This window comes from Amblyomma americanum, chromosome 1, assembly GCF_052857255.1.
Source record: "Amblyomma americanum isolate KBUSLIRL-KWMA chromosome 1, ASM5285725v1, whole genome shotgun sequence".
NCBI lineage: Eukaryota > Metazoa > Arthropoda > Arachnida > Ixodida > Ixodidae > Amblyomma > Amblyomma americanum.
This window is the reverse complement of record NC_135497.1, coordinates 315,393,010-315,627,772: the sequence shown is the minus strand read 5'-3', so window position 1 is coordinate 315,627,772 and position 234,763 is coordinate 315,393,010. Positions and strand designations below refer to the sequence as shown.

Sequence of the window (234,763 nt, the reverse complement as noted above, 5' to 3'; positions counted from 1 at the left end):
CTAGCGAGCGGGAACGCTGTATCCGCGGAGTGGGAGTGCGGGTGGGGCGGAAGGCTGTCCCCCGCCGTATTTCCACAATGGCGCCCAACGTGGGGCCTGCTCTTGGGACCAGGGACGACAGCCAGTTTGGTTCGTGGAATGCCCGCCGAACTTAACAGCGTTAGGCCTGACCGAATTCGGAGTTGCTAGCAAGGCTAAGATGATTTGATAGCGAGACCGAGCCGTCCACGGAGAACAGCAAGTCAGGTGCGAGTGAATGCGGAAGCCTGAAGGGTGGCCCGATTCTTCTTGTACATAGTTGTAAATATTCGCTGTTCTGTCTCTGGCTCTGGGAGCCGGGTGCCGTAATCGGCTGATTTGGATTGCAGTCGTGATTGCAGGAAAATCACCGGGGCGTTGCGACACCGCGAGAAGCGGTGGGCGCTGTTCGCGTTAGGGTCACCTTGGCAGAAACTAATCTCCTCGTGGCGTTGGGTTCTAGCTATTGTCCTTGGCTCTTTGTTGGCACCGGCAAGTGTCAGAGCGAGTAGGCCTAAGGCTCTTCGGGAGCTGCCTGTCGCTTTTGGGAGGACATAGTCGTACCGTGGCACAAGCACGCACAAACGGGCTTGCTTGTTGTATGTTTAACCTCGCTAGAGCCGAGAGGTCTCGCTCAACTATAGAAAGCTTACTTTGTTCAAACGAACTTCGCATATTTTTACGGCTGCGAAGCGAATTGATAATTTCGCGCAACCAGAGACGCTAATGCAGTTCAAGTAAGCTTAACATCACCATGCCGGAAAGCGAACCGCGAATGTGCTTCGACCAAAGAGAGCCAGCTACGTTCAAATGAACCGAGCGTTTGGGCGGTTCCGGATAGGATTGTTTGGCACTCACATTGCTCCGCATTTTACCAAATGGTCAGTTTGCGCGGTCTCCATTGTTTTTGATTCAAACTTTTGGAGATCATAGGAGCGATATGCAGAGTTCAAGAGAAGCTGCCCCGGCCTGCTGTCCATTTTATGGGTCCCTGCCTGCTGCCTTGTGGCCGTGAGACATCGAGCTGCGGAGTCTCCGGCGAGCAGTTTGCAGCAGCTACGAGAGCGAAGGGGGGCAGCCCCCCTACCTTCCAACAAAGGCGCGTCGGTGCGAACAACCCCCGGCACGCTAATTGTGGATGCCTGCCGCCGGACAAGGACGGGTGCCCGGTGACATTGCTGCTCGCCGGGTGATCCCAGCACCCCGCCTGTACAAGCTGTCTTGCAGTCTTCATCGCAACGCTTGTGGCCGCTTCGTCGTTGTCCTCCACGGATGAGTTCAACCGTAGGCCAACATTTAAGGAGGAAAGGACGTGGAAATCTGTTTCCCCCTCCATTTCGATGCGGCCATCTTCATCGTCGGCCGTCGGGACAGCACCGGCTGGGCGAGGAGGAAAGTCTCCCTCATGGAGGAAAGGGAACGGCGACGGGAGCGCCACCTTATAGGTTACGCGGAATTCTGCGGGACCGGACAGAGGCTCTTCGGGATCCGGCCAGCGTCACGAGCGGTTGCAGCCGCACGCTCTCGTCACATTCCGTGGCAGGCGCACGGGGATCCGTTGTGCCAAACACGCTCTCTGGTCGCATTCCCCAGGAAATGCTAGGGAATGGCTTTGGCCCAAGAATGCGGCGCGCACGGGAAAACCTGGCCGCCATTGTCGGCGCTTACAAACGTTCGCCGCCGATACCTCCGAATTCGCGCCCCTGCCCCAGCCGGTAAGTCGGAAGTCCTTCTTCGTAGCCTTCTATTTCCGAGGAATGCCTCGTTGATGTTTTGTAGCTAGCTGGCCCACTCTGTGTATTGATTGCAAGTGTAATAAATTGCATATGAGCGTTAACGCTTTGTCGTCCCTGCCCTTTGTCCCTCGAGCACGAGCCCCTCCGCAGTTAGCGAGCGGGAACGCTGCATCCGCGGAGTGGGAGTGCGGTGTGGCGGGCGGAAGGGTTTGTCGCCCCCTATCTCTGCATGGTCTGGGCGATCAAAGGCCTTGGAGAAATCCAATGCGAGGGCAGCTTTTGTGTGGCCCGGTATGAGGAGGTCGAAAATGTCCTGTTGAGTTGGAGCATGGTGTCCTGTGCCGACAGATGGGGCCGGAAGCCCACCATGGTGTGCGGGTAGAGGTCTTGCTCCGCCATGCGTTGGGTGTACCGGGCGAGTGCGACATATTCGAAAAGCTTGCCCAGGCATGATGTTAGTGTGATGGGACGAAGATTTTCAGGTGTAAGCGGTCTGAGGTGCTTGGGTATTAATAGGATTTTGGCGTGACGCCAGGATTGGGGGAGGGTGCCCTCCTGCCAGCATGTGTTGAAGTACCCCGTCAGCTGGGCGATCGACTGATCGTCCAAATTGCGGAGCATGCTATTGGAGATACGGTCAACTCCTGGGGTGGAGTTAGAGCGCAGAGAACAGGAGGGCCGCTCTGACTTCTGCTTGCGTGATCTCCTCGTCGAAATTGGCATATCGGGTGCCTGCAAAGTGGGGCAGGGGGTTTGAGGTACCTGGAGTTGTATGTGTGTTCCTAAGTATATCGATGAGTGCATCGGGAGAAAGGTTGGTCTTGTGTATAAAACGTTTGACGTGGTGTTGTGTGGCTGTTTTGGATTGTCTGGGGTCATGCCAGCTGCGTTTGGAGGACAGATTGCCAGCCATACTATCGGAAATCTGTCCCCAGTTGGATCGGTAGAGCTCCTAAGGGTGTTCAGTAATTTGCGTTTGCAGTGCGGCTAGCCGCTTTTTAAGGGTCCGATTGAGCTTTTGTTCCTTCCGGACAGCGGAGGAGGCGGCTATCGCCATAGCAATGGTCAACATCAAAGCAGTCACGATAATTAGCTACTCCAAAGTCTTTATAAACAATTTTGCTAACCAAAGTCGCTATAAACAAGGTGACAGAACGAATCCCAAGGAATCAAGACTGGAACCAAAGAGAGGTGTAATATGGGTGCCGGCACACTCAGGGAACAGGCAAAACGAGTTGGCTCACAGTATTGCTCGAGGTTATGTCAGCCGAGCAGTGAGCCGAGTTGAGTCCCCAAATTTCACGAGAGATGAATTCATCCCTTCACGACTGCACTAATCAGTTTAAACTGGAAAGGAGGATATATCCGCCACCAGACAAGAAGCTCGGCAAAGGGCAGGAGGTAACGTGGCGTCGGCTCCAGACGCGAGCTTTCTTTAGCCCGTCGAAACTAGCACTCATGTACCCAACGCAATACAATCCGACTTTCAAAGAATGCCGCGAGATAGCCGGATACGATCACATTCTATGGAGCTGCAAAAAGGTGCCGCCATCGGCGGACCTACTACCAGTCCCTTCTCTAGAGCGGTGGGAGGCTACACTGGCCAGCTCAGACCCGTTGAAGCCAGTTCGGGCCATTGAGTGGGCTCACAAGGTCGTCGCGGGAGCCACGGGCTCGAAGCCATCTAGTGTAGTGCCCACATAGGGTTCAATGCTGACAATGTTTTCCAGTCCAAATGTGCCATCTCTCAAGCGATTCGAAAACCGCGCGCCTTGAAAGTGCGTACAGCGACGCTCATCACGTCACGTTCTCTGGCCCACCCGCGCAGAAGAGGCGAGGAGCGGGAGCGCCGCAACGTAGGAGGGTCAGAAATCGTCATGTGGTACGCGCGTCACGGAGTGACGCGACTAGATGGGCGTCGCTTTGCGCTCTCTGCAATCGCGCGATTTTCGAATAGCGCGAGAAAGGGCCCAAATTTGTTGAGCCACAGCGGCAAGCGGCAAGGGTAATCGCGTTTTCGAAATACAAAAACTTATACGGCCACGGTGGTTCAGTAGTTAGGGCGCTTGGCTACTGAGTCGCAGTTCCCGTGTTCGAATCCGGCCGCGTTTCGATGGACGCGATACGCAAAGGCACCCATGTGCTGTGCGATGTCAGTGCACGCTAAAATCCCTAAAGATGTGGGAAGCACACTCCAGTATGCAAAAAAGATGGCTCGAAAACGAACACAACAGACCTCTCAAACTCAAGTGCCGACACAAGGGCACTTCCTGAGCGTATGCGCCCAGCGTCGGCGCTCTTGGCGTACGCCTGAACGAGTGTCGAAAAGGAGCAGGCATCTCCATGTTCCTGGCGCAGGCTCGTTTCCCCTCTTGAGCCGATGGTAGCCACCCTACCGACGGAGAGAATTTCAAGCCGGGAAGAGAAGGGGTTGGGGGCACTGAAAGGACAACTTAAACCGCAAAGAGTTCGGGGAACCTGAAAGAGCTTCAAGCCATGAAGAAAAGAGTCACCGAGAGCCCTGTGATCCTCCGATTGTTGTAAAACCGAACCCCTCTTCGGACGAGTACGCGAGCGCCCGTGCGCGCTGACGCCGATATCTAGCACGGACAGATATCGGCGCCTGGCCGAGGTTCGCTGGTGTCTTCTGCAGTGCGCATGCACAGAACGGTTCTGGCGTACGCCAAGAGCGCCGACGCTGAGAGCGTACGCCCACGCCTTGGAGTTGGTGCTTAAGGATAGCGGCCTTAGTAAAAAAGATCGAAACACATACAGCACACCTAACCCTTCAACAGCGGGGCCAGATTTGCAACCGCATGGAAGGAAATCTGGGACTGAAAGACACGCGGAAACTCCTACGTTGCCTCTTGGAACCAGAAAACACTGAAGACTTCCAACAACGTAACGCCATCCGCATCGTCCACAAATTAGATGTGGACGACAGCACCCTGATCAAAAACTTAAAATACAGGTATCTCACAACCACAGCAAGGACCACACTCCCCGAATACTCGGGTCCTCCGAACCCCGAGCTCGACGAAGACATATCGACGTGGGAAGTGAGAGCAGCCCTGCACAAACTGCGCACCACGTCGGCGCCCGGCGGAGATAAAATCACCAACAAAACATTACGGAACCTGGACGAAAATTCGATCCAAGCCGTAACCAAACTGTTCAACAAACACTGGAGGGAGGGCACCCTCCCCCCGTAATGGACCCACGCTAAGGTCGCCCCTATTCCAAAGCCAGGAAAACCACTTCAATTGTCGAACCTCCGTTTTGTCTCGCTCACCTGATGCCTAGGAAAACCTCTCGAACACGATATTCTCGGCCGTCTCCAAACCCGCATGCACGACCAGGACCTCTTCCCCCATAAGATGCTGGTGTTTAGAAGCAACCTGTCCACGCAAAACGTGATGCTTCGAATCTCGGAAGAAATTCTACACCGCAGACACGGCAAGCGCACGAGAGCACTATTAGCCCTACACACTAAACAAATTCTCATCCTTAAGAGTGCAAATCAGCTGTCCCCAGACGAACACCCTTTTGGGAGCTAAAAAGGGTGCAGAGGTCAGCACCCTTCAGGAAGGGTACACACCGTGAAAGTTAAGAGGGCGCGCGTCAGTCTAAGGCTTTTGCTTCATGGGTGGATCAATGTGGAGCACCCTTCCAGCATGCATTCGTAGAGGTGTTATGGAAAAATAATACCCTTTAATGAGGGTGCAACCATTACATCTTCTAAAGTATCATTAAGTGCACCCTTCCTTAAGGGTGCTGATCTCTGCACCCTTTTTTAGCACCGAACAATTGGAAAAGGGTGCTCGTCTGGGGACAGCTTATTTACACCCTTAAGGGTGAGAAATTGTTTAGTGTGTCGACCTCACGAAGGCGTTTGACAATGTCCAGCACGAAGCCATACTAAACGCCCTATCTGACTTAGGCGTAGGAACTCGAACACACGCTTATTTAACCGCCTTTCTGAATAACAGGACAGCGGAGATAAGATTTGGGTCCGTGGAATTCTCCCCCTTGCCCCTAGGAAGCAGGGGCACACCCCAAGGCTGTTTTGTATCCACTACTCTTCAACTGCGTCGAGCTTTCGAAACTAGGGTGACTCTATTAGGTCGACATGGAAGTGCCCAACTTCTGATTCCGCGAAAAGGAAAACTGGCCCAGCTGCTCCTTCGACAGCTGAAAATGCTAACATTGAGCGCCAGCTAAAGGATCTCAATGACAAACTTTGTCTGCTTCTTCCTCTTGTGAGAAAGGTCGACGCACTCACTGAACTTGTTGCGAAAGTTGATGGAATTGAATGCTGAATAAGGTGGTTTCCGAGCAGTATGACACCATGCTAGAAAATCTTGAGAAACAAAAGAACGACACGGCTGCCCTTAAGAAAAGGGTAGAAAACATTGAAACTGGGAAACCCCCAGCAACAAGGCAAATACGGCTTCAGAGGAATGAATTAGAGCAGTACAACCGCAGACTGAACATGGAAGTGCATGGAATAGTTTAGGAATGGCATGAAAACCTTCTCGAGATAATGAATAACCTAGCGGCCTCGATACAACTCCCAACCCTAGAGGACTCGGATCTTGAATCCCTGCATCGCTTTCCAGCGTAGGCTGGAAAGGAATCAGTGATTATTGACAGATTTCGTCTGGCATCTCTAAAACAGAAATGGATGAAATATCGTACTGTTTTTATGACAAAGGACTCGGATGTTAAGCTTCTGGACAACTTGACCGCGGAAAACAAACGGCTACTCTGGCTAGCCCCGCTCAAAAGGAACCGAACTTAACTATATATGCCTTCGTGTGGCAGAAAGACGGGCGCATTTTCGCTCGTAGGGCAGAAGGCGATAAGGTTCTTCAGGAATCAGATCTATGATGAACACGATCTGGAAAAAATGTGATGATGAGCGGCGGGCGTTTACTGCTGCGGCCGGTTTTTCAGAAGAATGGCAGGTCCTGACGCTGGTCTTCTCTATCATGACTTAGAGTCCTTTGGCAGCATTTCTTTATCATTGAAAATGCAGGCAAAGTGTTTTTCCTTTTACCACCTAAATGCGCACAGTTTGCGTAACAAGGATGAAGAGGTTTGCAGTTTTTCTCTTCGTTAAAGCATGAGTTTGATGTTTTCGGTTTTTCAGAAACCTGGTTCAGGGATTATGATGATATAGTGCATTTTGATGGTTATAGATGTGAAGCTTTATGCAGACAAGCTAAAATAGGCGGTAGTGTTGCAATTTATGTTAAAAAAGGCCTGTGTTATGAAGTTGCATCTGACTAAACACTCTTGAACCAGAACATTGAATCGCTTTTTGTCAGATCCAGGGCATTCATGTATGACGTTGTTTACAGGCCGCCGTCAGGTTCTTACTAATTTGTCCGGATTCTTGAATTAATGCTAGAAAAACTTTATGTACTAGGACTTCCAGTTATAATTATGGGTGATTTTAACATCTACCTGTTTCGTCCCTCACATGCATCTGGCACTTTCGTTGATATTTTGTCTTGTTATGGCTTCCCCAATGTTATCAATGCCCCAACCCGTGTCACTGTCAATACTGAGTCATTAATAGACCTCTGTTAAGTTGCGATCACGAAAAAACAATGGCTGGTGTTCTTGCCAGTGGTATCAGCGATCATTTATCTATTTTCTGTTTTATACCAAGAGGGCGGTCTACAGATCAGAAGAGCGTGTTGTCGGGCAAGTTGGCTTTGCATGATATAGAAGAAGTTAGCGCAAAACTTAGACGAAGACAGAGAAGAAACACACAAGACGACAGACGAGCGCTACTACCAACTGTTTATTGGGTCTTAACACCCGGAATATATATCCGAAAAAACAAGCATGCGCAGACAGTTGGAGGCACACACGTCATACACCAGCGCCGTGACGAGGCGAAAGGGAATCCAGAAAATCACATTCAGAAGTATAAATCTGTAAGGAAGGATCACTCGCGCAGCGATCAGATAGCCTTTTAATGTGGAAGGCCTCCAGCACAAGCCTCGCTGTGACATTGGCGCTCCTGCCCAGAATTGGGCTCCTGCCCAGATTGTCGATGCACAAATACTGCACGCAATACTCGAATGATAACAAAGAGAAGCATTGAACAGCTCCCATCTCTTGTGGCCGCTGTAGAATGGCACGAACTTTTAGCACTCCAAAACTCCAACGACTTGTACGAACGATTCCTAGAAAAAAATAATAGAATTATACGATATCGTATTCCCCATTGTAACAGTAAAAAAAGCAAAAGAGCCAGGAAACTTTGGATTACACGCGAACTACTGCTAATAAAAGCACGAAATGCTCTTTTTCACAAATTTTTATCACGCAGAGATAAAGTGTTGTTCGCGGAATGCAAAAAACGCAGAAAATTGGGTACCGATATAAAGAAGGCACGCATTCGCTATTATGCCAACAAATTTGCTGACATTTCTTACGATCCTCAAAAGTCTTGACGCGTTGTAAAAAGTTTACTTAGTAAACGTCATACTTTTGTACCCGCTGAATTAAATAGCGATAACCAAATGTTTGGCGGTGCGGCTCTGAGAAATGAGTTCAATAGACATTTTAGCTTTGGGATCTTTTACTGCTCGTGGTTCTTATGAGTTCGAACAGTATATTCAATGTAGCCCATCCAACTCCATGTTTCTTTACGTGACCACAGAAACTGAAATTGTTTGCTTAATCAAAGGTCTTAAAAATAGCGGTTCTTCTGGTTTTGATGGCTTTTGTGCAGTGCCAATCAAAGCTGTTTCTGATATTCTATCTGAAGTCCTATGCCACTTAGCAAATCAGGTATTATATACCGGAATATTTCCACATAGAATGAAAATTGCTAAAGTCATAGTTCTTTACAAAGGCGGTGCTGCCGAATGTATCAATAACTTTCGGCCAATATCGCTGCTCCCGCTATTTTACAAAATAGTATAAAAAGTATTTAATATGAGGCTAACTAAGCACTGAACTGAAAATACGTTGCTCTCTGCAGCCCAGTATGGTTTCCAGAAGGGGAAATCAACTGAATCTGCACTAGTATTCATTAAAGATAAGTTAGCACATAACATAGAAATGCAGTTGTTTTTCATAGGAATTTTTCTGGATTTTAGCAAAGATTTCGACTCAATTAAACATCAAATACTTTTACAAAAATTAACGCACTACGGTATAAGAGGCGTCGCACTCCGCCTATTTCCAACCGTTCTCAATTTACCGTTTTGAATGATATTGCCTCTGATTATGGGAGTTCATAAAATATGGGGTTCCTCAGTGTTCCATCTTAGGCCCTTTATTATTTCTTATATATATTAATGACATTATTGCTATCCCTGGAACTTCTAATTTATTGCTCTATGCCGATGACACTAGTGCATTTTTGCCTCACGAAACTTACCCGTTCTAATGTTTGTGGCAAACAAATGGCTTGAACATCTGTTGGAATGGCTTTGTGCCAACCAGCTGATGTTAAATGTTAATAAAGCGTAAGACGGAATTTTCTCAGCTGTCAATAAACCAAGAATTAATTCTATCTCACTTTCGTTCCGGTCTAGCCCCCCAGAACGTGTTTCAGTGCATGAATATTTAGGCGTGCTGTTTCACGAAAACCTCCGTTGGTGTGGCCAGCAAAACTGCCCGATACATTGGTATACTAAATAAATCTCGCCCCCTTCTCCCAATACACTTGAGAAAGAAACTGTATTTTTCCACGGTCCAGTCTCTCGTGCAGTACTGTTTGTTGGTACGGGGGAGCAGGCACGAAAACAAGCATGGAAAAGATTTATATTCTACAAAAAAAGGCTTGCGTTTCATTTATAATCTGTCTAGGTATGAGCCTGTTTCAGCATACTTTAACAGAAGTCAGATAATAAGTATAACAGCACTCTATTATCAACGATTGTGCGAATTTATATACATGCAATACAAAAGTGATTGTAGTGCGTTTTTAAATGTTTACTAATACACAGACCCGCACTAGGGTTTAAGAAAAGTCAAGTTTCTAAAACCTTGTATAAGAACCGCGGCGAGCAGTTAATTCACTGGCAAATCCCGAACCTTTTCAATTGTTACCCTCGCATATTTGATCTTCTTGAACAATCATCATCCTTGTCATCCTTCACGAAAAAAAAACTTGACTATACTTTGTGGAACATATGTGATTATTTGTGCCCTATTCCTGCTTTGTCTTCGCATTTCTGATCTTCTGACTGTTCACTTGATGTACGTAAAGTGTCCTATTTTTTATGCGTTTTTATGTGCACTGTATCCGCGACCAGTGACTGAGTTTTGTTTTGCTCCGTGCCCGCCAAGTTGTGTTGCACATGTAATCTGTAGTGCCGAAGGCCCTGTCAGGTGACTTTTACATCACCTTTAGCCTCGGTCCGATGGAAAATTTGTATTTGCTATAAATTCAATAAATTCCAATTTCAAGCGGGGGCGGACTCGGTAGCGGAGTGCGCGGCCTGTATAGGCCTCGCATGCTCGCCGACCAAGTCCGAAATCCTGCTGCTCCACCCGACCGCGAACCGTCACAATAAGGTGGAACCCCTCTATTCAAGTGAAGGTCGACGGCCTCCCTGTACCGGAGGTACAGAAACTCCGCATTCTGGGAATGTTCATCCAAAGCAACGGCCTCAATACAGAGGCCATCTCCAAACTCGCGGTCATGACACATCAAACCATCAGGCTAATCAAAAGAATAGCAAACAAGCACCGAGGCATGCGAGAACGCGACTTCAGGCGGTTAGTGCAAGCATTCGTGATTAGCAGAATGGTATACTCACTCCCCTATCTTCACCTCACAAAGACAGGAACGGACAGAGTAAACTCGCTAGTAAGACAAGCCTACAAATCGGCCTTTATTCACCCGCAAGGGACCTCAAACAACAGACTCCTCCGCATGGGGGTCCACAACACTCTACAAGAACTGACTCAAGCCCACCGCACAACACAGTTGGGCAGATTATCCTCCACAAACACGGGCAGTTCTAGCCGCATTAAAGATTAAACCAACCGGTCCCCCTCCAGACAACACCCACAGCATTTGTTAACAAATAAACGAAAAGCTAATCGTCCACCCACTACCCAAGAACGTACACCTAACCCAGAACCGGGAAAGACGCGAAGCACGCGCAAAAGCCCTGTATAAAAACCACGCGGACAACGAAGACGCAGTCTACTTAGGCGCGGCAGAATAACCATGCAACCCAGCCTATGCCCTAAGCGTGGTGTCACACGACCTCAAATACAAGGCTTCGGGCTCGATAAGGGCAACCACCTCCCTCGATCGAAGCGGAAGAGGCGGCCATAGCACTGGCCGTAGCATCTTCCACTGCCACACTCAAAATGAGCGACTCCAAAACCGCAATCAGGAATTTTGCAAAGGGACAGATCCATTCTGCCACCTACAAAAGCCTCCAATCAAGCCCCCACGACCCCAGACCAATTCAACTAGTTTGGGCGCCAGCCCACGCAGGCAACCCCGGAAACGAGGAGGAGCACTCTATTGCTCGAGCGCACGTCAACCGAGCTGGACAAACAGTCAAGAGGGATTGCGCCTGGGACAGACTAATCACCTACAATGAAATTGCGCTACACTATAGACAGGAAAGGCTCACATATCCGCCACCACACCACACCCTCACGAAGGAACAACAGACTATATGAAGGCAACTCCAGTCCAGAACGTTTCCTTCACCGGCCTAACTGGCACTAATACACCCGGGTCAATACAAGCCCGATTGCTCTCTTTGTGATGCCCCGAGAGCAGACTTCGAACACACTCTTCATATGCCGAGAACTCCAACCACCATCTCGCTGGAACCTCACAGACATAGCAGGTTGGGAGATCGCGGTCTCTAGCTCAGAGCCGGCCTCACAGAAGAGGCTGGTGGAATGGGCGGAGAAGGTCGCCAGAAGTCACGGACTGATGGCCGCCAACCAAACCTCCCCTAACGCCTTCCCTTACTTGGTTCATCAATAAAGTTTTTGCCTATCTACCCAAATATCCCCAGGTCGGTGGTCGAAATTATTCCGGAACCCTCCACTACGGCACCTTTCTCTCTTTCTTTCACACCCACCTTCCTCCCTTCCCTTACGGTGCGGTTCAGGTGTCCACCGAGAAATGTGACAATTACTGCGCCTCCTTTCCTCAAAAACCAAGAATCCTGTTACTAAGGGCTCGCTACAAATCTCTATAAGTAACAGTTAATTAGTCAACTTAAAATTTAGTTAATCACTTTACTAGTTAAAGGTCTATAGACACATAACTGTTGGGTGCGTGTTTCCTTATTTTTCAATGATGCGTAAGGCATTATTATACATGGATTACCACTTGGCATTCTCCTACGACCGCTAAATATCGAATTTCTTGTGTTATTTTGGTTTCAGCAGCTGACCGATGACAGTGACCTCAACGTGTGCTTATGGGTCACGTGAGGCATGAAAAAGCTGCGATATAATCGCTGCTTCACCGTTTTAATACACTACAAGGCTAAAGTCAGCCTTCCTCAAGAGACGAAATGACAATGAATGTAGAAGCAGCGATTACACTGCAGTTTTTTCATGCCTCACGTCACCCATAAGCACACGTTGACGTCACAGCCATCATTCGGCCAGGGGGGGGGGGGGGGGTGGGGGCTTCGTATACCTCCCAGCGGCCACGAATTACAGACGGTAGCGCCAACTCCTCCTTAATTTACGTTCATAGCGTTTGGTGTACGAGTTATCTCCATGACAACGGACGACCGAAGCACGCGGGCCCGGGGGGTGCTCGCATGGCATCTGCTTCGCGACCGGATTGGTCAAAAATCGGGCCCGCTAGCGGAGGTGGGTGGATGTATCGTCGTCCGCTTGCTGCGCGCGGTCTCTGCGCCGCGCTTTACTTGGGTTTTCGTACACCCTTTATTTACTGCTGTGGCATGTTAAAATTGGTTGCGTTGCTGGTCAACAATGGTAACCGCAGCGCTGGGCCAATGTTTGGAGAACAGAGAACATTTTTCATGCACTCATTGACACATATATATCCTTCCCATTACTTTCAGTCAAAAAGAGATATTTCTCAAAATACCCTATACATGTCCACATTACAGCATTCCGTACAAAGCTGATAATGTGCGTCGACGCACCAGAGGTGTTAAGTTATGTCAAACGGCGCAACTATAGTACATAATTTCGTGCATAATTCACGCAATACAGAAGGACCGGTCTGTGCACAGTGAGTGCACGCAATTTAAAGCATGCATGATGTACCTTACAATCATAGAAAATTGCAAAAAATTGTTTAATATTTACGTAAACGCGCGAAAGCAAACCCCTATCACGCAACTGCCTTCACTCTCCATGCTGATATATGCGACACCAATAAAATTCAGTTAACATGCAGTTGCATAATCGGTTCCGACGATGTGCCTGCTCTTCTGCGGGCCAAACCGGATGACTGCTTCGTCAACAGCAGTGACTAAATCATAGTTCATGATCCACAGCGCGAAATGGCGATGGCTCCCGAGAAAGTGGGCGCAGGTAGCGGTTCCCGTCGTATACGGGTGCGGGTCTCGCTGCACTATTCGCAATTTCGAAGGTTAGGATAGGATACACTTTAATGCTCTAACAAGGTGTTTCGGTCAGACAGAGGTCTTCATCTTCAAGCAGATGTCTCCCTCCGTCTTGCAGACGTCGGCGTCCCTATTCCAGGGCACCGCTGAGTTTGGCCGCTCGCTGGGCATGGATGACACCACCATAGCTGTCGCAGCACCAACATCACTAACGCATGAAGGAACACGACGCCGAACTGTCTGTGAACGGCGCTGCAAAGCACGCGACAGCACTCGAAATATCGCGCGACTGATGGATTTCGCGAAACAGACGGAAAGGATGCGTGGCGGTTGCAACGGCGGCGCGAGTCAGGAATTCAAAAGGGATATATATAGAGAGAGCGAGAGACCGTTTCTCCTTTCAGAAACTTCTTGCGGTTAGATCGTGTCCTTTACTACAGACGCTATAGCGCCAATTCATCCTTTAGGTATATGTTCACAACGGATGGTGTACGGAGTTAAGGCTTCAGCGGAGGTTTTTCAGTTAGCGTTAGCCGGACCGAAAGTGGCTCGCGCTTTCCTCCCCCTGATTCGGCTTTTCAATCCGACACAGTATGACAGAAAAATTCGATAATAAATTAGTTAGCGGTCGTAGGCGAATGAATACCACGTGGTGATTCATGCATATTAGTGTCTTCCGTATTATTGTTGAGAATAAAACATGCCACCAAAATTAGATGTATATACTCCTTTAACATGATTCGCCTGTTTTCTGGTGTCCGCCAACACTGGCATTACTGTGGCGCAAAAAGTGTTCCTTTACCAGAAAAAAAATTGGCTGGCGGTTTAGCATTTCCAAGCACGGAACGAAAGCACGGCTTTTTACAGGGACGGCAGGAAAGTTGTAGACTTCTACGGCGACGCCATGAACAGAGAAAGCAAGCGTCCCGGTTATGGGGTCACTCTGCGTCCAGACGGCCAGGAAGGCGAGCGTCCATGCATGTTACACACAGGCGTTATTCGTATGCGCCACGTTTCCGCAACCCGTAGCGCAGAGTCGCAGCCATGACAGGTTCGCACGAAATAGGCAACGGCAGAGCACGTTAGGAAAGAGTTTATTACCTAACGCGAGGTAAATCACACCGCGGAATAATGTTCTATCCGATAAAGTAGAGGTTCGGCAGGCTCACCAAGTCGTCGCTGTCGACCGACGTCGGGTCCGTGGATGTCGGGCAAGGAATTCGGATCCGGCCGGGCAGATCGCAGGCAGGCGACACTTTCCCGCTGCGAGCTTCTCTTTTAACCCCTCGGATATTCCCTAACTATAGGAACAATCTGTTTCTTACGAATTTGGGAATGTACCCTTCCATAAGTGGCCAGAGAGCTGTCGTGACGTCACGTCACTGTCGAGAGTAGGGCGTGAAGCAGGATTGCCTTCTCTCCCCACTCCCGGTGGCGAGCGCTCGCTGTCTCGTGACTCCGACGCGCTTGCCGCTGGCTCGGGGGTACGTTTGTAGCCCGCATGGTCGGGTAACGGGTTACGGCAGCGAACGGGACGGCTACTGTAGGGGGACGGAGGGGATGTCATGTGACTCGAAGAGCACGTCGCTGTGTACACAAATGAACGCAAGTGGCATGCCCGTTGTGGCATGGTAGGCTCGGTAACCGTGGACGGTGCTGGCCATCCGAGTCGGAAGGAGTAAATAGCGCAGGGAGGGGAAGCTGAGGAGACACTGATGCAGGGGGGTCTTATTGTGGCAAAGGTTTCGGCAGTTCCACTTCACAATTTAGAGGTCCTCACCAAACGCCATCTAGTATATTGTAGAGGTAGAGGCCTCTGAGGGGACACGTTCCTTCTTTCTGGCCTGGGGGAGTGAGTCAGGCAGGCAGTGGAGCATAGAAGTGAAGGACTTCTGGGCATCGAGGGTGATGAGGATCTGGTGAACCGAAATCTCTAGCTGAACCAAGTGAGAGTGATGAGCGGCGGAGGTGGCTTCGACCAAGTCAGCCGAATGGGCGACCTAGGCGGTGGAAGAGGGAGTGGTGAACGCGACAAGGTGTTTCTTTGGCTTGGTATGCTGAGAGGTAATAGAGGAGGTGGCTGTCTGTAGGGTTCGGACCAAGGCATGGATATGTTCTCACGGATCATGGGATATGTATTGTTGCTGGCGCTGGTGGCGTTCCAGCACTGCGAGCCGTAGGTCAGCGGTTCCTTTCACTGTAGCAGCGTGGGAGCTTCGTGGCGATGGAAGAGGAGGGGGTGCGCTTCGTGGCCCGGCACAAAGCTGCGCGACGGAGAAAGTACGGCTTTGGCACACTCGATGCTTCACTGATATTAGTGCCATATTTAATCATCATCATCAGCCTGAATACACCCACTGCAGGGCAAAGGCCTCTCCCATGTCTGCAATTAACCCTGTCCTTTGCCAGCTGCACCCACTCTATCCCTGCAGACTTCCTGATCTCATTCGCGGACATAACCTTCTGCCGCCCCCTGTACGCTTGACTTCGCTTGGAATCCACTCCGTTACCTTCAAGGACCAGCGGTAATCTTGCCTTCGCATTACATTCCCTGCCCAAGCCCATTTCTTCCTCTCGATTTCGACAAGGATGTTATTAACTCGCGTTCGTTCCCTCACCCACTCTGCCCGCTTCTGGTCTCTTAACGTTACACCTATCATTTTTTTTTTCCATGGCTCGCTGTGTTGTCCTTAACTTAAGCTAAACCCTTTTCGTTAGCCTCCACGTTTCTGGCCCTTAGGTGAGTACCGGTAAGATAGAGCTGCTGTACACTTTTTTTTTCTCTTGAGGGATATTGGTAAAGTGTCATTCATGATCTAAGAGAACCTGCCATATGCGCTGCACCCCATTCTTATCCTTCTAGTTATTTCCCTGCCATGATGCGGATCAGCTGTCACTACCTGCCCTATATAAGTAGACGTATCCCTTTACCACCTCCAGCCCCTCGCTGCAAATTGTGTCATTTACTATGTTCCTAACCATGACGTTTCCCCCCTATCGCCGCTCTCTTTTATTTAATCTCCCTGTGTACTTGCTGTCCCTTTATTTCCGCTGGCCGCAGCTCAGGTGCTTCAGTATCCGATTGCAGATGCCTCAGTATCCGATTGCAGATGCCGCAGCCGGAAAAGCAATCTTTTCCTTCGTTTTTATTTTGTTTAATAAATAACCACATACTACTGCTCGTGTTGCTTAGCGAGGAGGAGGAGGCGGCAAGTGGGGTCGAGGGAGGGGGTCGGTGTTTACCTTGCAATGAATGCACCAGGGTGGGGAACATACGTTAGAGGTCGGATCTGCGGATAGAGGAGCAGCTCAGCGGCGGCACTCGGCCGAAACGCTGTGCTGAGGCACTGGTGAGCACGGTGTCCCATAGCGAGACACGCTTGCATGAGGAGGGGAGGGGGGGGGGCTGGGTTCATGAGAGTGACATAGGAAGACGACGCGTTTGAAATAGACGACGAATTGGGGGATGGTGGTGCCAATGAAAGTTTTGAGCACCGATTCAGTGGTGCTCATCATGCGAGCAGCGAGAATATCAGTCGTGAATTAGTCAACATCAAGTATGAGCTGAGCAAGGGTGACGTGGACACCGATGTTATGTATGACGCCAGGGTATGATACGGGACTATTGAAGGCACATGTTTTGACGGTGATGGGCTTGCCATGAGTGTGACATTCCTTGTGTGCTGCGAGGTTCCGCGTTCCACGGCGCGGCGTAGACGGAGACCCAGATGACAGCGGCATCATCAATTACCCAGCCATGCACTTTGAGTGACGACCAGAACGAAGGGACCCGCCGCCGTGACAGCGGCATCATCAATTACCCAGCCATGCTCTTTGAGTGACGACCAGAACAACCGGACCCGCCGCCGCCGCCGCGGGGAAACAGGCTTTATCCTCCCCAATTTGCGTGGCCGTTCCAGGTGCGGCCCTCCCGGGCACATTCCAGGACAAGGGAGCTGTCAGCGGGCCAGAGCGCGCCGTACCACAGCCGACGCTATGCGCTACCGCGAAGACAACATTCTTTCCCTCCTTCCCCTTTCGACGTGGGCTATCGCCGGGAAGGCACCCACAGCTTCCCGCCGTGCCTCGTGAACAAAAGCGCATTCCCAGAAGGGCCGTGACGGACACCTGTCATGGCGGACAGGCAGTACTCGCCAAGAATGTGGAAAGACAGGCGCTAGTGAATTAGCTCCGAAGAGAGAGCCTGTGTATACTCTCACTTGAGAGAGAGTGGTGGCGTTTTTGTTGTTTATTTAGTTTGTATTGTTAACAGACTCTGGGTTCGAGGCTAAGCCCAACCCAAGGGGTTGTCCCCATCTCGCATGTTATTTTGGATTGGAGAATTGATGCTTTGGGCGGGCCACTGGAAATGACCGCCCTTAGTCCTTTGTTAATCAAGTGATTAAAAGCACATGTAAACGGATGCAGTGCAGTCTGAGCTGGGGCTCCATGCTTAGCATGTAATGTGATGCTACTTAGGCACTAACCTGCCCGGTCGATGAGTAAAGTAGTGCAAAGTTTGTTCTTTTGTAAATTCAGTTCTGCTTTTTCCAGTTTAACTCTCTGTATATGTATGTTGTAAAATTATGCTCTGCTGTCATCATCTACAAGCTCGCCTCCTGCTCATCTTCCAAGCCGAACGACACTAGAGGAAGGGTTTGTGAACCATCCTCGAAGAAACGGACGACTACTGAAATTCTACTGCATACACGCTCAGGACGACATCGTTCGCCAAGAGGGCCTTCAGCGCCGAAGCCCGACGGCGTGCAGCTTCTGCCAGCAACCGCTCGAGCCCAACTCCGGAGCCACTCCATCGCCCCCATGAAGTCGTCGGCACGTAAGCTCGGACGCCCCAGCCTCTGATGTATAATCTTAATCATGTGTAATTATTGAATATACCTGTTTGTTTAAACTGAGCCATACGGTGTCTCTTTGCCTCTCCGTCCCGTGTGGACCTGCGCATTATGGGGGTCATCACATGAACCTGAAGATGCGGAGAGAGAGCAGGAGGTTGGCGGGGAGAGGGGAATGAGTTTTCAGAAATAGAAGGCTCTGAGCTGGCCTGGGCTGAAGGCTAATCTTAACAGTGGTCTTGAGAAGAGATATGTGCTGCGGAGGCCTTCGCCACGCATGTAACCTCACCAATTACAGTACGGTGGCCCAGAGAGCACCCCAGTACGGTCCCAGGAGCGGCGACGGCGCCTATTTTACCATCCACACGTAAGCGACAGGCCGGACAGTACCCCAAGGAGTTCTCAGGAGCGGCAACATCGGTTGCCACAGAAGGCTCGCCGTATCGGGAAGACAGCGTCATCGCGAAATGAAAGGATGAGCGAGGAAAGCACGCTTAAGCGGACGTGCAACTCGCCGCGGTACGACCGTGATTGTCCTGGCACTTACAAGTGAAACGAGAAGCACAGAAGAGAAGTCGAAATAAGGCTTCGAAGACGCAGTGTATCCATGACGACATGCCGCACTAAATCCAGGACGAGACGTCGAAGTGGATGCATGACCAGACGGCGCAGTACATCCGTATCCAGGTTACACACTTCCCCAAGCGTTCCAAAGCATGTTTCCCTTTCACCGGTTTCCGGCGCCATCATGCAGGACAAAGGAGGTCGTACTGAGGCGCCTGCCAAGTTCATTAAGCGTTGCGCCCATAAGAGCAGGAAGGAGCACAATCAACCAGAAGCTAAGAAATCGCATGCGCCAACTCACTTAAAAAGCATAGCTACAGTAGGCTTCAAGGCAAGGCACACAGGCATTGTGGTGATGATTGACTCGCTCTCTGATGCTACTTCGAAGCAAGTGTTAGAGAAAAAAAAAACGAACGATGTCCGATCCCTCACTAAGGGGGAAGCAGAAGTCACCTTATACCTCTGATTCTGCTGCATTTTCCCACGGGTGCCACGAAAGAAGACTGTGCTCGTATTTGAGATCATGGCAAAGCGCAATCCCAAGACGACAGCGAACCATACCATAAGGTTGCGGAGGCTGCCTGAGTGCTGCTTCTGTTCTGCCGTTGTCCAGCGACCCTGATGCTTACACAGACGTGCAACATGGTTGTGACGACGATGGACGTGATCCAGCTGTTCCTCGCCCCACTGCAGGCGATGAGAAGACTGGAGGAACTGGAGCCGACTTCATCAGCTCACGCGACCGAGAATCAGCTGAGCGTACCGGTCACCCGCAACGTGAAGTCTCCCATTCTTCAGATGAGCGGCATACATTAATCTCATGGTTAACCAGTGGCTGCAGGGCTCATTTCCTGGCGGAAACGGTACGCGCAGCATGCAGGAACGTGACCAAGGAAAAAACGCAATGCATGCTTTCGACCCGATCGCAGACACCAATGGTCAGGGCAGGCAGGCGTGCGGCTGCTCCTACCGCGGAAGAAGTGGACTTCTGTGAGCGAGAAACCGTCTCCACAGTATCAACACCGTCTGAAGATGATGATGACGAATGGCGACGTGACCGTCGTGTCCAAGTGCCTTCTTGTTCATCATCGTCATCTTCTTTCTGTTCGACAAGATGCGCCTCAGCTGTGCATTGCCGTAGTACGTGTGCCCCGCGGTTGTTCAGAGCTGACAGGGCTACGAACGGAGTGTGCGGTGCAAAACATGCAGCCATCGCCCGTCGCTGGCCCATCCGTAGCCGCCATGGACAATGCTGCAGGTGATACAGCACTGGAATGCGTGACGTTGGCCACGTACACAGCGCTGTACATCACAGGTTACTGCGGAGACGAGGACGCGGGGAGGCGGGTCCACGATCACTGCAGGCTGGGAAAACTGAACAGTCAGCTTGTGTTGGCATGCGGAAGGTCGATTCTCAGAGAAGGGCTCGGTCCGCGGTTGCACTAAACCGCGCCGTGTTGAAGGGGTCGGTCCACTTGCTGCGAAGGTTGGCAAGACTCTGCTCGGTGAACCCGCAGGCGGTGGCTGGTGTTGATGCGGAAATTCAGAAGCTACGAAAGCTAGTGAGCGACTGTTCGTTGTAGACGCGAGGGCGTTAATCTATAACTCCTCCCGTAATACGCTTTCAGATCAAAAACCCTATACACCCTCCCCTTCCTCCTTTCTCGTGTGCATGCGCTTTCGTTTCTACTTCTGTCTCAAAGCTCGTAATGCTTTTTTTTTTCTTAATTCTTTCTGTGTTACATGTCAAGAACCATATCACGACACATTAACTATCATGCGGTGAAACTGGCTTACAGTTTATATCTAGCGTCGTTCTACGTTGTTTTTAATTATACCAGTGTTTCTGCGAACACTTTCAAAAATTCCTAAAAATGGAGTGTTCGAAAAAAAATTCTTAATTGGGACAAACCGGCAGCCGCAGTGAACACCAGTAATTTTGAAAACAGTGCATAATGAACGCCGATGTCGTTCCAATATATAAAAGCGGTGATAAAAATAAAACGTAACTATCGCCCCATATCTCTGACGAGCGTGTCGTGCAAAAAACTCGAGCATGTCATATATACTCAGTTAATTAGCCATCTACAAAACAATAACTTTATCTATTCGACACAACGTGGATTTAGGTCCGGTTTCTCGTGTGAAACACAGCTCGTAGAATTCACCCACGACATTTCCGTTTCCTTAAGTTACGCTGGACAGATAGATTGTATTTTTCTAGACTTTCGAAAAGCGTTCGATTTAGTGGCTCACAACCTATTACTACAGAAGCTTTCACATTTAAATATCCCAACTACATTCCTAACCTGGATAAAAACTTATCTCGTGGGAAGAAAACGTAGTTTACCACGGAATCAGTTCTGCAAGTGTGGGCGTGACTTCAGGTGTTCCGCAGGGATCGGTTTTAGGTCCTCTTCTTTTTCTAATATTAATAAACGATCTCAGTAGCAACGTTTCAAGTAAAATCAGACTTTATGCAGATGCCTGCTGTATCTACCGCAACATTTCTTCGGTAGCAGATGCAGCTACTTTACAACATGACCTCAACTCCGTGTTCTCTTGGTGCGAAAATGGAATATGGCGCTAAATCTCTGCAAATGTAATCTCATCCGGTTTACGAAAAATAAAAAAAATTTCCGAACAGACTATTTTCTTGGCAGCTCAGACAAATCTGCTGTCCCAACTTATAAGTACTTGCGAGCTTTTTTCTCGGCTGACCTCTCATGGAATACACATGTCAATTATATATCGGCTAAAGCCAGCCGCACATTAAACTTCCTGCGACAGAACTTTAGGGATGCGCCAATTCCACTCAAGGAGACGTTATTCATGTCCAAGCTACGCCCTGCACTTGAATACGCTTGCAGCGCTTGGGACGCGCATACAAAACAGAATATTGAGGAACTGGAGCGTGTCCAAAAACGGTCTGTTTTTTTTTTTTTTCGAAACAAGCTCTTATGGTTTGCGCGACAAGTTGGGGTGGCCGTTGCTTGAAAAAAGGAGAAAATATTCGAGACTCTCTTTCTTTTATAATGTGCTTAATGACAAAACTGGTACTCCAAAAGAGAAATACATACATGAGCCAAGTTACGTTTCCGCCCCCACCGACCACCCACTAAAAGCGCGCGAATACAATTCCCGAATTAACGCTTTCAAATATATATTTTTCCCGCTAACAATACATGATTGAACCAGTATGCCCGCACAAATTGCTGCTTTCCCTCCCACAATTTTTTCCAACGCTTTGCAAAGCCACCTGTTAATATGATTGCATTAAGTTAAAATGACTGTTAGTATCACTGTTAATGTCAGTGTAGCAATACTTCTTATCCTAGTGCATTGTGTTCTTGTTTTGTGTTGCTAAAACAGTGCTGCATTTTGAATGTCATTTTCTCCGCGTCTGGGGCGGGCGTGTTTGCCTTTCTGCAACGTTCTTTTTATTTTTGCCTTTCCTCCTATAGTCCATGGGTTTTCTCAGTATATTGCATCATTTGCCTCAATTGCTGTATTTCATCTGTTGCTTTTATGATGTTTCCCTCTTGTAGAAGAATATATGCCGTAGTGGGGGCGCTGTAGGTATTTTTTATAAATAAATTGTATATATAATGAAAGCGGATTCTGCCTGCTTCTTGACAGCGTTTCTCTTTCCGGCGCTGAAAGAGCAGGTGTAATGCGCCTTTGCTTTTACTGTCCGAAAAGGAGTTCTCTTTTCTGAAAGACAAAACATTACAGCTAAGGTATGGTTTTGTGTGTGTGTGTGTGTGTGTGTGTGTGTGTGTGTGTGTGTGTGTGTGTGTGTGTGTGTGTGTGTGTGTGTGTGTGTGTGTGTGTGTGTGTGTGTGTGTGTGTGTGTGTGTGTGTGTGTGTGTGTGTGTGTGTGTGTGTGTGTGTGTGTGTGTGTGTGTGTGTGTGTGTGTGTGTGTGTGTGTGTGTGTGTGTGTGTGTGTGTGTGTGTGTGTGTGTGTGTGTGTGTGTGTGTGTGTGTGTGTGTGTGTGTGTGTGTGTGTGTGTGTGTGTGTGTGTGTGTGTGTGTGTGTGTGTGTGTGTGTGTGTGTGTGTGTGTGTGTGTGTGTGTGTGTGTGTGTGTGTGTGTGTGTGTGTGTGTGTGTGTGTGTGTGTGTGTGTAAACTATAGGATGTACTCAATAGCATTGTTCGACGCCTTTTCACGGTTTTTATTCTCTAATTCTCATCTATTTCTTTTCATTGTCATTTTTCATGCACCACTGTTTTTTCATGTTGTTATGTATATGTTTCAGCCCGTGTGAATGTTCATTCTAGAAAGTTTTATAGAACCTCGGCACAGGTCGATATGAATCCCAGTACCTGGTTTTGTTAGTTTCGCCTATACGTGCCCTTTTGCTCTTGCTGTTTGTTGGCTTGCTTCACGCTCTCTCCTGCAGCCCTCATCTGGCTATCAGCGGCTATACACGGTGTTTCACCTAAGGCTTTCTACAATTTTTTAAAATAGGCTTTTTGAGTTAGAAGAGCGCTTTTTTCAGGATAGGATTGTCAACGATGTGGTACATCAGCATACACATCAGCATGTAGGTATTTATTGGGAGGCATGTAGCCCATCGTAATGAATATCCATATCAGTTTTTAGAATTTCGAAAGCGCATTTACACAACAAATTCTGCCTTCATTGCCCCAAAAAACATCCGATTTCGAGAAGCTCGCGCGCAGAGCAACCCCTACAGTGCATGTAACTCGTCAAAATAGTGGACATTTTTTCGGCCACAACGCCGAGGGAGTTGTATCTTGCCATGACTCACCTATGGGACAGAAACGAAAAGGCTTGAGCAAAAGTTGAGGACAGCTCGGCGGGCTACAGCGAAAGGAAAACTGTAGGTGTAACGCTAAGGGAGAGGAGGAGGACAGAGTGGATCGGAGAACAAATGCGAGTTAAAGATCTCTTAGCTGAAATCAAGAAGAACTGGTCGCGGGCAGGGCATTTAATACGGGGAGCACGTAACGCTTAGTTACGTTCATGGGGGTATTCGTGCAGGGCAGGCGGGCGTAACAGGAAGCGATAGAAAACCGCGTGGGCGGATGAGATTAGGAACTCTTCGGGGATGGGGCAGCCGCAGCAGGCGCAGTACAGGGCCAGTTGGAGGTCAGTGGGAGCGGTCTATGGCCTGCAGTGGACGAAGACAGGCCGATTATGATGACTTCTCAGAAGGCTGCGGCAATATTCACGTGATTAAATTGAGCAACCAACAGCAACAGTCACACCCACGTGCGATCCGAAGTTTTACCCCCGAATGCAGAAATGTAACTTGGCTCGAACTTGGCTTGCGCTGGTCTCAAGACAGCTTCATCGTGTGCCATAAACCTTACTCTACTTGGAAGGAGTCTTGCGCCTTGACTTGACTTGACCGAAGGGAGCTAAGTTTCCAGTGAGCGTCTGGGCTAGCTTGGAACTGGAGTATACGGTGCCTGCATCGTGAAGATAGGACCAGCCGCAGCGAAAGGAACCATTGTCTATTGGGGCAGCAAGCCAGGCTGCCCCATGACGTAGCGTCTGCACATGGAGAGAGAATGCAACGTTAGGATTGCCATGAAGAAAAAAGTTTAATGAAGTAAATGTAGCAACTGGAGGCAAGTAGTGTCGGAGAAAAATATTTTTCATTTCTCGTTAAACGCAGAAACATACGTTAATTTAGACGCAGACTCTGTGCTTCCATGGGGCGTTTGCGCGTGCTCAATAAGAACACGAAGTTCGCGTTCACTGAGTCGCGCCCAGCAGCTTTTTCTGGCAATGCAGCAGAGGCTATAGGCAGGGAAGGGAAGGAGACGGGCCTCTGTTCCCGTGCCGTCGGGATACCTGTGTTTCTCGTGTCTAGTGTCGGAGGCATTACCACAAAAAAGCGAATGATGGCCAACTCTTGGACCCGAATGCTGCGACCCCGACACCAGCCGCGGTCGCGTAAATTTAGGCCAAGGGGTAAGGACAGGGCGCTTCCATGGTGTTACGCAGATCCTCCATGACCAGTACGAAAGTACCCTGTTGCTATATACTGTAAGAGCGGGCCTGTGGCTGCACTGTGTGTCGAACGCAAAGCTGCGTACTGGGCACAGACGCATATGGCGCGGCGACTGCGCAACCAGCTGGCTCCCTCGGGATCTGTTTAGCCGCAGTCTGGACGTGATCTCCGGCGAGTCGACGCGAGCGGTGGCGCAATCTCGCGCTCGGGATGGTCGGCGCGCCGGGACGAGTCACACACGCGGCCCAGTCATCGGCTCTGGGAAAGGCGCGACTCGTTATCGCTATCCGCATGACAGCCGGCGCGACGCCCACTGCTTCGGCTCGCTGGAATGTCTCACTCCACGAAGGCGCGCGCACTCATTCAAGTCGCCTTCTGTCTCAGTCTGCCGGCTATGCGCGCACGCAATCGCGTCGACGCGATACGGGTTCTCGACTCCGGCGCTAGCCGGCTGCGGGGAAATCGAACGCCAACCGCGTACCGTCTGCGGCTCAGCCGCGCCGTTCAAGCGTCTCTCTCTCTCTCTCTCTCTCTCTCTCTCTCTCTCTCTCTCTCTCTCTCTCTCTCTCTCTCTCTTTTCCTTGCTACCGGCGGGATATCTCACCAATTCTTCACCGATTCAATCAGCATTTTCTGAATGTGCTTGTTTTCGGTTACCTCTGCACAGGTGCCTCACGCAGGTGCTTTCCCGTTACTTCCACCACTACGGCGACAGCTCGTTATGCTCCACGAACCGTGCCATACCTGCACGTTACCGCTGCGCAGGTATGTCACGCACAGTGTAGTGAATAAAAAAATATATTTTCAATTTTTTCGAATCAGTTCAAAATATCACGGGTATTTGTATTTCTGCATATATTATGATGCAATAATGACCCTCCTTCCGTCTGCAGCTTTCGGTGACGTGACTGTTTGCCTTCACTTCGTTTTCCAATTTTGTCCTTTTGATGGGTGCTTCTCACTGCGTTCAATATCCGTCTGTTCTAAATTATTATTAACTTGCTGTTACTTTCGGATGACATATTCTACGATTACATTTATTACGGCATACGTTTATATGCAATGGGCGGAGTGTGAGGTTAACATAACACCATCAGGACTTCTCACATAGCAGTTATCTGCGGCAGTAGCTATGTGGTGAAACACCAACGGATTTCACCAGATTTCAGAGCAGCCCAGTCCACGCCTTCACAAGTTTTGAAGAGATATAGGTTCAGAGAAGGTTTGCTTTCTCGATCTTCGCAGGAGACTCGCCAGAGCGACCAACCAATTAAGTTGTTGCGAAAGACGTTGTTCGTGCGAGCCTAAACAACTCAGAACTGACTGGCGTCTACAATTAAGAACATCTCACCCTGTTACCAGGCTCTACAGTAACTGTCTGGACTGTGAGACGTCATATGCAATGCGCTGAATTAAACGACAGAAGCCCAGCTCAAACCCCGCACATCTGTGAAAAGAACTCCATTTCCAGGATGATGTAGGCAAAGGAACACCAGGTGGCGATAGGTAATGAATGGAAAAGAGCGATTTAATTAGATGAATCAAAGCTCTCGTCGTGCGGCAATGATGGGATTCGTTGCACACGTCGTCTCAAACGCAATTTATATATGGACCTCGTTGTCAGAGGTGGGAACGTAAAGGCACAGGGCTGACTCTCCGCCCATTGACTTTGTCTCCTTGAGTGTATTCAAGGTACCAAGAGCGAAAAGGTTGCTCAGGGCATTCTTGAAAAGGTTTTCTATCCTTCCATAGGCAGGCAAGGATCTGGGATTTATATATGTGTTTCAAAATAATTGCGACCTAAAGCACATTTCTACGCTTGTGAAAAATTGGATGAATAAGACGGCGAATCGCATGGAGTGGTCAAGCCATGCTATCGAGATTATTTCAATTTAATATATTTTGATAAGCGTCGTGCGTCGTCTGAGCGAGAAAACGCCAGCAGCGCCTAGCATATCAACTCGAGAAGCTGCTGCAAGAGTGGGAAGCCTTGGCTAGACGTTCACTGACAGTTTCCTGGGCTCCATGCACGCTTCGGCGGGATCAAGGAGTGATCGCCGGAAAATGCTTTCGTGTGAAGTATTGATGTATTAGGTTATTGTGAAGAGGCATTCTTGAAATTTTTGCCCCATTTTGTAATAAAATAAACATACAATCGACGATTCCTTCACGCAGCGCAGAAAGCAGTTGTCCAATCAATTTGTTGTGAGAGCAAATCGTTGCTTACTATGATGATAAACATTAATTGCTATTGTGTAAAAAGTCTAATAACGTCATCCCACCAACCTCGCGCTCAAATTTTAGTGCGCTAAAAACAGTTATATTCGAAAAACTGAAATATCCTATCTTTTTGTTCACTAGTGTAGATTCCTCCACAAGACCGTCATGTCTGCGTCCTCGTTCCCGCCAATGCCGCTTTTTTTTATATTTTCATTGTATTGTGAACTAACGAGGCGGCCTCTATTTACTGCGTGCGCTTTGCGTGCGTACTTCGGTGTCTGCACATCGGTGATGCAAGGCACTGCGGTTCCCTCTGGCAGCAACGAAAAACCGCCAAGAAAGGAACGAATCTTCGAGCCTGAGATGGAGACGTCGTTTCCGATGCGGTAGTGCATACGGTGGTGCAACAGCAGCTCAACCTACATGTTCGCCCGCAAGTATCGAAACGCTCATAGACGCACGGAGGCAGAGGCCCTGAGATAAAGGGAGAACTCTCCATTTCCCGTTGCTCGAGCAAGCTACGACAAGTTGGGGGGGCGCTACGGACGAGAAGAAATTCTCCGTGGAATTTGGACAGGAAAATACTCTCGTGCGCTTGCCCTTGCACGTCCGAATTTGACGATTCGGAGAACAATTCGTCACAGCTCCCAAATGACCCCTCTTGGATGGGGTTGTTCTGTGCCATCACGGCCGAATTTTCTGTGTCTCTTGAGGCATTTTCCAAACTGATACATCTGACACTCCTGCAGACAGATCCAAGAGCTGCCAGCAGTAGTGCTCCGTACACCCACTTGGCAAGTATTTTTTTGCAGGAAAGGGCTTGTTTCGCAGTGTGGACATTTTGGAATCGGCACGTCTGTATGGTGCGGCGCTGAAGAAGTGCGGGTTTCAACGATAAATTTCGTATAGCATATACAGTGTGGGCGGCGCGCCAGCTGTCTAGTTGAGGTTGAAGGGTGACAAATGCAACTAAATTTGTTCTTAGGTCTGAAATGTTTTACATCGAAAGCTATAATAGCTTTGTACAGGGCATTTAGTAGAATAAATTTAAGGGGTACGACGGCAGCAGTGTAATGCGTTACGCGTAGCACTTTTTTGTTGGTAGATACCACTGCCGCGCACCTCAAAGCGCGATTGAGGTGTCCACTGACACAGGGGCCCAGTTGTACAGTACACTTTTCCTTTCCTCAAAACCCGCAGAGTCTACACCCTCCGTTGGTTTTGAGATTAAACTGCCTCAATTTGTAGGTGAACACCAACCGCCACCTCCGACCGAGGTGTCCACTGACACAGGGAGCCAGTTATGCGCCTTTACTTTCCTCAGAACCAACGGGGGGATTAAATTGCGAATGAGAGAACACCGGGAACTAGACTATTTGCTTCCTGCAAGTGGGCCCTGGAGTCCGTGAAGTGTGCCGGGAACGCGATCGAACCGAAGACCCCAAGCAGAAAAGGGCCCAGTATGCACGTCAGCGTTGTTAGATGCGGGGCTTCTCTCCCGTAGCAGGCCACAGGTGTTGGGGGATTACGCTTCGATCCCACCGCTGCCACCAGTTGTTAGATGCGGGCCCCTGGTTCGCCTGTGCCGTCTCTCGCCAAGGTCGGTGTCTCCGGGTTCCGGATCGGGAGACTGCTGTAGTGGGGTTGACGAAGAGATGAGAGGGTCTTCGAGGTGAAGGAGAGACTGAAGGGTTTATTTACATTTATACAAAGATTGAAAGAGTGAATCGGGAGCTGGCGAACACACGCCAGATCGCTGCTTAAATAGGGTCCGCTGTCCCCGGGTCCCTAGTTGGGGAATCTAGTTCATTAAAAATGCGTCGAATCACTGTGATGTAGATCACGTGTCCAGTCTTCCGGGTCCGCCCCCAGCCACACACTCTTGCCACTTCTGGCAGATTAGTGTCCGCGCTGTCCAGGCTTCAGTGATGAATAGCCCGAAGGGGGTCCCATTGAGAGCGTCGAAGGTCAGTCACCTGCACTTCACAGCGGTAGCGTGGGGGCGAATGGATCCCACCGCAGTTCGCAGAAGCTTTCACGTAGAGCGTGGGAAAGCACAGTCTAAGTCGAAGTTGTTTTCGAAGCATGAAGATTCCGGAGACGTTGGCTTAGCCAAACCCGGCCGCATTTGTCACGGCTGATTTGCAGTTCCGCCGCTCGCCGGCTGCCCCGCCGTCCCCTCCGGGAGAAAAATGTAAAAATGTCCTGGGAGGGTCCGGCGTTGAGAACAAAAGACGAGTTCACCAAAGCCTTTCTCAAACAACAGGGGGGGGGGGGGGGAGGACCCTTGTAGACGCCACCACCTGCACTCGTAGCGCTGCAACCACATCGACGGCCCTTTGAAGCCTCGGTAGATTGATGATTCCCAGTGGCTTTAATATTCTTGGCATGTTGGAGTCTCCAAACGTAACAGCTCCTCCGCGGCCAGGACAATCTCGATCGGCCAGTGGTCACAATCACTGGTCGAGGAGAGATGACTTGAGTTGTAGCGTGGGAGGCCCTTCTTCATCTTGTCTGCAAGCACAGAGTAGAGTCCTAAACCTCGGACAACGGAGGCATTAGTCGAAATCAGCCACTCAACATGGCGCCACTCCCCAGGCAGTGCACGAAATTCACCCGAGAGCCGCCAGGCTGTTATGCAATACTACTGCATTGTCAATGTAAACGTAAGCACAAAATTTTGTAGCTGACAGCAATAATCTCGGCTACTAAGAACAGCTTCCATGTCTGCCAAATTCGCTGCCAAAGCCCGATTCGCCGAACACGGCTTGAAGAGAGGTGGCAAATTTGGAAGCAAAAAAAAGGATAATAGGACACCACGCCAAAACAAAGCTAACTAGTACCTAAAAAAATACGAAAAGGCACCTAATTGCCACCGAACGGATACCTCAATTATGGGAATAACCTGCTCAATCCGTCGGCATTTCCATGACATTTGCCCCTTTTGTATCGCACAGAAAAGTTATATTGCTGGAGGGCTAGACTCCATCGTAGCAAGCGGCCATTCTTGGGCGACATTTGACGCAGCCATGTAAGCGGACAATGATCTGTCTCGAAAGTAAATTTCGCCCCGTAAACATAACAGGCTAGCTTCTGTGCGGCCCAAACCAGACAAGCGCATTCCTTTTCCGAAGCGCTGTAGGCTTCTTCCCTTACGGTTAACTTCCTGCTGGCATAAAGGATAGGGTGCTCCTCATTGTCGTCTCCCACTTGGCTTAATACGACCCCCATACCCCGGTCGCTGGCGTCACACTGGACCACGAATTCCTTGCTGTAGTCCGGCGCGCGTAACACGGGCCGCGAAACCAGCACGCTCTTCAAGCTCTGAAACGAAATTTCTTTTGCTGCGTCCCAGATAACGCTATTCGGCTTTTCTTTGCGAAGCGCATCGGTCAAAGGACTTGCTAGCTGTGAATAGTTGGGTATGTACCTTTGGTAGTACCCCACCAGACCGAGAAATGACCGTACATCCGTCTTAGTTCGGGGCTGCGGGAATTCAGCGATAGGGGCTATCTTGAGGTCTGACGGTCTCCTCGTCCCTCTACCGACCACATGACCAAGATAGGTGACATGTGAGCAGCCAAAACTACATTTTACAGCCTTAATGGTTAGCCCAGCGTCCCTCAAACTCGTCAGTACCCTCCTGAGATGGGAAACATGGTCTTCCCAAGAGTTAGAAAAAATGGCCACATCATCAAGGTAAGGCAGCGCGAAATCCTGCATGTCCTTGAGGATGATGTCTATTAGCTTTGAAAAGCTAAAAGGTGCATTTTTTTAGCCCAAAACTGAGCACCAAAGGTCGGAATACCCCCATGGGAGAAGTAAATGCTGCATACCGACTCGCGCTTTCCGAGAGGGGGACTTGCCAGTACCCTCTCACTAGGTCAAGGGTGGAGATGTACTGTGCCGCGCTAACTGTCTCGATCCTTTCTTCGATGTTCGGTATTGGGTACAACTGGTCCTTCGTTATGGTATTCAGCTTCCTGTAGTCCACGCAAGGTCGGGGATCTTTGCCTTCGCCTGACATTAGCAACACTGCCGTTATGTAGCGAAAAGCACTTGGTATCTCGACCAAGTCTTACATGTCTGAATGTACTAAATGTATAAAAGCAAACCTGTGAGCAATTTTTTTAATCACAAAAAAAACTTATCTCTCAGCGGTTCTACATAAGCAAACAGCTCATCGTCTACTCGTTAACTGCTTTCGCTTAACTCCTGTGAGTGCCCTTATCACTTGGTAGCATCCCAAATTGAAACACGTCCTTTCTAGCTCAATGGCACAATCACCTTGATCTAAGTGTTAAGAAAACAGGAACACCTGATCAAATCCAAATCATTAACGTAAAACAAAGTAGCATTTCCTTCCCTGTTTTTACACGCACACACAAAAAAGAGGAATAAAAAAAACAGCTACTTCGAATTGCTACGCGGGGTCAAACATGGCTCACCACCCCCGCGTCGAAAGGATTAGTCCTTCAGCCGCGCCCGCCGGGGTCGCGCTCTGACTGATTGTACGACTGTCAACTCGTGACAAAGGGCAACTGAAAGAAGACATTCCTGATCGCTACTGTCCTCTCCACAGTCCCTCGACGCGCTCAGTAGGCCCCGGTAGCTCATGCAGTGCCGATAACCGATTCCGGGCGACGGACAGCGACCGGAGCGAGAAGCTGCTCTCTGTTCTCGCCCCAAGCAAGCCCGCCTACCCTTTCGCCCTGCGCGCTTCCTCGAATACAGTGCGGAAAGTGCAGGACCCATCCTTGTCAATTGTGGGCGCCGAACACGCCTGCATGCGTGGTCTTTATTGCTCGACCCCTGAGCTCGCATGCGCCGGGTGTACCGCAATCTAGCGCCCTCTGATCTTTCCTGCCACTTTGCCTTTTTCTTTACCGCCTTTCTGTCAGGTCGGGGTTGTCTGGGTCTTAACGCTGGCCGATGCCCTTTCAAGAACCTCGCTCCTGTTCTGCTTGCAAGATGCGCTTTTCCCTTTCTGTTACTGCGGTCACCTTTAGAAGCACCTGCGCGTGCCGCCTGACCAGTAACTGTAGCTGCAAGATTACAAGGCCCAATGCGGGAAGGCTTGTCTTTCCCTTCTACCGCACTTTTATCTGTGTTAACGTTAGCACCTGCCTGCGCCCCTGAATTTAGGGCTTGGCATTTCAACCTTTTTTTCTTGGTCGGTGCCCTCTTCCTGTTTTTACGCTTAGACACTTCCGTTTGTGTCTCCTGATCACAACAAGCTTGATCTAGTTTTTCAGAGGCACCTCGGAGACCTTCATCCGATTGCAAACTGGCCGCTTTGCCTTCGCAGGTCAGTGTCAGCTCCACACCGCTGACAGACGAACCTTCCGCTGCCCCCGAGCTGGGCATTTCTCTTTCCTGAAGGCAGTCCTCCACCGACCGCTTATCGGTCTGAGCGCTTACCCCTGAAACACCCTGCTCGTCTGCAATTGAGCTTCCGTCATCTGTCTCAGCGTAGCTTTCGATACTGCGTTTCGACGCACTTACAGCTCCACAATCTTCATGCAGGTTATGCGCTGTTTCACAATACTGTTTTACGTCGTCACGTCTGTCCAACTGGAACGATCCGGCCTGACTCGCTCTCTCTGGAGTCTTGCCTCTCGAGATCTCCTCTTCCAGTTTCTTTATCTCATACGCGAGCTGTGACCTTCTGAGCTCCCGTTCCTCTCGCTCGGCCGCTAGCCGTTGGTGCTCATTTTCCTCTTTCTTTCGGTCATTTTCCTCTTGCTTTCGCTCATCTTCCTTTCTCTTTCGCTCATCATTGAGGAGTTCCCACGTATCGATAATTATTCTTTCCTCTTCGGTTTCCAAGAGCAATTTGCAAATGTCCGAGTTTTTGATCTTAACCCCTACGTCTACACCCAACTCTTCGCACAATGACAGCAAATCTGTCCTTGGCAACTTCATTAGATCCATGTTTACTGCTCCGAGCCTTGACTTTGCTGAACAACTGTTGACGTGAGCTACACGCACTCAGACTCACTGATCAACTTCCCTCGATTCCCAGCAGTTCAATGTATTAACCCAAACAATTGAAGCCTGGCGAATCTCAAGCAAAGTTCAAGCACTCACCGATGGAAGCAACACCACGCCGCATGGTCGATCCCACCGCTGCCACCAGTTGTTAGATGCGGGGCTTCTCTCCCGTAGCAGGCCACAGGTGTTGGGGGATTACGCTTCGATCCCACCGCTGCCACCAGTTGTTAGATGCGGGCCCCTGGTTCGCCTGTGCCGTCTCTCGCCAAGGTCGGTGTCCCCGGGTTCCGGATCGGGAGACTGCTGTAGTGGGGTTGACGAAGAGATGAGAGGGTCTTCGAGGTGAAGAAGAGACTGAAGGGTTTATTTACATTTATACAAAGATTGAAAGAGTGAATCGGGAGCTGGCGAACACACGCCAGATCGCTGCTTAAATAGGGTCCGCTGTCCCCGGGTCCCTAGTTGGGGAATCTAGTTCATTAAAAATGCGTCGAATCACTGTGATGTAGATCACGTGTCCAGTCTTCCGGGTCCGCCCCCAGCCACACACTCTTGCCACTTCTGGCAGATTAGTGTCCGCGCTGTCCAGGCTTCAGTGATGAATAGCCCGAAGGGGGTCCCATTGAGAGCGTCGAAGGTCAGTCACCTGCACTTCACAGCGGTAGCGTGGGGGCGAATGGATCCCACCGCAGTTCGCAGAAGCTTTCACGTAGAGCGTGGGAAAGCACAGTCTAAGTCGAAGTTGTTTTCGAAGCATGAAGATTCCGGAGACGTTGGCTTAGCCAAACCCGGCCGCATTTGTCACGGCTGATTTGCAGTTCCGCCGCTCGCCGGCTGCCCCGCCGTCCCCTCCGGGAGAAAAATGTAAAAATGTCCTGGGAGGGTCCGGCGTTGAGAACAAAAGACGAGTTCACCAAAGCCTTTCTCAAACAACAGGGGGGGGGGGGGGGGGGGGGAGGACCCTTGTAGACGCCACCACCTGCACTCGTAGCGCTGCAACCACATCGACGGCCCTTTGAAGCCTCGGTAGATTGATGATTCCCAGTGGCTTTAATATTCTTGGCATGTTGGAGTCTCCAAACGTAACAGCGTATATATACGGACTCCAAAATGGGCCTGTGCGACGCCAAATCGGGAAATCGCCTGTGAAACGTCAAAATGAGCCTGCCACTCCAGACCTCTCGGCCGCTAATGCCAATCGGCTCTCTGATTAATTCACTAAGCCGGTGAGCTAAGATCTGAGAACGCGTAGAGCGAAACGTAACTTTTCAAAAGTAATGCAGTACCAGTACTTCACTTTCAGCGTGCTCCAGTGTGCAGCGTAATTCAATACAATTAGCATATTTCGGAATCAAATTCGCGGGTTTCATTTCCGAAATATGCTAATTGTATTTAATTACGTTGCCAACTGGAGCACGCTGAAAGTGAAGTCACTTATCACGGCCGTGTTTTCTTTTTTTTTTCAGCCCTAAGCTTTGTATGCACTATTGAAGTTTATTTCATTGAAACACGTGCACGTGAGTACAGAAACGTACCCAGATACACATTTTGCAGTGATGCTGAGAAGTCGTGATTTATCCGACTGGGGAAAGGGATCTGAGCAGGGGTTGGGCTGATTGCGTGTCACAGGACAGCAGTAGCTGTCAAGAAGTCCCTGATGTACCACATCGTACATAAAGCCCGGGAAATATCTGTTCCAAAACTGTCCGACTGGAATAGGTAAACAAAAATAAAAATGCCGGAGGCCCTCGCGGTGCTTTTTCCGGCGTTTCGACAACCCCCAAGGACAAGAGGTATACTGGGCATGCAGCGCCTCTGGGGTGTCAACGCGCAGACCTCTCGAAGGTAAACTGCAGCCACGGTGGAATGCGAGCCCGCTGCACGCCCCTTCCACGCGGCTCGTCGTAGCCGAGGGCGTAGTACCGTCCTCGGGACGGTGCCGCGTCGCGTGCTATTGGGAGGTGTCATCTTGGCAGGCGATGCCTGCTGGCAGCCCGCCCGCCCGGCGGCGGTGGCGTGGCGAGCGTAAACATGCGTCGCTGCTCAGCACGCGCTCCCTCGATCTCCCGGGGGTTCAGGTTCGCCATTGTCCCGAGTCGACATTACACGGGGCGCTCGGCCGATGTTTGATGCGAGTGGTGCTGCGGGTGCGCAGAGTCAAGCAGTCCTGTAACGCACTTACTCGGTCTGAACAGGAGTTGCGGGCGCCATCTTTGGGCGCAGGGCTTAGCTTCGCTACTGTACGCCGGAACAGGTGGCGATAAGCGGATTAGGATAAAAGCTCAGGTTTTAGCCGCGCTTCTGCGACCAATGCCGGTGGCCGCTATGACGTCGGTGCAAAGTATGCAATGCTCAGTGCCGATCGAGCGCTCTCGCCCCGAGTGGCTTAGATGTCGAAACCTCTTGACTGTTGCAAAACGAACCCGGCGCACCATTTCCAACGTGCTCGCGCAAGGTGCGCACAAACGGACGAGGTGACGAGCGGACGTTGGGGTGTGGTTGACAAACCCTGTGATAAAAGCCGCCGACAGCGCAACTATGACAGAATAATGAAACAGTCAGCGCACGTGCACAACGCACACGCATTTGTCAAAAAGAAATCAGACATAAAATTCAATCAGCTGCTTATATGCAATATAAACATCTGAAATGTTGGAAAACGTCCTGAGCTCGCAGCTGCGAAGCGAGAGGAAGTGGCACCCGTATATTTTTGCGGTTATTTGAAATCGGCGAGGGAAAAACAGGATATGTGCGGCGCGCAAAGGGAAGGCTTTTTCTTAGAGCATTGGAGCTCATATTTGCACGGAAAGACGCCTGCAGTTCAAAGAGCGAAGTCCTATGTATAGGTTGCATATTTTGTCACCATTCTTTCTCTGACAGTGCCCTGTCCTGCTAAACAGCTTTTATTGGCCTTACACGTCTCTTTCTTCAGTTCTGTTCTTCAATTCAGCGCTATTCTTCAATTTGGCTCAAAGCAAACCCTTCAGAATCTCGGTGTATTGTCTTCTGCCCAGTAAGCACGGCTCTACACGTTTGAAGGGATAGGATTTACGTGTCCGACGGCCGCGGTTGCGAACCCAAGGCAACCACGAAAAAAAATTCGGCCGCGTATTTCTGCCGATGCCCAGCTTGGTGCCGTTGGAAATGCCGGCTGTATGCGGAAACAAATGCGCTTATTCGAAACGAAAAAACGCTGTCTACGCGCAGAAAGCGAAGGCTATCACGGAAAGAGAGAGAGAAACGGAAAGGCAGGGAGGTTAACTAGGCAGCGCCTGGCATGCTACCCTATACGTGGGAAGGGGAACGGAGGGAGAGATAGAAAGGGTGAGGACAAAGGGAGATGATCACTTTTCCACATGTCCGTTGGTCATTACTTGCAGGGTTCACAGGGCACACACTGACAGTTCACAACCTTGCACTCAGTCCTGAGTCCTTCAAGAACTTGAAAAGTGCCTTCAAAGCTGTCCTCTGCGATGAAGGCTTACTCCAAGGACCCAGAATCTTGGCTTCAGTAGGGGCCGGGGATCTAAACGGCGGAGTGTTGCCGCCAGGAGTGCACGCTCGCGCTGAAACCGAGGGCAGTTACGCAGAAGGTGTTCTATATGGTTTCGTCGCACCCACAGATCTCACACGCAGGAGTCTGCCATTGCGATTAAGGGGGAGTAGGCATTTGTGAACGCCACTCCCAGCTACAGGCGACACAACAGCGTAGCATCGCAGCGGGAGAGGCCGGACGGAGGACTGAGTTGAAGTAAGGGGTCTAGGCGGTGCAGACGGCATGTGCAGTTGCCAGAAGAAGACCATCGCGCTAAAATCTCTTTTCTGCCAAGCATTCGCAGATGTCTTGCTGCGTCGGCTCTTGTCAACACTATATGAACAATGTTGGCACTGCCGTGAGCCGCTCGAGCTGTAGCGTCAGCTGCGTCATTTCCGACAATGTCAGAGTGTCCCGGTATCCACTGGAAGACGATGTCATGACCCTCTTTTTGCGCCTGGTGTTGAAGATGTCTTAATTCAGCTACGAGTTGATCGTGATCGCCATGGCGTAAAGCAGAATTAAGACATTGTAGGGCTGCTTTTGAGTCGCAGAACACAGCCCGTTGTGGGGTGTTTGTGCACCGATGTACAGCACAGCCGCACGAAGACCGGCCAATTCTGACCCGGTGGAGTTGTTCGATGCGAAGTTTGCTGGATAATACTGGTCTGTCTCGCAGGAATTGCCACGGCGAAGGTTGAACTTGTACGTGAGACCGAACCATCTGTATACACATGAGTGCGGTCACTATATGCGGCGTGGAGTAGGTGGAGTGTCAACTGTTTAATGCCCGGTGTTGATAAGTTCAATTTTCTCGTTATGCCCGGAATTGTAAGGGGCACGCATGGCTCCCGCAGACACCACAGCGCAGAGGAAGGCCGTGCTGCCGGGGTGAACTGTGATGGGATGGATGACTGGTGAGCTGTTATAACCTTTGAAAACGCTGCGTGTGGTGTTTGATCCGCCACTGACACAAGGTCGTACTGGGGAATCCTCGTTAGACGCCGTGTGTGGATCCGCAGGGTGTCAAGGGTTATATACGTCGAGAGTGGATAGTCCTGGGCGATTGCAGTGGTAGCAACTGTTGATGCGCTGCGAGGGAGACCCAGGCATGTGCGAAGTGCCTCACTTTGTATAGTTTGGAGGGCATGCAAATTTGTCTTGCGTGTGCTTGAAAGCGCTGGTGCACTATACCGCAAAAATCCGAAAAAAGTGCTCTCTAGAGCTGCAGCATTGATAGAAACAACAAGTCCCATGAATTGCCGCCAAGAAATCTGGACAGGTGAGTGATAGAGATTAGCTTTTTCTTTACAATGCTGCAAAGCGGCCTCCATGATAAATCCCGATCTGCAGCAATTCCTAAAAGAACGACGAGATGCACGATAGGCAATGACATGGCCGTCAATAGTTAGCGGATAGCGAGTCATACTTTTGCGCGTAAATGCCACTATAGCGCACTTCTCGGCTGACACGCTCAGACCTTGCTCTCGGAGATAGGAGGAAGTTATGGTTGCTGCCCTCTGAAGTCTTGCTCGCACCTGGAGACGCGTCACAGAGGAGGCCCAGATGCAGATGTCGTCGGCATACATAGAGATATGGACGGTGTTAGGTAGGTTCTCCTGGAGTCTTATAAGTGTTAGATTAAACAAAGTAGGACTGAGCACTCCGCCCTGGGGCGCGCCCCGGTAGGTGTAATGCACGGGTAAGGCGATCACGGAGGCAGTTGTAAAACGCGGCATGAGCGCCAGCGAGCATAAAGAACGAGAGCACGCGCAGCTAAGACAGTTCGCAGAGCCAAAAACGCTTCCTCACCCCCGTATTCACAAACTTAACTTTTCCTTAACTTTCGTCTCCAGCCACTTTAAAACTCTTTTGAGCAAGCAAACTTTTCTTCTCTTTGTCCCATCATCGTTCTTCTGTGACTGGCTTCGCTCTCTTGGCTGTCTATTCCAGCCTAACGTTCTAACGTTCCCAGGGGCGTAGCCAGGGGGGTGGCTCATGGGGCTTCAGCTCCCCTCGAAATTTTTTCGTACTATTATGCACCGCCGACCAAAACAACCACCGGCGCTGGAAATCAGGATGAATTTTGTCTACAGTGACTTTTTCACGCTAGAAAATACATTTCGGCGCGAACATCGCGAACTCTGGCTGGATTTCCTGGAAAGTAAAAATTAACTCTGTTTCTACAGGTCCATAAACGCGTAATTAGGAAAAATGTATGACTATCCATTAGCCTTTAAAACCGCATAAATATTTGCTGTTTATTGTAACAGTTAGCATCACGGACAAAGTTATCATGCGAATACGAAAATTACGAGGGCATCAATAACCAATATGACCGACCTTGCTCATTGAAAGCCCGGCCCACATGGCGTTTCCCTACAAACACTCTCGGTTATTGGGTAGTTCAACTTGTCGCATCATCTGTGGCTTTCGTTAGTCCTTTCTTTTTTTTCAGCTACCTAATTTTGCTTCTTTTTTGAACCAGACCAATACCCTTGTTTAATTTTCTGTGCAGACTGATTGTTGCTACTTTGCAGGCAGCTAAACTACGCATTTTCGTATTGATTTCTGCATTCTTCCTCTATTATTCTACCCATATGGTGCTGTCGCGACCGCAGCATGACCCAAATATTTACCACGATTTCTGCGATCACAGTGTTATTCTTGCAGGGTTGTCTGTATTGCTATGCGTAACGGTTACTATCTCTGCGCAACATGCTTATTTGGCTTGTTTGACATATTAATAGAGCAGCTTTAACTTAGGTATGTAGACTTATTAGAGAATAGACGTATATTTAAATATCTTCTTGCCATGTTTTGTGTATGCATGCAGTGAACTTTGTTTCCAGCGACGCTTTCTTGCCCTTTCTCAAGCTGTATCTTCGCATTTGTGATGTTCCATTGTATCCTCGCATTTCTAATGTACATTTTTCATAACTCCTGCTTTTTATGTGTGCTCTTTGTTGCGACTATAATTTCGGTGCAATTACTTGCAGTGCTCGACCGGTGACAGCAGCGCCGGCGCAATACACTGGACCGAAGGACAGCGTCACTGAGAATTTTTCCTGGCAATTGCATATATGTACAAAATTGCAAACAAGGGTCTTGAATGACAAAGATTTGTTAAAATATTTGTCCTCAACTTGACTATTCATATCAGGGACATGCACTACTTTGCTGGTTTCCAACTGATATAGTTCTAAAATTCATCATCTGCCACAGTTTTTGGCATTGACAATGCAATTATGATTAATGTATTTGATCAGTCTACAAATTCTATAAGGAGACGGCCGCGCTGCAACATGAGCCCGCCTCGAACAAAATTTCTAGTTACGCCACTGACTACGTTCCAACGTCCTAACCAGTCTACTGTTCCCTGTGGTAGCGATGTTAAAGGGCCTATTATCTGTGCGTCGTGGTCCACCTCTTGGCCGCCCTTAGATTTGCTTGAGTAAGGCGTCACCGGCCAGTACGCTAGCCACCATACATACCGCCAGTGAGCCTCCGGCGAAGTCAATTTATTGGAACCGACATCAGATGGCAGTAGCAACCTGCCATGTGCAGGGACTCTCCATGCAAAAAGGAGTTTATGTAGGCTCCGTGGCCATGTGTATCCGTTGTAGCCGCGTATGTTTTTCGCATATGGCTCTTTGAAAAAACTGAGCTCTCGCACGGACTCATAGCGACACTCAGTATACGCGCCACACGGCAAGAATACACGACGTGACCCACCAGTGACATGTCAGACGTAGTGAAAGTGTTAAAACGGACGTCAAACAGTTTTGTAATGCCCCGAGGGGGCCATGATGCAGGACGTCTAATAATAAAAAGTGCTGTTTTTTTCTTTCTTGCTGGGCTGCACGAGTGCGGACGTTGTAAAACACGATACGAAGGCCGAGCAAATGGAAAGGGACAACAAATGCGCCAATAGTACCTGGCCCGTCGTGGTGGCCAGCCAAGCGATTCATCCTCACTTGGCTACGTTCTCTCACGCTTCTCAATGGGGCCCACGAAAGCGACAATGACGAAGACCAAACGGCATGCCAAGGTCGGCAAGAAAACCGCATTGTCGCAAGCACATCTGCGGTATGCCCATGGGCGGAACGCTCCGAACAAGCGGCGACGCGTTGAGAACGCGTGGCGCTCGAGTTGGCCTCGCGTGAGCCGCCAGCCCACTCTGAATAACCGCGGGCGGGCAGATCGGAAAATCACCGCGTGGAGCCCAAAAGGTCGTTGGACGCACTGGAGAGTTTTAACACAGCATCGCCGTCTGTACCGCTACCATGTAGTGCTGCCGGGAGCCCCATCAGTGCATGCGCAGATGGCTCCTCGGGCCTGTACCTGCGCATGCTCTGTTGGCGGCTGGCGATAGCTGTAACGGTAGCGGTTTACAGTAACGTTATGCTAAAACTCCCTAACGTTCCTTTCAGTGCGACCGTACAGTTTTGTGGAATTGGGTATGCTTTAAAATATGGGGTAACGCGTTCGAGACTTGGCGTTCTTTATTCTTTACCGTTGACTCAAACGCCGTCGTAACGCAGAAATAACCAGGTCCAGCCAGCCGGCGCAGTAATTGGTTGGAATTAACAGAGCTGAACGCTAGGAGTCGTTGTTTACACCGGTGTCCAGAATGAGTTCATGCTGCTGAAAACAGCAGAAACTGTCACGCGCAAGCAGCTACAATGACAAAAAAGCAAAGCTCCGTATCTCCACACTAGCTCGTTCGCATAATCTAACTTATCTAGATTAAAGCAGCTGATGAGGCGTCCTTCCGAGGTCTCGATATGCGCTACCACGATCATTTGTCCAGTACCCTGCATTTTCCATAATCTGGCATACTTCTACATTCCTTGTTGCCTCCCCCCCCCCCCTTTATTTTTTGTTTAAAATTGTGCACACACTTCAGTTACTTATTAAGACCACTACATGTCCTCTCAGAGTATATTTTATACCACAAGATAAGGGTAGCTCGCCAACAACTGATATGCGACCTTAAGCGTTGGGTTTAACCCTTGACGGCCCAAATTAAAACTGTTAAATACAAAAAATGGACGTCTAGAAACCAGCATATGCAGGAGGAGGATAATACTTAAACATCAGAAAATGAAAGTTTCGTCGGTTCTTTATAAGTATTTTGCACGATTCCAAATGGAATTATTTGGATTTGGCAGTGCGAAATAGTTATGTTAGTTTGTGTGATTTCTTCAAAACTTTAAATGTCAACTTCTTTGAAACTTCTCTCTGCTGCAGTAGATGCCATAGTTCTTATGAAACACAGTTTGTAATTTTGTCGTTATTTTCTTGTGTGCTGACCACTGTGTGGTCCTATGTAAGCGGAATTCTCGAGTTGGTTGAAGACAAGCACTGGTTCCTTAGCGACATGCCGTGTAAGAGGCAGGGCAACCACGCTGCCAGTATCCACATTTACAACCTCGAGATCGTATACTTAGTGCACAAGCTAAAAATTTTTAATGCGAATGTCAGAAAGGTTTAGTACATGAGGGAGCGTTTGAAGTATTCGTGCCGTGAAGATGTTCCTTTCAGTGAGTGTTTCTATGATTTCTGCCTCGTTCAACAGTATCGTGCTAAATACCAAATGCATCCCGGCGCACAAAAAAAAAAAAAGACGACAACAGACAGAGAACACACCACAAAGCGCCCTACTTAAACTAGTTTATTTTCACGCAAAGCGCTTGATTTGTTGTACAGTGCAGCGCAAAAGCGCGCGCCGGGAACCATTTGGTATATATAACTATAAGTCAGCCCACCAGTTCGTCCTGAGCAAGTATCGTGCTGCATCCACAATACGGTTCTTTTTTTTTTCTGATGACTTTGTTCGTTGCACATCACGAACTGCTGTCAGAGTCGGTCGGCTTTTCAGAGGTTGAAAGCCATGCAGCTTTCAACCTTCGGTGTAGTTGCGCTATTCGGTCGTTCCATCTCCTTTAGGTGGCGCGACGGCAGTACGACATGGCGGACAAGGCGGTGATAGCGCCGATGCCATAGCGTGCGTGTTAAGAAAGAAAGCGGCTTTTTGACGTTGTGATATCTGTGAAGTTCGATGAACTTTCCGTGGCGCCAGTCGGTCTTGTGTTCGCGAGGAATGCCGCACGTGTGGAGTGAGGCTCAGGGGAACACCCGGGGGGACACCCGATGGGGACTGGGCGGCGGCTGTATTGTGATCAGCGCGTCGCCAACAAAGGGACCCGTCCCGTCCCTGTCTCCCCTTCTACTAGCGGATGCCTTTGTGTTCTTCGCGCCGTCACGGGCATAAACCGTCTTGAAGAAGCTCAGGCAAGTACAGCGGTCGACATGTGCGTGGCGTCAAGGGGTTGCCGAGACTTCGGACATGCAAGAGATACCTCTGGGTACGAGCAAGTGACCAAGAAGCGCATTCCGCCCTTGACAGCTGTCTTCTTTTTTTTTTCTGTAAATAACTTGAGTGATCGTCTCTTCGGCGTACGGTTGTCTCGCATGCGCGTGTGCGAAAGAGAAACAAATTAGGAATGTAGTAACTTCGGTGCGGTGGGAAATGGTAGTAGTTTTTGTGCTGTTTGTGTGTTTGGATGCAACCTCTCCTTTCCGAAATCTTTGGCAGGTCGAGGGAATTGCAGTTTCGGCCTTCCTTTTCCCGACCATTGTTTAATAAACAATATTTCCCCAAACGACATGGCGGACAAGGCGGTGATAGCGCCGATGCCATAGCGTGCGCCTCTGTTGAAGCAAAGCGGCTTCTAGGCGTTGTGGCACTTTTGGTGAGATTTTTAGTCTAGATAAGCAGCAGTACATTGTCGGTAATTAATAAGTTCCCACGCTTAAGTTTGGGTGCATTACAGGCGCGAATTAAATTTTTATCGACATGAGCATGGAATCGCTAGTTCGCAAGTGCCGCAAAAACTCCGAAACTTGCCAACTCCGCATAGTAAAGTGCGACAAACACTTTGTAATTTTTTGCGCGTTCGCATTCTTGTTCTTTCGGCACTCACCCGAAAGCGGAAAGAAACTACTTTAACGACCCAAACAGTCTGACGCTATATTTTGTGCCCACACGAGCGCGGCCCTTACACGCATAAATACGGTATGTGCATTTCTTGCGCGCTGATCTTATAAGGACAACCCTGAAAACAAAAAAAAATCGGCAGTTGGTAACGCTGGCCACGGTCCATGGCGTAATAAAACTGCACTTACCAATTACAACAGTGATCAAAATCAACTTTTTAATGTGGGTTTATCAATGAAGCCAGAAAGATCAAAACCCTTGAGCCTACAATTTTTACTCGTGATTGGCTGCTTGTTTAGGTAAACCGAAAACTTTTACCAGCGGTCTTCATTTTCTCACGGAGAAATTCTGTTCGGTGGTACTGAATGTGGGTGGAGCTTTACTGCAGATTTAATTGTATCCGACTGTAGTCCACCTGCAGCGTACGTTGGTCACATATGCGGTAAAAAAAGAGACAGTGTAGCTGTTGTTTGAAGCAGCAGTCAGGGGGTCGTTCGAGCTTTATAATACACTCCAAATTAGCGCTCAAAATGTGTTTTTGGCTAGCGGTGGAAAACGCTTTGATCGAGTGAGCAGACCACAGTTGCCAAGAAGCATTTGCGGTTATTCATCCACTTTGCGCATTATGTCCGAGAACTGAAGGTTCAATATTGTGGAGTTCTTGCCATTCATATCGCCATTTTGCAGTCGCGTTGTTGCCAGAAAGTCGTGTTTAATCCAGGCTAGAATGGGCTTCATGAAGCGCCTTTGTTTTCTGCAAACGTCCGCCTTAAAATAGAACCAATAAAATTCATATCAGCTCAGTGTTTAAGCCTTGCACTGCTTTCGTGCAGCTGTAATACGCTACGCTGGCCGAATGAACAAAACTCCGAACAGGAATGCATTGACGACACGGTGTCGTGGCGTGAACAGCGTCGCTGAGGAACAGACGGGTCACTGGGCTCAAACACGTTATCAACCTAGATTCAATGCACATGGTAACTACGCTAGAGACACGGACAAAGATAGAAGGACACTACGAACGCTAACATCAACTGGCTTTATTCCAGACAGGCACATGAATATATAGGCAAACGTGTACATCAGATCACACCCTAAAGCGCATGTGCAACGTCACCTTCTTGTTCAGGAAATGTATTTCTTTAGATGACAGTGATACCGATTGGTTGCTTACGCAAGGCTGTCGTTCTATGTGAATGAGGAATGCTTCCAGTATTTCGCGTTGTTTTTGATCTGAGCTTACAAAAATGACCCTGGTCTGATTAAATATCGGAGAACATTTATCCTTGCATCGTTTGCAATGTGCCGCCAAGTGTCCCGGACCTGATAATGCCTCGACAGCCAGCTTGTGCTCCATAAGCCGAACATTGATACAACGGCCAGTTTGGCCGATGTAGCAATTCCCGCATGACAGGGGAATTCTGTACACCACATTAGTCCTGCAGGCCACAATTGGCCTTTGATGTTTTATCGGGCAACGGGGCTTCTTCAGAATTGAGGCAACATTAACAGCTTTACACAATTTTCCGAGTTTATCGGGTGCAGTCAGCACAACTCGGACCTTGCTTTTCTGCGCCACCTTCTTTAGGCGGTGTGTCAGCTGATGGATGTAGGGCAGTGCCACGTATCTAACCCGGTCATGAGCTTGTAGCTCATCAACCTGGAGAATGCACTTAACCACTGCTTTCTGAAGTCTTTACGTGTTTGCAGAAACAACGTGTTTGCTGTTTGGAATGTTCGCACATCGTAGAATAACAGAATATTCTCATTTCTGACGCGTATCTTGCGCGCCTAACCACTGCGATTGCACGCGTCGCGCAAAGCGATCACCGGCTCGCCGCTTCAGGAAGAGGCCGCGTGGCGCCGTCACCGTCGCTGGAACGACCGAATCCGTTCGGTTCTGCATCGTCCTGCAGTTTTCAATTTGATATCATGGACGATATTTTATAAAAGTTCAATTCTTTTGTGGTATTTTTTGCCTTTGAGTTGTCGTTGTTGCTGATCTACGTGCAGTGAATGCTATTTCTTCATCGTCGGATGAATTGACACCACAGCACGTCTGGTGGGCTGCTCTTGTAACTCCTTCCTTTCCGTATGAGAAGTGCTTGCGCTGAAAGTATGCATCTTCTTCGAAAAAAACGTTTACTGTTACGTATGGACTGCGAAAGAGGCAACATTTACACGACACAAGCAGTCGCAAGCATCTAAAATGCGACCGCGTTGTTTGTTCTACAATAGGGCCTCATGGCCCCAGTGATTCCATTTGGAATCATTCTTATTTGCGAAATATTTTAGCGCTTTGAAATGCGTTTAGTCGAAAGGATTCATTTTGAAGGAGGAACGTGGAGCTTACTCGCACCCTTCCACGTGATTGGATAAAAACAAACATGATTTTCTTTACGGGACAGAAGGCGATGGCGGCAGCAAAGCGTGCGCAGTCCGCTAAAATACGTAGATGAATTGCTAAATCTTTTGTCTCTCGCAATCTTGCTGCTCATTCTTGAAAAAACAGAAACTTCAGGCGGAGTAAAAAAAACGAGAAATAAAGAGCAATGTTAGACGCCGGCTACCTTTTTTCGATTATGAGTCGTTTGGTGCGGATACGGAATGACGGCTGTTAGGGTTCGAAGCTGACGGCGCCGGTGGCTCGTGTCCCCCTTCCGCCGGGAGCCGCCGGTGTCGCGAGGGTTGGTAGCAATGCCGGCGCATCGCGCGCTTCGGACGCTGTCCAAGGCCTTGGAGCCAAATGGGGAGTGATTCCTAGAACGGCACCGTCACGGTCGCAAAGGGCCGAATACCTTTCGCCGTTAAAACGGACGAGTGCTGAAGTGGGGTCTCCATCAAGGGTGCCGGCTGCTTAAACTACCCTGCTGTCCAACTAAGTGGTTTTTTTTTTTTTAAGTATCAACGGAGACAGTAAACCCGACGCAGGGACTCCTCGATGGGTTGTACACTTTGCGAGCTGTACACGGGAAACCACGCGCTCGGAACGTTCCAGGAGGTGCGGGGTCCACTGAGGTAGGGTGCCTCGATGGGCCAGCGCCGCTTTCAGGGTGTAGACACCGCTCCCGGCGGGGGCATGTTGGGTCTCACTCTCCCGTTCAGTTGCATTGAGCGCAATGCGGCGGCGCGCCGTTTCGAAGAGAAAACTGCAGCTACCGCGAGGAATTCAGGAAATTTGGTGTTCTACCTTGACAGAGTGGTACCAGAGATAGTTTAAATCAGGTAGTTACTCTAAAGTACACTATATTTTGCAGGTAACCAGCCGATAATGTCGGCGCCTTATGAACAGTCGGTGCACTCATGCGTGTTGGTTCTCTTCTGTAGCGTTTATTCTGCGCTGTGTTCCTTCATAACAGCTTTCTTACAACTTGCGTAGCATATTCCAGTGCAACCTTTTGACCCGGATACTCTCCATTTCAATTACATTTCCAACAGTCAGGCTTACTTATTTCGAGCTGCAGTTGCATATTGGCCAAATACTGCTATTCAGGCAGCTTTTCGTTCGCCATGAAATCAATGCGAGACGGTGCGTTTTAGGGCTGCTAATTTCAATAATTATGAGGATGCAAAGATAAGTAGTGCATTATTCCTCCGTCCCAAACAGAAATTGTTCTGGAAAACAAGCGTTTCGCATGCCTTACCTCTCATACTTTGGGGTTGACTGTTGGTCAGGTCGTCTGGTTTGGCCTGCGATTGGCAATTTTTCCGGCGCGTGCAGTCACGAGCAAAGCCGGTGCACTTTATTAGTGTAGGCAGTACACCCGGGAATACAATCAGTCCCTCATAACTTGATGTCTGAATGCTGCATCACACACACAACACGAGCTCACTTCAAGCAAAGGGGCGTGGCCCGTTTTCGCCTAGGTTTTGCGAGTTTTTTTTTGTGTTTTCCGTCGCCTTTCTTCTTCCGATTAGGAGCAGGTCGTCGTCGTTACGCGTCGCGGCCTTTCTTCTCCCGATTACAGCTGCCTCGGTACATATCGCACGTTCTGCACCACGCTGTCAAAAGTCGCATGTTTTGACCACCAGACCACAAGCGCTTGCACTGATGACGTAGGCCAAGCTGAAAAGCGAGTGCTAAAACCTGCCAGGCCACATCAAAAGTTGCCGAGCGGCTTTGGCTTCTTCACAACCTGATCACAAAGGCGTTTCCCAATAAGGCAGCCGTATTATTTATGCGCTCTTGCGAGTAAACGAGTATATGTGAAGCTCTCGTCGCAGCGTTTTGTTCAGTTTATTATTTGCTTTATCCTGGTGCCACGAAGGCATTATAACAGCTCCCCTCTCTCTACTTCTTTGCGCACGCTCACTACAAATATCCTGGCGCCAAACCTATCTTCTGTGCGCCAGTAAGCAAAGAAGCCGTGGCTGCGTGACGCGAACGCAAGGCGGCTTTTTTTCCCCCAGTAATGGTTTATTTTCCTTCCTTTTCGTATCACTTTTAAAGAAACCACAACTGGGGAATAATAATAATAATAATTGGTTTTTTGGGGAAAGGAAATGGCGCAGTATCTGTCTCATATATCGTTGGACACCTGAACCGCGCCGTAAGGGAAGGGATAAGAGAGGAAAGGCTCTTTTCATTGCTCTCACGCAGCCCCGTCAGTAAAATTCGTCACGCGTGTTTCTGGGCAACCATATCCTATAGATTATTTTTTCCTCTTTCGATGACAGCAGCAGCAGGGATGGGCGAAACGCAAAGGCGTCCGTGTGCTGTGCGATGTCAGTGATTGTTAAACGTCCCCAGGTAGTCGAAATTTTTGGGAGGCCTCCACTACGGCACCTCTTTCTCTCTTTCTTTTACTCCCACCTTCCTCCCTTCGCTTACGGCAGATATGCGAGACAATTACTGCGCCGTTTCCTTTCCTGAAAACCAATTTCTAATTTTTTTTTCCTGTGTTGCTGCGGCTCCTCTTTCTTAATTTGCCCTGGCAGGGACAATGGTATTGAAAATAAATAGTTAGCAGGGGCTGATTTTGCGAGGCCTATTTTTGCATCAGTCGCTTTTGATTATTTTTCTGCATGTTTTGAAAGGAAAAAGAAATTGTTTAGTAAATTTTGTCCTCGAATAAATCTACTTAATCACTACGAATTAGGGAGATGTCATCGCATCGCATCGTCAGTCTACGTGTAGTCAACACCATCCAAAGGGAAACGCAACCATTTGCATTGTTTTGTTGCGGTACAAGCCACTAAGGAAAGCAGTTCAGCAAATATGACCATTTGGCTTCAGACGTGTCCTCAGCTTTCTACTCCAGAGCAGTGAGGTGACAGATTACTAGGAAGAGAAATTTGACATTATTACGTGGAATTTTTCACATACGGTGCAGCAAAAATACAAAGGCATTTTAGAAAATGTTGGAAAGGGAATGTTGACTACGCAAAAATATTATATTTGGCAGGACAGGCATCCTCCGCGCTGCTTGCATACAATAGAAACTCGAGGCCTTGGGAACAGTCTTTACGTTCAAAACAACAAAGGCAGCATAATTCTATAGAATTCGGTGACCCTAATATAGTCCATATTATCACTATCAAGGAAAACGAAATAACTTCTGTCCTTTTAAAGTGCAGCCGTTGACTTAAAAACACAGCAGTCCGTCATAACTTTTCGATTGTCGTGTACTCGGAGCGAATGCATCATGCATAAAATACGCTCAAAACTGCCAAAACACTACTGTCACGACTGAAACAAGTATGCACAGTCTATTTCCCGATCAGTAGCATTATTATAGTCGCCACGCGACCGCACAGAAACCGTGGCAGGCGCACAGCGCACTGCACGCAACTGACGCGTGAGACCCAACATGCCACTGCGAGGGGGTAACGGCGGCGCGGGGTAGTACAGAGGGCGTCGCCACCCTGAAAGCAGAGGCGAGCGGGCATCCAGGCACCCTACACTGAGGCAGGCTCTGGCGACCCCTGGGCCCCGCTCACTTGCATGTGCCTTGCCATTGAACTGTTACTGGTTGAAATTGGGCGACAGCAGAAATAGTAAAGCTCCGCCCGACTACCGAAGGTCTTAAAACGAGCTGTAAACAAAGAAGTGGGAAAACACGCCGAGTCTCAAGACGCTTTTCAACCGCCGTTTCTTCAACTGCCTTGTCCCGTCTTCAATAAACGAGGTTGTTTGTCAAGAAGTTGGAGTGACTGCCCCAACCGGCAACGTGTCGCCGGACGAGCGGACGGAGACCCGAAGTGCTTTTCGTATCATCCGTCATTCATCGATCGCGACGAGCATCCGGCCAGCCCAGACCGGCCACCCTTCGAAAGCTAACTACGGCCAAGCTCTATTTTTTTTTTGTTTCCCGTCTTAGATTTTGACCTTCATACATTTTTTTTTGTTTATTGTACCAACATACTGCAAGTTTCAAGCAGGAATTTTTGAGAAAGAGGCCACATTCTACAGCGGTTGTTCAAGGAGCCTGATCTACTTCCATTCGTTGAAGACCAATGAAATTTCGTCTGAAGGTAGACAAATATTATTTTGCAACGCACTGCAGATTGTGGGGCTTAATTACTAAAGTTTTATTTTCTTTCTTTTACAGTGCGTAGCGCAAGAATTGATCCAGTGAAATACGTGGAACCGTTGTTAGCTATAGGTTACGCTTGAACAGTGATGTTTTATTAGAGAAATTTTCCCTTTCAGGGAATGTGAGGAATAAAATTTTGCAAAGGGTGAAAAGCAAAAGGGGAACTAAGAACCGAAATAGTCTTACCTTTTCCGAATTGGCTCAAGTTTCAAGCTGCTAGCGGGGGAAAAAAGGCCGGAAATAGAGATTTTCCGGTCTAATTAAGGGAATTTCCGGTTATGGCATAAAGCGCCAATTCTCTTGAAAGGCAACACGCCATAAGTCCTCAGGAATTGCTGACGATTTATTTGTCAGCTACGCCATCCTGTGATGTCTTAAAGTACTGCCATAGACAGTTCAAATATTGGCAGACGCTGTCTTTACAGCCGTAATTAGTATGCTGGATTGGAAGATCACCGAATAGTTTTCAAATTAAGGGCAGAGTTTGGTACACTATATAGTATTTGTGTGAAAATTAATCACCCAGAAGTGTCTCTTCATGAAAAGATTATCATCATGTTAAATTTCAGCTTGTCTGTCCCCTTATATGCCTCATCGATTAAGGTGTAGCGATCTTCAGCGTGATCGAAACTTTAGCCAGAGCCACTAAAAGCAAAAAAAAAAAACTATCGTTAGACAAATTTCACAGTACAAACTTAAGACGCATCATTATGACTCAAAGAATAAGGCAGGATCTGGAGTACCGAACATTGTGATTCATTATATATATCCTCCAAAAAGCACTCGTCGAGCGAACACTTGAGCCCACAGCATTTGGTGGTCAGCGAAAAGCAGTGACCAAAGATTTTCTCCCAAGCGGTGCCATAAAGACGAGGACCTGCTCTGCTGCTGCTGCTGCTGCTGATAGGAAGAAGGAAATGGAAAGTGCACGGGCCTGCATACTGACTCAAGCCGAGCCACGCTCGCTGCCACGTGCCAAAAGTGATAGGGGAGCAAAGAGAAGACGCGCCGCGCAAATTTTACGCGGGCCGATCCGGAAGGCAGTGTCAGAGTGCGTCAAGCACTCCGCCGTATTTAAAAAAATAAATATCTTGGGTCTCAATGGGACCCGTATCAGATATTAAACCACATATGGAAGGATAAGGGCCTGCTCCATTTCTTTCTTAGTGAGATTGCTTGAATACACTTAAACACGGAGGAGCGATGTGTTGTAAATGTGCCTTCTGAAGCGAGAAAGTGCTTCAGATATTAACTAGCGTGAGATACAAGTGAACGCACGGTTCTGTGGCTGCAAAATTCTTTGTCGCCTCCAGTACTCCCGACAGCTTGAGACGTCTAATTTAAATTACTTTTCATTCATTCAGTAATTCTTAATGTGTAAAAGAAAAAAAAAGGGACCACCATTTCTTGAGCAATAATTGCTGTGCGGAGGCAGCTTCCCCGTGGCGTTCTGAATCAAAAGCGGCGTGTGTTGATACCGGCCAGATGAATCAGCTGCCAGTTGGTATACTTCCCCCTGGAATCGTTTCTTGCTTTGTTCCGCCTTTCGAACACATCCGCTGGGACACAGAAGTGCCGTTAGTATTCCTCCATCTTCGGCAAGAGGGGTCGTAGAGTCGACGGCAGGCCCGATGGTGGAAGAAAAGCCTAGGAGGGAAGCATCAGGTGGCAATTTTGAAGCCTGAAATAAAAGGGAGAAACTCGGCCCCCACGTACCGTCCCGTGGAGTGTTTGGTTGGCTAGGACCGGGCCTCAGTCGTCACGTGGCACGGCTTTGTCGTGATCGAAAAAACAAGAAAGGGAGCGGCTTCAAGAGCTTGCGAAGGCGGCCTGCATTCCGTAACGCTCCCTCCAGATCTGTCTTTTTTTCCTGCGTGGCAGGCACCAATAGATTTGGACGAGCCGCGTTTATTATGATTGTGACAATGATGTTAATAATAACAATAATATGCTGCTCTTTAGAGCTTCTGAACTATCGATCTTCGGGGAACCCTTTGCACGTTCGATTCCCTGGCACTTCCCGAGCCTACTGGTGTAACGACGCGAGGAGCTGGAGGCGCCCGATTCGTTAACGTTCTCCCTACTCAGCGCAAAGAAGCTCTAGCAGGGCTGGCGTGTCACTTTCGGCCCGTCGAACTCCCGCACGCAATCGTGCGCGCGTCTCGGAGGCCACGTTTACTGCACGCGGGGGCCCGCCTTGTTGAGCTCCGCGCTAGGGGCGGGGGGCGTTCGGAAAAAGGGCGCGCAGTGACGCAGGTTCGCGGCCCGCCGATTGTTGTCGCGGTCCCGCGCCGGCGCTCGCGGGCGACGCCGGCCTAGCGTGCGATAAGCGCCGCGTATCGCTCGTCGCCGCCGCGGACAGGGTGTCGCTTTCAGCCGCGGCCTTCGCTTATCGGTCAAGCCCGCTGCGGACGCGGGGCGCGCGCCCCCCAGTGCCCCGGGCGCCGACTACGCCGTTCTGTGGGCCCAGTGCGACGCCTCCCATGTGTTTATGCGCCTCTCGTACGCGCGCACAACCGCAGCGTGGAATGTGGCCGATAACGACGGCTTCGAGCGCATTGCGGCGGCCTGATTACAAAAGACCTGCTTTCCCGCTCAGTACTGCGTTTTGAGGGGCGCAGTATATAGTGGAGGCTCCGGATTAACTTCGACTGCTTTCAACCGCAACTACAGAGAGCACGCGCCTTTGGCCGCCGCGGTGGCTGAGTGGTTATGGTGCTCGGCTGCGGACCCGAAAGACGCGGGTTCGATCCCAGCCGCGGCGGGCGAATTTCGATGGAGGCGAAATTCTAGAGGCCCGTGTACTGTGCGATGTCAGTGCACGTTAAAGAACCCCAGGTGGTCGAAATTTCCGGAGCCCTTCACTACGGCGTCACTCATAGCCGGAGTCGCTTTGGGACGTTAAACCCCCATAAACCAACCCTTTTGTTTCCAAGTTTATGGGGCTTCTGCGAACTATGACGCAGAGAGCACGCGACTCCAAATTTATCAGGGGAAAAAAAAATGTCGGTAATAGGACTAGACTGCACAGCTAGGATATTCCAGGCGCTTTTTATCATTAACGATGATTTTTCTGAGCACATTTTCCCGTTTGGTTCGACTCGTCTGTTATTCGAGACTAGATAATTAGAACAAAAGAAATAATAATAATTGGTTTTGGGGGGAAAGGAAATGGCGCAGTATCTGTCTCATATATCTTTGGACACCTGAACCGCGCCGTAAGGGAAGGGATAAAGGAGGGAGTGAAAGAAGAGAGGAAGAATGAGGTGCCGTAGTGGAGGGCTCCGGAATAATTTCGACCACCTGGGGATCTTTAACGTGCACTGACATCGCACAGCACACGGGCGCCTTGGCGTTTTTCCTCCATTAAAACGCAGCCGCCGCGGTCGGGTTCGAACCCGGGAACTCCGGATGAGTAGTCGAGCGCTCTAACCACTGAGCCACCGCGGCGGGGCGAACAAAAGAAAAAGCATCAAAGCAGTGATATTTTTTCTCCTTGTTCCTCTCCTTCGCAAAGATTCTCCGAACGTGGAAGGTGTTTCAGAACCAAGAGCGTTAAAAGGAGGGAAAATACAGATATTAACAACAACAACAATATTCTCGCATGGCTGAGTCAAGACAAAAAAAGAAAAGAGAGTATACACTGAGTTACGCCTCAGATGCAGAAGGCATACATACTGGCCTCAAACGCTCTAGGAACATTCGTTTCTCTGTTTATTATGAACCCGGCATATTTCAAGGCCACTTTGGTTTCCTGGCTTGACTCCTCAAGGATGCTATGGTTGGATTAATAGCCTGCAGTGAAGCTCCGCCCACATCCAGAAGTAGTCGTCCGTTGTTAAAACTTATCTTGTTACATAAATAAGGAGCTTATCGCGAGAAAAAATTATAAGCTCTAGATTTCTGACGCCTGGCTTCCTTAATATATTCAGACATTAAGAAGCTGATTTCGTTTACTGTTCTGATTGGCCAGCGGTGTAAAACAGACAGCCGCGGACCGCGGCTCATTCTTACCAAATGCTGTTTTTTTTTTTTTTTCAAGTTGAAGCTGTAGCTCTGAAAGTTCGCTTAGTACACGCAGTATATAGTGTGAATGCAGCTCAGTAGGTTGGAAACTGAAACCTTTGAGGTCTTTTTTTGACGACAGCGCGCAACACCAGGTGATTTAGCATGATCAGAGGAAAGGAAGAGTGTTTCTGGGCATGACGGCATTGTTGTTAGCCGTGTAATTAGCGTGTCTGCAGCACGCTTTGGCTCGATGTGAACTTCACGTAACAGTTAGTGATGTCCTCTCCTAATTAAACTGCGTTACATTCCCATCTTCGAACCACGTTTGTTGCCTTGTTACAAAATGCGTTAAGCTAAACGGCTGTGTCGTTAAAGATTGGACGTTTGATTGATGAACCCTTTAATTAATCGATTTTTTTAAACCGGTCAGCCGGTTGAAGTCACCTAAGCAAGTGACCTGAATATTTCCGGTTAAAGCTCGGCAATAACTTTTCAAAAGTAGTTTCTTCTATCGCCTGTCATGGTAGCGGTGCGTTGAGTGTGGTGCATATTACGTGTGCCTTTTCCTAGTAGACTGCTACGCTGCAGGGGAAAGATCATGGCTGTTTTGTGAAAGTGAAGTCATAGACGCCGTCCTTCAGACACACCGTTAACTGTGAAAGATATGCGTAAGACTGTATTGCAAAACGAACTTGTCTAAAGCTTCATGCTCCCAAAGCACCACTCACCTCCCCACTTCACTCTTCTAGGTAGGGGGCTGCAAGCCCGTCCACCCACCGCCATCGTGGACCCACCTCCCCACCCCACCCAAGCCAGCTGGTAATTTCATCTGCAGTTTTTTCCAAGTTACAAAGCGCCGCGCTTCTGTGTTGCTCGCGCTATGAGGAGACAAATCTCAAGGTCACTAAACCCGACGTTCATATTTTTTTTTTTAAGTTCAGAAAAAATGTAACAGATTACTAGTAATCGTTTACTGGAAAAAAAAATATTTGGATTACCGACAACTTTACACCTTACAAAATCAATCAATGCGCTACAAAATTCGAAGAAAATGTAATCTATTAGAAGTAATCAGTTACTTGTAACACGTTACGCACAAGCCTAGGTCTGGACATGGCAAGGAAGTCGCATTATGCCTGTTACTTGGTAATGGGGCGTTTTAGGGACAAGTCTGTTCTCAACACAAACTGATGGGTAAGTTGGTTTCGCATGTCTAGGTGAAACGGCCCACCAGCAGCACAAAGACGAGAGGAAAGACGGTACACAGCGCTGTTTTTCGTCTGCTCTTCTGTATAGTCCTTGTGCTGGTTAGCTGTTTCGCCTACGTAAGTCTCTTCTCGTTTATCCCATGCGTTCTTTTCTCCTCTTGCGAAGGGTAAACTCCGGCTGTCGTTGGCTTTAGCTGTACGTTCCTCATCGCGATAATTGCTGCTAAATGCGTGCAACGGGTGATCCTTTTCAAAAACCCACACGGTCTTCACTGTCATTGGCCACTCGTGCAGCAGCTCACGGTAGAAGGGAGCGAGGAAGATGCTCCTTGAAGCAGGACCTTCAATGCGGGAAGTAAGATTTCGACAAAAGGGCTTCATTCCGAACTCAAGATAAATGCGGTGACCGTTAGCAACGAGCAAGGAAGAAAGGTCGGAATGGTATGAAGAAGCAGGGAGGTTGTGGTGGGGAAAGTGGTTAGGAGTGTGACGTGTACCCTGTCGTGAAAAGCTTTTTTCCAGGTAAAAGGGCTTGCCCCGCCGCGGTGGCTCAGTGGTTAGGGCGCTCGACTACTGATCCGGAGGAGTTCCCGGGCTCGAACCCGACCGCGGCGGCTGCGTTTTTATGGAGGAAAAACGCTAAGGCGCCCGTGTGTTGTGCGATGTCAGTGCACGTTAAAGATCCCCAGGTGGTCGAAATTATTCCGGAGCCCTCCACTACGGCACCTCTTTGACTACCGCAGTTAAGACCGGCCACCCCGCGTGCCTCTACCAAGCAGCAAGTCTTCAAGTTTCCAACCATAGACACAGCAAAACACGGACACGGTTAAAGCCCCACTTACACTCGGCCAAAAACGGGCCGGTTCGGCTGCTACGGCTCTGCTATAAAACAGCAACCACTGATGGGGGAGCTTCCTTTCTTCTTTCACTCCCTCCTTTATCCCTTCCCATACGGCGCGGTTCAGGTGTCCAACGATATATGAGACAGATACTGCGCCATTTCATTTCCCCCAAAACCAATTATTATTATTATTAGGTAAAATGGCGTGTATTAATTGAGGTGTCTCCCTCCTTCTCTTAGCTCAAGTTCGTGCTTCGTGCAGCAGTTGCCACGATATTTTCTGACGAAATATGCGTCCTGCAGGGCTCTGCTGCAGCCATTGCGTGTAAGTACAGAAGCGCGAAAATTCTCCAGCGGAATGAGTTTTCATGCATGTTTTCTTTTTTTTTCGGCAAGCAAAATGTGGCGAAAATTCCCAGTGTCGCGAATTAGTGAAAAACCGGAAGTCAGGAAATTCTACGCCGAAAAGGAGGGTTTCATTCGTCAACACGACACAGCAATCTTCAGGGGCCCAAGGAGAGTAACCAATTCGAGACTAGGGGTCGTTGAATGCTGGCTGGGAGTAGCCACACTGGAAGTCACACGTTCGTGCCCCCTTTTCCTTCACACAGCTTCCTCACAGTGGCGCCAGATGGCATTGTGATAAAAAATCGGGAGCCCCTGATAACACGTGGACATCAACGTTTGTATGCAAGCTTCATGCAGGAATGACAAATGTGTGCAGGGCGTGCAATGTCGCGATTTCACGACACAGGGCGTTAAAAGCGCGTTATGCGCAACGGTTAAGAAAAATAAAAATAAAAAGGCGAGTGCATGAGTAGTTTTCAGGTGCGATCTGTTGTTAACGAATCGATTAGGAGGCCCGCGGAGGAGCACTCAGCAGTAACAGCAAAAGACGTAAAATGACGTGCAACTGTTCCTGAAGCGAATCAAAGTGCCGACTAAAGGGACATCCAGTTGAGGCTCTACAGTCCTCAGTGTTTGTAGACGGGTCGTGAAGTAGGAGGTCTGAGTCTACCGGCGCCCTTTAATTATGGCTGAAGAAACCTGCTCAGCTTGTTTAGGGAGCAAAATTACAACTGAGAAGGGGAGAGTACAAATTAGATAGAAAGTTACATGGTAGTCACTATCAGTGTAGCATAATTCGCGCTTTGACTTCGACCGCACCGCAAATATTGGATTGTGGCTTCGAAGCACCCCTTTCGGGGCCATTGCGGCCGCACGTCTGAAGACGCGGCCGGGCAGCTCAATGGCCGAGGCCAGCGTCACAAGCGCACAGTTCCTCCCTAGCCGAACCCGATTTGCATGTGGCGCAGCGGCTGCACAGCAGCGCAGAGAAGAGGGCGGGACCTCCGCGGCACATGCCAACTCCGGCCCGCATTATAGCGCGGCTGCGGAATACCACGTTCCCCAGTTCCGCGTTTCCGCCCCGGTTTTCCTCAAGCTCTGCTGCGCGCTAGCGCGTTGCGAGCCATGGCAGGCAGACGGCGCGTGATGTGCTACGGAGCGTTTTCTGGCTGGGTGCCCCGTGTACTTTCAGTTCTCGAGTGCCTGGAAATGTGATTAGTCCATTTCGTCGCCAGCACGCTGCGTGCCACTCTGCAGAGCGTAGTACAGCTGGTCTTCGGCCGGCCCATATATAGTAGGGCAATGCGCTGGGCAAGCATGCAGGAAGGAAGGTCACCATACACACACACGCGATAGTACGTGTACATGTTAAGGCGGCGCGCTGTCGGCCTTGCCGGGCACGCGCTTATCTCGAAGCTGAGCGGCCAGAGGCTATGCTCACTCGGGAATAGTTTGGACGCGGCGATACGTGCCACCCCCCTCCCTTTTATCGCACCCTGGGAGGCGCGATGTCCAGTTCGGGAAGCACTGGAACGGCGCCGAGTGCACGTGTGCCTCGCTCAGCGCCCCTGGAGAGGTCGAGGAAACAAAAACAAAAAAAAAATGTTGCTCCACCATGATTGCCGAGCTCGTTAACTCGGAGAACATTGCGTGACCCGGGGACATATTCGTCGGAAGCGTGGGAGTGTAGCAGAAGCAGACAGCTTGCCGATCGGAAAAGAAAAATTGAGAAAACTCGTGCATTTATAGCGCAAACAAAGAACAAAAGAGACGGGAATAATTCGTGGGTGCGCTATAAGTGCGGTGAATAAGGCATTCCCTGTATGTAGATGCCCCGCCGCAGTGGCTCAGTGGTTAGGGCGCTCGACTACTGATCCGGAGTTCCCGGGTTCGAACCCGACCGCGGAGGCTGCGTTTTTATGGAGGAAAAACGCTAAGGCGCCCGTGTGCTGTGCGATGTCAGTGCACGTTAAAGATCCTCAGGTGGTCGAAATTATTCCGGAGCCCTCCACTACGGCACCTATTCTTCCTTTCTTCTTTCACTCCCACCTTTATCCCTTCCCTTACGGCGCGGTTCAGGTGTCCTAAGATATATGAGACAGATACTGCGCCATTTCCTTTCCCCAAAAAACCAATTATTATTATTATTACAGGTCAGCAGCTCGGCGTGCTGTATCCAATGAGGCGCCGCCCTACCGATAATTCTAATGTTATTTTGTGTTGGCCTAGCACATTTCTACACATACCCAACAATTCTGGACAACAGCATTTTCGAGCGGGAAACCGTGGATGAACGTAACTTTTTCATACAATGTAAGATTTCACGAGAACAATCAATATATCCGTAGATCACCCCGATGGCAATCTTGAATGTTTTTTATATATCAACGTTTTTGCTATCGTCAAAAGCGTCCCCATTGGTTTTCTATGGCAGTCTTAACTCTTCGATCCGATCGATGGAAACACTTTAAAAGAGTGGTTTTGCAATATATCAGATTAATGGACGATTACCTACAATATTTCCATAAGTTTCTTGCAATTTTCCAGTTTTCAAAATTTTTGCCCGAGAATGTTGGACATGTTTGCTGCATAGCTCTCCTATTAGTCTGGTATGTGTTCGAATTAGCCTAAGGAGAAGCAACATGTACGATTTGACAAGCGTTGTACAAGAATAGCGCTACCTTCTTTGACGTCACTATTTTATTGCGAATTTCAATTAATAACGTCACAGGAAAGTCTGCTAACTTTATCACGATGCATAACGAATATCTATAGTAGCGATATTTGTTGAGATAGCTTCGCTCATCTACAACTCACCACCAGTACATATGAATGAGCCATTCAGACTGGCTATAAAAGCCTAGTGAAGGCTGCCTATTTAAACGCGGTAAATGTATAGAGCTTTTATACTATGCGTGGTCCTTGTGTGATGTCGCTGGGATTCCAAAGTTATTGGTCTACTGTGCTCCAAATGCAGACCTCTGCCAATGCCCAGCGTCAGGGAATCTAATAACCCCATCGGACTTTCTATCTGATGTTTTTTTTTGTTATTAGACTAACTGCCTATGCGTCATCTATGAGCAAATAGGCTATCAGTTCTGCTATTATGTCGTAGTCGATCATGTCCGTCATCAGCCTAACGTTGACGCCTCTGTGTGCACATGCTGATGAAAGCTGCGGATACCACGCTTTGGCCTGCATAGTGCCCTGGAGTGAGAATGGACTCCACACTAAGGACAAATAATAAGCCCTCAGTTGTGGTCTTCTGTCGTGTTAGGGAGCTGCAACTAACGTGCGACAATTGTAGGGGAAGCTCTTTGTTGTTTGAGGCCAGGACTGGAGTTTTGCGGACTAACGTATAGAGTCAGGTACCAGGAGATAGACACTTTGTGCATTGCGTGCGGAGAGGAGGAGGAAACGGCTGAACACTTTATACTTTTCTGTAAAGGGCTTCACCCTACAGTGGAAGGCGGCGGGGCTGACTTACCCAAGGCATTGGGGTTTAGGGATAGTGAAGGGAAAGTGGATTTTAAGCGGGTAGAAGTAACCAAGCGAAGGTTATCTGATTGGTGGCTAAAATCAAGAAAAGAGTAAAATTTCATTAGCCATAACTAGGTGGCTTGAGCCACCATCCGATTTAAAGGGTTCAGCCGCATCCATCCATCCATCCATCCATCCATCCATCCATCCATCCATCCATCCATCCATCCATCCATCCATCCACCCATCCATCCATCCATCCATCCATCCATCCATCCGCCCACCCACCCACCCACCCATCCATCCATCCATCCATCCATCCATCCATCCATCCATCCATCCATCCATCCATCCATCCATCCATCCATCCATCCATCCATCCATCCATCCATCCATCCATCCATCCATCCATCCATGTAGTGCGTGCTTGATCGAGTTCCGTGCGCTCGCTGTCTCAGGAAATGAGATCAGACCTGCCTATCGCGTACGGGCACGAAGTGTTGTTTCCTGACCACAATGCTGACGTCTTAAGCTGAATGATCTCGCCACTTGGAGAGCGAAGGGGGGACGTGCGTATATCTAGAAATTGCGGGGAAAAAAAGAGGCTAACATTGTTTTAACAAGAGACACGCCGTGCATGCAGTTGTACTATTTTGCGTCGACACATGTGGTTTACACGGGGTTCGTCTCCCTGGTTGCATGCCCGCATGGCCGAACGCTCAATCTCGAAAGAGTGCGTGTGCATGTAGCATTCAACACCTCACCCTCAATCTGTTCTGTAGATCATGCACATAACTCGCGCTTCATTCCTCCCGAGCACTCAGCGACGCGGCTGGCGGACAGCTCGGCACGCGCAGTTCAGATCTGATCGCTTTTGCTCGCCGCCGGCGTGAATTCCGACGCGCGCTGTAATCTCGGTGCCCTAATTGAACGGTTCACACATCCGGCCCTGCAGCTGCTAAATGGAATTCCCGAGTGTCGGAGATATACAGCTCAGGACGGCACAACACAACGCGTGACGCGCAGCTAGCTATGAACGTTATCCTCTATCAGAGGCATTTATTTTCTCTTCCAATACGCTTTGCGCTTTGCAATATTATCTTCTCTTTTCTTTCTTGTCGCTGCTGTTTTTGCTCCGGAGTTCATCTACACCAGATATGACATCTATGCTATCTGTGTGTGTGTCACGGCAGATAGATTTTTTTTTCATTTTCAGAAGCACTATACTTCGTGCAAGTCGCTTCATGTGTAGTATAATTTACTGCGGTGGCATATTTGTGATTTTGCATTCCATCTAGAGGCCCTCTTGGTAATGTGAACTAAGGACCCAATTAAGCGCAATTAACACAATTAAGAAAACGCGTCTCTAGACACCCCTAGAGTTTCCAGATTTCAAACCGTTCATTTCTACGTTTTGAAACATCGTCATGGCTACCACAGGTTGATCATTGTGATGTCGCGAATTCTGGACGCTTGCCCCCAAATACTTTGCATGTCAACGAACGGGAAAGAGACGTGACAAAGGCGAACCATGTGCTTGATATGTTACTCGCGTGATACACTCCGATACTGGTTCATCGTTCTGTCTGCACTGTACACAATCGATATGTGTGTTACAAAACGCTTCCTGTCTTTATATCCCGCAATGAAATTGTAATTCCATTCTCTGTTACAATCAGCAGGTGTCGAATGCTTTGAATTGCAAGTTTTTCGGGAGAGCAGGCCTTAGAGAGGAATGTTTCGCGGCACCATTTGTCTGCTCTGCATTGGTTTTCATGTTTGCGGCAAGCCATAATTAGATTTTGAAAGAAAAAGAATGAATAATATGCGTTGTCAACTCATAAATGACATCGTGATGAGTCTGCGCGTAATTACAAGAAAATATGTATGTCATGACCGGTTACGATGCAAAACGCGCGTCATAAAGTGGTGCGTGCACACAAAGCCAGCCGTATACCGGCCTCTGCTCGATCATTATCAATCCGCTTGCTGCGAGCGAAGTTCCGTACAAACGTGTACACAGACAGGGCAGTTTTTTATTTTTAATATTGTGCGTAGGATCTTGTTTTTCGCAATCTTTTGCACTTTGTTTTTTTAGCTGTCCGAAACAGCCTCGCGCCCCTTCGCGGATGCCGTAATGCATCCCCGTCGGCACCGGCTCGCTTCACCCCTGACCGCATGCATACGACCGACTCCTCGAATATGGAACTGCGCGTTGCTGCGTCCGACGCATTGCATGCAACGCTGCGTGCAACGGGAGAAAATTGTTGCCTCTACGAGGTACATAATCTTGCGATGCGCAAGTTTGAGCATCCAAAACTTATCAAACTTTCCTCGCCGTGAAGTGTGCTAAGATACTTTCTTGTGGCGTTCAGTTCGCCTTTACTTTCCTCTGTACAGTACTATTCCTGCATAGGCGTGTTTAGCACAACCACGCGGCTAGCAAACACTGCTCGACTCCCCCAAGTTGAGCACAAAATCGAGCTTTCGTCCCGCCTTTCTGCGTTTCCTGCCAAGGCGCTCGAACGAGCGAAAAAGAAAAAAAGAAGCGCATTCAGGCGTGTTTTTCTGGGATCTCCCCCCAGACGCAGTGAACCCTTGGAGCGAGCAGTATCTAGTTGTAAACCTCTCCTATCGCAGCCTCGTTTCCAGCGGCTATGCGCGTCCCCCGCCTGTCACATTTTCCAGCTTCTCAGTGTGACAGCATGACACGCGGTGTTCAGTCACAAATGAGACAGATGCTGCTTCTTTTCCTTCTTTCTGTTCTGAGCCTCCGAAATGCCGGAATCGTTTGAAGCGTCCTCGTGCGCCTGGCTCTGGTGTGCAAAGCAACGCCACTACTCGCTAGCAGAACAGAGCAGAGGAAGCTTGTGTAGCGTGATATATATATATATATATATATATATATATATATATATATATATATATATATATATATATATATATATATATATATATATATATATATATATATATATATATATATATATATATATATATATATATATATATATATCAGAAATAGTTAAAACCGTTCGGAATGCACAATCCTGCCAAACACAATACGCTTTCGTTTTGGTTCGTGCTAAATCGCAAGGGAAGAGACGCGAATAATAATAATTGGTTTTTTGGGGAAATGAAAATAGCGCAGTATCTGTCTCATATATCGTTGAACACCTGAACCGCGCCGTAAGGGAAGGGATAAAGGAGGGAGTGAAAGAAGAAAGGAAGAAGAGGTGCCGTAGTGGAGGGCTCCGGAATAATTTCGACCACCTGGGGATCTTTAACGTGCACTGACATCGCGCAGCACACGGGCGCCTTAGCGTTTTGCCTCCAAAAAACGCAGCCGCCGCGGTCGGGTTCGAACCCGGGACGAATGCAGTTGTTCGGTTAACTTCGTGACAGGCCATACACTGGAGCTACTGAGAGAATTGAAGTTTTTTTTTTTTTCGTTCCTGCTCCCGAGGTTTCTCATTTAAGAATGCATAGAGAAAAAAAAAACTTGAGTTGCTCTGGAGCACTGACTACATAGCGCCAATAAGCGTGTGTCATCTCTGCACGTGGAGGATTATGTGCGTTTTGTTCGGTTCCAATTAAGTGCCGGGCTGAGACCAAACGAGACACAGTGTACTCAGTCTCACCTTTTCCTGCTATGAAGCATAGTCAGTCATCTTATAAACTGCGCACGGGAAAAAAAACAGCTTGGAACAATTACGTCTCTCATGGTCCGTGTTTCTCGTTGCCCAGCCTTTCATATGCGAACGCGTCACCCTATCTCACACTAATCAAGACGATTGGTTTGTGTGCCCGAGGACGCTCTGGCGCGTATAGGGAGGGACACAGGGACCCCATCGCGACGCCGATCGTCCAGGGCCGACTGCAGCCTCCATCTCACTGCCAACAAGCTGCGATACAGAGGACAGATATCGGCCTCATTCTAGAAGTCAGGGCTCGCTCTCGAAGCGATACGGCGAGCAGCATCAACATTCCTTCCCTGCGAGATGCACACATCTTAAGAGTAACCCTCGGGTCTTGGCTTAACAGACACACAAGTCGACTGTGTAAAAAAATAAAAAACCTGCTTTCTGCGTTGCTAATAATAATAATAATTGGTTTTTTGGGGGAAAGGAAATGGCGCAGTATCTGTCGCATATATCGTTGGACACCTGAACCGCGCCGTAAGGGAAGGGATAAAGGAGGGAGTGAAAGAAGAAAGGAAGAAGAGGTGCCGTAGTGGAGGGCTCCGGAATAATTTCGACCACCTGGGGATCTTTTAACGTGCACTGACATCGCACAGTACACGGGCGCCTTAGCGTTTTTCCTCCATAAAAACGCAGCCGCCGCGGTCGGGTTCGAACCCGGGAACTCCAGATCAGTAGTCGAGCGCCCTAACCACTGAGCCACCGCGGCGGGAATGCGTTGCTAAACGCTCCATTTCTGCGTATATATCTGGTCGGTATGTAGAGCAACTTCTTGAACCTACATCTGGTAAGTGTGAGGTCTGCTAAGTTTACTGTTTAGATTGCAAACATGGCCAGTGTGCTAATCCCAAGCGTTTCTGGCATACCGCGAGAACAAATAACACGAATTATCACACAACAACAGCCTCTGTGGAACCCATATTTAACTACTGTGGTACATGTGTAGTCAGAAAAACCATATACTGTTCGTTGCAAACATGTCCAGCAATTTCGGGCAAAAATTTTGAAAATTAAAAAATTGTAAGACACTTTTGCGGTAATATCGAAGGTAATGGTCCATTATTCTTATGCGTAGCAAAATGCTTCTTTTAAAGTGTTTCCATCGGTAGCATCGAACAGCCAGGACTGCCGTAGAAAACCAAGGGGGAACGCTTTCGACGATAGCGGGAACGTTAATAGAAAAAAAATTCAAGACTGCCGTCGGGTGATGTGCAGATATGTTGATTGTTATAGAGAAATCTTAACATTATATGAAAAAAAATTGTGTGCATAAATGGTTTCCCGTTCAAATATGCTTTTGTTCAGAATTCCTGGGTAAGAACCGCCTAAAAAGTACGCGCTCAATTATTTTCGGAAAGAATGGCAATACCGAAGTTGTGGGATAGTTGTTAGGGTCGTTTTTGCTACCCTATGTGAACAACACGGTAGCAAGCGCAACTTTTAGTTTGTCGGGGGGAATACTTCTGTGGGGAATAATCTGCAGGGGGGTGTAAAGTTTTAGAAAGTAGATCAGTTCGCACCTCACCTGCGGTAGACCGCCCGTCTACTTTCTTTACCACATGTAAATGACGATGCACTCCTGGTGTACACTACCGTATATACGCACAGGTGTGCACAGAGTAGCGGATCAATGCCTGAAAACGCAAAACTACTGCGCTATGCTTGATCTGACGGTAACACCGTCCTACCGCACCCCTGCCTTATGTACCCTGTTTGACTCAGTGTAACGCCTACTCAAATGACAGCAAGTTTTTACGGTTCAAACCAAATTTCGAAAACTGAATTCGGCGTATTGTTATCACCCGCCGCGGTGGCTCAGTGGTTAGGGCGCTCGACTACTGATCCGGAGCTCCCGGGTTCGAACCCGACCGCGGCGGCTGCGCTTTTATGGAGGAAAAACGCTAAGGCGCCCGTGTGCTGTGCGATGTCAGTGCACATTAAAGATCCCCAGGTGGTCGAAATTATTCCGGAGCCCTCCACTACGGCACCTATTTCTCTTCTTTCACTCCCTCCTTCATCCCTTCCCTTACGGCACGGTTCAGGTGTCCAACGATATGAGACAGATACTGCGCCATTCCCCCCCCCCCCCAAAAAAAAAAAACAATTGTTATCGGGGTTTATCCGGGTTCAAACTGAAAATCCCAACACCTACAAAAATGGAACAGCCTTCCAGCATCAATACATTAGGTGCAACTCGTTTCCAAAAATGCTTTACTTAGTACTAATGTGATATCATTAGGAGGGCCATAAAGGCGAAATCTGCCCGGTGGCGGCGGCGCCTGTGTGGTGCCTCCACATGCTAACCGTGGCAGGTGGTGTTTAGGGGGATTTCCCTCCCTCCCTCACGCTTGACAGGTGGCAGGTGAATAGAGGAAGATCTCTCTCTCTCCGTAGCCGCCGCGGTGGCTGAGTGGTTACGGCGCTTGGCTGCTGTCCCGAAAGACGCAGGTTCGATCCCGGCCGCGGCGGTCGTATTTCGATGGAGGCGAAATTCTAGAGGCCCGTGTACTGTGCGATGTCAGTGCACGTTAATGAACCCCAGGTGGCCGAAAATACCGGAGCCCTCCACTACGGCGTCCCCCATAGCCTGAGTCGCTTTGGGACGTTAAACCCCCATAAACCATAAACCATTAACCAATCTCTCTCTCCACCTGTTTGGAAATGTTATTTTTATTTCTTTGTCAACTGCCCACGCTAATTTATGTAGAGAAGCCCGTTTTGGCCGGGGTGGTGCGGGCTGGTCAACTTTTCTTTTATTTCTGCTTCTCGCCCATATACTCTTTGTAGGGGAGCGGAGGGAGAGGCCGGCATAAGGAGGACCCAGGAAAAATAAAAATGACTCAGCAGAATTTAAAAATGACTCAGAATGACGCAACAAAATTATAGATAAAGAATGCCTCTGGAAAAAGACGAAGTTGCCGAAGCAGAGCTTTTGTGTGCGTGAAACGCTGATGCCTTAACCACTATGCAAGTTAAGTGCTAGAAACCTGACGATGGAGGCTGGGCCGCGTCTGCCAGTGACCTAGACGTAGCCCGTCCGTAGTTCCGACATGGTCGAAGTCGCTTAAATAGATTAAGAATTCACAATACACAGCATAATAAAGTGACTTCAAAGCAGCTTTAACGCCTCTCTCATTACTTCATAAGAGGAGTCGAAAAGGCGCATTTCCTTCGCGTCAGTGCAATTGATCGGAACCAGTTTTTTTTTTTTTATAACGGGCTAACCTAATGATGCTCGAGAAAATTTCACGTGTTGTACGTAACACCGCTTTATAGAACTGCCACGGCTTTATTCCTGTCCAGCTAGCGTAACAAGACAAAAACAATGGTTTAACTTAATTCCTCTTGAAACCAGAACACGTCATCTCCGCCTTTCTTTCATCTATACAGTTTAACACACAAGGTTCCTCACGCTTTGGAGAAATATTTCTGCACCCTGTTCACCACACATCATCAGGCACCCATTTAAAATTGGCCCCGCTTGCGTTCACCAGTCTGTTTAATTATTCGCCTCTCCTGCTTGTCATCTCGGGCCGCGACAGTTTGCCTGCCGATAACTGACCTCACATGATTTATGAATGCATTAGGCACATTAGAGCACCAATGTCGTATTTTTTTATGCGAGTATATGATTGCAATGTCCTATATTATACTGCATCATCTGGTCGGCAATGACAGTTCATTTTCTTTTACAAGTGTGTGTATAGTTACAAGCGTGTAATATTGTTTAACATGCTGTATAGTAACCGCTCTTGGTAATAAGTTAATTTTTTTCAAGTTTATTTTTTTTCTTTTAAAGATATTTGTTTCTTTTTGAATAACCTTTCCTTCGCAAACTGCCGTACACGTTTGTATTATATTGCATTATTTTGTCAGGTGTGAAAACTTACTTATCTTTGCTTGCGTGTTCCTTCGAGTTCATGTAATTGTTTCCTCCCCACTTTCACCCTGTGTAATACCCGTGAAGGCCCCTGGTGTGCGTGCGTGCGTGCGTGCGTGGAGCATCTGTAAAAAAATGTTAATACTATAAGAGGCATTTCTTTTTTTGTCTCGACGCATGTTCCTTTGTATTTCGCGGGGAGCGTTCAAATTTGTATACGTATTGTGCGGTCTCGCTTTTACATTTTGCATAGAGTTTCTTACTATTAACTAGAGGGAAAGCTGGCGGCGCTGCACCTTTACCTCCATGGGCGCGCAAAGCATCATGGGGCGATGAGCTACTTGGTGCGGGACAGTAGCTTTTTTCAGGAACACAGAGTGGCGTTACAGAGATGTCCCATTCCGTATCCACGGCGCGCTCCGCACGCAGACGACTTCGGCGTAAAAGTAGTGCGCAGAAGCCATAGTAGCGAGAACGCAACAGCACACGACGCCAATAAAAGGTTTTTGTTTTCCGAAATGTTGCGGGAAACCTTTTAAATTGTTGAAGTGACAACATATTTTTCCAAAACATATTTCTTTTTAAAAGTGCGCCTGCTAAGCACTAAATGTTGGTTTTTGTGGTCTGCAATGCTTGGCCAATAGGAGAGCAAGCCATCGGTTATTTTGGGCAAACTTTGCATTTACACGCTTTTCTGCTCGTTTGTTGCAATCTATACACATGATATTGAATGATAAGACATTCTTGATTATCGAACAACGTTTGTTTTTTCATTATTTTTTGGCCAAAAGTTGTGGTTCTGCAGTCGGTAGCTCTCCGCCCCATGATGCTTAGAGCGCCCATGGTGGCACAGGTGGTCTCGAGGCAGCTCCATGCAAACTCCCATAGGCGAGGCGCCAGCTTTCCCTCTAGTTAATAGTAAGAAACTCTATGACATTTTGCCTGTTCCTTTTTCCAATTTCATTTAGTACCCTGAAGTTAATACGAATGAATCAATAAACACGAAACACGACGGCCTGCTTGTTAGAAGTGATTCTTCGTTTGCTGTCGGTTTCGCAGTGTGCCCTGTTTGAGGAAGGCAAAAAAAAAAAAAAAACGAGAGCCGTTGCTGGGGCAAGGAGCGCCGCGAGGCCTCGAACATAACGAAGAGCGCGCGCGCACGCGTCACTGCCAGCTGCTATAGAAGTCGTCGTCATCAAAGACTACGGGCAAACTCTTCACAAGCGGCGCGCTTCTGGCGTCACGCGCCAGGCCGGAAATCAGGGAGGTGGAAGAGAGCGCATTGTTCTCCGGCGCGAGAGATACGCGCCGGGCTTGGACGCCGTTGTTTTCATGCCGACCTAAGGAGAGGGGAAGGGTGACGCGCCGAGCGCGCGCGTGGTGCGGCGGCAGTGGGCGACAGAAAACACAGCCTCCGGTGTGCTTATCTCGGGGGCAGGTGGTCGCCCTTTTTTTCGTCGGCGCGGTTCCTTCTGATTATGCGGCCCCGACGGCGGCCCTTGGCAACCGAGTCGACTACGCTCGACCAGCAGTCGTCCACAGCGCCTCACGTAAGAAGCGATACCAGTCACCGAGGCCGAGGGATGAACAGGGGCGTGCTTTCTCTCTCTCTCTCTCTCTCTCGGAATTTCTGGTTAAAATGAAAAATTAGTCGCGCAATAATTTTATATAGGAGATAACTTTACAGAAAACTGAAGAAAGGACAACCACATCTTGCAACCGGCGGAGTATACGAACCCACGACATCCACATGTCGCGTGCAGTGCTATAACAGCTCTGTTTCGTGAAAGAATAAAGGAAGAGAGAGGTGCCGTAGTGGAGGACTCCGGAATAATTTCGACCACCTGGGGATCTTTAACGTGCGCTGACATCGCACAGCACACGGGCGCCTTAGCGTTTTGCCTCCATAAAAACGCAGCCGCCGCGGTCGGGTTCGAACCCGGGAACTCCGAACCCGACCGCGGCGGCTGCGTTTTTATGGAGGAAAAACGCTAAGGCGCCCGTGTGCTGTGCGATGTCAGCGCACGTTAAAGATCCCCAGGTGGTCGAAATTATTCCGGAGCCCTCCACTACGGCACCTCTCTCTTCCTTTCTCCTTTCACTCCCTCCTTCACCCTTCCCTTACGGCGCAGTTCAGGTGTCCAACGATATATGAGCCAGATACTGCGCCATTTCCTTTCCCCCCAAAACCAATTATTATTATTATTATTTCATGATCATATGTGACAACGGGGAACACTCGCAAGGCTATAGGCCACATGTAGCACAAGCACTATGGATGGGCGAATATTTGAAATATTCGACGCGCCAATGCAACAGTTGTTCGACATTCGCTTCGACTCCAAGCATTCGAGCGTGTCGAATTACTCAGATGTTCCAGAATACTTCGACATTTCGGGAGAGGCAGCGCGGCAGCGCAGGCCCATCCATTGACTCGCCCGTAAGAACATTTATTGCTGCCAGCATTATCTTAATCGTCGTCACTGGATTGAGTGTTGAGATATCGATTCCAATCAGTGCGGGCATCAAGATGCTGCCGAAAAGGTGTCCGGCTACCCGAGTATATAGTCGGCCTCCCGTTCTGTGTTGCCTCTCTCAAAGAGCCAATGCAGTGGCGAAAGCATCGCTGTATCCACTTGCAGCCTGCTTTAACCATGGTTGTTCAAAAGTGTCTGTCGATTCCTGTATTCAAACAAAAAGCGATACTTTTCAACAGCACGCACTATAACAAGCTACAGACGGGAGATGCTTCGCGAAAAATATCCTAAGATTTTTCGTTATGAGAACCTCCGAGTCTTCTCTAGTGACGTTTTGACACAGCACGTGCCAATTAAGCCTCGATAAAAGTGTATCAATATTTTTCTGGTCTTTATACGAAGCAATGGCACCCATGTGGAGCGGGCATTGTTCGACCGTTTTAATTGGCAGTCACTGAAACACTACGATAATGGAAAACCCTGTAATTTATACTGCAATCTATAGAATAGCAGTTGCCATACCATTCATGGCAGTTAATCTGAAAATGTCCTACCACGACATTCGTTTTTTTTTTTCATTCTAGACTACAAGGTAAGTGATTATAAGTATTCGGGCTACTCATTTCGAAATTATTCGTCTAATGTCAATATTCACTACGATTTCGCTTCGACCTCAAAAATAAGGATTCGCCCACGCCACACAAATACATTCGAAAGTAAAATGCGAGATCGCCGCCACCTTAGCTCATTTGGTAGAGCACTGTACGCAACATGCACATTGTGGGTTCGTATTCCACAGCGCCGTCATGTGGTTGTGTTTTCTTCTACATTCTGCTGCATTGTCTTGCACCTAAAATTGTTACACAACTCACTGACTTCTCACCGATTTCTCGTCTCTGTAAGATGGGTCCCGGTGGCAGTTATACACATTCGGTGGCAGACAGACAGGGGTCGCCAGGTTACTGCTTCAGAGGCTTTCCTCCACTCACTGGAACAGCTGAATTCGGACACGTTGATGCCTCCATATGCGTCCAGTCGTTGCCTGAGTGATGACTGAATGGTGCTCTTCAGGTATACCGTTAAATTCCATAATTTTGGCTGCTCATGAACGCACGCGGACTGAACCAAAGATCTGACAACCAGAAATAGTGTACCACATTGCATTATTTCTGGAGGAGTATTACTGCCTGTCGCTCGTCTTAATCCTTACCTTGCCTGTGTTAGGCTCGTGTTAGAATACGCGTGCGTAGCTTAGGACCCGTTCACAAATGTTCTTGAAGACAAGCTAGAGCGCGCACAAAAAAAAAAAGGCTGCAAGATTCATTACAGGCGTCTACGGTATTACAGGTTCGCAAGTCAGAGAAAGTCTAGGGCGGAAGCGGCTGTCCGCACGCAGAAAGATGTTCAGATGTAAACCTCAGGCCTCTGAAATGGCAGACGTTCTAAAAATTTTCAGTCAATATGGTCATGGTCTAAAATTCACGACAGAGGTCCCTGTGAGCAACGTTTCCTTGATTTGTCCTTGAGCGCCATGTCGGACGATCTCAACTGGGTGCTTCGCCCGCGCACTGCACAACCGCTCCTTGGGTATTAGTCGGGCCATTCTAAACTGATTAAGGATGGCATAGCGGTTTCATGCCTTAGAGCCGCCACTTCCGGGTCCTGCCACCACTGTGTTGCCGAACGCGTCTCGGAGCAAGTTGTTCGTTTAAGTCGTAGTGGTTTTCCCGACCACGTCATCTTTAGGAAAAGTGGTGGGTTAAGTCAGGGGCCATCAGACGAGGTCGGGATGATAGTGGGCGCCGTATAGGCTGGCTGTCATCCCTTACACTCCCGTGGTCTTCAGAGCCCGACAACGAGGTACGACGTCAGGGTAGTGTTTTCGGAGCCAAATAGGCTGGCTGCGGTGGACAGAAAATTGGCGACCGGAATTAAGCCGCAAGAAGCGGCGATCATGCGCAACTAAAAAAATATCGCCTTTCATCATTTGTAGGAAGGGTGTCTCGTACCGACTGCCGTTGTCCTGCGGTAAAGTGCGTATCGGCCAAAAAGGGAGCAGTGCGAAAGTGAGGCTTTTCGGGCACCGCAGTTCACTCTGCACTGACTCATTGCCGGGTTTTCAAATGCGCGCCCTACTTTTCGAGAACTACTCTTCTTTTCCACCAAGAAGACCAGGCGACCCGCGAAGTCACTGGAGCCTTTTCTATTAGAAAAAAAAAAAAATGCTAACCGGTGCGTCAGCGAACCTTCCGTGGCCCTTTCAGATAGGGAATTCTGCTCTTTGGACAGTCGGCAGCACTCTGCTCGTGTTTGGTAACCTTTTCCTTGCCACGCGCGTTAACGTGTTCCCACGTGGTTTTGACGTGTGCAGTTTCAGGTGGTTATTGCATGTATACCTGTTCGTTTTTTTTTCTTAATTAAATTTCGGTTGCGAGTCAGCGCTGGTGGTGTCTTCCTTCTTGTTCTCTGTTTTTTGTCATGATGAGTCAATACCAACTAGCCCAAACGTCTGCTCTACTAGACTTAAACGGCACTAAAGACATATTGAAGTTGGTCTGTATCGATAGAGTACTACATTCTAACGATAAAGAAGCTACTTTAACTGAAAGTGGAGCTTTTGTAGGCGAGAAAAGGCAAAAATAAATAAATACAGGTGTCACCGCCATCGGCTGATTTCAGAAGTACACAGCCTGCGTCGACATAGCTTTCGTCGCGGATCCCAGAGGCTAGGCTGCACCGCCATTCACTTGAAAACGGTGATCGCGGAGTCCTTTCAGTTAAGACGTCAAATGTTTGAATAGAGAGTGGCGGGAAAAACTTAAATGCAATTTCCTAAGCAATAAATGCTCCTTTATTTTCCAGACAAACATAAACGTTGCCATAAACAGCCATAAAACCGGTTTTTACCGGGAGCAATAGCAGTATGGAGTCGTCCTCAGCCATGGTCTTGTTCAGGCGCTCAGAAGGCAAGCACCACGCTGCAGTGCTTGAGCTTGAGCGCACGGTTGCGTACGTTTCCTCCCCCGAATCTCGTGACGCCCCTGTGCAGAGTAAAATGTGTCGGGGGTTTCAAACATACTGACATTACTGGAGGGTTAGGCGTTCATGTAATCCATGAATTGTTTGTCAGAGGCGTTGATGTAATCCATGAATTGTTTGTCAGATGTCGCTGATTACATAGTTTATGCCGCATGATCGGTTTGGGCTCCCAGGTTCCAGCGGTTTTACTTCTCTGTGATAGCAGTCGGGTTGAAGACCACGGCGACTTCAGCCTCTGCCCGCACGTTTCCGTTGATAACGCCAAACCTGCATTTTTTTTTTGCGTAAACTGACTGCACTGAACGTTCACTCGGATTATCGCGGCAATGCATGGTCACTAGAAGGGGCGACACAAGGCGCAATTGCAGTTGTGGTATTTCCTTGCTTGGCATTAACTTTCCGTTCTAATTCACCCATGTTCGGTTAGTCCCAGATACGAATTCTTAAGCTGTTCAGTGTAATAGTATTGCACAAAAGATCAGTCCGTAGAAAAGAACAGGAAAAAAAAAACAACAACAATGGCAGAGTATAGTATGTACGAGTTCTCCACAAATAAAAAATATTAAAAAAAACGTTCTTCTTTACGTTCGTATAGCAGCGGTCAAGGGTGTCCGTTGGCTAGGTTGAATAACGCTAAGGTGCTGACAAGCCGATAAAGTCAAGTAAGCATATGAGCGACGTACTGTAAATGCATGTCTACATAGCTTAATTAAAGATGTTCAACGTGTACAGTCACATCCGAGATGTTGTTTCAGCTTGCGATTCAGCAACAACCAGGAGGTAATCACGATGACACCATAATTCGAGAGGCGATATCTGCTCAATATATTACTCACCGCGGCCCTCGATTCTCGCAACAGATAAGAATAATTGCTCGAGCAAGCGCGTCAGCTTCATCATCTAGGGGCATGCGCACATTTCCGCGCTAACTGACCACCGCACGGCAGCTGTCGATGTATTATTATCATGTGAAATGAAACCCGTACGGGATAGCTGTAACGTGAACAAAACATTACAGAAATATTGGCTGCTGAGTAAGATGTATAGGCGGGAGTGCATTGAAACATTCACGGAGTGCACGGTCTTCGCGACATCCAAGTGAAAATCAAGTGCGCTATAGTATGCAGTCTCGCCCAACCAAAATCTTGTGGTTGTTCTGTTTGCGCTTAAGTTGTCTTGTCCGCGTTTCACTTGTCGCTGGCAGTGCATTCTGAACCCATTATATACCCAAACTGGCACAGGAAGATTAAAACATACCCGCCGCGGTGGCTCAGTGGTTAGGGCGCTCGTCTACTGATACGGAGTTCCCGGGTTCGAACTCGACCGCGGCGGTCGTGTTTCGATGGAGGCGAAACGCAAAAGCGCCTGTGTGCTGTGCGATGCCAGTGCACGTTAAAAATCCCCAGGTGGTCGAAATTGATCCGGAGCCCTCCACTACGGCACCTCTTTCTTCCTTTCTTCTTTCACTCCCTCGTTTATCCCTTCCCTTACTGCGCGGTTCAGCCGGCATGTGAGACAGCTACTGCGCCATTTTCCCTCCCCCCTCCCCCCCCCCCCCAAAAAAAAACAATTTTTAAGATTAAAACAAATGTAACGTAAGAATCATTTGAAAGTGTGCTCCCCCACATATTTATATCAGGTATATAGAGATAGCTGCCCGTATGATTTAGAGGATCCTTGCAGCATGATTTGATCCTCGTTTTCTCACAGGGACGTAATTGGCGCGTGTTCCGCCATGAGCTTAGTAGTAGTACAGAATGCTGGAAGGAACGTTGGCCCTTACGAACATAACTGTGCCCCCCCCCCTCCCCCCTCGAGTTGGTTGTTTGTGCCGAATGATGATCCATAATTGGACGAAAAATGCTCAGGTAGGCGGAGATTACGACAAAAGGAGAAGCGAGACAAAGAAGAATCTGTCGCCTTGTGTGCCCGTGTATGCGCATTTCTAATAATCTAATTATGCCCCCCCCCCCCCCCCCCCCAATCTGCGAATTGCTGTAACTTCGCTTAAACGTATAGATGCATGCCCATCCAATTCAAAACGGCATCTCTGGAAATTGTTCTTCGAGGAATCCGCAACGTTATTTCCAACGTTGCACATATATGTAGGAGGTCGCCGTTCGTGAGAGTGCGCAACCCTCTCGTAAGGAACACAGGCGTACATTTAACACTGCTGACAGACAACTCATACTCTGCATGCTTATTCAGAGGTCCCAGCTGTGATCGTGCTGCAGTGAATTTTGCGCTATTTATACTATCTATGGCTAACTGCGTCGTTTTATTAGTGCATCTGTACTGCATGAGGAGGAAGTATACAAAGCCTGGGACGCACTGCAAGCATGCAGTCTTCGCTGCACGGGCGCCCCAACGATATAGAATATTACTAGCTTCTCACGACACTGGAGATTTTTCGGAGAAATGTTTGCTTATGTTGCGTAATGCTGTGCAACTCTAGGTAATTAACTTTCGCAACTATTGCTGCCTCACTGAGCGCTGCGTAACATATAAAAGTATTGACCATTGGTCTGGCAATTTTATTTTTTGTGTGATGTACCCTGTGTCCCTTTTTTGGATTTATTTCGGTGTTCCTATATCAGCTTTACCTTCACTTATCATGCGTTCCTATTTCTATGTTCCTATGTCAACTGTTCTGTATTATAATGAGGTGTTTCAAATTTTTACTGATCATGTATAGTGCCTTGTTTCTGCTTGTACCCTTTTAAATTTGATCTTGATGCTTTGCCGCCCCCCTTACACAATGCCATACGTGCCTGTAAGGTATTTAAAATAAATAAATATTGTGCTAATATAGATGGTGTTAAATGGACCGTTGATGCTTATTCCAAGACGTTAGAACATGAAAATTTAGTGCTTACCGCACTTCCCTCCTGTGGAGCTGTGCTCATCTCGGACACTGTTTGGAGCGCTCATGGAGGCAATGGCAGCGTTTTTTCACTGGGGGTATTCTTCGAATCTGATACGCTTTGCGTGACCTGACAAACGCTGTATCACCAAAGGCTCTTTCGTTCGCGCGTTTTCTTAATTAAAAGTCAGTCGATCTCCATACGCTGGCCTCATATTATGGTGAATTATTTTTGTTTCTGTATTCAAGCGCCCGTGGCAGAAAACAGTCCGCAAGTTCAAAGTAACTTATGCCATGTTTAACTATTCTTCGTAGCGCGCTGCTGAAAATAAACTATTCATTCGAGCCTACTGCGGCCGCTTATATTCGATATAATTTCAAAAGGACGCCTTAAAAGTCTAGGTAACATTATAAGTAAGCATAAGGCTGGTTATAAGTCTGAGCATACTTATCATCGAGCTTATTAAGCCCCCCCCCCCCCCCCCCCTCTCTCTCTCTCTCTCTCCGTCTTCCGTTCCTGCCCGACCCTTAATCTCTGTCAGTGAAACGTGTAACTTGGTGGAAAAGCACATGGAGCAGTGGAAGGGTGTTCTGCTTGTTGCTTTACCAAGTCAGATCGCACCACTGCTGTATCTTAACAAGCTATATTTGATAAGCTGCCTGTGACGGTATCTGAGTGACTGTGCAAATATCCCGCAGGAGCGGCAACGCATTTGTTGGTTTACGAGGGCAGTCGTTGTGATATGGCCAATTTCGACTTTCTCTTTGTTGCGACAGCCTTACATTACTGCCATAATTAGCCTAATATGTCTTAATTATGCCTACTTTGGTAGTTTTTTTTGACCACGTGCATACCATTTATTTTTCGACAGATCAATTTATCAGGCCACTGCCACGGTTGAATTAAACTGCCATTCGTGAACTTTTTTTTTTCGCCGGAAATTTTCTCAACGTTTTCAGGAATGCCTAACACTATGGGGTCATCACCGTCAACGAAAAATGTGAGGGACTCGCAGTTTTACTTTCTCCCAAAATCTTCACCCCCATGCAAAGAGGTGTGTTATACGCACTCACAAAATCGTGGAATTCGAGGGTGACTCAGAGTTTATCGTGCTTCCGAGACAAGGCGCCGTGACATCATGTGCATTGACGCCTTTATCAGCGCGCATTGGATAACGCGCCTGCACCGGAAGCGCCGGGTTGGTCGACAGACGTCCGAGGAGAGCTGGGAGAGCTGTCAAAAACTCAAAAACGGCAGCAGCGAGAACGTCACATCCGCTATCGAACTCATCCATCGCAGTCCCCATGACGTCATGCTTCAAGCCGCGTATAAAGCGCCCCCACCCAGGCCGCCCAGGCGTTGGCCAATCATCGACCGCCAGTCGACAGTGCGTGAAGCTTGGGTTGCTGCTCTGCGCCATTTTGCGCCGGTCTGCTGTCGTCGCTCTTCTGCAGCCGCGAGCTCCTTCCCGCCATGACGAGCCCAAGCGAGACCGAGAACTCCGCTGGCACCGCACCCCCAGCGAAGGCCGAAAAGCCGGCCGAAGCTCCAGCCACACAGGAGACCGCGGCCAGCCCAACGTCCGACGCTACCACTACCGCCGCGTCGGCGCCGGCAAAGCCCAGCGTTCACAAGACGGATTACGAAAAAGATGTAGTCTATCTCTACCAGTTTACTCGCTGTCCGACTTTGCCCGGAATCTCGCCTTTCTGCTTGAAAGTTGAGACCTGGCTGCGCATGACACAAGTCAAGTACGAGGTGAGATCGTCCTTTTCGCAGCGCGCCGTTCATTTCAAATCTTGGCACCGCCGGGATTGCGTCGGCCGGCTTGGTGTGACGCGACGTTAGGCTTAAGAACTGTCAGTGCGTGTTGTCATGGCCGATGCATGGCTCGGAACAACGTACGGCGATCGTTCTCGCGCCGCACGTTGTTCATTTTCGGCCTTTTTTTTGTAGCAGGATGAACAAAAAGACTCCCGGTGGGTAAATAAACCTGCATGCAAACGGGCGAAAGAGCCTAGTTGTGTAGAGTGCAGCCCCGCCTTCACCGGTTAGCTAATCTGAATCAACGAAGCCGGTCGATGAAATATCCGTCCCTTTGTGTTATACTAGGTGGAAGCGGTTCCTTTTGATATACTGGTTATTCAAGAGCACAGGAAGGCAGAGTAAAATGCCATGTTGGAGTCCTGCGGCAGTTTTTTTTTTTATCTCCACTATTCATATAAAAATCGGCTATTGTATTATCACTGCCTTCACGTCGTAGTGCGCTGCGCTTTCACCGCCGCAGCATTCGGAAAAGACTATTAAAAATAGCCCAGCATTTCCGTAGAACGCTCGGTGGCAGGCAATTCGCGTTGCGTGCGTGACTCACTCCTAGCGTGCCCTTCGTGCTAGTGCGAAAACGATCATTATGGCTTCTCAGTGGTCCTCTCGCCTGCGGTGCGCGTGTGCAGTTGTGATCCATTAAGAAAGAAAAAAAGACCAGTTTGCATGCGTACGAGATTTCGTTGAAAATCTTCGCCGCAAGCTGATGGTTGCTGAACCGCGCGGAAAAAGGGCGTTTCTCGTAGCCCGCAATTACGATGACAGGCGGTGTCAGTAACTGCTGCGCATTTAGGTGTTCTATGCTCTCATGCCTATGGCACTGTAGGTGACCGGGTATTGGCATCGTTTTGTAGGCTTTTTTTCTTCCTACTGCTTCAGAGCACACTGTGCAAACTTGACCAGACCATCAGGTTTGCCCTGTGTGCGCTGTTTCTTCAAAACGTTGGGTAGGTTTCGTCAGCCTGTTAGTCTCGCGCACAGACTGTTACCTGTGCCTGGCTTGTGAGCAGAGCAGCGAGCTGTTTTTTTCCCCGAGTAAGCCATTGCATCGCTTTTTGTGGTTTTTCAGAATGTGGACCACAAGCTCAAGTTTAAGTCCAAGAAAGGCCAACTGCCCTTTGTCGAGCTCAATGGCGAGGAGATTGCAGACTCTGACATCATCATCAAGCAGCTGACTCAAATCTTTGGCAAGGATTTGGACGCTGGCCTGACCACTGAGGAGCGCAACATCTCTCACGCTTTCTCGTCCATGCTCAACAACCACACCGGATGGGTGTCCCGCTGCTGGCGCTACCGTCACCCGGGCCAGTTTCTTAAGGCAGCCCAAATGGACGTGAAGCGCATGCTGAACTCAAAGTTGCCGAAGGGAGTCCTGCAGTTCTTTTTCAAGCTCGCATTCAAAAGCGTGAGTTTCATACGGTGAATCTGCTAAAATAATTTTTCAGTGATGCTTTCTGTGAGGTGGGTGTGGCCTAAGCTCTTGGGTAAGTTAAGACACGGGCTGCAAATTATGGCAGACATTAACAATGCGTATGCTACCACCCAAGCTCCAGAATATCTCCACCTGCATACTTTACTTTAACCAAAAGTTGGCACATGTGTACCTTAGTTGCCCAAAGGTGCTCCCTTTCACGTTTGAAGGTTGTCCATTATGTACCTGTTCGCTTTGACGCATATCTGCAGCTTTTATTGGCTTAGTAGGATGCATTTAGAATTGGCAGAAGAATGAACCTCTTGCTTCTGTGCCTTGAAATCGTGCAAACCGCTGTAACCTGCAAGTAGCCTGAGAGCTTATCTGAAGAAATGTATTCATCGGTTGTATTATTACCCGGCATTCTGCCTTTTTCTTTGTATTTGTTGCATACCTTCCCTATGCCATTTTAACTCTGTATATATGGCAGGCCCCTTAGCTTGCCTTTTCTTAGCCTATTTAAGGTGAAGTCATTTGTTACAAGTTTCTGGTTTTGGTGATTTTGTTCTCTACAGAATGTGCAGCAGACCATTGGCCATGGCCTCGGCCGTCACACAACAGAAGAGATTTTGGAGTTTGGGAAGGAGGACCTCAAGCACCTCTCGCAGTTCTTGGGAACCAAGCCATTCTTCTTTGGCACAGAGCCACACCTGGTGAGTCTATGTAGGCACAATCTTTGCTGGCTTTCCATAGGTGCCACCCAGCAGTCGTTTCTGGTTTTTGTTAATCAAAAGTTGTTCAGAGCATTTCAGGTCCACAGTGTGGCTGACCGTTGGCAACATTTGTCATGCCAGTGGCACTGAAGAACGCACTGAAGTGAAAATGCACAAAGTTGGTAACTTGCAGCGACCTGGCGATCATTTTTTGCAAAAGTACGAATTGCCTTAGTATGAACTAGGCTTCTCTTGCAGTTTTTTTTTCCTTTGAATATAGTTGTAGCCTTATGCCAGGGCTCCTGCTGTCTCGCATGGTTTGGCACCCTGTGTTTAGCGCACACTGGTCTAGTGAGTGAAATGCCTTGCTGCAAGGGCTTGCAGCTTTTGTGCCAGGGTGTTTCTCTCTGGCCGTTTGCTAGTGCTTGTGGTTGCCTGCGTGGAGAGTGCTAATTCGGCCTGCTTTGTTTGCGTGCAGCTGGATTGCGTGGCCTTTGCCCACCTGTGCCAGTTCGTGTACGTCCCCTTCGGCAACCTGCTGGAGTACATGGAGCAAGACTGTGCCAACCTGCTTGCCTTCGTGGAGCGCATGAAGGAGCGCTACTGGGCTGACTGGGATGAAATCTGCAAGACGCTGGAGCTGAACACTCACCTGCCCAAGAAGGTGCCGGAGGAGGAGCCCAAGAAGGCTGCCGAGTCTGCACCAGCTGCTGATGAAAAGTCCCCTGCTGCTGAAGATGCTGTGAAGAAATCTGAAGCTACTGTCGAGGAAGTAAAGAAGGAAGAGGTCATCAAGAAGGAAGTTGTCGAGGAGGTTGTTACTAAGGTCGTCACAGAGGTCAAGGAGTGAGCACTTTGCACACTGGAGAAAAAGGCTTTAGTCATTTTTCCGTTCCATGGGGTTGGGGGGTGTACTAGTTCCGTTCTTAATGCAGCCTATGGGAGGGTCGTTTTCATCTCATTGTGCAGCGAAGCGGTCGGTCGCATGTTTGCGCTTTTTTGATGGCGAACCGTTCTTAATATTTCAGGGAGTTTTTGAAGGGAGGTTCCATGGAGTTGATACCATGCGTGGTGTTTAGCATTGCGCACAGAGCTACAAAGTTGTGAAGAGGGCTCGTTGCGCAGGGCATTAAGCGTTTTTACTGAGCAAGTCAGGAGGGGCAGCAGTGCATTTTATGAATTTTCGTTCCTCTTCTTTTGCATGGGTGGCCAACTTCCGTGCATGTTTTGTTTGGAGGGCTGGTCAGATGGAGGAGCTGAAGACATCTTATACTCATGATCCACTACATACTCAAAGCAATGCATATTATATTATATCAAAGTTGTAAATTTGCTCTGTGTATTTTTCATCTGTCGTACATTCTTTTTTTAAGCGGTGTACACATGTAACTATATGCTCGTTTCTGTTGTAGAGATCTGTTTTTGTTCCTTCAGCCGCCTGAGTTCATCTTGAGGTCTAGTTGCGGAATTGCTCAAGGAAAGTTTTGAGAAAGTTGTCTCGCCACCTTTTTGCATACGTGCTGTTGCTGTATTCATATATAGCATACTGTAGATCTCATGTGACAGTGTTTACAGCTAAAACAAAGTTTTTACGGCGTTTTTGCTCGACCATTTCTGTGAACAAATTTTCAGCCTGATCAACCTTCTTCGTATGTCTTTTTTTTCCTCTTCCCATTTTTTCACTGTGTCCGTGTGTGCATTGTCAGATTATATTGTACATGCCCGCAGCTTTATACTTTTTTATGGCAGATTTTGTAATGCCTTTTTACTTTACCTTCCTTCCCTTCCTGTTTCCCCTTTGATGTGGAACTTTGTAAAAATGAGACAACACAGATTAAAGTTTGTGGATGAATTCCAGGGTCTTCAAAGTGATGCCTTCTGATGATGCATCCCTTCACTTTCAACAAGTTGTGCTGAATACTTGCTGCATGTCAAGCATGCTTCCATGCCTAGATTTTTCCTTTGTTCTGGTACAGTACTGTGCAGTACAGCTGCCACAGTCCTGTTGGGCCGACCACACTGCTTCCTGTGGAGTGGTTTTAGAGGAAGGCAAGCCAATGTTTTGTACAGTCTATCGACAGTATACAGCCCAAGGATTTCGCTTCTGGCCTGTGCTGTGTAGTCGTGCAATGTCTTTAAGGTGAGGCTAACTCTAGTACTTGGCCATGCCAAGCTTGGGACTTTCTGTGGTGATGGAAAGCCTATATACGGGGCTCAGCAGCAAACTCCTTGGGCTGTATATTTTTGACAAAGGCTGTACTTGCATGGTTGGCCTTGCAGCATTTTCCGACAGCTTGCCCGCCTGCATGGCACATGGCGTGCTCTGCAATGTGCATACAACTGGACCATTGGAAGCGGGACCATCTGATGATGTTGCTGCAGATAAGTAGTTCAGGCAAGTCCATTAGAGCGCGGTTACATGTTTCTAGGATTCTGCTGTTCCCCCGGGCCTGCTAAGCATGACTAGCCGCACGTAACTTGCCGCTTTCCGCGCATGCGCAAAGTTGCAGGTTGACGCGCTCCTGTGACGCACGTATACCATTGCGAAGAATATTTGCAGGTACTACACATTCTGCTCAGTGTGCGACCGAATAGCTGTTGCCTGCCAAAGAAAGTGCGTGGGTGAAGTTTGTGTATGGCAGCGAAGTGTCCGTGATTAGGCACGTTTTTTTTTTTGCTTTGCGTGATCACGTCTGCGAGCATCCCATTCCTTTGTACGCATTTGGACAAGTTAAATATGGGATTGTGTTGTAAAGATATTTATTGCGAATCAAACAGCTTAGGCGCTGATTGACGTTTTTAAACTCGTGCATGCATTTATAGGGGAGCCCTAGACTCGCTGCGTGGCCGCGCTACCAGTATGACCGATAGCGGTGCTATCAAAATTTGTAATTGCGTATTTTTCTGAAAACTGGTTATCCGTCAGGAGCGAGGGGCTATTCACCATGTACGAAAGGTAAGGGAATAAATGTAAAGCTTGCATCTCTCCTTCCGAACTTGGGCACATGCCGTAGCGAAGCGAATTGCGTGTTCTTCGGCGGCACTGTAGCGATGTGCGGACTCGGAAGCCAGCTGATGCCTTTGTGTCGCAGGGTTTAGTTGAGCAAATAAACTGCGGCTGCGTGCAGTATGCCTGCTCAGCTGCACTCTGCACGTTTTCCACAGCAATCGTGGTGGAAAATTCTTGGGACAGATGAAACTTGTGCTGCTCATGCTACGCAGTGGGCCATTGCAGCGCACGCGAAAGTGCAGTCTGTTTTGCTCCCCATTTTGTTCTCTTTCGCAACGCAATTATTTTCCTGTAACACTGCTGTTACCAAATTCGAACCTTCGTTGTATGAAGCGGGTTATTAACCCATCTACGTACGCCCCTCCCTCCGGGAAATAAAAATATTTCAACGAAAAATCGAAAGAAGACGATACCGACCGCACTTCTTCAGTGGCACGTTGGTAAGTTGGTAAGGGAAGATCGGGATAAAGAGTGAAGAGGCAGAGAGCAGTGGAAAGAGTTGCGCGCGCGCACGGGATGGATCTGTTTAGAGACCTCTTCACCTTAAGTGACATTCACCGAGTTAGTAGCTCAGCCAGGAGCTCGGTGCTATCGTGCTTGTTACAGCAAGTGACTGCCGTAATCTGGCGCTAGTCCTGTAATCGAGTTTCGAGAAACCAACTACGTATTTCTCAGCCCTGGTTCCATTAATTTTCCTGTCCCTTTAGGCGTCTGCAAGAGCTCACTGTATCTATGGGCTGATTGTTGCTGTTTGTGTGGGCTCTGTAGCTTTTTTTTCTTAGCTTTGCCTTCCTTGCTGTACGACTGATACTATAATCTTAGTGAGGAAATTACAATGCTACAACATTTAATTTGCGGCTCTTCCCATTCCTACAGAAACCCCATGAATGGTCTCCATGTAGAGGCAGTGCTGGCCGAATATATAAAAGTGTCTTACGCAATTAAAATACAGACTGAAGAGCAGATGTATAAAAAGCATTTCAAACAGCACAAAATTATATCATACAGAGATGCAGCTTTAGTGACAGTAAAGCTCACTGTGGCAGTGATGTATATCACATGAACAAACTGAAGGAGCCCTGAGGAAGTGTTAATTCACCTAAGTCAAAGTTCACTGATCTGAAACGGTCATGCTGCGGCGCATTTTGTTGGAGCAAAGCAAGTATCAAACATTCAAATGGTTCTTAATGACATTTCTTTCACAATACTGAAAATTCTACATATGCATTGTGTGCAGGAACACGTTCGATAAAGTGCAGGAAGTTCCTGTCTGACTGGCATTTATATTGTCATCATAAACTGATTGAGTCACCTATGCTGTTATGTACATTGTCTGGTGCAGATGCCTGTAAGACAGCAAAGGTTTGCAATCTCTCCAAATGCACTGCCTCTCTTGCTGAAATTCTCTAGTCATTTAGCTCTGAAACAGGTCCTTTGTCCATTTCTTGAGATTGTGAGGTCATACCTGGTAGAAAGTCTTGTACATGTCTCAACACTAGAGTTATGTATCTTCTTCAAAAGTAATAACACTACCATAAATTGCGGAACACAGCATCCACTGTGCTTCTGAAATGTTCGAAGCTAAGGCACAACTTTGGAGTTGCACTGCCCGCAGTTCCACAGATGAAAGTTCAGGGGCGGATTTATGGGCCGCTGTTGGAGGAGGCATTTGAGGGGGACAGTCCCGTTTGAACCATGTATTCCTTGGACTTACTTCGCCCAAAATGGGATTGAAATTAAAATTGGTAGTTGGGGAAAGGAAATGGTGCAGTATCTGTCTCACATCTCGGCAGACACCTGAACCACGCTGTGAGGGAAGGGATAAAGGAGGGACTGAAAGAAGAAAGAGGTGCCGTAGTGGAGGGCTCCGGAATAATTTCGACCACCTGGCGATCTTTAACGTGCACCGACATCGCAGCAAACTGCAGCATGGCATTGAGATACCAACTACAACTTGTCAGCTGGCTTCGGAGCTTTGTGCCTCCATGCAGCTCTGTTCGGACAATGCCGAGCCAGCATATGCACCAGCCGGTACTATTTCATGCACGAAAGCACCCACCATCTCTTCTCAGCTGCTGCCATTATGCTAAAGGAGCGAACCGGCCAAAGCACATGAGTATGGCCATATTACGCTCTGCCTGCATGTTATGCATTTCCAGTACGTTTGTGTGTCCAGTTAAACAATACGTAGGTTCCTATCTTTAAAATAGCAATACTTATGAGTAACGAAATGTCCGAGCTTTTTATGCATGCATCCAGTGAATTCTAGTTTCTCAGCCCAAAATGGGGTTCAGCATGGTTTTTAAATGTAAAATTTCTTCCTTGGGGGGGGGGCAACTGCTGCCCTCGCCCTGCAAAAATTACAGCATATCTGCCAAAATAATGCATTCTGCCATGGAAGCAGGGCTTCAGTGATTTCCAATATGTTCGCTCATTTGCAATGGATACAGTGGCATTTTAGTGGGAGTATACTGAAAAATCACTCGGTGCTAAATCTAATCCTTTTGGCAAAATGAGCTGAATTTTGACGGGCATATGGCAACATCAGCAGTTTCATCCATCTGAAAAGTTTATTCAAGTGGTATTTCACTGCCTGCATACAGAACCAACTGCAAGCCTCGGGCACTCTGATATGATAGCTGTAGCAGCAGCTGCAACTGGGCTTACTAAATACAAAATGCCGTCATTCGCAGTCGACAATTAAGCTGCTTGCAATGATCCCATCTACAATCGCCTACCATTTCCCGACACATGCATGGCCACGCAGTACGTAAAAAACCCACTCATCTCCTGAAAATCTAAATAGAGTCCAGGATCCAGGACAGCAGAAACCAAGAGGGAATAGTTTGATTTTGCCAAAAAACTGAATCTGGAACCCTTCTTAATTCTGGCTTGCCAAGTACAAATATTGGCCTTGTAATGGCCCTTGATACATATTTTCAAATGTTAGTAGATTTTGCTTGTCCTCAAATGACAGGCACATGCATACTACTAAAGCTACAATTTGCAACATATTCCTCAATGAAGTGTAAAAGTTTCAGCTACTAGGTTTGCAGAAAGCATACTGCAAGATCATGGTAATGAGTTTTAATGGCACAGAGGCAGCTTCGGTCAAAGGACGCCATAGCACAAGGTATTTTTTTTGTCTACACAAGGTGGAGTCATCGACGCATTTTCCAAGAGAGAGAGAAAGAGAGGAAATCACTTTATTTTCCTGTGCAATATTAAGCACTAAGCAAGCATTTCGCTCAAGAGAAGCCGAGCACCAGGCCAGGAGAAGGCATTTACCCATTGTATCGCCGGTGGGGACCCGGTGGCAAAGGGGGTCGAACCTCGCATATAAGGCAGATGCCCAAACGACTAGGCCACTGCTGCGATAGTATACTGCCAAATCGCTCGATGCTAAAGCTAATCCTTTTGGCAAAACGAGCTAAGTTTTGACGTGCATATGTCTACATCAGCAGATAACTGAATGATTTTGAATTTTGCAAGCGATTTACTGTTTATGGTTCAATAGGTGCGTTTTTATTTTTAGACATTCATAAACTGGCCTGATTTGCTAACTGTACAACAATAAAGATTTTGTCACTAAATTTACCAGTTGCTTCTGCAGTGCAATAGTCAGTAACAAAAAAAAAAAACAAGGTCAGAACTCTTGCCTCAAAATTTTATTGCCTGACCACTGCATGGTAAATCCAAATTGGAGTGCTTTACATAAACGTGGAAAACAAAATCCTAAAGGGCAGGGATAGGGCCTCCTTTTTCTTTCTTCCTCGTCATCAACCCAGCCAAAAGAGGTAGCATGGTTCATTGAATAAGTGCACTCTCTCTAGGATAAACCTACTGCTTTATCCTAGGATAAACCAACTGCTCTGAATATGGCGGGCACCCCTCAAAATGCCACATGTCCTAGGACTGCCCAAATGCCCTCCAGTCATCAGTCACCAAGCTACCTGCCAATCATAACCATGCACTAGCTGGGAACAGTGGTCCACAGTGTCCTGACAATTTTTTTTTCTCTGTACTGCAGTCACTGCTACATCAGGTACGAACAAAAATCCCACACACACCACTCGGGCACATTTATGGCTTTGCACACCATTCTCTCCCTCATCATGCAAATTCTGCAGTGCACCATCCTTCTCACATATTCTATGCAACAGCCTGCAGCCTAGTAAGTTTTTTTTAAAATCAACAACAAATCTGTCTTTACCTTTGAACCTGTGCATCTGACTAAGACCATGAGCACAGAAGACCACTTAACCTTGGTCACACACACTAAGTGAATAATTGAACTACACCCAGATGGGATGGATTCTCTAGTGTCAAAGGTACCGTCTTTGTTACAGCACCAATATAAAATGATATGTTACTAGGCTGCTTTTGGAAATGTATAGTCAAGAACTTTACTTTTGCCTGGTAAAGTACCGTCGTGGAAACACTTGCACCGTAGCTTTCATTGCCTCACTGGTAAAGCTGCCCTTAGTCCCTTGGTAAGCTTTGACAAAATGCAACAAGCCTGTCAGAGGGCTTTGAGCTGCCCGAGGTCTATGTTATGTTACTCCTTGCGACTAGATTTTCACAGGTGCAGAATTTTAGGGGCTGCATACACCATTAAGCTTTGAGAGCTCAGCAGAGCTTTTTAATTAATATTTTGCTTCAGCTAGTGCACAACATAGTATTATGCTCACTGCAACTAATGCCAACAGCATGCAACAGCGATGCACTGTAGGTGTAGAGCCACAGCTTGAAGCAAAGCAGTGGTGAAAGCTAAACTAATGCTTAAGCACATAAGCACAAATCAACTGTTAGCGCTCGAAACTATAGCGTATGCATAGCCACATTATTTAGCCAGTAAATGCTATGGGAGTACACTAAGGAAGTGAAAAATACAGCAATCTGTATGCAGTGGGCACCTGACAACAAATGAGGAAGAAACGGCTAAGCACACAATTTATTTTTATTTTTCACACACTTTGCCACCCCTTTGAAGTACCACTGGGACCTGGTCTGAAACCTGACTTGCTTGCGTCCACCGATGAAGAGCCAACAGTCTTTTCCATACTGACTTTGGGGGCCAGGCCGAGTGCCCGAGCCTGTGCCCGGGACCTCCAGACTTTCAGAGTGAAGTCGTCACTTGCAGTCACAAGCATCTCGGGGTCTTTCGGATTGAAAGCCACAGCATTCACTACATCATCATGGGGAAGCTTGGCCAGACATACGGCGTAGTGCCTGTCCCACAAGTAGCCCTTTTTATCTTCAGCACCGCTAGCCACATACTTTTCACTCACGTCGAGGAAGATGAAGAAGCACTCGTCGTTGGGTGTGTATGCACGATGGGAACGTAACAGGTTTCCAGCTTCTTTCATTGTGGTCAGGTCTATGACATGAATGTCAATCTCCTGTGCAATAGGAGGTGGTGATAGAGCATGTTCAATGGCATAGTTTTGTGGCCAAGGCCTACTGTTGATGTACAGATATCGATGGTCAGGTGACAGCCCCATGCCAATAATGTGCCCATGCATATCCACAAGATGGTCAACGTCATCAAAAGCTTGCTCGAGTGGGTCAGGTGGTTCACGCCTTGCTTCCTGCTGTTCGGCAAGGCGTTGGAGCAGTGTTGGAGGCTCTTTTTCTGGCTCTGCAAACCGAAAAGGCTTGATACGCTTGAAGCCCACTTGATGTGGGGCATATGTTAGTGATCCAGTGGTGAAAATGAGCAATTTTTCGCGTGGATCCAAAGGATCATCATTATCTGCGCTGTCTTCATCTGTGTCGTCGTCTTCAAGTGATGAGCTTGGTTCAGGCGCCGGAGTACCATCAACTTGGGGCTGCTCACAGTTTGCAACCAGGATTGTACGCACTGAGCTGGCATTCTTGTTGAAAAACTTGAACAACTGCTTCACAATGGGTTTCTTTTCAGATTCACACTCCTGCCAGGCCTTGTTCAGCCACACAGCTGAGCAAGACAACATTTGTCCAAGGAAATGCAGTTTCCCAGAGAGTAGGTAATGGTCAGTGTACCAGGTTCCAAAAATATCATACGGCTTGTTGAGAACTCTGCACTGCAGGACAAACTCTTCTTGCAGATTGAAGACTGCAATCTCTCCGGACGCTGTGTTCGCTCCAAAGTGTACACCAGACACGAGCAGCAGCGTGTCCGACTCATTGAACTGCGAGAATTGGGTGTAGTTCCAGCATAGATCGCGCATGTTCCTTGTATATGCCACCTTTGCCGGGTGGGCAGCGTTCCACAGCTTCACGTGGCCGTCTTTGGAACAACTGGCGAACCTCGTCCCATCGTGCGAAAAGCTCACGTGGAGGACTTGATGGTCATGATCACGGAGTACTTCGGCCTCCACAACGGGCGCTTCAAAGTACAAGCGACGGTACTCCGACTTCCAGCGGGCACCGCAAAGAACAGGAATGCTCGGGTCTACTTGCCAATCTTCCTGAAACTTCTTCCGCCACAGCAGTTCGTCGTCAGCTGCAAGCGACCACGATGAACACACGCAGCCGCAACGGCAGATGTCCCGCGCCGACAGATGTGACAGGACGCGCAGGAGCAACGGGTATGGCAGTGAATCCCACATGTCCAGCGTTCAGCAGGGAGCTCTCTTCACCGTATGCTTACCCTGCGCAACACAAAGAGACAAACAATGCACAGTGTTGGATTGTGCTCTCAGCTGACTGTAAACGGCCGCGAAACAGACTGAAGCCCGATCGTCAGTGTGGAAAAAAGAAGCACTGCGTTTGTCATGCAAAGCACCCGAATATGATTTCTACTAAATATGCAAAGTACTTTTGCCACCAGCAACTAATACTCGTCCGACAGCGACCGGATGCGCCTCCTCGGCTTACATCTCGTCGAGGTGAAGGTCGCAACTTACATGCATAGACCTCTCTCGCTCTTCTTGCGTCTCCGCTACTCGGTGATTTGTGGCACTTCGATGAGATGCATCAGAATGCAACAGAACTGGACAATTGCTCTAGTCTCCCCATGCCTCGGATGCCTCAGCGTTCGAAGCGTCGATGCCGTCGAACATTCTCACGCACGCACCCAGCGCGCGTTCGCGAGCGCCGCGAGACGGCGTTAACGGCGTCTTCTTCGCAATCGTTCTATTTTTGGCGGACTGTGTTGTTTTCCGATATAACTGCAGCAAACTGCAGGTAAGCACTTTCGACGATAGGTCTGCAAACCTGTCGTTGTTGTGCCATTTTGTTGTCGCTTAATATTGTCAACTCTGTCAGTCAACCACTTATGTCATGAACGTTTTTGCCCGCAATGTTCTACGGGTATGTGGAACGAAGAAAACGGAGCTTCAAAGGGCTGTGTGCGTGTGACCGCGGTGATCGATGCACGTGCGTGATGTTTGCGTGAAGCACATTGTTTCTTTTGAGACGCGTTCGCAATTGCGTTGTAGTTTTTCTTGGAAGCTTGATTTGCCTATTAATTAGTTTCGCCTGACCATATATATATCACCATGCCATAAACATCAATTTGCAGGTCATTGTCACTTGCGACTCGAATTGCTCATGCAAACATTTTTTGCTCCTCGAACGCAATTAAGGAACCGCTAGCTGCCAAAATGACACCTCATTCAAACAATAACAAATGTGCTGTAAAGTTGTAGACAAGAGGAGCTGGCTAAACAAATCGTGACATTTTTTTTTTTCCTTTCTGGTGTGATTGTTACAGCATGGCATTGAGGTACCAACTACAACTTGTCGGCCGACTTCGGAGCTTTGTGCCACCGTGCAGCGCTGTTGGGACAATGCTGAGTCAGCACACGCACCAGCCGGTACTCATTCATGCACGAAAGCACCCACCGTCTCTTATCAGCTGCTGCCATTACGCTAAAGGAGCGAACCGGCCGAAGCACACGAGTATGGTCATATTACGCTCTGCCTGCATGTCATGCTTTTGCAGTACGTTCGTGTGTCCAGTTAAACAATACGTAGGTTCCTGCCTTTAAGATAGCAATACTTATGACTGACGGAATGTCCGAGCTTTTTTTGCATGCACCCAATGAACGCTGTAGTTTCTCACTCAGCCCTGGAACACGCAAATCTCTCGCCTGCCTTTCTCTTTTGCCTCTCTGGCGTTTGCATTTCCCTCGCACTTGTTGCTATGAGTACAATTTTGCCCTTTTCGTTTTCATTCTTAAACCAGGCTTGTTGCCATTTATTTTTGAGAAGGCCATTGTTTTGCACCCTCATGCCTTTGCAGAGAACAGGCATAACGTGACGCTGTTGTGTACTATATCTTGGCTGACACTTGTGTTCCATATATGTTCACAGCATGCAGTGGTTTTGGAGCAGGCAAGTTATTTCTTGGCATTGTATTTAGTCATGATATCTGCAGCTCTATCTACAGTTTCCACTGTAAACTGTAAAACACGACGATTTTTAGCTGCATGCTGTGTAGTAAATGTAAATGCTGCTCCTGAAATTGGCCAAGTAAACGGATCATTCTTCTCTTGGTAGTTGCATTCATCTTTTAGCGAATGGCAGTGTGTGCACACCTTATTAATCCATCTATGCCCACCATCCTACATGTAGCACGCTGCTCTTTTTGCGAAATAACTCAGTTTATTGTGTAAAAGCTTGCGGCCGCTAGCATAGGTTCAAGAGTGTCTAAACTTTTTCTGTGCAAGGGTTGTGTTGTGTGCATTCAGTTTTGTGTGTTGTGTGATTTCAGCAAGATCAATCCATCTTCTCTGTACGTAACTTTTTAAATTAAGCCCCATCGATTACATTGTAATTCGACAAGAAAAACAATTGTTGCACTTTGTCGTATAAGGAAGCCACTGTACTTGATAGGAAATGTGATTTGAAAATCGGCGCCAAGTGTTTGAAGCTTTACCACACGTAACAGGTAGTGAGTTTGCCTATCAGGAACCTGCACTGCCCAGGTGGCACTGCAGTTGTTCCATTTGGTGACTAAAAACCGTTGCCGTCAGCCGCTACAAATGCGAAACCACATTCCGAACGATTAGAGGCCCATGTTTGGCTGATAGCATTCATTGCCTAGCTTCTCTTGGAGTAGCCCAGATAGCTAACGCACGCTATGGGTGGCTTTGACAGAGTGCGGAAACTCATGCTAATAAGAGCCTGAAGGTGGTGTGGAAAGCACTATGAGTGCGCCAAAAACTGCTTGCTCCTCTGTCGCTAGGCTGTGTGTTACAGCACTGCAGTCGACACGGCAAACTTCAGCACACATTCTCTGTCGTAGGATACAACTTCAAAAAGCAGCAGTTGGTAGTACTGGGCCACGGTCTGCGGCGTCCTGTACTCCACTGGCCATCACAACAGTAATCGAAATCAGGATTTTAATGTTTGACTGTTATTAAACAAGCCAGGCATCAAAATTGTAGAGCTTATGTTTTTTTTTTTTTGCTTGTGATTAGCTTCTTGTTTTGGCAACAAGGAAAGCTTTACCAATGGACTGCTTTTTTTGTCGTGGAGGAATTCTGTGCGGTGGTCGTGAATGTAGGCGGAGCTTCACTGCAGTTGTATCCGACTGTACTATTCTACATTGTAGGGTGGCTTAAAAGTCTGTGTTGAGGAAAGTATTTCCACCAATAAAATGATGATTCTGAATTGTGAAGTGAAATAAACATTTTATATTGAAAAATATTTTAATTTTCTCAGATTTATGAAGTTTGGGTGTATCTGGATTAACTATCTTATACATGCAGATAAAATTTCCCCATCAATAGTCGGTGGAAAAATATTCCTCTTGTGGCTACTGCTTTATTTCCTTTTGTTACTGGAAATGTCAGGTATATGATTTTGCTCAAGCATATCAATTTCTAGCTTAATAAAATGTGCAACAATTTCATTTTATTGTGAAGCATTACTACTTTTTTATTAGTTCTAAGCTGCTGCTAATGAAACGTGCTGTCTTTTAATATTAGTGATTGTTCAGAAAACATGCAGAAGTTCATTTTTTCTTTTGACTTTGACTGTTTGGTTTATTGAGTGAGCTGCTGCTTCACTGATGCACATGAAGGACGTTAGCTCCTGGCAGATTTTTTTATTTCATTGTGCATTGCTCTCAAAGGGCAGCTGGTATTGATAAGTGATACTTGATTTGCCCCCAACAGACTTTAATCTTAAATTCACTGTTCATATACTTCGGTTAAAGGCATTTTTTTTTTTCAAGGTGTCTAAAGCGCATGCTTTGCCATTAGTGCTGCAGTAGAGCATGTAAAACATCTCTGCTCAGCTGGAAATTGTTTTGCACAGATTAGCTCTCAAAATACATTTGTTGGTAGGTAACAAGGCCTTTGTATTGCTTATGAGAATGCTGATTGACCTTAAACATTGTTCTGTGAGCAAGTGTTGAAAATGTATGCATGATGACATGTATGAGTGGCAAAAGGCCTGTGCTATTGAAGTTTAGCTGTTGCTTTAATTCCTATACATTGTGTCCTGTCTTAGTGAATCAAATGTAAAATGTGGTATAGTGCACTTAGGTGGGAGGGTTTATGAGATGCACATATTTTAGTGAAACTTTTACCATAGGTTATCTGCCCTGCCCCAATTATTTCTGCCAAGTTTGGTAGTCAGGCGGTATTTCATTTTTGTGGATGTCAATTTTAAAGTTTGCCATTTTTGTGACTTCAGCTCAGCCGATTTCTATGGGCAATGCTGCATTTGTTGTCACAAATGTTGCTTGTAGGTTGGTAACCACTTCCTGAACCAAAATTTTTAGGCGTTTGTTGTGTTGCTTGGGACATTTCATGAACAGGGTCATTGTTTTAAGTTGCTATTTCAGCCATGGCTTAACATGTATGTGAAGGTTTTACCAGCAATTCATGCAACATCATCACTACGTCAAACATTGTTGGCAAATTACCACCTCCGAGTGCCTAACCGATTTTCGATTTCGATTTGCCATTTTTGTGCTTTAAGAATTGTTTTACATGGTGTTTTGAAAAACACTTTCTTGAATCGAAGAGAGGGGACTTCTAGGAACTTTGCATGGTTATCATCTAAGAATGTTAAAAAAAAAAGCCCTTAGATCGAGCTACCTTAAAAAAAAAAAAATGCCAATTTATACCGACAGAAGAAGATAAAACATTATCATCCTTAGCTTTTTGGGATGCCAAGTACAAAGAGCCCACCAAACTGAAAATTTTGTTTATGCATTGTTTTTTGGTAACTTCTTTTCCATTACAGCAAAGGAGAACAAGCCGAAAATTGCCCTAAGTGATGATGAACTTGTAGAAGTGATTCGTGTTCACAACTTTCGGTCAGAGATGCAGAAAGTGGTGCAGCGACTGCAGGAAAGCTTCATCAAGCACCTTACATTGCACTCCGCTGCAGGTGAGCTGCCTGCACATACACCTCATGAACGTACTGCACATACTACATGAACATTCTCAGTGCTCGTGCCACACTTTTCCATTCTGTCTCCAGAGTTCTTTAGTTGTACCAACTGTGAAATTCTGTTTAAAAGTTCAGTTCCGGCTCACTACAGGGTTTAACTCAAGATGGGACTTTAGACGTGTGCTCCTCAACGCAACAGGCAGCCTGAAATATGTGGCCCCAGGCCTCTATGTTATGACTTCGATCTCTCCAAGAGTTCACCATTTGGTTGATTCAGCTGAAGCAGATGTGGCACTAGCTTTAGCGAAAAATATTGTTGGAAAAGAAATTGAGAGGTGCACATCGGTACCGAAATGTGCTCGATTTGATGGCTCTCTTTCTTGCTGTATGCCCTCATACACTGCAGTTGTGTTGCATCTGCATTCAAATGCAGGAACCAAAAGTTTGGATTTGGTAATGAGCAAAATTATATTTTCCAATTTATTTATCATGAGTGTGATGACATTATTGGTACACAATTTCGTTCTTTATTGTGCAGTGCTTTTAATGTCGAAAAGTGGTGTATGGAGTTAGGTAAGGTTCGGGATTTTTGTCTTACAGGCGCAGTTTAACAGCACCACTGCACTTTTTGTGGTTGAGAGCCACAACTTCATCTGCTTTAGCCAAATGGTGAGCACTTCAGGCCTTTAAGGGATGAATACTTCAATGGATCGATGCTAGGAAATGGATCCCAGTGTTTTGCCAACTGGGGCAGCTCACAGATTCTGAGTAAAATGTATCTGTTTGTAGGTGGCATGGCAACCAGTAGACTTAGAAAATTTTGGCCAGCCAGTATTTTAGTTTTTGAAATAGAAGGCATGTTAGTAGCCTCGTGGTTGTGTAATTAATGACTTGCAGCCACTTTTGAGTTAGTATCGCTGATGCTAGGGACTGGGGGCACCCATGTAGACCTCATGGCTTTGATACCCTCTCTTCTGAGAATAGTAAATAATAGGTGTCTATTGCTTAGTGTAATGTGGACATTATAAGTCACCATTCAAACGTCAACTTCTGTGTTTCTGACATTCTTGTGATAGCAGTTTCCTTTAATTGAGGGAAGACTTCATGCGTACCCTGCACGATCAGTCATTCTTTATGTGATTCCCTAGGTTGCTTTTTGCCGCAAAAAGAAGGAATTGGAAGGTAAGGTTGTGTAAAGACTACAGCCAGGCTTTAGCTACTTCTCTGCTTACTCTTTAAATGCGATTTGATGTGTGTTAATGGCGTTACTCAATGGTGTGTTTTTAAAGGTATGAGGCCGTCAAGAAAAACTATGGACGATCAATACGATTGGTGTGGCAGAGTATGCATTAGCATTAATGTAGGTCGCTGTGTTGCGTTATTGACAGTCGCCAGGTTTGAACTCTTAGTACACATTCAGCTTAGGTAAACTATTGCCTTTGCTTCATTTGTCATGTATGTTGCCATGGGCAGCCTTTGCTTCTTGATTTCATTCCTGGACAGTTTTCTCTTCAGCTTTGCATTTTATGTAACAAGGCAGTGGCTTTATGCTTTGAGGGCACTTTTTGACAGAGTTAACCCTGCTAGGTGCCATTTTTTGTATTGATCCAAAAAAATTATTTTTCTGCCTAAATATTATATTCAGGCTTCAAGAAAGTCGGTTTTTAGTTTTCCATCCAGTATTAAAGGCTAGCGGGTAAGTTTTTACAAATATGTGCAAAATGCCATGGTTACGAAGTGCCAGATTGGTTAGAAGTAACATTGAAATGCCCGGATTTGTGGAGTAAGCACTCGAGAGATTGTGGAATTTTATTTTTCATTTGAGGACGCACATTATCCTCTAAATTGAGCAAAAACAATTCATGCTATTACTTGCGGCAAAATCTGTTTGCATGAAAATGGCAAACAATGTGCTACCTAGCTCACTGTTTTGTGAAATATTATTTACTGCTCTAGCTATATGACACAAAAAATCAACTTATTTATGACAAGGACGATGCTAAATTCAAATGAAACAATGAGATTACCGCTAGGTGCAGCACACTCAGAAAAAGTTGCGAGATTTCTCTGTACACAGTTGTGTACAAAGCTCCCTAAAGGGTTAAGGGCAGAAAATTGCACGTGAAGAAACAGGATAGTAGACGAGCTGCAGTGGGCAAGGTTTGGAATCGGAAAGGTGGTTTCATTTTTTTTGGCTTATCCTCCTTGTAGTTGGCTTTGCCTTCATGTGTCTAAAGCTGTTGGTCGATATCTTGCACTTATCCTATTTAGTACATTTCTCTGCCTGGTGCGACTGACTCGGTGTGCCTTCTCACTGTTTTGCAGGAAGCATTGACACCATACCAGTGCATGTCGATGGCCAGGAGTACAGCTTGGCTGAGGTAGCCCAAATAGCCAAGAAGAACCCTCAGCTTATTGTACTTAACATGACCAGCTTCCCTGATGTAAGTTCTCACACAAGGCTTGCTGAATGCAGGTAGTGCTAAACAGGCAGCCCTTTGGTTTAACATTTCCCCCTTTTTCTTCTGGCTCATTTCTTTATATTTCTAGATAGGTAGCCATGGTGTTCATAGCTGACTGTATCAGACAAACTGTGACTGTGCCTGCTGGTTATGCACATTACTTTCTATTTTGCATTATATTAAATACTATATGTAAAATATTGTGGTAATGAAAGGGCCATGCTATTATTGCCAGATTATATTAATTGAGCCACTGCCCACCACCTTGCTCTAAAATGTCATTTTGCTAGACTGTGCCAAGCCAATGTGCACTGAGGCTGAAGAGGAAGACAAAGAGACTTACTATCTACAACCTTGCAAAAGGCCTTGCCATTTACAGAGATCAAAACTAAAACTTTGAATGTGCCATCTTGTTTTGCCAAAAAGGCACTGAGAAGTGACCAAACTGTGTGATTTATGGTGGAAATATAATGTCCTTGTCTCATATTGACAAAATTCAGGCACAATAATACCCGTGAAGCAAGGATTTATTTTAATTTGGCATTGAAAAGTGCACAAAACAGGCTGAAGGACGTGCTGAGATAAAACTTGTGTATTCCACCACGTGTATCCCAGTGGATTGCACCATGTGGCTACATCTCATTAAAATATGATTGATACTATGGCAATTTTAAATTCATAGCATTTTCTTTCTTTCAGATGTGTTTGTTATAGTCTATCCCAGAGATGTGTCGAAATATTGCTTACAGAGGGCATCCCTTTGAAAATCCCGGGCAGAACTATAGCACTGTTCACATTCACCAGAATGTTTTATAAGTCGAGTCCACTTATAACAAACACTCGCATAGTATGAACAAAGATGACTTGCTTGTTGCAATTTACTGTATGGCTATGGCACCGAATTTCAGATAGAACAAACAACCGCAGTCACAAAATTCGGTTACAGTGAACCCACGGGTGCCATAAACTTGCATGCCGGGGCACGCAGCGCAGTGCTACATGAGCATTGATACTGATTTCGCTTTTCACATGAAGACCGTGAAAATGGCACGGGTTATGCGGACGAAAGACAAAAAAGAAAGTGCGCACCTCAGCTTCCGTGCACTTAACTGTGGGGCTTGGCCTCTTCAGGAAACGACTTCATGGCAGAGCGGCACGCTGACGGGTTGTCAGCAGTACTTGTCTTTCCCTTCAAACACGCAACCCCACAAATATTTTTGTGGCAGGTCATAAAAAATAAATTTTATCGCGCCAGAACAGAACTGTGCGAAGAGAAGCGATATCATCTTGCATGCGATCGTCAGTTGAGTCAATTATTGCCTGCTCCACATGAACTGATCACTGATTCCTTAGAATTCGGTTCAAACATTACACGCTGAAACAGCTGGGGCGCCTCGTCGTCAAATATGCACGCTTGTATAGCACCCAGCCAAGAGCGGATCGGTTGTGCCTTGGGGACTTCAGTGCTGTATACGAGCTTATCAAAATGGCCCTTCTGTTTGCACTGCGTTCGTGCTGGGCTCATCAAGTGCATATGCGCTTTATTTGGCCCAAAAATTGACTGTACCTAAGACTAAAGCTTGGACGGTGTGGGACTGTATGCGAAAACCGGCTGCTTTCGCTGCCGGCACTGCACCCACACACACAGCACATTAGCGTAATTTCTGTAAAAGACTGTCGCTGGTTAACGCTCAGCAAAGACGGAGTTATTACAAAACCTGAACGCCGTAGACGTAGTAATTACCATATTTACGGGTGCAGATTTCGCATTTGATTGATATATGCTCCATGATTAAAAGTGGCCTTTCATCACATGTAGCACTAGGCCTAAACGAACAGTGCCGATTGCCCTGTTGATCGCGATGTGCAACAACGTGCCAAGCGACATCAAAACTTACAACGACTCGTGGCTACCGCTTAGAAAGCGCTTCATGAAACCCGCTTTACGGTTGTCGTTTATATTATGGCTAGTCCACTTACTGCGAACATTTGGATATAATAAACGAATGAACGAATGGCGCGCCGCGCCCCTTCAAGTGATGCTTCCCCTAATGGCACTCTTGTGATTATTTTTAATGCGCGGAGCCGGGTCTGCTGCGCGACCTTGGGACACCTGCTGGCAGTGCTAGTGCTGGAAAACCGTGTGACAGGGTAAACTTGGGGTGTGCTTTCAGTCCCTTGCTCTCATTTTTTTTATGTGACACCGCTGTGACGCGAAAAAGGTAGTATTCAATTCACGGCTTGTCATGCGGTGAAGCAAACCTGACTGAAGTCTAGCGGCGGCCTTGGCCTGGCGTGCTTCACTCACTTTGCTGCCTAACCCGTTATGGAAACAAACTGTACCTTAATTTTAATAAGAAATTATTCTTTTTATTGTGTGTCGGTAACAGGTTTAGGCCCGTTAGATGGTACACAATAAACCTGTTAGACCTGTTAACAGGTTAGACGGTGGCTAGTTCTAAAGCACCATCCGCTGTTGTGTCGATACGAACCAGACTAGGCCTAGTGACGCTTAGCGAGTGATGTGCTACCAGTACGCTGGTGGGCGGCGTCTAATTGCTTGGATCATGTTGCTAGTGTGGGTGCGTGCATTCTTGTTTCTCGGTTACAGATGAGCATATCTATTTCCATTTTTTTTTTCCATACCAAATTATGGATATATCGGAACTATTTTGCAATTTCCTTTGAGTTTGATATATCCTGAATAGACTGTATTTTATTGTGGTTTTCCTGTCTTCATTGCGCCTTTTGAAGCAAGAGATTGGAAGCAGTGCTTGCTTTGCATCCCCGAGTTGAAGTGACTTGACTTGTTACTTGATGGTGCCAGTGTGCATTTGTTAGGTATTGTCCACTAAGACTGTTGATCACAAAACACATGTCCGTGTTTCACTGCATATTTGTGGACAGAAATGTGTATTAAAACTGCCTACCCTAATCGCAGCCTGGAAGCGAGACCGTACTAGTTTGTGGTTCCCTACTTTTGCTGGCGAGCAGATAGCGCTCACTCACTATGGTTTTCAGCATTGGATACATGAAAATGAGCTTATTCACTGATTAAAAAATTCCTCATAAAGATCCTCTACTGCGTTTTTATCAAAACAGTTGCAAAATTGGGTACCATGCGTGCTAAGCTTTTTGTTGCACCAAAAAAATGTGGGTCCTGAAAGTTCAGTTGTCAGTCCCTTTAAATAAGCTAGGTTGAGGCCAGGTGTAGTGCTGTATACATAGAGGATGCTGCTTTCACTGCTGTTCTGAAGCTTTGAGTGCTTTGTCATTTTCGAGCAAGCAGTCATGTAGCCAGTGTACCACAAAACTAGCTGGCTAGTTTGCACACAGTAGCTGCCATGTGCATTAACAGATGGATGGAACTGTTGTGTGCAGAACTTACATGCGTGCTTACAATGCATTACTGGTGGATTTTGCATTTTAAGTGCCTGTCTATGCCATTTAAAGGGTTTCGGCATACTGCAATTGTAAGTAACTAGGTCCACATTCACAATGTTTTCATTGCAAGTGCCGGTGGCTACCCCTAGGACTTCGCTTTGTAGCTACTTTGGATCTCCTGTTCTGGGTTCTTGTTGTTTTGTACATAAGTTTTACTTGCTGTGAGCATGCCTGAAAAGTGTTAGTTTTGAAAATGTGTGCTGTTATTGTTCCTATTGCTATTTTTGTTTTAAATGTCTCTTATTAGCATGATATGCTAAAGGGAACAGTGAAAAAGGATGAATGAGAGATGAGGAAATGTAGAAGACCTATCCCATGCCCCCCTTCTGCATAGTTCCACAGTACCTATGATGTTTGCAAGACACCTTCATGCTTCAGCTTGTTAGCTGCTCGCCTAGGAGTGTAAAAAACAAACAAACTTGAAAGTGGGATTAAAATCTCGCATCATGTGCTAAATGGTAGAAACATTGCTTGAAAACCAGCAAGTTGGCAACACTAATCCCATGTGGTTTGCCAAACACCTGTACATATCCACATTAATGCCCTTCAATATAGCAAAGTCTTGCAATATTTTTGTGCAGGAAGGAAAATAACAAATTGTAACATTTGAACAGGCTATCAAGCCAACCATTCAGGCCATCCAGGCATCTGGCTTGAACATCTCTACCCAACAGGATGGAACAACCGTGTTCTGTCATCTTCCCAAGTAAGTATATATGTTTGAGCATTTGTGTTGTACGATATGGGCATATTGAAAGTACTGTAGGAAGTTAATGGCAGCATGTCAAATCGATACAGAGATGGACATAGCATTATTAAACTAGTAGACTTGTTAAGACAAACTTGATTGAATTATTGCACCCAACCAGTACGCTGCTGTTTTCAAGCCGACCGTCTGAAACCCCACCTTTGCCCATTAGAGTCACCACACTTGTCCAAGACATGAACATACCAGTCTCCAATATCCTGGTGACTTCTTCTAAAGAAATAATTGCTCCCTGGGAAGTGCATCTAGTTGACTGTGACGCATATTTTCGTGAGGTTGGCAAGCATGGGTCGCCAATTGGCATAAAATAGCACTTCATGTCCCTGCAAGCAAAGTATCAGTGCACAGAGTTTTACACTGACACCTCCAAGACTTCGTCAGTTTCATGTGCAGTCACAGCTGTGAACTTTCCAAAACAAAAACAGTGAATAGACACACAAGCATATTTACTGCAGAATGTTATGGTATTCTGCTGACTGTTAGTAGATCCGTCCTGCAAAATAAAATCCAAACCTCGGTTATTTACTCAGATTTCTTAAGTATGGTTATGGCCCTGTCCTCTGGGAAACCCTATAAAAACCCTGTTATGAATTCCCTCTTGATATGCCTTATGTCTGCACGCACATTGAACCTTAAAATTACAAGATGCTGGATACCAGGTGTCTGTGGCATAGATGGAAATGAAGAAGCTGATAGGCTGGCTGCGTCAGCTGCCGAACTGTGTCGGATGGATATAAGCCAACTTCCATACCAGTACCACAGGCCACATATTAGGGCCGTACTCCGCAAAGGGTGGCAGCAGGATTGGGTCGAAGAAACAGAACAAACTGCACACTGTAAAACCAAGGATTAGAAGGTATGCCACAGAAAAAAAAGATATATTCAAGGAAGTTGCTCTCTGCAGACTGAGGATAGGACATACATCACACGCTCACATCTTTTAAAGGATGCACTGACTGACGCACACCTCGGTTGTTCACATATTAATCATGTGCCTGAGGTTGGAAACAGAAAGACGACAGCACTACCCAGAACTATCCACATTTAAAATACCAGTGCACCTTTCTTTATTTTTACTTGATGACTGCACGTTTCCATTGGGTAGGGTTTTTAAATTTTAACTAATGTAGGCATTTTACAAGAGATCTCTCATTCACCTCAGCCCCTCCTCATCGCTGAGGAAAAGGCTGAGCTTAGCCATAGCTGCCAGATGCCTCGCCCTCCTTGCTCAAGCAAAGACTGTGGTTGAGGCTACCTGGCTTCGTCTTTTGTATGTAACAATTCTTAATACAATTTTAGGCACTATACAACGCTTTAGGCTGTTCCACCTGACTTATACACCCTCCTGACACACTATAAATCATGCACATGCTCTCTACTCTTAGGCCCTATACACCCGGTGTTGATTTTAACATGTGTGCATATTTTAGCATGAGCCAACCAAAAACCTGTTTGCCACTCTTTGGCCTTAGATGCCCTTGCACCAAAAATAACCCAGCATCATCAAGACAAACTTCATTAAGACCGATTCTCAGCTATAGTAAACAGCGTAAGAACATTTGGTCAAGTCTCCACAGAGTTGATTTTTATATATATAAAAAAACACGCTTGCAGCACAAACTGTTTTGTTTTGAGTTTTTTTAGGTTAGGATACCTTTTCGCGGTGATCACAAACCACAGTGACTGTGCCCAGTAGTACTAGTGAATCAGCCACATGGCACCCTTCAAGCAGGCAAGAAAAAAAAAACAACAGAACACTTACCTGCGCTTTTGTGCAAAGAGCATGCAATGCAGATATCTGACATGGTCAGGTCTTGGCAGCACGTGCACTTCACTTGCTGCGCATTTTTTCTGGCAGGTGAAAAGGCACGTAGGCATGGGATGCAACTGCTTGTGGACTTTCGGCATAAATGGTTGGAGAATAGATGAGGACTGAATATTCAACTGGCATGGGATCGCACCACACACACTCACATTTAACTGAGGCGACTGCGGCGCAAAGACATGACATCGCCTGATCGTAGTGTCTTGCCTGCTTTGCATGCCATGCGTTTCCTTCGGCAGACAAAGGTGTGTGTGGCACGCCTGATCATGGAATTAGTAATAAGTTAATAATAGCCACACTGGATTGGATCACGGGGGTTTAATGTTTCAAAGCGACACGGGCTATGAGGGACGCTGCAGTGAAGGGCCTTGGAAATTTCAACCACCTGGGGTTCTTTAACGTGCACTGACATCGCACAGTACATGGGCCTCTAGAAATTTGACAACCGCGGCCGGGATCGAACCCGCATCTTTCGGGTCAGCAGCCGAGCACCATAACCTCTGAGCCACCGTGGTGGCTCGCAATAGCCACACTGAGGAATGAGTTAAGGCATGTCTTTTGCTCGAACCCAAGGTGATGACAGTTGCACGAGTGACAGTAATGGCGGCGGTCAAGACTGCATGTTCTCTCTTGAAAGTGCCCATTTGTTTAATTATGAGCAGCAGTAGCAGCAGTCAGGTCAAAGAGAACAGTTAGGAAACCAGTGACAGTCCAGGCTTAGGCCTCTCAGCAATGGAGAACGTATGAAGTGGACAAGATCGGACAGGAGCAGACAGCATTGCATTGCCACTGTGGCAAGGCACGGTTAAACTGCAATGGCCAAGCAGTTTTCTGTTGCTCCAATTGCAGTGCGCATTTTTTTTTTCAACCAAGACCAACTGTTTGTGTGATTTTAAACTAATGTGGGACTCTTCAAGCTGGTTTTTAGAACTCGTTTTAGTTAAGAAAGAACTAAGTTCCAACTGCTGCAAATTTGTGATATATGGCGATTTCCTAAATCAGAACAGTGGTAATATTAACTTTTACTGCGGGCCCATTAGCCAGCACAATAAGTTTGGCAGCATGTAGTTGAATAATATTGTCTGATATTGCAATGTGTTGCGTTCTGCATTTAAAAGCAATTTACCCTATGGCAGCATGCTTCAACTTTTTAATAGTAGCACAGGGAAATTATGGTATATAGGGTTTAATGTCCCAAAGCGACATGGGCAAAGCAACAGGGAAATGAGGGCGGGTACTGTGTCTGCACTTTTTTGCTGCCACTTAAATATAACTCACCTGCCTTTCCTGGAGCAGCTGCTCACTGGGGGCAAACAGGGGCCCCTTTGTCTGTGCTTGGTCAGTGTATGGGAAGTTAGGGGATTGAAAGATGGTGGGCAAACAAAAGAGCAGGTGTGTGCACATGGAGTTGTCATGGATGCTTAAGGGGCACCAAACTACACTTTAAACTGACACTGAGGACAAATTGAAGTTTGCTTTATCGATAGGCTACCGCATTCTAATTGCAAAGAGACCACTCTCACCGAAAACTGAGCTTTTGTAAGCTAGAAAAAGACCAAAAAAACGAAATACAGGTATACCGTCACGGGCTGATTTCGCAAGGAAGATGCATGAGTCAACACCGATTTTTTTTATGTGGATCGCAGAGGCTATGCTACACTGCCCTTTGCTTCAGTACGGTGGCAACCTGTCCTTTTCGGTAAGGACGTCTGAGTTTTAATTGACTGGTAGGAAGATTTTTAGATCTAATCTGCTCAGCAATAAAGGCACCTTATGCAGCTGGACAAACGTCAGCATAGCCAGAAAGAGCAAGAGAATCAATTTTTACTGGGAGAACTAATTGGACAGGGCTGTCCTCAGTGGCACTTTACGTGCCGTAAATAAACATATTCAGTGGGTAAAGTATGGTGCCATGGACAGCCCAGCTGTGTTACACTGACCTACTCAGCATTTGGTGCCGACAGGTAGGGCACCAGATGGGCTGCTTTTCATTTCTTTTAACGGTAGCCTTTCTTGTCCTTTTCCATCTGCATGATGTAATCGACTCACAGCCATGTGCTTTAGTGGACACCTATGAAATGTAATCAGCATGTGGGTGCTCGTATATATTTGTCACTGGTCAGCATCTAGGTATCAGTATAAGAGGTGCAAGATGCAAAGAACACTTCCAAAATTTCTCTTAAATTGTTCTGTACTTTTGTGCCATTTGAAGTTAGCAAACAAAATTGTTGAAATGAGCAGTAACAGTCCTCCAAAGCCCACACTTTCAGTAGAAAGTGAATACTGTTTGCTCAAGTCTGCCTGGACTTGCCTGTTATTTTCACATTGTTTTCTTTAACCTTTTTCAACTGAAATAGGTAGGGCACAGAATTTTAAAAATGGTTGTATGTGCATGGATGTCCTGAACAGATTCACTGCTACATAGTTATAAATGGCAAATGGTTGTAGCACATTTTTTAGTTCGTAAACCATTTTCAGGGCCATGCTCATCTTTATAAAATATTTTTCTTGGGGATTGGAACACTTCCTGCTTTTCAAAGCACTAGAGGATACAGACCAAATGTTGACCAAATGGGATGTTTTGTTGATGTTCATTTAAAAGAACATTTAATTTCTTTTAAAAGCCACTCTCAATTATCTTAATTCGTTGCATTTTTGGTTGTGTGCCTGATTTTGCCCTCTCATGCATTCCCATGAACAATTGGGTCAACACACCTGCAACAGTATACTGTAAGCTTTCCATATCAAGAACAGTGATGCTCATGTTAGTCAGGCCTGTTGTACAATGCAAATGAGGCCAACGCTTGTGGATTGAAGCTGCTTCATACTTCATTGTGAAAATCAAAAGTTCATGCTACTGATAAGAGGAAGACAAAGGATGTGGCACCTGAAAAAATTTGTGAAGTTTTGGTACCATGCCTACTGGATTTCTTTTGTGGTAGTGCTTCTTCCACAAGTCCACTCTCCTTTAGCTCTACTTCAGCTAGAAATAAGTCATCAATTTCCTTTGTTGGCTTTCACGCACAGCTTATTGTAGCAATAAGGTATACCCAAGCTTTGTCCAAACTGCATCTGTGGCTGCCTGAAACCATTTTGTTGCTAGTGTCAGTGCAAAGCCAGTCTGGGAAGCCTCTCGAAATAATAGTGACAGTATTGTTTTAATGCCATTTGTGATGTGCAGTGCAGGCACTTGGTGCATCATAATTTCAAAATTTATTGGTTATCTTTTTGGCTAAAAAACAGTGGTTTCTAATGCTGAGAATGTAGTGAACACCAAACATGAGTATTAATGCTCCCTGCTAATTTGTAATTGCCATCTTGGCCGTAGAATTGTAGTCATTTTAACTCATTTTATTACTTAATTTATTGATGCAGCATAACATATATAACTACATTGACACATACTACTAATGTATGTGTAATGTACAGGATCATTCTTGCTTATGATAATGCTTATGATAAATGATAATGTCATTTCTCAAATTGTAGGCACATTTAGCTGTGACACACAGTAGTGCTGAGGCTAATGTAATATTGCTTCATATTTTACAGGATTACAAAGGAGCACAGAGAGTCATTAGCTAAGAATGCCAAGACCTTATTTGCGAAAGCCAAAGAGGATTTGCTCAGCATTGAGCGAAAGTATATCAAAGAAATCCAGAAGAATAAGCAGAATGTCTCGGAAGACCTTTCGTACAATGCCTCCTTACAGGTCAGTAATGGTACTTTAACTTGTGCAAGTAAAAATTTTTAGTTTTTCTCCCTGCAACCTTGTGCATGCTTGCTTTTTAAAATAGTGAATTCGCTTCCAACTAGGATTGCATCAGGTTACAGTTATTTACATGGCTTCATGGTAATAGAGTGGTATTTTTGTTACTTGACCTATAAAAGCTGTACCTGTGCTTGCTTAAATGCAATATGGCCTGGGATGTGATGCTTGTGTAGCATACTGTGGTGGCATGTCTTCCCAGTGATTATTGGGGATGAGTTAGTGGCACCATTACCTGTTACAGTTTAGAGTACAGTACTGTGTTGTTCTTTGTTGGTTGGAATACTGTGCAACATAGCACCAACACAGCCCAGTACAGTGGCTTGGAATAGGTTCTTTATGCCTTGTAGAGGGATTTGGTGCCCTGTGTTTCCGAATTTTGTAAACCATTCACAATTTCTTTATAGTTTCCTCACAGCATGTTGCACTGAGTATAGTGGGGGAAGTGGGGGGAGGCTTTTCCATTAAAAGCTAGTGAGGTCATGCTTCATTAAAAAAAATTACTTCATTGCTGCTGTGGATTACATTTTTAGTGGGCCTGTCCAAGCTATAATTTCATTTTGGATACATAGTATCAGTCTTGGTGTGCTCTAACAGGCTTGGGCAGCAAAAACGGGTGGAGCAGTTCTACTGCACAGAAAAGTGTTAGCAGGCTTTGTCTATATTCACCCCTGAGCATTGCAGAATTGCACTGTGCTAATTTTTTAAATTACTGTTTTATTTTGCTTGAGTTCAGAGGGCTATGAAAAGAAAGGCTGTTTCATACAGTTAACAAATGACACAATTGTCTTGTAACCCATTGGGGTCGCCCACACTTAAAGCACTCTTCTGCTGACCATGATTGGTTGACTGGCTTGGTTTCTGGCGATGGTTTAAAGGGAACACAGGGAAAGAGTGGCCATATACAAGATTTTTAGTGGATATTAACCCCTGGGTAGTTTATTACAGTACTTAGATCTATCTTGTATGAATAAGAGATGACTCCTATGGACTTACATTATGTGAATGAGAAATGCCAGTGTAGTGCATCCTCACACTCCGCTCTTCCAAGACAGTAAAGGAGCTTTGTAGCTTTAATTGCTGTATTTAGTGTTACCGCCTGTCCTGTTGCCTGGGAGAGCTGGTTTTTATGCATGCCTGTTTAGCCTCCGCACTGGAACTCATCTGCTCATTTTTGGTTGCTCCTACTTGTACAACTTGAAAACTACATCTTTTAAGAGTTATTGGCAGGCTGTTACATTCTGTACTCTGTTGCAAACTAAGCACATTGATGTCTTGGCTGTCCTTTGGATGCTTCAACACAGTTCTTTTTAAACAGCTTAAATTGACTGCTTTTTTGAGCCTCAAGAGTTCTCTGTCATATGTGAGAACACTGCATACTCCCCTTATCCTAGACCTATCTTGCTCTGAGGTTGTTATGGCCAAAGCTCTTCGCATCACCAATTGCTGCCACTGGCAACTTGAAGAGCAGATGAAACATGTCCTTGGTGCCTTTGTGTTTGTGGCTATAGTTTTGTTTACCTCAGTGCAGTTCTTGCTGAATTTTTCTGACTTGTCCACACCTCGTTCAGCGCGCCATTATGTATAGCTGATGGGGAAAGTATTGCATGATCCTGCAATTTCACATTAAATTTTTGTTCTAAACCCTAAACTGGATAGAATGAAAGGAACTCTGTGCTCTTCAGAACAAATATAGGTAGCTAAAAAGTGCAGCTGACCTTCTGTTCTACGTTTTCTATGTCTGGATACATGTAGTGTTGCTGCATTTACTCTGCCGGCTATAGGCAACAGGTATCCACTAGGAGCCTCTGTGAGGATGATGGTATGGCTTATGGCTTTTTCCTTTGGAACGGGCAGTCACGTTTGGTGTGTCCTAGCCTGAATGTAAACAATAAATAAGGAAACTGGTGTCTCAAACATCTCGGGTTTGCTTAGCAGCTAGCGCCACCGAGTAGCAGTGAAAGTACTGCAAGATCGTTCCAGCGCAGCTGGCATAGCAGACTGAGTATCATGGCATGAAACCGGAGGCACTGCAAGAGAAAGTGTGCGGATAATTGTTTTTGACAGCACTGCATGGCCTAGCAGGTTGAATTAGGAGTTTTTTTTTTTGGTTGAACAAATTTAAAATGGGCCCGCGCTTTCTTTAATAATGGCACATACATCACTGTAGGAGTAAGCTAGTGTTGTCAGGTGCCTCTGAGATCACAGCGAAATGCACACCACCGACGATAAATGTGCCGCTGTACTTCCTCATAATAAACGCTTGTGTTTTGCGTGCCTACCGATTTCGCTGCTTTTAGATTGTTTTAGCTCAGCCGTGTGGCCGTTGCTACAATTACGCCGTCCTTGCCCGGATCTTCCGTGCGGTCGTATAGGTACCGTAGTTTGCGTGTTTACCGTATAAAAGTGCTAAAATTTTCTACTGCCAACATCATGTCTAGCGGCTGTAGTGCCGCAAGCAAAAAAAAAAAAAATGTGAGCATGGTGCAGCTGTCGCGCTGTGCACCCAAGACGTGAAGTTTCGGTCTTTAATCAGCCAAACACGAGATTGGGGCATTTATGCTGGTAGAAAACAGCATTGAAAGTTTATCAGTGGTTGGTGGACATGACGACAGCAATGAATTAATAGAGTAATTAATAATTAATATCTGGCTCAGGTGAAAAGATCCCAAGTGATTAGACAGTTGATTCAAACTAGTGAAACCAGTTAACGCTAGTTGGAAAAAACTGCCTTAAACAAATTTGCCCACTTAAGATATATTCACTTGGAACAAGGAGGGTGACATGTCTTAGCAACGAGCTGTACCGACCCAGTAGTGAAGTGATGCACTTTCAAATAAGATGAAAGAAAGCGTTTTGGCATGATGAGAAAATCCCCTGAAGCTATATTTATTTTCATAATTGTCCTGCATGTGCCCACACGTTCCCAGTGATTTGTGTACCGCAGCATGCTTTATGTAGCAACAGGTTCCGCAGCAGAAGCACCTTCCCCGTGTGCCATTGTTTTCTGAGATCATCATATATTAGTTTTTAAAATGGACAGGGGTTGAATGGAACTATGAGGATTTGTGCTAAAAACAAATGAGTTCCAAAGGAATTTTTTCTGCCAGAAAAATATTCACTAAAATAGCGATCCCCTAGTCAGAGTTCAGAGTGTCGCTTTTACAACAGTGCCGAGCGGTAGTAAGCCGGATGAGTCTCATTTGGTTTCGCATCGCCAAAAGCTTGCCACATATTCTTGAGTGATTGATGTGTGAAGAGCCAATCTCAATTATTGTTGCCTGCAATTTGCATTCGTAGCTTCAGTCTCTGGTAACTGACAAATGCTAGTGTATGTGATGCAACGTTTGCCACGGGACAAGTGCGATCAAGCAACTGGAGCTGTCAAACCGACTTCCTGGTGAAACATCGCATGTGCAAACCTGTGCAATAGCCAATGATGGGACAGCTCAATTGTGTGTGCTTAATATCGCCAGTCTTAGCAAACTGAGAACGCAGCAGGACCCGTCGCCATGGTTGAATTACGGCCATTGGAGCTCACGCAGCAGCGAGCTTATCCTGCAGCAGGTGCGCTCCTCGCCATGAGTGGCGTCCCTCTCAGCACCAGAGTTACGCTTGCCTGTTGCCTATGGGCTGGTGGATGTAAATATGTGAACAGGACAGGTTGCGATGTTGTCAGTACACAAAACGTTTGTCTCAATTTATTATTTTTTTCATTTTTTTCATTTGCGACTTCTTTAACATGGGAGGTTCAGTAGTGTTTGGTATTTTTATTGAATGTTAATTTTTCTTCCTGATGTAGGTAAAAATGGAAGTAGAAAATACAATCAACAAAGCGGATGCTATGACAAAAGCCAAACAGCAGGACCTGCTGGGAGAGAAGTAGACATTGGGTGTGTAAATGTGTTTGTGAAAGAGCAAATAAATATATACTTTTTAGAAATTGATGGGATGCTTTTTTAGCCCTTGACCTGAAAGAAGTGAGTATATTTCATGTTGTAGATTAGTTGCAGGTGCTAGTTTTCTGTGAACTACTTTATAATATAAACCAATGGCCACCATTGCTGTAGGAAGATTGTTAGCATAAATTGAAGGAGCTGGGGGACTTGCTCAGAACAAAAACGTTCATAGCACGAGGGATGGCTGCTTTCTGTATTGTGTGATTCATTAAACTAAATTTTTGAGCTGTGGTCAACTAACTCAAGAACATCATTTAGCTTTAACAGTTCTGTAAACAAAGCACCTCAAGGACAGAGGTGTTTTCTGTGTCAAAGTTATAACATCACTGTTCCACGATGGATATGTGCAGCTGTTCTCAGCTGTTCAGTAAAAGTATTTATTTAGCTGCCTCAAATTATACAAATGATAGTCGGTATTTAGCATCATGAAAGTTGCCTCTTAGGCACTTAAGACATAAAATAAATTTATTTTGTAGTAACACTAGGCATATCTGGAAGCACCTTTTGCAAATTTCTTGTGATGTGCATTTAACAACTGTTTTTATTCAGTGCATAGATACAAGTATACATGAAGATACATGAAACAAGTATTCTGGAGAAGGTCCCATAGTCGGGAACTGAATTGGGACCTCCTGAGTATGGTCTTAGTACGTACTGCATTAACAGGTGTTTGCATTAAGCACCACGGAGGTCACGCTGCCTTTGGTGTTTTTTTTTTTGTTACATCATTGCCATCATCGCACACCCACCTCTCGGCTTTCCCACATCAAAGCTGCTCTCTTATGGAATTTGTTTCATGTGTTGTTCGACTTCTGTGACTTATAACAGTTGATTGCAGTACAATACTTCTGTAGTAAATTTGCTCGCACCAGCAAAATTTTTTTCTATTTCAATGCCTTTATAAACTCGCTTGTTGGTGATGGCCTAGCTCCAAGGGCGCAGTCTAATATGATCACTGTGTTGGTTTAAAACAAAAATGCGCAGGAGCACCGTTCGTACTTTAGTTGCCACATTACAATGTAATGATTTATTTTTAGTTTTCGCATCATTTTCAGTTTTAGCCTAAGTCTTGTGGAAGTACTGTAGCGTGGTTTTTCTGCACTGTGATCTAGGTGGGCCTGGAAGAGAGTGGAAGTCTTGAGATTTTTCATGTTTTAGTTTTGTTACAGGCCGTTGTCATGATACCATCTACAGTGATGTGTGTTGCATGAGGGTTGTGCTTGGCAAGGACTGCATTGCATGCCTTATTTCTGCTATATGTTTGACAGCAGTGTGTGGTTTGTCCTTTTCTTAGCTCTGTGCCAGTGGGTTTGTAAGTGAAGCAAACATTATTAAATACCTTTAGAATAGGGGGACCCTATCGGTTTGGGGGATGTGCAGAACAATAATCCGAGAGCGTTATTCTCCTGCACCTGCACACTGGTGCCCTGCTGTTTCCCCATCCCAATAGGCTATAGGGTTCCCCTATTTTAAGTTATTTTGTAGTGATGCCTTCAGATGCGAGGTTGTGATGTGTGTCAGTGGCAAAGCAAAGTTCTTTGGGGATTTTCTTTTGAATAAAAGCTTTAAAATGCAGTCTTAGATTGTGTTAAAACAAGTTTTGTTTTAAAGCTGCCGATGTAATAGACAACTACAGTGACTCCATCTGTGTAAGAATATTCAAGTTAACCAGTCGTGCTGCTGATTTAGTTTCTTGGAATTTTAATGACTCCGTTGAACCTTCTGGAACTGTCGTATCAGTTTCCTATTAGCTTTTCTTTTATTTTACTTGTTAACACACCACCTGCTGTTGCTGGCCTGGTGTTGTACATTTTTTGGATGTCGTGATCAATGAATCAAGCAACTAAAGAAAGTAGTAGTTTGTCAGGACAGCAGCCATTTTTTAAAACCTGTTTTTGGCGCATGATAGCCTTAGTTGCTTTTGCATCATAAAGCCCACAATGCACTCTGTACACATACACATACGTGCATGCACACACAGAGGGAGGTAGATATGCAATTTGGGATTGTTCAACTTCTACTTGCTTATGAAACATACCTTTACATTAAGGGTTCCTGAACTGTGAAAAAGAATACCGATGGACCTTGCAGAATTAGCACTTAGTTACTTGTGCATTCGCGAAGCCCATACTGCAAAAATTGGAAAGTGTACACTTCTTCAAGGTCATGTCCACAAAAAGCAACTTGTTTACAAGCATTGAAAGATGACAGATTGTCCTCAGTGGCATAACTCTTGTTTTTCTACAAGAGTGAATTGAGCATGGTCAGACCAGAAACAGCAGCATGACTGGAATGTGCAGAACCCATATTCTTTACTGGGTGTAGAAAACAAGCACATAAAGAGCAGTACAGAATAAAAGTTGCTTAAAAGTTACTGGTACTGATGCGATGCGTGGCTGTCCACAACACTTATGGTGTAAAAACTACTGAACATTATGGTGTAAAAACTACAGATTGCGCTCCTGAGTATGCATCATCGCAAAGCACAGATAATTTCAGGCTCACTGTCCGAGATCAAGTTAGGCCTTTCCATTTTGTTTGAAGCCAGTGATATCAACAGTTAATCCTAGCAAGCATCTCTTAATTAGCAGCTGGTAACTGTCTGGAGGGGTAACGAAAAATTGTGCCCAACAGCCGAGGTTCACGGTTTTTATTAAATGAATAGTTGCCATGAATGCACAGAGTCAACAAAACTGTAAAACATGAAAGCCCATATTGCTAAGAACCAGAACCAATCAAGTCACTTCTTTTTACCTGTTACTACAGCTATAGCTACAAGTAATCATTTGTGCACCTATTTGTACTGTACTATTGACATTTGGATGCAGCCACTACCTCCATTATAGTGCAACCAGGTGCTTGTCATGAATCAAAACAATAAGCAGATCAGACTAAATACTGCAGGACCATTGGGCTTGTTGACACAATGTGTAGAAGTAGAAAAGGCAATTTGTGCCAAATGTATGGTATCTTTGGCACATATAAAACATTGCTCGCAAAAAAGTTGGTCCTCATCATAACAAATGCGCTATCGTCTAAAAGGGAGACTTGCTGTTCCGAGACTGTATGACAGCAAAAAGCTGAAGATGCAAATTTGCTTGTCTTTCTTCATGCACAATGTTAATATGCACTCACCCTGAGAAAAGTACAGGTGTTAAAAAATAAAGGCAGTAAACCTCTTGCTATACGTGTTCATCTTTGATTACAGGCGCGAAAACAGACACAACACAAGGCAGAAAGACGGGACGGAGCGCACTCACAACAAAATGGGCCTAAATATTCCCCCCTACAGAGCAGGGTGTAGGAGAGATTTACAAGAGCTTGGCATAGGCTTGGTCCAGACTTTGCACCTACGAGTTTTCGTAGAGTGATGGAAAGGGGAGCTCTTCACTTGGCTGCAGCCTGAAATAAGTCAAGTGTGTCGTTTATTTAGCCCTGAAATAACCATGACCATTTCTGTACCGCTGGTCTCGTTTCACTGAGAAGCACCAAACACTGTTTCTTAGTTTTGAATCCATTGACATTCATTTGAGAGCAAGAAGCACAAAGCATCTTGAATTAACGAGGAGGAATGGTCAAACAACATCTTCGGTATCACAAAGGGTGCAGTAATGGGCCCATATTCTGCAAGTGTCCACTGAGTGAACATGTCAAAACAGGTGTGGCATAAACTGGACACATTTTCTGGCTTCGGAAAACTGCAAATGCTGCCGCCCGTCTCAGATCACATTACCTGCATATAAGTCCTCACCATCTCTAATTCAAGCACAGCTGCGCTTTTCCTTTTGAATGCTTTGATGCATATTGTAAGCTTTTGTGACACTTGTGGCAGTCATAGTTTTTCAATATTTCCTTTTGCTCTAGCGGTAATTTTTGATGCAATGGCAGGATGGGTCAGCTCTTGTCACCTAGCTGTCACCTCTGCATTTGGAGCTCCAGTGAATCGGTGCAGACTGAAGTGGATATGTCCACTTAGTGAACACTTCCAGAATAGGGAAACGCTGTCATACAAGGATAATTCCTTGTCAAACGCACTGGAGTTTGTGCTTGACCTCCTCCAGTTTCTTCCATAAAATTTGTGGCTCTTTATTGAACTAACTGTTAAAAGCATTTACTCTTAATAACTGTGGGGAAAAAAAGCCCCTTGAATTTTTCAGATGAGTGCAAAAGTAGGTCTCATTAAAAAATTTACAAAAAATCAAATATTTTACTTCTATGCTCGAAACTTTTTATAGGTAAAGCAATGAATGTTCATTGTGGTTTTGTAATGCTCGGCAAGAAAGTTTCAGTACAAAGTTTTTTGTGTTGCCTTAGTTTATTGTTTTAGCCCAAGATGCACGATTTTTGCTATTTTTAAAAACCATTACGCAACATTCCTGAGCAGTTTAAAATTTTTCAGTGGCTCTCTATAATATGTACTAGAACACAGCAGAATATGTTTCAGAAAAAAAAAATCTCAAGCTTGCAAAAAAGTGTGTTTTGCCGTGTTTTTGGCCATAAATTTTATACAGAGGTGTACCTAGTAAAAATATGAAATGTGGCCTGATTGATAGCTATTATCATAACTAATTTTTCCATGATTTTTTTTCAGAGCCTTTTTTGATTTGGGAAAGAAAAAAATTTTTGGAAGTTCAGCGGCACACCATCTGCCATAGTTGCCCCGTACTGCCACTGTACTGCAGAACACAGCCGCGGTGCTGCTAAGAATTTTATGTAGCATTTACACGAGCAGTGGTAGGCGTGACTAGCATCAAATGACTCGGGAGGGCATTGGGAAGACCGAATATGGTTGCCTCAGGGAGCCGGCATCTCGCCACCTCTGCACTCTGGTTTCTCCTGCTCCCACCCACCTTTCAGCTGGAGCTGGCGCAATTCGCTGAGCTCCCATTCTATCTGCCACCAGGCAAAGTATGTTTTCCGGTCCTGCCCCGCCGCGGTGGCTCAGTGGTTAGGGCGCTCGACTACTGATCCGGGGTTTCCGGGTTCGAACCCGACCGCGGCGGCTGCGTTTTTATGGAGGAAAAGCGCTAAGGCGCCCGTGTGCTGTGCGACGTCAGTGCACGTTAAAGATCCCCAGGTGGTCGAAATTATTCCGGAGCCCTCCACTACGGCACCTCTTCTTCCTTTCTTCTTTCACTCCCTCCTTTATCCCTTCCCTTACGGCACGGTTCAGGTGTCCAACGATATATGAGACAGATACTGCGCCATTTCCTTTCCCCCCAAAACCAATAATTATTAATTATTAATTAGTTATTCACCTAATGAAGAAGACGCAATACAGGGGCGTCCAGCGCAGTCGCATGTGTTTTTCTAGTGCTGCCCCAATAAATATGGAGCACGCAATGCTTTGAATTGTTTGAGTCGATAGCATACATTCTAGAATGTTTATTCTGAGTGTTCTTGTTTTGTATGGAACAATAAAGTTAAAAAATGTCGCCGCGTCCTCCCCTGTCGATGCTTCATGCTGTAATCTGATTGAAGTGGAAGCAAGGCCATAAGAGTCATAGTGCCAGTGCTTTCACGATACTCAAAGTGGGTAATATTGACGATGATGGGATGAGAACTGCAGTGCTTACACTTGCTTTGTTACTAGAAACTCCTCTGTAGCTGAGCAGGATGTTGCTTCAGCAAGAATAGTAGTGAGGGGTGAGGGCTTGAAATAGTGTAATACCCATGTGCCTTTCATAGGCATGGCCGTTCCAGGCCTCCAATTAAGTTTGGCTCCTTTTTCTTGAACAGTGCTTTCTGGTATGCAGAGGACCTACTACCCTTTGTTATTTTCTAGCCAAGTGAACACCTGACGGGGTGTCATGATGCGACCTTTGTAAGGCCTTTGAGGGCCTGCCCTTGATGCTTTAGTGCATTAGTGTTCTTCCAGCACCATTGCAAGTGCTCTTGCCAAGAGAGGTTGCAAAAAAATTTTACTCAGCTTTATGGTGCAGACGTTAACTGGTGCGTGCTTGACGTAACTGACATGGAAAGGCATTCTGACGTCATTTGGAACTTTCATGGGCACTACTGTGTTGTTCCCCAGAACTGAGCGCAAACTCCAACAAAACACCATGAAAGACCAGCAGTTCATGAGCGAGTTGTTTGGTACCATATGCAGATCACTGACCAGTACAAAAAACCAGAAGTTCCAGATCTGAAGCCTTTGGTGCTTTGCAAGCAGTTTTCTCAACGTGCTTTACAAGGGGTATACCTGACATAAACCATTATTCAGTCATCGGCACAGTAACAGTCCTTAGGTTATGTCCGTGTTATAAGAAAACTGCAGGACTGCTATGAGTCAGGAGGATGCACACTTGTAATAGGCCCATGATTTTGTCTTGTATGCAGTATGTGTTCTGGTGTGCTATATACAGTGAAATTGTTGAAAAGACATTTCAATGTTTTGTACAGTCAGTTGAAAGGAGCTACTGCTACCACACACCACACTGTTGGGGAAATATATTTAATACTAAATAATCTGCAAAGATGGATAAACCACGTTGTGTGTGTAAGTACTGGCAGCATAATAAATACGTCCATGTCAAATTTACCAGTTCCTTGCCGAAAGTTACTGCCTCAAAATAACCAAAAAGCGGAATTTCAGTGTTCTATATACATAGATACTGTGAAAAACTTCCAATTATTTATGAAAATAAATTACCCAGGATTCCCACAGCATTTGCTCCAAAGTAATCTATAAAACTTGAAGCACTACCCATAACGGTCTCCATCATGAGAACGCACCACCAAGTGCTGGTGCAAAAATATTAAGCACTTTCTCGTATCTGTTGCTGTGAGTATGAATATGGTCTGCTTGCCAGATTTCTACCTTCACACATTGTGAAAGCTGGACATGTAAGGCTGCGAACCCTCAAACCACTGCTGTACATTTATTTCATCTCCAATGTCCTTTGAAACTAGGCAAGCTTCAAAAGACTTTTGAACGATAAAACTCGGGTGCTCATATTCAAAATGAACTGATTTTTGCTCAGAAAAGGATGACAATTGGAAAGAGGAACGTAGGGGAGCAATTCAAGAAAAAAGATCCGTTGCACTGTAATGCCTTATTATTAATATGCCAAATCCTTGAAAGGAAGACATGCATACCAGTTTTGTGGGCTGTATTCTGATCCATCCCTGTCGATGATATGAAATGTGTAAGCTGGCCGAGGGAAAAGAGAGCAGTTTTTCTCGCTCTTGTGCACAACATTGCCATGGATGACTACACAGGAACCTGGACAGAAAAGTGCGTTCTTATGTAGCACTTGTAAAAACATACATTATTTTTCCAAGATAAGCATGCCTCAAAGCGCTGTTAACTACTTTCATACAACATCTAAATGCTTTGTCATATGTAAACCAGCCTTTGTATTTGGATCACAGCATTACACGTTAGGGATACGAAACCAAATGCATAAAGTTTTCCGCACATCTTCATACATAAAATCAGTCGATCCCTGGCCACCTCAGTTATAGAAGCCAATCACGACAGAGAATGAGGTGACAGTTAATAAAAATATTGTGACTAGCCTGTGCACTTGTATGCAAAGGTACCTAATTAGACAAGAATACCAAAGTGCCAGCCAGTTGCAAGCCAGTGAAGATAGAGATGTGTAACCACTTGTGTGAATAGCGCCGATATCACCTGTAGGTGTATTTTGCTTCCTGTGCATTTGCCGCTTGCAACACATTTTAAAGCTTCAACAGAAGCTGACAAAAGCAATCCATCAGTGATTCAAGGATTAATTGATTTGAAGCATTTTAAAAGGTTAATATTAACTGTGTGAGCAAACTCAATTTTTTCTTTAGGACACTATGATTTGGTTGGAACCTGGAGATCACCAATCATTATTCACCTTGTTTTTTTAAACAGCACTTCTCAACATATGCAAGACACAAAAAAAAAATACATAAGAACACAGTATTCTCATCCCCGTTTGTATTTGTTCCTTTGCCTAATGTTGGGCAAAGCTGTTCAGAAAACATGACTTACTAACTATTCCATGAGTTCTATTGTTCATCCTTATTTACTTTGAACGCCTTAAAGAGTCTCGGAAAGAGCAGCGTTTCACACAATTGCAGCTTGACCAGTCTGATGCAGCTACATACCTTTACAAACTGGAACCGGCACAAAAGTTTCATTGCTGTAATCATGAACGGATATATCAACCATTTTTAAAAGTGGTCCGTCTGGGTCATTGTTGCGAATGAATCTTCGGGACAGGCTCACTGAAAGGAAGAGTGCGGTGTGTTGCAATGGTGTGCATACAAATCAATGTAAACTTTGAGCAACTAGGTGCGCTGTCTACAGGAAGTTTTCCCACATCATTCTGTCAGAATGCTCTACAGCACACTGCCTTCCCAGCCTGCTCTATAAGCAAGCACATCTTACTCTTGAAAACCTCAGTGGTATGAAATTGATCAAAAAAATGTTAAAACTGCGTAATAGAAAACTGCCTTAATTTATATTTAAAATTATTATTTCTAAGTAAATAAATGAATAAAAATGAACAAAAACTGGCTGTAGCTTTAAGCAGTACCTCTTAAAATGTAGAAGTCGTTATAGTTTGTGGCCTTCCTGACCTTCAGTAAAATTTTAGACATCAAAACAGTGGGAGCTAGATTGGAATATTGTACAAAGTATTATAAGCTGAAACATAAACAGTGTGAAAGGATATTTTGCCTTTCTCTTGGAACTTCAAGCGAAAGCTCAAATTTGTGGTAGTTCAAATGTACTACTGCATAAAGCAGTACAGATAAGCCAAGTCAGCTGTTCAGACAACCCGACTGGCATGTACCTAGAAAAATTTCCTTTCCATGCAAATGCTTGATTTGCATTGTATTTCAGGTGGGACATTGGCTCTAAGCATACTGCAATAGTGTGATTAAATGAATACCAAAGTCAACTTCATCAGCTAATCGCTCAAACTTAGTCTTTTTAGTGTCAACTGCTTCTTTCCTTTCAACAGCCCACCAGTCACAAGCCAGCACATATGTGCCTCAAATGTTAAGGAAATTTGCATGTGCAGTGATTACACTATCCTGCGTGGTGTACTCATTGCTCCATTTCAGTGTCTCGCGCATGATAGCCTCAATTGCTTATGTGCCATAAAACCCAACGCAACACAACAAACCTTGTTCCATTCCAAATGATTCACATTAACATGTTGCTCGAAAGTCGAGCAAACTACAGTTGCGGTTTATGTTGAGTGCATGCTTCTTTAGAATAACGATTAAGCTTTTTCTCTTACTAGAATTGTGGGATCCAGGAATATACCAGAGGCAACCATTCTCCATTGTGGCATCTTCCAGTGGAAACCAAAGACCAATCAACTTGCTGGGCTCAGTGTACAAGAATGTTGCATCCTGGTGAGCTGTCACTGGGAAATAATGATGACAGTTCATAATTCCTTGGCAGGCACCTTGCACTCATTCACCCTTACTAAAATATTCTAGTTTACTTTACCCTTACCTTCACCTCCAATTTCAGGGTTCTGAAAGGAAAAAACAAGCTCAGAACAAAGAACAGTTGGTTCAGCATATCCAGTACAAACAAAAAATGTGGTGCTGGAATACAAAGTATACCTTGAATATGTACATGCTCTGAACGAGGCGTGGATCCTTTAACCCAATTTCTTTTACCAGTGCCTGAAACGTAAAAATGCATTTCAGATTTTTGTGCCTCCATTTTGCTCTCATGCAAAAGTCTATACCTTCACTTTGGAGCTAAATGTGACCCGTCTGAAAACCGGATTTAGCCAGTGCAGTGCTGGAAAATGATGTTCAGGATTTAAAATTCAGTGCTTATGACAGCAGTAATTGCAATCTGCTGACGTGCATTCATGTGTTATTATATCTGACAAGAATGATGTCACATCACAGGCCATAGGGCATCAGACTTTGTTGAAAACAACAGGCTGAGTTAAAAAAAAAAGCACGTAGTTTGAGGACAGACTGTTGTTAGGAGCTACTTTGCAGAAGTAGGAGCTAACATTCTTTTTTGTTATAATTCAAAATGAGGTGAGCATGTACTGGTAAACGATCATGCAGTACGTAAAGACCACTATAAGGTAACAGATGGCAAGCATGCTGAAGAACTCAACATTTTGAGCACACTTCCCAGTTTCAAAATGTCTTTAACTTGGCTCTTAGCAGCTGAACTAGAGAAACGTTTTCCCGTAGCATTTTTCACAGCGCAGATGTTGTATCAAGCATTTCCAATGCTGTACGACCATCAAGCTGAAAATTTTCATTTCCTGTATTCACTAAAGTGCATGCTTAATGCCAGGACATAAATTGGTTAATCGGAAGGCAACAAGTACAAGTAATGCAAGAGGACTGCCAGAAACATTGCACTGATCTTATCCATTCAATATGCATCAGATTCTTATAAAAGTGTGGCTCAAACAAACATAAGCTTCACTGTCGTACAGGTAAAAGTATGACGGTGCTTACAGTGCAAATCTCATGCCAATAATTCTTGTAAGGCATGCTTGACTATGCAAAATGTGCACTGCAGTTGTAACTTACCATGCCCAATCTTGTTTATGCTTCTTGATTTGCTAACAACTAGGTTTCCTGTACCGAAAAAAAAAAAAAACTGTCTTTAGCCAGCATAAATAATAAAAACAAAGCTATAGCTATTAGTGTTATTACCGTGTTCATCAAATGCATCCTCTTCATAAAAGGCCCGAATCTTGTCACCAGAGTCCAGAAAGTACTTGTTTCTCCCCTTGAAATGAAAAGTATTTATGCATAGCAGTTATTCGTGAAGTGCTTTTGCATAAACCTCCTGGCTTTTGAACAGTGCTTACATTACCTCATGATTTCTTGTACTGAAGACAGTTATTTGACCCTTGCTGTCCTCAATGCTGTCTACTATTCTTTCACACTCTTGCTTCAGCTGATTGACATCTTGTTCGGACAGGAAGTCAGGTATTGATATGAGGCCATTCTTGTGAAACTAGAACAGAAATTATGGGATAGATATTTAGTTTGTGTGATTCTGTGTATATGCCCACAAAGCAGCACATGATATGCATTAATGATATCATAAGCTAAATGAATAATATGGTGCTTTTTAAACACAGCTGGCTCTCATTAATGTGATATCCTTCTAATGTGATGCATCTGCTACATTAAAAATGCTCCTGTGCAATACTACCTGTGAAATGCCACTACACCCTTGGTTCCTTAACCATTCACAGTGGTACAATGAAATTCGTACCATGAACTTACGTTAGTGTCATAATTTAATGTATAAAGTAGCTCAAGTTATTTTATTTATTTTTCAGGGAGGCTGAGGTTTGTTTGCCTTGGTGGAGGGGTTTTGGGTGGAGAGAAAGTCATACCTTTTATACGAGGCCAACTGCATTTTGTATACAGTGGGCTCTGGCCTGGTAATGGAGCTGCCTCATCTCAGTGCCCTTTGATTTTGCCATATATCTCAGCAAAAGAATCGGTGAAGCAGCGCTACAAAGTTACAGCCAATTGCATAATGACTTTATGCTTTAGCAAAACCTTGAGGCAGTCCACTCTGTCAAGGATAAACAAGTTGTACAATAGGTTGTGATTAAAAATAGAAGGAAAAAATTAAAGCTCCAGAAACATAACTTAGTATCAATTGGACACCTACAGGACACCAGATGGAAGCAAATAGAAGCTGCTTAGTGTTGTTTTTTTCCTTTTACTGGGAAGGCAGTGAGCGAAGTGTGTTCTTCCTATGTTGATGTCTCAGCAGTCTCTCAGTTTTGTCCAGAAGAAAGACGTGTACAACTGCGCATGCTTCGAAAGCAGCCTTGAGACACTAAAAAAAAAAACAACTTTGTTCAAGACAACACAGCACTGTGTCAAACAAACAATGGCTAGCCAATGGTGCTCTGTGATATGCAAACTCTAAATTGGAAGTACTGCAAGTAAAACATCTGCGGAAGGGACACGGCACCATTTACTCTTCACCAACAAATTGTTGTCGAGCTTCACCAGCCACGCTATTAGGGAAGAATGTTGGGGCACTGACAGAAAAGTATCAAATGTACCCCAGAATTGCACTTCCTTGTTGGTGTGAAATCTGCTTTACTGATGTCAAATTGGAACGATGACCTTTATATGGTGTAAGCATACAGTGTTAAAGCTTGAAAAGGCATAAAGGCACACACCCACTCGTGATAACATTCCATCTTGCACTTTACGTCAGGCTGATGCTGCATTCGGATACAATTCAAGAATGAAGCAGTGTCTCTCAAAGGGGGCCCTCCTGTTGTCAGCCTATTATCATGACTTTGTGATCAACTGCCTTGCACCTGCTAGTGTTGCGTCGTACGCAGCTGGCAGGAGCGATGCAACTGACTGTGATGTCATAACAGTAGGTTGATGCTGTTGGTTGGAGGGTCTCCTTTGAGGGGCATTCACAGTGACATGCTTGAGCTGTGGCAAACTATAGCAGTTTATTTGTAACAAGGAACCATGAGGTCTAATTCTTTTGTTGTGACTCCAGTCGAATACAACTTAACTCTGAAGGGCAGCTCTGCCAACATTCACAACCGCCCTACAGAGTTCCTCCACCACAAAACAGTAGTTCGTTGTTCAAGTTTTTTTTTGTTACCTAAAAAAAAAAAGAAGCTACTTACGAGACGAAATTATAATCTGAAGAGCTTTGATGCCTCTGTCTTGTTTGATATAGCCAAAATTTTAAAAGGTTGCTTCATTGACTGTAGTGATTGGTCAGCAAAGTATGCAGGACACTGTACACCATGACCCGTTGTTACCAACTGCTGTCTTTAAGTTTTATCAAACTACAAAATTAACCTCCTTTTTAAAACTATGCTTACTTACTAGTGCTTTAGGCAGGCAGAATTGGTACCCTGCTATGACTGTTTTTTTTTTTTTGTGATGCCATTGTTTTCTTCAAGTACATGGTACATTCATATTAAGTTGTTTTGCTGTTTGCTGTGAGAAGTGGTGGGCTTTTCAGACATAAGTGTAATGTAATTTTTTTTCCTTGAAAAAAGTAATTCAGCGCTACACTTTAAGACGGGGACACAAAAAGAACTTGACAAGATGGGTGCTGTACTCCGACTATTATTATTTAAGCAGACACATGTTACATATATAAAGAATGAAGGTGCTCAGTGCAGCATATTCATGCCTGCTGGTAAAAAAGAACCAAAAAAATTGGCAGTGGCTTAGCTCGGCTATGCCAGGATATACGTAGCAAAAGCTAAGGCATAGCATGGTTAGCCTTGGTTAATCTTGATTGCAAGTCCAGGTTAATCTGGTTGTCTAGCTATGTTGTTGTCGCATTAAAGACGACACAACTGTGGTTGCGGCGCAAGTGAGCTCTCCTTTTTGATCCTCGACTTCTTATCAGGCATGCGACGCAGCTGGCGAAGCAAGCGGAGGCGGTGTGAAGTCATACCAAACAGCGGCGGCGAGTGCGCAAAGCACAGTAACCATCTCACATATCTCTGTAGACACCTGAACCACACCGTAAAGGAAGGGATAAAGGAGGGAGAGAAAGAAGAAAGCGTGGTTCGGGTGTCCACCGAGATATGTGAGGCGCGCGTTGTGACATCATGTGCCTCGTCGGAGTGCGGCCACGGCGAAATCGCAAGTTTGCAGCCAGTAAAGCTTTCGCTTTAAAAAACCCTAGTAGATTAAGGAGAGCAGACTGCACATTACTGCTTATTTAACAGTCTGAATTCACTGGCTCGAAGGGAGACTGATGTGATGCCGATGCATGTGTCGCTGCTTTCCTTGATAAAAAAACGCTTTTGACTATTCGTGAGCTAATGTGTCCTTACTTCGACATATAATTTTGATTCCCTCAAGTTGTGGCTCACAGTTATGATCATTTTCATTTTTGCAAGAGCGGCAGTGGGTGTGTAGATTCTGGCATGATTCTGAAACATTATCTAGAGACCGTTCATGTTCCCTGGCACGTTTGTTGACACAGCAGCCAGTTTGTCCGACATATACTTTGCCACATGAAAGGGGTATCCATAGATCATACCCGTGGCACACCATACGGACAGCATTGTTTCATTCCACAGCCGGAGCTCGCAGGGCTGGTACTGGGCACATCTTGGCCAGTTTACCTGGTCCAGAAAAAAGCATTGGCACGCCGTACTTGTTGCCAACCCCTTCTCAGAGTGTGGGACACCCTGTGGATGTATATAAGGATCACCACTGGTTTGGCGCTGCTACATTCCTGTCTCTGTGTTTTCTTTGGTCACCCCTTGATTTTTTGTAACAGTGCCTCAGTCACAGCTGCTGATACGTGGTCAGGGAACCCTGCTTGGCACAGTCTGGCTACCTCACTTAGAAAGCTCACCTCCATTATGTGAGGGAATGACTTGAGGGTGGCAGTACCTCTCTTGACAGTTTCTGACTGGGCCGAATCAAAGGGCAAAAAATGTTCTTGGCTCTAGAGCGGTAACACCAGCAAACACATCTTTCTCCAAGCTTGATGTTGAGGTCTAAAAATTGAAGGCTGTTATGTTCGGGCAACTCATATGTGAAAGAGAGCCCTTCGCCATGTTATCTGAACAGTTGAAAAAACTTTCCCTGCGATTTCCTCATAGTGACCTGTATTGATTTTCTTTAAAAGCACTAAAAAAAAAAACATACATACAAATCATCAGGGTTCTGTTGTTAAATCGTGAAGCCAAAAAGTTGTCAACTAATGCAAGAAAAATTTTACATAAACTGGAGCAACTTATGATCCATGCAAATGCCCTGGCGTTGTAAAAACTGTCGGCTGTCAAACCGGATAAAAGTGGTGTTAATATAAAAGTCTAAAAATGACATAAAATTGTTGACACTCTAGGTAACTGTATCGTTTACTTCTATGCATTTTTTAACAGCAATACACAGGTGATTATGCGGCACTGAATAAAATAGATCCGCAACATCTCCCTCCAAGACACTGGCAACATCCAGAAAATTCTTAGTAGCAAAAGGGTCTGAAACTTCTAGATTATTTAAGTGCTCCAGCAAAAACCGACTGATGTGCTGCTGCCAGATGCCTTTTTCGCTGACAATTGTCCAGAATGATGCATTGGGTTTATAGGTTTTTCCAGCGAAGAAGATTGACAAAGAATTCATATAGAATCCACAACAGCTCTTGCCAGGTTCAGCAGTTCCATGGATTTACAGAGGGCCACTGCCTTAATTGCCCTTAATACGGGTCGCCGATGGTTTCATTGCAACAAAGTTCTTTGGTATTGCTTGCAATGCCTTATCATTGTAGAGGCCAAATGGCATGACAACAAAGCATCCCTCTTTATCCTCTTCTAGGGGAGACCGGCTGTTATCCTTGTGATACGTGACCACCCTGTCTGTCAAGGCTTTCCCTTTCGTGGTGGGCTTCCTCAGCGTTGTCCTTGCCAGGCTGTCCTCGCCATCGAGAACGCACCTTCTCTGTTATATTTCTCAGCTTTCCTTGCTAGCAGCGGATAAGAGCCGACAGCTTGTGCATCGGGACACTAGGCTCAAAGCAGCATTCCGGTCCTTTTTCCAGCACGTCAGCGATGTTTTTTGGAAGGGTGACGTCGCGTAGAACCACCGGTTCCCTCCTGGTTTCCTCCTTTTACAGGTGGCTTCATACCACTATGCAGGGCTTGACTAATCATGCACCTCCATAACACCTTAGTGGTCTGAACCACTTGCCGTCATAGGAATTATAGCCTCCTCTTAGCCAGTCATTCTGCTTCTTTGCTTAGGCACACCAGGTTTAACCAGTCTTGCAAAAGTCTCACTTGCCTCCATAGCCTAGCTCTTAAAACTTTGCAACTTTGCTTACATGCCTTGCATCTCCTAATGACGGTCTTACATTTTATGACAAGACTTAAATAGGCGATAATATGCAGTCTGCTCTCCTACTACTACTACTAGGGTTTTTTTTTTTCCTGCTCATGAATGCGCATGCGTGCAGCACCTTCATTCTTTATAAATGTAACATGTGGCTGCTTCAGTAAAAGTAGTTGGAGTACAGCGCCTGTCCTGTTCTTTGTTCTTTCTTTCTGTGTCCTCGTCTTTAAAGTGTAGCGCAGGAATACATTTCATGTGAAAAATGCATAACCAACTAGCCCCGCAACGTGTTTTGTTAAACTGTGATGTAAAAATGATGCTCACAAGCGAGGGCATGTATAAGGCCCTCAAGTTTTCAGAACACAGGAACCATGGAAAAGCTGAATTTCCTCACTGCCTGGAGGCTTGGACAGGCATTGAGGGGTGCAGTGGGCAGCTTGAGCAGGGAAGTGCGGAGTGTACCCTTCACTTCGTGGCTGCATGCTTAGACTGCCAAGAAATTAAGCTTTTTTTCTTATTCTGTGTTACACAACTTTTGTAAGCACCTGTACGTGTTTGTGAATGCGTCATGCTGCAGTTACGTCTGAAAATTCAAACCAACTCGCACAAAAGCTTGTCTTACAATGTGGGATCGTTGAGAAAGCTTGTCTTACAACGTGGGATCGTCGAGCACATACAGTACCAATCCAAGAACCCTAACATGCTCATGATAAGCAACTACAATGAATGGATATGATTGCTAGCTCACCACTACCAGCACGTTTTTGACTGTCGGCTGGTGTTCACTCGAGAGAGGAGTAGGAGGAGGCACATTTTAACGAGCACCGAGAGGGTGGCACAGTGCATAGATTTTGATCCAAAGCATCTAGCCCAGCTTCCTCCTGAACCCCTTTTGAAATGACAGAGTCAGCCATCTTTATTTCTTAACATGCATGCATGCACACACATACACATGCATGGATGAATATATCAACTTGTCCATCAATCCATGCCAATCATCAAATCTACATGTCCATCAAATCTGTCAGCAAGAAATTGGCAGAGAACGTGCTTTGAAGCCCATTGTTGTCCAAAATATTTTTTGCTGCATTCACTAGCTGCCATAGAAAAGTGCCCTATGAGCAAGGTGAAGGACGGTAAATTCGCCTGAAAAGAGGAAATTCGCGCTAGCTAGAGCACACTCTCAGAAAAAGTGCAAATTTGCAAATGTACATACAAAGCGCCTTAAAGGGTTAAATAGGAAAAAGGTACAGAAAGTCCAGATCACAGAGAATAGGGTTACAGAGTTAGTACACGGCTGGATTATAGGTAAATTTGTGTGCAGCAAATTGTTAATATTCATGATTTAACTTACATAGAGCGCTATACATTGTGAGCTATGCATGCATATGTTTCCTTGCTTCATGTTAACACGCATGCAAATGGGCATATGCTTTGCTACGCTTTTAAAACTACATAATGCACTGATCTCAAGCATATATAGTTTTACTCATGCTGCTGCTGACAGTGAAATGCCATATATATATATATATATCTTGGTTTCCGTGACTGTTGGTTATATATATATATATATATATATATATACTTATGAAGGGAGCCAACAGTCACGGAAACCAAGGTGCATATATATATATATATATATATATATATATATATATATATATATATATATATATATATATATATATATATATATATATATATATATATATATATATATATGAAGGGAGCCAACAGTCACGGAAACCAAGGTGCATAGGGGAGTGTTTTTCTTTTTTTTTATGTGTTTAGCTTATCAGTGGGATCTTATAGTACTTAGATTAATAATTCGCTTAAAGAAAATTACTTATAAAGCAGCAGAAAAAACAACCATGCCGCCGGTGGGATCCGAACCCACGACCTCCGAATATTGCGTCCGGTGCTCTTACCAACTGAGCTACGGCGACGGCTGTTCAATCTGCTGCTCTCGTGGGTATTTATGTTCATTGGGTGTAAGCGAACCCTCATTTCCTTTAACTTATCTGCTATATATATATATATATATATATATATATATATATATATATATATATATATATATATATATATATATATATATATATATATATATATATATATATATATTCTCTGACGAAGGCCAGACCCTGATGCCTTACAAAAAGTGCGCAAAAATAAAAATAAATAGCATAAAGTAGATAAATAATTTATTAAACAAATCACGCAAATCGATAAACAAGTCACATTGGGATCGAAGGCTAACTTTGCTCAACAGAACTGGGGTGAATACATGGCACAATGACTCGGCAAATTACGCGCGTGTATCATGGTGTGGCGCTGCCTGGTCATTCTGCTGCAGCTAGCTACGGGGATGCCGGCCCGGGCTCACGCTAAGCATCGAGGAAGGCCTGTGGTGCTGCCGAAGGAGTGTTTTTCTTTTTTAAACTGCATATAAAAAGCGCTAAATTAGCGAGGCGGACGGGCTCTCGGCGGCGATTTGTGGGCGCCCTCCCCTAGGCATCGGAAAATATGCAGGGCCTTGAAGCGCGCCGAAAGTTCTTCGAACGACGCTCTAGAGAATATGAAGAGCCTCATGAATTCGAAATTGAAGTAGCAATTGCGACCACGCTTTTATAGTACTTCGGAATTCGGCTGCGATCGGTCCAAACAAGTTGCGGTAAAGGACAGCACGGAGTCGGTTCCCTCATATTTACTGTCGGAAGAGCACAACCACTCCATAACAAGGAACTATGTGATGCCGTCGTCGTTGCGTTTCGTTAGGCACGAAGGCGACCGCAGACAAAAAAAAAAAATACACGCGAGAACTCCGAGAACTGAACCACCGAACACCTCCACTAGAGTGTATTAGAACACTCTACCTCCACGGCGAGCAGACGACAAGTCCTGCCTGCACGCGCTGCACCTGCGCACCACAGAACTGGTTCTGCACCGCGCTGGCACCAGCGACACTTTTTCAGGATTGGTGCCGTGAACCAGCTCTGAATCGAATGAAGCTATTATGCCTTTGCATGCGAGAGGTTCGGTTGGCAATGCCGCGACTTCGTGGTACCGGCGATATTCATTGCGCATGCTCATGCACTCACCTGCTCAACGCATGTGGTGAAGCTTAAGTCGCCTGAATCATCCATGGACGGGACCGTTCAATCAGTTCAGTGTTCCAGATGTGCGGCAGTGCGTGGTACAAAAGCTGCGCTGGAGTACGGGTCCAGGATGCAGTCGCGGTCTTATCGAAAAGTGTAATCCGACACATCTTATCAGTCATTCCAGGGGCCTTCAAAGAGTGCCTGTCGACTGCACTTTCGTTTTCTGTGGCCCTTCCATAATCTTGACAATGAATATTTGTCCGCGACCACAAGTGAACAACTGAAACCTTTAAATTTATTTCAGGCCATATTTGGCCCTGTTAAGCTAATTTTTTATTCATTAATCGCTAGTTCTTGCTAGTGCGCCTCTTTTTTTGTACCCTCTGCTGGCGAGCTTCTTGTTTTGTGCTGTTATTAAATGCACACTTATATAAATTCTAAAAAAATTTCGAATCTTCATACCGATGTTTGAAGCATAAATATTTACAAAATTTTCTCACGGATGACTGGTGACATGCTCGCCGCATTTGGAACCACCCAGCAGTATCGGCATCTAGCGCGTTTTGCGGTGAAACGAAACTAATTAGTTCGACGGAAAAGATTTTATAAGTTGCGTAGCTGGCTTGCCGGTTCAGCAACGCAATGCTGCGTTTGCCAGCCTTTGTATGTTATCGTCGCCACTCCGTTAAACGTAGTGTGTACCGCTTGCCACGTTTTCTGGCACAAACACCTGGGTGTAGCCCCCTTCTGTTGACCGCTCGTCCGCTTGCACAGGCGAGCAGTGCTGAAACGCAGGGACATAATGGTGAGTTGTAACGTGACCTGTGGCGGCACGTAGCCAGCTAATATGTTGCTTCCGATTCGTGTGATTCCCAAGCAGCGCGTGCTGTAACTTTCTGTAGTGGTGAATGATGTTTTCTTGCAGAGCCACTGGTTGAGCAGGGGCCCCTGTATCCTGGCCACATACCGACAACTTTCGCGCAGAAAGCTCTGATATCGGTCGGTTCAGCACTAGCTGCTATAACTGATCCTTTTAGAGATGGTAATACCAACTGTTTTTAAATGCTGTGAAGGAACACTTGTGTATCACTCAGCAGATTTTGGGTTTACTCCTTGCAGATATGGTGGCTGTCTTTGGAGAAGTTACAGGGGCTTACGCTTTTCGGGATTTGCACAGGATAATGTCGAATGACGAAGAAGGTCGACAGATATTAAGGTGCGGGCATGTTGTTCCTAGAGGTTGGTAGCACTGGCCATAGTATGGCGACCGTTTTGGCGGATCTGACGCAGAGACCGGCCAAGAATCAACACTCGCACAGTGGACTTGGACTACCTCAGCCGCCTTCCCGATTACACTTTCGGCTACACGTACTACCGGTTCCTGCATGACAACGTGGGTACTGGTGCCCTTGACTTTGATAGTTCTTTCAGAAGGAAAGAAGGAGCGTGGAAACCTTTACATGTGCATTTTGGAATCTTTGGAATCACAAAGATTATTGTACTTATTCCAAGGGCAGCACAGCATAAGTTGCTGCTGGACACTAATCAAGTGCTTATAGTGTATTTTCACAGCCAATAGAAACGGCTTAAGGTCGGCCTGCACTGGTCTAACATATGTGGTATTGTACAGGAACTGGGTCACGTGGAACACAATTAATATGGATCCTGAAAAAAAAAAAAAGTGCACTGCATTCTCATGAAAGCCAGCCAGGCATCTACTGATGGATGATTAAATATACAATCTTGCAGCCAGTGGAAACCATCTCATGTTTACGTATAGACTAAACAGCAAAGAATATTAAGAGTTAGGGGACAAAATTTTCTCACATTTGCTTGTTAGCAGCTGAGGTCACAGACCCCCCCTCTTATGGTGGCTGCTCCGAATTGTCCCGAGTTACTCTGACTTTAAGTCCTGAGCTGAAAACACCTGTGGTTTACACCTACTTTTATATGGACATTTTGTCTGCAAAATAGTTCGAAAGATGGGACTTATATGCATGGAATTTTAGTGTCTTTGCGGGATTTAGTTCTAGGCAGCTATACCAATGAAGTTTCAGCTTCTTAGTGTGTAAATCCAGTCTTATGGCTCACTCCATCTTTGCACTGGATGTTTCTGTTTTCATCTTTGTGAATGGAGTTGTTCAAGCTTGAATGTACTTGCAAAAGGGGTATAACATTTGACATATAACTGCAGTGCAAGAACCAGATTCACTTTAGGAAGACACATACAGACAAGGTTTATGGTTTATGGGGGTTTAATGTCCCAAAGCGACTCAGGCTATGAGAGACGCCGTAGTGAAGGGCTCCGGAAATTTCGACCACCTGGAATTCTTTAACGTGCACGGACATCGCACAGCACACGGGCCTATAGAATTTTGCCTCCATCGAAATTCGACCGCCGCGGCCGGGATCGAACCCGCGTCTTTCGGGCCAGCAGCCGAGCGCCATAACCACTCAGCCACCGCAGCAGCTACACATACAGACACACCGTGCAGTTGTGTGTCGTGTCAAAGCAACTCTCCAAAATGCTAATTTTACGGGAACATGTAAGAGTTCAATAAAACGAAATGATGGCACAGCAGAAAAAAATCTGATTCAGCTTATGCATGAAATGCTTTATACTTTTCTGGCCCAGTTAATTTTTGTCATTGATAAATACTGCAGCACAATTGTCTTCACATTTCTTGGAGCTGTGTACATTCAGAAATGTATTGTGCATTTTAGAACATGACTACTGTGAGCACTGAGTAAACTAAGCAGTCTGAGTGGATGACTGCTCTGTCCTTACTGGCAGGTGTGACTCCAATACCTTCCTTTCTTCTTGTGATTTTTGCTTTACAGATTGTGTCACCTGACTCCAGGCTTCCCGTGCAGTTTGTTGATGATGCTGAGTTGGCTTATGTGGCTCAGAGATACCGTGAGGTGCACGACCTGATCCACACAATCCTTGAGATGCCAATCCACATGCTCGGTGAAGTGACGGTGAAGTGGGTTGAAGCCATCCACACCAAGATGCCCATGTGCTCAACTGGCGCAGTTTTTGGAGCAATTCGCCTGAAGCCCAAGTAAGGTTACGTTTGGTGCCTTTTGCGTTTGCTCCAGTGCATATCCCCTTTTTTGTTTTGTAGGCAATTTCACCAACACAATTCCATGACTTATTATAAAGGCTGTGCCAAATTGCTTGGCTCTAATATTACTTGCATAAGGTCAAATGGGCCACATGTGTTCAAAAATAATAACCAAGCTTTTGCTCATTTTTCACTTTGAGCACTGCCCCAAGGCAGCTTTATTGCTGATGGCGTACAATTCTCAGCGTTCTTTTTAAGATTGGAATGCTTCATGAAGAGCAGCTTTTGGATGGTATAGAATTAACAGTTTGGCTAGTTTTGCTATAAGATAGTAAACGATCAGAAATATACTTTGCTCAAAATGTTTTCTTTGGGTGATCCAGACTTTCATATATAATGCAGTTTCAGACTGAGTTTGACTAGTCTGCTGTGTGGTTTGGAAAATATGTCTTTCCAGTTTGGTGTTAAGGCTTGGATTAACTGAAATGAACAGATGCACCTCACATGTTTAACAGCTCATATTATTGTTCTTCGAGCTCTCTCAGAGCCACTTCTTCAGTAACTTGATAACTGCTTCTATTTAGAAGTAGTGCAGTGACAGCAAGTGCAACTGGCACTTGCTGTCAGATTGCTGCAAATTACTTCAGTACATGTACAACCGGCGGCAAAATAAGTCTGGCCATGCGACAGGCGGCCAGAGTCAGATAAAACTGCATCGTCGCGCCGTTTGACGTCCACTTCTGGTGTCGAGACATTGCAGCATGCGCGCGCGTCCTTTTATGCTCGCAGTTGTATCTTTTTTGTCGCCTGCAGTGGACTAGCTGATTGCATGTAGCGTTCGGCGGTAAAGGCCGCTCTCTATTTGCTACCCCACACTCGCACTTTGATGTGTGCCTGCAGAACTGCGAGCGTCACGCTCTGAATAAAGAAAGCGACCCCTACCGCCGAACGCTGCATGCAATCAGCTAGTTCACTGCAGGCGAGAAAAAAGACAGGGCTGCGAACATGAAAGGACGTGCACGCACACTGCGATGTCTCGACACCAGAAGCAACGTCAGACGGCGCGACAATGCAGTTTTATCTAATTCTGGCCGCCTGTTGCATGCCCCGACTTATTTTGCCGCCGGTTGTACATTTGGTGTATTGTTTGAAAAATTTCTTGATATGAAATGGCTGCCATGCAGCCTTTAAAGGTGCCTTGACATGTTCATTCAGCAAGTTGCAGTTTTGTATTCTAGTAAACAATACTGGAGCTTGTTATTCTGTCTCCAAAGTTGAGTGCCCTGGATGCGCTGTATATTCTTTAAAAAAAAAGTAATCAAAATTGAGACTGCAAAGCTGCTTTCATCGACTGGTACCACCATATTGAAGTGTTTGTGTGATGTCAGATGTATGCTGTTGGCTCATCTGCAGTGTGGGCTGTGAGGTCAGCGGACATGATTCTTGTTCTTTACTCGGGGCAATCAGTGGAGCGGTGTTGCTCATGTGAATGACTGGTGGACAGCAAGTTACTTTGCGGAAGTGAAAACAGCAACATATATTTTTATTGGCAGAGTGAAAATTATGCTTGAAGTTGACAAGATGCAGCTCTGAACTGTGAAATATGCATGGCTTGCTGCTTCGCAGGCTCACTATCATTGTGCACCACCAAAATGCAAACTACAGCGCAAATGAAATTAAGCTCGGAAAAAGAAATTACCATCAAGCGATAACAAGTGTGTGGGAAACATAAAAAGGCAGCAGAGCCTGCCTCACACTAATTCTTCTGCAGTTCTTCCTGTTGATTAACCTCCATTTCCCAAGTGTGTTTGTTTTTTAAGCTATTTCATTGGAAGTGAATTATGTGCATCGCTGCGCCGTTGGCCAATTGTGAAGCTGTTTGGCTTGTTATGCCAGGAAGTTTTGTAGCAGAGCAGGGCGTGTAGCAAGAATTATGTGCACTTCAAGAGCAGGACCAACAGCAAGCACTGTAAGCTTATAACATTCATGGAGATAATGATTATTACACTGTGCAACATGATTCAAAATGGCACCCCGTGGGAGCTTGTGAGGATATTTTGGGCCCCTGTAAGGGCAAATGTTTGGCTGTCCCTGAAAAAAAATTTGTACTTGGTAGAAGGAACCTAACAGTGGAAAATTGCACTGAGACTTGTTATGCAAAATTAAGGCAAAATTTTAGCTGGCTCTGTGGTGTTTTACTTAGTATGTCCCATATTTACCATGTGTAATTGGCATTTATTGCCAATATGTACTTTTACATGTGGGGAATAAGCAGTTTATGTTGTAAAGTTTGGTGTCATGACCTCTTTAAGCTTTATCTTGGTTTATACCTCGAGGGGCATCTTTAAGCAGTTGTGTTTAAGGTTGTATTGTAGTGACCACTAGATTGTACCACCAAGCTATATTTAGATATGCAAGTGTTATCATGCTTGAGTAACAAATATATAATATCAAATGCAGTTGAATGAAAAATTTGGAAATTGTGGAGTTTCAGCATTCTGTAGCGACACATTTGAATGCTTTTCTTGAGTGCAATGCTATGTGATGTAGAGATAAAGTTGATTAGCATTTTTGTGTGTGTGTGACACTTTGTGCTTGTGATATTTGTGATGCTCAAAAATTTAGCTTTTAGGTTTGCCAGACACGGCTGTTTGGCTGCTTACCTCCTTATTGTTTGCACGTCATGATGACTTGGGTTATCGCATTAAATTGATTACAAATGTAATTCATTAGATAGGCACTAAACTGTTATTGCAGTGGAAACAAAGAGGGCCTAATTAATGGCACCATGTTTGCTACAGCGATGAGTACTAAGTAACAGTTTGTGGAATTTTGGTGAGTACTTCTTTATGTTCTTGTGGCCGTATTCTTCTCTACCATGTTTACTTGACATTAGTATCAGTGCTATCATCACTTTGTGCATTGCAGTTTAAATGATAAAGCATTTCCTAGTGGTTTGATGCCACACACAAGTGTTCAGGAAAGTATTAGGTCTCACAGTTGCCACATAGAACTGTCTGAATAATTATTGTATGCTTAATTTACTTTTGTGGTTTTGCAAATGATTTGAGCTGCTGAAACTTTTTTCTGTTCTTGAACTGTGATGTGTGGGAGTCCTTATTGTTTCATAATTGCATTGCTAGTGACAGCACGCCATGCATGTCACTGGTGTACCGTGTAACTAAATTGAACAAAATTATTTTCTTTTTTTAGACAACGACGAGATTATGTCAACATCCACCTGCCTTGGGCTTTAAGAGTGGGATTTAACGCCAAGAATCTCATGTGTGTCTATTATGAAAAGCACTGGGAGGAGCCTCTTTCCGAGTTGCAGCAAAAATTGGGCATCGAACCCTTTCCCAGGCAGACACCTCGTCAAACTGACAGAGGTAAGGTAGCGCACTAAATATAAGCTTGAAGAGAACTTGCTGTCAGTGAATGTCTGCTCATTTTTCAAGACACGTTTATACTCCCGCATAGCACACACACACACATGTGCATGAGACGTGACGCTGGTTAGTGAGGGAACCTCTACACTCTGATTGTGTTTAACCGTCGACATGTTCAGCCGGTTCAGGCACGCCCTGGCCATGTCAGTGTCGACACAGAGCTTGTCCAAACTGGGCATGCTGTTTGCGGCAGATCGGTCTGCTTAGAATGCATCATGCACCCCCTCTCATCATTGGTCTTATGAATTTCATGGCAGGTGGTGTACCAGACAGTCTGTGTACTACGTGCTTCGCCAGTCTTAGTGTGCGGTGTATCGTGAAAGCAGTTAGGGTGTAGGAGGCCTAATTTTAGAGAGCAGCTGTTAGGCACCCATTCCTGGCTTGTGTGTCCTCGTCATTGTCGGCGTAACCGGCAGAGTTGTAGCAAAGTGAAGAGCACGCAAGGGATGAAAGTACGGTGATAACGCAAAAGGAAGGCAAGAATGAAAAGGCGGCAGAAGAGTAAGGTGTAAAGTGGAGGAGGAGGGTACGGCTGGGGCAGGGGAAAGGTGTAGCATTCAGTTCGCGCCGGTTGTTGCGTAATGACTTCTTAAATGCGTTTACAGATTTATGTCACCCTTAGAACTTGCACTCCAATCACCTGTGCATAAGCAACTGCAGTGGATACGGTAGCAGAGATAGCCCAGCAACCCCTCTGTTTCAGGTAGCACTGGCACACATTGAAACGTTTGTGAAAAAATAACTGCCTTGCTCAAGTGAGGTGATTTCTTGCGCAGATTGTGGTCCCCTTAATTGTCGCATAGGTGCGGGGCTGATTATGTCCGGTTCAGCGTAAGATCTGCCATAAAACTGCTAATTGCAACTTGAGTCAACCAAGAATCTGCAGTTGAGCCATCAACCAGCACATACATGGGCATCTGCGAAGGCTGTTTGCAGAGTCCAGTCCGTTTACCATGGGAATGGGCATGCCCTACTCTGAGTGCACAGGCACGCACTTCATGGCCCGCTACAAAGACACGCACTTTGTGGCTTCAGTGGACCTCTTTGAAGCAATGAGACTAGCAGGTTGCAACGCGTTCTCGCAGGGAGTAGCAAACGCAGTAGAGGGCGCTGCAACCAGGCAAGGGTTGCACCACGGTGCTCTATGCCACTGAGGAGCATTCGTTCGGTGCGATAGTTTAGAGGCCTTGTGCGGCAAAGCGGCAGTGCTTTGCATTGTACTCTTAAGGGTAGTTTAAGTGTCATCCAAGTTTTCTGCCTTAATATATTGCAGAATCAAGGTACGCTCAAATTTCACATTGGGGAGTACCGTAATGATCGGTCACTTTTTTTTTACCTGACTTTTTTTTACCTGACTCCGCTCGCCCAGGCGCTGAGAACATTGGAGTATAAAAATGCCTTGAAAGTTTACGTAACATTTGTTACAGGGGCTTACAACTGACCAAACAATTTATAAGGCTATAACTGAATTGAATGGTCTTGCCCTGTAGTGATAGCACCAGGTGTGATCATCATCATCAGCCTGACTACACCCACTGCAGGGCAAAGGCCTCTCCCATGTCTCTCCAATTAACCCTGTCCTTTGCCAGCTGCACCCACTCTATCCCTGCAGACTTCCTAATCTCATCCACGCACCTAACCATCTGCCGCCCCCGACTACGCTTGCCTTCTCTTGGAATCCACTCTATTACCCTTAAGGACCACCGGTTATTTTTCTTTCGCATTACATGCCCTGTCCAAGCCCATTTCTTCCTCTTGATTTCGACTAGGATGTCATTAACACGCATTTGTTCCCTCACCCACTCGGCTCGCTTCTGGTCTCTTAACGTTACACCTAATATTTTTCTTTCCATGGCTCGCTGCGTTGTCCTTAACTTAAGCTTAATCCTTTTTGTTAGCCTCCATGTTTCTGCCCCGTCGGTGAGTATTACTGGTGTAAAGGGCGACTGAAGAGGTTAGAATTTGATGGCCTTAAAGGTGTCGAATGTATGGAACTTGCCGGTAAAGTGTGCAGTCTTTTTGTGCTAGCATTAGCAATGGTGACGTAATTGCCAATTAAAACTGTTGCGGCGTTCAGGCTTCTCCACAGTGCCAGGTGGGGGCTCATGATGTCATCTACGTTCCCGGTACATTTACAACCCAGAAACGCTTGCTTTGAAGGAAAAAAAGTCGGTAGAGACCTTGAAGACTGCTTACTTGTGAGAAGGTGCAAGTTCGCTCACTTTGTGAATGTAGTCACTGCACGGCGTGATGTAACACTCTATGTAGTTGCCGCCGTGACACCACCGCACCTTTTCTGATTTGTGCGCTGATCTGCCTTAAGGGTATGATGCAATAGTTAATTAGTTAGTGCCCATGTGTGCAGAATTGGTCTTTCTCTACTTAACATTCATAGATCTCTGGGAGTCCTGATACCACTCGTGGTGCTTTGGTGCAGCGGTTAAGCAGTGTGCCACTGCATTGGTATGGCAGGTGCTGACAACAGTGGGAATTTTATGAGGACGCCATCTTTTAGGGGTGCCATTGAGTGTTATCACTCACTCACACACGCACACACATACAGGTTTTTGTTTAGTGGGGGAAAGTAAGGCTTGCGCCTTAAAAACCAATGCTATTGAAGGCAACGACTGCGGAGCATTGTTTGGCGGCATCTGACAATGCATGGCTAGCTGTGCGCGAAAGCAGTGGAAATTTAAAACCTGCCGTCCGTAACGTTGACATTGAGCTTCTCTGCACTTTTCCGATGCTGTGAGGACTAGGTTGAGGTTTAATTGTCGATTATGTCGCCATTTTAAATGCTAGTACCAAAAAAAAAAGTTGGCATGCTTTACCTACAGCCTATGTAGATTTCAATCCTTGACTATCGTGGAATAAAGTGACGTAGATGCTCTTTGATGAGGAAATAAAATCTTTATTTGGCATTGCAAATTGCATAACAGTAGATAAAGCAGCATTGTGCTGTGAAACTTTGTTGCCATCGATGTGTCCCGCCACTTGGATGATATATTGGTGCACATAAACTAGCGGTTGGTAACTGCATCACATTTTTTTCTTTCAGAAAGTGAATTAAATTTTATTAGTGTTATGCTTTCAAAAGTGCATCTTCCAGTTTAAAGGCAGTGGATGTGTTAAAGCAATGTTGGTTTCACGTTATGAGTGGAATTTCAGAACAGTACAGCATTTGTAACATGGAAGCATGCGTCAGTTTAGGTGGATGAATGCATGCACAACAATCCGTACAGGCATGTGTATGTATCGGTGTAGAAGGGATGCGACAATATTGAAGGTATGCTCAAAGGTAGCAAATTCTTTGTTCTGTAAGAGGTTGTGGTGTTTCAACTGAAGCTGCGTTTGTTCTCATCTTGTCACTTTTGCCAGTATGCGACTGCCACCATGCTCATTGATCATTGTTTCCAGCATCTGGATGCACTGATTGAAAAGTTCCTGATGTTATTACATGGCATTTTTAATGCAATTGTAGCAGGATCAGGCACTTTGGACAACTTGTTTTTTGTTGTGGCAAAGAATTGAGGTCTTTAATAAGAAGTTGCCTGTTGGTCCCTTTAATAAGTGGATAGACTTGTCGTTTTTGAAAACTTTCTTTACGACATGCCCACTTTTTGGAGTTTTGTCTACTTCCATTTGGAAGCTAATGCATTCGCTGTTCAAGTTATTAGGATTGCTTGTCAGTGCTTTGAAAAAGCATGGGAACCTGTTAATATTTCAAAATGCTTTTTTCATGAACATGTCTACTTCTGTGTTAGTGAGCATGTTTGCAGGTAGGCATGCTCAAAAGAGGCATTTCACTGGCCTTTGTAAAAAATCTTATAGAAGCTATGGCAGTTAAGCTACTGTTGTTGCATTTCATGAGATTTTGTAAGAATTGGAACCTTGTGCCAGAATAACTATTGTTTGTTCTGTGTAGTGATGGGATTAATCATTTTCTGTCATTAAACACCTAAAAAAGAACCTCCTTCATGTACTGACATGCTATTTGTGCACAAAAAGTCAGTTGCGCAAATTCCTAACCAATACAAATGGCACTGCACAGCTAAACTGCTAATAGCAAACATTGTATCTTTATTTATCGCAAATGGTGAAGGGTTGAAGGCAGTGACTATGCATGAAATGAAAGCAATGAAAAGGGATTTGAAAGTGTTATGTTTGGCACATTCTGAAGTAAACTGTCACGGAAATGCTGTGGGCAGTCTGAAGACCACAGACACGAGTTAAAATCAGTTTATGAAGGAAATATTTTGGCAAAATTGGCTTTTGTTATTACTTACATGCTCTGCTTTCAGTGCCGTTAGTGCACATCAACAAACATCATTTGTCCTAAGCACAGCAGCAGCAGGAAGAACAACAAAGCATAACTGGGTCATTTTCATGCCACATGTCCCAGACGTTGCACTGGCCATCACCGATTTGTTAAAAAAATTAATGAAAACTTATTGCTATGTGTATAATCTAAGCCTAAAATTTTTTGCCGGAAAAAATTTATTCGAGAGGTGAGCTCAGTTTGAACACTTCGAAAAGATGTAAAACCTGGTGGCGTTCAATAATTTATAAAAATAAACAAAAATTTTAGAGAACATTTCACAAATTTTAATGGCATTTACACATATTCTAACAACGGCAAGGTCGGTTCGGGTCTGAAAGGCTGGGGCACGGCCGGGCGACACAGGCCAAGAACTCACGGCCGACGACCACGGTTGACGCAGGACGCCGAAACTCCCCAGACCAGGACGTCGATGACACCCAGCACCTCCACCAAATGTCACCGATAAACGTAGCAGGGCGCGGGAAGCACAACCATTTACTGGGGCGAGGCTTGCCGAACAACCGCGCACATTCGAGGGACAGAAGACGTTCGGCCACACGCTGGGAGACAGGTTCGGCCACCAGGTGGCGCCGGCAGAATGTCAGCAATGTGGCAATATGATTCAGGTCATGTATTTGTACTGTATAAATATTTTTCTAGAATTTAAATAAAATGTAGAACTTATACTATTTCTGCCATTTAAAAAAAAAATCAACTTCCTGTCAAAAATTAGAAAATAGCCATTTTGCTTCCCTAGATGTTTAATACGTACTAAAAAATGTTACAGGGGACGAAACTGAGCATGTCGAAGTAAAATAATATACTGAAGCTGCAGAAAAGTGAGTTTTGAACTATAAACACCTGTTTATTTCACCATGAGGTGGTCCAAGTAAAAATACAATGATGACAGGTTCAGTAGAACTTATTAGTTGAACCTCATTGTAACAAAGTTGAAAGGGCCCGGTGCTTACTTTGTTATAGCCGTAGTTTTGCTATAGGCCATGTTGACTGAGCTTCCAAGGGGAACCGTCGTTCTTTCGTTGTATCAATTACTTCTTTATCAACCATTTTGTTGTAACGAGGCTCAACTGTATTGTCTTTCATTTCTGAAATTTTAAGCATACGATTTTTTTTTATAGGGAGAAAAAAAAAATTTTTGAAGTTGAGCTCTCATGCCGCAAGTTGCATCATCTCTTAACACTTCTTTACTCTAGAGTGCGGCGCCTGGCGTGACACGACATTTATGGCAAAATGATCACTATAGTTTGCCCTCACTCACAGCCGTTTATCTTTAGGGATGGAGCTAAAGCAGATACCGCGTGACATTCAGCGGGTGGTATGCATTAAGAGAGATCGTTTCCACCTTTGAAGTTCGAATGGACCCGCTTTGGCGACAGGCAGCGAGGAGCAGAAAAACGAGGGTATTCAATGTGCTGTCTCACGTAGACTACAAGGAAGGAATGATGAGAGGGCATGACAGCCGCAACACCAGTTTTTTATGCAAACAGCACACGCCTCGGAGTGCACATGATGGAGCGAATCCCTCCATTTTTTTCAAGTCATGTAAGACACTCTGGTGGTGAGCATGGCCCACTCGCATGGAGGTACCTCGCTCTCAAGTGATCGAGCATACTGTGGCACCAGCGCACCTTGTCACCTCCTCTTAGTGCCCTCTACACGTCTGTCATGGCTCTGGCAGCAGTGACTGAGCACGGCATGAGCACGCTGAACAACAATCTCACTGGTGCATGAGCTGCCTCGACAGCGCTAAGAAAATCTTTTCCCAAGAATATCTGTTCGACTTCACAATCTTCTGATGCCTGCCTGCAATGAAAACCTCACTTAGGAATGAGAACTGTACATTTCGCCTGGCTTCAATATTCATGGTGCTGTGCTCTGCAATGAATAGGCACGAAGAGACTGCACAACTTGCACCGCAAGAGATCAACTTCAAAAATTATTTTCTCACTTATAAAAATCACCTTGATTAAAACTTCAGAAATGAAAAGCAATAATCTGTTCTACTAAACCCACCATTGTTTGTATTTTCGCTTGGACCACCCCATGGTTCAAAATGCACTTTGCTGCAACTTCAGTATTGCATTTTACTTCGACATATTCAGTTTCATCAGCTGTAACATTTTGCAGGTAATAGACGTCTAGCGAAGCAAGATAGCTATTTCCTAATTTTCGAAAGGAAGCTGCTATTTTATTTAAATGTCAAAATAGTATAGTAATTTTTACATGATTCAAATTGTAAAAAAATATTTATACCATACACAAATGCATGATCTAAATCATATTCAAGCAAGAACCTGTGCAAATGTCATTAAAAATTTTGTGGAGAGCTTTCTAAAAATATCGATCTTTTATCAGTTATTGAGCGTTGTCTGGTTTCACACCTTTCCGAAACGTTCAAACAGCTCACCTTGTGAATGAATTTTTTTCGGAAAAAAAATTTAGGCTTAGATTACGCACACTGCAAGAAGTTTCCGGGAATTTTTATATCAAGTCGGAGTTGGTAGAGAGCAATATCTGGGACATTTGGCATGGAATGACTCAACTGCAATGTTAGGCTGGTTTATATTCTTCTGTTTCTTCTAGAATTGCGTCTTATTTCAAGGAATAAGTCTTCCAGCTATGTGAAAGAAATGGCCAGGAGGTTTTTCCCAGTTCTGGACTTGTTCTTAGTATTTTACAGCATTTTTTGGGTGCTTTATTTCAAACAGTGCTTCTTTTTTTTTTTGACAAGCAAGTTTTATTCACTTTATCATTTGGTTCAACCAGGAAGTGTGCGTTGGGGGGCATAAGTGCACAGCATAAAAACACTGAAATTGTCTTGAATGCAGCATAGTTGTAGAAATTTTCAAGTAACAATTCAAAGGCTTGTAGGCAGAGCACTGTGGTTTTTATAACCCAGTTTTTTGTCTCATACTTTTGGCGCCTTTTTTTCTCTTATCAGGTAGGCCAACTCAGTGAGAACTTTTTTATTGTCATTTGCACATGTAGTGTAAGCTCTTTTAAATATCGAATTTAGAACATCCTCAGACACTCTCAAATCCCCACATGCACATTGTGCTATATTTTCAGTAACTTTGCTGATGTGTTAATCCATGTTGTAAAATTTTACCTTACTGTGTGCATTTTTAACTCATTTCAGCCATCTGATGATTTTTGCCATTATTTATTGAAGTTCTTTACCTTTTTTCTGCAGGAAAGTAGCCTTGGAGAAGACATGCAGTTAGGGGAATATAAGTAAAGTGACCAGAAAGAAAAATAAATCTAAATTCCTGCAGTATGATCGACTGAATATGAATGTGAGCTGCCGCGGTGGCTGAGTGGTTATGGTGCTCGGCTGCTGGCCCGAAAGATGCAGGTTCGATCCCGGCCGTGGCAGTCGAATTTCGATGGAGGCGAAATTGTAGAGGCCCGTGTGCTGTGCGATGTCGGTGCACGATAAAGAACCCCAGGTGACCGAAATTTCCGGAGCCCTTCACTACGGCGTCTCTCATAACCTGAGTCGCTTTGGGACGTTAAGCCCCCATAAACTATAATCCAAACCAATATTAATGTGTGTGTGTGTTTAATTTTTTTTTTCTCCAGCCTGGGAGCACAGCAGAATGAGCAAATGCAAAAGTAAATGCATGAGCAGCAAAGATAAATGTTATATTTTGTGCCCTGCGGGATTAGGAATTGTTACACGATTCCTAATGTAATTTGTGCACTTTTTTTTACTAAAATCATAGGTTCAAGAAAGGGCGTGTGCAAATTAAAAATTGGTTTTGAGGAAAGGAAATGGTGCAGTATGTGTCTCACATCTTTGCATGCTGTAAGGGGAGGGATAAAGGAGGGAGTGAAAGAAGGAAGGAAGAAAGAGGTGCGGTAGTGGATAGTGGAGCGCTCGGGAATAATTTCGACCACCTGGGGATCTTTAATGTGCATTGCAATCGTTCTGCGTTACGCCTCCATCGAAACGTTGCCGCCGCGATCGGGCTCGAATGCGGGTACTCCGGATCAGTAGTCGGTTCGGACCCGGCCGCGGCGGCAGCATGAAAGTGGGCTCTCCATAAAACGTCAATGCACTTTGATGCGTACAGCGGAACGCTAGGTGTTATCGATGAGACGCCTGCCGTGGAGACCACAAACGTGACGAGCACCGCGCTAAGCAACGCTAACGTTGCCGGTGCAGCCGCTGCATCTAGCAGCGGGGTTGCGAGTGCAGCCTCACAGGGGGTTAACACCATGTTAAACACTGTCCCCAAAGCACTTCGAACGTTTGCTCTAAAGGTCGTGCCCAAGACCACTGCAGGTCTAGTTGCAGTTACTGCTTCTACCCTTGCGGTAGCTGTTATGGTCGCGAAGTTTCTGTCGTTTCGAAGAAAGCAAGATGTTTATGAAATAAAAATTACACCTACTACTGTGTGTCAGTATGGGGCTATCTATGGAAACCGCCAGGCGCTCGAGCACAAACATAGCCAGGGAGATTAAGGTCTTGAAGCGAAAAGCTTGACTACACCTGCTTTTCAAGCCGTCAGCGGGGTAGCAAATTTGACCTTGAATGTATCGAGAGGTCAAAGAAATGACGCTCCTCACATATCTCAGTGGGCACGAGCCGATGCCGAGCGTTTGGACCTTTAAGGCCCCTCGGCGGAAGCAACACACCACTTTGGCTCCAGCTTCGCGTGCCCGTAAGGGAAAATTTGTTTTAGGGGAAAGGGAATGGCGCAGTATCTGTCTCGCATATCGGCGGACACCTGAACCGCGCTGTAAGGGAAGGGACAAAGGAGGGAGTGAAAGAGATTCCACACCGCTCCAGCAAAGGCAAATCAAAGATACTGGCGATCACAATGCTGCTGCGCATGTTGGCAAGTGCGCAGTTAGCAACCGAATTCGGTACTCCGCGTAAACCCTGATACCAAGAATGAAATGTTCGTATTATGCACAATACCCACCAGGCTTTTTAGACATGTTTCAGCATGGCAGATTATCAAATACTGGCTTTTGCTGGAGTTGAGGGATTGTCCTCATTTCTCAAATAAAGAGTAATGTCTGCAAAAGCCTTTACCATTAATATACTGCTCTACCTGGGAGCGGAGGGTCGTGTGTACCAGGATGTCTACCCGCGGCATGCAGGTAATGCTGTACGCTAAGTGCGAAATATAGGGGTTAGAGGGCACAGGTTTTAACCTGACGGGTGAAGTGATGGGGAAGGGAACTTCATCCAATCGTCAATAGTCAGAGTGCTGTTAATGCTCTCATATGTCTTGCCAATAAGCTGACTGAATTCAGCTGTAAACCCCAAGACCTGAAGCCCGCTAAAGTGGTAGCCATGCTGGAAGCGACAAAATGCTTTTTCCTTGTTCAAGGAGACCGCTTGCCAAGCGCCCCTGGGTTGAGTCGGAAATGACTCGAGTTACGTATGATAACATAGGAACCTCTCTGCCCGGGACAATGCGGATGGTTACAGATTAGGGGGGCCATCACAACCCTCAAGTGCCAGTGACAATCGGAAGTGTGACTGGCCTCCACTTTTCCACCCGAGGAGCCCCGGGTCGCGTTTGTGGGGAACGACAATTCTGCAAGCCTGGAAAAGGCCGATTCACACGAAGACTGTTCGCCAGCGGAGCAGGCGTCACGTGAAATTCCACTACCGCTCTCCGAGACTCACACTCGCGCCTGGCGATAAGCGGATTAGGCATGCCCACGGTTGCCTAATCCGCTTAATTGCCTAATCAGTGGGCCAATGATAGGTCATGTGAATCGGCCTAAACTGGCAGTGAAATCAAACTTTGGATTCGTCGGCGTAAAAAAGGGCTTAAAGGCGAACCCATGATATCCCAGAACGCCAGATATACTGAAACCAGTAGCCCGCCAAAACCAGGAGCCGATTCTCCGTTTCATCGAATTCAATACAGCTTTCACCTTGTTGCTAGTCGGAAGTGCATGTAGCGCGTCGTGCACCTCAGGGACAACTTGCGACAGTGCCAACATATACAGTGGCGTCTGATGATGCCACAGCCTCGAAATACGCGAGGAATTAGGTGCGATCTCCAAACTGCGGCGGCACTGCGTGACAGTGGCTGTGTGACCACGACCTTTGAATATAGCGGCATCTTGCAAAGTGTAACACCTCGGGGTGCGCTCACGGGCTTGCTGACGATGCCACGCCATTGCAAGAGAGGTTAAAGCACCAATGAGGCATTGGTACTACCTCTGCAGTTGCCATACTACGCGCGCATGAGGGGGTACAACAGTCTGCACGCTGGACGTTCGCGGTCCTGCCTGCTATGTGATCGGGCAAGGCGTGGCCCTCCACTGAGCAATACAGGTGCCAGAGCACTTCCAGCGCGTGCCACGTGTCGTGGGTGCAGTACGAAGTGCGCAAAGCACGTGCCAGGGTCGTGCACAACGCGAGTCGCGCAGCACACGCAAATCAAGACGCTGCAGTCGATTTTTTCCTGGGTCACGAAGAGGAAGCACGAACATTACTTGCCGGTTGTCAGAAAAGCACACTGGCGTCGAGGGCAGAGCTACAGCAGAAAGGAGCCGAATGCCGCCGCGGTGGCTCAGTGGTTATGGCGCTCGTCTGCTGACCCGAAAGGCGTGGGTTTGATCCCGGCCGTGGCAGTCGAATTTAGATAGAAACGAAATTCTAGAGGCCCGTGTACTCTGCGATGTCAGTGCACGTTAAAGAACTCCAGTTGGTCGAAATTTCCGGAGCCCTTCTACGGTGTCCTTCATAGCCTGAGTCGCTATGGGACGTTAAACGCGCATAATCCATAATCCAATCTATACACGTCACAGCAACCAATTTTCATTATAACACGGTGGCCATCCTAGAAAAACAGTCTTAAATTATTACTGCGATCCATTGTTATGACGGTTTAGGAAAAAATATATGTCCATATATTACCGGACACATTGGCATTCAATAAGCACTTAAGGCGAGCCTAAGCAACTTTGAGTAACTAACAGAAATTGCTGGTGGGCAATGTAAAAGGTATGGGGTAGCATATCTACTTGACAGAAGAGCGAAGCGGCACTGCTTTGGCATGAAAAAAAAGCCCTTAGCACCAGTTTGGCCTAAAAACAAAACAAGACGATCATTGTTAACTGAAATGAACGGGCATGACCATTGTCGGAGACATCCTCTTCACCCAATAAAAGGAGCTCCTCTAACAAGAAACTCAGCTTCCTTCGAGGCCGACAGAGTACTGGCCACACAGCGTGGCGTCGAAAGCCACCAGCGACCGCGGCGCATCGACTGGGACATAAACTAAAAAGAGCCGCAACAATTAAGACGTGAGCAAAATGGCTGCTGGGGAAGGGCCGGGGGAGATGAAACACAAAAGGCCCTACCCACGGAATCCCGCATGAACCGTGCTCTATAAGACGCGCTGCCACGCAAGTGGCATTATCGTGGCTATTAGATTCCGGGAATAGGTTACTCGGACAGGTACGCAAACGTAACACACCGCACCAACCGATCAGAAGTAGGCAGCGCTGCCCGACCAAGTTAATAATAATAATAATTGGTTTTTGGGGAAAGGAAATGGCGCAGTATCTGCCTCATATATCATTGGACTTTGACACCTGAACAGGCCGTAAGTGAAAGGATAAAGGAGGGAGTGAAAGAAGAAAGGAAGAAAGGTGCCGTAGTGGAGGGCTCCGGAATAAGTTCGACCACCTGGGGATTTTTGCACTGACATCGCACAGCACACGGGTGCCTTAGCGTTTTGCCCCCATAAAAACGCAGCCGCCGCGGTCGGGTTCGAACTCGGGAACTCCGGATCAGTAGCCGAGCGTCCTAACCACTGAGCCACCGCGGCGGGTGGTGTCAAAGTGCAAAATACCTTTTTCGCACAATATTTCGTTGTAAAATTTTTTAAACTGCCAGCCAATTTTTTTTTTCACCATCGCCAGCCTCCACTTCCTGTTTAAACCATTCCCTCAAAGTGCAATTGAAGTGTCCACCGATTGTGTGTCTGTTACTACGCCTTAGTTTTTCTCGTTACTAACTGTCTTTTATCCTTTACGATACACCCGCAGCAGAAGAAACTACTTGCTTGCACGCTGCTATGTGTTCCTTTTACACTTTAGAAATGCAATCATTAAAATTATCAGTTAAAAGATACAGGCAGCTTGAGCAACTCGATGCCACTTGACTTTTTCATTCATTACACGTGAACAAACAGATTGAGTCAGGGAGAACTTACGCATCATAACCCGCCTCCCAAAGTGTGTTTACAAGGAAAGCCTGAAGTGTCCAGAGTGAAAACCAGCAGGCTTTATCAACGGTGCTGCCGAATGATGAAAATCCATGTTATATGTATGCCTCGGCCATAGTGCACATTGGTACGAATATAGTAAATGTATTGTGATATCCATTGAAACTAGTCAAATCTTGACAACTAAGTGAACATGTCCTTTGTACTGCATATTTTTTGGAAGCAATTCTCTTAAATGGTATTCGGTAGTACAGGACATTATAGCTCGTGTACGCACAGCACAGATGTTTCACCTGCCTGTGCTTGAGAGGCGCTGCCTGGTTCAGTCCGTTATTCTGGGTGCCTTCTGGCACCTTTGCCACATGTAGTAGTAGTAAGTGGTTTTTATTAAAATAATAAAAAGGAAGGAAAAGATTTTTGTTAGCCCCGGCATCTGCCATCGATACTGTCAAATTGCCTATCTCTGTCATGGGGCGTGTATAAACAACAGTGAATTCTTTTGTACCGTAAGCTATACTGGCTGAGGCTGACCAGTTTCGCGTACATCCTGGAGAGCCATGCTGCGCATGCGCGAGGAGTAGTGACATCACAAAGGTGAATAAAAAAAGCCCCGTGTCGAAGCGGGGAATCGAACCAGGCCCTTTGGCGCTTGAGGCGGAGATGCTACCACTCCATCACGATGGCTTTTTTTTTCTTTATTGCATGGAAATTGTGCCAAAAAGAAAAAGTGTGGCTGAGGCTTAGCTAAGGTGCTAAGCGTAGATATCTCAAAGCGAAAATATTCGTGGCGATGCTCGTCCTTTAGCTTAAGGTTTCATACATAGGGTTACAATTTGGGTATACCTTTCTAGCTTTTCCAAGACGTGTTGTCTTAGGTATACAAAGCTTGTACAATTGTTATACAAGGCTATTAAAATCTCTATTTCTTCTTCAATGGACACAATGTCTTGCACTTTCTGTATAGCTATAAAGATGGCCCGGTGATCAGAGAAATACGCCCTACATGAGGCACACACCCTAGCCACGGTTTCACTCAACTGAACAGATGCTAAGCTCAATGTCTGCCGCGTGGCATCACTTACCGGTCTAAGGTCCCGCAAATGCCATAGTCTTTCACAAACGTCACACACATGGCCGAATGGGTTGTCCACAAAGTCTGTCGTAAAGACCTTGGTCGCGCTGGCACTTTCACAGAGTTTCAACATGTAGTCTGTGTAGCGGCAAGTCTTTACCTCTTCTTCCATAGCGTCGTCGTCTTTACTCTGTTGGCTGCTAACACTGGTAGCAGACTCGGCTAAGAGCTGCTTTTGAGCGTCTTGTCATCGTTGTTTAGCGAGACGCACCTCTCATTGCTCGGGTGTTTCAGTCGCTCGTTTAGCTCTGGCCTTTTCATTCTTTCTTCGAAGCCACTCGACATCTCTCGAAGTACAGTCTTCGCTCGCCTGGCCACTCTCAATTGACGCAGCCGAACGGCGCAATTCAGTGTCCTTTTGCCGCCGTTTAGCAAGGTGTGCCTCTCGTGATTCTTGCGTTTCAGCCGCTTGTCTAGCCTTGCACTTTTCATATCTTCGCTGCTTTTGAGCCAACTCCCACGCTACCACTTCTGGGCCTTCTCCTCCTTCCATGGCGAAAGGTCAGACGACGGAGGCAGCGCGCGGCGCCGATGACGGCTGCGGCAGCAGCGACCACCTGCGCTCCGCGTGACGTCACTTGGTTTCGCTCATGCGCAGCTGTGGCAAATCTGTAGTGGGGCTCATGCGAAGCCCGGTGTTGACGAGCCTAGTGAAGCTTTTCGCTTCAAAAGTTGAAGAAAGCTTACTCCACAAAACACCAGGCCACCTTACCCCTGCATGACCCCTCCTTCTAAAACATCAAAAGTCTGGGAGGCACACACGCATCCAGATAGGGGAGCCAGCTATAGGCGGCTCTTGTAGGGCAGCATATACACCCCGCACCAACGCGCATTGTTCACGAAACAAAGATTTCGACGACCGTGGTGATTCGGCGTGGCGGTCCATGATGCGGCTTTTCCAGAGACTAAATAGTCCCAGCAACATAAATAGATCATATGGCATAACACTTTTTCTCCACAGGCAAAAAACGGATACTATAGGGTGTGATGTCAATGTCCTTCTTAATTGTTTGTGGTAAAATGTCCCAGAAGAAGATAGCATCAATGCACAGAATAAAACAATGGTCAATTGTCTCAGGTGTATTGCACAGGCGGCAATTAACCGTCTATGGCGCAAGCATCTTTATAGCATGAAGCCATGCCTTCACAGGCAGCGTTGACGTGTGCAGCTTAAAAAAGAATTTTCGCGGCAGAAGAAATGCACATTCGCCTAACACGTTTCAAAACACTGGCATCAAGGAACTCCAGAAAAGGTTGCCGATACAACGGTACAGGGAACAAATACTCTGTAAGTGCCTGAGTCATCTGCCTTCTGGAGAGGCTATACAGGTAGTCTAAAGAAAAGCACAGTGAGGAAATGTTGCCAGTCGACTCATCCTTTGCCAGGACCTTCGGATGTTTCCAGCTGTGCCCCAGGCCGCCAGGCCAACGCTACCCTTGGGGCTTGCAACCCATTTGCAACAGGAGTCTATGTCACGTAGTGCTGTTAAGGGTAAAGCATTCCATTCAGTTACGGTGCGAGGGAAGAATGAGTATTTAAATAGGTTAGTTCTGGCGGTGAATGGAGTTAGTGAATCAGAGTGGCGATGTCTTGTTGGTCGTGGAGCGGAAAATGGCTTGACGCAGGGATCCGGGCACATTGACAACTTGTTATGTTTGAGAAGGAAGAGAAATTTTAATCTGAGAATTTTACGTCTTACCTGCAATGTTTGAATTCGGTGTGCTCGCATTATGGCAGTAGGTGAATCGGTTGAACGGTATTTTCTTCCTTTCGTCTTTCATTCCCGCGCCGTAAAAGAAGAGATAAAAGAGGGAGTGAAAGTCGGGAGGAAGAAAGAGGTGCCGTAGTGGAGGGCTCCGGAATATTTTCGACCACCTGTGGATCTTTAACCAGCATTGACATCAGTAACGGTTTGTAGGGGGCTAGTTTGTTGTATATACTGCGACTGGGGAGAGCGCTCGTGTCTCGTAGTGTTCTTATGTGGTGTTGTCCCCCTGTCTTGATTGTAGCGCTCCCCAGTCGCAGTATGCACTGACATCGCACAGCACACGGGCGCCTTTGCGTTTCGCCTCCATCGAAACGCTGCTGCCGCGGTCGGGTTCGAATGCGAGTACTCCGGATCAGTAGTGCCCGGGTTCGAACCAGACCGCGGCGGCAGCGTGAAAGTAGGTTCTGCATAAAATGCCCGCGCACAACCTGTACGCATTTCTTATTGTGTAAATAGTTTGCGTATATTACCTCTCCCCCTATCCTCTCTTCCCGTCAGCTTCACCTCTTTCATTTCATTTCCCCATTCTGCGTGCTATCCTTTATTTCCGCTGCCCCAGCTCAGGTGCTTCAGTATCGATGGCAGATGCCGGGGCTAGCAAAAATATTTCCTTCTTTAATATTATTATTATTTTAATCAAACCACTTACTACTACTACTACTAAAACGTCGATGCACTTTGATGCGTTCAGCGGAACGCTAGGTGTGATCGATGCGACGCCTGCCGTGGAGACCACCAACGTAACAAGCACCGCGATCGGTCCCTTACGGGCTGATCCAAACATACCTCCTATTCATCCGTAATAAATGTTTTCACCACCACCACCACCACCGCGCTAAGCAACGCTAACGTTGCCGGTGTAGCCGCTGCATCTAGCAGCGGGGTTGCGAGTGCAGCCTCACAGGGGGTTAACAGCACGTTAAGCACTGCCCCCAAAGCATCTCGAACGTTTGCTCTAAAGGTCGTGCCCAAGACCACTGCAGGTCTAGTTGCAGTTACTGCTTCTACCCTTGCGGTAGCTGTTATGGTCGCGAAGTTTATGTTGTTTCGAAGAAAGGAAGGTGTTTAACCAAATAAAAAAAATGCCTACCACTGTGTGTCAGTATGGCTATCTATGGAAACCGCCAGTCGCTCGACCTTAAACATAGCCATAGAGATAATATAATAATAATTGGTTTTGGGGGAAAGGAAATGGCGCAGTATCTGTCTCATATATCTTTGGACACCTGAACAGCGCCGTAAGGGAAGGGATAAAGGAGGGAGTGAAAGAAGAAAGGAAGAAGAGGTGCCGTAGTGGAGGGCTCCGGAATAATTTCGACCGCCTGGGGATCTTTAACGTGCACTGACATCGCACAGCACACGGGCGCCTTAGCGTTTTTCCTCCATAGAGATGCCGCTTTTCGTTTTCGGCCAGAGTTAACCAGAGCTAAACCACTAGCAATATTTTTGTATCCCGCGGCCCCTGTTCATCATGGACTTTATACAGAGCGGCCCTACCTCTTTCTATGCTTCGTCAGTTGTATTCTTCAGGTATGTAAGCGCAGTAGCACCTGCGGCGAACATCGTCGCAGACCGTGTGGTGGCCATTATGGGCTCGCAATTGTTGCCTGTTCTGTCGGCAGATCGGGGCTCGCCGATGCGCCGCGTTCAATAGGCGCGCTCAGCGTCGACTCCTCTCCCATACCATCTATGCGACTTAATTCCGAAACTTGGCTGGGCAGCTCTGCCTACTCGTGATCGGTTAAAGCGGTGTGCTGTGTTAAGTTCCAGTAACTATCCGAATGGCCCACACAGGCAATCCAATCACCACGCTGTCACCTACTCGGTTGTGCGTTTTCTGGCGCGCGATTCTTGCGGAAAATTCATTGGGCAGGGCGTTTCGTGTTTCGTCTCCCGCGGGAGCATCCACAGCAGCCGTTTCGCTCCATTGTTAATTATTGCGGGCCACTGCACGCGGAAGCACTAAACTCACAATCCTGGAAAAGGCGATGTCTGTCTAAAGCTTCACATATGCCTGCAGAAATAACAAAATTTGTCGCGACTGGGTTTCGAACTCGCGGCGGCGCGAACAGATCAGCTTTGCTGGCCACTGCACGAGTGCACTAGGCTGTCACCGCACCCCGTCACACCTAACGAACACACTCTCGCGCTGCACATTGCACGTCGGCGCTCGCCGATGCGCCGCGTTCTGTGGGCGTGCTTAGCGTCACCTCTCCCATATCATAGATGGTCCTTCAATAATGTCGACCACCTAGGGATATTTAACGTGCACTGACTTCGCACAGCACACGGGCGCCTTAGCGCTTCGGCTCCATCGAAACGCGGCTGCCGTGGTCTGGTTCGAAGCCGGGTCTATAGCTTCAGTGCTGCGTTTCTGCTTCTACATTGCGAATGCCAACGCATGCAGCGCACACCTGTCACTACCGCCGCATAGGTTAAAGTGCGACTGAGGTGTCCACTGTCCCAGGGGGCCAGTTATGCGCCTTTGCTTTGCTTTCGAAAAAAATTGAAGATTGGTTTTGAGGAAAGGAAATAGCGCAGTAACTGTTTCACATATATTGGTGGACACTTGAACCGCGCCCGGCGGTGGAAACGGCGCACGGCGGAACACCTGTGGCTCGGCTGAAGGTCAAACTCAGGCGTACGCGAAACGCGCCGCAGCTAGCCCAGTTAAGCTTTCGCTTCAAAACCGTTAAGAATGACCCAAACAGCACCGCGCCAGGGGTCGCGCCTGAGATGCGTCCTCCGGCAAGATACGCAATACCTAGGAGCGAGGACGCTAAAAACAAAGTATAGAAGACAAAACCTCCGCTTTCCCGTGGTTGTCCCAAAACACACACACACACACACACGCACGCGCGCACACACACACACACACACATGCACGCACGCACGCACACCCTCCGCAAGGCGACACCTCCTCTCCCTCTACCCCAGCGGAGCCTCGATGCCCGCTTGCCTCCGCTTCTGCAGGGTGAGGACACTGCCCTCGACGGCAACATGTTGGGTCACACTCTCCCGTTCGGCTGCATAGAGCGCAATGCGGCGGCGGGCCGTTCGGAAGACAAAACTGCCACTACCGCATGAAAATCCTCAAACCTGCTGTTCTAACAAGAAAGGGTGGTACCAGAGATGTTTCAAAGAGTGAATCGGAGTTAGTTGAGCAAAAATATGTCATGTTTCGCAGCTCATCTGCTGAGAAATTCGGCGCCTTGCGAACATCCGTTACATTCTCACAGCGGTTGTAACATTTCCAGCGCTATCTGTACACCCGGGTACTCTACATCTCGATTGCTTTTCCAACAGTCAGAATTGCTTATTTAGAGCTGGAGTTTCATAATCGCCAAACACTGCCACTCGGGCAGTTCTAATGAGAATATCAAGCTTTCCTTTCAACGACAGTTTCGAGGATGTTTGGGCATTAACTTGCTCCTCTGTTGCTACTGCGACAAAGCAGTGGCAGTATATAAGAGATAAATATATGAAAGCATAACAACTGTCAGAAGATTTTGACATACACTGCTCACCTCGTGTTTGGGGTCTTGTTGAAACAGACCAGTGAACTGTGTAGGAGTCTCACTGTTTAACGGCAGCACAAAATTGACACACATTTTATAATTTGTCTTGCTTTCAAGAAATGTGTGAAACGGTCACCTTTGTTGAATCTGCTACTGCGTGGTTTTTTTTAGTAGTCTACAATTAACTTGTGCGTTTGTATGATTCACTTTGCAGAAGAGCGTGATAGCCATAACCACTGCTTATTCGCCGTGAAATTTTGACTTCAGTTTTGGGAAGGTTCAAGGCAATGCCAGCTCGTAATGACCAGCCTGTACACTTCAACAAAACAAAATTAAAAGATGTATTTTGTGTGTCGCTACTACAAGCCTCCGCACTTTTCGCCATCGGAATACGGCGGACATCAAATGCACTGACCATAGGAGTCGGTGTTGCTGAGTGAAACACAGCACGTAAATATCAGAACAGCAAAGAGTAATCCATTTATTTACAATATACATGATATTGAATGTACACATTCCGCTCTGCGTTCTGAAACAAAAGGCAGCTTGTATTCACTGAAGGCCTGCGCCTGCTATTGTTTTGCTTCCATAGGATCGATCAGGAAGTTAAGTGTGTTCAGCCATCGTGCGAAAATACGAAGCCCAAGGGACACAAAACGGTCAACAAGTTTCTGGAAAATTTCTGAGTGCTGTGTGCACGAAACTTGTGGGAGGGCCACACTACTGATAATCATTTGTCTTACTGTCTTCATTGGCTTTTTGACACGACTAATATCCCTTGTTTCAGAAAAAAAATTAAATGTCCTTCGCACTGCTCAACAATTTTCAGAACTTCTTGGCTTGCGTAAGTTAAATTTTTCCCACCTTGTACAAACTCTTTCAGCTGAACGAGTTTGTGCTGTTCTCCGGGCTCTTCCGCGGTCAGCATGCGCATGCAGACCAATCAGTGTTCCACAGTAGATAAAGTTGGCCTAACTAAGAATCCTGCTAAATGAGAAAGTATGTCGCCCTCGATAGAAGACACTGGGTGCAGATCGACATCAATGACTTCCTCATTTTCGTCAGATTCGCACTGCCTCGCATGCTGTATTTCTGGAGAGAGAAAATCAACTAGATATTCACTGTCGTCAATTTCGTAACCAGATTTTTTGGAACTTTAAGAAACTGGCTCACTGACACAATTTTAAGGGCATTTTTTAGATCATACGAGCTGGGCACAGGCGCCCGCATTCGGATTACGGAAAATAAATTCTCCAAGCAGTCTTGGACAAGCCTGCCAGTCAGGACAAATTTGTACCCGCAGTCTTTCAGGAGGTAAAGGTGTAGCTTCAGCACGTCTGTCGACATGACTACGCCTGACTGGCAGGGCTTCCAGATTTTTCGCACGCCAATGCTGAGTTCCGAGACTTCTGACGCAAGGTTCAAAATTGAAACTGCTCGCTCATACTTTTTTTCAGTCATGCTTAAGGCGACCAACGGATGGCGAGCTGTCATTATCGTGTACCACTTGCATAAAAGTTCAAAAACCAAGCAGTGGTTTCAGCTTCCGATGGTAACGCTCCTTGATCTACAAGGTACCTAATTCTTGCAGGTGCTTCTCTGTATAGCTGCACAGCGATTCCGACCTTCATTTTTGTGAACTGACCATCTGAAAAATGAATTTCACCGAGGTTTGAAGCAACCTTGAGCTGTTCGTCGTGCTGATGCTCAAATTCTCAACATGCCCTATCAAAATTTCAGTGCTCGGCAAATTAAATCTTGAGAGAATCTTTTCACTAAGATGCATGACATCCTTCCTCACAAGATGTCCTCTAATATTCTTAAGTACATGAGCAAGCTCGGGCATAAAGTAAAGCTCTCTTGCATCACAAGGGTGGGGAACACTGCACACAGTCACCGAGTTACGTGAGTTCGACAGGCTTAAAGACCTCGACATGGCTCGGTTGGAGGCACCCATGTCACAGGTCACACAGAGTACGCGAAGAGAGATCTCCGAGCAGAGTCGTATGAGATGAAACACAAAATATCTCAACGTACCAAGAGAAACGTAAGCACCTGTAAAATGATAAACTATCACTTGCTTCTAACGGCTGTTCATGCCTCCAACCATGAACACAAGAGCATGATTAGCTGGTTGATCAGACTCTGGCAGAGTCGTCGTTCGTTCCAAGAAAAACATCAGAACTGCGATATAGCTCTAGCCCTTTTCTGATCTCCATTTCGTCCAGGATCAATATGCAGTCTTTTTCATTATCGGCCATCATGGATACCTTGGTCTTAATTATTTCAAATATTTCAGTGAGCACGCCTGGCTGAAATGGAACATGCTGTAGCCTTCTGCAGTGTGTTCTCCTTGACGGCAGCGGATTGCCTTGCTCAAGCAGAACATCGTATCCTGTAGAGCCACAAGCAAACTTCAGCTGCAAAGCCTTCTTTACTGTCGCTGGGATCCATGAACAGCCCTTTCTGTTGTGCTTCTGCAGGGCGACTTTTTGATCTTCATTCAGGAAGCTGAGATTTGAGGTCAAAGTAGACATCTCTTTCTGAAGGCGTTTTGTAGTTCTAATTTTTCTTTCCAGCTTTTTTTTAGTCAGGTTGCATCGTTCCCTCAAAATCGAGTTCTTATTCTGAAGGTCCTGTACTTGTTTCACGACGTCAGTGGCGGACATAGAAAACACATCTGCTGTTCGTGCTCCACTCTCCCTTGCATCTTGATGCTCTTCGCTCACATCACTGTCGGCGCTCTCAGAACAGCATTCTTCTGCGGCTGATGAACTCTGGTCACTATCACTGATAATGGTTGCTGGGAAAGTTCGTTGACGAGGCGGCTTTCTGTATTTAGGTCGAGCTGAAAATAATAACAAGAATAACAGCCCACGGGCACAAACAAAATATATCAAAAAAGAAAACGCGAAACAAATCGAGCATCCATCAAGAAGGCCTGAAGCCTCCTCACACCAGCCAAAGTTGACAAACCCCGAACACCAGCAGCTTAGAGGTAAAAGAGTGTAGAGGAGAGGCGCGGGTTGTGCTCCGCGTGCAGCGACTGGCCGGCGAGGAAGGCCAGCTTGTGGGCGTACTGGCACGGGGCCGGCACGCGGATGGTGCCCGGCCAGTTAAAGTACAGGTGAGTCAGCTTGTAGGCCAGGCGCTGCATGTGGTCCGGCTTGAGGCCCGTCGTGTCATAGATGACATTGTAGTGGGTCGGGGCCACGGTCCCCTGGCGCACGCTCTGCGACACCAGGAAGAAGTCGTAGCGCTCGGGGCGCGTCACCTCGCTGTCGACCACGGTGCCCGGCGGCGGGTTGGTCACGTGCTCACGACCCGACACGAAGAAGCGCGTCGAGATGCTCTTGGTCACCACCACGAAGGCCAGCTTGTGCTCCACGCCCGGGAAGAGCGCTTGCAGCGAGGCCAGGATCTGATCGATCTCCCACACCTTCACCTGCGCCGCGCACAACAGAGACACGCTTCAGTCGCGCCCACTGGCGCCACCAGCATCACCTGCCAGTGCATTTCTGCTGAAAGCAGAGGGCATTTGAAGTTACCAAAGAGTGGTTGGACGATTGGCGGCTCAAAAGCAGAGAGGTGACATAAGGTTAAAAGTGAAGAACTGAAAACGGCGAATTGTGAGACCAAATTATAACACAGTTAAAAAAAATTGTGAGATTACTGTGGCACCCGCATTGGAGGAATGCGTAAGCAGTGACGCCTCCTCGCCCCTCTTTGCTTAAATTAAGTTCCATTATTGCCCATTTTGAGTTTAATAACTTGGCGCCATGCTTTGTTTTCAAATACGGCACCACGCTTCGCTCCGTCTACACTTCCGGTTTTTTCAGATTTGGCGGCACGCTTTAGCTCCGCCCACTTGGTGTTTTCAAATTTTGCGCCACTTCTGCTCTGGCCCCGCCCGCATTCGGGACATTTTGGGTTCTAATAAATTACCCCATATGCATCTCATGATTTCCCCCTGCGAAATTTTTTGATGCTGAATCTAATGCAAACATTGTTTTTCTTATAACTCAATTCGTTCAAACGTTTTCGTGATGACAAGATCGTAATGACACGAAACCGCAAAAAATGTCATGCAATGTTTACGCATTAATGAGAAAAAGCGAGCCATTGCCAACTGCGCAGGCACTCCAGGTAGCGGCATATAGTAACCAGGAGCTTCACCAGGAGCTTTCACCCAAGCCCCAGTGGCAGCCGTGTTGGTGTATACATATTGATGGAATGTGGTGGAAGCCCGCGCGCAAGACTAATTTGCTTATCGCCACTTGCTCGGGCTTCCAACAACGAATTTTCATGTTGCACATCATCATACAGCCCCCGTCACCTCATGTGGAAACCGTCAAAAAGCATTATACTAAATCTTTCAATTACCGCACTGTATTGCCGCGAGCCTGGTCCAGAGCAAGACGTGCATGCCTGTCACATACTTTCTAGCCATGATGACATCCTCATGGAAAATCTACCACTCACGCAGGTGCCATCTGCAAAGTTTCCAATTTCCGCACATTTTCTCATGCTATTCGGAACTCCCGGGAATCAAATCAGTGCATACATACATGCCAGATGCTCAGAGTTCCAGTCTCTTGATTCCTAATCCTATTCTATTACTCCAAAATTCAGCCTGCCTTGCGATAAAAAGTTACCGTTCTTAGAAGAAAATCTAAGTTTACTGTGGAATAAAAGCTTTCTGTAATCACTACAACGCCTCGGCAAAAAGTTAAGCGTGGTCCACTACTGCAGTTTCCTGCGTGATCAAACTTCGAACATGGAGGCCACATCATCTCCAGCGGACACGAAATGTAAAAATACCCGCGTAGTCTGCAATGTAAATGGAAGTTAAAGAACAGCTTGTAAAAATTAATTAGCCACCGGAGGTCTCAATTATCCCCCTGCCCTCCACTACACCATATCTCTCAGCTTTCATGCAGCTTTGATACCCTCAGTGCCAAACGTTTTTAGGCGATTGAGTATACATCTCGTTCGGCCGAAAAGCCGTCGTCGTATTCGGCCCCTCGTGTCGGAAATAATGGGGGTTGCGTAAAACAAATCTTACCATGCCAAGCGTTTTCCGCAGAATGTTCCGGATCGTCTCTAATGATTCAGCGTTTCGCGCAGTATAAACTTACTAAGTTCGAGTCTAGCTCGGGGCAGGAATTCGAACCGGCGTTTTATAATCGGGGCTGCGTAAAAAATCCTCTCATGCTAATCTACGGTTCTAGTGATTGAGGATTCATTTGTGTGGGATGGGCGACGACGAGTTAAGGAAACAATTGAATTTAATTGAACAATTGACATATTAAAGAAAAGAAAAAAAAAACGTTAAAATCGGTGTTCAAAGATGTCAGAACTCGCATAAGAATAATTCAATGCTTAACGATGCTATTTAAGACAATTTAGGGGTTAATTGATCAATTATTTAACTAAAACAATTGAGAAAAAAAGAAAAATACGTTCAAAGGTGTTAAACTACTGAGAATGAAAAACCTAACCCACTCTGCTATTGCATTATACCGTTAATGCGAAGTTTAAGCGTCCTCTTAAATTTTTTTGATGTGATAGCATTAAATAGACCATGAAGGCGAAAACTCGCCAGCAATGTCTACGTGAAGCACCCGCCTTAAAGGAACTTGCCTCTCTTCACCCTCCACCTATCAACTGTCCTCTTGCAGGGGAGAGAAGCAAGACGTGGGTCGATGAATCAGGATGAGGAGCAGGCCCATGCTCAGAATATATAGCCTCCCAAGGAACGATGTGTGCGAAATTGAAGCTTCCTGCATCCATTCCTTCTCGCACAGCTCGGGAAGAACAACATGGTTCTCAGAGACCCACCGGTGGCTCTGTTTGAAATGGACATCTTCCTGTGCAGAGGTATTCCTTACAAAAATTTCTTTAGACAGTCAGTACAGTCTATAGACTTCTGTCTATAATGTCTGTATACTGTCTGTGGACAAATGCTAGAGAAAAGTCTGTAGGCAATACTAATCCTACAGGCAGTCTATACACATTCTATAAATTTATGGCCATACACTTTTAGTTGACTTTTCTCTGTAGACAGCATATATACTATGAATAGAAAAATATCTATAGGAAGACAATAGAGTCTATAACAAGTTTATAGACTATCTATAGGCCATTTTTGTAAGGGATATTGCATAACCACTACCGCACTGCACTGGTAGTGATATGATGAATTGCCACATTATCAGATTTTGAATAGAGAACAACTGGAGTAGACTGGGTAGTGGAAGACAATGGACTCAGAATTGGAATATAAATATAAGAACAAAATGAGGACTGCAATAGAATGGTGAGGCGAAGAAGAATGCTGTCATAATTCCTCTGCATAAATCCAACTGATCGCTCTAAAATGTTTTTTCTTCCCAGCTATCAAACATGATATAGCAAGCATTTATAACTTGCAGTATGACAGGGCCAAAATGACGAAGTCTGTCTCGCCAGGACGTTTTAGCACCAGCGAAATGCTTGCCAAGATGTAATGAATCCTCGCGCCCATGTATTTATTACTAGTGGTGACGAACGCCACAAAACAGGTACACCATGTTATTATCTAGAAAGATGGTTAGACAAATTCTTTCTGCGGCCTTCAATGGTCCGTCCAGGTGGGAGAGATAAGATGACACGACGCCCGCACCATCCAAGCCATGCAGGTTTCGAGGCCAAACGGTGCCATATACCAGGCCATAATCACGTCTTCGAAATTCCTTTTTTCCAAAAGCCGCAAAGAGAAAGGTTGGCGTGCCTCTCGACCAGTAAATGTTGGAAACTCTTGAGAACTGACATCCCCTGCCAAGCACTCCTGCTGACAGTAATAGACTCTCGATGTATTTCTACTGAAAGTCGACAGAAACTTTATTTGAATTTTTTGAGGGGATGACATTAGCATCGGCCAGCTACATATGTCTCATTCAGACTATATCTTAATAACCACAATAGTTATGTAGCAAGCGCTTACAATTTAGCTAAGCAGCTTACCTGTAAACCTGATTCGCTTGTATTTGGATGTTTATGGTTTATGGATTATATGGGTTTTTCGTCACAAAAAGACTATGGCTATGAGGGACACCATACTGAAGGGCTCCGGAAATTTCGGATGTTCGCCACCACTACAGTAACAGCGCAAAATGCCTGCACTACAAACCTGCATTACAATCTACATGCACCTACATTATTTGATTTTATTTACATAATACTACAGAGCTCGAATAGTCCAGGAAGGTTGGGTAAAAACTAGAAATAATGAGCATTCGTAAAGCCAAGAAATAACAGTACAGTTCAATGGCCACAGTACAAATATTGAAAACATTTGGGCTCTGCCTTAACAATATGACGCGACAGCATAAAAGGTTCATTCCCATATGTGCAGAAGGTCATTCTGTACTTTCATAGAACCATTGGACTCCTCATACCCCTCCTGGTGCAGTGGTGCAGCGGTTAAGCAATGAGAAACGTGCCTTCGACGTTGTGCGCCCCGGGTTTCTCTTTTCGAGCGACCAATCATTAACTGCCATCTGCGATGGTGGGCAGCTTGCTCCCTGTCCGGTAGGCAGCTTGCGCCGCCGCCGCAAGGCCACGTGACCTAGATGCCCACCTGCCTCCTGGGTTGCTTTGTGGGCACCACCTGCCACAGTTATGCTCGTGACTTTACTTAAGTTTGTCAAGGACGCGTCCGTCTGCAATGAAGGTCAAATTGACCAGAACAGTTACCACATGACCTCGCTACATTACAGCAACAGTGGGTACATAGCGCCTGAATAGATACCTATACTTTCGACTTGTTATACAGGTGAACCTCGATGTAACGAACCTCGATAGAACAAAGTTCGTGATTGAACAAACTTTTTTTGTTTCAGTTTCTTGCTTCCATTGAAATGCATGTATTTTTTTTTCTCGATTTAACGAAGTGGTTTCGCGCTGCAGTTTCGATGCAACGAAGTTTCTGGGAGCACAGAAAAACTATTTTGGAAAAATTCCGCCACTTTATGAAGTATATTCAAATTTTATTTTGTAAGAAACATGTTTGTAGATGAAAATGTTACCCCACTACGGCGCCCCTGGCGCACAGACGTGTAAATAGTGCCCTCTCCGACGTTTTGACGTCTGGAGCAACGTTGTCAATCTAATCCGATCCAAGCCTAGTGCGTCTCTCGTTCGTTGGCACAGGAAGGCACGCTGCCACAAGAAGTCATTTCTTTCTCTGATCGTGGTGCTCTTTTGTGCAACAATGAGTGGTGCACCCCGGAAGTGAAAAGTGCTTTCTCTTGATCTTAAAGCGAAAATGATCAAAGAAGTAGCCGCCGGCGAGAAGAAGAAGAAAGTGGCGGACAGGTACGAAATAACGCTGAGTACCCTTTCGACCATTTTAAAGGCGAAGTACAACATATTGTGCGCTGTCAGCGACAGCGGCCTGAGTGGAACAAGGAAGAGGCTGAAAGCGGCCACGTACGGCGATGTGGAGAAAGCCACATTCACGTGGTTCATGGAAATGCGCGCAAAGAACATGCCTCTGAGTGGCGCCATACTTCAGCAGAAAGCCCTGGACTTTGCAAGTGTGCTTGGGTGTGACGAATTCAAGGCTAGCAGCGGGTGGCTACAACGTTTTAAAGAGCGCCACAATATCGTTGGCAAAGCAATCAGCGGTGAAAGCGCGGAGGCGAATGCCATTGGAGCTGCTGATTGGCTTTGTGACCGCGTTCCAGTTATCCTCGCCCGCTATGACATCGCGGACATTTATAACGCCAATGAAACGGCACTATTCTATCGCCTTTTGCCGAAGAGGACCCTGGCTCTGAGAAATGAACGTTGCCATGGCGGCAAGCAGAGCAAGCAACGTCTAACTGTGTTGCTATGTGCGAACATGGATAGCACGGATAAACGCAAGCTGCTGGTCATCGGAGTTAGTGGAAGACCACGTTATTTCATTGGAAGGTCGATGCCCGTCAAGTACGTCAGCAACGCAAAGGCTTGGATGACACGAGCCCTGTTCAGCGACTGGCTTAAAGAGCTGGATGAGGAAATGAGGCAGCAGAAGAGAAAAATCTGCCTTCTCCTGGACAACTGTTCAGCGCACCACGTTGACGCGGAGCTGTCAAACATCGAGCTGGAATTTCTTCCCGCAAGTTGCACATCCCTGATCCAGCCATTGGATCAAGGTGTAATCAACAGCGTGAAGTGTGCTTACAAGAAGCGCATGATCGAGAGAATTTTGCTCAACATGCGCCTTAAACGCGACTCCAAGATTGACGTGTTTATGGGCATAGAAATGCTATCTGCGTCCTGGCAGTCTACGAGCAAAGAAACTATTGTAAACTGCTTTAGAAAGGCTGGCATAAAAGCTGTGTGCAACTCATCAGATGCGGCAGACAACGATGAAGCGAGCGAGGGAGAGGCGCCTGCACAGTCAGATTTCGCTGATGCGTGGCAGCAGCTGAGCGAGGAAGGCGGCGTTCCCGAGGATGTAAGCCTTACCGACTTCATCACCAGTGATGGGTATGCCGTCACAACAGAAGAATTGGACGACACCGCAATAATTGAAAGCGTTCAAGAAAAAACCATTGTAGAGGACAGTGACGACACCGAGGAGGCAACGCAGACGCCCAGAGCAACAGAAGTGCTCAATTCCATTGACATTTTGCGCAGTTATGCCGGCGCGCAATAACATGAACAAGCATTGGTAGCGGTAGCCACCTACGAACGCCTCATTACGCCGACGCTCATGAGCAAACGTCAGGCAAAAATAACTGACTTCATGACTGCATCAACTCGCACTGCATCATGAAGTGATTTGATGCAGTCACTTGCCTTTTGCAAACTTTTGAGAATAAAGGTTCTTCATTTTTGAAGTATGCTTAGTTATTGAACTCGCGTCAATATCGCCCGGTCGCGGCGCTGGACTGCTGATCCAGATGACGCGGCGGCTGCGTTTCGATGGAGGCGAAATGCAAGGCGCCCGTGTACTGCGTGACGTAGCGCCGGTTAACCCCCATGTGGTCGTAATTTTCGGAGCCCTCCGCTACACCCTGTCCTGTGAAGTTCCAGTTGACAGTCAGTAAATCGCGCCCCGCCCCGCATGCGGTGCACAAAGCCAGCCTAACTATTTTGCGGGGGCTTCCTGCTTGCACGTCCCATTCCCATCAGCCCGTGAGCGAAAGTGACTGAGCGCAGTGTTGCTTGACGCCATTAATGGATTTCCGCGCTGCTTGGTTTCGTTTTCGGTGATGCCGCACGCTTCGTGGCACGTCTTCGCAGCAACACGGGAAGCTCGCTTTAATTTTTCGCTTGCGGCGTTATCTCCATATCTCATTCAAGATTTTGAGATACCCGCAATTCGCTGAGAAAATACTGTAAAGTAATGGGCAGCAAAATTCACGGCGCCGCGGGGAGCAGCTCGACTCTACAGAAAATTTCAATTAAAGCAATAATTTGAGATGTGCCATTTCGAGGTAACGAAGCTTGACTGAACTACTCTTGCCGCTCTATTTGCTTGTCGTTTCTTCTAAAATCGGTTGCAATATCGTCATGAACGCACGTGAGCGAAATAAAACAGAAAAACGAATGTTGTTTGCATGTACAATTTCATTAACGGCACTCGAAGACAAAAACCTCGTTGCAACGAAGTTCGCGATATAACGAAGTTTTTTCCCGAAAAGTACTACTTCGTTATATTGAGGTTCAACTGTATACATGTTAGTATATTGGTGCCATTTGCATAAATTCTGGGGGCCACCAGCTTGATGCAGAATGTCCAAAGTGGTGCCAAATGATTTGACATGTTCCGGAGGATAAAGCTGCTAATTGAGATGAAGCTGAAAATATGTGCGAGATTCGCACCAACGACATTCCCACCCCAAACCGTACATTCCGAGGGTGTTCAGGCGGCCATTGCGGCTGAGGGGGTTCTGGTTGGTGTCAAACGATTAGTCCTGTTGTGCTGCACACTTTTATAACATTCATTATCAGACATAACAAGAAAATATACCGGATATAGCGAAGCTGTATGTAAATTGCAATAGTAGTGCAAAATCCATGATGTAGACGGCGCTGCTTGTGTCTTAGAAGGAATATTTCTGGAAAGGAAACATCCTCGAACGTTCGTATTTACTCTTGTTCACGTTTGCTGAGCACACCGGTACAAATACGAAGCTCCCGTAGCTAACACTCTGAAGTCGAACACTGGGGCATGCGTTGGCAAAGAATTTTTTCGCTCACAACGCCAACGCCGGGTGTTCTGGGTAACGAGGCCTCTGACACTATCGCGTTAAAACTGCAGGTAAACGAGTACCACCAGTAATGCTCACCTGGGGGATCTGTCCATCGGACACCCCGTCGCGGAAGACGATGATGCGGTCGGGCGAGGCGCCGTCGTTGCACTGCGAGTACTTGTGCAGCGCGTCGCGCAGCAGCGAGGGGAGCAATTTGCCCAGCCCCTCGTGGGTGTCGTAGAAGGAGACGCGCTGGTACCAGCGCGTCAGGCTCTTGTTTATGCTGGCCACGAAGGCACCCGCCGAGCGATTGCGCGTGCTCGAGTCTGGGTAGGTGTCGTAGCTGATCACCATTGTGCTGACCAGCGGGATCTCCAAGCACCAGGCCTCGCCGCCCAGCTTGCAGTTCAGCTGCACTGCCACCTTGGTGGCCACAGAGTGGATGGTCTTGCGGTTGCCGATGGTGCGGGCGAGGATAACCTGGAACATGTACCGAAAACAATGAGGGTCATCGTCACCATTATGCACTGTACTGCGTTAGCCATGACTTTGCTTTCCAAAGTGTACTTGCCACATCTGACACTACATATCCTTGCTAACGTTAACACATACATACACGTCGACCAACTTTCACACCTAGACAGCCCTCGCGTCGCTCTTGGCGTGAGTGTTTACAGCGCTGGAAAAATAGGCAACAGCTAATCTTGACAGCAATATACATTACAGTACGATCAAGTATATAGACAGTTGATGCTCCTGGCCAGAGAATTGCTCGGTGCTCACCACGTGAAACGAAGTGATTATTCTCTTTGTGCACAGCATTTTCACGAGTTATGAACTGGAGCCTCAAATTATACAAATGAAACCAACTGAACAACAACTGGAATGAGGTAATTCTAAATTATTTGAGTCCTGAAAAGCACACAACATCACAGCACACCACACATTTTCCCTGTTTTGCACACAAAGGGCAAAGGGAACACTCATGACAACTGATTCCAATTGTGTTTCAAGGAAGCTGGACTCGCCGCTTTCTAATAATAATAATAATAATAATAATAATAATAATAATAATAATAATAATAATAATGCTTGTTTGCATCAAATGCAACATACATGATGCTGTTAGAATGCAGAAAAAGTTGTAATGAGCACAGCTTGAAGCCGCAGGCCCCCTGTACAATGGTCATCTTATAAGCATCGCAAGAACATTGTCAGGAGAAGTCTTTAAAAGTGAATCCAGACTTTTTACTGGATCTCGCTACCCGCTTCGGGCGGCAAAGAACAATAGCGTCGGCCTACCTGTGTGTGAAGGCCGAGGTCTACGCAGGCCTCCTTCTTGATGATGTCATAGCGGTCCTTTCGGTTGTTGGGAAGCACGATCAAAGCCAGCTGAATATTGCCCCCTCTTGCAAGCTGGTTCAGGCCTTGTACGAAGCCTGAGGGCCGGTCGTCGTCCAGCAGCACCAGGCGCGGTTGCGCGATCTTGACGCCCATGGGCGGGCACACGGACATCAGGGTGCGCACGAACTCCGTCACGTTGGCCTCCTCGCGCCGATGGCAGAGGACGATCCACGACTCCACGGCGACGGCCACGTGCATAGGCCGGTCGCGCGTCTCGCGCGAGAAGTTGGCCGTGGCTGCGCTGTAGCGGTACGCGTTGCTGCCCTGCATCACCTTCTCGGGCGGCAGCACGCGGGCGTCTATTGTGACGAGCGAGTCGTCGAACTGGATTCCCCAGCTGTCCATATCATTGCGGATGGCCGCGTTGTTGTTGATGCGATCCATGAACTCGAGCAGGTTGCGCACCCGTTTGGAAGGCTCCACGCGGGTGTGCTGAGCCAGGTCCCGCATCACGGACACGTTGGCCCGCATCTGCGAGAGAATTAAGGGCCCGTTAGACAGCGACTGTTGCTTGTGGTATATAACCATCCCAAATCAACTCACGCTATGAGGGACGCCGTAGTGGAGGGTCTCCGGATACTTTCGACCACCTGGAGTTCTTTAACGTGCACTGACAATGCCCGGCCGGCACGCGAGTCTCCACAAATTCGCCTCCATCGAAATGCGACCGCCGCGGCCAGGATCGAACCCACGTCTGTCAGGACACCAGGCGAGCACCATGACCACTAAGCCATCGCGCTGGTGGATAGCGGCACTTATATGAGTAGCTTCGACTGTTCAGAGACGGCCAAAGATTTCCGGTCGGGTACCAGAATGCCCGTACACCCATTACATGCTAAACCACCTTACGGGACTTTGTAGGAGCACATTTGCTATTGGCGACCACGACACAGCGCGGGGTACGCATTCTTTAAGCGCCCACTAAGTGCGTAAACTCATATTGGCATGCCTTAAACTGTGCTCGGTGGATGTTTTTTCCAAGCTTCAAAAAATGCGCGCGTTTTATGGTCCTACATAGAACGGTAAAAGATGCTGCCGCCCTCCCATCCCCGAGCCCGTTGCTCCATAAACGTTTGCAGCACCTTCAAATCAATTCAAACAAAACATTATAAGAAGAAGAACCACAAACCACCATTTCTGCTTTCCAACCTTTCGCATTTGCAGCACCTGTCTTGTAATGCAGTAAAACCTCGCCAAGCCCGCTCAAGGTATACTCGCATAAGCAATAAATGCGCTTAAAAAGTTGAAGCATGAAGTACCCCGCCTCCATTCCCATACAGCCTCATATCCTGATGCCCGCTTACAGCGTAGTGGCTTATCGCAAACATTTCGGTTAACGCGTACCGATCACGTAAAGGGCTGATGGGATATCTCATAGCACACCCACGAGTACGCCGCGTATCGTAAGGAAGCAAGCTTCACAGGTATGTCGATACGGATACTGCGTAGCACGCTTGAAGCTGCTGACATGCTCGGAGAACGAGCACTTTAGAACGAGACGGTGGTCAGCAATCGGAGCGAAGGAATCGCTCCGAATGCTTCCGAATGCTTCCCACCGTCGAAGATGACGCCTGAGAAGTGCTCATAGTAGTTTACAGCGGAGAGGTACTCTTGGAAATGTCACCTTTTGCAAGTTTAGAGACAGAGTGTGTATTTGAGGCGTCACTATGGCGTGGTCTGATAGCGACACTGTTGCCTCTGTCACTGTCGAAGCGCCATCGAGGAAGCTTAAGACGGGCTTCGCCTGTTCAACCAAAACGGCCGGGCCCTAGCGGAGAAATTAGCCGGCGTCTAGTGGGGAAATTTAGAGCCGATTGAAAGGCCCTGGAAGCTGCACTAGTATAGCCTCAGGGCATATAATAGAATAATAAATTTATGTGGTCATGCGCGAATAAAAATGACCGATAATTTACGCCTAAATTCTATAAATGTGGGAAAGGAGAACTGCATAAACTCTAGCCACTCAAATGCAGCCGCATGAAAAGACACGGCATGGCATGAGTGGTTGCTCATGTGACTCCGACCCTAATGGCTTTCGCGCGCTGTGAGCGGACAGGCGGAGTGCGCTGGCGACGCGCTACGGGTGAGGGCATTGGCCAAGCGGTGCGCGCTATAAGATTGTAAACGATCGCGGCACCGTCGGCAGTCATGGCGCAAAACCCCAAACAGCGCAAGATCTTGCTCCAGGATAACCCATTGTAGTAGTGTTTTCTGACTAAAACGGTGCAGTACGGTATATGGGGTTTAATGTCCCACAGCAACGCAAGCCATGAGCGACGCCATAATAGAGGGCCTGGAATAATTTGGACCACTTGGGGTTCTAATAGCGTCCGCGTGTTCCGTCCTTGATGCAGTGACTATTATTGATGCAGTACTAAGTGCAATATGACGATAATAGGACGTAGCATAGAAAAATACTTGAGGTGTCGCCATGCAGTCGTCACGCTCGCCTTTCGGGCTCGAACCAATCGGCGCGGCGGACTGAAGTGGACCTGCCCGTTCCGTGGACACCTTCGGAATACGGCCTCAAGCGTCCATGACACGATGTAAAATGTAAATTGTAAGCTGAGGGAGTTTAAGCTAAGCATTAATGTTGACCACCTGGGATTCTTTAACGCCCGCTCACATCGCACAGTACCTGGGCACCTTTCGTGCTTCGCTTCCATCGAAGCGCGCAGACATGAGCCCAGGTCTTAGGGCTCAGTAGCCGAGCGCTCTAACCACAAGGCTACCGTGGAGAGTGGAGTAGCATAGCATCCACAGCAGACGTACTCTACTCCAAAAGGGCGACTGGTACTTCAGCAGAGTAGAACTGCGCATTCGATAGACGATGTCGCGAATGACGCAGTGGCAGATAGTAATGCACTGCGACAGCCATGTTCCCGTTGTCCCGAGCGCTGTCCTGCCTCTTATCCTGTCAGCAACAGGTGGCACTTATTCTATATAAGCTGACTAAGCAGAGCTACTCTGACCAGCTTAACCACTTATTCAGCGAAAGCTCTTATTCCTTTCGTTTCGCTCTGCATTTGGCCCTGGAATCTACTTTGTCAATCATAAGCGATAGCCTATTGTCAATTTATAAGAAAAGAAAAAAGCGGTTTTTTTCCGTCAAAGGACCCTTTGCGACCACTGGCGTCGGCCGGTGGTTGTCACATTGTTTGCGTGACAATGCAAGGAGTCGCAGACGAAAGAGGAATAGTCTCCATACTGCACTGTTGCGCCGCTCACTGCCCTGTCATGAGAATCGGCCGACGCCGTTGGCTGGAAGGAGGTCCTTTGACAGGGAAAAGCCGCTTCGTTCTTGAGGTGTATCCGACTGCAGCCGTGGTCAAAAGAATGAGCGAGATTTGATCTAGCGACCTATCACCTCCCACCTTCTCTACCATCCATCTGGTATTTTCCCTCCCCCTCTCCGCTTGTACGGAAAGCTGGATTTCACTCTTTCCACTCTACAACCTGCCAACCGTGTCAAGCAGGTAACAAGCAAATTGAATTAAATTATGCTCTTAAGTCTGACGTTGTAGTAGATGACACAGTACGATGCCGGGATTTATGAGAAAACTACATCAGCTGCCGCTATAACAGCTGACGCTGACAAAAGAAACGCAAGGCGAAGAGCCGTATAGGGATTGTTGGTCTAGAGTTCCTGGCACTATGGCTGGAAGATTAGAAGTGCCATGAGGTTTGTCAAATGACAACCTGACAAACATTTCGGTCCGCGGCGCCTTACACGAGAACTCTTGCGCTGTTCAACTTGACACAATTTCCCCTTTCCGCACCGCGCCGTCACTGGAGAGCCCTTTTGTGTCTTGCCGCTGCACCTCATTCTCTCCCAACGCACTGCATTGTATTTTCAAGTATTCACGCTCGTTGAGCGGCGCGTCAGTGGCCTGATCCCTTCGCGCCTCCTCTTTGAACCTCCCGGCTGCAACCTCTCTGCAATTTTTAAATAAATGTTTTCACCACCACCACCTCCCACCACACTGCGTTGTATTTTCATGTATTCATACTCAACGAGCGGCGCATCAATGACCCCATTCCTCCACGCCTCCTCCGCCTTAAACCCCCTGGATGCGCGGACGTCTACGGCCAAGTCGCGAACACAGCAGTTATGCCCATTAACCGCGGCCGCCGTAGAAAAGGTCAAACAGCACTTCAATCGAACTGACTGCCTACCTCGTCAGTGAGTCCCGTCAGGAAACACAGCTCCGGCACCAGGTAGATGTTCTGCGTGCGGCCGGCGCGCAAATCCTTGTCCTTGGGACGGACCACCAGCAGCGGCTGGCGCATGTCATGGATGTGCTTCTCGTACTGGTCCTGCACATGGCATCGCCCAAAGACAGACGGGGTCCGTCTTACCTGCAGCTATACTGCTAAGCACACGGTCTCTCGCATAAGCTGGGCTTTGCAACACATGGATAACTGTTTGTGAGGCAACGAAATGATCTGAATGAGAGATCGCTAGTGGTTTGGCACAGAAAGACATCAAAAGAAGGAAAACGCGATTTAGTCAAAGGCGGCTGAGCCAGATAAAGAGACAAACTTGTAAAAATTCGGGGACCACTTCGGAATGGACCCTCCTGGCATAGTATATTGGAAGAACTATCTGATGTGATGGTGACGACGCCACCAGTTAATTCACCACTTTGCGCAGAACATATAACATACGACGTACCCGGTAGTAGTCGGCGTATGTCTTGGGCCCCTCCTTGGTTTCAAAGGTGCAGGCCGGGTTGTTGTCCCAGTCGATGTCGTCCACCCGGTAGGTCTTGTTGTTGTACGGCGTGATGACAATGCAGCCCGCCACCCGTTTCACGCACTCCTCCTTGTAGTTCGGGACGTGCTCGATCTGAGACATGAGGTCATAGACGCTGTCGCGACGCAGCACCTTGTGCAAAGTGTCCGTCACCAACAGGATGCCCGAGTCGTATTGACCAATGGCCGTGATGAGCCCCTGCCACAGCTCGAGCCCGTGCTGAGGAATGCTCGACACGGCGCGCCTGTCGAAGAAGTGCCGGTTGATCTGCACAAAGTCCAGGCGCTGCAGGTTGCGGCGCATCTGCGTGTTAAACAGGCGCAGCAGCTCCGGGTGTATCGGGGCCAGTTCCTGGACCCACTTGAAGCGGACGCAGATAATCTTGCCGTCGGTGCGCCGCTGCGGGAACACCTCGGTGATGTCCTGCTGCAGCCGCGTGGGCGACTTCAAGTCAGACATGCCGTCGAACACGAGGCACTTGTTGAAAATGTGCATGTGGTCCACAAGCAGGGCACGCCGCATGCGACTAGACTCCACAGTCGGCGTGAACTCCACGTGGTACTGGTGAATGCAGAACTGGGGCATGGAGATGAGCCGGAAGTAGTTGGCCACAACGTTGATGGCGCTGCCCGAAGTGCCCCTCTTGTTGTCGATGTGCGCAGGCCGCGTCTCGACGACGGCGAACTCATCGCTCTGACGCCGGCCCACTGGGCGGCCGCCGTCGCCACTGTCGCCAGGTGTGACGGCCGGTGGGAACGGGAACTGCTGCACGAAAACACGGAGAGAGAGGGAGGGAGAGAGCTTTGCACACAAAGCCGCTGCTCACACTACGCATACACTTAAAATTACACGAATGCACTTGTCTCCTAAGTGCGGAATTACGAAACCCTTCCCCTGTCCTCTGTTTCTTCCCTCCATTTTTCACCAGCCGCGGTGGCTGAGCAGTTAAGGAGGCACTCGATTATCGAGCCGGAGTGCCCTAGTTCGATCCCTCATGGGCGGTCGCGTTTTAGTGAAGGCGAAACGCAAATGGCGCCTCTGTGCTGTGCGATGTCGGTGCATGTTAAAATATCCCCGGGTGGCAGAAATTATTCCGGAGATCTCCACATGGCACCTCTTGCTTCCTTTCTTATTTCACTCCCTTCTTTATCACTTCCCTTACAACTCGGTTTGTGTCCGAGATATGTGAGACAGTTACTTCGTCATTTCCTTTCCTCAAAAACCAACTTTCCCTCTATTTTCCAGTATTTTTATTATTCGTCGTCTTTTTTGTTAACTTTTACTATTTCATTTTTGTAACTTCTAATTATTGTTTTTATTTCACTGTTTTTATTTTAATATTTTTTGTGTTGTTTTTAACTTAAATTTCATTGCATATATGTTAACTGCTTGTGAACAGTTGCTTTGATTTTATGCATTTATTTACCACACAACTTATTGAAGTTCGTGCTAAAAAATTTCGTCTACAACTTCTGTCCACGACAGTCATGAGTGAAGATAGGCTTACGTCTTAAATCATACTCCTCTTGAGGCATGCATCACCGACGTTATCTTGAATACTGCAACAACCCGTAAAACCGTTACATCAGATACGTGCTGATGTAAAAGCTCGTGATCTTTCGAACTGTTACAAATAGGTGCGAGCAATATGGCTGCTAACCATATCGAACTAAGGCTCTAAAACGCGAAAAATGCCTACAGTGTGGGCATCACATATTAAAAAGCTCAGAACAACTTTCTGGCGCTGCTGCACTTGTGCAGCCACCTCCATGAACAAGAGCCTCATGCCTGCACCCCGTGGTGCTACCACTTCGGAGGGGACCACCTCCTTTCAATGCAAGCTGCTGTCCCACAGCAAACGGACTGAGTTAGTATACAGGTGGCCTATGGTCACCGTATTCATCTTCTCTGAACGCTGGACCGTATCTTCGCATCTGACGCACAAAAACCCCCAAATTCACCCTACCCCACTTCATAGATCTCCGGTCGGACCTCAACTCAGGTGATCGCCTGCCTCATCCACCCCTGGACACAGATCGGAAGGGGCACCGACACTCGTCCTCCCTCATACGGCAACTTGGGCTAGACTCGAAAGATTTCCAGTGCAAATCACGTCAACGCAACTCCCTTTCCGATCACAGCCGACACCTTCGCCGCGGAACAAGCGGACAGCAGCTGAGGTCTCACCATCCCATGCCGCATTCATGGACTGGAAAGATCACCTTGGTCTAGTGCGGGCTCCCCAAGTCAACACCTGCTAAGCCCGTACCGTCGCTGACAGAGTCATTTACCATCCTAGCCCTTTCCCTTGCCTTGTACCACCCAAGCTAACTTCATCAAACCACACTTCATCAAGTACTTGCATAGAACAGTAATGTGCCGCCTTTAAGGATTGTTTGGCATCATGCGAACAACAAATCTCCTGCCTAACGCAAGGCATAATCAGCCTGAAATCTATGGTCGCGAACATTCTCAAAGTTGTCAGTCTTCTCTTCTCCCGCATTGACGACGTCAACAAGGCTTTAGCCGCTCTTAAACACATAGTCACCACCCTTGCGGCCTGCCCCACCGCCATGGGAAGTGATCTCCTAATCTCTTAAGCGCCCCACTCTTCTAACCAGGACTATATACCTACCCCCCTCTGCCCCCACAACCTTCGCTCACTGCCTCCGGGGCCCTCCCTTCATGTAAAGCCCTCACCAAGGGCCCTTGAGGTATCTATATAAAAAAATTAAAAAATAAATTGACTCCGCGATTTAAAGTAGCGGGTTCCTGCGTTCCACATTCTAGAATAGAACTACCACAGCTGAAAATCTAGCCATGTTCCCCTTCACCAAATGGCTCCTCACCCTCCCCCACGCACTCACCCTCACCCTTCCAGGCTACTGGGCGGTGCAAGCCTCCCTCCTGAATCCCCTCTTGTCTCCACCTACATACACCGAAACCAGCGCTGTGAGTAGTTCTATATCCCTGCAATTCTCGGCCCATATCTAGTGGCATGCGCTTACTACAAGCCTTCCCCAAAATAAAAACCGCTATGATTGCTTAACTTTTAAAATCCCCTCACCCCAAACACATACACAAGAAACACCGACTCTTCCATCCCCTGTTCACGTTCAGTGCAGAGCTGGTTTCCAAATGAGAATCCCTACAGGGGATTTCAGTGCTTCCAACGTCACCGCCTTCCGCCCGGGAAAGCTACACTCTTTACACCACCAAATAGCGTTACACAATCCTCATCACATCGACCACACCATCAGGCGAAGCCACCCGGAGACCCACACTAACACCCGCCTTGTCAGTGATCACTATATGCCTCTCTCTCTCGACACCCACAAGCGGAGTCGTAAAATAACTATCAAATTAACTCGTTGGCATACTTTTTGCTGACTGCTTTTTTTCTCCTGTCCAGCAACCAAGCAATTGCGACGCATGGCTCTCCACCATTAGCTACGCTCGACAACGAGCCACAGAGCAGCAGACGATTTCCGCCCTGTTCGAGATTTACACCCCAAGCGCCCCTTGAAACGTCGTAAGTGCCTACTAAGGCGAATTTTAGAAGCAACCAAGAAATCGAAAGCTTCCTGATAAACTCGCCTACTTCAGTACAACCATCGCCACCCACTGCGCCAGACTCGATACATCCCACTGGAACCTTGTGCGTGATCAAATTAATGGCTCCCTCGACCAGAAGAAGATCACCTTTTACCTGCTATGCTCTCTCCTAGGTCCACAACCGCCCCCATTCCTATCATAAATAGATTTCTCTCTCACCACGATCTTATTTCTTTCAAACCCTGTAGGAGGTCATCTGTCTCACATATCTTGGCGGATACCCGAACCGGGCTGTAAGGGAGGAAAAATGAAATGAACAATTGCTCTCAAGGAAAGGAAATGACGCCTGTCTCACATTTCTCGCTGGACACCCGGATCGGGCCGTAAGAGAAAAAAAATCAATCGTCAATCAATCAATCTATCAATCAACCAGTCAATCAATCTATCAATTAATTAATCACTCAATCCGCCAATCCATCAATCAATCCTTAACGCTGCCGCGTTAAAATCCCTTCGCTTACAGCGGGGTTCAGGTGTCCACCGAGATGCGCCATTTTTCGCTCACGGCCAAAGACGCCGACGACACCAGCTTTTCTGCCAAACGAGCTCCTTACCGCTGTCGCGTTAATATAAAACGGTGTTTTATTCTTCTTGCCCCTCGACCTGAACGTGTGAAAATTAAAAAATTGGTTTTCAGGAAAGAAAATGACGCGGTAACTGCTCACATATCTCGGTGGACACCCGAACCGCACCATAAAGAAAGAGCTTAAGGAGAGAGTGAAATAAAAAAGAGGTGCTGTAGTGCAGGTCCTCCGGAAAATTCTCCGCAAACTGGGGATCTTTAATGTGCACTGACATCGCATAGCACACGGGCGCCGTTTGCGTTTCGCCGCTATCAAAACGCGGCCCCTGCGGTCGGTTTCGAACACGGGAACTCCAGCTAAGTAGACGAGCGTCTTAAGTACTGAGCCACCGCGGCGGGTTGCCGTGATCGCATTTTGAATGTGAACGACTATAAACAGTATCGAAGTATCCTCATTTTGCCCACGAAAACAGACGGCAAAGGCGACACCTGCACTCCATGCTTCCACCTTAGCGTAGAAAAGCTTCGTTTCCAGTTGAATGAGCTTCCCGTCATTAGATTAATGCGCTAAGCTGTTTAATGTATACGGGCGAACTTCGGCAAGTTGTCTTCTGTGTCACCCCCTTCAGGGGCAGCTGCGGGGTTATCTTCATTTGATATATATATATATATATATATATATATATATATATATATATATATATATATATATATATATAGAGAGAGATAAACAATTTGAGAGCGCTCATGCATACGCGTATAGTTACAGAGCAGCGTCACTTTGAAGTTCTCCACTAGCACCATAAGATGCGAAACTCAGGTAACGGGTCTTTAACAGGTGTCGTTATAGAATGAAATGCCTCCGATTGCACATCCCTTCGCTCTCTCCATACTTTGCACATTCCACGCTCACCCTCCCCTGTCTACGGTAGCAGCTCTTCGGACGGTTTCCGTGGCAACCATCTTGCCGTTGCGCATTACTAGTACTACGACGCAAAACCCAGGGGTGATCCGCGGTGGCTTATTGAATATGGCGCGCTGCTGACACGAAAGACGCGGGTTCGATCCCGGACGCGGTGGTCGAAATTCCATAAAGGAGAAATTCTAGAGGCCCGTGTACTGTGCGATGTCAGTGCATGTTAAAAAACCCGAGGTGATCAAACTTTTCGGAGCCCTTCACTACGCTCATAGCCTCAGTCGCTTTGGGACGTTAAACCCCATAGACCAAGGCCTAAAACATAGGCAACGGCCCTTTAAGAGCTGTCGCCGTAAACAAGAGATAACTCACCTGCGGTACCACAGCTGAAGGGGCCATCGCCGCCATCTGCTGGAGGTGAGCCCTGTGTCCAATGGCCATCATGTCGATGGAGGATGACAGGCCCGCGACACTGTCGAGGGCGGGCATCGACGGCAAGGACCCCATCGCAGGCCTCAAAACACCAGGCTCTCTTGGCAAAGCCGCTAGCGGCACCATGGCAGTAGGAAATTGAGGCACCGTAGGTGCCGCCTGTGCTCCGGGCAATACGACCACGGCCCGTGCCCTGCCGCGCGAACGGCCGCGAGCGCGACCGACGGGCGGAAGTGCTTGATCGCCACTGTTTTTGTCCATCTGGATCTGCAAAAAGGCGCTGAGCTACAGCGATGCCCACTCGGTGAAGTGGTGTTGTACACAAGACAGCTCAAGGGCGAGACCGCTTAGGTATATGTCCGCGCCTCATCGACTCCCAGAGCGGGAAAGTGGGCAGCAGAAGCTCTGCGGCGACGAACAAAGACACAATCGCCACTTTTAAAATACAAGCAGGACAAAAGAACCATATATGGGTAGGCGACTGCATGGCACCCCTACACGAGCGCTGACGTTCACAACACGCGTGGTTTCATGTCTTTCGGGAGACAGCACAACTTGCACCTCAGCCGCCGAGGTGGCTCTGTGTTTATGGCGCTCGGCTAATAACGCGAATGACGCGGGTTCGATCCCGGACGCGGTGGTCGAATTTTCATGGAGGGTCAATTCTAAAGGCCCGTGCACTGAGCGATGTCATTGGACGGTAAAAAACCCTGGGCGTACAAATTTCAGGAGCCCTCCACTACGGCGCCCTCGTAGCCTGAGTCGCTTTGGAACATTAAACCCCATAAATCAAAGCAAAACAAACAAACTTGCATCTCAAAAGGCACGATCTTCCGTTCGATGCCGCGCGACAGGACACAGCAGCAGAGGGATAACAGCAACGAAGCTGACTCACGTGGCATCGTCATTCAAATGGTGACATTCACGGCTCAAGAGCACTATCTGGGTATCCAACTGGTTTGGTATAAGGCCCGACCGAAATATGGGCTTCTGTGTACGCCTTAGCTGATTTTCAATTGCAAAGAATATTAATTAAGCACTACCTGCGACATTGCGTTCCAGCTAGTTAGGGAAGAGGTAAAACGCGACTAAGCCTTTGACGAGTGCGTTTAATTAATTTATTTATTTATTTATTCACATACCCTAAAGGCCGTTTTCAGGCATTACATAGGGGGGGGGGGGTTGTACAGTTACATATAAACAATACTCTACACATAGCTCTACAAGCAGCACAAATCCAGAACAGGCAAAATGGGGAAAAAAAGTACAGAAAATTCGAAGTTGAGCATATGCAGGAATCAAGCCTTCCTAATCAAAATTTATTTGTAAAAAACCCTTTAGTTTTTGCACAAAGGCGTCATGATTTAAGGTGAAGACAATATCACTCGGTAACTTGTTCCAGTGGTGAACGGCAAGAAACAATGGTGAATGACTAAAGAGATGGGTACGTGCAATCATGAGTTCGATTTTGAGAGCATGATCTAAGCGTGGAAAGATACGGTGGGTCGGTCTAATATAGTATGAAGCGAATGAAGAGTGACTGTGATACAATCTGTGAATGTGTGATAATAGTGCTAGTATTCTTCTCTTTTCAAGTGATGGTAGCTTTAGCGATGCTTTGATTGCCGTTATGCTGGACTGACGTGAATAGTTCTTAGTTATAAATCTCGCTGCTTTATTTTGTATTGCTTCCAGTTTGTGAATTAAGTACAATTGATGCGGGTTCCAAATTAAGGATGCATATTCTATTTCTGAGCGGACGAGGGTAGTGTAGGCTAAAAATTTGGCGGCAGGATGAGCTTGGTGCAAGTGACGTCTGATGAAACCAAGTGCTTTAGATGATTTACTGACAATAGCATCGATATGGTTATTCCTTTTTAGATCAGACGAAAAATGAACACCTAGGTATTTGACTGTAGAGACATTCTCAATGGGAATAATATTCATGGAATAATAGTGATTTTGAAGCTGGTTATTGGTGGTGAATGTTATAGTCTTTGTTTTAGAGACGTTAATTTGCATTTGCCACTGTTCACACCAAGTGGCGATTCTGTCCAGGTCTGACCGCAAAGAGTTGGTGTCGTCAGGTTTGGTAATCTGTCTATAGGTAACTCAGTCATCAGCAAATAATCTAGTAGTAGAGGTAATAAATTCACTTATATCATTAATGTAGATCAGGAATAAAATTGGTCCAAGCACCGAGCCTTGCGGCACGCCAGATTTTACCACGGTTGGGGAAGAACAACACCCATTTACACAGACATATTGGTAACGATTGGTAAGAAAGTTAGTAATCCAGGTGATAATATACTTGTTAATGTTGAGAGAATTTAGCTTCAGTAATAAACGATAATGGGGTTCCTTATCAAACGCTTTCGCGAATTCAATAAATATAGCGTCAATCTTTAATTTATCGTGCACAGCATGATGAAGGTCGGTTATTAATTCAAACAACTGCGTCTCACACGAACGACCATGCAGGAAACCATGCTGATTAGGGGAAAAGAAGTGCTCGGTTAAGTATTTCATTATGGCTGATGATATGATATGCTCCAACAGTTTGCAGGGTATACTGGTTAACGAGATAGGTCGGTAATTTGTTAGCATGGATTTGTCACCTGATGTAAGTATGGGAGTAACACGAGCAAGTTTCCACGAGTCCGGTACGCACCCGGTGTGAAGGAATTGCTGGAACAAGGCTGCAAAAATGTGAGATACAATAGGGTTTGTTAATTTTAGCAGTTTAGGGCATATGCCGTCTGGACCAGGCGACGAGTTAATTTGTAGTCTGTCAATAGCTTTCTCTATCCCTCCATGAGTGATGATAAGATTATTCATGGTGGCACTAATAGAAGCGAAGTTAAGATCAGGCGGGATTGGCATCTCTTCAGTGGATACGGAACTAAAAAATAAATTAAATTCTATTGCTGCTTGTGATGGCGAAAGGTGTTTGTCATCCTTTATAATAGATAAATTTCTAGCTGAGGACTTGGGATTTATTACTTTCCAAGATTTTTTGGTATTGTTTTTTAATAAAGCCGATATATCGTGATTAAAAAATTTGTCTTTAGCTGCCTCTATCTCTTTCTTGCAAGCTGCTGCATGATTCCTGTAACGCTCCCAATCACCATTCGAGGCAGTCTGTTTTGCTCTAGAGTATAAACGCTTCTTATTGATGCATCGCTTTACTTGTGAAGTGAACCATGTATTGTGCATTGATGGGGCAATGGTAATTTTTGAAATATACTATTTATCTTTTCAGTTCAATTAGCTTGTCATGGACTGTTCTCCAATTTTACGTGCTTTCATGATAAAGAAATGTGTTTAAGAATTCTTCGGAGAATGACGAAAGCTCGCTCAAGATTTGGTCGACATTTGCTCGCGTATAATCGTATATGACCTTATTTTGCATTTCAGGCTTTTTAATTGGTAGGGCGTACTCACAGTGTAAGACATTATGGTCGCTAATGCACTCTAGTGCGTTGACATGCATATTTTCTGGCTCAGTTGTCAGCACCAGATCTAAGACTGCAGTTCCACGCGTTGGACAGGATACGGTTTGGGTCAGATTAAACAAGGAAAGTAAATCAAGAAATTCCATACATTCGCGTTGTCTTGTACCCCTAGTGGGTGCGCATGCCAGCCAGTCTATTCCGGGATAGTTGAAATCACCAGCCACGATTATTTATGCTTTCGGGTACTTGTTTGCAAGAAAACTGAGTGATTCGCCGAGGTCGTCAACAAACTTATTCCGTGCATCTGGCGGGCGATAACATACACCGATGGCACAAGTAACAGCGGTCGATAAGTGCACCACAACCCACAAAATTTCCAAGTCGGAGCCTGTGTTCACAATGCGAGCTTGAAAGCAGTTTTTGATAGCAAGTAACACACCGCCACCACGAGAAGTCAGCCTGTCTTTTCTAAACAACGTGAAACAGCCTGAAAGTGAAAGTTCTTTGTTCGTAACATCAGGCGATAACCAAGTTTCAGTGCCAAGGATAATATCGACAGCACAGCCTTCAATGAGAGCGCACAGCTTGTCTGGTTTGTTTAACAGGCTTCGGAAGTTGGACACGATGATGGACAGTGCCCCTTCAACTTTATCATTTCTACGTCATTTGGGGCTGGCCGCTTCATGCTTCTCAAGTAAAACTACCCGATCTTGCGAGCTGTCATATATATACAGCTTCTTCCTGAAAGACCTTGTCAAAAAGAAGCTTATATTTTTCAGTATCAGATTCTCGTTGCGCGCGCACAAAATCCCGGAGATTTTTTCGTATGAATTGAATTCTTGGTGAAAAATCTTCAATCCAGACCCGGGGCGTAACTATGTCTTTGAGCTTGTGAGCGTTCCTTAAGACGCTTTACTAGTACAGGGCGGACATGATCTTGTTTATACGGTCCTACTCTGTAAGCTCGTTCAATTTCTCCTGCCTGGATGTCAAGATTTGCCGATATAAATTCAGTGACCACGTTTTCTGTGTCTTTCCAATTTTCTTGTGAGTTTTCAGCAATGCCCTTAAAAACCAGGTTGTTCCTGCGCATCCGGTTATTCAGGTCATCAAGGACTAGATTTGCCTGCTCTGTTTGCCTTGGCTCCATAGATTTTAACTGCGCCTGCGATTCATTTATCGTTGAGTTCACGTTGTTCACGTCTTCACGCAGGTCCTGGACGACAGCAAGGCGATCCTCAAGTGTTGAGAGCCGTCGTTCATTTCTGTGACGTTCGTATGAATTTCTTTGTTTGCTAGATGTTTCCTTCTGGAACGTTTCACATGACGAAGCTAATTCCTTCACGAGGGATAGAATGTGCTCCGAGTTGTCTGGGCCTGGATTTGTTTCCACGTCGCCAGCACAAACCAGTAGGTACATGACACAGAACAGGGCAGTAAGTAGGTGCCCATCCTGTTTCGACAAATGGCGCAGACCTGATGACCTCAACCATACCGGAGGCTGCGAGCTCGTCCCTCTATCGCGTGCGAGAAAAGAGCCTATGCGGACACGATACGTGCACAGATCGATACCCATGCCCCAGTCAACAATGCACACGTGGGGTTTGCAGCCAGTAACAGAAAAGAAATGTTCGCAAGGCAGGCACACTCACCTACAAAGTGTGAGCAGGACCCGTTAGGATCGAAAACACGGCTGCAAATCCCGATGAGCGCTTGTCTTCAAGGGTACTTGTAGGGTGTCCAGGGGCGCTGCAGTCGTTGCTGATGGCGTCTTCTGCGCAGTGGATGATGACGGTTCCTTGCGCAGGTAGGCGTAGGCGATAGTAACAGCGGCACGAGGCCGCCGAGTATTGCCGATGACTGGAAATCAGCAGGAGCGTGCCTCAGGTAGGCGCCGAGCACCCGCTCTTGAATGGTGGTGATGCTCGAACGAAGCGGGAAAGTGCGTGGATCACCTACAAAAAGTGAGCAGGACCCGTTAGCATCGAAAACACGGCTGCAAATCCCGATGAGCGCTTCCCGAACGAGTATACCTCAACTGCTACGTCAAACACTAAGATCCACAACCGCTTGGTACTACCAGAACTCTTCGCATCAAGGATCAGACAGTCACCCGCCACGCTATACTAAACATTTTTGTTCCACCAGCCAAAATATATAGGCATCCATGCAATCACTGAAATGCACTGCGAGGCTAATCGTCTCGGCGGATATTCTTCCTGCCAATTACGACGGGATGGAGTAGACTGCGCATTTATGCGTGTCTGGTTCGACGGCTGCTCCTAATTTCCACCAAGAGATGTGGGTCTCAACAGCGCACCGATATCTCAAGTACACGAGGGCGTTCCTGTGCAGATATTCCTTTTCGCCTCACATGAAACACGCCCGAGATCCATGAACGCTGCAAGCAGCTCGCAGCTACGTATAGCGTCCAAGAGGCGTTTCAAGCGCGCGGAAGCATCTCACGACAAAGCTGCACGAACAGCAAGGCTCGGGGTGCATGCAGTCGGTGACCACGTGATCGCGTAACTGAGTAGCGGATAACTCGGCAGGAGAGCCTTCTTCGAGCGAAAGAACGCCAGCGACAGAGGACCGACCACGTCTGTTATAACGAGGTAGCCGAATTAAGTTAATGCAGCATACGAAATAAAAGCATCGACTGACCTGTCAATGCCCAAAGAAAGTTTTAAGGAATATTCCGGAGCGCACACAGACAACAAGAAAAAACGATAAATAGGAAACCTCCGCAACTATCGGGTGTCCAGGAGCGTCTACGCTATAGCAAAGTAGAACGCACAAACGCCCCATACATTCCGGGCTTACATAGGCATAACGTACAACTGCATTGAAGATTACAGACTCGCGAAATAGTGAGAAACAAAGATAGCAATGCGGCACAAAACATTGCAGGACGCCTAAGCGTCGGCTTTAAGGGCGGACCCGACAGTGCGTCGCAGCGCTGCCAAGGAGTCCACGGAACGCCATCGCCCGTTCGGCGCAACGCCTTGCCCATGAAACAAATGGCTCGGCGTTTCTAGCAGGCCTCTGAAGAAAGCCCATCCGCCGCCCAAAGAGGTCGCGAATGGGCTGCAGTGACGCTGCTGTCTGAATTGGCCGTTGTGCATCTCCCTTGAGATTTCAGAGGAAAGGAAAGGTGCAGAAACTGCCTCATATATCAGTGGACACCTCAACCATGCCGTCAGGGAAGGGAGGAAGTTTGCAGTGAAAGAAAGGCTGTAATGGAGGCCTGCGTCCCGGCTGGCGTCGCAATCGTTGAACACAAGAACACAAGGACGCATACTACATACCGGGCGCTCGGGTGGTGCGAGCACCACGACATCGCAATGGTTGCCACCCGCACAAAACATGACGCACATAGGTGCGGCCACCGCTGCCTGCCCATCTGCAAAGCCAGAAAAGGTCGCAATCTGTAGCACCCACGCTGCCGCGCGCAGGGGCGGAGCCGTCATGTTACCACCGGGCACAGAGTTCGGACCAGTTGACTTCTTCAGATTTCGTCGGCTGGTTCCCTAAATTTAAATGCACAACCCCTATGCGATGCCAGTTCACATTAATGAACCCCAGATCGGCGAAATTACAGAAGCCCTCCACTACGGCGTCCCTCATAGCCCTAATCGCTTTGGAACGCCGAACTCCATAAACCCAAACCCAACACGGTCATTGTACCTGAGTGGAAGCTATTCGCATTTACTTCATCTCCATAACATAGATTGCGCTGCGTTCAAACAGCTCACGACAGTACATTGAAATGCATTACAAAGCAGAACGCGATTTTTATGGGGTCCCGTTTCAAAATTTGCACACTCATAATTACCCATGTGCGCATCAGTACAGAAAGACACTTCACGAAGTCAGAGATCACAACGCATTCACTAAGTCCGCCTTCAAATCAGTTAGAACCAACGAGCCTTCGTAGCGCGTACTCACCTCGCAATCTGAGAGACCTTGGTTCCATACCCAGCGTCTACGCGATTTTTTAAGGCGACAGCTTTTATAGGCTCATGTCTCGCCAGCCGGGATGTTCGCAGAAACGTGCCACACTATAGCTGTCAATCAAACTCATGGCGTCAGCAAAATAAAACAGAATAAAAAGCAAAAACATTAAAACATGAATGAAAAGTAAAAACAAATAGAAATAAAAGGACATTGACAAGAAATAAATAAAAAATAAATAAAAATTAGAAATCGCAAAAAATAAAAAAAAATTAACACACAACATCTACTGCCGCCGTGGAAAAACTCGCGTTGTAGAAAGTTCCATGCGTTCGCATTATCTGCGCGTAAGCAGACTTAAGTGCGCTAAAAAATTTTTATTTGGAGACTGTCGTGTTTCGTGTAACAACGCCAACGGTCAACAACGTCGACTTTCCTGCGAAACGAGCTCCTTAACGCCACTGCCTTAAACCGGCACAACCAGCCAAGGGCACGCAGCGTTCGAGGGGGATATAGCGCGCGCAGTACTCGAACGCAACAGCGCCAAATCGGATCCCGATCCAGTCAATGCACAACGCAGCTTTCGGCCATAAAACGACCAAGATCATACATAGCAAAAAGTTGTGAAAGCCTATAAAATTTAGGAAACGCTAAATTGAGTCGCAGTTTCCTTCGCTCCTGGCAGTCGGAGGAGCTTGCTGTTCAAAATTCGAAATGGGCACGAAATTAAGCAAAGTATTCCAAGAAGACATCCCCAATTTTTGTCAAACGCCAGCTATCAGCGCGTTCTTATTCACAGCTGTCCACGGGTTTTATTTTTCTTTTTGTCAAGGCCAGCAAATGTCAGCGCGTCGCTCGAACGTTAGTCTGAAAACCGCATAACGCTAAGCAGAACTCTAATACAGCTTAATCTTACACGGCGTAAGTTCCCGCACTACAACTATTTCTTTATGTACCGCCAGCACTGCCCTTTTTTTTCTGACAAGCGTTCGTTCTAGTAACTTCTCCCAGCTGATAGGCACAGAAACATAGGCACAGAAACAAAGACATTTGTACGCAAGCGGCAAGATGTACGTACATCTCAGTTACTGCGTCGTGACAATAAGCAGACAGCGAGGTTTAATAACGACTCGATAACGCAAAGAAATGCGGCGTTTAAGCAAGCATGCCCACAACAACCCTTGGGCTCCGTGCACTTTTCGAACGCTCAGTCTTAGCAGGTCTGAAAGCATTCTCCATCAAGATCAACGAAAATTCCGACTCTTTGGAAAGATTGTGGAACTGCAAAATGCATTTCCGCAATAATTGGAGGCCATATCTTCTCCTAAAACATCCGCTATTGACCCACTTTCTCGTGCAATTCATTTTTCGAAGTCGCGTCTCAACGCATTCTGCAACGCTTCCGGAAATTCAGAAGCCCGTTTCGCCCGTATAAATCCTTCGAAAAGAACGTCTGACGCGCGGAATCGATATGGCTTTACCAATACCGAGGAAATACATCGTGACTGAGCAAAAATCGAGATCGAAATTGCGAAGGAGCATAATTACTTGGTACACCTCGGGTGAAACGCACCACTAGGCCTAGCGACAGACTCAAATCATTAGGGAAAAAAACTGGTTGCCAAATTCGTCAACACACCAGGAACTTATAAATATTGTCCAGAGAGATGCATGTGAAATAAAAGCACGGGAAACTATTGCGAAGCAGCAAATAACAATACGCACCTGACCTGAGCTGACGAAGAGCCGGCTGTCGCACCAGGGAACCTGACCTGAGCTGACGAAGAGCCGGCTGTCGCACCAGGGAACTTGACAGATTGGTGTCTTCTCGCTCTCTGCTCCCTTCGCGGATCGGCTTAATGCGTGGGCGAGCGTCACGTGATCATGCTCGCGTGCTATTGGCCCACCAAAAACAACAACCAAAAAATACTCGTGTGACATGCGTCCTGTCGTCGCACAGACGCGCGCCGAGACAGCGCGGTTTGGCTTGCGAGAGGAAGGAATTGGTTTTTGAGGAAAGGAAATGGCGCAGTAACTTTCTCACATATTCCGGTGGACACCCGAACCACGCCGTAAGGGAAGTTATAAAGGAGGGAGTGAAAGGAAGAAAGAGGTGCCGTAGTGGAGATCTTGGTTTGCGAGAAAAATTGGCATTTTAGACGGAAATTATTGAATATCTCACGGCCGGCGGGTCCCTTGCTCGCTCCACTCTGTAATGCTGCAGGATATCTCTGTATGACCGCAGGCAGTCGCGCTCAACGTATTACAGCCTTCATTCAGCCCAGCCGCTGTCTCTCGGCAAATTCATGAAATTTAGTCACTTGCCAAGACACATAGCACTGGACCATCAGGCGTGGTGGGAATCGTGTCGGGTGTTTTAATAATAATAATAATTGGCTTTTGGGGGGGGGGGGGAGGAAATGGCGCAGTATCTGTCTCGTACATCGTTGGGCCCCTGAACCGCGCCGTAAGGGAAGGTATAAAGGAGGGAGTGAAAGAAAGGAAGTGCCGTAGTGGAGGGCTCCGGAATAATTTCGACCACCTGGGGATATTTAATGTATGCTGACATCGCACAGAACACTGGCGGCTTAGCGTTTAGCCTCCATAAAAACGCAGCCGTCGCGGTCGGAACTTCGGATCAGTAGCCGAGCCCACTAGCCACTGAGCCACCGCGGCGGGCGTTTTGTCCAACTCGTGTTGTTGATAATCGCCACTCGATGACTTGTTGATAATAAGCGCTTTATGCTCCGCCGCGGCGGCTACTAGGCCGGAGTACCCTAGTCGGAACCCGGCCGCGTTTCTATGGAGGCGAAACGCAAAGCGCACCCGTGTGATTTGCGATGTCAGTGCATGTCAAGATACCCAGGTGGTCGAAATTATACCGGAGACCTCCACTACGGCACCTTTCTCTTCCTTTCTTCGTTCACTCCCTCCTTTATCCCTTCCCTCACTGCGCGTTTCCGGTGTCCACCCACATTTGAGACTAATGGTAACGGTAGCCGGTCTTTGAAAATATAGCGATTTTCCTGGGAATACCTTGACCTGGCTTGTGGTTTTAGTGGTTTATTAAGATAGTAAAAAGGAAGGAAAATATTTTTGCTAGCCGCGGCATCTGCCATCGATACTGAAGCACCTGAGCTAGGGCAGCGGAAATAAAGGATAGCAGGCGCACTGGAGAAATGAAATGAAAGAGGTGAGGGGACAGGAAGAGAGGATAGGGGGAGAAGTAATATGTACAAACTATTTACACAATAGGACATGTGTCCAGGTTGTGCGCGTGATTAGTTCATTGTAGAGGAATTAAATCACACACGCGCACAGCACTGTTGGCTACAACTGGAGTGGGGCGTCCAGTTATTAATCGTTCAAGGTAGACCTTGCTTGTGCTTGTCATTTTTTAATAGCGTTAGCTCTTACTCGTCACGTTTCTCGACTTCTTGCAATCTGCTACCGCCTCCCTTCGGCGTGAAATTTTCTGTCGGAGCTATTCAGGATGGCGGCCCCCATAGTAAATCGATATAGCAACCCAATCGGTGATTGATTGCTGACGTCATTAGCGTATCGAATTGGTGATTGATTGGTGATGTCACTGATATATCCATTTGGTGATTGATTGGTGACTTCACTTATATGTCGAAGATGTTAGCAAATAATGGTAATTTATTGAAACGTAAAGTTCGTAATTCCATGGAGGTACCTCGCTTTAATCTTATTCATATAAATTCTAGTAAACCAAGCAGCTGGCGCTCATTACTTCGTCTTTCACACGGTGGCGGCATTATTTTTTTAAGCGAAAGCGCCCCACCCGCTCCGTAGCGCCTTCGTCGTGTGCGAGTTTGAGCTTGAACTGAGGAGAAACCACCTGACAGCTATGACGACAATCAGCCGCCGCCGAAACCGAGCGCTGGTCTGTTTCTGTAGGCCGTTGGCGTTCATTGTGCTCCTTGACGTTGGCGTTGACAGCGTTCTAGGTTCCAATGAATTTGGGGGAAGGAAGTGCTCATGACTGGCTCCCTTGCTCAGTTGACGCCACAATCGTGCTTTAAGGTACGTGGCAGTGGTGAGTGTGATGTGGGCTGCATGCATTAGCAGCGAACACGTTATGGCAGACACGCGCACTGCAGCAATAGGCCTCAGCGTTCATTTGGGGATCAACCTCTCGGAATCAACCATTAATGAAACTGCCACCTGCCAGTGTGGCAGGGTGGGCGCGCTGCCTATGGAATGTGCGGAACGCACTCAACGTTACAGACACCCGAGACGCGTCTACTTACCCGATGCACCACAGAAAATTGTAAATTCAAAATTGGTTTTCGAGGAGTGAGTGAGTGAAAACGTTATTGGATCTTTCAAGGGTTTCGCGGTTATGAAGTCTCCGTCGTCTCAATGGCGCTGGCGACTTGAGGCTTCTCATCAGCAAGGGTGGGCCCCTATTCCAAGGCTCCACTGAGTCGTGCTGCATCATTCGCGTGCTGCACTAAGACCCTTTGGGTCGTGAGCTCGCCGCTGGTGAGCCGACTCTCCCATTGCTCCGCACTCGGGTGTTCGTGTTGGTGGAATGCTTTGTTGCGTTCGCACTCCCACGTGATATGGTAAAGTGTACGTGTGGCATCGCACCAAGGGCAGGTGGCTCTGTATTGTGTCGGTAACATCTTATTAAGTAAGTGTAGGTTAGGAAAGGAGTTGATCTGTAATCTGCGCCAGCCGGTCGCTTCCTCCTTTGTTAGGGCTTTGTGTGGTGGTGGATATCTAATTCTAGCTCCCCTATGCTAGTTAAAGGTCTCTGCGTATCCCCCCTCGCAAGCCTGTAGGCGGAGCTCCGGAGCATTTGATTGCCCTGCTCGGAACGCGTTACCTCGAGCTGGGCTGTCTGCCCTTTCGTTCCCCCCTATGCCCGCGTGGCCCGGGATCCAGAATAAGTTATGCCTGGGTTCCTCCTCGGCAGAGGTTACCCCGCTGAGTATTCTAAGGGCTGTTCTGCTGATCCTGCCCCTCGTGTAGTTCCTGCACGTCTCCGTTCTGTAGCCGTCTGCTGCCGCCAGCGCAACGGCAATCTCTACGGCCTCCGCTATGCCGGCGACCTTTGCCGTGGCACACGTGATCATGTTTCCTTCCTTGTTTACCACTACCGTCGCGGCTACGCGTTCTCTCTCGCGCAGATATATGGCAGCTTCCGTGTATACGGTGTTGTCTAACTCGGCTAGCGTTCTTTCTACGTACTCGGCCCTCGCTTTTCGTCTGTTTTCGTGAAGATTGGGGTCCATGTTTTTCGGCAGTGGCCCACGTAATGGTTTTCCTAAGGTGGTCCGGAACGTCCGCGTATCTGTCTACTAGTCCGCTCGTGTCCCGACCCAACCTTCTTAGGAGCGCTCGTCCCGTAGGGGTGCCTCTGAGTCTCATGGTTTGCGTTCCCAGCAGAGCTTCGGCGAGCTCGCTGAAGGCGTTGCTGATGCCTAGCTGGAGCAACTTTTCGTTCGACGTGTTCTTGGGTAGGTGCAGAGGAATGGAAATGGTGCAGTAATGGTCTCACATAAGTAGGTGGACACCCGAACCGCGACATAAAGAAGGGATCAAGGAGTGAGAGAAAGAAGAAAGCAAGAAAGAGGTGCCGTAGTGAAGCTCTCCCAAAAAATGAAATATTAATAATAATTGTTTTTTGGGGAAAGGAAATGGCGCAGTATGTGTCTCATATACCGTTGGACACCTGAACCGCGCCTTAAGGGAAGGGATAAAGGAGGGAGTGAAAGAAGAAAGGAAGAAAGAGGTGCCGTAGTGGAGGGCTCCGGAATAATTTCGACCACCTGGGTTTCTTTAACGTGCATTGACATCGCGCAGCATACGGGCGCCTTTGCATTTTGCCTCCATAAAAACGCAGCCGTAGCGGTCGGGTTCGATCCCGGGAACTGCGTATCAGTAGCCGAGAGCTCTAACCACTGAGCCACCGCGGCGGGTCAAGAAAATGAAAATCGGTTTTGCAGCTGGCCAGAGCCGTCATACAGGAGGAACTCCAGGACCATCTCCTCGTTTACACCGACGGCTCAGTGGCCCGTGACAGCTGCTCCCTTGCAGCGGCGGCTGCCATTCCCGCCCTGCGACTGTACAGCCAGCAACACGCAACCTTCCTGGGCTCCCCCACCATGGCGGAGTTGATGGGAATCCGGCTCGGGCTGGACCTGCTGCTCACCCTCTGCCCTCCCATGCCCGGGAGTGCTCTGCTGTGCGACTCCCGCGCCGCCCTCAGCCGCCTGCAATCTAATGGCCGCGGTACACCACTAGTGCGGGAAATTCGCTCGCGCATCGAGCGCTTCGCGCAGAGAGGATGCGCCGTGCGTGCACAGTGGGTGCCCGGTCACTGCGGCATCGCTGGCAACGAAGAAGCTGACTACCTCGCGAACCGCTGCACATCAACTACCTGCTAGCGATCTGCCCCTTGCGCTGGAGGACGTGCGTGCGGCCATCCACGACAATCTCCGAAAGCAGCACCCCGACCCACGAATCGCAGGAGGTGAGCGCACGGACAGTATCACCGGCTGTCGCGCACTTACGCGGTCACAACATGTGATGGTCCTAAGCGCGCGCATAGGCTGCGTGTGGCCCGGTAACGACGGAAGCATCACGCAATCGCGACGAGTGATGTGTGTGACGAATGCGGTGCAGTGGAAATACTAGAACACCTGCTCCTTCACTGTGCCGCATTTGCCGATGCTCGTCGTGATATGCTTGCGGCCTATAGGGCGCTGGGCATGCTACCAGACTCCCTCAAGACGCTATTGTGGCCGCAGGGCAGTGCGCGGGGCATCTGTGCATTCTTCGAACACACGGGCTTGACGTCCCGGCTGTTCTCCGCCAGGTAGTTACACGCAGTGACCGAACGCTCCGCGAGTTCTACCTTGAACGATTAATAACTGGACGCCCCACTCCAGTTGTAGTCAACACAGTGCTGTGTGTTTTTTTTTATTCCTCCAACATGAACTAACCACGCGCACAACCTGGACACATTTCTTATTGCGCAAATAGTTTGTGTACATTACTTCTCCCCCTATAGTCTCTTCCTTTCCCCTCATCTCTTTCATTTAATTTCCCCATTCTGCCCACTATTCTTTATTTCCGCTGCCCCAGCTCAGGTGCTTCAGTATCGATGGCAGATGCCGGGACTAGCAAAAATCTTTTCCTTCCTTTTTACTTTAATTTTAACAAAAAAACACTTACTATTACTACTACTACTTGGTCAGTGGACGCCTCAATCGCGCTTTCAGGTACGTGGCGGTGGTGAGAGATATACGTGAGCTGCATGCATTAACGCTGACAACGTTGTGGCAGAGAGCGGCACTGCAGCAATAGGCCGCAGCGTTCATTGGGAGACCAACCTCTCGCGGTCAACCATTAATTTAACCGCCTCCTGCCAGGGTGGCAGTGTGGGCGCGCTGCCTAGACGTCGTGATGAACGCACTCAACGTTACAGACGCCAAGCCGCGTCTACTTGCCCGGTACACCAAAGCTTTCGCTGTCTAACCAGGTTCAGCAGTAGTTAAACCACATCTAATTTTTATATGACTGAAGTGCTCATGACAATCTATAGTGCAGTGACTGAGCGTCTTGTGTTCTCGTCGGTAGGTGTTTCAAAGCCACTTTAAAGTGTGACTGAGGTGTCCACTGTTACAGGGGGCCAGTTATGCGCCTTTCCTTTGCTTTCGAAGAAAATTGAAGATTGATGAGCCGGCGGATCTGGGGCTCGGCGATGTCACGTGGTCATCCCCGGTTCAAGCCCATATGAATCATATGCCGAACAAGCTACGGAAGATAGCAGTAAAGCATTCGCTTAAAAAAAAAATGTAGGGGACACAAAAGTTCCCCCTTAAGTGTATGACGCGACAGCGTTAATGAGCTAATGGCCATACATTCGGAATTGGTGATTCCAGACTGTACATTCATACATTTCTAGGAGTCCTCATAATACTCCTGGCGCAGTGGTGCAGCAGTTAAGAGATGCGCCACTGACCCGCGATGGTAGGTGCTGCCACCGGTGGGGATTGTGCGACCAAGGTTGCTCTTGCCGAACAACCTCTCTCGAACTATCATTATAATCAGTTTGCTCACAGTCCAGTGGAAAGGTTGCGATGAAGCCATAGGTAGCGTGACTTAGGTTGCGGCTTCGCGGATTTTTCGCTCACAAAGCCGACGACACTGGATTTTCTGCAGAACACTACCCTTAAAGCTATCGCATTAAAACGCACAACCTACTTGTCACGCACGTCAGTGTCCGGGCGGCCGACCACAACTTTATGAGAAAACGGCCTCACGAGTGAGCAATAGCCAGGAATGCCATCGTTTGATATTTGCTGCGGAACCTTCTGCTGTTGTTACAATGTTTCCATCAGTGATGAGTGAATCATCTCTGATGGGAGTGCGTTAAATTGAGCAACGGTTGAACAACAATGTATAAATTTTTCGGACAAAAATTTTGAAAATTAGAAATTAGTACGACACTCTTATGGAAATATTGAAAGTAATGAATGGTCCGTTCATCTCATGCGTACCGAAATTTTTTTTCAAATGTTTCCGCCGGTCGCATTGAACAGTTAAGGGTGCTGTAGAAAACCAATGGGGAACGCTTTTGACGATCGCATGAACGATAATGTAGCAGAAAATAGAAGAGTGCCATAGGGTGGTTTGTGGATATATTGATCCTTATAGCGAAATCTTCTATTATACAAAAAAAATTGCGTTCATAAGCGTTTTAATAATAACTGGGTATTGGGGAATGGAAATGGCGCAGTATCTCTCTCATATATCGTTGGACACCTGAACCGCGCCGTAAGGAAAGGGATAAAGCAGGGAGTGACTAAAAAAAATTGGCAGTGGTTTAGCTCTGGTTAAACCTGCAGTGACGCGATAGCTACAGCAGGCCAAGCGGAACTTGCACAGTTGAACTGCAAACTCCCTCCTTCGCACCTCCGTTTTGCTGGGCGTTCCTTCATCTTCGTCCCAACTGACACGGCGCATGCGCACAGCTGTGGCAGCTCAGTTTCGCCGTCGCGCCGCGCCGCTGGCAGGAGCAGCAGGACCAACCAGGTGATGAACATGGAGGAAAAAAAACTAGGAGGGAGCGTGACGTCATAATCTTGAAGTCTAGTCATAAAAATATAATGGAAAGCATCATGGGAAAGAGGCCCTCACGTGACAAGGCAGCGGTAGCTCTTAGCCGGATTTCGGTTTCGCTCTCTCGCTTTGTTGCGTAAGATTAAAAAGCACCGCGATCCAATCTGGTTGGCAGTGCGGTAATTGTGGAGGGCCTATTTCACAAGAGTCAGTGCGCAAAAGGACCCTCGGCAGTGGCGCGTAAGATTGGAGGATGGCTTGAAGAGGCTGAGCGCTTCATGTCACGCTTCCTTCTAGTTTTTTTTCTTCCTCCATGGTGACGAATCACGTGATCAGTCACGGCACGGTGCCGCCAGGAGCTGCTCCGCACCACATTACCAACCAGGTGGCAGCGCCGCCACGCTGAAGGCTCGAAATGCTACCGTAATGTAGCTATCGCTACAAAATGCTTTTTCCCATAATTGCTGGGTATGAGCGGGACTGACGATGTGCATTCGTTCCAATTTGATTGCCTAGTGCTTCATCTAATCTGTGTGATACTTTAAATTCAATTGCGTTAAAATTCGCGTCAAAAGCGCTGCCTATATTATACTAAGATACAACTCAAGAGCAAAGTTACGGATGCCTCTTTAAGGGAGACCCTCCAGCCAATGGCGTCGACCGTTCTCGTGACGTCGCTGCTAATCGCCTTGAATCTGCTAGCTTGACACTGCAGGAACTGGCTGTTGACACGTGATCAACCACGTATTAACGCTTTAACCACAACGTCATGATAATCGATGGATGCCTTTCCCTGGAGGGCAATCTTTGAGGTGAAGCTGTCTTTTCGGTCTTGAGTTGCGTTCGACTGTAGAGAAGGTGGGCCGCTTTCGCGCCGTTCTACGTAGGATCTACTCTGACGCGACAGCGTATACGTCTGTCACTCAGTCGCTCATTACCATGCATGATAGAGATGATGGGCAGCCCGTTGCAGTACTCGGAAGAGGTAGGACTGACGACTGCGAGAGTTGTTACCGGTTACTACCCATCACGAAACAGTGGTAAAACAAAGAGGACACAAGATGACGCAGTGCTGGTCGTATTTCTTGTCTCCTCGTTTCTTTCGTGCTGTTACTCTATGGTATAAGCTTGAAAGAATTTCGCGAACACCGCAGCGAACACAAGAGTCTGTGGGGACTTCAAGATCCAGAGTTGGAAGCCTGTGTAGCCATGCGAAAGCACTATTGGGGGAGAGGATCCTGACATGGCAACCCCACGATGGCGAGATGATGAGACTCAAGGATCCTCTACCTTCAAGAGGCCCAGTTCGTACGTTACGCGGTGTGCGAACGATTCTAAGCATAGCTTATCGGTCCTATGACTTCTGGCTAATTGCTCCAAATGCTGCGGTTCTTATCCAGCCCCCAGAAAACACGCAAGTTCTTGTTAAGCCAGACACGCAATTTCAGAGACATACGAGAAGCGTTGTTTACCAGGAAAGAGGCTGATCAATGCATAAGCAGAGAATCTCTGGAATAATGAGATGATCATCTCAGACATGGGGTGGCGGTGGTACTTAGATTTATCTGTCTTGGTTTTTCGATCGCATGCGGATGTGACGATAAAAAAGAACGCCCCTTTTGCGAAGCGAGCGCCAGTTGTTACAACAGCGCTTGTCCTATGCACTTATCATGTGTCCCGTCTCTCTTAGAAACGCTAATAACAAAACATTCAATCCGGGAACTTTAAATCGCTAAGCTTTCCGTTCCAATGACATTAATATTCCGGAGAAGCATGCTCTTTTATCTCACATGCTATATTTTTAAGGATGACTAAAAGTTCTCCGTCACATCTACCGCTGTGGCTCAGCGCTTTTGGTGTCCTGCTGCTGCGTCCAAGGTAGCGGGATAGTATCCCAGCCACCGCGGCCATATTTCGGTGAATACGAAATGTAAATACGCCCGTGTGCTGTGCGAAGGCAGCGTAGCACGTTAGCGAACCCCATTTGGTCGAAATACATCCGAGCCATACTCTACGGCTTTCCTCGTAACTCTTGGTTTAACACCGCGGTGTGAAATCCCGTATACCAAACCAATCCTTGCTGGAAGACGTGGTACATATACTAAAGTTTCCGATCTGTGACAATGTCATGAGAATTTAAAGGGATACTAAGGTTCAACTGAACTTTGCCTATGTTGACTGATTACTTGAATCTAACGAATAAAACATTACTTTCACTGAAAACGAAGCCTTAATAACCTTGAAACGGAGAAAAAAAATTAAGCCGTTTGTCGTTATTGTCGACCGATTTCGCTACTACGACAGATTTAGCTCGGATCCCAGAGGCTAGCCTTTCTCGACGAAGTACTTTTTGGCGTAGACGCCACAAGTATGCATCCCGTGGCGGGGAGATTTAAATGCAATTTTCTCAGCATCAAATGGCTGTTTCGCTGCCGGCCAAACACCAACGTAGTTAGAAAGAGGCACAGAATCGATTTTTACTAACAACGAAAATTCGATAGAATTGTTTTCAGTGTCTCTTTAATAATCCTGTATTCACATTTCTGATCATCATAGCAGACCATGCAGGTTTCTGGCGCCTAATGCATATTTCCTCGTCGCCTGTTCTAGTCGCTCTCGTCGTCGAGAGAAGTAAGGATGGAATGGAATGAAAGGTGTAGCGCATTGAAGGAGCTCATAGATGGCCGTTGCCGCACTCGTATAAATTGGTTAGACCCTTTGGTTGTTGATTCGCTTGCTAGTGTTCTTTGATAGAGGCAGCGCTCATGGGCTCCCTTGGTGCTTTCAGGTTCGGCATCGTTTCCAGACTAAGGTCACTTGATTATGCCGACTACAGGGCCTGAAAGCGTTTCCTGCTTAAAATAGTAATAAAAAGCAGTTCGAATTTCTTGTTTTGCCGGGGAGCGAACACCCAACAGCAACAGCTTCAGCGGAAGGCTGCAGCGAACTATATAACGTTTCGCGCCGTATTCAGCGGAGGACCTTTTTCGCGATTCATTCGCTCGCTTCTTCGGCATTGGCCAGATCCGCCTCCAATACAGGAACAGTCCAGTGAGGTTGGTTGTTTAGCTGTCAATCATGACGTCACAAGTCCTCACTGTATACCAATGGTAGAAGAGCCAAAAGAACCGTTACAGATTACTATCCTTGAAAGGCCCAGTTAACAAGAGCACACCGAAGACACACTAACTAGAAAAATCGGTAACCAACCATTTAATACGTTACCCGTTTAGTTAGGTACTTACACGGCCGTTTGCGCATATTGGAGCGTTTTGACGTACAATTCTTGCCTACCATCGCTTCATCAAGCTTGTCTTCCCACTATCAGTAGCCGCTGTTTTTCACGCCTGAAGTTTCTTTACCTACTTTCGAGTGGAGCCCTGAAAGTAGGCGTAGTTCAATGCCTATCCCATTAATTAACAAGAAACACACGCAGTAGATATAGAAATTTAACGGAATTTAGGTTCGATCGCGACACATTTAGATATTATTTCCCGCAAGCAGTCAGGGAATGGAACTCACTAAGAAGTGATACATTCAGGAGCCCGTCAGTAAATGAATTTCTACCGAGTCTAAGTACCACTCATCCTTCTTGACCTTTGTCATGTATTATTTCTCCCATCATTTTCATTAGTGTAAATTTTCTTGTTTGAATATCTGCCAGAAACACCTCCTTTTAGCCTCAATTTTCCTCGTGCAATTGTGGCATTGTACACTTTTATTTCAAACATCAATCCTCCCTTGAATATACTGTCGCCTTGACACTCAAAACGCTGTCTTGTTTTGCGGTGGCAATGTCTTTTCTTTATTTTTTTCCTAAATTCCTGCACCTACATTTGTATATTCCTGTGCTTCTTGCTTGTCAATTTCGCACTTTCCTGTAACAGCCTTTGACGAGGCTAACAGTATGATCTAAATAAAATAAACACTTCACCATGACCAAATTACTGCTTCTCACAATTGTTTGCTTTTTTTTCTGTCCAGATCGGTGTTACGCAGTTGTGCGTAGCCGATATATAAACTTCACTACAAGAAAACGAGGAAGAAAACAGGCTTTACGCGAAAGAGAAGAACCAGGGTAGGATGTTTGTTTATTTTTATTGCGACAGTGTGCCTGCTGGCACAAAGTATTATTTACGAATAATACTTTTTTGGAGGACGCCCTCGAAGGACTCTCGGAGGGAGCCCAATAACATCCAGTAACAGTACTTGTTTTTTGCAAAAGTGGTCCTCTTTTGCAGCCAGTCACCTCTGGCAACAGGTACCTCAAGTTTATACGTGCAGCACTGTGCGACTGTCACCGTAGCTGTATAGCAAGCCGTCTACGTTTCGCTGATCGCTGGAAAAGCTTAGTTGTTGCCCGATGACCTAAAATATACGCGAATTCTTACGAAGATGTGTGTGGAAGTATTTGGAGATATTAGAAATCATTGGCGTCAAGCCTCTGGGCAAAAAGACGCCTAAAAGTCAAAGTTAGAAATACAAATTAACTAATGAGAATTAGTTAACCAGCCTTCTTGTAAGCACGTCTTAGCTGCATTGTGATGCACTGCACCGCTGACAATGTCATGCAAAAAAGCAAAGCGCTGTTGTAACTCAGAAAGCCCTTTTTTTTTTCAAATTGCTGTTTGTCTTGCGTGAAACATCCCGTGGGAATTCTGCAAGGTGCCTTCGAATTGCATCTGCCGCTGCTGACCTGTGATACGCTAACTAGATGCATCGCAGAGCTTTTTCAGGATATACATTTTCAAGAGCTTTTTCAAGTCAGGATATACTTTCGGCTTGGGACTCACTATGCTTTCTGTGTATATTAGCGCGCCATGGTGTTAAGTCCTTGCCAAGAGTCTCTGTATACTTAGTGGTACGGCAAATTCGATGAGGTAGCAAGCAAAACTTGCACTTCTGGCGGTTGTGGAGATGCCATTGTGCGTGAATCTTGCAAGTGGCACTGGATTCTTGAAAGAACTGCTTTCCAAGACTGCATGCCGGAAATCATATCTGTAAGAATGTTGTGCGCGTGTTCAAATGGGACTTATCCGAACAATGCAATGTTAATCTCTCTCATGTGGCTCACACAGCTGGGCCTAAGAGACTCGTACCGGTTATAGAAAGCCATCGCCAATCGAGTGACAGCAGTGAACAACACTGGCTGGAGCTTTCGCTGCGCCATGATTGTGCCTCTGACATTTATATTGCTCACAAACTACCATTGCGATGTGTATATCTTGTAATGACGTAGACTTCAAGGTGGTCGATCACTACGGCATGAAAATAGGTCCACGCCAATACTCGGAGTGCCTACTTCCAGTGCAATTGGCAGCTACGTTCTTGAGTTGTATCTGAGTATAGAAGCAATTGGTTAATTTTGACCGCAACACTTTCTACGAAAACTCAGAAATAATTGCTCTGAAATTGTGAAAATGTTTTTAATAAACCATAACCTTGCAACGAAAGCAAAGTACAAAATTATTTTGAAATCCACATGCCAGGTCATTTGAAATGAAAGAAGCTTACACTTTCAGTTACATTTTACGTGCCTGCCAGCCAGTGGCCTAGGACCTTTCGTTCTGAATAAACTCACTCATATATGTGGCATTATTTCATGCGCCAGAATATCGCAAAATTCTCGTAACCTAAGAAGAAATTCATTAAGTCCTCTGAAGTTGCGGCGTCATCCACTTTAAGCCCCCCATCCGATCATAGTTTACACAATTATGAATTTAGTTTTCTTGCAGAATCTGAAATGTTTTAAGGAACGAATTTTCAGAAATTTTAAAACTTGCAATTACGTATGTATCTGTTCACAGGATAAATTTGAGCACAAAGCGTAATTTTGCTTCTGACAAACGCCTGCTTTTCTTCGTCTGAATGGGTGCCTCATAATTTTTTACGGTGTTTTGTAAACAGTCAATCAAGAAAAACAAACAAAAAACGCTAAGCAGGAAAACCATGCAGCCCTCTATTTTTGCTGAAACATGTAACAGTGGACGAGGATATATCTCGCATCTCCAACATCGCTGTCGTGCTTTGTTGTCTCTTCTGCGAGTCAGCCTCACCAAAGAGTACACCGTCGTGTCCGGTTCATCGTGGAATTTGCCGAGCAGTTCAATACGGTGCTGAAGGCTGGCATACTAGACATTGGCAGATTGACTCTAGAGCAAAAATGAGCAAAACACTTCTTTCAGAATGTTTCAGACGTAATTGCATTGCGTGCTATCCACTAATGCCGTTTATGTTTGCAAATACTCTCTTAATAAACATTAATTCATTGGTCTCTCATCTGTCTGATCTAAGACTGACTCACTTTACTTACGAGTTTGCATTGAACGTCCAAACTTTCTGCACACATTAATAAACCTTACGCGATCCGAGTCATTTGGAAACCTCTATAGACCATCCCAATTAGGAGCCTATCATGCACTGAGCATCAACCTTGAGTCCTCGCAATCACTTGTTCAGATAGTTTTTTTTTTGTGCTCTAAAGAAGTTTGGAAATCCCGCTCTGGCCCTACTCATGCTCTGCCTATGAAGGTTTTTTTTGATTCTGCGATTTGTACCTGCCATCTTTTTGTTCTGCGTTTATTTGTGCTTCCGTATCAAAGTCGGACCTCGTTATAACGAAACGATTTATAACGAAGTAATGGATATAACGAAGGAATGACGATTTCCCTTGCAAGCTCTGTCAATGCGGGCTATAACGAAGCTACGGCTTTCGTGAAGTAATCACCGGGCCCCTTCGTTACATTAAGATTCAACTGTATCTCAGATTCAGCGAATTGTCTTGATTTGTTTCCACATTTTTTTATTTCCTTCCCCCATAGCTTAATTCGAGGCTGTATGTGAAAACAAACAAGCCAACAAAAATCTGTGCAGCTATGCCATCGAACAGTGCCCTCGCATTGCTACCATTTTGACTTTCCACCAGAGCTGGTTCAGCCCTTCATAAAAGATTAAGCGATAGAAAGGAAGGTCTGGAAGCAAGGAGAGAATAGGAGATTTTAGAAGAGGAGCATAGAAAGCATTATTGAGCATCTTCGTCAAGACCACAAACGGTTTGAACAGCGTCTCAAGCATTGAAAATTAGTTGGCAGTGTAAGCGGAATGGCGCAAAAGCCTTCAAACGGATCGTGATTTTAGAAGATGCTGCGTCCACAGGAAAAATAACCGCAGGGAAAAAAAGATATCTTTTTTTGGTCCCTCTTGTTGTGGTGCGGACGTTTTGTTGGCTTCTTTCAAATCTCGGGACCTGGTTGTGATTCGGGATGGCGGACGGGAACACCGTGCCCATTTCCATTGTATTCAGCGGTAGAGATGACGAAAGCGGCCTGGACGGAGGTGACGGCCACTGGCGAGCGGAAATGTTTCTGCAAGGCCGGCTTCGTCGAGTGTCTGATGCCGAGCCTGATGCTTCAGAAGAAGACCAGCCCGGCGGCGATTTGTGGCAGCACATTGTCGTCCCCAACATGGGGAGTCATGACGTCGGTTGGAATGATTTTATTTCTGTCGCTGACGACGCCGGCACCGCTGAACCGTGCACGGACGAGGACATTGTTTCTGAAGTGCGGGACGAGAGTGACGCGGAGGAATCGGATGAGGATGAAACTTCGGAGCCAGCACCCATAAGCGCGCCCGTAGCAATGACCTACATAGAGGGCCTCAGACAACTTGTCTATGCCAAGGGCCTCAGCGAAGAGCACGCTTCTCCTTTAAATAAACTGGAAACCTCCCTCACTGCATCTGCGCTGCAAAAACAGACGTCCATCACGGACTTTCTTGCATAGAAAAAAATTTGTTTTTTTGACAAGCAACTCTCTTTAAAGCTGTGCCACTTGCTACAAAATTCGGCATATAACGAATGGACGCCGCGTGACGCTCATATTCATTATAAGCGGGCTCGACTGTAGAATAAACTTCAGCTGCTAGTCAGCACCTACCTATGTCTTTTTTTATGCTTTGCATCTGCGCCTGCCTGTTTTTACGCTGCTAATTTTAATGACTGGCCCCCCTTTTGTTGGTTTGCTAACCTTGCGTGCACTCTCCTTCTCGGCTGCGAGTTCGTGCTTGTGGTGCTCCCTCTCGGCCGTGAGCTCCCATTTGTGCTGTTCCCTCTCGATCGTGAGCTCCCGCTCGTGCTGCTCCCTCTCGGCTGTGAGCTCCCGCTCGTGCTGCTCCCGCAGCGAAGCCAGCTCGGAGGCATGGAGGGAGCGAATATGCTCCAGCTCCCGTGACCGTTCCGTCGTCACCACTTGGTACTGGTGCAGGCGTGCGTGCAAGTTCGTCTCAGAGCTCCTCAGTGCTGCCTAGAGCCTTCTGTTTTCGTCCTTGAATGGGGGAGGACCGCACGGGTAAAATACCAGCCAGCGTCCATAACTCAAAAGAAAAACTTTAAGAGAGATGTAGGCTTTGTTGCAGTTTGTTCAGCGGAAAATATATATTTATTCCCAGAAAATGTGGAGTTGAACTGAGTGGACGTGTGAAAACATGAGTTCATTCTTCGCCTCTTCCTTCGGGCATCTGCCTGTGCGCGAAACCACGCTTCTCGCTCTTCATCGTCACACCATCTCTTCACTCGGCGGCAGCTGGCGCTACGCCCTCATCCCATTGGCTACAGCTGGCGTGACGCTCCTCTGAACTTACCTGAGCTTCCTCCCATTGTCTGCAGCTTGTGCAACGCTCCTCCAATCTAACCCAATTACCCAAGTTATTATGAGGCTTCACACAAGATTTTACATTGGGTTTGACCCTGTTAAGTAGTGCTTTTGGACAAGAATGCAATATTGTTTTCCATAATTCGATTCAAGCTCCGGACATTGATGACGACATTGAGGGCATTGGAGTGGTTGTCAATGGAATGTGCTTGGTGCAGTGGTTTAACCCCAGATGTCCACAAATAAACATTCCACCACAGTACACTGGTTTCGAAGGGCTCAAATCGTGTAATAATGCGATGAGTTCTGTTTCACTTTCCTTCAAGTGGTAATTTGTTTACTGCCATTCGCATGCAACACAGTCATTTTGTGTTCATCACGTGGGGTCCACTATTTTGCGCAGGCTCACTAGACCTGCTTAGATCGTTTCAGAAGAGTTGTCAAGCGTGACCACTCCTGCAATGTCTGGAACTGCCTTGGACAATGTAAATGTACTATCAAGAATGTTCCAAGTTGTGTTTAAATACAGTGCAGTCAACAGTGTCATGGCCATTCTCATTCCGATAACAGCCAGGCATGCAAATTATTGTCACTACAATCTCTGCCATCACGTGTTGTTTCTTTTAAGGTACATATTTGCCCAATAAAGAAGAGTTTGCTCAGGAGGCAAGAGGCAAACTAGAGACAAATGAGTAAGAATATGTTAACTAGGAATGAGCGCGATGCAGGAGCCCATACACGCAACTATAGCTTTGCAGACAAATCCAAAAGGTGCATGGCTTCCAAGCCCATACTTTGAGCAGGTGCATGGCTGTCGTCAAATCCTCGCGGATGACCGCGTCTGGTGCACAAGAGAGCTTGAGTCGAGGTGCGTGAATGGGTTGGCCTCAACAATGTCCAAGATGGCTGGGTCCGAGCCGGTCCGACCTTGCACCACCAGTGATACCACGAACCGGGGATTCTCCTGGCAGAAAGAAAAAGTATGTGCACAATTTGCACAAGCAGTTTTGTGTGAGTGGTGCTCCTTATATATTTATTTATTCTACCTACCCTCAAGTGCTGTGGAATTGTAGAAAAAAAAACAAAAAGCAGGAAAAAGTGCCAAAACTGCCTTGTAAAATGCATAGTGGCTTCAGCCAGAGGAAAAATGAAAAAAAGGGGCGGGGAAGGGGGATCAGAAACTAGATTCAAAAACAAAAGCAAAATATAAGAAGGAAATAGTACACAAAAAGTAAGCAAGTAAAATGCAAAATAAAACATACTAAATCTATGTATGCAATGCAGGAAAAGAAAAGAAGAAACTGCGAGGAATTGGGCAGGAAATTATGCCACTAACTTTATTGTAAAAAAAGAACACCCTCATTCAACAAGAACGCCTTTGAAAGAAAGCATTAACACTGCCCAGCTGTATGCCAGCAGAAGTCAATGATGCAATTCATTTTCTTATTTAAGGACATTACTAGCTCTGGCAGGACTGGGATCTTTACAAAAGCGAAAAAATACAAGCTCATAAAAAACAGATCAAACGAATGATTACCGACGCTGTTGATACAGCGTTAGAAATGCATTTTAATGCATAAATAATATTAAAAGCCCACCTAAGCACCGGAAAAAGAAGGCTGTGCTCAAGGTACATCATAATATGCAGCCTGTTAAGACATGATTTCAAGGAACAAATAACTGGCGACGTGCATCAGAAGACTTGATGTCCATGGTGCAACATGACACACTTTTATTTTTTATGTCAGGCTTATTCCAGCTGTGTTTTCCACTTCCTCCTAAAATGTCCCCGATGCAAACAACATACCTACAGTGAATTAACGAAAGAAAGAAAAAGCAAACAAACAAGATATGATGACTTAACCCACAGGAGCCGTATTTGTGATGTATATGCTTTGGAGACACTAGTGGTCTTTATACGAACTAGTAAAGAAAAAGTATAAAAGAAAAGCAAAATGAAAGAACCATGGAACGCAAACCTTTTGATCATCTTTGGAAGACAGCTCAAGGAGGTCAACAAACTTCTGTGGAAATGACAGGAAGTCCATGAGAAGGCCCTGCCGTGCCTTGAGGCTGCGAGACGAGATGTGAATGTAGCAGTGTAAATGAAAGCCAGAAAAACAAATATTCTGGCAAGATTTCCTAAGTGCTTCTATTTAAGGAGTTCTAAAACATTTTTCAACAACCTTTATTATGCACAGTTCTCCCCTCCAAAAGGGAAACGTTTCTTTCGCAAATTATTTTGGAAAAGAAAATTTACTTAATGAAATTTTTTGTAATTTAAATTTAGACTTTGCAGTCTCTTGCACAGCTTTCTGTTGGTTTTGGTGGTGACACAAGCGAGTAGTCATTTTGAAAATAATAAGTTTGGCACAAAAGTTAAAATTGTGCATAAAAATATTTCCTTGCTGCCAACGTGTATGCCATGCCGTCCACATACTTCTATTTGAGCTGCCTCTAGATACAGGAAGTGTGATCATAAGAACACTTTTCAAGAAAATGGAGGGTGCTTTCACTGCCATGTGGGTGAGTCATTTTAGGTGGAACAGGAAATTCAGAACATGGAGTCGCATGTGTAAAGCGGTAAAACTGTGCTGGCCCTGAAGTGTTTTCACACGTCATGTCACCAGCTCTTCATTTTTTCATCCTCACTTTCTTTTGAACTACATTCCACTTAAAAAATTGCTGCGAAAATTGTTAAAGGCACTGCTTTGGAACAGGAGTTTCAGTGTCAAGAAACCTTACAGAATCTGCACCTGCTTTTGCTGCACATGTAATGACTACACGCTGTCATGTTCAAAAGCCAATGAAGGCTACTCTTTTGCTTCCTGCATCAGTTTTATCAGTTCAAACCTTTTCCTTCCATTTTCATGGTGTGCCAACCATCATCTGATGTTGCATGATGTGAACATGTTCGCATTGCTCGGATATCTGAAGAGGACAGGGATGCCACCTAGCTCTATCACGGACGCCGTTGTTTTATCACGAAGGAAAACCAGGCACCTTAAAGAAAAGTTTCCAGGCTTTTCAGACCACTTCAAACACTGAATTAGACCACAGAGAGTGATGCTGGCATGTATAGATAATTTTCTAGGTCACTTTACTGCATTGAATTGTCTTAGTAAGTGGGGGTAGTTCTCACCTTACATTTACCCGAGGCGTTGTCACTCTGCAGCAATTGCTGGCAGCAATAACAACGCTAGTCCTGCCAGCAGCTGGCGTAACAATTGCACACGAGACAGCTGTTGCTACACAGAAATTAACAAGGAACAGGCCAAGATACAAGGTATAAAGTGGAACTGTTGCACCTAACGCTTTAACCAGTGAGGCCTGCTTATGGCAAGCAAGGGGATTTCTGCCATTTCGAAGCCTCTGATGCCTTCCATCTCCTATAAGCGCTGCAAGCAAGTTTGGAGATTCACAAGCAGCAGGTGCACTGATCAAGACCAGCTCAGCATGAAGTATCAAGCTGCATGTGTCTACCCTCTTTGTAGAGACACTGTAACGTTGTTTGTAACACTGTAACTTCTATGTAATATTGTTTCTGTATTGGAATGTAATACAGTTTTCATTTTCTGTACTTCAGCTGTGACAGGCATTAGTCATTTACATATAGTTGATAAAATAGTTTACGTGCACCTGCAATAACTTAAAAGAAACCATATTTGACAATAGATACCTACCTATGTATCTATAGTATATATCTATAAGCATAAAGTCTGACAGACCATCTAACGAGGATAAAGGGTCTGCCAAGCTCTACGTATCTTCTCCCTCTCGACTCTTTTTCATTCTTATCGGAAGAATAAAGCTTTTTTTTCCCTCCACTTAATTGGCAATACAGCTACACTTCTGCTCTTCCAGGGTGCAAGAAATACAGCCAATGGTTTCAGTTTCAGTGACTTTTCAGTTTTCAGACACTCTGATGCAACAGAAGCAAGGATGGAAGGAAAGGAGGAGCTGGCAAGAGAAAGCTCAAGAGAATTCATAAACATGAGATAAATGGTACATTGCTTGTGTTTAGCACAACAGCATGAACCAAAAAATAAGACTAAAAAGAGAAGTGAAGAAAGCTTTTAACAAACAGGACAAAAAAGTAAATGAAAAAGTGCACAAAGACTTGCCTCTGGAAGTCTTCTTCAGTGAGAGTGAGAGTGTAGACAAAAAATGGGTCTGCGTCATCTGTAAGCTGGATCTGGAGCTCCTGAAACATGCAAAGGCCATGGATTAAAATAAAAAAGAGAATGATAATGGGCTATGGCTTAAAAGAACTTGCAGATGGGCTAGATGGTTTTCAGATTCAGACAGCATTATTAGCGCTAACAAAACACGTACACGAAAGAAAAAGAAGCACACAGAAAGCGCCACTCCCGTGTCGTTCTTTTTCTTTCGTGTACGTGTTTTGTTAGCACTAATAATGCCGTCTAGATAATAACAAGTAAAGCCTCAAAATTCCTTTGGCTGACACATTCTGCAGCAGAGATTACAGGCAAAGTAAAAAATTCACTTGAGGTTACCCACTGCAAAATCCCCTTATCTCCTCTGCACTGGTTTTGAACACCATAATATCATTTTGGATTATATGCAGTCAAGCTACACAATGCAGAGGTCTGTCATAAGGTGATACCCACATCATAAAGGTTTCCCAGAGTATACATTGAGTTTCATCCTTTAACCATTGTACACTGTAAATGAAGTCGTTAAAGGGACAAGAGTTAGGTTTGGGCTTTGTCTAGTGAGAATTTCCCATCCGTAGTAATATGAACTGGTTTGACCTCAACCTGCCAAAGAGTATCTCTTCAAGGGTGTATTGCTGTCCTTTCTTTGAACCACAGAGGGGCAAAAATATGAGCCTTTGCCAGTTATGTCCCTTCTCACTAGGTGTGTCAAGAGAAGAATGCATACAACATTCACATTTGCAGAAACATAGAAAACTCCAGCGGCATATATGAGCAAACGAGCTGGAAACCTCCTGTGATGCAACCTGCTCAAATTGCTCTTTATAAATATTAAAACGCGCACGCATCGCCTCTGCATATTTAATAAAAGACATTTTATGCCCTACCATTCTTTGCCCTTTTTATAAGAATCCAACAAGGACAAATAAGGATAAACACTCACCTTTCGACCAACAGTCGATGATTTGCTCTTGCGTACAGTGAGGCACATGGACGAAACACTGAAAAAAAGAAAGAAAAACATAACGTGAGTATCTGTTCGATTGCAACACCTGTTCCCGGTCATGCCCGCTGATGATTCTTCTCCGGTTCACTCCTCGCGTGATCGATTCGCTGTTACTAAGAGCAAATGCACATTCAACCAATAGTATTCCCTAAACCTAACCCACTGACAAATAGGAAGATGTGAAAACTGCACCGACACGCCCTTAAGGTGAAACCAACCATTGGCGTGAAGTGATCATGCTTTAATGCCAGCTTTCAATGCTCTTTGAGCCCCCATGCCGATTTTCTTCAAAACGTGGCAAAAAATATATTTTATCAGCTATGCTCTAACTTCTGAAATGATTTGGGGTACCGAAAATTTCAAAAAGCCTCCCTTACGAGGCGAAACTACAGCCCGGAACTGCCGCGATCTCCCGGAACTCACCGCCGTGCCGTAGCGCAAAAATCATCCTTGAGTCGGACACTGAGTGTTCGGCAGTACAGGCTCTCATCCTGGCCCGATTCCCTGGTGCTTACGCCATCTGCCCTCCTGTACTGTGAGTCGAGGATCATCTCGGTCTGGAGAAGAACAAGAAACCATAAGCGTCGGAGAGCGCCACAAGGCGACGCCAACACACAACCGTAACACGCCACCGAAGGGCGCACAGTGGATAAAAAAGGTAACACCATTTGTCGAAACACATCGAACTCATCTTTTGTACTTCCTTGTAGCGATAGGGGGGGTGTTAGAATGTTTGTTTTGGGCTTTAAGAGGGCTGGAAAGAGTAGGAAGCGCACGAACCTTGTCAACAACTCCATCGCGAACATTGAAAAACGACACGCTTTAATATCATTGGTTGAAAAGTTGGATTGGCTATTACACTCTACTTGACTGCGTTTTGGCCACTCTGACGGCTTTCTTTGAGAAAGCATCGTGAAATATAAAGAATGCTAATATTTTCACAAAAATAATTTTCTCTTTATATTTAACACAATTCTAGACCTTATAATTGTAAAAATGTTATTTAAAAATAATCATCTTGGTAACGCAACGCCGTGACCGCAGTGGCGCTGTGGCGCCACCTCCCCCCAAGGATTAGGCGCCAAGTTCGGTGGTCGGAAGATACCTCAAGTTTGTGTTTGCTGTCCTGCGAAGTAAAGTCGAAGATGCTTATTGCTTAGCACAGGCAGTTCTGGCTGTTTGCCGGCATATAAATCAAGGGTATAAAAGAAATGCGAAGCGAAGCCGGAATCCACGCCTCGCAACCATGCTCTAAATCGTGCATCGCCGTGAAGCCTTGGTCTGATTTTACTTCTATTTCCAGCGCTAGGCACTCACGGAGGCTGCGCTAATTCCCAGATACCCCTACTGAGAGAGCAGTATAGCACTTCTAAGTCATGAGCGCTACCTCTAGGGTCACCACTAGAGGCCTTCTAGATGAATGGCGTATCAGGGTTTGCCTGGCCGCGCTAGCGACGTTGGGATGAGTTGGTGTTCGCATTCTCAACTTGTCGCTTCCATCTTGGCTAAATGTTGCTGCCAGTATGACTCAAGCCCACATTGTAATGTCCTCTGTGTGGATCCCTAGACAGTTTCAAGTGCACGACACTTATACCTTGAATTATATTTTATACACCTGCCACCCAACACGGCCCTGGGCCTTCCTTTCTGAATAAACTCATTCATAACCATGTCATTATTTCATGCACACGAATGCTGCAAAATTCGCATAACTTAAAAGAAATTCCGTAAATTATTCTATCTTCAGGTACTGTTCGCTTTGAACGCCCCATCCATTGTTAGTTTAAGAAATCCGAGTTTGGTTTTCTTGCAGAATGTGAAATGTTTCACACCACAAAATTTCGGAAATAATAAAACTTGGCATTGCTTAGGTAATTATACACCTGAGAAGTGTGAGCGCAAAGCGTAATTTTGCTTATCACGAATGCTTGCTTTTCTTTGTCTTAATTGGGGCGACATAATTTTTCCCAGCGATATGTAAATAGGCAGAAATAAGCGCCAAACAGGAAAAGCATGAAGGCATTTATTTTTGCTGACACAGGAAACAGTAGACGAGGATATACCTCACGCCTCCCACACTGCTGTCGAGCTTTCTTGTTTCTTCTTGTGTGAGTCAGCCTCAGCAAACAGTGCACCGTGCGTCGAGTTCATCGCAGAATTTGCAAAACAGTTGAAGATGGTGCTGAAGGCTTGCATGTTAGACATCGGCACGTTGACCCTGAAGGGAAAACGCAGAATAGATTTCCTTCAAGGTGTTTTTGACGTAATTGTATTGTGTTATCTGCAGTTTATTTAACTGTTTATGTTTGCACGTTCTAGCTTAATAAACATTTTTGTCGGCCCCTCATCTGTCTGACCTTGGACTCGCTCCGTATTCCTCACGTTACCGCACTGAATGTTCAAAGTTGGTTAATTAACCCTTCGTGATTTAAGTCACTTTTGAACTGTTTAAAATTTTCTAAGCCTTCACTATTAAGAAGTTGTCACGAACTAAACATTACACCTTTCAGTACTCGTACTCAGTTGTTCAAAATACAGTTTTTTTCTCCCACGCGCTATAGAACAAGAACAAGAGAACAGGAGGTGTGAACAAACAAGAATGCGGTCTAGCTGATGCTGGAACATGATGAAAAGACCACGCTTCTCGGAGGGAACGAAGTACACGCACTGAGGTTTGGACGAACGACAGACACGAGGCACGCTTCGCTTTCTCATGTGTTGTTTCTCATGCCGTCCAAGCACTTCAGCTTTTCAATCCGTTCTTTTCGCCCGTTACAGCACTTAAACACCAATCGTGTGTAATGACCTAACTGTATTAGAGCACTAACATCGAACGATCGAACAGTGCATTATCATGTTCCATGCTGATTACATGAAAGCCAGGCGCTTCAAAGGTAGGAGGTACCGGTGCTCTTTGCCTTCCTAGTTTCCTTGGTCCGTAACTTTTGAGAGTGCAGCCTGCAGTGCGAGGACCTTGCCCTCTTTTCTATCACATGGTATTCTCCAGCGATTAACAGTTTTCGATCTCACCACCTGTCCACCAAGATTTGTCTTTACATCTCCACAGATGAAATTAATGTGCACATATATAAATGCAGGTAGATAGCCGAACACGGTAATATATATATATATATATATATATATATATATATATATATATATATATATATATATATATATATATATATATATATATATATATATATATATATATATATATATATATATATATATATGAGCAGACAAGTTAAAGGAAATGAGGGGCCCGTTTGACAAATTTATGAAGGGAGCCAACAGTCACCGAAACCAAGGTGCATAGGGGAACGTTAAATTTTTTTTAAATGTGTTATGCTTATCAGTGGGATAATATTACTTAGATTAATAAATCGCTTAAAGAAAATCATTTATAAAGCAGCAGAGAAAACAACCCTGAGGTCGTGGGTTCGGATGCCACCGGCGGCAGGGTTGTTTTTTCTGCTGCTTTATAAGTAATTTTCTTTAAGCGATTTATTAATCTAAGTATTACTATCCCACTGATAAGCATAACACATTAAAAATAAAAAATTAACGTTCCCCTATGCACCTTGGTTTCGGTGACTGTTGTCCCCCTTCATATATATATATATATATATATATATATATATATATATATATATATATATATATATATATATATATATATATATATATGCTTGTTCTACTGGGCAAACAAAACGCCCTTGCACCATTGCCCAGCACAGGTATGCTTTTTGACATGCTGGGCGAAGTTTTACTAGTGAAATGCTTTTCCAAGATCAGTTGCTGCACCTTGCCTCTTGTCGAGGAACTGTCTCTCTGTCTTCGGACTGTGATCAAGGTCCATGGAGCTTGTACAGTTACTGGAAGATGAGCAATGCCTTATTTGCTCAGTTCTTGAATCGATTATTTTGTACAGAGAACGCCTTTATGTTCTCTGAACCAGCAGCCAATAAGTTTGATAATGTTTGTTCAAGTGACACGACTTCAGTAGCGTGGCTTTCAAGATAACGCCTGATCTAGTTTGCAGAAATAACAAGTAAGTTACCGGTACACCAATGACAGAAGGTTACCCAGTCAATATGATGGAAGGGTCGGAAGAAACGTCAACTTGAATAGACCAAAGCGGTGACAACTGCAGCCTCGAAAGTGTATGCTGCTTCTCGGAAGTCAGCCCCTGCAAAACTTTCCACCTCTGCAGTCGTGTTTAGCTGTAGGTAGGCAGTCGTCCGGAAATTAAGTTAATGGATCAGAAAATGCATCGTATATGGAATGAGTGTCTGTGTTCTTTGACATTATTTTGACCATTCATGATTGACAGCTAGTTCTCTTCTGTGGTGATTACTTTCTGTTATTCCGATGAATGTGCTGTGCCAAGACTTGATTTTCCTCGGGCAAAGGATGCAGCGAGAAATCATCACATATTCGTTGGACCTGTACGCTTTGGAAATGCACGACTTCTGCTGCAGTCATATGTAACAAACAGAAAAAAAAACATGGAAAATTTTCAGCATTGCGTGTGCATTATGATGCTATTTCTTCCACAGAACGAAACGCTAGACCAGGAAGCGGCACTGAATACATATCGAAAGGTCACTTGGCGGATACTTTGGACCATAACTGAGTGCCAGCCCCTTCTAAGCTCGATCAGCATGCCGCGTTTCCATTTCTACCTCAGCATCTTCCAGGTGACAGCATGCTACGGCAATATATGTGTCTGAATTCAGCTGCAGCTGGGGAGGAACTGATTTATGACCAGTGAACTTGGCAGACAGAAAACATCCACTGCAGTGCGATAAGCCGGTGATGGTGCCGTTCAGTCGTTGCGGAACCATAGGCGATCGCTAACAGAGTAACATAGGCTTGCCATTGGCTATCCTGAAATTGCTTGCGAACAAAACTGAAGCGAACGACCTTATTTCGCTTGCTTCCGACGCCGCTCTCCGCTTGTGCGACACTCACTGGGCATGGGTCTTGTCGTTGAAGCCGTCGCTACAGTGGCATGCAGTGCAGGGTCTTTACACTTCTTTTACCTACGGGTAGCGCCGACAACGAAGGACACGCGTGGAGGGGCTCCAGCTGTCAGCCGCTGTCCCATCGAACACAGCAGCCCTGCAAGGGTCCCCATCGATGCGCGGGAAGTAATCCGGACAAATCTGTCACGAATTTGTGCCGAATTCGACGAACGACTTCTTTTTTACTGCTGTTGCAAATGGGTTGCAAGCCCCAAGGGTAGCGTTGGCCTGGTGGCCTGGGGCAAAGCTGGAAACATCCGAAGGTCCCGGCAAAGGATGAGTCGACTGGCAACAGAACAACTCGTTTATTCTGGCATCGCCAAAAGAGCAGCCGGTCAGGGCGACCACGTTACTCGAAGGAAGGAATCGAAGTCTCTCTCGGCGTCCGGGGCAGCGGCGTTTTATACCCACGGAGTCGAGGGCAAGAAGGAACGGCTTGGGAAGAGGCGGCCGATACGGCGACGCTTGAACATGTCCAGACGTGACGGGCGCGTCCGCCAGGCCGGCGCCGGTCAGACCTCCTCGCCTCCCAGTTGGGGAGCTCCTCTCCCCGGCTGCCGCGCTTTGACAAGCGTGGGCACCAACATGCACACACACACACACGCACGCATGACGACACGTGGCACTGAAACCTGCCTGGACGCGCTTGGCGGGAGGCGTTGCGGCCGCGATGAACGAAGCCGCGGCGTCCGTTGCATCCGCGCCGGCTATACCGCGCGTCGTAGGCGAGACGTAACAGACCGCCCCGCCGGGAGAAGGAGATCCCGATGGTCAGGGGACTGCATCCGCTGTCCAGAGGGATGTCGCTCGATGATGCTCGTAATCGAAACCGATCGTCCCTCGACGTTGCTTGAGCGCAGCGCACAGAGAAGGCCTCGTTCTCGGGTTCAGGATCACATAGGACACTGCAAAGTCACTTCGGGAGAGTTGCCATTTTTGTGCTCGTTCCCAGCAAGCGTTAGAACTACGCCGAAACGCAACCGCTCAGTCAGCAAGCACGAGACAACCCTCACTAAGCTCTGCCAGGCTCTTTCCCCTTTTATACTACTGCCTAGTTCCTTACAGTAGTCAAGCAGCACTCAGAACGCGTCCACAAATTGGAAAATTTCACTAGAAAGCACATAATCACTTTGAAACACTAAACAAAAGCAATATGTTAAAAATCCTGCCTCAGGAAGAAAACATCAGTAACAAACAACTTTGAGGCGGATTCCCACGTTAGGGGCTTCGACTTAAGCCATCGGCGTTACCGTTGAGACTCCCCTTTTTGTAACGCACCTCAAAGGAATATTGTTGCAAAGCGAGGCTGCAGCGCAGGAGGCGGCCATTTTTGGGAGAGATGGTCTGCAGCCATTGGAGAGGGCAGTGATCCGTCTCAATGATAAACCTCGAGCCGGCTAGGTAGCATGACAACTTCTGAACGGCCCACACGAGACACGCACACTCTTTCTCGGTGGCGCTGTACGCCTGCTCACGACAGGTCAGCTTACGACTAGCATACAGGACGGGGTGTTCCACTTCTCCATTGTCCCTTTGGCACAGTACAACGCCCATGCCTCGCTCACTAGCATCGCACTGAACAACGAACCCTTTTGTGTAGTCTGGCGATCGTAGCACAGGCTGGCTTGTTAGGGCGCTCTTTAGGGCGCTAAAAGCTCTTTCCTTTGTCTCGCTCCAGACGACTGTTTGGGGCTCTGTTTTTCTTAGAGCATCCGTCAGGGGAGCCGCGATATCGGAGTACCTGGGGATGTACCTCTGATAGTAGCCGGCGACACCTAAGAACGACCGAATATCGGTCTTCGTGCGCGGTTGCGGGAAGTCTCGCACAGCGGCCACCTTTATTTCAGAGGGGCGGCGACGACCCTGTCCAATCCCGTGACCGAGGTAGACAACCTCGGCCTGTGCTAATTGGCACTTGGGAGCCTTGACTGTCAAGCCCGCTTCGCGCAGGCGGGTTAGCACTGCCCGCAAGTGTGCCATATGCTCAGACCAGGATGCGGAGAATATCGCTACGTCGTCTAAATACGGTAAAGCGAATTCTTCCTGTCCCCGCAACACTTGGTCCATGAGGCTTGAAAAGCAGTATGGCGCGTTCTTCAAACCAAAACTCAAAACTTTAGGACGGAATGTTCCCATTGGTGAAATGAACGCCGCATACCTACTAGCCTCTTCTGTAAGTGGAACCTGCCAATAACCCCTGACAAGATCTAGGGTGGAAATAAACTGAGCGCTACTAACTTTCTCAAGGCGCTCCTCGATGTTAGGGATCGGATAAATTTGATCCTTAGTAATGGAATTAAGCCTGCGGTAGTCGACGCAAGGACGAGGTTCCTTGCCCGGTACCTCAACTAAAATCAAAGGGGAGGTATAATCACTCTCACCCGCCTCAATAACACCGAGCTGTAGCATTTTCTTTACCTCAGCCTCCATAATATCGCGCTGGCGGGGTGACACCCGGTACGCCTTGGATCGTACTGGCTCTGGGGAGATAAGTTCTATATCATGAGTAAGGACAGAAGTCCTACCAGGCCTCTCAGAGAACTGACCTTGAAACTCTTGTAAGAGTTGGTGTAGTTCGGTTTTCTGCTCAGCCGACAGCGGTGCTTTAATGATTAAGTCACTAATGACCTGATCAGTGTCTTCCCTGTTCGTCACTGAGCCTAGTCCCGGAAGCTCGACCGGAAGCTCTTCTAACTTTCCCGTGTCGGGCATTTCCTCTCCAGTACCTGGTGCCTTCAACGCTACAGGCTCAATTTTATCCAGTTCTGACGTGCTCGGAATATCAGCTTGCTGCGCCTCCGACCCTTTTTCATTGTTCGACAACGTCGGCCCCGCAACTACCGCCTTTGCAGCGAGCTCCCGAACTCTCGATCTGGTTAAGGCCTGAACGCTAGCCTCACCAAACAAAAGCCCCTTCTCGCGCAGGAGGTGATCGGACCTGTTCGAAAATAGGTACGGGTACTGGGGGGGGGGGCAGCATAGATGACACTACGGCCTCCGTCTCAAGTGCTCCGAAAGGTCCTTCAATAAGCACTTTTGCTACGGGCAGACACACGCTATGAGCTTCCACGGCTTGCTTGATCCATGCGCACTCGCCCGTGAACATATCGGGTTCTACGTAAGAGGCGTGAACTACATCCATTGTAGCTGCGGAATCACGAAGCACTCGGCACTCTTTCCCGTTCACGAGGAAGTCTCGCATGTAAGGCTCGAGAAGCTTCATGTTCTCGTCAGTGCTGCATAATGACAAAAACACGACTTTTGTTTTTGTTTCTGGACACTGCGCCGAAAAGTGACCCGGCTTCTGGCACGTATAACACACGCGCGCTTGCCTCGCCTCGAACCGCTTTCTGCGTTCGGCTTCGGCTCCCGCCGTCTCCTTACGTTCGGTCGGACTGCTTTCACTCGCATCCGCACTACGCGTGTCCCCCCTTGCTCTCATGGGTGTGAACTTCGGCCTCTCAGACTTGGAGCCAAATTCACCCTTTTGACCGTCCTTAGCTCCGCGAGCCCGACGCGTCACAAACTCCTCGGCTAGCTCGGCGGCTTTAGCCACTGTACTAACGTCTGGCCTATCCAAGACCCAGTACCGCACGTTCTCAGGTAACCGACTATAAAACTGTTCCAGCCCGAAACACTGCAGAATTTTCTCGTGGTCACCAAACGCTTTCTCTTCTTTGAGCCACTCCTGCATGTTTGACATAAGCCTGTAGGCAAACTCTGTATATGACTCATTTCTGCCTTTTTCATTTTCCCGAAACTTCCGACGGAACGCCTCCGCTGACAGCCTGTACTTTTTTAGCAGACTCGATTTCACTTGGTCGAAATCCTCTGCCTCCTCTCTTTTCAAGCGAGCGACTACGTCGGCCGCCTCGCCGGGTAACAAAGTGAGCAAGCGCTGTGGCCACGTTTCCCGAGAGAACCCCTGCTTCTCGCACGTTCGCTCAAAGTTAACCAGGAACAAACCAATGTCCTCTCCAAGCTTAAACGGCCGCATCAGGTCAGTCATTTTGAACGATACCCGTTCTCCTGCACCGTGTGCCTGACTTCCATTACGAGCGCGTTCCATCTCTACCTCGAGACGCTTCATTTCCAAAGCGTGTTGACGGTCGCGCTCTTCTTTCTCTTTTTGTTCTTTACGTTCGCGCTCGTCTTTCTCTTTTTGTTCTTTACGTTCGCGCTCGTCTTTCTCTATTTCTTTTTGTTCCCTCTCCTCAATGGTCTCAAGGCATTCCGACAGCTCGTCATCCTCAGCCTCCAACTCAAGAATCGCCCTTAGCAGTTCTGGTTTTCTGAGTTTGTCTGAGACATCAAGACCCAACTCTCTTGCAAGCTCCAGCAATTTCGGTTTGCGCAACGACTTCAAATCCATGGCTGCTCCGAATGCTGCTTTCTCTACTGCCTACTATTGTCTTGCCGCAAACTAACCCGGCAGCAACGACAACACAATTACCAGCTCTGTTTCTGACACTAACAAAAGCCTGGCAAAACTCAGAAGAAGAAAGTCCCGCACTCACCAAACCTCGCAGCCAAGAATTCAGCGCAGTCGTTCCGCTGCAGGCAACCAGTCATCACACAGGGCTCGTTGCACTGCTCCCGGATGGTCGTTGTGCTGCTCAGCATACAGTTGACCGCATATCTTCGCTGCTGGCCTCCGTTGTCGGGATCTCACCGCTGGCAACCAGTTGTTGCAAATGGGTTGCAAGCCCCAAGGGTAGCGTTGGCCTGGCGGCCTGGGGCAAAGCTGGAAACATCCGAAGGTCCCGGCAAAGGATGAGTCGACTGGCAACAGAACAACTTGTTTATTCTGGCATCGCCAAAAGAGCAGCCGGTCAGGGCGACCACGTTACTCGAAGGAAGGAATCGAAGTCTCTCTCGGCGTCCGGGGCAGCGGCGTTTTATACCCACGGAGTCGAGGGCAAGAAGGAACGGCTTGGGAAGAGGCGTCCGATACGGCGACGCTTGAACATGTCCAGACGTGACGGGCGCGTCCGCCAGGCCGGCGCCGGTCAGACCTCCTCGCCTCCCAGTTGGGGAGCTCCTCTCCCCGGCTGCCGCGCTTTGACAAGCGTGGGCACCAACATGCACACACACACACACGCACGCACGACGACACGTGGCACTGAAACCTGCCTGGACGCGCTTGGCGGGAGGCGTTGCGGCCGCGATGAACGAAGCCGCGGCGTCCGTTGCATCCGCGCCGGCTATACCGCGCGTCGTAGGCGAGATGTAACACTGCACTGCTGAAGCACCATATCAGACAACATCGCTGAGCTAGGTCTAACCCCCCCCCCCCCCCCCCCCTTGCCATACTCCTACCATGCGTAGGCGCTCATTGAACCCGTGCACGGCGCACGCGATATTTGACCCCAACATGGAAGAGACCAGTATATATGATATACCGCTAAACGACAACAATGAATTCCGAGATTCTCATTCAACGCATCCGAAAAGCGAGAGAATACGTCCCGCTGGTACATGATTATCAACGACAGACTCTCGTCCAGAAAGACGAAATAAATCACACGTATACCGCAGACATGCATCGCCACGGCACCGTTCCGCCGCTCCCCCGGGGCGATTACAACATCGTCATCAGACCGGAAGGGAGCCTGGCCTCAGACGAACACTCTGCTATCGACCTCCAAGTAGCCATCCAGACTAGACTGTCGTCAATCGCGCACTGCTTACATCAGACAACCATTCGCTTGAAGACCGAAAAAAATGTAGCAGTTATCAGTGTTAAGGACTAAACATAAGTGTTGCAGCTCTCTGCAACCTGCAAATGGTCACCATCGAAGGTGAAACGAAGAAAAAAGCATCACACATCGCTCAACAATAACGCAGGGCGGGTGGTGCGCGAACGCAAGTCCAGGAAGTGAATTCGATATGCTCGAACCCAAGGCCTTCGCTTCGGTGCGCTACAACATAAAAAGAAAGCACAGTTCTCATGACCGACTATAAAAAAGGGGGCCACAAGCGGGTTTTGGGGCCGCACAATTAACCTGGCTATGTGGTTGTTAGACGGCAAAACGAATCGCTGGCCCGTCAACACGCTGGTCCTTCTCTCAATCATTTCGCCACACTATAGGTCATCCGAGCACCAGGCCAGGAGAAAACTTGTACTCATTGAAAACCGGTGGGTGCCCGGCGGCGCTGGGGTCGAACCCAGCCTCTTCCGAAAGCGAGGCGGGTGCTCTACCACAAGGTCAGCGATTCGGTGGGAAACAGCCTTAAAGAGTGTCTACATAGTCGCCATGAAATAATAAAAGAAAGGATTCGGCAGTGAGAGCGAGCAGAATCCGCCGCCGCTGCGGAGATTCCGCCGAAAACCCCACATGAAAGCGCGATCGGTTCCCGACAAACTGCTGGCGCCGATTATAAGTTGCATTCCAGCGACGACAAATATGGCGGTGCCCTTCGATGCAGGATGCATCTCTTCGGACAGGATTCGCCGTTGTATGCGTAGAGTTCATGACTCTAGTGGCTGTTAGCCTTCTTCGCCACCTGTTGGGCGCAGAACTAACTAGACCCATTGCTGCATTGTGGGGCGCAAGCGCACCTTAAGGAATTCTCTAGGACGCAAATGTTACGAGTTAATAACGCGACGTTATTAGAATACACACGCGAGTGCTCGATTCTACGCGTTCGTCGCCAGAAGCAACTGGGAGGCGACCCTGTCCGGCTGCTTCACCCTCGAGGCCCAAAGGTCCTTAACGCAGCGCGCCCGGGCTGCGAACACCGCCGATGGGGTGCCTGACTAGGCATCCCTCCTAGTGGTTGTAAGGGCGTGGCTTTTCAGGTCACGACTCCCAACACCTCCCTCTATTATTAATAAATATGTTCAGCACCCCCACCACCCAGAAGCAATTTTGCGTTCTATTTTATCCTCGATACCACTTTGAGGGCATACATAGGCTAGCTATACTTCTGAAAGTTTCAGTAAACAGGCTTCTCGGGTGCGCGTCTGTGGCGCCGTCGGCTTTCAGCTAAGTGGTACAGACGGCTTGCACGCTCGTTCAATCGAATCTGTGCATACGGGTACCACTGAGGGCAGCATGAACCCTTTTCTAAATTCTAAAAGACAGCCTCTGATGCATATACAGTATTGTGCGTTTTTATCGTTGACGCTTTCAAAAATTTCCCCGCCTCAACCGCTGGCTCGTTTGCGGTGAAACTGCACACAGAGCCTGCGTATTATGGTAACTTTTGTATCGTAGCAAGTTTGACAATGGTACTTACTTAGTTCAGGCGCACATGATGCGAAAACGTAAGCGTCTACGAGAGATCGGCGAGCCAAAACCCGCAGACGACGCTTTTTCGCTGAGAACCGGCAGTGGCGCCATCTGTTTTCGGCAGCGAAAAGCGTCACGACTAGGCCGCCGAGGCGAGCGTTGCAAGGAGCGCGGGCCCTTTGAATATGCCGTTCGGCATTTGCGTCTGCTTCAACTGAAGCGCTTACAACATTTTCGGCTAATTGAACGGAAAAATATCAAAACAACTGATTTAAAGAGGCTTTACCTTCATAAGAATATTCTGGATTTCCCGACGGGGTCTAGGCGACCGTCTCCGCCTCAGACTGCCGTATAGACGTCGAGAAGAGGAGAAATGACGCGTGAAAGTCGACCACTTGTGACATTTGAAAAAATAGATAATGTGAGTGGGAATACTACGTTTCTTATGAGTTTATGGTATTCCTGATCAAGTTTATTTTTTTTCAAATGTCACAACTGGCCGCTTTTACCGCGTCTTTTCCTCCTTTCCGCGACGTCTATACGGCGGACTGAGGCGGAGACGGTTGCCTAGACCATAAACTCATAACATACACAGCAACGTCATTGATCTGTGCACACAGTACAGCAACACAAGCGGCAGAAGCTAATGTGCGCGGCACTTTTTCTTGATCCCAAAGATGGCATACGATAACGTGACACATGAGGCCATCCTTGATGCGCTAGAGGCTGCTGGAATCGGTGAACGGGTGTATCATCATCACCATCATCAGCCTTACTACACCCACTGCAGGGCAAAGGCCTCTCCCATGTCTCTCCAATTAACCCTATCCTTTGCCAGCTGCATCCACCCTTTGCCTGCAAACTTCTTAATCTCATCCGCCCACCTAACATTCTGCCGCTCTCTGCTACGCTTACTTTCTCTTGGAATCCACTCCGTTACCCTTAAGGACCAGCAGTTATCTTGCCTTCGCATTACGTGCCCTGCCCAAGCCGATTTCTTTCTCTTGATTTCGACTAGGAGGTCATTAACCCGTGTTTGTTCCCTCACCCACTTTGCCCGCTTCCGGTCTCTTAACGTTACACCTATCATTTTTCTTTCCATGGCTGGCTGTGTCGTCCTTAACTTAAGCTGAACTCTTTTCGTTAGCCTCCACGTTTCTGCCCCGTAAGTGAGTACCGGTAAGATAAAGGTGTTGTACACTTTCCTCTTGAGGGAAATTGGTAAACTGCCACTCATGATCTGCGAGAATTTGCCATATGCGCTCCACCCCATTCTTATCCTTCTAGTTATCTCCCTCTCATGATCCGGATCAGCTGTCACTACCTGCCCTAAGTAGACGTATTCCGTCACAACTTCTAGGCTCTCGCTGCCAATTTCTCTTGCTAGGCAGTTGAACATAACCTTGGTTTTCTGCATGTTAATTTCTAGACCTATCGATCTGCTCTGCCTGTCTAACTCATTGATCATGATTTGCAGTTCACCTCCTGAGTGACTCAGCAAGACAATGTCATCAGCGAATCGCAGAATATTTAGGTATTCTCAATTTATTCTCATTCTCAACTGTTCCCAATTCAGTCCTTAAAATACCTCCTGTAAACATGCGGTGAACAGCCTTGGCAAGATCGTGTCTCTTTGCCTGACGCCCTTCCTCATTGGAATTTTATTGCTGACTTTATGGAGGACTATAGTAGCTGTGCAGTTGCTATATATATCTTCCAGTATTTTGAGATAAGGCTCTTCTACCCCCTGATTACGCAATGCCTGTATGACTGCTGAGGTTTCCACTGATTCGAATGCTTTCTCGTAATCAATGAAAGCTATATATAGAGGTTGGTTATATTCTGCGCATTTATCTATCACCTGATTGATAGCGTGAATATGATCTAGTGTGGAATATCCTTCACGAAAGCCTGCCTGATCATTTGGTTGATTAAAGTCTAACGTTGCCCTGACTATATTGGCGATTACCTTATTAAATAATTTGTAGGCAACGGATAGTAAGCTGATCGGCCTGTAATTTTTCAAGTCCTTGGCGTCTCCCTTCTTATGAATTAAGATAATGTTTGCATTCTTCCAAGCTTCTGGTACAGTCGAGGTCAAAAGGCATTGCGTATACAGGGTGGCTAGTTTTTCTAGCACGATGCCCCCTCCATCCTTCAACAGATCTGCTGTTATCTGATCCTCCCCAGCTGCTTTCCCCCTTTTCATTGCTTCTAAGGCTTTCTTTACTTCATCTTTCGTTACTAGCGGGATGACGCATTGCTGTGCACTGCTGTCTTTCTCTTTAAAGCTCTTATTACATTGGCTACTGTACAGGTCTGTGTAGAACTCTTCGGCTACGTTAACTATCTTATCCATATTGCTAATGACATTGCCCTGCTTGTCTCTTAATGCATACATCTGGTTTTTACCTATGCCTAGTTTCCTCTTCACTGCTTTTAGGTAGGTTTAGCGCATTGTATGAAGTCGATTTCATTTTTAGTTTCACCATTGGGGCTCTTCCAGGTCCACTTCCTGTTTTCCTTATGTCGGCTACCTTGCGCTTATTTATTAACTTTGATAGCTCTGTTAGTTCTATTCTGTCGGTAGGGTTAGAAGCACTCATGCTTTGGCGCTTCTTAATCAGATCTTTCGTCACCTGAGATAGCTTCCCGGTATCCTGTCGAACTGTCCTACCGCCTACTTCTACTGCGCACTCCGTAATTATTGATGTCAGATTATCGTGCATTGTATGAACATCAAGATGGTCTTCCTCAGTTAAAGCCGAATATCTGTTTTGCAGCGCTATCATAAACTCATGTGCTTTCCCTCTTACGGCTAACTCGTTAATGGTCTTCTTCTTCATTAGCTTCTTCCGGTCCCTCTTCAAGTCTAAGCTAATTCTAGACCTTACTATTCTGTGGTCGCTACAACGCACCTTTCCGAGGACGGCCACATCCTGAATGATGCCAGGTTTAGCGCATAGTATGAAGTCGATTTCATTTTTAGTTTCACCATTGGGGCTCTTCCAGGTCCACTTCCTGTTTTCTCATTTGCGGAAGAAGGTATTCATGATCCGTAAATTATTTCTATCCGCGAATTCGACTAATAACTCTCCCCTGCTATTTCTCGAGCCTATCCCATAGTCACCTACCGCGTGGTCGTCAGCCTGCTTCTTGCGCACCTTCGCATTGAAGTCGCCCATCAGAACAGTGTACTGCGATTTTACTTTATTCATTGCCGATTCTACGTCCTCGTAGAAACGGGTGTATAGGTGGATCTAAAGCTATCTGACCAAAAGGACATTGTTTATTATGTGTGAAGAAGGCTCCACTCTAGCGCATTACAGCTACCAGGTCGTGCCCCAGGGCGAAGTGCTCAGTCCTACTTTGTTTAATATAGCACTTATAAGACTACAGGAGTACCTACCTAATACCGTCCATATCTCTATGCATGCCGATGACATCTGCAGCTAGGCCTCCTGCATGACGCGTCTCCAGGTGCGAGCAAGACTTCAGAGTGCAGCAACCATAACTTCCTCCTATCTCCGAGAGCAAGGTCTGAGCGTGTCAGCCGAGAAGTGCGCTATAGTGGCATTTACGCGCAAAAGTATGACTCGCTATCCGCTAACTATTGACGGCCATGTCATTGCCTATCGTGCATCTCATCGTTCTTTTAGGAATTGCAACAGATCGGAATTTATCATGGAGGCCGCATTGCAGCATTGTAAAGAAAAAGCTAATCTCTATCACTCACCTGTTCAGATTTTTTGGCGGCAATTCATGGGACTTGTTGTTTCTATCAATGCTGCAGCTCTAGAGAGCACTATTTTTTGGATTTTTGCGGTATAGTGCAAAGCATTTCAGCTTGAGCACACTGAAAGTACGCTATTCCAAGTATGCCAACGTGACCGCACAAGATTGACACAACTTACCAGACTTCTTTCTACTCGAATCAAATAATTATGACGGTCATATTAAGAAATAGCTTCAAGTGAATATTAAATGCCATAAAAAGCACCGTTATACGTCAGTATAACTTCTACACACGTTAAAACATTCTGTCCTATCAACAAAAGAACGCATTCCTGGGTGGCTACTCAACCTGCCGGCGCCCTGTACAGACCGGCTCAAGGTGATTAATACATGCACAGTTGAATATGTGCTTTTTTTCTTTGCGCAAATTTAAGCGTGCGTAATATGCAGATGTTCAGGTGAATGAGCGCAGCAACTTCCCTGCTATGAAGTACATGACTGGTAGCACCGACCGACACCCGGACTTAGCGCTTTACTACCACGGGCCATTTCCTAATGAGGTGTTTATATTCGATAAACCTATATAGGTGAACTTAATTTTTCCCTTTTTATGCTGCTACGGACATCATTAAGTTCCGCAACAGCACAATGCGTGTTACATGGGTAGGCAGAATCTGATTTCTTTCCTTTTTACTGACAACAGCCACGTCAGCGCATCTCTTCGACAGGGATACTTAATGGGGATAAATATATCCGAGCATAGCTGCCACTGGCATATTTTTCAACATTAACTTGACCAGAATCACTCATCTTCTTATACTACCACGGGCGATTTCCTAATGAGGAATTTATGTTCGATAAACCTATCAAGGCTAACTTATGGTGACTTCCACTCGCAGAGTTGGAGCACTTCGGGAGCAACGTTTTCTGCTCTTTTCGGAGCAACTGTATTCCAAACGCAGATCTGAGCCAAGGATCGCGTCTTCCAATCGTAGACAGGGAGCGGTTGCCGAGCCGAGATTGCTCCGTGGAGCAGTCGGGACTGCTCCGCCGAAATCGGCGGAGTCGACCAGAAGTTTGCGTGACGTCCTTTTTCAGCGGCGCCGTGCATTTCCGGCAGCTTGTCGCGTCCGCCGAGCCGGCTCCTCTCCGCACTCCGTAGCAGACGATCAACTTCGCACGCCGCTATAGGCTCAAAAGTGAATCGTGTATTATTATTAAAAGCGGGTAAGCGCAAGAAATGACTGGTACTTCCTCCAGCAGTTCGCGAGCGCCACCTACATGCTCTGGCCAGAGCAAGTGTAATAATAATTGGTTTTTTGGGGAAAGGAAATGGCGCAGTATCCGTCTCATATATCGTTGGACACCTGAACCACGCCGTAAGGGAAGGGATAAAGGAGGGAATGAAAGAAGAAAGGAAGAAGAGGTGCCGTGGTGGAGGGCTCTGGAATAATTTCGACCACCTGGGGATCTTTAACGTGCACTGACATTGCGCACCACACGGGCGCCTTAGGGCTTTTCCTCCATAAAAACGCAGCCGCCGCGGTCGGGTTCGAACGCGGGAACTCCGGATCAGTAGTCGAGCGCCCTAACCACTGAGCCACCGCGGCGGGTCAGAGCAAGTGTACTCCAATCGCATTTTCAGGTCGCGCGCTCTGCGCCGGATTCAGGCGCTCTGTCACAGAGCGTGCAGACCGCTCCAGGCCTGCGATTGGAATTCACCATTAGTTTTTCCCTTTTTATGCTGCTACGGACATCAATAAATTCCGCAACTGCACAATGCATGTTACATGGGCAGGCAGAATCTGCTTTCTTTTTTTTTATTGACAACACCCACGCCACCACATCTTTGTGACATGGAGATGTAATGGGGATAATATCTGAGGAAAGCTCGTTAGAATCACTCAAACATTAAAATAATCATCTTATTAAAGTGCATAAAAAGTCCACATGCGACCAGTACATTGCCGAAAAATCCTCGACAGTCAGCAGAAGACATCATTCCACTGAATCGCATAAGCAGCTCAAGGCACTTTATCGTTACTGTTCAATTGTACGCAAGCACTTTTTTTCTCGCAGGTAATGTTTTTAATTTAAGTTTTTGTACAGCGCTGATACATCGACTTTTAAGTTAAACACAGTGTATAATTTGCGACTTAGGGCAGAAAGGACAAGTTACTGCGCCGAAAGCAGCAAAACTAGACGTTTTTTTCTAGTTTTGTCGGCTGCCACCACGTGGCCTACGAGCTTGAGCGCCGGCGTGACATCACTCATGACGCCCCCAACGCCACCGCCGAAGAAAAACAAATATGGCCGCCGGCGAGTTGTCCTCGGGTGCTTGCGCGCTCTAGCGCGCTTGCTTAGTATTTTTACGTCGTTAAGCGAAGCTCGCCGACCGTGTGACTGTTGTGCCCGACCGTTGAGTGCCGCATGTATGTGTGGAAACGACCTGTTTGGTGTTTTCGGCGAAGTACACCTGACAGCAAGCGAAGGAAGCATTCTGCAATGCGACGGTTCACGCCGAAGGAGGGCAGCGGAGCACTTCGTGTCTGAGTGGTTACTCAGGAGCAGAAAATGGATGAAAAGTGCGCCCTTGTGCGGTAAGCGCATATCCGCTGCTCCCCAGGTGTTTTCTCTACCAGGCAACTAGTATCTCGCGTTAAAAAGGAAGTAAAAAAAAACGGAGCCTGACCGCACCGTGCGGCGTGTACGTAGTACGCCAAGGCTTTCGTCTCGCGGAAAACTCGAGTGCAGTGCGCGAATAAAGTGCGTCGAGTGATGACCGTGACAGCGGCTGCTACCGTGTGTGCGTATTGTGTGTGGTGCTTCTCGCTTCGGTAACAGCCTGGGCGAATGTTAGTCCTCGTGACGAAGTTGAGATGATTGTGTGCGCCTTATGTTCGTCCGTCGGATGCTGAGAGTCCGTGCCGCTTATGGTGTGTGCCACTGTTGGGCGCGTCCATATGATTCACCCGTGTTTTCGAGGCGCGTGTAAATTTTATCGGTGCCTCTTTTTTCTTAATTGGTGGGGGGGGGGGGGGGGAGGTCTTGCTTGCTTTGAATTTTATTCATGCTGTAAAGAAGCAGTCAGCGGATTTTAATTTTCACTCAGAGTAGCCAGCAGCATTCGCAACCTTTGCGTGTGCATGACCCGTTTGCATCTGGCCCGTTGTACCGGCATAAACGCTGGTAAATGACATACAAAGCTAGCCACCAGTGAAGGAAGGCAGAGTGCTAGGTGCAGGCGCTATTGAGCAGGCTCTGACAAAGGAGCAACATTTTGTTTTGATCAGTGTTTCTGAGCATCGGCAGATAATTTCAAGTTTTCTTCTTTACTGACGCAAGCAGCTGCTAGCTGCTTTATGATTGGGATACTCCCCCCTGTCAGGTTTGCTGTAAAGAAATTTTCTGTCCTTGCTTTCCCGCAATTTTTTATCTCTAGAATCATAGAAATTTAAGTACTTGTTTTCTCTGTGCATTCTTCGTGCAATAATTGCTTTGCCTTTTTCTATGAGAGCAGCCTCTTGTTCTAGCTCTCTATAAATACTTTGACTTCATGCACTGCAGTAACACTGTTTTATGTGTGCCCAGTTGCATGGAAAGTGTTTATTTAATGCAAACAACATTTGTAATGAACTAGGTTGTTTCAAGATTGAAAATGCTGTGCACTGTTGTCCTTCATACCTTGTACATCATGTTGCAGAGGAATGCCTGGAGGATAATTACTGGAGTCTAGATTTCAGACATTTGGACTTTGTTAACTAGTGCTTATGTTGTTTTGCTAGTGACTATTTATTAATGAAATAAAGGTAAATAACAATGGAAGGAAAACATGTAGCTAGCCATGGCCACCAAGCCCACCAAGGTGGGCTTGGTGGCTGTGCCATGGCAAAGACCACTAATCCGCTCTTCCTGACAATGCAGGTGCTTGTCACGATCATCGTCGCATTTCTGCCTGGCCTGACGACTGCGCAGTCGGGTTCGTCATCCCTACCGATTTATCTTGGCTGCGGCGGATTTGGGGCTGGCTGCGTCAACGCCACCGCTGCCGTCGACACGCTGCCACGGATCTGCCCAACACTCGCTGCCTCCTGGATCGCCCCATCACAGTCGACATCATCATCTTCAACTATAAAACCACTGCATCCCTCAACGACACTTCGTGGGCTTGGTGTCTGTGCCATGGCAAAGACCACTAATCCGCTCTTCCTGACAATGCAGGTGCTTGTCACGATCATCGTCGCATTTCTGCCTGGCCTGACGACTGCGCAGTCGGGTTCGTCATCCCTACCGATTTATCTTGGCTGCGGCGGATTTGGGGCTGGCTGCGTCAACGTCACCGCTGCCGTCGACACTCCGCCACGGATCTGCCCAACCCTCGCTGCCTCCTGGATCACCCCATCACAGTCGACATCATCATCTTCAACTATAAAACCACTGTATCCCTCAACGACACTTCGTGGGCTTGGTGTCTGTGCCATGGCAAAGACCACTAATCCGCTCTTCCTGACAATGCAGGTTGGTGAACAATACAGCCTGTTCGCTAAGAAAACTAGTAGCTACTTCTTAGTGCAGCTACCAAGCCCACAGTGTCTGAGTGCTATCGCTGCCGATTTTTCTCGTTCTCTTCTGTTGTTGTTATCCGGTGATATTGAAACTAACCCCGGTCCTGATTCTGTCGCCATTCTTGCCGAGCTGCAAAAAATTTCAGCCAGTCAATCTCAACTCATCGCTGATGTGGGTGAACTAAAAAACCAACTACTAACGACAAACCAAACCATCTCCAATCTGAACGAAAGAATGACTGATCTCGAGAACCACTACCAAACCCTAAAAACCTTACAAACAGACCTTGATACTGTCCGAACTAACGCCGCCCAGACAGCCAGCTTAGTCTCTGCACTAGACACACGCCTAGACGACGCCGAAAATCGATCACGGCGGAATAATCTAATATTTTATGGCCTTGAAGACACTAATGCGGCCGAAACATATGCTGAGGCTGAAGAAATCATCATTCGTCACTGCCAGGATCGCCTTAACATATCAATCGACCCTAAAGAAATAGAACGCGCACATCGCCTTGGACGCCACTCTGACGACCGCTGCCGCCCAATAATAACAAAATTCACGTCCTACAAAACTAAAGACAATATTCTCCCAAATGCCCGGAAACTAAAGAACACATCCTATAGCATCGGCGAAGACTTCTCACGTTCCGTCCAAACCGCGCGTAGCCACCTTGTAGCATTCGCCAAAGCCAAAAAAGCTAAATTTTCACTTCGCTACAAGACATTGCACATTGGTGCTAAGCGTTACATGTACGATATCTCATCGCAGATGGTTAAAGAGATACCATAGCGGTCACCTCCCCCAAATGTAATCAATACCCGTCCCCGCACTTTACCAAGCAATCATCTTTCGTTCTCTGTAACCTACACTAATATTCGCAGTCTTATGCCAAAACGAGAACGCGTGTCTAGCTTAGTCATATCATCTAACAGCAGTATGCTGTTACTAACTGAAACCTGGCTTACTAATGATATCACTGATGCTGAAGTTATTGCCGATTTGCCGAATTTTTCTGTTTATCGGAAGGACCGCACAGATTCTCGAGGGGGTGGCGTTCTGATCGCTGCTGGACCAGAATTATCTTGTTCACCCATCCGTCTCCCATCTAACTTAGAGATACTGTGGCTTTTGTGCCGTACTTCACCGCATTCAGTCATATTCGGCGTGTGTTATAGGCCTCCGCATCCTAGCCCAAACTTTTCTCGTGAACTTAACAATATGCTAAACCAGCTCATGATATCTTATCCGAACGCGCATATTCTTCTGTTTGGTGATTTTAATTATCCAGGAATAAACTGGCTCAACCGTTCTCATTCACAGCCAATCAGTGCAGAATCAAGGCATTTTCTAGATGTTTGTTTGAACTTTAATCTTTACCAACTAGTAACCAGCCCAACACGCACCGCAGGCGATTCGAGCAACATTTTAGACTTAATACTAAGCTCTCATCCTGACAGTTTGTCATCCATTACATACTTAGAGCCCATTAGCGACCATAAAGTCATTCAAGCCGATTTTTCCTTCCGCACCGAGCGCCATGAAACACAAAAGAAAACAATCACCCTGTATGACAAGGGTAACTACAATGCCATTAATCATGAACTGAGCATTTTTTTCCCACTCTTCGAAGCCGGTTATAACCAGAGATCTGTTAACGAGAATTGGCTAATATTTAAAAATAAACTTCATGAACTAACACAAAAATTTATCCCTAGAATAACTTTTCGTGAAAATCGCTCTAAACCCTGGTTTTCTAAGACACTAAAAAGACTGGAGAATAAAAAGAAGCGGCTTTTTCGCGCTGCTAAATTTAAAAGCAATTCCGAAGCGTGGGAGAAATACTTTTCAGCCGAAAAAGAATACTTGACTTCCGTCACCAACGCTAAACACTCATTTTTTAACAGCGACCTACCGCGCATGCTATGTGATAACCCCAAAAAATTTTGGCGCGTTATCAATCCCGCACCATCACACTCAGTCACTCACTCATGCATCCGGTATTCAAGCCTCCGACACAGAATGCGCTAACATCTTCAATACGGCGTTCTCGTCAATTTTCACCCAGGAGCGCAACCCGCCTCCAGGAATACCTCCTACTAATGCCACCTCACCGATGGACGCAATAACTTTTTCTTCAACTGGCATCTCGTCTTTAATCGAGAAAATGAAACTTTCCTCGTCAGCCGGCATCGACGAGATTAACACTAAACTACTAAAAAACACAAAATGTATCAGTGCAGTGTATCTTGAATTATTGTTTTCGCAATCACTCTCTACAGGTCTCATTCCGGAAAACTGGAAAGTTGGGAAGGTCGTTCCACTCTACAAATCAGGTGACAAAAATTCCCCTCTGAACTACCGTCCTATTTCTTTAACTAGCGTCCCCTGCAAGATCATGGAACATGTCATATACTCTCAGGTAATGGACTTCTTAGACGCTAACAATTTCTTCCATCCATCCCAGCACGGTTTCCGCAAGGGGTATTCATGCGAAACACAACTAGCCATGTTCCTCAACGACTTACATACTAACCTGGACGCTAACCTTAAAGTTGACGCCATCTTTCTGGATTACGCTAAAGCATTTGATAAAGTTCCACATCAACGTTTAATACAAAAACAAGGCCACAAGGCTCTGTTCTTGCACCCCTATTGTTTTTAATATATATTAATGATCTCCCTCAATACGTATCCTGCCAAATTCGAATGTTCGCTGACGACTGCGTAATTTACCGCCAAGTAACAAACATAACTGATCATGAAGCCCTCCAGCAGGACCTTAATCAAATTGAACAGTGGTGCGCAGATTGGCTTATGACCCTCAACCCTAGCAAATGCAAGCTTCTTTCCATCACCCGTCGCAAAAAGACTCATGCCTTCCAATACAAAATCGCTAACGAGTCCGTAGAATCTGTATCATCTTTCAAATACTTAGGCGTCACATTATCTAATGACCTAACATGGAATGCACATGTTACTAACGTGATATCATCGGCTAACAAAACTCTGGGATTTCTTAAACGTCACCTTCGCCTCACCTCACATCACGTGAAATTGCTCGCCTACAAGTCACTCATTAGACCTAAACTTGAATATGCATCCGCCATATGGGACCCGCATCATATTAACCTCGTAAACGATCTAGAAGCCGTTCAAAACCGCGCTACAAGGTTCATTCATTCTTCTTACTCCTACGACGTCAGTGTTTCAGCCTTAAAAACCAAATCAGCACTATCGCCTCTTTCCGTTCGTCGTCGCATAGCCACGCTATCACTGTACCACAAGTTCTTTTACTCATCACTTAACCGTGCCCCTTACATCACGCCAGCATCATACATTTCTCATCGCACTAGCCACACGCTTCAAGTTTTTCGCCCACGTGCCCGAACTGTTACTTTTTCAGCCTCCTTCTTCCCACGTGCAGCTAAAGATTGGAACGGCCTTCCCCAGCATATCGTCGACATCACCTGTCCATCATTTGCAAGCAATCTAAACAACATTTTTTGTTCATGATCACTAGTGGCATTGTTTTGTGCCTTTTCTGCTAATCCCACCCCTTATGTAATACCCCGCGAGGGGTCTTTAAGGTAATAAAATGTAATGAAATGAAATGAATCGAAACCCGAAGCACCTAAGCTGCGGCTCGCGGGAACAAAAGGACGGAGAGGGAAAGAAAGGGGGGAGCTATAGTAAAAAAAGCTAGCGTTAGGGCTACAATATACACCATGTACAAATGCAAGATGTAGAGTTTAAGAGCGCAGATGGTGGTTGGTGGCATAATTTTTTGCACATACCTCTCAAGGAGACCTTCACAATTAAGTGTGACACAGATGTAACACACATTTGTAGTAACATCAAGCTCTGTTTGCAATGTTGAACTGAACTTTGCAAAGCAACGCATGTTATGAGAGACCGTAACGGATGGGCACAGGTTGAACTCATGCACTTGCGTTCCTTAAGTGTCTGCAAACATTGCATTGGACACGGGCAAGGTCAGTTACAAGAGAAGACTATTATTGCGGTAAATTGACTCTACAAAAGTTTGTCAGTCTCCCAGTCGTGCATGTGTTTTGAAGCAAACAGCACAGTTTTGTCAACTGAATAGCTGCAATGCCTTTCTGCCTGTAGCAAATTTCGGCGCACACATTTTCAATTTTTATGGCTAAATGACAGTGCAAAGTGACAATGATGGCCACTTTATTCAATGGTTCAACTGATGCTAGTGGCTGTCTTTTCCAGTGTGCGACATTAAATGTGTTATTTGTGCTGGTATCTTTACATGTGCAAGGGCACCGGCTAGCTAGCTGAAAAGAGCGCACAAAGGTCACTTTTATTCTTGCTGGTAGGTTTGTTATATCAGTGACACGCATCTTGGTTTGGAAACCTCGCACTTGCATGATGCACAAGTTGTTCAGTATTTTGTCAAGAGGTGCAGGTACAATGTATTGAGCGCCCTTGATTCACGGGAGCTGTTGCTACATTTGCTTCTATTGCTCCTTTGGCTGGATCTTCGTTTATTCTGCAGGGGTCACCATTTTCCTGACTGTTTTCACGCGAAGCAATTTTGTGCCGGTGAATCGAGTTCTTTCCAATGCCACTTCTGCTTCTAGAATCATTAGTTGCTGTCTCAAAATTGCAGACTTATTGATGCAGGGCAACCTGGACCCTCCATTGATGCATGCTGCCTCAGTGCTTTAAACCGGCCCCATCTGCTATCTCCGACACTTTCGTCTCTTCCTTCCCCACTGCAGACCGACAAACTATGCCCCGCAACTGTCATAGTGCTCTGTGGAAAAAGGACACAAGCGGACACCTGGCTGCCCTGTGGTCTGGAGTGACTTCTTGCGCGTTGGTGGCGATCCGATTCCGGTGTTACAGGCTATGTGACATAAATCCGAAACTAAGAGGCAGAAAGTGGGCTTCAGTTCAATATTTTCAGAAAAGCAAATTGGTATCTGTGGCATTCAATGCAATGTACTTTCTTCTAGGGAAAAAAATAAAATTTACCAACACAAACAGAAGCAGAAGCTGAAGAATTTCAGGCCTTTATTCTAACAACTACACACTCTTTTTCACTGAAATTGATAGTAACAGCTTTTGCGTTTCTGTAGCACGCTTATAGCTTTTGTGTTGTTTCAGACCTGACCCAATTCTGCCCACTTGTCGGGCCCGGCCGGGTAGGCGAGAGCTTCCTCAGGCTCAGGCTATCGGGAGTGTCTAAACCGCAGACCCGAGCACAAGTGCTTTAGGCCAAATGGAAAGTAGGTGAGCTAGCAGTTGGGTTTTCACTTCAGTTCTGGTGGTCAGATCCAGTGTCTGAGCAGCAATAACGGGCAATAACAATTCATACATAAGAAATTGGTCATTCTCTGCATTCATAGATCCCTGGCAGTCTTCGTACCATTTCTGATGGCAGGTTTTGCCATCGGTCGAACTTCGTTGCATGGGATGGGTTGCGAAACTGGTTGTTCTTCCCGAACAGCCTCTCACTATTAATTGAGCTGCCACCTGACACGGTGAGCAGCATGCCAAAAACAGGCTTAAGGCAGATAGGCAAGGATAAATGAGAAGGGCCAGTATAAGTGCGAGCACACTAAATTGCTCCTACCCACACACACATAATTTTGTTGTACTGGAAAAGAAGCTACGAGTGGAAGGTGATGGCTTTGACAAATGTATGCTTTTCGCGCTCTCGAGCCAACCAGCCACGTCTAGAAGCAGTGGCCTTGCGCTCGTATATGTGCCACTATATCCTGCGACATGTTGCGCATGTTAGGTGTCCTGCGTACACTTCTTTCTCACCTCTACAATGCCTTTCTATTCTTTCGAACCTGCTCGTCCTGCACTGAGCTGGCCTCATGCTCTTTTCAGCGCAGTAACTTGTGCTTTTCATCCTGGACCACGGGCCATAGATTCTTTTATCATTAAAGCATATAAGAAGGATGAAATGTGAAAAGTTCAGACCAAAAAGCACTTCCAGCAGGAAAAAAAACAATTGAACTTTGCAGATTGGGTGTGTTGAACCACATTGGAGTTTCATCGGATTGACAGTCCTCTGCTGGTTTGAGGAACTCATTTTGGGGAACAATATGACATCTTTTGAGAAAACACTGCTTAGGCATAAACAACATGTTCTCAAATAATCTGAAAAGCAAAATTTTAGGTTTCCTGGCGGAAGGGATTTTTCTCTAGGACATTTCATATCCACATTT

General features: G+C 46.7%; 10 protein-coding genes and 1 non-coding gene across 20 annotated transcripts; 5 read left to right on the top strand and 6 right to left on the bottom strand.

Moving 5' to 3' along the window:
* The first annotated feature begins 4,570 nt into the window (after positions 1-4,570).
* Positions 4,571-4,966, top strand: LOC144120403 (uncharacterized). Its single transcript, XM_077652746.1, has one exon. The coding sequence runs from the start codon at positions 4,571-4,573 to the stop codon at positions 4,964-4,966; it is 396 nt and encodes a 131-aa protein (XP_077508872.1).
* Positions 4,967-77,204: 72,238 nt separating this feature from the next.
* On the top strand, positions 77,205-81,655 carry fax (failed axon connections). The gene is made up of 4 exons (XM_077649725.1): positions 77,205-77,613; positions 78,749-79,084; positions 79,666-79,803; positions 80,282-81,655. Exons 1-4 carry the CDS (start codon positions 77,329-77,331, stop codon positions 80,651-80,653), a joined length of 1,131 nt encoding a protein of 376 aa, XP_077505851.1. The 5' UTR covers positions 77,205-77,328; the 3' UTR covers positions 80,654-81,655.
* A 1,078-nt stretch (positions 81,656-82,733) lies between these two features.
* Positions 82,734-115,800, top strand: mRRF1 (mitochondrial ribosome recycling factor 1). Of its 5 annotated transcripts, XM_077649731.1 has the most exons (8): positions 89,769-89,983; positions 90,513-90,700; positions 94,001-94,147; positions 96,476-96,594; positions 100,671-100,762; positions 106,200-106,359; positions 110,219-110,309; positions 114,967-115,800. In XM_077649731.1, the coding sequence occupies exons 1-7, from the start codon at positions 89,769-89,771 to the stop codon at positions 110,300-110,302; spliced, it is 1,005 nt and encodes a 334-aa protein (XP_077505857.1). In that variant the 3' UTR covers positions 110,303-110,309; positions 114,967-115,800. The 5 variants fall into 5 exon arrangements, with proteins under 5 accessions (XP_077505860.1, XP_077505857.1, XP_077505856.1 ...); XM_077649734.1 differs by lacking the exons at positions 89,769-89,983; positions 114,967-115,800 and adding an exon at positions 82,734-82,759 and having other exon boundaries at positions 110,219-110,359; XM_077649730.1 differs by lacking the exon at positions 114,967-115,800 and having other exon boundaries at positions 110,219-110,359.
* Positions 87,741-89,842, bottom strand: Fbw5 (F-box and WD repeat domain containing 5). The gene is made up of 2 exons (XM_077649724.1): positions 89,704-89,842; positions 87,741-89,448 (listed from the first exon to the last, which is right to left on the bottom strand). The coding sequence occupies exon 2, from the start codon at positions 89,404-89,406 to the stop codon at positions 87,781-87,783; it is 1,626 nt and encodes a 541-aa protein (XP_077505850.1). The 5' UTR covers positions 89,407-89,448; positions 89,704-89,842; the 3' UTR covers positions 87,741-87,780.
* LOC144115373 (phytanoyl-CoA dioxygenase domain-containing protein 1-like) lies at positions 113,008-129,499 on the bottom strand. 2 transcript variants are annotated; one of them, XM_077649737.1, is made up of 11 exons: positions 129,278-129,499; positions 121,186-121,329; positions 121,023-121,098; positions 120,897-120,944; positions 120,080-120,135; positions 119,952-120,014; positions 119,839-119,860; positions 119,618-119,746; positions 118,476-118,595; positions 117,474-117,600; positions 113,008-113,777 (listed from the first exon to the last, which is right to left on the bottom strand). In XM_077649737.1, the coding sequence occupies exons 1-11, from the start codon at positions 129,320-129,322 to the stop codon at positions 113,726-113,728; spliced, it is 882 nt and encodes a 293-aa protein (XP_077505863.1). In that variant the 5' UTR covers positions 129,323-129,499; the 3' UTR covers positions 113,008-113,725. The 2 variants fall into 2 exon arrangements, with proteins under 2 accessions (XP_077505863.1, XP_077505862.1); XM_077649736.1 differs by lacking the exon at positions 129,278-129,499 and adding an exon at positions 122,525-122,699.
* TRNAL-CAA (transfer RNA leucine (anticodon CAA)) lies at positions 128,049-128,122 on the bottom strand. Its single transcript has one exon. It is a non-coding gene; the product is annotated as a tRNA-Leu (tRNA).
* A 299-nt stretch (positions 129,500-129,798) lies between the features above and the next one.
* Positions 129,799-160,645, top strand: Coq4 (Coenzyme Q4). Of its 4 annotated transcripts, none has more exons than XM_077649726.1 (7): positions 129,799-130,082; positions 130,203-130,319; positions 130,397-130,493; positions 130,568-130,670; positions 132,119-132,342; positions 135,559-135,734; positions 140,516-140,804. In XM_077649726.1, exons 1-7 carry the CDS (start codon positions 129,920-129,922, stop codon positions 140,734-140,736), a joined length of 1,101 nt encoding a protein of 366 aa, XP_077505852.1. In that variant the 5' UTR covers positions 129,799-129,919; the 3' UTR covers positions 140,737-140,804. The 4 variants fall into 4 exon arrangements, with proteins under 4 accessions (XP_077505852.1, XP_077505853.1, XP_077505854.1 ...); XM_077649727.1 differs by lacking the exon at positions 140,516-140,804 and adding an exon at positions 160,444-160,645 and having other exon boundaries at positions 129,800-130,082; XM_077649728.1 differs by lacking the exon at positions 140,516-140,804 and adding an exon at positions 143,330-143,416 and having other exon boundaries at positions 129,801-130,082.
* LOC144115367 (piwi-like protein 1) lies at positions 144,950-187,458 on the bottom strand. Of its 2 annotated transcripts, XM_077649722.1 has the most exons (8): positions 186,774-187,458; positions 182,747-183,049; positions 177,580-177,906; positions 172,073-172,918; positions 171,574-171,714; positions 167,296-167,868; positions 166,090-166,473; positions 144,950-158,207 (listed from the first exon to the last, which is right to left on the bottom strand). In XM_077649722.1, the coding sequence occupies exons 3-8, from the start codon at positions 177,898-177,900 to the stop codon at positions 157,755-157,757; spliced, it is 2,718 nt and encodes a 905-aa protein (XP_077505848.1). In that variant the 5' UTR covers positions 177,901-177,906; positions 182,747-183,049; positions 186,774-187,458; the 3' UTR covers positions 144,950-157,754. The 2 variants fall into 2 exon arrangements, with proteins under 2 accessions (XP_077505848.1, XP_077505849.1); XM_077649723.1 differs by lacking the exon at positions 186,774-187,458 and having other exon boundaries at positions 182,747-186,765.
* LOC144115374 (uncharacterized) lies at positions 160,544-198,178 on the top strand. The gene is made up of 3 exons (XM_077649738.1): positions 160,544-160,642; positions 182,308-182,366; positions 191,027-198,178. Exons 1-3 carry the CDS (start codon positions 160,585-160,587, stop codon positions 191,465-191,467), a joined length of 558 nt encoding a protein of 185 aa, XP_077505864.1. The 5' UTR covers positions 160,544-160,584; the 3' UTR covers positions 191,468-198,178.
* On the bottom strand, positions 178,948-179,586 carry LOC144116455 (uncharacterized). Its single transcript, XM_077651186.1, has one exon. It carries the CDS (start codon positions 179,584-179,586, stop codon positions 178,948-178,950), a length of 639 nt encoding a protein of 212 aa, XP_077507312.1.
* A 3,824-nt stretch (positions 198,179-202,002) lies between the features above and the next one.
* On the bottom strand, positions 202,003-208,801 carry LOC144098757 (spindle assembly abnormal protein 6 homolog). The gene is made up of 6 exons (XM_077631614.1): positions 208,760-208,801; positions 208,403-208,536; positions 207,917-207,974; positions 206,920-206,999; positions 204,775-204,868; positions 202,003-203,759 (listed from the first exon to the last, which is right to left on the bottom strand). Exons 2-6 carry the CDS (start codon positions 208,528-208,530, stop codon positions 203,613-203,615), a joined length of 507 nt encoding a protein of 168 aa, XP_077487740.1. The 5' UTR covers positions 208,531-208,536; positions 208,760-208,801; the 3' UTR covers positions 202,003-203,612.
* Between the last annotated feature and the right edge of the window lie 25,962 nt (positions 208,802-234,763).

What these genes read in the sequence shown, in the direction of transcription:
- LOC144120403 (XM_077652746.1), top strand. Translation starts at nt 4,571, where the DNA reads ATGGAAGGAAATCTGGGACTGAAAGACACGCGGAAACTCCTACGTTGC.
- fax (XM_077649725.1), top strand. Translation starts at nt 77,329, where the DNA reads ATGACGAGCCCAAGCGAGACCGAGAACTCCGCTGGCACCGCACCCCCA. An exon ending in TGACACAAGTCAAGTACGAG is followed by an intron (nt 77,614 to 78,748) that starts GTGAGATCGTCC and finishes GTGGTTTTTCAG; the next exon opens with AATGTGGACCACAAGCTCAA. An exon ending in TTGGCACAGAGCCACACCTG is followed by an intron (nt 79,804 to 80,281) that starts GTGAGTCTATGT and finishes GTTTGCGTGCAG; the next exon opens with CTGGATTGCGTGGCCTTTGC.
- Fbw5 (XM_077649724.1), bottom strand. Translation starts at nt 89,406, where the DNA reads ATGTGGGATTCACTGCCATACCCGTTGCTCCTGCGCGTCCTGTCACAT.
- mRRF1 (XM_077649731.1), top strand. Translation starts at nt 89,769, where the DNA reads ATGCATCAGAATGCAACAGAACTGGACAATTGCTCTAGTCTCCCCATG. An exon ending in ATAACTGCAGCAAACTGCAG is followed by an intron (nt 89,984 to 90,512) that starts GTAAGCACTTTC and finishes TGATTGTTACAG; the next exon opens with CATGGCATTGAGGTACCAAC. An exon ending in ACATGACCAGCTTCCCTGAT is followed by an intron (nt 96,595 to 100,670) that starts GTAAGTTCTCAC and finishes ACATTTGAACAG; the next exon opens with GCTATCAAGCCAACCATTCA.
- LOC144115373 (XM_077649736.1), bottom strand. Translation starts at nt 122,575, where the DNA reads ATGCAGCATCAGCCTGACGTAAAGTGCAAGATGGAATGTTATCACGAG. An exon ending in CATTTAGCTCCAAAGTGAAG is followed by an intron (nt 120,015 to 120,079) that starts GTATAGACTTTT and finishes TTTACGTTTCAG; the next exon opens with GCACTGGTAAAAGAAATTGG. An exon ending in AGAGCATGTACATATTCAAG is followed by an intron (nt 119,861 to 119,951) that starts GTATACTTTGTA and finishes TTTTCCTTTCAG; the next exon opens with AACCCTGAAATTGGAGGTGA.
- Coq4 (XM_077649726.1), top strand. Translation starts at nt 129,920, where the DNA reads ATGCTGCGTTTGCCAGCCTTTGTATGTTATCGTCGCCACTCCGTTAAA. An exon ending in ACCGGTTCCTGCATGACAAC is followed by an intron (nt 130,671 to 132,118) that starts GTGGGTACTGGT and finishes TTTGCTTTACAG; the next exon opens with ATTGTGTCACCTGACTCCAG. An exon ending in ACCTCGTCAAACTGACAGAG is followed by an intron (nt 135,735 to 140,515) that starts GTAAGGTAGCGC and finishes CGGTTGACGCAG; the next exon opens with GACGCCGAAACTCCCCAGAC.
- LOC144115374 (XM_077649738.1), top strand. Translation starts at nt 160,585, where the DNA reads ATGGTTCTCAGAGACCCACCGGTGGCTCTGTTTGAAATGGACATCTTC. An exon ending in GGACATCTTCCTGTGCAGAG is followed by an intron (nt 160,643 to 182,307) that starts GTATTCCTTACA and finishes GTCTTCACGCAG; the next exon opens with GTCCTGGACGACAGCAAGGC. An exon ending in CCGTCGTTCATTTCTGTGAC is followed by an intron (nt 182,367 to 191,026) that starts GTTCGTATGAAT and finishes TCGGTTTTGCAG; the next exon opens with CTGGCCAGAGCCGTCATACA.
- LOC144115367 (XM_077649722.1), bottom strand. Translation starts at nt 177,900, where the DNA reads ATGGACAAAAACAGTGGCGATCAAGCACTTCCGCCCGTCGGTCGCGCT. An exon ending in CTTCAGCTGTGGTACCGCAG is followed by an intron (nt 172,919 to 177,579) that starts GTGAGTTATCTC and finishes GTTTTCGTGCAG; the next exon opens with CAGTTCCCGTTCCCACCGGC. An exon ending in CATACGCCGACTACTACCGG is followed by an intron (nt 171,715 to 172,072) that starts GTACGTCGTATG and finishes TGCCATGTGCAG; the next exon opens with GACCAGTACGAGAAGCACAT.
- LOC144116455 (XM_077651186.1), bottom strand. Translation starts at nt 179,586, where the DNA reads ATGAATATTATTCCCATTGAGAATGTCTCTACAGTCAAATACCTAGGT.
- LOC144098757 (XM_077631614.1), bottom strand. Translation starts at nt 208,530, where the DNA reads ATGATCCTCGACTCACAGTACAGGAGGGCAGATGGCGTAAGCACCAGG. An exon ending in CATCGACTGTTGGTCGAAAG is followed by an intron (nt 207,000 to 207,916) that starts GTGAGTGTTTAT and finishes TGCATGTTTCAG; the next exon opens with GAGCTCCAGATCCAGCTTAC. An exon ending in CTTCCAAAGATGATCAAAAG is followed by an intron (nt 203,760 to 204,774) that starts GTTTGCGTTCCA and finishes TCTTTCTGCCAG; the next exon opens with GAGAATCCCCGGTTCGTGGT.